Raw genomic sequence first — 269,524 nt, 5'->3', positions numbered from 1 at the left:
GATGTAATTCTTTTTCAACTTTAGGACTTTTCTTGGCAAAGAACTCGACTTCACTGACATTAAAACTGACAATGGATTCTGAATCAAATGAAACCGTACACAACATTGGTTCACTTACTTTAAACAAATATGTTCGAGTTAATATACGGAATGTTCAGACACCAAATGGGCAGAAAATACGTGTCTGGGTAGAACATGTTAGAACGTTTGATATATTGCATCCAGATTCGCGTGAATATTTTGATATGGATATTCAATGTTCCGTTGAAAGTTATCCAAGGGCTGATGTGTTGATTAAGAATTTTCTATATGAAAACCTAGGAAATTGAAATGTTAAAACTAAATTGATAGCGTAATACTACATGTTTGATGTAATATATGTAATGCCGAAATAAATCGCCGCCCCACTCAGAAACGTCTTTAATTATTATCTGATACACGTAAATAAAAAGATTTAATTGATGCTTCACAGTCCAATATAAAGTTTTTAGAGAGGAAGCCTCGATAATTATCTTTATTCAAACGCCTTCCGTACACCCCTGTATGAGTGATCTGTTGAGATCCTCCCTGGTGAATAACCTGGTGAAAGAAACGACCAAAGATTGGCCTAAAATAAAGTCCCATTTGGATAAGAAGTAAACTCGGTCAAATTTTTTTGAAAATCTTTACCCTGGTCAAAAGTTTACTATCTCACCCTGCCCAAAAATCGCATAAATTAGCGCAAATCGAAGAAAACACATATAAGTAGACTCACCCTCACCAATGCTTAAAATGAAAAGTTTTTTCAATAACAGTTTAACAAAATCCTACCCCAGTGAAAATTTGAGGTCTCAAATTAAAATACGGTGAATACCCCTGGTTAATTTCCAAAATTTATCGGGTCACTGAGAAAGGGATATTTCATATAGGATGCCGACTTAGATCTGAGAGATGCAATAGCGGCTGACTGGTGTTAGCCCTCTTTTTTCATTCGTCATTTCCAGTTCTGTTTCAGCCAAATTTTGATTTCAATGGAAATTTATTCCAAAAATAGCATGAAAATATCTATCATATCATATCCCTCTGCTTTTTAAGTACTATCGACAAAAGTTGAACATTTTTTGTTGACTTTTTTTTAAAGCTTGGGCAATCCTTAATTTCTAGAATAGTGTCCTACTTTTGTGTCCCCCACCCTGTCATAGACGTTTTATAAGAAAAAGGGTTAAAAAATTGTCAGTGAGACAGAGCGGTGTGTATTCGAATGGTCATTGATCCAACGTCCATATCATGTTAGATGAACGTTGAAACAACGTTGTGTGTCAGCTGGGATATCTCATATTGCAGATAGTGTTTTATTAGCAATAGAACCCTGTCTCGTAATCCATTGTAAGCTTTAGAGTTCATTAAAATCACTGAAATTATTCCAACCTATCCACTGCGAATGGACTGTTCCATAAAATTTCCATACATGGAGGGGGAGTGGACGAACTTTTTCAAGTGAAAACAAATTTCTTGGAAAAGTGTAGATACTCCTGGAAAATGGCAAAACTTGCAATAAAACCCTTGGAAAAAATTATTTTAATGTCTTAAAGTGAGATTGGACGAACTAAAATCAGTTGTTCAACCCCTGGAAACTCAAGAATAACTTTTTACTCCCTGCCCTGTAAAAGTGAAAAAGATTTCTTTAGACCCCCTGAAAATTCTTTTCGGATTACCCTCTGGAAATTTACGTCAGGGGGGGCCTGTATGGTCATAAAATGGAATGGCCCAATACAAAAACCTATTTTGGGAATCTTAAAATGGTTTCCAGACAAAATAATTGGCACTCTTGAAAAGCTAATTTTTTTTAATTTAAGGAGGCCTTAAAATAATTTTGAAATATCTCCAATCTTTTTTTAGCATGTCTGGCTACCAATTTGAGAACTTTACGGGGAGCTTTTAAGAAGAAACAAATTTATATTCCTCTCAGCATTTATAAGCATTCATAACTAACAGTATTGTGCTGTGATTCTCAGCTTCATTGAGACCTATATTTTCGAAAGGTATGTATATATTATTATTCATAACAGTAAAATAAAAATTTACTCACCAGTAGAAAAATTAGTGGAAACAATTATTTGACTGTGTTATTCTAAATTGATACCCAACATTGCAGCACAGTTTGAATGAGATAAAAAAAAAACATATTTTGAAAATATTAAAAATAATATTTCATTCATGTACTGCTAGATCGAGGATAATAAAAAAACATATTTTGAAAATATTAAAAAGTGATATTTCATTCATGTACTGTTATATTGAGGATCATTTTCCTTCATTCTGAAGGTATTTGGGTACGAGGGGTCTTTTCGACACCTTGGACATGTACATAAGATGAATATAAAAATTAGAAAACTCGTCATCCTACTATTCTGCACACTCCATCAAATTCAAGCATCAAAATTCCAACATTTTGAAATCACAAGGGGCAAGAAAATTGTTGTTGATCAAAACTTAACTTTGCAGACAACAAAAGCAGATTCAATACTCATTTGTTCACATAAATGTCAATTGCACTTAGAATGTGAATATGCAAATTATTTGGAGTCACGGAAACAGTGTCAATTGATTGGCGGACATCCAAATAATATATTTGTGGATGAGGAAGGTTCCATTGTTTTGTCAAAGGTAGGTTGATAATAGCTTCATACCCAACAATAGACCCTATCGGAGTTTTAGATTTTTCTATAAAAGCGATGCATTGTGGGATTGTTTCGAGTGTATTACAATAGAATTCCTTCGAGGAATTTCTAAGAGATTTCTGTCATATTATATTGTAATACACTCGAAACAATCCCAAACAATCCCAAAACTCCGATAAGGTCTATCTCGTGTCCAGAGCTACATGTACCACTTTTTGATTTTATTGAAGGGTCAATGGTACGCTCGTGAGCGCTATCAGAATCATTAAAAAGGCGTAACTTAGGGATCAGGTTCGAGTTTGCGTCCCTAATGATTTTTGAATTCATATAAAACTACTTTTTGTCGTTAGTGATTTCATTAGTTGATATGTCTTTTCTCAGATATATCTAATAAACGAAATCTGAAGTGTAACAGGTATTGTTTTTTTTAAGTGTATGCATATACTTCCTTATAGAATGTTAGAACAATGTGCAGCTATGCTGGAGTTGAAGACCAGGGCGACGACAATATTTCTTCTTCAACAACAACAACAACGACAGCAACAACAACAACAGCAACAACGACAACAACAACAACACCATCTAGCACCACCACTGAACTGGTGACCACTACAGCCGCATCAACACAACCAGTAACATCTCCATCATTATATTCCTGGTCCCGCGACCAAGGTAATACAATCGACTCTCTCTCTATCTCTCTCTCTCTCTTCAAGGAACCTGATTATGTGATTCCCACGTTTGCTTTCGGAGTAAAAGTTAGTAACCCTATATTATTTATCATCATCTTTGTTCTAGATTAAAAGATGATCGTTGACATTAGAGCTTTCAGCATTTTTATCATCTGTTTCTCTGTACACAGACCCAGTATCTACGACTAATTGCAAAATTGCCGTAGAGCGTCTGTTGTTATTGTCTTTTCTCATTTGAGATTTTTCAAATGCATCGCTGCGATAGAGTGTTGGTGAGAGACGGGAGATGATGCGAGAAGTGTTGCTATTTATAAATCATACTTCATCGCAGAGGTCTCCGTACGTGAATATTCTTTCAAACAAATGCGCACAGAGTGTACTACAAAAAGATAAACGTCATAAACTCTGGTATAGAGTAACGCGATAAACGTGAGTTACACTCTAGTACAGAGTGATCATCTGTGGGAAACAGTAATTGGGTTTGCCTATAAGAATATTATAGTATTGTAATTTTAGTATTAAACTTTATATTCTTCAGAATTTGCAACAGTCAAAGGAACCATATTGGATACGATACCGACACAAACCAAAAGTTGGAAGTTGGAAATGACAATCAAGCTGTTACAAATAAGTAACAAGGAAACAAACATACTTCGCATTCTCAACCCTGATATAAGTACTCTGAATAATCCAGGTAATCCAGGATATTAAAGTCCATTAGGCTTAAGTGTACACTCTTTCTTGTTACCATGTAGAAACCACTCTCAAAGGAATTACTCTAGTAAGGCTGTCATGGTTTCCACATGCTGAGCGAGCGGATTTTAAAGCGAGCGGACTTTAATTATTTATTTTTTTAGGAAATAGGATTAACTTTGTGATAGCCTGGGAATCCAAGCTCATAATCTTAGAAAAAAAAAATACCTCACCTCACAAAGTTCTAAACTTATAGAGCTTGGTGCAGGTAGATTAGTTTGACAAAGAATGTTATAAACAGTCCAGTCTATGTGTGAAACCTTGTTGACAGACTTGCTGAACTTTGGAAACCCAGGCAAACACACATAATCAACTTACCATAAAAACTCTTTCACAAGCTCTAAAGACTTTCAAAACTACTAAAGACCACATTAAAACATCAGCCACATGTATTTAGACCTCCAGCCAACAGCCATTTTGTTTCTAAATGAATCTATTTTTCATTTTCATTTGTTTTCCTTTTTCTGCAGAGTCAGCTTTTTCCATAAATTATGCGCGCACATCGACATTATCAAAATGCGCGCGAAAGTACTGCTAAGTAATACGCCGAAAGCTGGCCAATCAGGCCGAACCTGCATTGCAGGGAAAAATGTCCCTGCAGGCGAGTTACCTGCGCCAAGCGTTAAATAAGCAGCAAAAATATCATAAACTAGACTGTGAAAAAAGTTTAAAGCTTGGATTCCCAGGCTAACTTTGTGGAAGAAATTTATCTGTTTTTTTACTGTATGAATTATGACCAAGAAATATCATAGGTATAATAAGACATCCCTATGTCAAAGACCGTCTCCGTCGCTGAAAAACACACATACATAAACTTGGTAATATCTTTGATTCTATGTCCTAATTCGAAGTTACCTGACACCAAAAGAATCCTTTTCTACCACCACGAAGCTCTGGCTTAAAAACATGAAAAATTATAATCTTAATTATACTTTTATTACTAACAGGTCTTTTTGTGGAGAAAGACTCAACTGACTTGTGCTTTTAAAGATTGCAATGGACTCAAAGCCAAATACTCAAAGCCAAATAAAAGCATAACTGGATTTGGTTCTCTCATATTAGACACATGGGTTACTGTTAACATAAGAAATACCAAATCTTCGAATGGATACAAATTTGGAGTCTGGATTGACAATGAGAAAAAATTCGAGATAGTACATCCTGATCCACAAGAGTATTCGAATATGGAAATTCATTGTTCGATTGATGGATCACCAAGAGCCGATGTTAAAATCAAGATGTTCTCTTTCGAAAATCTTGGAAATTAATACACTGCGATGACTAATACAATTGAATTTTGCTAATAAAAGCTTTATAAAGAAAATGAAAAGACTGGACGGAATACATTTGAATCACTTAGTGCACCGTATTGTTATTTACAACTAATAGTAATTATTAATGGACTGTTAGCCCGACTAATAGCCCGTTCCCTATTCAATGAAGTTAAAGCTCGATGACTTTTAACTTAAACTCTCAACTTGCGTAAAATACCTTGGGCTATTTCTCGATGAATTTCTAACCTTGAACTCTCATTTTTACCATCTAGCAAAAAAACTTGGCAGAGTAAATGGTATACTTGCTAAGCTTCGTTATTTTTGTTTCTGTTTCTAATAAAAAAAACATCAAACTTGTACACCAAACTATGAACAAAATCTCTCCACCAGCACTAAGAAATTCCTTGATTTCAAAGTCTTTTCTCGTGCATATCAAACAAGAAATATGAAACCTGAAGCAGAACGTCCCAAAGCTAAAACCTTGAACTATGGCTTAAAGTCCGTTAAAATACCGATCGATATTAAATTGGAACCAACTAATATTGCACTCAAAAGAAGACCTAAGTTTACTGTCTCTGTATCTGCTTAACAAAAGAGCCGATAATTTCCTACACAGCTAACTCTGATTATGTCCTTACCTGTACTTCAACTTTGAGAACCTTTCCTTTTTTAAGTTGAGACTTATTTGAAAAATTGGTTAGAATCATTTTTACAGTACTGATTGTTAAATGGGCTTTTCCAGAAAAAAACCTTGTTCCCCTCTGTTGAGGAGGTCCATTTCCGTTCCAAGGGGGTAAGGTTTGATATGTGGCGGAATTCCATAGGGCGATACAAAAAGCTGTCAAAAATAACTGGAATTCCATTGGGGTAGCTTTTCAAATCCTACTAAAATTCAGAATTCCAGAGGGGTTTAAACCTGAAATTGCCTGGAATTCCAGGGGGTTACAGCATTTCCAGCCACAGAGGGATGGACCTCCTCAACAGGGGGTACACGGTTTTTTTCTGGAAAAGCCCAATAGTATACATTATCGTCCACCTCTAAGCAAAACGCAAAATATCTCTTCTGTAACAGCGAGCATAAAGAAAATAGTTTTTTGATCAAATATAACTATTTAAATGTCACATCATCACATAAAACAGATAAAACGGAAGTGCTTTTTAACAAAAGAAAGGAAGTTCGAACGTTTTGTACTACACCGTTTAACAGTGTCGACTGCGCACGCGTATGAACAATTTTCCATTGTTTTGATTTTGGCAACCACGGGAAACTTCACTCTCCCCGTAAAAAATGGTTATTCAATATCCGATTTTTCTTGTCGAATATCTGCTTAGTATGTGGCCCCCGAAACGTTGATCAAATTTAAAATTTCTCTCAAGTCTAGAGGAAAAGAGGTTTTACAAAGATTTTTGTTGCATGAAAAACTTTAACATCTCTTCTTTATTTCCCGGAAGTTCTTTGTCAAAATTTTTAATTTTAATATTATTTTTAATTATTTTTAACAAGCTTTTTTCTAATGGTCCCCAAAACGGAGGTTTGCAATTTTAGCGATTTCTCGATATGAATACAAAATGTTGACCATAGTTTGGAAATGTGATTTAGAGGGTTTAGGGCATAAATTTGTTTGATAATTTTTTTACTGTAGACCCCTGGTTGTCAAAACGCAGGTTTGGGGCCCCCAAAAGGTAGGTGTAGTTAAAATCTAATTAATAAGTCCAGTGGTAATAGAGGGAGAAACCATGAACATATTTGTGTTTTCCCTTAAATCTACGACCCGATGGATGTAAAATTTATGATTTTTATAAAATATTTCAAGATTTTCGATGATGAAAAGTCCAAACTGAAAATTTAGAAATTTTCAAAATGAAAATTTTGATTGAACAACGTCTTAATCAAGTTTCTGAATATATACCAATCTCTTTTGAAAATAGTTCTATTCATGTAAGGAAAATGCTGTGAAAATCTTAGAAAACAGCTTAACTGACCGAAAGTATTAAGCTTTAAGGTATTTTTCTCCTATATTTTGCAAAAAAATGACAGAATTTGTGGTTTTTGCTGATTCAGCGAAAATTTTTATATATAATGTTAATTTTTTGTTATAAACTATTAACTCAAGCTGATAGGAATGGAATTCCAAGATTTCTTGCTGTTTCTCATTATTTAGATTTTTCGGTTTTATCAATGCTGATTCTAGGGCCCCAAAATACCTTAAAAGGTGCCATATCTTTTACCCATCCTTTAAAGTCACAGATGTATCTGCATTTTCTGAACGGCATTAGGTGTAGAACGTTTCTTATACCCCATTTTCATAACTTATTTTCAATATCCAAGGAGCTAGAGTGCAATTTTTATCTAATTTTGGTGTTGAAATATTTCCTTCAGACGCAAATATGTTATTTTGAATCTATCTCAAGCCATCAAAAACATGCTCATTTTTAAGTATGACCATCATTCTTTCAAAATAAACAAAAATCGTCTAATTCTGATAAATTTACAGGTCAAAATCCTCATTTTAATGACAACCTACGTTTTTGGGGCTGTCTCCGTTTTGGGGGCCATTTACTGTACTTTTTTTGTTCTTTTTTGTTCTATCGCTATTTTTATGTTGTTGTGTAATAATCCCTTCCCTATTATTAAAATCCCATACATATACTTGCAACCAGGTAGTCATCCCATTGATTAGTCGGGTAACCTCTATATGGATGGCCAGAGCCTGGCCTGCTCACCAACCTTATTATATTGTAATTCTTCACATATTGTAAATTTTAGTTTGAACTATGCAGGCAAATAAATAATTTTTGAATTGAATTTTTGAAAACTGAAACTAAAATATCATGCTATTTTTCTCATCCCGACTGCGTTTTCTAACTTGAAAAAAAAAAATTTACATCCCCGGCCATAAATATTATACGACTATAAATTCACATTGACTTTTAATTCTCTATTTTTATCCCAACTGGCTGAAAAAACCCTACCCGATCTGTGAGAATAGGTGTAATATAGTGACTAAAGAGGCCTTACCATCGTTGGAAAGGAGGTACCGGAAAATTTGAGAGTAGAGCACCCTTGCCCCCCACCGGTTTCACCGGTCCTGCATCGTGTGTTCTTGCTGATCTTTATATACCCTGGAGCAAAGATTCTTGTCAAGCAAATCCTTTGATCGATAGTTTTTTCTTAAAGTTATACCCTAATGGTAGCACTTCTCAATAGCGGTATATATGCATCGAAAGCGCTAGATTTACTTTTCTTTAAATATTTTTGATGAGGTAACGCTGTTTAAGGTTCGATTTTTTAACACTGCAATGGCTTTATTTTAGGTACCAATTCTTTAATAACATATTAACTCTTCGATGCTTCGTCTTGTGCAAATTTTAAGTAACTGTAAAATGTTAAAACGATATGTTTTTTAAAAGTAACAATCTTTCCATTCAAGCCTTCCGCTCTGATAATATTGAAAAATTTATTTACAACTGCGTCATACTCGATAAAGCTCACAGCATGCGGATGTGCCAATTTTTAATTAACTTTTCTGCGATGTCAATTCATGAGCTTTGAATCCAATGAGGTCAATGGCTACTTATGGAATAGACCATTTATTGCAAGCTTTTACTATTGTTCTTTTAAACTTTTTTATAAATACAGGCTGAAACCAGAGATTTGGGAAAAGAGGATAAGAATTGCGCTATTCAGCTATAGAAATATAGGCTAGGCGACCCTTTGTTCTATTGAAACATCTGCGCCCGATCGATTGTTTTAGTTCTGAGCCAATCGGAGCGCTTGATTATTCTATGCGCACAAGACTAGAAGTACAAACAAAAAATGGCAGCTGTGGTTGATATCGAAAGTGATATAAAAATATTTCTAATATCGGGGATTTTGGTATTTTTTATAAGCACTTTTCATTTTGGACTTGGCGGATACAGTGTAGGTCGAGTCAAAAAGTTTCAGTTTTAGCCAAAATACTTTCCTCAAGGAATGCTCGAACCAATGTCACAGATTATATTGTAGAAATAGAAATAATTACTAGTGAAGAAGAATTTAAAATTCATTGCATTCAAACACAAAACGAAGCTGGTAAAACTAATATATAGTTTTTCATTACTTCTCGGGCTAAAGTGTTTTGACAATCATATAAAAAGAGCTAGCTAGGTTGAATATTAAAACAATGAAGGAGAAGGGAAGGAAAGGAAAAAAAAACAGGACTAAAACAATGGCAATTCATGATATCAATGACAGAAAATCAAAAATATCATGAATTTTTTGTAAGAACTTTTTGAAGTTTACACAACAAAGCGAAAAATAATAGCAATATAATACAAAAAAGTAGCACACATTAAAAAGAAAAATTATACAAAAATCTGGTCGCGTTGTAATAACAAAAAATAATAATAAACTGGTTAAATTTTTGGACTAATTTGATTCTTGTTATGTCAATTTTATTTGTCTTATTGCTTCCAAAAAGTTACTTAAATAATTGCAAGAAAATTAATTACAATAAAAATACTTTGACTTGATTTTTCCTCACAAAAAGCACTTTGGAAAACTTTGGAACATATATATTGTGAAAAACTCTTGGATTTAGGGGGGCTCACTAATTCCAATAGAGATGTGGCTCAAAGATAAAAAGCAATTTACCCTTTCAAATGAAATTTTAGAGAAAAAGAGCATAAATATAACCAGACTGAAGATGAATAATTATATAATGTGATGCATGAAAATAGTTCAGTGTCCAAACTGGAATTTCTATTAAAGCATTTTGATATCTCTATGGTTGGTTCATATCTTGTAATTGTAGTCTACCCGCATTCTGGTGTCTTGTTTGGGACTATTTGCGTAATCAAGCAGGAAAACCTGGTAAAACAGGGATAAAAAGCCCTCAATCCAACTGCAAACAAACCATGACATCAGCAATGTCATCAGAAAAAAAACTGATTTGTACATAATGCAGCATGTTTTGGTATCGAAATTCAGTTGCCATTAAAAAATAAATTTCATATATACTACATACATTATATACACATAAGAACTCATTTTCATTGGCAATTACAGCCATTACCATATCAAAATCAAATCAAGATGTACTTTCCAGAGAGGATCTATATGATACAAATTGATATTCAGTTTACAGGGAAAAATTTGAATCCAAAAACATTCAAGATAGAAACAAATTGTTAGGTACACATAATGCACATAATCAATTTGATAGAATTATTCCATTGTTGTTTCCATTGAGTTAAATATGGTTTCCACTCATCCACCTTATTAGCAGAATTTGTTGGTGTTTTCAAAGATATTGAGACTTGTACGCGACAAATTCAGACAAATTTTAAGCCAATTCTCATTGTATACCAACCACGTGAAGGTACAAAATAGTTCATGGATCTAGGTTATTGGGCAGTATGATGGTAACTAACCTGAAAGTATATAATAATGAAAATGGGAATTAGGATCTTTGCAGCAAGCTATCATGAACAAATAGACCTTTTTTCAAAGAGGCCACCTTGTTGAATAATTATGTAGTCCAGCAGAAAAACAATGATAAAACCATGCATAATTATTACAATATGCATGATACAGGACATACAGTATGGCTCTATCATTGTTTTTATAGCTGGACTACATAATTATTCAACAGGACGTCCTCTTTGAAAAAAGGAGATTTCGCTAAATGCACAGAGCGCGCAGAGCAATTTTTTTTCCCCGATAATTTTTCCTATCCGTCATTCCGTGATTCAGGGGGTATTGGGAGGTAGGGTCAGGGTTGCTAGTAACGGCTTGTCACTGTGCCGGGTGCATACTCGGCGCCTTGGGCCCCGCAGGGTTGCTAGTAACGGCTCGAATTTCAGTCAGGTTTAAAAAAGGGGTACTTTTACCCATATTATAATAACATTACCCCCGTCTTTTGCCAGTTCGGTATAATGTGTTATGAATTGCGTGGAATTGCTGTGCGACGATGGCTCAACGGATAGAACGCTGGCTTCCGAATCTGAAGGTCTTTCTTTGGTGGTGGTTCGAATCCCACTCGGTGCGAAAATTAGACTGGTCGAAATTGATGGACAAATGATTGACAGGTATGAAAACTCAGTCAGAAATGAGAAAGTAAGTCTCAGAAAGTAGAATAAACAGGTAAGGTGAAAGATAGGAAAGGGAAAATGGGCCGTCGCGCTCTGTGCATTTAGCGAAATGTGAAAAAAGGTCTATACAGAACACAAACAACAAATCTTAATTCCACCGACCACCGACAACATCTGGTGAAATAAATCTTATATATAACTGGATAACGGTCAATACTTCATGAGCCAATCCAATCTATTAACCGGTCAGAGCCAATCTACTAACCGGTCCGAGCCAATCTACTAACCGGTCAGAGCCAATCTACTAACCGGTCAGAGCCAATCTACTAACCGGTCAGAGCCAATCTACTAACTGGTCAGAGCCAATCTACTAACCGGTCAGAATCATTGCCATTTCAGAATCATAGTTTTAAAAATTACATAAAGTAAAAATATTAGAGCCTGATTGCAATTTTCTGTTACAAAAACTTGAAATTTCAATCCCAAAAAAATGTTTTTCCTCAGTAGAAGGTAAGAAGGCATCAAGGATAATTTAGCGTGTACTTACCAAATCTAAAATCTATTGCCATCAAGCAAGTTTTGCTAGGAAAACATTATATTTTTTCATCTAAAACTAGGAAAAAAATACAACATTTTTAGTCGATTTTGCCCATCTTCAATCAAAATGCTAAGAAAGTTTGAGGATGTTTCATGTAAAACTAAGCTATAGGTTGTCACTTAATCAACCTTACTGCTACCCATAACAATTATGCTTGCAACACAAAAAAAAATAATTTTATTCAACTTAACAAACAAAAAATACACTTTTTCATATAATTTTTCAGCTATCTTTGAAGGATGTGCCAAAAAGATCTAGAAGGTGCCAATAAAAACCAAAGCTAGGCTAGTCACCTACAACCTTTTGCCAACCCAAACCACTTTATTTTGACTCTGAAAGACTTTCCAGTAAGGCAAACTAGCTAAAAATAAAAAGGTCCCATTTCACATCCAATTTTAGCATGCCTGCTTCCGCCATCTTTTTCTCAAAATATAAAGCATGCAACAGCAGATTCTTTTGTCAGTGGAAACCCCAAAAGATCGTTATTTGCTTTTCAGTTGTTTATATAAGTAGGAAACCCCTCCAAAGGAGTAAATTTAGACAGTTTTTCTTGAACTGTTATAATACTGCACATAACGCCATTTTTTTCGCAGTACCTTCTTGGCCAAGTTGTTCCCTAGCCTAGCGACTTCAGACGACGCCGAATTCAATGATCGACAATGAGAAAACAGCGAGCGGCAGCGGCGATTCTTATCCTCTTTTCCCAAATCTCTGCTGAAACGAAATATCGTGATCTTCAAAACATGATGATGTCCAATTTTAAAGGAAACTTTTTTCCTGTTAAAAATGCCAGAAACATCGGGAAACTGGTTTTCGAGATTTCCTCTATACATTTTGAAAATTCGTTGTTTTGCACATGTAGATGCAAAATAGTAATAATTGAAGTGGCCAAAGTACAATTTTCTGAAAATATATTTTCAAGTTACCGTAAACACCACAGCTTAGCTCTCTCTGAAATTGAATTTATTTTGGAAGTCTCAATATAGACGATGTTATTGTCTGTTACAGTGATACAAAAGGCGGGAAAATATTATGAGCGCGGAGTTTACAGCCGTTATAGCGGTAGACGAAAAATCGATAGAGCTTCGAAACGAAGACTGACAAGCTCAACCGGCTGTAAACTTATTTCGCCAAAAACACGTTTGCAAATTTTCTTCGGCTTTGGGCTTATTTCTTATATAGTGATTTTGTTCTAGGCTATAGCATAATCTAGTCTTAATCACATTAATATCCAAAGAAGCGAATATGAAGAAAACGACAAGCTCAAGTAGATACACCTTTTCGACCGTAGCCGCAAATTGCCGTGCGGGCATTTTTTTGTCTGTTTTACCACCCTAAAACCGTCCTAGTCTTTTTCGCAACTATAGAGAATAGAAAAAGGTGTAAAAAAGGATTGGATCGAGTTTAGGGGGATAAGTAAATAATATAGCAGTGGCACGTGACTGACCGCGCGACTACGGTCAAAAAGGTGTATTAGAATGGTAAGGAAAAATATTAAGAGAATGGGTTCTAGTTTGACGTAATTTCATATTTTAACTGCGTGAACAAATATAAAAAACTGATATTCCTCTCATAATATAAAAGACAATCTCAAGCAACAATTCTTACGGAATTGTCCTATCAACTCGCACTTTAAAGGTTTTTGGTTTTTTATGAAGTTCTTCGACAGACACAATATGTTGTAAACACCAAAATTCACGAACTTTCTGTCCTCTCTTGCGTCTCTGGAGCTTCCAGCGTGGCAACAAGTAATCACTGCTGTACTTACTGAAAGATAAAAGTAAATTTGATCGGTAAAGAGTACGTAAAATAGTTTCTATCGTACTATCAAATGTGGAAACTTATTTTCTTTTTATAAAAATATCTTGTTAATATAAAAAACATTTGTGATTAAATCGACCAACAAAATAAGACTTTGATAAGAATATCATCATTATGGAATTTTACAATATTCAGGAATCAAGGTTGCTTCAATGAGGTGACCGGTATATCCGAGCCAAAGTTTAAAGAAACTGAGACCAGAGACTAAATTAATGTTTTTACGACTCTTCGAGAGCCTATCTTCACAAATTCCAGGAACGTTTTTCGAACTTTGACCAAAATAACGAGAATCTACAAACCCAAAAGCTGTTTTATGGTTTTTGCGTCCCTGTCGGTACAATAGAGACTGATTAGCACATACCCCTCCCTGAGGTCAAACAAAGCAAACACATTGCTAGAACGAGTTTGCAAAGACCATTAAAAACGGCTTAAAACTCACCTGCAATATGCGCATAGACTTTTCATAGCGAAGAGAAATATAAGGAAGATAATGCCACCGCCACCATAATAGTAGATCTGTGGATCTTCGTACCATTGCGGTGGCTCAGGTTCTATAAAAAACAACAGAGAATGAAGAGATATTGGTCGTAAAATTAATCAAAATAAACAACTTTAGATACTTGGTAGTGTATATTTCAAGACCTTGAGTTTATTGTGTAAGACCAACAAGAATGGATTGAAAGAATGAACTCAATCAGTCTGGCAATCATCCGAAAACTAGAGCTGTGTATTTTCTCAGTGAACAGTAAACTGATTTAGCTGAATTAGGCACTATCTTCAACCAAATCTCAAGCAATCTACCTGTTTCTAACTCACTAATTTTCACCCACAAAATAAAACAACAAACAGAAAACTATGCGCAGGTCAAACACAGGAACCTAAGCAAGGTGTTAGTAAGACATCCTGTACATATTCTTTCTGCCATTTCTTAGAAAAATGGCTGATCGTGGGTGAAGATGACACCACACGGAGTTTATCTTTATATCAACTGATCACTGGTTACACTACCCTGATTCTCTATCAATGACTCTTTTTAAAAAGCATCGATGACATTTTTGAGCTGTGTTTCCAACGACGGGAATAAAAATATCAACTTTGAACTTCATCCAAGATCTTGGATGGTCGTCATGGTTACTTTTCTCTCCGTTGATTGCGCGCTGAATAGAATCTGAATTGGTCGGCACAGCGTCGATATACGATTTCGACCTGTGGTTTTCACGGTATGGTTACACTGATTACTTATCATTTGCCTTCAGCATAAGTTTTAGTCGTTATTATACACTCCCTTCTCACGGACTCCCTGGGAACTTTTCCTACTGGAAAAATTGGCCAAAATATCGTCTCCGATGGAAAATTATACACCAATTTTAGTCCCCGCTGAAAATAATCAGATAAGCAAATCCTCACTGCAAAATATTGTGCTATTCTTTTCGGCTATTCTGAATTTTCTGGCTAGAAAACAATTGAATTCAAATCCCAAGCCATTAAAAAACATTGGAATACCAATTCCCATCAAGTTTTTGTCCGTTATTATTTTTACCCAAACTGCGGGGTGATAAAACCATAGATTTATAAAGTCCGAGGCGCTAGATGACGTGCTTTGGTTTGAAAGTGTGCCAAGATTAAGTAGGAAATTCAACCTAAGTCACGTGAGATTACAATAGAACTTCAGCGCTTGACCCATAAGAAGCTCCACGGGTTTTCGAAAGCAAAAGCAGCAATTTTTTTTTTGCGATATTCAATTATTTTTTACTTGGAACAGCTTAAAGCACGACATCTAGCCCTTCGGGCTTTATAAATCTGTGGATAAAATCCCACCGGGTTTGTGAGAAGGGGTGGTTGCTATTTACGTAAATCTTACCTGATGGAGGTTCATAACACATTGACCACGTGGCATTGAAGAAGGTTTGATTGCCCGTAAAATTACTCACAAACACTGTACAGTTCTGTGATTCATTTCTGAAAAGTTTTACTTGAAGAAGAAAAAAATCATAAGCATCCATAGGTGTGGTCGGAAGTTTATTCTCCGGTTCGGGATTAAGTTTAGTTGTTGGTGTTGTTGTCACTGTTTTGTTTTGGTTATTACTGTTGTTATAAGATATTATTTGTTTAGTGGTAGAAACCACTACAGATTTTGTTGATGAATGTGATTGGAATTTTGAATTTTCAGTTGCCTTTGGTCTTGTTGTATTATCAATTTCAATTGTAGATGAGGCTGAAGATGTAGTGGGAAGGTTTGTTGTAGTGGATGTTTCAATTTCCATTGCACTAGTTCCAGTAGACTCTGTTGTCTTGACACTACTTCCGGATTGTGCTGTAGTTCCGAGGCTATATGTTTTAGTTTCAGGAGCATTTTTCTTAGTTCCAAGAAGCTCTTTTGTGGTTTTAATAGAATCCGTTGTAGTTTTTGGAAATTCTGTTGTAGTTCCAGGATTCTCTGTTGCAGCTCCAAGAGACTTTGTTGTAGTTCCAGGAGGCTCTGCTGAAGTTCCAGGAGGCTCTGCTGTAGTTTCAGGAGGCTCTGTTGCAGCTCCAGGAGACTCTGTTGTAGTTCCAGGAGACTCTGTTGTAGTTCTAGGAGACTCTGTTGTAGTTCTAGGAGACTCTGTTGTAGTTCTAGGAGACTCTGTTGTAGTTCTGAGAGACTCTGTTACAGTCCTAGAAGACTCTGTTGTAGTTCCATAAGAAAATGTTGCAGTTTCAGGATACTCAGTTTTAGATCCAAAAGACGACGTTGTAGTTTCTGAAAACTCTGTTGTACCTCCAGGAGAATTTGTTGCCGTTTTAGGAGAATCTGTTGAGGTCCAGGGTGGTTTTGATGTAGTACCAGGAGAAAATGTTGCAGTTTCAAAATACTCTGTTTTAGTTCCAAGAGAATCTGTTGTAACTCCAGAAGAAACTGTTGAAGATTCACCAGAATCTATTTTAGTTCTAAGAGACGTCATTGTTGTAGTTCTGAGTGACATTGACATATTTCTAATAGAATCTCCTGTAGCTCTAGAATGCTCTGTTGTAGTTCTGGTCAAAGTACTAAACTGGCTGGTTATAGACGCAGACAAAATGCCTTCTGTAGCGATTGATTTTGTTGTAAGGCCTATCGCATCATGGTAACCTGGATGCACAGTTTGTTCATGTAGTCCTTTGGTTTTAATATTGGACGATGGTTGGACTTGCATTTCGTATACTGATGGTTGAATTGACCATGTGTTAGTTGTTGGTGATGGATCTGTCGAGGTCGTCGAGGAGTCAAGTGAAACTGTTTGGTGATATTGAGAGGTTGTGAATAATGTGAATAGGGATGAAGACGTCAAAGAATCCTCCATGGTATTGGAATCAGCCGAATATGGTAAATCTGATATTGTCTGGCTACTGCTTGACATCATTGAAGTTGTTATCAGTATCTCAGTTGGAATTCTAGTTCGAATTGAACTGTCTTTAACTGTTTGCCCAACGCTTTCGTTTATAGCCAGTGCCGATATTGAAGTAATCACGCAAAAGATTGAAATGACCAGCAATGAAATGGTTCTGACCAGTTTTGATTCCATAAATATCATAACTTCTCGGTTAAAACCACTTTGAAACTTAAGAAAAATACTCAAATTAACAAGGGTTAGTATGAAAATATTTTCACTCCTTTTTAACCAAATTTGAATTTTATCTTCCTCTATCATGCTTTGTCATAAAAAACTGATCATCCCGTAAAACAGAGTTCTTTACTAAATATAGCGGGATTTGAATTCGATTCATATAGGATACGAGTATATCGATTCATTGAGAATTTTCATCAAATATTTACTCATTTTTATTCAAAAATTTTGTTTCATAATTTCGCGATTTATTGAATTAGAATTTAAATAATTTTTGTGGATGAATCAAAATCTTAAATTTAAAATTTTGAGCCGATGAAATATTATGATCAATACACTCAACGTTCTTCTTCTTCTTCTAGAAAAATGAAATTGTTAAGCAGTTGAATTGATTGCAGTTTCTTTTTTAGTTGGTAAGTAAATTTCTCCTACCGCAGACTTGCCATTTTGTGTTTACGTTTTTTTTATGAACACCTCTGTGTCACAGACCCGCAGGGACCCCAGCCCCACTGGAAAATTAGTCAACATTTTCGTAACCGTCGGGAAAATACCCTGGAATTTTAGCCCCACTGGGAATCCCCACTTGAAATTCAACGCTCAAAATTACACTCCAAAACCATCCCCACTGGAATTTTTAACCTTGGAACAATGGAATTTTTATCCTCACATTGGGATTTTTATCCCCACTGAGGAAAAAAGCTTCACCGGGGCTGTGATACAGGGGTGTTTATGAGAACAAAGCATATATAAAGAACATAATAGTTGAGGTCAAAAAGTTAAAACCATTCTAAAAACATTGTAATTATAAGGCTTTACAGACTTTGAAATACCCCATTTTTTAAGAAATTAGACAAAATATTCAAAAATTGGTGAAAACAAGAACATTTAGAGAAGAGTTTTAGTTTTGAAACCCGAAAAGTTAAGAACATACAAAGGCTACAAAAATGTTCACGTTCTTATAAAAAACTTCTCAAACAGTGAATAACTCGAGTTAACTTTTGGAAATGTAAAGCCTCATACAGTGGGACAGGTAAAGGACATGATTAATTTCCGCTCTTAAGGGGGCGTCCCTTATTTGACCTTCAAAGCCATTCTAAGGCTCGTAAAAATCATAAAATCTATTTGGCTAATTCCCCTCCCCCATGGTCACGTAGAATTTTGAAGATTATAGGCATGCTAATTTTTAGAGGATTTACAATTTTGAAATATATAAATTTATATGGAAATCACCATAGAAACAGTATGTACACACATGATAGAAGCTCATCACGATCATTAAAATCATACCAAAACATTTTAATTGATCCTAATTAGTAGCGTTTGAAAAGTAATCATTTTTTTAGCTGCTCTCGATTTTCAAAACTGCTTGATTTGTCTGACAACAGATTAATTTTTTTTTTGTGTAAAGCAATCTCGTGGTTGTAAAATAAAGTGCAGTAAGTAAATGAAAAATGACATTGGCTTTTATATTGCAAACCGTAGGATTGCTAACTATTTTCATTCCCGAGCACAAATTTCTTATTGCCACTTTGTAACGGTAAAAGACCGACACTCAGGGTAGGTATTATAGAAGTTTCTTCAACTCGTTAAGCGGTCATAACAAGGGTAATTGAGCGTTGTTTATGCATTTGTAATTGTTTTTACCGGTATGCGCGTAAAACAAAGCGGACAGATCATGGGAATACATAAGGAATGTTTTACAGCCTACGGTGCTGTGTCCTAAGGATAGTAAATCACGTTTTTACTTCGACTCATTCTTTCATCCTCTTCATTTTATAAATTCGTAACTACATTACAGTAAAGTTCTGACTTCTGCTTATTTAGTCTGATAGTAAAACTTTTTCATTTTCTTCTTCAATTTCTAAATGAAATTACGTTAGCCTTCAAGACACCACTTGTATTTGGTATGAGTTAATAGTAAAATACTTTTTTTCATAAGAACATCCAAAGTTTATGAAGCTTTCAGATATGTTCTTAACTTTTTGAGTTTTGAGCCTAAAAATTAAAATGTTCGCCATATTTAGAGTATTTTATCCATTTTCCCAAGAAGTTTGCTGTTTTAGAGTATCCGCGAAGCCTTAAAATGTTCTTAACTCGTTCTTCATACTTTTGCCTTATGTTCTTATATAGTAGTGAGGTTAAGTATACCGGGATAATCACGACGACGGACGAAAAATGTAACAGGCTAGTGAAAATACGAAATTTGATTGGTTGAAACTCACTAGCCTGTTACATTTTCGTCGTGATAATACCGATTTACTTAACCTCAATAGTTTGTTCTTATAAAAAACGTGTAAGAGGTAGACAAAATTGTAGTTGTAGATTTTGAAATTTGATCTAAGTGTTTTGGTTTGGTATTGATGTTTCAACTTAGAAGGCTGGCGAGTAAATACAACAAAACGCTACAAGGGTGCAGAGATAATATGTTGCGAAATTTTGATTTTGTTAAACAAGTATGCACTTGTACAAAGATTTTGAAAGCATGGAAAGAAAATTCAACCGCATAATGTTAAAAGATAAGGAAATCTTGCTATACAGTCCTATAAGTTACAAAAGAATCATAAAAAGATGGAATAAGTTGGTGGTTTTTCTTGCTAGAAGGTTAATGTTTTTAGCTGAGGAGTCAGTTCTGAACCTAAAACTTTTATATAATTGAGGTTTTCTTTCTGTGAAAATGTATATCATAAAGCTTAGTTATAATTTATAACTTTCATAAACTTTTTGAAAGTATCAGAAGATTTGCAACTTTTCAGAATAATACCAAGAGACTGAGAGAGGGGGCTATAGGACAAAGAGGAAAGGGAATTTTGTACCAAAACCTTTTGAAAGACTGAAAGGGCATAATTATGCAAGATGAAAAAAAATATTTTAAAACATTTTACTTTTTTCAATTTCTTATTTCTCAATAAAGAAATTCATTTAAATAAGTAATAGAGCTCGCTAGCTGGGATCGCTTCTTTCTGTTGATATCTTTATAAATTCTTCATAACTCTCGCTTCTTTTTTTGAGGTGTGAGAAGGAAGAATTTTTCTCTCAATTTGAAAAATTTTTCTATCTCTTTTAGATAGAGTGTGTGAAAAATTTCTTCTACTTTTTCAAAATTTACTTTATCTGTTTGATTTTTCAATTAAAAATTTCAAAATCGAAAGATTCAATTTGTTCTGTTTGGTCCAGAAAAACTTAAGATTTGCAATTATTCTATAGAGAAGACAGCTCCTGATAGTAGTAGATAGTCTATCTGAGGAGGATTTGGTTCTCTAGATAGTACAGTACTCAGTAGGTAGTACGTCAGTAAGGCTGGCTAATGGTTGGTTTTCAGCGGGTTTTAGTGTACCCCCTGTCTCTTTACTAGCAGGACTACAATTTTGGAGACCATACAGTTGACAACATCTACCGAACCTCCTATTACTCCATATAATGTTTACAAAAGTCTTAAAGATCTATAAGTTCTTTTACCTAGCTGGCACACAACATTGTTTCAACGGTTATCTATTGTTCACAAGGTAGTAAAGCACAAAACGAACCTTGAAACAACGCTGTGTGCCAGTGGGGATGGTGATAGCATCGGACGATATTCAGCATGATAGAAAGTGACCTAAAACTCTATGATTTGTTATGAAATTGTTTGAAAAGTCTTAGTTAGATTCTTTCAAACGGGTTCCAAACCAAGCCACCTGACACACAACGTTGTTTCAACGTTTATCTAATGTTCATAACGCTCATATAACGTTAAATGAAGTTGTGTGCCAGCTGGGAAAGGTACGACCAGACGTTGTATATTTCAAATTTTTATTATAGGATAAGAATGTAATTGGAAAAAAAATAAATCATCAAGTGATCACACCATTCAACAAATAAACTACCTGATAGTAATACACTTCTGTGCACAATCACGATGAAATCGCGAAAGATCATATACACTGGAACATGTATCTTAACCTTTGTCATCATGGTCGTTGCAACTATAGGCAATAGTTGGAATACAATGAAACACATTGCAACAGTCAACGTGAACGGTCAACAGCGGATCATAAGCATCGATGAAGGTCTATGGAAAGTTTGTGTTTATTCAGATTACCAAGGAACAGTACGTGGTTGCACCACTATTGAATCTTCAATCACAGACAAACACATTAATGAGGACCATGAGGTACCAGGATGGTTACAAGCGTGTCGCGCGTTCACGGTGTTATCGTGTTTAGCTGGTCTCGTTGGTGTGATCATGATTTTAGTAAGCTTTAAACGTGAGATAGACCAGACACGATTTATTGTATCGTTTTCTTTCGTAGCTGCAACAGTACTGATGCTCATTGGTATTGTGGTTTATACAATTCACTTTGAAAGTGCTACGGAGTTCGCCTCCCAAGACGTATTGATACCAAACGATACTGATTACGGTTGGGCGTATATATCAGCCTGGATTGGAGTGATTTTATCGGGTATACATGCTTTTATTATTTTCTTCGTGCAAAAGAAAAACGCATACAGATATTGATTGATGTAAGGAAGATTTTTGGCAAAATCAAAAGACAGGAGAGGAGAGGAGAATTGGAAAATATATGCCTGCGCTGAATCTGAATTGAGGGTTATTGGATTACATCAGAAACTTATCAAAGAATCTTATTGAAGACAATCCTTAATTTCAGACTTAGATTTTCAACCCAGACAATTTGAGCGGAATTTTCCTCGAACAATACGAAGGGAAATCTGTCCAGATTTGTGCGTTTCCCCTGTTGAATAGAAAATGGAATGAAACAAATGTACGAATCCTATGAAATAAGCTAACACCCGTTCTGATTAACACTATTGGATAGATTTCTAAGGCAGACGTTACATTTAAGATTAACGAAGCAGCCGTGATAGAGATTTTTAATTATTTAGTTTTCAAAAGAACAATTGCAAAAATAATTAAAAAGAGGCAACATCTACTACTGAGTGTTTTTCCCGGGGGGGGGGGGCACTTGATTTCTAAACGACGGCATTTTGCCGTCAAAAAATTGGCTTTCACAATCGGATCCTTACAGTGTAGCTCTTGAGCAGTGGAAAAGGTACCCTCAGTGCATTTTACGGAACGTTTCTTATTCTTACAGTGTAGTTTGATTGCATATCTTAATTTGCTGAAGCCACCCAAAATAGGCCAAAGATGTCGTCACAAAGTGCAAAACAAATCAAAATGAGTGCGATTCAAAACTATAAAGTGATTCAAAAATACACCCTCACTGTTTAGTTCGACGGTCTTGAAAAACCCACCCTTAAGGGCGGCACCCTTAAGGGCGGCACTATGTCGTGGGTTGGATCTATTTCGAAAAGTGAAGCAAGTTTAGGTAGGATTTCCTACCAAAGAAATCACGTGACAACAAGCAATTTCACTGGTTTGAGAGATGCGAAATAGCGTTTGCCGCCTATTTTTTTTTATCTCGCGCTCTGAAAACAATTAAAATGCTAGATCCTATCCATCGGGACGAAATTTAAAAGTCAAATTTTTGCTTCACTTTTTTTGCTGGAGAAAGCTTAAAGTTGCCTATCTAGCACTTCGGGGTTACAGATATCTGTGCCCCCTCCCCCTGGGGTGTTCTTACATCAGTTTACTTTTCTTATTCAATTTACTCGAAGGCAATGAATTACAGTACTTAATATTTCCTTCAAGCATCTTAGTATAATAGGGATATGGAGTACTCGAAAGATATTTAAATACCCCGAGGTCTGGGAAGTGACGGGGTACGGGTAAGTGCACATTTTTGCCCGAAAATTCTGCTTTATTTTACTCTAAAAGAGTTGAAAATTTGAGAATAATGCATCCCATCCCGGTGAAGTGACATGGAAACACTGAAATATTCAAACTTCTAGAACATTTTTAAGACCCTTATGGAATTTATTTCCTTATTTTATCGCGACTAGTTAAACCTTCCACCTACCAACTGTGTCCAGTGGTTCGTTGCTCAGAATTTCATGTTCTTTCCGAAAGTATCAATCATTTTCGTTTATTCCGACTTTGAAAAATCGTCAATTTTTTACTCATTTTGCCAGGCCTAATACACCTTTTCGACCGTAGGCGCTAATTGCCGCGCGGGCATTTTTTACCACCCTAAAACCGTCCCAGTCTTTTTTTTCGCGCCTGAAGACAATAGAAAAAAGTGTAAAAAAAGGATTGGATCGAGTTTAGGGTGGTAAAAAATGCCCGCGCGGCAATTGGCGGCTACAGTCGAAAAGGTGTATTCGCGGGGTCCCTCTCAAGAAAGTCTCAAAATCCTTTCTACTTTCGAACAAATCACATGCGGTTGAGTCCCAAAAAAAATGATACGGATCCTGGGTTGGCCCTCTTCTATAGTTATTTCAATATCTGACAAATAACCTTCGCTTATTCATTCGGTTGAACTAATTCATTAAAACACTAACGTTTGGTGAACACCAAACGACAATCAGAATCTCGATAATTTTTGAAGTAATTCCAATATCCGACCAGTGGCCTTCATCTATTTATTCGATGATATTTACTAAGTTAGGCAAACTTTTGTTCCAATAAAAATTTTTCTAAGAAAAATAAGGCACGATCTAGGTTGACACAGCATTGTTCTATTTTCGTTTTTAAAGAATGTTTACAAAATGCTTTATATCTTGAAATAAAAATTCTCTTAATATTCTTAAACATTCCAAAATGAATTTAACAAGGAACACGACAGAAATAATATACATTTACTTTCATAAAAACTAGCCATCCTTATAAAAGTTGGATTGTTTCTTCAATGTGCAATAAGTAAGCTCGACTAGATTAAATGTTACTTTCATAGATAAGAATAACTTCTATCGTAAATCAGTGAAGAATTCTCCAGTGAATCTACATCAATATCTTCAGGTTATCCAATTCTATTGGATAGTTTTGATAGCTTGCTGTACTGATATAAACCTAGAAAGAAAAAAAAATTTAAAAAAATTTAGGCATATAAATCTAAAAGGGTTAGAGGGTACTTTGGCAAAAACGGACACAGATATGTGTTTCTGGTCAGGGTACCTTTTTACTCCCACAAGTCCCAGGAAGGGCTGCAAAATCACCAAAATTGAAAAATCAGTCATTCCTAGGGTACATTTTTGAAGGAATTTGGAAAAAGTATGGAGATATTTGATAAAATTTTGTAATTTTAGTCCCATTCAGGGTCACTTTAAAAAAATAAGTCCCAAGTAGGGTCCATTTTTCGAACTTCAGCGGCACAACCCCCGTCAGTCAGCAAGGTTACCCCCAGCTTATAGATAGCATTTGGATAGTCAAGCAACAATCATATACACATAAGAACATTCTAAATTTTTGAATCATTCATACGTTCTTAACCTTTTGAGTTTCAAGCCTGTTACTTTCACCATTTTGTGAGTGTTCTTGTCAAAGAAATTGGGTCTTTTACTGTCAATAAAGTTTAAAATGTTCTTAAACCGTTACTTAATATCTTGGCCAAAAAACCTTGTGTTCCTATAGTTTGCTTTTATAAAACTTCTTTATATGATGACATCTGACGGTGAAATACCAACACCCAAACCGCAATAAGAAAAAAAAACAATTAAATAAAGTGAGTTGAGTCGAGTTGAGTGGTCCTAAAAAAAATATAGCAGACACGATCTTAAGAACAAACTATATAAGAACATAAAGCTTCGATGGCCAAGGTAAGTGTAAGACTTTTTAGAATCTTAGACACCCGATTTCTTATAAGTAATATTCACACAAGAAATAATTGCCTCAAAAACTTAAAATTTGGGGTGGTTAAAAACCATGTTTAAAATCTACTTCATAATACTAACCTTATCGACAATCTGTCAAAATTACTTACAAACATATATCTGCCACATTTGATGTTGAAATCAACCGAAAATCGATTCCAAGAGTGTGCAATTGCATTTGTTTGCGGACCAAATGGAAGCGTATGATACGAGTCGATCTTTATATATTTATAACGCCATCCAACTCGTTCCAACTTGTAGGAATAGACATACAAATAGAGCCTGTTAAAGCTCGCACTCTGCCTGGCAACTCCAGGCCGGTAAATAAAGGATACGGTCATACGTGTTTTCTGACGGAGCTCACATTGTGCAGAATTGTCGATATGATTTGGATAGAATCGGACGTAGATGTATGCTCGGGCTGTATAAGGATTATGTAGTAACCAACCTGAAATGTTCGAAGCGAATATTTAGAACACGACATTTGGAAGTGATTATCTAAAAAATTGAACTTAAGAGTTTAGACAAACTTTTTTCAAGTCAAGATTACGGCTCTTAAAGGTTTTGTTTTTAAATAAGAGTGGTATCGTTTGCTCACTCATCATTTTCATTCACAAGCTTTTTCAGATTGGATTGACACGGATGTGGAGCAAGATTGGTCAGAAAGAGGAAAACTGATATAAAACGGGAACACTTGTGTAAAAATAAAACCTTTAAAGGGACATAAAAGTAATAAAATGTAAACATTGTGAGAACCACGTGTCATTAAAGAGAACAATTAAAATCATGTGTCCAAAACAAACTTGTAAAACAATTGAAGAATCAAAATTAGCCATATTTGGTTTGATTTTTTATTTTGACATGTGACATTTGTTTTGATTTTGTATCCGCTGCATACAGTTTGTTTACAAATTTTGCAAGTACTGTTATATATGTCCCTTTAAGCCAACATTTTAGCTTTTCTTGCTAAAAGGCCAAAGTCACAAAACTTTTAACTTGAATAGCCTGACCGAAAAGATGCGTATAAGAGCAACACCAGCAGATATTTCGCTCGCCCCTTCCTTCGAAAAGAAGTTATACTACGGTGAAGGCTTCTTCATAAAGGCGAAAGACATACATCTATTTTTCGGATCCGGCATCCAGGAATAGTGTCAGGACCTGCGGGTGACCTATTAGGGTCGGGTATAGGTGTGGTTTGGGTGTGGTTACGTATCAGATTGGCTAGGAATTGGGTTATTATCAGTTAGGGTTAGGGTTGGAGCTCGAAAAAAGCACTCTTTTGGGATTTTCTCTTAATATAGTCTGGTCTGTAGTTTGTACAATATCAATAGCCGTCAGAAACACTCTCCTGGCATGAATCCGTGGCGCAGTGGATAAGGCATTGGGTTACCAATTGATGGAACTTTGCATTTGGTGAATTCGAATCCCACCGGTGGCGATCTTTCGGTAAGTCAATCAGTCAGTTAGAAAACATAAAAAATAATTCACATAGTACCAGGAAGTCAGATAAACTACGAACCAGAGACTGGAAAGTACGAAATAAGTTCGGATATGTTTTTCGACTTTATGAAAAAGCCACGACCTTACACTACAGAGATTGCAATATTTACTCATTTTAATTTTAAGCGTCTTTTTACATTGGAAATTTCTTACCATTTGACTTATAATCTTTCTTTCTGAAAACGACATGTTCGTCATTGGGATTCTTACACACTGATGAAAAATCACAATCTAAAAATGATAATAGAGTACATAAAACATGACGGATAGAGTGTAACCGTAAAAACGTTTAGAAACCCTGATCTGCGGAAGCCTTTTGTTTCTTACTGCTTAATTTTCGTTGAGAAATCACTTCATTTTGCTCACTTTTGATCACGTAATTGAATCCTAAACCAGATCCTAAGAGGCGTAAATTTACAATAAACGTGATGATAAAAAAACTGAGCAAATTGAGATTTTAGTTTTTGATGCTTAAGAGCTTAGGGAGTTGATATCAAGATAAAACAGTAAGTATCAGGTTCAGGGTTTTTGTACTAACTATTATGTAACGCTATGTAATGCGAAGAAGGTTATCCCTTTAAGTGCCACGGTCCTTTTTTTCTGAGTTTTTTAAGAAAATCGCTAGTTCAAATTTTTAAGGCCTTTATCTCCCGATCTACAATCCTTCAAGAAATATTTGATACAAATAGGAAATTCCCCAGGAAGTTTTAAAACCACAATCGATTTGTAAGTGCTCTAAAGTAGGTTCGAAGGGTAGAGTTTTAACTCAGGCAAATTAAGGCCTGTCCAGATTTTTTAAATTTACGTTAATTTTTTATCACCGTTTCCACTTGTCATAGCATATCACTTCATACATCGAAAGAAGCGTATTGGAGTGTAGATCACTGGAATTGCTGTGCCATAATTAATTTTTTAACCCAAAAAAAGATATAAGGCAAAAACCAAAAAATGCTGACGTCAGCAAAACTTGTTTTTTGAATAACTCCAGTTTGGCTTAAGGTAAAAACATGAAATTTGGACCAAAGTTGCACACCATTAAAAGGATCATTTTAAAAAAAAGTTTTTTTGAAATTTTGCTGACGTCAGCACTTTATTGCAAACTTTCGTATTTTGCTGATTTCTGCTGACGTCAGCAAAATTTGCAAAAAAAAATTATGCAAAAATGTTCCTATTATTGATATGCAACTTTTGTCCAAATTTCATGTTTATACCAAAAGCCAAACTGGAGTTATTCAAAAAACAAGTTTTGCTGACGTCAGCATTTTTTGGTTTTTGTCTAATATCTTTTTTTGGGTGAAAAAATTAATTATGGCACAGCTATTCCAGTGATCTATACTCCAATACGCTTCTTTCGATGTATGAGGTGATATGCTATGACAAGTGGAAACGGTGATAAAAAATTAAGATAAATTTGGACGTGCCTTAATTTGCCTGAGATAACTCTGAGTTTTAACTTTAACCTTAGGATCTGAGGATCCAAAAGTTCAAAAATGGTCCAGTAAGGCTCCGAATATAGCCCGGAAGTCTGCCTACCCGTCTCAAATTAAAATATTCGATTACTTTAAGGGCAGAAACTTTCGCGGGCAGAAAATTTCGCGCTTTTGGCATTTTTTCGCGAAAGTTTCTGCCAGGTAAGAAATTAAACAAGAAATTTGCGAAAGTTAATTTCGCGAAAAATGAAATTTTCCTAAAAATCGCGAAAGTTTTTTCCAAGTTTTAAAAGGCGAAAAATCGAAAAAAACATAGGTAACCAGTATTTACTGCCAATCGCAGATATATCTCCGGAGGAATTTGAATTATTATGCGGAACGAGAGTCGATATTACCGCCGAAGATAGCAGTGACGAGAATTCAGAATTGGAGGAAGAAGTGTAAATAGTTTATTTTTCATTTATTAGCATATCACTCTTTCGATTGAAGACAAAAATGAGATTTGAAATAATTCTTTATCCACTTTCCCTAGCCATTCATTCCCTAGGTTATCGCTATTAAAATTGAACATTCACAAAAAACCGCGAAAGTTTCTTCCGTAAATTTTCTTCAAAAAGTAAAAATCGCGAAACTTAAATTCGCGAAATTTCGCGACTTTTCGGTCTCGCAAAACTTTCTGCCCGCGAAACTTTCTGCCTTTAAAGTAAATTAAAGAGAAAGCCCAAAATCGGCTTTTTCGCCCGAACTTTAAATCTCAAAAAACGTCAAAATAACCGGAATTCTCTATTTCTTGAAAGATTGTAAAAGGAGTTAGAAGCTACTTCATAGCTTGTTGGATAGCTTAGAGTGAATTTTTTTGATTTTTTTTTTTTTACTTTTTGGCCTAAAATTTTACTTACTTGTAATTTGGCCTTACTTTTGATTTTTTTCCAAAGTTACAGCAAAAATAACGAAACCTTACCTATGACAACTGTTCTTGGATCTTCGGTTGTTGTCGTGCTTGTAGTTGGGGTGGTCGTTATTGTTGTTGTCGTTGTTGGTGTGGTGGTCGTTGTCGTTGCTGGGGTGGTGGTCGTTGTCGTTGTCGTTGTCGTTGTTGGTGTTGGTGTGGTGGTCGTTGTCGTTGTCGTTGTTGGTGTGGTTGTCGTTGTCGAAGTGGTCGTTGTTTTTGGGGTGGTCGTTGTGGATTCAATAAACTCTGTAGTTGTTTCAGGAAGAGTCGATGTTTCAGGGACAGTTGATGTTTCATAAGTTGTTTCCGGCCATGTACTTGTGTCTAGTGCTGTTGTTGTATCTTCGACAGTAGTTGTTTCGGGAGTAGTGGTTGTCGCCAGAGGGTGAGATTGGGTACATTCTCTATGGACTGTGTTGTTCATATGATTGCTCTCATTTTCTTCAGCATTGGAATCATTCCTTTGTTTTCCTGATGGTGGTGTAGTTGTGTTTTTTAGTGATGATCTTTCAAAAGTGCTGGTTTCATTTGCAACCAAATCATCCAATTGGGAATTCACTATAAAAATTGAAATTCGGTAAGCACTCAGGATAACACATAATTTTATATTTCATCTTTAGACATGATGTGAGAATAGCGAAAATTACTAAACAATTTCGTTCTGTAAACTTCATCTTGCAATGAAATGGCATTTAGCATGTATCGGAAAGATAGCACCTGAAAGTTTTTACACCCCTGTCTCAATAACCCTGTGAAATATTCTAACCAGTCTGCCAGAGGGTGAAATAAAGAAACTACAATCAGCTCTGTAATATTTTGGTAGAAGCCTAAAAAATAACCCCTAAGCTATGTTTCTAATTCTCTAAGCCCCCCTTCCCCCAACTTCAATGGTTGATAACCCCAAAAGAACCTAATCCAACCATTGAAGTTGGGGGGAGGGGTTTGACTTCAAAAAAAATGAAAATCACTGTTTTAATGCCAAATATTACAGAACTGATTGTAGCTTCTAGATGGTAGGTCACTGGTTTCAATTGCATGATGGGGTTCCTCAACCCTACACATATTCAGTGGAGATGGTCAAAATGTATATTTGTCACTAAACACAGGGGTATTTTTCAATTAAAGCGAAATTTCAGTTTGTTTTTTTCCACCGGGGACAAAATTCAAGGCGAACTTCCGAGTGAAAAAGGCTCCCATTGGGTGTGTGATATAGGACTGGAATTTTTTTGAAATTACCCAAACACTAAAGCCTCAAGTCACGTAATATTCATAAATTGTCGAACTTCTTGATCCAAATATTTAGATATTATTAGCCCTGCAATTCTGGATAAGACCCATGTTCATAACCCCTTTTCCACCTTTAAAGGCCCCCTCCCCCAGATTTATTTTTTTAAAGATTTTCCTGGTCCCAACCAACAAGTTCTCCATAAATACTTGTTTTGTTTTTGTCATTTTCATTAATTTGAGATCAATTTGTGATTGTTTTCTGCCCATCACGCTTAAGCTCTAAAGGAATGGGTGAAAACAAAACAATTTGACGAATATGCTAATCTCGAATTTGTAAGGACCACACTCGCCTTATAGGACTGGGAATGACAACAAAGTTGCGTGATTGTATTAAAAATAGGGCACCGTTTCAGGAAAAGTCAGTTTTTAACTTTCCGGGTACTACAAGATTATGTTGTAGAATTTTCCACGGAGGACTATATTTCCTCAGATGGTTAATTTTCAAGGATCTCCAGAGGTTTACCGTGCTCGTAAGAAAATTATGACCAGCTGTTATCAGATTATTTGTCATTAAATTGTATTTGTCAGATGTCAGCATATGCCGACAAAAGCCTTCTGAACGATTCTAATTTCAGTTCACTAGTAAAAGCTGAAGTATCTGCCAACAAACCTTTTTTTTGATTCGAAGATTGTAAAATAGTGATTATTCAGTTTCAAAAAGCTTTCACTATACTTATTTTTCATCCCAAACACGCGAAATATTTTGGAAAAAGTGCTAAATTTTTAATCCAGCATGATATCGTGATTATAATAGGTTTATCGCATATCGCATTGCCCTATCTCATATATTATCTGAAAGTTAGCCGTATATAATATTCCCTAGGGATCAAGTATGAGCTGGACCTCCCAAATTTAAAACTTTTGGTTAAAAAAGAAATTTCTCAATCAACGAGAAAATAAGAGTAAAATATTCTTACATGATTTGCCATATGAGCTCTCAACAACAACAATAACCAGCAGCAGAAACCATGAAACAAATGAGAACTTCATTTTCTTCTTTTGACCTCCTTTTGAAACCCTACAACAAACTAACAACACACCATCAACGCAATGTCAAACTCTTTTTGAATCTTTTACATAGAGATAGAATACACCTTTTCATATAAATTACATCACGAACATCACTTTCCTCGCTTTGAAATTATTGCCAAGGTGATTAACTCCCAGCGGATTTTATTAAAGCTACTTCCTATTCATAAAAAAATCATTTAATTTCTCAAGGGATATAATCACCATGGTAATTGTTCGAATACGAGGCAAGTGATCTTCGTGACGTAATTTACGAATAGGTCTATTTTCATAAGAAAGTTAGTAATTTGTTGCAAAAGCTCTTTTGTTTTATTTTGATATATCTATCATTTGATCCTTTGGGAATTATTTCTAAATGAGCTCATTGACAAAACAAGTAAAGAACGTGGGGTGGTGTATGCTATGGTTTCCCAGTGAAAGTCTACAGTTGATTACATTAATTCAAGGGGTGTTTTCCTCTGACGGCTTAAACTAACAGAAGCCGTCAGTGGAAAAACACCCAAGAGCTTTGCGGGGTGATTTGATCCATGATAGCCCTATTTTTTGTCAACCCCCCATTATTATTTTGACAGAAAAATATTTCTTTATGACGGTAATGAAACGTTTTGATTGATTACGGAACTTTTAAAGAACCTCGGAATATGAGTTCCAAATCATGTTGAATTGAAGTCAATTCTAATTTTTCAAATTATCTGGAATTGCGCTGTCGAAAGTTTTATGTACAGTTCAAAAACTTATTCAATTGATAGCCTGAGTTTTTGTCCAATATTCTAGAGTGCCTCGTAGTTGATTCCGTAAGCTGAGAGCCAAAATAATCTCAGCGAGCTTAATGAACATCTCCAAACTTCATGCTAAATAGAAATTTCATGTTAGTTAGGTCCAAACATTTTTTGAATATATAGAGTCTAAATCCTTTCCTTTAAGATTGTTTTGATATTTTAACAGCACACCACGCTGAATTTAAAAATAGTAACAAATCTGCACAAATTTATTCTTTTGTACGACTGGCGATCCCATCCTCCTTTGCGTTAATTACTCGTGCACGTTAATAACTTACTATATCCATGAACATATAAACGACTGGACATCTATCTTCTTTTATGTCTTTGAAGCGAGCTTCGTTGCCGCCTGTATTTCACAAATCAGACTTTATTCCGTTATAATTTTATTTCTTTGAATTATTTATGGAAAAGGATTGATACAGCTTGAACATTACTCGTAATTCACAAAAAAAATTTTTTATAAATTTGCAATATGTTTTAAAATTATTTTTCAACGCTAAAGTGCAGAATTTCAACTGTGTGTCTACTTTTGAATCTCTTTTATCGCTGGAATAGATTTTTTCTATAGCTTAAAAAAGTGACATGTTAAAGTGACATGTGTTATAAGAATGTGTTATAAGAATATCCTTATGTGAATCTCATACTCTCTAAAATTATTTCATACTTTTGAGTCCGAAATTTCAAAATATTAGCCGGAGTTTTAACAAGTTGATGGAGTATTTTGCTTCTCTTACCTTCCTAAAAAGCTGTAAAGAGTTGGACCATTGAGGTTTTTGTCGAAGTTTTGTCGTCGTTATCAAAGTATTCCCCTGAGGTTAATCATGAAAATCCGTTGTTTCATTTTATTATTTTAACGAGGCGGCAACGACGCTAGCACTGTTATCTTCAAAAATACAAAGGAGATGGATTTCCAGTCGTTTACAGGGTGTCCCTAATTAAAGTATCGAGTTTGAACATGCGATTGAGTAGAAAAGTTTGTGTGTGTTATCGCTAAAATATAAGAACGCTCTCCATCACACAGGCTTATTACAAAAGGTAGTTACAACGTATAAATTAATCGTAATGACAAAGAAAAAGAGGGAGAGCTTAAAATACAATTTTGTGAACACGCACATAAAACTTTCTACTCAATCGCATGTTCAAACCATTGAGTTTCAAGCCCGAAGGGCTAGAGGTCAATCTCTAACCTTTCTCAGGCAAGAAAAATTGAAGCCTTAAAATATGTGCCGTATTTTTGATGACGGATTGAATCTAGCAATTCCTTTGTCTTCGAGTGATATATTTTTCGAAATTAAGCGGTAAATTTTAGTTTCAATATGTCATTTGTGTAAAAACCAGGCGGGTCGCTCAAGGCCGCGCAACTTTGGTAGGATTTGTTGGCTTCAAATCCTACCAAAGAGATTGACCTCTAGCCTTCGGCTTGAAACTCAATGGTTCAAACTCGATACTTTAATTAGGGACACCCTGTATATGTTCATGCTACATCAAAAGAAAGATAATATTTTTCACGGTTTACCGATTCTTTCGAAATAGACTGTGGGATTGGAACTTGTGCACATTTCTAGTTGAAAAATTTATGACGTGTACTATCATGAACATATAAACGACTGGACATCCATCTCCTTTGTCTTTTTGAAGATAACACAGCTAGCTTCGTTGCCGCCTCGTTAAAAGCATAAAGTGAAACAATAGATTTTGATGATATCCCACTTGGGAAAGCCTTGCTAACAACGTCAAAACTTTGACAAAAGTCTCCGTTGGTCTACTCTTCTCAAGTCTTTTATCTATATCATAACAAAGATAACAGAGGCAAAATCATCGTCAGCTTGTCAAAACTCCGACTAATATTTCTAAATTTTGACTTAAAAGTGTCTAATAATTTTAGAGAGTGTCACATTCTAATTTCGATATTCTTATTACACAGGCTCTCAACTCTGGCAAGCTATTTTTTTTCAAGTCGTAAAATAAATTATTGGAATGACAAAAAGGATTCAAAAGTATACACGCAGTTGAAATTCTGCATTTCAGAGTTGAAAATGTTGATAAAATATATTACAAACTTGTAAAAAAATTCGAAAATAATTTTTTTTATACATTAGGAGTAATGTTCAAGCTCTATCAATCTTTTTACCTAAATATATCAAAGAAATAAAATTATTACGGAATATTGTTGGATTTTTCATACCAATTTTTATATACAGGCGGCAACGAAGCTCGCTTCAAAGAGACAATAAAAGATATATGTCCAGTCCTTTATATGTTCATGGTACTATAGAGCGCTATAAATTTCACTCGTCGAGCCGATGAAAAAATGAGACGTTTGTTTGTTATATTTTCGATGTCGACGTTACTCTGTAACAGAAGTGTATCTCACATTTATCGCTTCGCAGCTAAACTCTGTGCGCATTGTCTGTTAAAAAAATTCCCGTACGGAGACTTCTGCGATGAAGTATAATTTATAAATAGCGACACTTCTCTCATCATCTCCATCGCAGCGACCAGTTTGAAAAATCTCAAATGAGAAATGAGTAAAGGTCATGTAACAAGCACATAAAAATTTCGAGTAAAAGCGTGATTTGACTTGAAACTTTATTTTTGAAACCTGTGTATTCTTATAAAACAGGTTTCTATAAGATAATGGATAGCAGATTCTGGCTATTCTGCTCTGGATTTAAAGGGGCAATCCGCCACCACACAACACGGTTTGTTATTGTTTTTCTAAAACTCGATTACTTTTAGGGTGCATAGGAGAATTTCCAGTTGAGGCGGAGTGATCGAGATAAAAATATCACGTGACTTTTGACGGGAAAAAAATCAAAACAAACTTATGAGAACTGATGGAAGGCACAAAAAATAAAAATTATCTTCCTTTCTCAAAAAAAAGCTATCATTTTGTTTCAGCTGAAGGCTTCATATATAATTCTTATAATTACTCCTAGTTATCTCAAATTATCTAAATCTCCCTTGGCAGTAGCAACTCAATATGATTTGATTTATAGGTAAAAAAGAAATGGTTTGAAAAACAAAGAGCACAGGATAATTTTTAGTAAATGTAAAGATGTTATTTTTTATTGAAACATACAAGTGTCTGAAATGTTACAAGAAAATCTATGAAAATTTTAGATTATAAATTTAGAATTTTTAGTACAAAAAAGGCTCCTCAAAGCTTTGTAATATATAGCACCAAAAACAAAGGCTCCTATGTCTTCTCTTTAAAATTATATAAAGTTAAGTAAAGAAAATACTTATATATCTCTTTGACAGGCTTTGACACGTTTTGACGAAACATGGAAACCTTCAGTCAGGCACATCCTGGCAAATGAAAGGGGTGAGCATTTGCATGGGGTATTCGTCACCCAGTGTAAATGAGATAGGACGTCTCAGGCTAAAAGCGTGAAAATGAATAAAAATGAACTTCAAACTGAAAAAGGGAAAAAAGGAAGAAAACTGGGAACTTTATTTTTTCGTTAAAAGTTTCTTCAATCTTCGAAGACAAAATTGACCCATGGAAAAAAAATTTCATCTATGCAGTTCTTTGAAATGAAGCAAAATATTTCCAACCCGGTTCAATTAAACTGGGTATTCGGTGCTATTACGTCACTTTTGTTTTCGACCCCGTTCATTTGCCAATGGTCGCAAGTGAAAAATACCCCGTTCATTTGCCAGGATGTGCCTGACTGACCTTGAAACAATGCTTTCGTGGACAACCTATCACATAAACACTACTGAAATTCCATGAAATAAACACAAATTAATTGATAAAAAATGAAATTGAAATAACCTATTACATTGCATTGGAGCACTAAAAGATAACACTACAACAATCCAAACAAGAAATGACGTCACCGTTAAAACATTCAAAAATATACTCCAAGCCAAGATGCAATATGTTTATTAAATACACGCTCACAGTATCTCTAGTCAGGGAAACAATCACATATCCAAAAGTGTCTTTAGTCAGCAGGAAAACAACCAAAACAATCACTCAAGTTTCAAAAGTTTAGAAAATCCACAAAACCTCTGACCTCATGAATGTAAGAACCAAGCATTAAAGACTTTGTTTTGGGGTCACTCGGTAAACAAATCTCATATAACTTGTTCCGGAGATATTGTCCATATAAGAGTTTGTATTTCAAAGCAAAAATATTTCTCGTACTGCCCATTTTTCTCATCAATTCTTCAACTTGAACCAGTTTCACATCTCAATAGAATGTTAATACCATTTTGCCAACCATTTCATGTCCAAAGTTATGGGGATGTAGCGTTTTCTTCATGTCAAGCAAATGTCTCTGAAATCTTTAAGTTGGTTGGTTTGGTATTCGGAAGAGGTAATCCATGGATATCTTTGTAATCAATGATGAAAAACTCTTGAAATTACTGATGATTACAGTTGAAGTGTTAGCCTCACATTTCATGTAATTATTGGTCGCCAATTAGATGAAAATTGTATGTTTTTTGTTCGTCAGAAAAGAGTTATAACTTTTTAAAAGCCAAGAGTGAATTTTCGTCCATCTTGTATTTTGATCTGAATTATTCGTGTCTTGATTACTCAAAAACATGCGCGTAACATCAAGGTAAATCCGTGCGATTTTGTCTGAATAACTAAGGCAAATGAAAACAAAAACAAACTTCGCAATGTGGTGGCGGATTGCCCCTTTAAAATCGATTGCGAGTAAGGCACAAAATAACGCCTTTAAAAGCAGACCCTTACAGCGGAGAGATCCTAATTCTTTTCACAAGGTTAAAGTGCAAATTTTCTCATTTCGACCCTTACAGGGCACTTCAGGAAGCCTGAAAAACGTTCACCTTGAGTGCCCCCTCCCCCGGGAGAAGAGTGATGTCGTACAATCAAAGTCATAATATTTGAGAAAAAAAGGAAATTCCCACGAAATCTTACAACCACAAACGATTTGGAAGCGCTCTAAATTAGGTTGGACCATGAACATATAAACGACTGGACATCCATCTCCTTTGTATTTTTGAAGATAACACTGCTAGCTTCGTTGCCGCCTCGTTAAAATCATCAAATGAAACAATAAATTCTGATGGTATACCTCTTGGGAATACCTTGCTAACAACGTCAAAATTTCGACAAAAGTCTCTGTTGTTCTACTTTTCTCAAGTCTTTTATCTATATCATAACAAAGATAACAAAGGCAAAATCATCGTCAGCTTGTCAAAACTCCGACTAATATTTCCAAATTTTGACTTAAAAGTGTCTAATAATTTTAGAGAGTGTCACATTCTAATTTCGATATTCTTATAACACAAGCACTCAACTTTGACAAGCTATTTTTTTCAAGTCATAAAAAAAATTATTGGAGTGACAAAAGGGATTCAAAAGTATACACGCAGTTGAAATTCTGCATTTCAGAGTTGAAAATGTTGATAAAATATATTGCAAACTCGTGAACAAATTTGAAAATAATCTTTTTGTGCATTAGGAGTAATGTTCAAGCTCTATCAATCATTTTACCTAAACAATTCAAAGAAATAAAATTACGACGGAATATTGTCGGATTTTTTATAGCAATTTTGAAATACAGGCGGCAACGAAGCTCGCTTCAAAGAGACAATAAAAGATAGATGTCCAGTCGTTTATATGTTCATGGTTGGACGGGTAGAGTTTTAACTCTGAGTTTTAACGCTAGAGACTTAAGACCTTAGGATCTGAGGATTTAAAAGTCCAAAATTGTCCAATAGAGCTCAAAATATAGCCTGGAAGTCTATAAACCCCTCCTAAATTGAAATATTCCAATAGATTTATTAATTTGCCCAAAAGCGACTTGTTCACCCGAACTTTAAATTGCTGAAAACGAGGAATTAACCAAAATTCTCAATATAATTTGGCCGAGATTGCAGACAGGGATAGAAATATCGTACACATGCTTCAAAGGAATAATTTTTAATGCTAAAAAGTGCATTGTGTTTTTCTATTTAAGAAAATAAATACAATTTTTTTATTACAAGAATTGCTTGGTTTTCGTATAAAATATAATGCAAAAGATTCAAAATATGTAATAGTTATCAAACAGTTGCGAGTACAATACAAGAAATATTTTACGAGTTCCGATATTTTTTTGCATAATATTTTCCGAGCCTTTAGGCGAGGAAAATATGTAAAAAAATTCGGAAAGAGTAAAATATTTCTGTATTGTACGAGCTTGCGTCTGATAACTAGTTCATCGGTGATCTAAAAAATACACTTTCTTGTTGGAAAAAAGCGCAGGGCAGGTTTTTTGTAGCAAAGTGACGTTATCGCTACAATGCAACAACATCTTTTCGTCAATTTATATTTTTACATGTAAAATACAAGATATATTGTACTCTTTTTAACCAATCAGATTGCAGATATTTTTTGGATCGCCGATAATGTATAGTATGGCAAAATTTATTTACTTATGGTTATCTGTTGATAAGCCGTGCTTTTTATCATATATAGTGTTAATATCGCATACGAAACTTATTTTCATTGTGGTATTAACGATGACATGGGAAAATCGATACAACGATGTTATCTACGATCGCTTCATGTTTCTACCTTATCTCTGAAAATAAAAAAGTAACAATATTTTATACACCTGTTTCAATGGAAAATTAGATTACAAGAGAAAAAATGTTCAAGGCTGTATTTTCCCCGAGGAGAAGGACGAGATATTTTCTGGGGGTTAAAATAAGTTTATGACGATTTGATTATTTCTTGATCTTCATCTTTAATTTTCTTAAGATTAAGTCTAACGGCAATCAACAAAAGAACTTCTGAAGAAAGCAAAAGATGCGTTTTTGAAACGCTGCTAAAATGCATAAGTCTTTGCTTCCTTAACTTAATAAGCCTGAAAAAGTTCTTAAAATGTTCCTAGTTTTTTGGATTATCATTGTCTAATTTCCTAAGAAATTGTGCGTTTTAGAAATATGATATACTTTTAAATTTTCCTTGAAATGTTCGTATAATTTTTTGGCCTTTGAAGTCTTATGTTCTTACATACTTATTTATTCTTTATATATGTAGAAATAAATCGATATATCGACATGGTTATTTACCCCGGCATTGCTGACAGTTTGAAATTGTCCAAATCGATTGTTGTTCTTTGTCTGGAAGCTGTACTCAAATAAACCTAGAGATAAAGAAAAAACATTGATTACAATAAACTCTCTAATTCGAGCCTATTGTATTCGAAGTTTTTTCTGTAATTCGAACTAAAATATTATGGATCCCTCACAGTGGCGTTGTGGGAAAATTTTTCTGGAGGAGCCAAAGTCAATTTCTTTTATATGACGCCCTCCCCCTCCCCAATTTTCCAAAGTGATGTCCCCACCCACCATTTTCTAAACTTTTACTAAATTCATTTGCCTAGGCATAATGAGGAAGTTTATTCAGTGCAGAAGAATAGATTAATCTTTGATAAATGGTTGGGGACGACTAGAAAAAATTTTTAAATCGACTGCCAAGATACTCTAGATCACTAAATAAAAATAGACAAATTTGACACTTGCTAGGGTGAAAAGAAACTTAAAGAAACAATGTGTAATGCGAACGAAGCGAGCGAAAAAAAAATTAATAATGTTATATTGTACACAAAAAAACTTGTAAATTAGCTAGATTGCAAAGAATTTACCAATTAACTGTATTGCGAGCGAAGCGAGAGAAAAAAATTGCAAGTATTTTAAAATTATCTCATTAAAATTGGTCCTGGGCGCAATTTAAGGAGCATAAAGTATGATTTTTAAGATTGGGGCGTTTAAAAAAATCTCTTTTGGCGCCCCTTGCTCTTCGGCGCCCCTTCAAAAAAGCTCCACTTAGGGGGCCATGGCGCCCCCGCCCCCCCCCTGCCACAACGCCACTGATCCCTCAGCTGGAAAGTGGTTTAATAAATAAATAGCTTTGGAACCAATTCTCTACGCAAAATGAACTTTTCGAAAATTTTCGTAAATAAGGAGGGTAGGTAAATGGAGGAAATGGATAGGTGCCATCCTTAAGGTTGACTTTTTTGAAGCTTCAAGTACCTCTAGGGTCGTACAATACACAGTTTCTAATTTCAGTCCCTCGAGGGTTACAAAAAAACAACTCCATCACTAAAAGGTTGAATTTTTAAGGAAAAATGTCCCGGTGAGGGACTTGTACCCCGGGTTTTTTAAGCCAATGTTTATCAAATAATTTCCTACTTACGAATGAGTAATATCCGCAGGTGATATCAAAAACTTTCGAGTATCCATTCCATTTATTTGCGATCGGTTTGGGAGAAGAACTACCGAAAGGTGAGGTACGAATGAAATCAACACGTTGATATCTGTATCTGTTGCCATAACGAACACGTTTGTAAGTGTAGACGTACATGTATAACTGGTTATGATAGGCATGATAAGTTGTGCTATAAGGTCGGAAATCAAATGAAACAGCCAATTTTTGATTTTCTCCAACTTTACATTTATATGATGCAGGTGAACGATTTGGATAAAAGATACTGTATCCGTAGGAACGCGTGTATTTTTGGTTGATCAGGAAAGCCGCTGAAATGTGGAAAATTTCAAATAATTTCAATTTGATTAGAAACGGTTGAACTTACTTGATTTTAAGCACTCATTGGTTGATTTTGGATCAATTACATCATAGTTTTGAGATTTAAACCAATCGGATATGCCTTTTAAAAAATTATTTTCAGTTGAACGCTTACCTCATTTTGAAGCCATTACCAAAATGATTGAATCCCTTTAGCCTTCAGGAGTTACTTTTATGAATAGAGTTAGCTTCTCATGAACTCCCCTGGGAATCAATTACCATAGCAATATTTTGAAAACGACGTAAGCGTTGTTCATGACGTAATTTATGAAAAGGTCTATTGATTGGATTGTTAAAGGGACATAACAGTACTTGCGAAATTTGTAAACAAACTGTATGCAGCGGATACAAAATCAAAACAAATGTCACATGTCAAAATAAAAAATCAAACCAAATATGGCTAATTTTGATTGTTCAATTGTTTTACAAGTTTGTTTTGGACACGTAATTATTCTCTTTAATGACACGTGGTTCGCGCAATGTTTACATTATACTACTTTTATGTCCCTTTAAGTGGACTTTTGGATAGTAAGCTGTAAGTATTAGACTGGAAAATCAGCCCGTCGGATATGTATACCAAGATTACCTTTCTACAACTGCAGTTTTAGTTTGCCTAAACTCAATTGACGTTAATCGATATTTCGATTGTCAGCCGGATTGAGGGAGAGAGAGTGATTAAGAGTGAAGGTAAAGAGTCTATCACCATGTTCCCCTAATACTCTGCCTGGGAGTGCTTGGGATTCGAACACAATCTGTTGCGTTGCGGTGCAAGATACGATTAAGTAGACAGGTTTCTAAAAATATTTGATGATGAAAAAGAATCTTTACAATTGAGATGCCTTGGAGTTTTTACAAGATTCTTAACTGATTGGTTATTTTTAAACAATAGGGATGACGCGTTCTTTAGAAAAAGTATATTTAACGACCAACAGAGTCATCAAAGAACTTGTAAAAACTCCAGCTTGACCCTTACAATTACTCACCAGTATCGTTAGGATCACAGGAATCACATTTCTTCATACAATTTTTTCGAGCAATGTTTCTGAATGGTGTTTCGTTAGTGCAAAATTGGAGGGGCAAATATCGACAAATGGAAACCTTATCAGTACAATTTGCTGAAAATAAATCAAAAAAGTAAATTAATTTTAGATAATTAAGTGGAATTCTTAAATGTCATGAACTTCTATTGTTCCACGGTTAAAAAACCAGTGGGATGGTTTTGGAGTGCAATTTTTAAACATTGAATTTCGAGTGGGGATGAAATCAAAGTCGATTTCCCAGTGGGCTGAAATTCAAGGGTATTTTCCCACCGGGAACGAAATTTTTGCTTAATTTTCCAGTGGGGCTGGGGTCCCAGCGGGTCTATGACACAGGGGTGTCTGATACGGAACGGTAACACTCATGTGAAAATAAAACCTTTAAATATAATACTTACTTTTAACGCTATAACGCCTCATTCCGAAGTAGACATATCTGTCTTTTGGGTTTTTGCAGTCTGTTGAAAAGTCACAATCTAAAAAAAAATGTCAAAACCTTTTATCTGCCTGATGTCATAAAAATAAGAGCACTTTTTATGATATTTATTTCAATTCCGTGTATTTTTAGTAATTGTTAACCGGTTGCTTTTTCGACCCCTAAAATCCAAAAAAAATTGATATTTCATCTCATGGAAAGTTAGGAAATATGATAATTTGATGTGTCAGGAAACGCATGAATGGGATCAATCTTTACATTTTGTAGGAAATATGATCTTTAAAAATGCATGAAATATATATAAATGTTAGATTTCCTATATATTTCCTATATTGGAAATCTATGATTTCACACAGTGATTTATTTCAAGTCAGATGAAAAACGAACATAAAAATTCAACATTGGAGCTAAAAATATATGTAAAAAAATATATGTAAACCCGTTAGGAAAATAACTCTAAATAAATGTTCACTTGTTAGTTTGAAATCACAGTTTTGCACTTGTTAATAACTAAACTAAACATGTTTAATCAAGAAATGCAGTGCCGTAGAAAGCATTTTCCTATCGGAGGGGGTGAAGTTTAGTGACACCGTGAGGGCCAACCATGGTTTGGCCCGAGAAGGGAAATTTTGAAAATTTGAGCTCTAGATTGCTTGAAAATGCACTCAAAACAAAATGCTTTCGAGAAAAGGCTAGATAAAAATCAATCTTTAACATAAGATGAGTTTATAAAAAATTTAGGCATAGCCCCACCCAGTTGCTACGGCACTGAAATGTGCTCGATAATACACATCTTTAGACCGTGTCGCGCAGTCAGGTACTTGCAACTTTAATATTTCATTTACCACTCTGAACTCGATCCAATCCTTATTTATACTTTTTTCTATTGTCTTTAGGTACGAAAAAACTCGGAATGGTTTTAGGGTGGTAAAATAGACAAAAAAAATGCCCGCGCGGTATTTGGTGGCTACGGTCGAAAAGGTGTATTTCTTCTAAGATAAATCTGCATTCATACGATCATAATCCTTAATCTGACCTATGGGTTATTGCAAAGTCATCAAATCCTATATTATGTCATATAGAAAATTTACCCAAAATAGTTGTTCCAGGTTGTTGAGTTGTTACTGGAGCTTGAGTTGTTACTGGAGCTTGAGTTGTTACTGGAGCTTGAGTTGTTACTGGAAGTCGAGTTGTTACTGGTAGTCGAGTTGTTACTGGTAGTCGAGTTGTTAATGGGAGTCGAGTTGTTACTGGGAGTCGAGTTGTTACTGGGAGTCGAGTTGTTACTGGGAGTCGAGTTGTTACTGGGAGTCGAGTTGTTACTGGAGCTTGAGTTGTTACTGGAGCTTGAGTGGTTTCTGGAGCTTGAGTGGTTTCTGGAGCTTGAGTGGTTTCTGGAGCTTGGGTTGTTTCAGGAGCTTGAGTGGTTTCCGGAGCTTGAGTGGTTTCCGAAGTTTGATTGGTTTCCGGAGCTTGAGTGGTTTCTGGAGCTCGGGTTGTTTCAGGAGCTTGGGTTGTTTCGGGGGCTTGGGTTGTTTCAGGGGCTTGAGTGGTTTCAGGGGCTTGAGTGGTTTCCGGAGCTTGAGTGGTTTCTGGAGCTTGAGTGGTTTCTGGAGCTTGGGTTGTTTCAGGAGATCGGGTTGTTTCAGGAGCTTGGGTTGTTTCGGGGGCTTGAGTGGTTTCGGGGGCTTGAGTTGTTTCAGGGGCTTGAGTGGTTTCAGGGGCTTGAGTGGTTTCAGGGGCTTGAGTGGTTTCAGGGGCTTGAGTGGTTTCCGGAGCTTGAGTGGTTTCCGGAGCTTGAGTGGTTTCCGGAGCTTGAGTGGTTTCCGGAGCTTGAGTGGTTTCTGGAGCTTGGGTTGTTTCAGGAGATCGGGTTGTTTCAGGAGCTTGGGTTGTTTCGGGGGCTTGAGTGGTTTCGGGGGCTTGGGTTGTTTCAGGGGCTTGAGTGGTTTCAGGGGCTTGAGTGGTTTCCGGAGCTTGAGTGGTTTCCGGAGCTTGAGTTGTTTCAGGGGCTTGAGTAGTTTCTGGGACAGTCGTGGTTTCGGGGGCAGTGGTGGTTTCTGGAGCTTCAGTAGTTGTCGGAATGGGTGTTGTTTGTGGTGCTGGAGCTTGAGTGGTCGGTGTGTTATCTTCGATAGAAAGATATGAAAGTGAAAGTTATTCTTACATTTTTTTAATTTGAGCATTTCAACTTTCAACGTTTTGGTGATAGTTGAAAAATGTAAAGAATAACTTTTTCAGTAACCCAAAATACAGGTAAAGATTTTGATACCATGCAATTATTCATTTAAAGAATACATGATTGTAATTAAGTAGAGAAAACGTTGCAAGGTATTAACTTATGACATGTGCGACCTTGTGTTGTCGGAATTTTTAAAATTCGAGTCTTTCTGTCATTCGAACTAAAACTTGGGTTCCTCTGCTGGAAATTAGTGTAAAATTCACTATAATTCGAATATTTCTCTAATTCGAAGAAACGTTTTAGCCTTCGGAAGATCGAATTAGAAATCTGCAACTGTAATTTTGAAAGAACATGAATATAGTGGCTCATCTTATCCACCAATCAAATCGCATAAAAACAAAAAAAAATATTACGTGGTATACTCAACTTCACATATCTGCCAACCAATTCGCATAAAAACAAAGAAAAATATCACGTGGTCTCACCTTCACATTTGAACAATCGTCTGAGCTCTTCAATGTCACTCTTGGAGAGACCATCTCTTTGTCCGATTTTAATGCCTGGTGGAATTGTTTTCTTAGGGATAATGACTTGTTGATTGTTGGAAGTGAAATCAAATAGACCATAATGCATCACACTTCCATAATCATAAGGCTAGAGAAAAAGAACCAATAATTGGTTAAACAGTGGCCTCTTTCTAATTCAAACTTCCCTTATTCGAATCTTTCTATAAGCTAATCTTGCTCTTAGTCCTCGCCAGGGAAAAAACAGTATGAAATACCTTCTATAGTTCGAACCTCATCTGTGTAGTAGATTTTATCGGAGTTTTTGATTTTTCTAAAAAAGCGATGCATTGTGGGATTGTTTCAGGAGTATTACAATAGAAATCTCTTAGGAATTCCCTAGAGGGATTTTTACTGTAATACCCACGAAACAATCCCACAATCCATCGCTGTTTTAGAAAAATCAAAATCTCAGATAAGGTCTATTCGAACCAATTCGACTTCTCATTGGAGTTTGAAATTAGCAAGAGTCAACTACGCGAATATTACAAGGCGTCTAGAAACCGTGAGTGGGATAACTTCGTTTCAACAAAAGCCCCTATAATCTCAACTAACCGTGTTGTCGCAGCAAAAAAAAATTGCTCTTGTCTCCGAATAGACGCCCCCCCCGCTAATTGTTAAGAGAAAGAAATCCATCCCCCCCGCTCTTATTAAGACTTCGAGAATATTATTAAGAATTCGAGTAATTCAATATTTTATTACAGTGTAGATACCCCTTAAACTTGTTAAAATTTTCCATTTTGTTAGTATTGGTTCTTATTTTACGTATTCATTTGCTAAAGTTTCTTTTTTTTTGTTGAAATTGATATCAGTGAAAAAAAACTGTCTTCAAATTACCCCCTCCCGTCTTATTCCACCCCCCCTGCCGCTTATTAGAATTTCGACAAGAGTATCTTAATTTCTTACCGTTTTAATTCAAAGTCGCAAAGCAGTTAATTACGAAGTACCAATAAAATATTTTCACTACGGTAGGAATATAAATTTACTGCGAAGAATTACTTCCAGAGGAAGAATATAATTTGTGAGAAATATTCATGATAGAATTGGCATAGAAATTATAGTTACACTAAGAATAACACCATCGTGGAATTAGGCAACTTAACCTAAAAATCAATAAGCATCACAAAATCGAACAAAACGAACTAGTTTGGATTGACTCACCGAGATAGCGTAATCAGGGACAGTGTTAGTTGCGATATCAAAATTACTTTCGAATCGGTCAATAATGTTTTCTTTCCTTATTTCAACAAACTGGTCACGATCTGGCCTTGATTGTTCATGATGGAAACCCATGGCATGCATCATCTCGTGTTCAATGATTCCTATTGGTTAAAAAAGCAACAGATAAGAATCTTATTGGAAAAGCTAAAATTAAGATGGAAACCCATGGCATGCATCATCTTGTGTTGATTGAATTCCCCCCCCCAGTTAACCTTCAACTCACGCAATCACGCAAAAAACTCCACGCATTCACAAGTTGAAAAGCCAATTCACTCATTCACCCAAAATTCATTTCCACTAATTCTTACCTTCAAGGAAACAACCATTATCAATACTCAAAGGTTGAATAGCATTTGGGAAACTTCCGAGAAAATGTTCTCCAACTTTACCAACGTAACTCCAACACCTGCAAAGAAATACCAAATGTTTTGAAAGACTGATTCCTTCGATGATTTTCAAAAATATCTATTCTAAAGTTCCGAATAGTAAGGGGGTTGGAAATCGTACATCTAGCCCCCCTCCCCTGGAAAAGAAAAACTAACGTAACTATTGACTTAAACCAGGCTATTTAGAAAAAATTAGTTTTGAATACTTATAAAACCTTAAATCTAATGATTCTTACTGTTTTCAATTTCATATTTTTTGATATTATTATTATGATGATGAAAGACTCCTACCCTCCTCGTTTTCCGAATTCTAAAACAGTCTTCCCAACATGGCGTGCTGCAGCGGGTACCCATGCGTTGTTATGACAACCACTCAAGTATCCGTTGACTTTTTGGATCACCTTTTCGATTTGTTGTTGTTCAGCGCTCGAGACTTAAAAAAAATAAAGTTAGTTAGTACGAAAGGTGACTTTTTAAACACTGATATAAAGGTCAGTGTTTTAAAGTTTTTGCCAAACAAAATTGGCAGTCCACACACTTTGAAAAATTGCGCTTTGGAGAAGAAAGGATGAATACATATTTAAAATCAGCGAAGTTTAATGTTTTTGAAAATTGTAAGATTGAGAATCTTTCCATTTTTTTCTTATAAATTTTCAAATTTTTTTTAACATTTTTAAGTTTGATAAATAATTATCTGCTCAAAATTATCTTTCTAACAGGGTACTACTTATTATTAATCTTTTACCATCATATGAAAAAAAATAGTTGCTCTGGGTTCGAGGTTGATGTTTTATGCTTGAAATTATAACTTAAAATCGTTCAAAAGAATCTTGAAAAATATTAATAGCTATACTCACAGTCATCGTTGTATTTGTATGGGATTTCAAGGACACCGCTTTCATTTGGTTTCCAATAGAATTGATCAACATTTTGAAAAGCTCGCTTGTTGTTTTTACTTTTCATTTCTTTGATCAACTGCGGTGGGTATTTCTCGTCAGTGATAAGTCCTGGAATCGAGGTAAAAAAGTTTTATCATAGGTTTTCTCAAATCTATTCCTCAGAAAAAGGAACTTCTTATCAACACCTTTGGGAATCAATTACCATAGCAACTTTTTGAAAGTGAGGTAAGCGTTGCTCGTGACGTAGTTCATGAAAAATTCTATTTTGAGTGTTAGTGATCCTCGTATGACCCTCTATTTAAGAGGTTTGAATAAAAAAATTCTTACCATATTTCCTATCAGTGTCCACTTCACTTATTCCCTCGTGGTCAACTTGCGATTCTTTACCATCATCTTTCTCTGTAAGGAAAATACAAAAAATTAGGGATCCAGCGAGGTGCAGTGACATAGTGGTCATTAACCTTGGTTGCTTCACAGGCGACTATAGTTTGATGCCCACCGGCAGGGGTTCACTTTGCTTGTACCAGACGACCACGGCTTTTTCCTCGACACAATGATCAAAAAATTGCTAGCGTTATATGGACGTTGTGGACGTTAGATAAACGTCGAAAAAACGGCCGGGTAGGGTTCACTTGGCAAGTTAAAAATCCTTCAACCGGGTCAAACTGTAACATGCAAGATAATTGGGCAACCAGTTCAAGCGATGACAAGTTACGCATCACGTTATGATTAAATTGTCCTCATTCTTGTTAGGGTTTGTTTTGAACATTACAGTACTGTAAGGTCCCGAAAACTTCTCTCCATCTTTTGGGGTTATTGGGCGGGTAAAATTTTGGATCCTCTACACTATTCGGGACCTTAGATTAAGTTCAAAATAGTGCACTGCCACAATTGTATTTTATAGATTTATGTAAAGCCTACTTCTTGGAATTTTCACATCCAAGAGAGATCATTTGTTTTGATAAATTTTACAACTTTGTACTTACTTAATGCTTTGAATTCATCTTTAAGTTCCTTTAAATCTTTGAAAATGTCATCAAGGGCATCTGAAAATCAAAGATATTACGAATGGTTTTTATCCTATCACAGCTGCTGGTCAACTTTAGCGTTATTTACGTTATTTGTATGTTACAGATGCGTAAAGAAAATGTTGGTGAGATACCCAGCTGGCAAACAACGTTGTTTCAACGTTTATTTAACGTTCACAACGTCCATATGACGTTACATGAACGTTGAAACAACGTTGTGTGCCAGCTGGGTATTGTATGCCAAGCGATATGTTACTTTTTAACCAAATTAGTCTGGATAAAACGTAGGTGAAAATAAAAAATGTAGTCTTTCCGGAATGCGGGTTAAGGAAAAAAACGCTCTCATGCGGCCGGCCGGAAAAATTTTTTTTGCTATTTTTGATAACTTAAGATGATAATTGAAATATAACTTTAAAGATACTTTTATTATGTTCTAAACAGGCTAATTATATTCATGCTTTTATGTACAAACCAGTATGAATTAAGCCCTGAATACTAGTGTTTCAACTACTAACGAAGTCTGCGGCCGGGTCAGGAAATTTTCTTTTTTTCACCCGGCCGGTTTGCGTAGACACTACATTTCTTTATTTTCGCCTTAGATGAAAAAAGCATCAAAATCATTTAAAACAGGCGCCAAATTAAAGACGTAAGTATAAACTCTGAAAGCGGTACGTTCTACTTAATACCGAGTTTATGTATTTGCACTTTTGAGGACGGTAGAGTGACTGAAGCGATTTGGAAAAACCCGCAATTCCGCCCCGCAAAATCGAGGACGGTAAAAGTGCTGATTTACCGTCGTCCTCAGCTGGTCAGGATCTACTCAAATTAGAACCTTACCGTCTCCGTCGCTGAAAAACACACATACATAAACTCGCTAATATTGACACTTCCTGGACTACAGCCGACTCTCACTAATTCGAGCTCGAATGAGGAATCTAATTCATTCAAACTACAGAAAAACTCGAATTATAAAAAGTATTTTACAAAGGTTTCTTCTGGACGGGGAATGAAAATTTGTTCAAATTATAGAAAGATTCGATTAATAGAATTTCAAATAAGTGAGAGTGCAGTGTGTACGATTCCAACGGAAAGAAACCAAAAATTTGGACTTCAAAGGAAGGCTTTAGAATTAACGCTGCGTTTTGTACTTTCGGACTACTTAAGTTCATTCGCTTTAAATGTGCATTGATCATTGTTTTGCTTACATTCATCAATCAATATTTCGAAACAAATTATATAGCGTTCAAAAAATTATTCAGTAGATTAAACATCGGTTGAGGAATGGCAAGCATAACAAAAATTAGTGCACACTAATAGTAAACGGACTTTTAAAACTTACTTTCATTCGAGTAGCTCAGTAAGTGCAACGAAAACATCCCAGAAAAGTTATAGCGGAATCTTACCGCAGTTACCACTAACTAACAATCCAAAAGCCCTTCAACAATTAAATCGACCTGATTAGTTTAAACCTCAAAATTATGATGTGTAATTGAGCTAAAGAAACCAATAAGTGGAATAAAAAGTAATTTCATTGTTGAGCAGGTTTTTGGATTGTCCAAGCTAATCTTAAGTAGAAAAATTGGGGTTTTAAGTTATTACCTTCGGCTGCTAAATCATCTAGCTTTGTATTCACTAAAAAAGGTAGAAAAATCAAACAATATAATATTTGCGGAACGAGCGTTGAGCGCGCGAAGCGCGCGAAGCGAGTGGAGCATCCTTTCTCTAGATCTGCGCATGCGAGATGTGGGAATTTTGTTGTATATGCTTGAAAAATCAAAAAGTCAATCAGGTTACCACGTGAAATATCTCCTTTGCTAAACGAAAGCCAAAAAGATCTCTTTTGCTACTAAACGATAGCCAAAAGCTGAAAGTATCAACCAAATCGTAGTTATTTTCTTATCGACTCATGATTTTATGCTGTAAAAATGATCTATTTTGGACTTTTGGTCATTTTTCATGATGATATAATTGGTGGTTGTCCCTTTTGGATTTTCAAACTTGACAATGAAACTTTCAAACACACAGCCATTGATACACAGTATTTTTTGTGGTGTTATGCATGGCTGAAATTGATCCTGTTTTGGACTTTGTTATTGTCGTATTCATCATCGGCTGGCGACCGTTCCTTTTCACTTTTCAAACCCGACACAGATTTTTTACAAACATATCACTATGAGAATTCAATATAGGATACTGAAACACAGTTCCTGTGTAAATTTTAACAAGATTGGAGAAATTTTCACAGTCAGACAGTGTTATGGCTGAAAATAATCATTTTTGGCGACCATTCCTTTTGATTTTTCAAACCCGACACAGATTTTTTACAAACATATCACTATGAGAATTCAGTAAAGGATACTAAAACACAATTCCTGTGTAAATTTGAACAAGATCGGAGAAATTTTCACAGTATTATGGCTGAAAATGATCGTTTTGGACTTTGTCGTAATTTCGTCGCGGCTGGCGACCATTCCTTTTGATTTTTCAAACCCGACACAGATTTTTTACAAACATATCACTATGAGAATTCAGTAAAGGATACTAAAACACAATTCCTGTGTAAATTTAAACAAGATTGGAGAAATTTTCACAGTAATTATGGCTGAAAATGATCGTTTTTGGACCTTGTTGTAATTTCGTCGCGGCTAGCGACCGTTCCTTTTGATTTTTCAAACCCGACACAGATTTTTTACAAACATATCACTATGAGAATTCAGTAAAGGATACTAAATCACAATTCCTGCGTAAATTTGAACAAGATCGGAGAAATTTTCACAGTGTTATAACTGAAAATAATATTTTTTGTCGTAATTTCATTGGCTGGGGCGACCGTTCCTTTTGAACATTTTTCAAACGCGAAACAGGTTTTTTCCAGATATAACAATATTTATTACATACACACTATTGAACCATTTTATTTGGTTTATCCTACTCTTCTCCAAGTATTATCCCAGCAGAAAAAATAATGCTTAGCTAAAAACCCGTGGCTTAATGGAATAAACTTTTGCGGGGATTAAATTTTGCTGATTTCGTGGATTTGGGTGTCATCCGCGAAATTAAGTCTCAATGGAAATTTGGAAAGGCCTCATCCGCGAAATATTTCTAAACAAAACTCAAAATTTGTCAAACAAATACTTTTTGAATGTTTACTGGCATCAAAGAAGTGCTAATAATGTGTATTTCAACAACAAAAATGCACGATTTGACAGTTAAGTCACAAAATCGTGAAAATATTGCCACCCGCGAAAGTAAGTCCCTGCAAAATTTTTAAATTTCGCGGGTAGGCCCAATCGTGAAATTAAATCCTCGCGCAAGTTTATCCCATTAACGAAATTTTATCGGACAATCAAATCAACGGCGCATCATTGCTTCGCTATTGGCAAGTTTAGAAATAAATAAATTTATAAGAACTTGGAAATATTGACTTCTAAATGTTTATCTCCTTTAGCTCCAATTTTGAACTTTTTAGTTGAGGATGAGTGGGCGGGGGATGGGCTTGGTTGTTTAAGCAAGAAAGTGCATGTGTAATCACTTAGAAGAGCTAAACTTCCAGCTGGTTTATTCATTCGTTAAGATTATTTCTCATACTCGCTCTGCAATAGATTTATTGCTTTGCTTTCTGATCTGTTCTGATTAGTAGTTTGTGGGCAACGTTCGAACACAACTAATTCGTTTGTTTGATACTAGATTTTAAAGTTGTCAAGTTCTTTCCTCACAATCCATGATTGTCTTAATTGGTTCTGGATTGATAAATGTTTAAACATTGCAAATTCTTTCAGGGCTCAGACTTAAGCCCAGCAACCTAAATCTCTTGTGTCCTGAATTAGATTCATCTACAAACTTTCAACTTTTCAACAGGAATTGTGAGGGACCTATTATCAGTTGACGTCAAATACAAAACTGGACGGTTGTCGTCTGAAAAATGCACAAAGATGGCGGAAAAAATTCAAGAAAATAATCAAAAATCACCATCAATAAACGACTTTTGCAGCCCGTCAAAGTGCATCATAAATGAAGAAAACGCACTAAAAGATACCCTACAATGCAGGAAGTGCCACCGTTTAGTCCATTATCTTTGTACAGAACTGCCACTTTACCAGATCCAGATATGCTTGTCATACAAATCAAGAAGTTTCCAGTGTAAAAACTGTACCAAAATCGCACCACAGGTAATGGAAAGGTATAATTCAAATGAAACATCAAAAATTGAAGGATTCAAAAACGAAATCAAAGCTTGTGAGAATATAATGAAAAGGCAAGACGAAGAAATAAACCATTTGAAAGCACAAGACGTCAATGTTATGGTCAACGAAATGAAAGAAACTATCGACACCAGAATAACCACGCTTGAAAAGAAGATTGAAAGCATCATCGAAAAGAAAGAAGAGAAAAGACCACCAATGAGCTACGCTAAAATCACATCCAAACACATCGAGAAAAACATTGGAGATGCGATTCGAAAAGAAAAACAGGAGGAGCAGCTGATTCGATCTACAGCACGCAACCTAATTTTTCATGGGATTGATGAATCGACAGATGAAACTGAAGAAGAAACAAAATCGAGGACGAAGAATTTATCCATGACAAAATATTGGTCAGCGGCTCCATCTGAGGAATATAAAGATTACCGAGACGCAGCGGATCGGGAAATTTACGAAAGAAAAGAGAAGATAAAGCGAGATACCGACCAATTAAAGTCACATTTACGAACGAAGAGGACAAGAACACAGTGTTGCAAGCAATAACAAAAGAAAAAGGCTTTCCTTACCGAGTGACAGAGGATTTGACCAAAAATGAAAGACAGATAATTAAAGAATGGTGTAAGGAAGCCGAAAAAATGAATGCTAAAATCAAGGAAGACAACACAAAATGGAAAGTCCGGGGGAGCCCGCGAAAAAAACTCTATTTCAAAAAGATCATTGTAAAAAGTACGAGCGGTTTATAGAGGCCCATGTGTCTTCACGGTGGCCTGCAAACCTGTAAAGCTTTATTATTATTATTATTATTATTTTGTGTGATATCTATGATATCGATATTTAGTAAAATGAGTTGTGTTTTATACAACTACTCTCGAGTGAAAAATTCCGAGAGTAAAGGTAGATTGTTGATTTTTATCTTTTATTATATATTATTTATTATATATTTTTTATTTATTTATTATGCACAGTAAAAAAAGAAATTTGTAGTTTTTTAAATTATTATACTAGATAATATTCTATTAAAAAATGTAAACAATATCATAACAGAAAATTTTGATATCAATCAAGAATAATTCAATACATCTCATGCCCATTGCTAAGACCTAGCCGTTTAAAACTCTGTCAAGCTTAACATAAGGGGTATAACTAATGAAGTATAAGCCCGGAGGGATAGAATTAAGCTTATACTTCATTGGGTATAACGTATTTATTAAATGGTCCAATTTGTTACGTTGTCGAATTTGAGGACTTCTTTTTGCAAAATTGATTTGAAGAAAAGCTACCCTATTTCTATTAACCTATACTAAACATCACCCACGGTACGAGATAAAAATCCCGCTTTTTAGTGAAGTGCTCGATACCTTAGTACACTCATTTTTTTATAAGCATAACGTTTATAAGCATACTGAAGCTCAAATTTCCAGAAAAATTAAGCATATACTAAGCATACATTGAGGCTGAGCCAAAGAAATTTTTAGAACCATAATTTTCATAAATTTCTTACCTAGCATAGCGTTAAGCATAACTCGAGGCTCAAAATTGAGCTTTAGGCATAGTAAGCTTCAGCCGAAATTTATCGTATGCTTATAAAAAAAATTAGTGTATTAGAATTTTACTTTCTGCGTCTTCGAGTTGTGAAGGAATTCTTGCGTTTTACAAACTACACGTTTTTGGTGTAGATCGAATCCGTTAGGTAATCTTTGGCAATTTTCTCATTCCTTTTTTTATGTAAATCGAAAGTATTTTTACATTTTTGGAAGATTTGTCAATAACCTTAGCCAGGCGATTAAAAGTATGTTTTTTTATCGCTTTTAGCAGCGAGCGCAGCGAGCGCTGAATTTCCTGAGTCACAAAACTTCGCTTTGCGAAAACGGAACGCTCGTTCCGCAACCCCTTTCATGTTGATACTTTTTTTGCCGATTGAATTTTTGGTCCGTCCTACTTTTACTCGCGCTTTAATGATAGTGGTTCCCTTACTTTAAAAATGAAGGATCAAGGAATAAACTATTTTCATCAATATATCTACAAGGGCTCACGTCCAAAGCGAAAAGTGATTTAGAATCGATTAAGGAAGGAACAAAGCGAAAAACTTAGAAACATGAAGATTAATTAGTGGAGGAGTGGAAGCCAGTAACGTAGCCAAGAGGGGCGCAAAAATTGTGTAGGAGAGCAGATTTTTATTACATTGTAATTATATTTTTATACTAGGTCACAGTTTGCTTCAGAGCAAACTGGTGCGACCGCTGTTTTACAGAGCAATTAACACTTTCTTCAGCAGTCAACAGAACAACATCCATCACAAATCATGTATGATACTTCATAAAAAATGAAAACAGCAATAACTAACAGTGTCGAAAATAATTGCAGAGGACCGAGAGAAGTTATAATTCAAAATTACTCCAAGAAGTACATCTAAAAACAAAGACTACCTCTGAAATCAAAACACTTGCATCCTAGCTAACACGCTGAACTTTCTAAGCCACGCCACTGTACCATCCACCCATACCTCTCTGGGCCACCGTACAGGCGGGATATCTCTTATATATTTGCGTGGTTATCTCCCTAATATTCAGCCACCAAAAAAATAAAATTAAAGATGGTAACTTAAGCTGCACGATTTCACTTTCGATTTCAACTTTCAACCTCCCAGGCTCCGTAAACAAAAACACGACGGTAAAAAACCGCCTTCAGGCGGTCGATTATGAATAAATCATTACAGTGTCATAAAAATCTGCTCTCCTACACATATTTTGCACCACTCTTGGCTACGCTACTTGAAGCTGCTCTTATTTCTCCCGTAGTTGCAGAATTTAACGAAGGAGTATGGACGAAATTTCGGAATTTAGGCCGACTGTCGGAAACAGAAAATTAGACTATTTAGCCTGAAAAGTGGAATTTACCAAAATATCGGAATTGGAAAGTGAAAAGGTTTTCCTTGAATTTTATAGAACTTTTCAGGGTGTCGTTTGTGGAATTTTTGTTTTAGTTTAGACGGTTTGAGAAAATTTGGGAGGGGGATTTACGGAAATGACACAATCTTAACAAGATTTTACGGAAGCATAAAATTAGTGTTTTTTCTATTTGAAAAAGTTTTCGCTTAAAATTTTTCTTTCAGGTATTACAGAAAGAACGACAGAAAAATCAATTTGGTGAAATTTTGAAATAAGTTGAGGGGGGACCATTGAGAATTATTAAACACCTTGACATCTACACCAAGTAAGATCCACAGAAACCAAATTCATGAAAAAACTAACAATAATTCTTACATGTTTTTCCGTACACATTTTCAGTGGTCAACACCAAGGATAAAAACAAAAGTAGCAATTTCATAATTTCTTTCCTCTCAGAGAAAAAATTTTATCTAAAGACGGTCAACGTCTTACTTGTATCAAAAATTCAATTTAGTGTTTGATGAAAGCAGTCAATTCTTTTATATATATACGAAAAAATAGGTTAATAATTGTAATAATCTTTTATAACCTTTTACACACACGCATTTTATATTCAAAACCTTTCATGGAGAGAGAAAATTAAAATAAGGTACAATTGTAAATTAAAATGACTAAGCATAGACCTTTTGTTATATTTTATCTCTCAAGGGGGTTAAATTTTTGAAGACGATAATAGATCTCCTGTCGGTGATGTAGGAAGTATAATAGATTTGAAATGAGTATTTTTATCCTAATTATAAGAAAAATACTTTTAAATTTGTATTTACAGCCAAAATCTTTCGAAGAAAACTGCCCCAACCCCTTTATTAAAACAACCACTTCTCACAAACCCACCGGGGCCCCTTCCAACTGGAATAATTGACCAAAATTTCGTCGAATAATAGAAATATAGAAAAATATACTCTATCTTTTGTCTACACTGAAAATAATCAAATAAACAAATCCTCCTGCTATTTTTACAATTACTGAATTTTCTGGATTAAAAACAATAGAATTCAATTCCCCAGCCATAAAAAAACATTTAAATATCGACCTCGCCCCATCGAGTCTCAAACCGTTATTTTTACCCCACTGGCTGAAAAAATCTTATCGGGTCAGTGAGAAGGGTGGTTTAGTAACCCCTATATTGAGACAGAGTTGTGACCCCTTTAATGAGATGCTATAGCGCTACCATAATGTAACCACTTTATGAAGACAGAAGCTTAACTTCTACATATTACCCATGAAACAGAATTCAATTCCTATTTCAGAAAAAAGGTGCCTTATGTAATGGGACAGAGGTGTAACCCTCCATTTTGAAATAAAGATTGTAATAAGTCTTAAATTGTTTCAGAAAGCCGCTAAAAAAAACCCTAAAATAATACTTTACTAAGTGACTAGAATTAGAACTTGAATAGGATTTGCTGTAAATCTTCAAAATTGTAATTTCTGTTTCTGGGAGATCAGGGATTCTGCTTTGAATACACAGTGAGCTCGCACTCATGTTCTGAGAACAGCTGACGGAGGATTATATAGGTTTATTATAGGACATTACTAAATGAAGGGACCATAAAACTTGTTCGAGTTAAGGAGACATTCGATTTGTACGGGTTCGAGTTAATAAGACTCTTCTTGATTATTCTTATAATCACTACATAAAAAACACATACAGTATCAATGTAGGAGGGACGCTGTGCCGAGTGCAAAAAAAAAAATCGAGAAAATGGAGTCTGACTGATAATCAGATTAAGTGTAGGCTCACCTATGCAAAAAAATATCACCTATAAGGTTCATTATTACTGAAAGTTCAGTACAAGAGTGTCATTTTTTGTCCTTTAGAAATTTTTATTTAATAGATTTCTCATTAAATGTGTTAAAATATTTAATTTGATTTATTTTTTATAATGGATTTTAACCTTTTTTCTGCATAATTAATTTCTCAAATCTTATTGAAAATGCTGTAGTCACTACTAGCCGAGGACCTTGCATCGGTGCACATAGCCGAGGACCTTTTGCTTCGGTGCACATAGCGGAGGGCCTTGATTTGGCGCACATAGCCGAGGCCTTTGCTTCGGCGCACAGATTTTTGAATATGCCTGATTGACAGATCTGTAGGTGGTGGATTACCCCCACTCAAATGAAACAGCCAAGACTTCTGTGGAAGGATTTATCTCAATGTAGCCTGAAGTCAGCTCATGGTTTTTCTATATTTATTTTTTTATCCAATAGCAAAATTTATAAATTACAAAAGCCAAGCTTTTACAAGAAATATGGAGGGAGCATGTTGCTTTTTCGATCGAAACCAAAGCTCGAAAATTAGAATTATGACATCGCAAGTCTTTTCGATGACGATCAGAATTCATAGACACGTACTGTACAATTTTCCTTAGGGATATGACCACTAGACAATTCTTCTTTGGCAATTTTTCAAGCTGCAAATTTCCTCTCCATGTTTGCGAATTGCCCCCTTTTGTAAGAAAATTTAATGTTTTTTCTCGAGAATTCTTCACCTGGAGCAATTTTTCTGACAACTTTCGACAATCTCATTCGACAGTAAGGGAAACAAATCAAATTTAAAGACATCATGCTAATGTGCATTGTATAAAGCCAGTAATCAACTGTCAAGCTCCAACCTACTTTCTTACTGCGTGCGAGGAACTCAGAGAATAAATTCATTTAGTATACCACGAGGCTTTTTTGGAAATCTATTACACTCTTCTCCTTTTTATGAGAACAATATTATAAAAACAATAAGGCTCAAACGTAGTAAAGAGAACAAGTTAAGAACCTCCTTCGCCCTGGAATGGTCGCGAGTTTTGGGTAAATTACGGATCAAAACGGTAGGATTAAGGTATCAAGCCAGAAATAACTCAAAGTTTTCCTAAATATTAGATCATAATAAGAACAATTAAGGCAAAAAACTGTCAACAAACAAGATTAGCCGAGCGTCAACAAAGATCTGCTGGTTCTGTTACAAAATAATTTAACAAAGAAGAAGCCCAAAGAAAACTTTCTTCAATTTTCAAATTATTTTTTTGAGCTCAACTTTGAGCTATATTTTATTAACATTCGGTCAGAAGCAGAATGCTACAGGGAAAAGTGTAATTTACATTTCCTGTTTGTGGAACAACAAAAATACCCAGGAGATGTTAAAGGTGATAAAGTTTCTCAGAATGTGAGTTTAAAGTTTATCTTTTGATCTCAATGTCTAGAAATGCGATTATGGTCTTAAATGACTGTCGAAACAAATTGATCCTCTTTTAAAATGCCACCGCAGATGACCTTATGTTTCCAAACATGAATACAAACACAATTTCATCGGGAAAATGTAATAAGGGGTAAATAAATCATATATTTTAGGGAAGTGTGAAGAAAACACTCCATGTTTTTTTATAAGCATTGCACTTGTAAGCATATCTAGGCCAGCATTACTTGAGCCTACGAAAAATGTTTTTTTCCTGATTTTGGCTTTTTTTTTGCTGGAATTTTACGGATTTTCAGTATTTGCCTAAATTTTTGCTTTGAATATAAGCATCCCTCAAGCATTTTTCAGCCTTATTAAGCTACCTAAACATCTCTGAGCCTGTTTTCGGATTCTTGTATGCTTATAAAAAAACATGTATTTTGACTAAGTTATTCAATTTCCTCCCATCAAAACTTTCCGCGACTAAACCCCTAATTGATATCTTATCTTAATGTTGAGTTTATCCAATGGCTCTTACCCAGTTGACACTCAACGTTCATCTAACGTTATATTGACGTTATGAACATTAGATAAACGTTGAAACAATGTTGTTTGCTACCTGGGTACTTTACGAACTTGAAAAGATACTATTTGGCAATTAATTTTTTGACCTATGAAAAGTGTGTAATCGAAAGCAGATAAATTTTTAATAATACGCCTTCACTTTATCTTGACTTTATCACTCATGTGGTGAGCTCAGCTTTTTTCGTAGGTGAAATCATTTTTAAGAGAGAGCAATCTTATCACTGTTATTTTGATCATTGACATCACAAGTATCTTTTTTATTACAACTTATAGTCAGCAATTTTATCATGGATAGTATGGATGCTTCATCCCAGCTGGCACATCACGTTACTTAAACGTTCGTCTAACGTTACATGGATGTTGTGAACGTTATTTAAACGTTGAAACAACGTTGTGTGCCAGCTGGGATAGTTATAAAATCATGGTCTACCTGACTTTTTAATATGAGAGAAAAGAATTCCACTAATCTAATTGACAGCTTTAGGTAATGCTATTGTTGATACAAAAACATCACTATGAGACTTTATGAAACCCCACTATAAAGAAGTGTCAGAGTAACTTTCATACAAACTTAAAAACTATACAGCTGACGCCATGGGGTTCCTTGTGGCTTCATTTACATTACTAGTGGACACTATCAGAAACTATAAAAAAATCTGATAATATACAAAAGAACAACGTTGGCTAAAATATCTTAGTAAAGAGTCTCTGTAAGGAAGGTTGATAGCACCTTATTTTCCTTAAACCTATAGTATATAGAGTACCTAAACTTAGTCGGCCCTAAGTGACTAAATTTTGGCTTGGTGACTAAAATTAGGGCCGACTAAAAATTTGGGCCGACTAAAATTTGGGCCGACTAAAATTTGGGCCGACTAAAAATTTGGGCCAAATAAAAGTTTATAATTAAGCTTTCCTTATTTTTCAGTATTTCAAGCTTCCCCTATTTTCCATCTGCTTGTAAATTTATAAATTTATAAATTTTTAGTCGGTCTTAATTATTAGTCGGCCCTTATTAGTGACTAAATTTTGACGAGGTGACTAAAATTATTAAGGCCGACTAAAATTAAGGCCGACTAAGTTTTAGCTGATAAGGTAATTAAAAGAGAATTTTACGATTTTTTTTACGATTCATTGAGTACAGTGAAATAAGAAACGATAAAAAACACATTTTGAGCACGGTGGAGTGACTGAAACGATTTGGAACGCAAACCACAGCATTGGTGAAAACGCTGATTTTACCGTCGTCCTTAGTCAGTCAGGATCTAGCTAAATAAAAATTAACCTTTTCAGTAACAGGAAAAGGAGCGGTGCATAAATTCACCAATTATTGCTTCTACAACTTGAGATTTAGAAGCTTTGAAAGTAAAATTCGCAAACACTAACAACAAGATTTTTCTAACTAAAAACCCTATAAATCTCGAGCGAAAACCCTTTTTCTTTCGTTAATGTGAACACATTCAATCGGTACAAGCATCTTTAGACGATTCTATCGTCTACGCATTACTGAGGTTAAGCATACCATGATAGTCACGACGACGGACGAAAAATGTAATAGGCTAGTGAAAATGCGAAATTTGATTGGTTGAAACCCACTAGGCTGTTAAATTTTCGTCCATTTTCGTGATTATCCTGGTATGCTTAACCTCAGTATTATCACTAAAAAAGGGAATAATTCAGCGGGCAGGATGAATTTGAAAAACGGAGTTTTTTCCCGTAAACCACCCTGACGCCCTGACTCTGAGTATATTATATATATAGTATGAAAAAATAAAAAAAAATAAAAATAAAATGTTTTCTCCTGTCAGACCTACAAACAACAAAGAGTATATTTTCCCGCGTTTACTGACCCTCTAAACGGACAATAGCATCGTCTAACCTCCGTCTAACGCATCTTTAACTGCTGTTGTAAAGGTAGTATGGTGCTGCTGTTTTGTTATCTTTAACCTTTTACAAAAGGACTTTTTTATCTGGAATCAGAAAGTGCGTTTTAAAAGCGTTCAACTACTGTATCTAATAATGGTTAATCTATAAAAAATGATAATTTCGCACTGGAGTGTAGAAGAATTTCAAACAAATTATTGTGTGTAATGATGATAATTTTAAGCAGAAATTGAGTAATTATTCATTTATAATTGACATGTTGACAAACAAAGTCCTATCAAGGGAAGCTGTGCTGGGACGCTGCGTTTCTTTTTGCGGTACAAAAAAGACGTGATGTGTTGGAAAACAAAGCAAATTAAAAAAGACTGAACGAGCCCCAAAGAACTCTCAAAGGGTCACAAGAGTCCGTTTTTTGGTGTATCTACACTGAAAAATTCACACTAGATGTGCTTAATGTGTTTAATCATAAAACTATTTTGTCAACCAAAGATAGACCTTTGAAAATTATTTTTGAAAAAAGTTAAAATTTTTCTAAATATTTTTTTGAAACTCAAAACTTTAAAGTGTCATAAAAGCTTGTAGCTTCTGATTTAGAAGATGGTTTTGGTACCATTAGAAAGCTATTTTTATACTGGCTCTAAATTGATTTATGCCCCTTTAAATCAAGTGGTCATCTATAGCCTCAAGTCTGACACTCAGTGTTTTGGCTTGTTTTGGACGCATATACGTGTCCCTCAAGGGTTAAATAAAGAAAGTATAGAAAAGAACCCTTGCCGACCGACGGGGATGTGCTGCTGAAGCTCCAAAAATGGACCCTACATGGGTTTCCTTTTTTTTAGATTGACCCTGAATGGGTACTGAAATTCCGAAATCTTTTCAGAATTTTCCATATTTGTTCCAAAATCCCCTAAAAAGGTACCCTACGAGGGACTGATTTTTCTATTTTGGTGTTCTATTTGGGTGTGTCACATCCCCGTACCCTTTTTGCCCAAGTAACGCTTTTAATGATGTTGAAAAGTTCAAAAATTCAAGAGCAGCCACCGGCTAATAAGTATGAAAGATCTGTTCTTGAGGTTCTTTTGTCCTGGAAAAAAACTAGTTCTGTATCCTGGGCTCTCCTGGATTGTATCATCTGTTCTCTAGAAATATTATGCTCCTGGAAAATTATAACAGCTATTCTCTTAAGAAAGTTAAAATGCTCCTAAAACAAGACCTTTTAAGAAAATTATAAAGCTCCCTGGAAAAAAAATCTAGCATCTGCTTGTGTTTTTCACAATTTAGCTCCTGGATTTTTTGAACAGATTGGAAAATTGTATGTGTTTTTCCTTAAAATGTGCTCCTGGATTTAAAAAACAGACGTCTTTAAGGCGACCCCTGGATTTTAGCTGGGTGTTTTGAGGAAAGTCTCTCCTAGACTTATCCATAAAATTTAGTCTCCTGGTCCTGGAAAAAAGAACAGATATTTCAAAAAAATCTTCCGGTGGCTGCTCTTGAAAATTGATGCTGTTATTGCACGCAGTGCTTCGTTCTTTACACTATCAAAAACATAAGATTGATTCATTATAAGAGCTAGTTTTCGCATTTTCAAGCAAACTAGTGCGTGTTGGCTAGTGTGACACCCTTTGTAATAGCGATCTCCCACACCATTAACATGTTGCAAATTAGTAAAATTGCCACATGTCCCCCCACCGAAATGTACCCAATTTTGTCTAATAGTGCCTCCTCCCCAGCACTGACCTTTATCAGACTTAAATAAATCATGACAGATTCAGTAAATTATTCGTAGAAATTTTCAATGAACTCGGTAATAAAACTTTTTTTCTCAAAAATAAGACATAACAAGAAGTAGAAATTGAAGCCAATTTGAAATCTACTTTACATCGAGCCTTGATGAAACAATTTTACAAGAACAACGAGGCTTAAAATCGCTAAAAAAGAGACCAACTTAAGAACAACTGTTGTTTAATTTTTAAGAACTAATAAACAAAGGTAATATCACCGTCTATCAAAAGTTATTTATTTGATTCTTATAAAGCAAATGCTTATATAAGAAAAATGAATATGCTCATATTGTGCGCCATCTCTTGTTTATTTTGTAAGAGCTAATTACCGAAAGGTATATATTGCCGTCTATCAAGAGTTATTGATTTGATTCTTATAAAGTAAATGCTTATAAGAATAATAAATATGCTCATAATGTGCGCCGTCCCTTGATTACTTTGTAAAAACTAATTACCGAAAGGTATATCACCGTCTATCGAGAGTTATTGATTTGATTCTTATAAAGTATATGCTTAAAAGAAAAATAAGTAAGCTCATATTGTGCCCCATCCCTTGTTTACTTTGTAAGAACTAATTACCGAAAGGTATATTACCGTCTATAAAGAGTTATTGATTTGATTCTTATAAAGTAAATGCTTATAAGAAAAATAAATGAGCTCATATTGTGCGCCGTTCCTTGTCTATTTTGGAACAACTAATTACCGAAAGCTATATCACCGTCTATCAAGAGTTATTGATTTGATTCTTATAAAGTAAATGCTTATAAGAAAAGTAAATATGCTCATATTGTGCGCCATCCCTTGTTTACTTATTAAGAACTAATTACCGAAAGGTATATTACCGTCTATAAAGAGTTATTGATTTAATTCTTATAAAGTAAATGCTTATAAGAAAAATAAATAAGGTCATATTGTGCGCCATCCCTTGTTTACTTTGTAAGAACTAATTACCGAAAGGTATATCACCGTCTATCAAGAGTTATTGATTTGATTCTTATAAAGTATATACTTATAAGAAAAATAAATATGCTCATATTGTGCGTGATACTTTGTTTACTTTGTAAGAACTAATTACCGAAAGGTATATCACCGTCTAACAAGAGTTATTGATTTGATTCTTATAAAGTATATGCTTATAAGAAAAATAAATATGCTCATATTGTGCGCCATACTTTGTTTACTTTGTAAGAACTAATTACCGAAAGGTATATCACCGTCTATCAAGAGTTATTGATTTGATTCTTATAAAGTATATGCTTATAAGAAAAATAAGTAAGCTCATATTGTGCGCCATCCCTTGTTTACTTTGTAAGAACTAATTACCGAAAGGTATATTACCGTCTATAAAGAGTTATTGATTTGATTCTTATAAAGTAAATGCTTATAAGAAAAATAAATAAGGTCATATTGTGCGTCATCCCTTGTTTACTTTGTAAGAACTAATTACCGAAAGGTATATCACCGTCTATCAAGAGTTATTGATTTGATTCTTATAAAGTATATGCTTATAAGAAAAATAAATATGCTCAAATTGTGCGCCATACTTTGTTTACTTTGTAAGAACTAATTACCGAAAGGTATATTACCGTCTATCAAGAGTTATTGATTTGATTCTTATAAAGTATATGCTTATAAGAAAATAAAGAAAAAATCAAAACTGTGGAGCTAAAGACACAAAGATATATGACGTAATCCAAAGAAAACCCGCGAAAATCGTCCGTGGTTATACGAGCGTGTAATTTGTAAATTAAATTTAGTGAGTTCGTCCACCGTATCAAGCACTTTCGTTTTCTAATTTTTTTTCCGATGACACCGCCGCCGCCGCCGCCGCAGAAAGGCTATCGTAATACTTTCGCTAAGCGAAATTAAAAATAATTGTTTTTAAACTCTAGTTTAATCTCTTTCGGTGGCAGGGACCCCTCCTTTTTTAAAAATTTTTAAAGATCAATCGTTATCATCTTATAAAAGTGGCGTAAACAGCGAACAATACTAACATGTGGCTGAAAGTGTTTCAAGAATACTGTAATGAAGATATTAAAACATAATATGAAGGTTTGAAGTCAGTGCGTCCCAGCAAGGTACCCTGGGTACCAGAGGCCAATTTTTCATCAGAGAAAAATATTGATATTTATACTTTTATTCAATTCAAGCTGTGGCGGTGGATGTGATACTCCATAGTACGAATACCCAGCAGGTATATAGTATTTGCAACAGGTTTGTGGTGAAAACCAATCCTCGTTCTCCTCCCTGGTGTGTAATATTATCACTTTTTTGCCACCGGAGGGAGCCTAAAGCTCCCGAGGATGGCATTCATAGCTTCACGCATATAAGGAAGTTGAGCAAACATCTCATAATTTTGCGCGCGTTTTTCAGTATTTTAGTTCCGCTTAACGGTAGCATTCTTATCTTACGGTCTCTCTATTGTTTTATCATCATCAAAAAGACTTATTTTGATCTTATTACTCATTTTGAAATCTCAGTTTGTCTTTTTCTTATACCACAAGTAGTTACTCAAGGTATTCGAACAGTTATATTGCTAAACGTGTAAATTAGTAAAATAACACATGAAGAGCAGTATCTTCAGATATATACGCTTTTTATAGGAAAAACCAGTAAGTCATATGATTCTGACTGGGCTGCTCTTAAATTTATACGAGATTTTCAGCCTTAAATGTCAATATTAATTAAAATGGAAACATGTAATTCTCAGTAATTTCTGAAATCTGAGGTTCAGATTCTTCTTAATTTGATCTTAGGTTTTGGCCAAATTTCAGCCTCGTATTCTTATGAAATTGTTCTTATAACAAACGTGTAAGACAAGGCACGGATGTCACTCTAAGTATACTGTAAATCATTCCCTCCCTTGACACATTTATATGGCGCGCCGAACTACTTTTTATTACCAACTTAATGGTTGAACGAAAAACTTTTTGAATTCATGTTTCAGAGTCTCCACATGCATGAAAGGTTTGGTAGAGCAGAATCATATTGTGGCATTCCATCAAATCTCCATACAGGGGGCAAACCTTTTCAAGAAAAAAAGATTTCTTGGAAATGTGTGGATACCCCCTGGAAAATGGAAAAATCTCCAAAAAATCCCTTGAAAAATTTCTTTTCATACCTTAAAGTGACGGTGGACGATCTAAAATCAGTCTTTTACCCCTAGGAAATTTTAAAATAATTTTTTACCCTCTGGAAAAATGAAAAATCACTCTTTTAGAGCCCCTGGAAATTCTCGTGGAATATATCCCATTATGAAGTTTCAATAGAAAGTTGGATCAAATCTTAATCAAAAAGCATGACTTGGTGCACAAAGACTTGTAATGGGGGTATAATGATACTGTTTACTTATATTTATACAACCACAATTATGTAATGTTTTATGTTTATGTATCTCGTTTGTTAAAATGTGCGCGCGATATACTAAATTGCCCTATATGGCTAAATTTTTTTGTTTTGTGCATGACCCTCGTGTTTCCTCAGATCACTCCGTTTTCGCACTAAATCCTCATATTGCAGCAAGAGAACTCCTATGATTGGTTTGTTTTCCGTTTTCCGTGCTATTGTCTACCTACAAAAAGCTTTGCATGTTGTGGATTGGATTGGTATCGAAAAAAATTGGTATCAGAAAAAAAAAATTGATGTCAAAAAACAAAAGTTGGTGTCGAAAACAAAAAGTTGGTGTCGGAAAAAAAGTTGGTGTCGAAAAAAAAGTAGATAATAAAAAGTAATTCGGCGCACCATACATTTGTTAGCATTTGAAAAATTCTTGTCTCAGATGAGAGGTCACTCTTAACAAAAATTACTGTAGGGATCATTCCTTTTGAACGCAAATTCAACTCTATGTGTTTGTTTTGCTGCGGTGGCACCTTAATGAAAGTTATGGCTAGTTTATGTTTACTGCTGATAGTTCCAGATAATATATCTTCTGGCATATCTATCCAGTGAACTGTTATCAGATAGAATAATATCTCACTGTGTGAAATCAAGTGCGTATTACTTACTTATAGGTAATGAATCAACGGATCCTGCACGTTGATTCATTACCAATAATATCTCACTTTGGCTACTTCATCATCTATTCAGATTCCCTTTGCTAAAAGTGATTATTGGTCGTAAAAACAGTTTCTCAAAATCTGATGCGTGGATAGAAATCTCTTTATAAGGGTATGTTTGCACGGTATTTTTTCTTAGTTACGAATTTTTTTAGTTTTGGAAAACGATTGATATTTACAAATCTATTTAACTTACAATCTGGAATTTTAGGAGCTGAAATTTAGTGATTCCATCGATTTTAACTCCTAAAATTAAAAAATCAATTTTAGTCCATACGGAAAGAATAACTAATTTAGGTGAAAACTTGACACCCAAATTTCTTTTCTTAGAAGTGCGTTTTCAAATAGTTTTCAACACTACCGTGAAAAGCACAGCTCAAAATCATATATTTACGCTGTGCCGACGAATCGAGATTCTATTCTACCATCCAATATCTTGGATGAGCGTCATAGTCGATATTTTTATTCCCGTCGTTGAAAACACAACTTACAAAAAGTCATCAATGCTTTGTAAAAAGAGTCAGTGATAGAGAATCATAACATAAAGTCTGTCTATTATTTCGATTCAATTAAAGTGACATTTCCATAATTAAAAGTTTAGTAATTACTGTTATACATTTGGGGATCATGTAAAAGATTTCTTTCGAAATAAACTCACTTCAACTACACTTGGAGGTTTCTGGGGAATTCGTAAATAGTAAACTGCATACTGATACAGTCTGCTAGGCATTAATATGGTAATATTTGCTCTTCATCTTTGATTTTTTCTACAGCGATTAGATTGACACATGCGCGATAAAATTTCTATTATTTGTCTTCAGAGGTTACTATTTTCTTTGAAAACTTAACCTCTGATACTCAGGGTATTTCAACACTGGTGAATCTATAAAATGAGTTGATTTCAAATATGTCACTGCGATCTTTAGAGTAATGTTTAAAAATCGGGGAAATCGAAACTCAATTTCTGTAATAAGTGCTGTAAAGTTTCTTAACAGAATCCCATTCTTTGGGTGAATAAAGCCCTAGTATGTACCATTTTAACACAAAAGTTTTTTTAACACAGTTGTTCAAAATCGGATAATTTCGGAAATGTTTAATTTCAGCTCCCTCAATATCCCGCTACATCCCGCGTGAGCTCCCTCATAATCGGAATTGGAATTATTCCCGATTGGAAAGGAGGAGAACTTTGGAATTTTCATTGTATCTTCGTTTTTAGTTTTTCATCAGATAAAGAAAAAATTGTGACGTAATCCAAAGAAAACCCGCGAAAATCGTCCGTGGTTATACGAGCGTGTAATTTGTAAATTAATTTTAGTGAGTTCGTCCACCGTATCAAGTACTTTCGTTTCTATTTTTTTTTCCGACCCGCGACCCACTGCGAAAGCTGATTGTAATACTTTCGCTAGGCGAAATTAAGAATAAATGCGATTACATAAACATCAGCTACTAAGAGGGAAGGAAATAAACTTGAAAACATTTGATTGATAAACAAAGAAAACCTTCTTCAAAATTCCTATGATGTTTCCATCTTCTCAAAATAATACTTTTGAAAAAAATTAAAAAGGAAAATTCCCAAAATTTACAGTACTGTGGAAAAGGGTGACTACTACGATCTGGTCGAAGTGCCATAAGTTGGAAAGCTTCTCATTTTAGATAAATTAAATACATGATAGAAAAGTATAGAAACTAAATTGATGACAGATACTTTTTGTTTATGTCCTTTAGGAATGTTACCTTAAGGGAAGAAATTTTCGCGGAATTTAATTTCGCGAATCAGAGTTTCAAAATGGTAAGTTTTGCGGAATTTAATTTCGCGAACGAGCCGATTTTAAAAGTTCCACGGAATTTAATTTCGCGATTGAGAAGAATTTATCAACTTAGATTAACTTTTAAGCATCACGGAGTTGTTTATATTTGTTTATATTTGATAAAAAATACACGTTATAATGCTTGGAAATCAATTGTGTCCATCTTTTTTGGTAATACCTGGTCAAAAACAACAAAATAAAAGAAGAAGAAAAAAAATCGAATTTCGCAGAATTTAATTTCGCGAATTACGCCCAAATTCGCGAAATTAAATTCTGCGAGATTTCTTCCGTGAAAATTTCTTCCCTTAAGGTAAACGAAAGACAATTTGCAAGCTATTCTATAAATATGGGGTATAAAATTATTACTTAAGCTGCCATCTGGTAAGGGGTAGGGTACGAAAACTTTCATCCAAATTTTGGTAGGGTATGAAATTTATTTGAGAATTTTCGGTAGGGTATGAAAATAAGAAGTCGACCAAAAAAATCCCGTCCACCCTGGTATATGCTATACTTAATGACCGCTCCCTAAGTTAATATTTCCTGTTTAAGCTTTTAAGATTCAAGGTTTTTTATAAGAATGTAAAATCTATATCAGTCAATATTCATGATGAAGTCTACCAGAAAATTCAGAATAGACTAAAAATATAACCTGAACAGTTTTCAGCCGAACCTAAAGATTGCCGAATCTCTCAATCAATTGGCCTTGGATCACAACCTATACGAATACACGCTTTTTTCTTTTATAAGAATAGTGTAATTTGGAACTTGGTTGAGGGTGAGCATTATTCTTATTTTTTTATTGTTCTAAACAATGGGACTATTGTTTTAAACCCGAAATCTCACCCTGATATTCTTATAGAAGTCATTCTTATAAAAGAAAAAGCGTGTACCGTTATAGATATTTTAGGATATTTAATTATATAATTATATAATTAATAATATTTAAAAATGTCCATCCATGATGAAATGGAAAAACACTATTCTCTTAAAAAAAGCAAACATTTACATTACAATACAATCACGTTTTTCTTTTTCTCGAAGATGTTCGGGAAGTCCACCCAATCGATTTATACAAAACTCGACATCTCGATCAATATCGACTTCAACCCCATTTAATTTCAATGTTTCAACTTTCATTTTCTTTTGAAGTTTTTTCACGATAAAAAGAATTGTCAAAGCTTGTTCATATTCTTGACGTAATTTCAAGTGTTTCGTCATGAATAACGCCTCTCTTAAATCGTTTGGATGATGAGGTCTTTTTAGATTTTCGAAGAGCTTTTTCGAATTTTTTGAGGCTTCTTTGTAATCATTTTCACGAATGAAACAACAAATATAAATTATTCTGCTTCGGAATTTCACTCTCGTTGGATTACAAATTTCGAATTTATACCTAGGATCGATGAAATACAACAATTGCGCTTTAACAAAATCAATAGTTTCAACTTCGTTCAGAATCAACATTTTACAAAAACTGTCCAGATATGAAAAGTTAGGTAACCCAAATGCAAGTTGACGGGATCTCTGGTAAATCTCTGCACTTTTTTCGTATGCTCCTGTATCGAAAAGAGCACGACCGACTTCAGATAATGAAATTATTTCTTCTGATGATTCTTGATCAGCATCGAAAGTCAAAGAGTCAAAAATCTCTAAACCTTCCTCCCTCATTCCATCCAATATCAATAAACACGCAATCAACGTTTTACAAGGATACCATGTATATGTCAAGTCTGAATATTTCTTTATCAACTGTAATCCAGCGTCGTAATTTCCAAGTTCTTTATAAGAAAGAGCAAGGTGGAATGTTTCAACAAAATCCAACGTTTTTTTCGATTGTAATCGACTTTGATGCTCTTCAAAATCACCATCAAATAAGATGGCTGAAAGGTAACTGTAATCAATGTCTTCTAAATCTCTCTGAATATTCTGGATGAGTATTTCTTTTTCAGGAGATTCCTCCACAACATTTGTCTTCACTTCCTTCGACAGTTTTTTCAAATTTTCTTTTTCCCCATTCATCATACAATATTTTATCCAATAGACAGTGATGTCAGTTTTGTTGTGTGATCGTACCTCGTAACTTTCTTTAAGCATCTGTTTGCTAAAATTTTCGTATCCTGTTCTATCGAGGTCAAAGTCAATATACCGAATTCTGTTATCAATGATATCGATGAAAATTGTTTTGTATTTCAGTTCCTTCCAAAGATGATAGAGGTGAGGAACCCAAAGAATCGTGAGTTTGTCTCTATCTTCATCATCAATGCAATCAACAATCGTATCATAAAACTTTTTGATCGCTTCAAATTCCATGTTCTTTTCAGAAAGATAATATTGGATTGATGTTTGATAAAGGGAATGCACCGTGCAAAAGTTTTCAGGTGCTTCATGCGTCAATTCTTGAAACCTTTGATTGCATTTGATCATGGAATAATCTAACAAAAGTTTTTTGGCTTTCGTATATTCAAGTTTGTTCTCAAAGCAACGTTCAAGGAAAAGTTCGTCGATAAAACTACCATCGAGTATACCGAATAAATATAGGAAAGACATCATCAATTGGTCGTTAGATTGTTCGATTCTTTTGATTGTGATTTGAAAAGATGAAAATACGGAAGATCGAACTCCATAATGAGTGACAGCTTTTTGTGATAAAGTATCGAGCTTGTAATCTTGAAGAAGCTGGAGGTAGTCTTCCAAAGAGGTTTGTGATTGTTTGACGTACGCTACTGCATGACTAATAGCTAATGGATGGAAATCTAATTCTTCAATCAAATCTTTAAATAAATGTTTCTCATCCTTTAGATTGTTCTCGACGAATTTGTAAGCAGTTTGTTCAGGCCATGTTTCCATTTTTAAATGTTCGTAATTGTTGGACCAATTACCAAGCTGTGTGGTGATTATTGTTTTTTGACCAAGTTGTAAAACATCTGATAACTGGTTGATATCGGTGCAGTTATCAAAGACAAAAAGTGTCTCCTCGTTTTTGAGATAGTCATGAAGCATGTGTGAAATATCCTTGGTGTTCGATTGTCCTGGGAAACCGAGAATCTGAACTATATTGGTGTAAGATGTGTTAAAGGATTCAGCATTTATCCACAAAATGTTATTATATCTGGAAGCATAATCAGTGATATACTTCCTTGCTAATTCTGATTTTCCGAGACCTGGAATCCCTGAAATAACCGTGGCTAGTTTGTTTCCGGTAACGAGAGATTGGTGAATTGTGTTCAATTCATTTTCACGACCAACGAAGTTTGGGTTTTCGATTGGAAGCTGATAAATGAAAGTTGGTGACAGAGGCTTCAAATCTTGTGGAGGACATCCTAAAGCGATTAAAGGTTTACTCATCCGATTGTAGATTCTCTTATATTCTGCTTTGGTAATCTGTCGGTTCGCTTTATGGTTAAGTTGGTTGCGTTCAATCTTTAGAATGATACAATATGCGATGTCTGAAGTATTGGTAGGGTCCGGTTCCGCATCCCAACCTGTCTGTGGTTTTTTATATCCGCATAAAGTACGGATCATAAAGAACGTCAAAGTGACGTCGAAAAGTGAGGAGTCAGTCCTCTGACATGCTGGATAAATCAAATCGTATTGATCTTGTTTCAAAATCCGTTGATTAAGAAGGTGTTTCAATTTCCTTTGGTGTAGTAACAAAGTATTGTATAAATCAACTGGATTGCGTGGAAAATGTTTGTGAAAAACATTGAGGAGGTATTGCTGAGATTTTTCTTCGAGAATATCAACATTATGACGATTCTTGTGTTCTTGTGTGAAATATTTGACTGGTGAAGTTTGTGTTCCCGATGCGGCTGTTGCCATTTCGAAACTTTTGCTTCTTCATGACATGACAAATTTTTCTCTACCACTAACTTCGAAATGTCACCGTTACTAACATTTTTATATCTTATGCCAATATGTGATTGTTTTTTGTAATCAGATCTGCTCAAATAAAAACACATCACAATAAATATTACAAGCTCTTTTCTTTAAGAACAACGTGATTATAAACAATGTTTAGCCTGGAACGGCTGAATTTCAAAATGAAAATAATAATTTGATGGTCTTTCGGTTCACACCTTCAATGATCGTAAGCAAATCCTAATTTTTTTCGCTCAACTTTCCTCATCAAAGTCAAGACTATGATAATTCGAAATCTCTAAAAATGTAACGATTTGATCTTACATGGTTCTTACGTTAAATATTCTTGTTTCCTTGGTAAATGTCAAAAACTTATAACTTTAATATCCTCGACATTGGAAAATAGTTTAACAAAAAGACTTTGAGGTTTTACTCAAGAAAGGAATTTTTATCTCTTAAAAGGGGGGGGGGTTCATGGTTGGCGGAGGAGCGGAATCGGCCCTATTTTATTCGGACGGAGTGGCGGAATTTGGCGAAAATTTAGACGGAATTACGGAAATTGGGTTCTCTGACGGAGACGGAAAATTAGACAATTTTAGCGCGGAAAAACGGAATTTAGCAAAAAAATTTGCGGAATTTCGGAATTAGTAAAAGATATTCAAAATTTGCGGAATTTTCGACAAAAATATTGAATTTCAAAGGAATTTTCGGTGACGGAATTTTGGTTCAATTTAAGACGGTTTGACGGAAATTGGAGAAAAAATTGGCGGAATTGCGGAATCAGGTACCCCCTGAAACCCCCCCTTAAAATCTGACCACCGAATTACTTCGACTAAATGCCGCGAGCATTTATAAAATTTTTAGGAGGGACGTTCATTCGAGAGGGCGTTTAAAAGAAGGAGTGTTTATTAAATAATTCATAACCAAGGCCACCTTAGTAATGTGAATGGGAACAACATTTGCCGTTTTATTATTGTTTCAGTACAACTTTGTCAATTTAGGGATGTAGAAATGGGTCAAAATCCATTCGAACATAAAGGAATAAAATTATTATCATATATCTAATTTTCCTTCATATTATAATTCCTCGCAGCTACTTGTTTCGAATAAACGCCCCTCCTGGAGGGAAGGCGTTTATTCGAAAGGAACGTTCATTTGAGGGGGGCATTTTATTTAGAATTTTAAGAAAATTTAGGATCATTTTATTGAAAATGAATTTTAGATTTTAAATAAAATACATCAGTTTTACATTTGAATCATTTTTTTATAAGAATATCCAAAAGTTTTAAACTCTTCGGATGTTCTTCCATTTTTAGCAGTGGCGGCCTGGCAGGGGGTGCAGGGTGTGCAGTGCACCACCCAGAAAGACCTGAGAGGGGCGCCAAAAAAGCTTTTCAAGGGGGCGCCTAAAATTTTTTTGATCTTTGATTGGGTGATTGGGCGCCCTTTGACACGTTTTTAGTGCCTTCTATAAGTGCAATGTAAATTATTTTTCGCCTGCGGCGCTTCCTTATATTTTACGAATTTTTTCAAAACTATTATCGACATTGAATTGCGAAAAGTGAAGTGTTGTGTATCCACCTGGGGTTAAAGAGGATGCTCACCCCCAAAATGAGAGATTGATCGAAACTGTGGTTTTTGTGGTCTTATGCGGACTAACTTTCTCCTTTTTAGAATATCTTTTGAGCTGTTTGACCTTTCTTACACCAAATTTTTTTGCCTGCGGCGCCAGAATTACAAAGAACCCTTATTCCTGCCAACTTTCTGAATTTTAGGGCCTCTTTCAGCCATTGATATTTAATGGAGAGTAAAGTAACACCAGGAAATAACAAGGAAATAGATATCAAGTTATCATTACCACCACCTTTGTATAAATAAAAGTTTGTTAACTCAGAGATTCCTGGCGTTACTTTCAACCAGTCACTGCTCTTACAGTTTAATATTTTCACTTAATGGTGGAGGGCGCAAATAAGGACAAAAAATACCAGGGGCGCCAATTTCATAGTTTGCACCACCAAGAAAATTAAGCCAGGCCGCTACTGATTTTTAGTTTAAGCCTAGGATTAGACACCAAGGACGACAAGATGACAAAAAAAAAAGACACAAGAACTAAAAAAAAATTTTTTTTCTGTTATATATATATATTTTTTTTTATATTAATAGTAATTAAATATTAAGTTAAAACGTTACAATATATAAATTGCTTAAAATACGTAGAGCTAGGAAATTCAAAGTTAAATAAAAATCATTGAAATTGAAATCACGACACAAACAAAACTGAAAACTGAATCGAAATACTGTCGAAATAGCACAACCTAGCGGGCCATGCCAAACTCAAAAGCATAAGCAAAAGCAATGGAAAATACGGTGAAAAAATTAAGTACTAAAATCTATGAAATGCTAAGATTTCAAAATATTGTTATTTAACAAATCAATTTCATCAAACGTAAGGTTTGGTTTTAGTGTTCGTGTACCGCGAATACATGTTACGACTGATCTCGTTAAAGCAAACGAAATTTTTCTTCTAATCCAATTTATGGTTGGAGACGCGCGAGAATCTGTCTTATCAGCTAGTAGATAAGCTAACGCTCCAAAGAAGTGCTCAGCCTCTACACCCATTCCACCATTCATGGAAAATATTAACGGAGTGAATGATCCATGATCAACTTTGATAATTCGTTCGTTGTAGTTTCTCTTTCTTTCCCGTTCGTTTGACGCAAAAGCTCTTTTGAGACTTTGGGCTGTGTATCTCAGAGCATAGGCGTTGAATACCTTTACATCAGATAATGCTCGTTGTCCACGAACCCAAAAGCCTCCAGCACTGATGTCAGCTCTCGCGTTGTCAGTCGTGATCGCACCTTTGTTTAAATGTTCGTCAGTGATCGGCTCCAACATTGGTTCGATAGCGACATCATGTGTCACTTGATTCAACATTTGAGCAATTGTATCCCTCAAAGTGTTGTGCCGCTGGTAGATGAACCCTCCTTTAGGGCAGGAAAGTGCTCGACAGAAAACGACTTGCCACACGCACATGTCGATGGTAGGTGCTTCATGTTCCATCTGTATCGGACGGCAATTGCGTCGAAGAACTCTCTTTTTGATAGGTTGAAATTTTCAGATTTTAGGGGTACAGTGGTCAACCAATTGGATGCACCTTTTGCTTGAGCAAGATCGTTCGCTTTCAGCTCTTGACATGTTATTTCTCTGCGGAGATGTTCGAGGATGATTGTTTTTCCTTCTTTCCGTTTTCTCTTGATCTCAGACTTTGCTGCCCTGTTGTCAACTTCGTACACTGGTTTCTGTTCGATGATGTCTTGGGAGAACTTCATTGTACGTTCTCTGGAGTTTTGAAATTCTTCCTTCGCCAGAGATAATAAGATGGGTATGGCCAATCCTCCCATACGCACCGGTAGTGACAAGAGTAGTCTTTCTTCGGTGCTGCAGTGATGGTTTTCAGTAATTGAAGGAATGAAATGTTTGTCAATAACTTCATCGAGGGGCTTCAGATATTCCTCAATTCCGGGCATCACACGTAGGTAGTAGGTGAACTTGCTAGCATACCCACCAACGAATGCACAGTAGGCGAGGTGTGGTTCTGATCTTGCGATATCATTCAGTGTTTGGAGCTCAGCTTGCCATTTTTCTATCAATTTCTTTACATATTCCTGTTGGCCACCCTCTTGACCAATGAAACCACCAAGATATTTGTATCCATCAACCGTGATGTTGATTCCTGTGTCTTTGAATAAGCACCTTTGCTTCTTTGAGCTGCTCCTCCTTCACTATCAAATACGACTTGGAAGCTTTTGGGTTGTAACCTAGGAAAGGTCCTAAGTCATTGACGTCATCCCACCACTTCTTCAGGGCTTGAAGCTTCCCAGTACCAGCGAGGTCGTCAGCATTTTTAACTCCTTGTTTCAGCAAATCTTCTTGGAGGATCTCAAGCAGTGGCATCAATCCAATTGCATATGCTGGCATTGCTGTAGGGTCGCCTTGTGTGGTATCTTCTTGCGATGCAACCTCCTTTCCTCCCATTAGGAAAAGTCTTGATGGGTGGTGGTAGCAGTTGTGAATATATTGAGCTATAGCTGGACACAATATTTTGATGTTGTGGAGCAGTGATCTTCTGTTAATGCTATTGAAAGCATTCGCTGCATCCAATAGTATCACTCCGTCTGTCTCATCTTCTTGGAATAGTTGGTTGATTGCGTGAACTGCCGCTTCACAGCCAGCCTGCTTTCCAGCGCACACTTGAACACTACCAGTTGTTTTAAGGATATCTGGCTTGATAGTGTTGATCAGAACTTTGCCGAAGATACGTCTCATCACTTCTCCAATTCCAATTGGTCGTACCCCTGGGTTTTTGCCTAGAGGTATCAATCTACAAGCAAGTACAGCTTCAATTGATCGTCTTTTAACATCAACTTCTTGTCGGCATAAGATTTTCAGCATGCGTGCCATTGCTTCCCTCAAATCAGAGCTGTATTTGCCATAGTTCTTGGAGACAAGGATACGTCTCCATTGGTCAGCATCTTGTCCTGATGGTCCAGCAGCACCCTTCGTCTTAATGACTACCTCTTGAATCATTGTCCCATCAATGGACTCAAAGATGATTGGGTCAACTGGAACTACTTTTTTCTTTGATATGATACGATCGTCGGTGTGTTCGTTTGCATTTGGATGAAGCGATTTAAGAGTGTTTATTACATCCCCAGTTGGTTGCAGGACACCACTTGAAGCTGTATCTTCAAGAGTTCTAATTGCCGCGGAGATGTTGCCCTTTAACATGTGCTTCGTGAAGAGTGTGATTGGCTTGTTCAGCGATATGTTATATAGCGGAGCAGGATGAAGGACGAGAATTCCTTAGCGGATTGCTTCTTTGTCTTTCCTATTGTAAACTGTTGATAATAGAAATCCATCTCTGTCCCCTTGAGTGTTCTGTTTTTATAAGAAAAATGAAGCAGACAAAGTAAATGAAATCTATTTTTATCATGAATTTGAGAAGCTTTCATGATTTCTCTTAAAAAATTTCGGATGTAAATATTTTGACAAATATTGTTTCAATTGACTTGAAATTTTTTCCATAATCAGACATACCGACTTGCTATCTGAAAATATCAGTTAGAAAGTGAGGCACCCCGCGGTGTAGCGCGGTATTTCAAATGAAAAAGTACTATTTATAATCTTAGAGAAGAAACTTCTTATAACTTTACTAATGAAAACAATGTTTTTAATTTTTTTAAATTGTCATTCACCAATGTTTTACACACCCTCTTGATAATTAAAAGTTTTTAATCGTGAACGATAAATGCAGCAGCAGAATCATTGGCTAAGAGGAAATCCAAATTTCACGAGTTTGTAATTAAAAAAGTTAAATTTCATATCAAATTTTAATGTCAGGGACAGAGATAGAACAAGGCTTTTTTAAATGTGCGTTATCCAGCTCCGCTATAACATATCCCTGGCTTGCTTTTGTCTTTAGTCTTTAAAGCGTCAACTCGGGGAAGACGTTTCTGTATTTCTCTTGTTTCCCTCAACAATTTATGAAAGGACTAAAATGACGTCATTTTTGACGAAGACACTGCAATGTTATTTTTTTGTAAAAGCAACGGAACTTTAGTTTTAAAAAAATTTATTTTCAACTGAGGATTGTTTGAAAAAACATGAAACTGTCAGTATCAGTGCCGTAGGAAGCATTTTCATATTTGGGGGGCAGAAGTTTAGTGACACCGCGAGGGCCAACGATGGTTTGGCCCGAGGGGGGAAATTTTGAAAATTTGAGCTCTAGATTGCTTGAAATGCACTCATAACATGCACTTAAAAGACAATTATGACAAATTAAAAAAGAAAAACTTTGCATTTTGCATATTTTTGAAAAAATTATTGGGGGGGGCATAGCCCCCCCTTGCCCCCCCCCCCAGTTGCTACGGCACTGCAGTATTGATACAACAATTTTTATTACTTCTAACTTCGGTTGGTTAAGCACTCTTTTGATGGATAAAAGTATTGAATCAACAAAATAGTTTTAAGCCTAAAGATGTTCTTAACATGTTCTTATTTTTGCCATTTTTTGAGTATTTTTGTCTATTTTCTTAAGAGTTTTAGAGTCTGCGAAGCCTTAAAATGTTCTTAACAAATTCCTAATTTGAGGCTCAAAGTGCTAAAACTATTGAGTTTTGAACCCTAAGGGCTAGAGGCGAAACTTTAACCCTTCTCAGGCAAGAGAAATTGAAGCCAATTATTTCCCATCCAAAACGCGCATAAAACGCACCGTAATCATGACGATGGATTTTATCTAGCGGTTCCTTTGTTTTGGTAGATTTTAGTTTCAATCCGGCGTTTGTGTGAGAACTATGCGCGGGCGTTCTGTATGGGAAATAAGTAGTTTCATTTCCCATCCAGGAGTCTCTCCTCTAGCCCTTCGCGGGCTTGAAACTCAATGGCTAAAACAGTAAGAACAGTCGAAGTCGAGCCTCATCAAAATTTTACTGGCTCTTATAATAAAAAAGAGTACCTTATCGGGGAAAACTTCGTCGGGGAAAAGTGACGAAATTTTGGCCAAGTGACGAATATTTTTCCCCGACGAAAATTTTCCCCGACATTAATGCGTTTACCAACTACCAGCAAGTGATGAATATTTTTTCTGTACGAAAATTTTCCCTGACAGAAATTTTCCCCAGCGAAGTTTTCCCCGATAAGGTATATTCAACTTGTTTTTCATTTCTAGGTCGTGCATTACCACCTATTGAAACCCACACAAACATCAATAGATTGATGTTACAATCAAAAAAGATAAACCTTAATCCTTTCCCAGAAGACTTTGCAGATCAATTACTCTACGCCCCACAATGCAATTGTGTTCAATCGAACCTAATCACGTTACGTTACTCGCGCAAATATTTCATCCCGTCGCAATCCTTTGTCATGTAAAGATGACGTAATGATAACGTAATGACGTAACTGGTATGAAACAAAAGGTAACGAAATCTTTCTTGTAAAAAATCGGGATCAAAAATTTATTTCTCTTATTCTAATCTAAAGGTTTTGTTTTTACATAAGTGTTTTCGTTTCATATCAGGCACACATTTCATATCAGTACAATTTCTTGCTGGCTTGTCTCTTATATTATGCTTATATAAACAAAAAAAATGTTTTTCTTTTCCTCTTTCTGACCAATCTTGCTTCACATCCGTGTCAATCCAATGTGAAAAAGCTTGTGAATTAAAATTGATGAGTAAGCAAACGATATCACTCTTATTTAAAAACAAAACCTTTAAGTGAATTAATTATTTTAATATGATGAATATGTTTTTATTTATAAATTTTAACCTTGATATTTCGTTTTACAGAGAATATTTTTGTTATTAATTTATTTTTTCTAGCGGTTTTTCAGGCTTTATTCTAAGAAAAGAGCGATTGTAGGCTAATTTTGAAAGTCTGTTTGAAAAATGCTTTTACTAAATCAATTTCATAGTTTAATCTGTCCATAGTCATTATAAAAACACTGGTCTGGAAGGCTTTTGTCTCTATTGTTAAAAGATGGAGCTTACGTATCAAAATCGATTTATTTTGCAAACTTTTTGATCATGTGATTAGAAAAAAGACCAATCCCAAGTGGAGATTTGGTAACGTGATCAAAAAGTATGCAAATTGCAACTTGCCTTTTGTTTGTACCACTCAAAAGCATTATTTTGAAATATAGAAAACTTCCAATTCTTTTTTATAACAGACTTATTGTCAACATGAAAAATATGAGTAATCTAATTGGCCAAAATGGCGTGCATAAATGCTGTAAATCGTATTGTACCGTAAAATTACAAGGCTGCGTTCAAAAACGGAGTCTGGTAAGCGAGATATCGTAGATTTTACAATTTTATGGCTAGAAATTTTTCTTTTCGCTTGCAATACACAACAACTTATCAGAAATGTTTTTGCCTTTTTAATGACCGTTCGATTATTTTTTTCGAATGTGTTGATGTTTATTTTATCAAAATAGAGAGAGAGAAAACCAAGAAGACAAAAACAAAATATAGAAAAAGACACATTCAAGTTGACGATAAACCAGACATCATCATCATCATCATCATTGCTCGACCGCAGTCGAGACAATGGATTCCACTCGCTGCCGCCAGGAGTCGCGGTTGCGCATGGCAGTGCCCAGGTCGCTAAGATCAAGGCCTGTATCCCTGCTCACCACATCCGGAAAGGTAAGTTTTCTCGATCTCTGAGCCACACGTTTAGGTTTCCAAAGCAATAGGGAGGAAATAACCTCAGATGAGGCACGGAAACAATGACCAGCAAATTGAACGCGCTTGGCTTTAAGGAGGAGAGAGATTGGTTTCAAGGAACCGTATATGGTACGTTTTGTTGGATGGTCACGCCAAGAGAGATTTTTAACCCTTCTCAGAAGTCTGGTATAGGTACCGTCTAGTTGCTTTTCAAACTTTTTGGTAAGGGACCAGGTTTCTGAACCATACATAAGAATTGGCTCAATAGTTGACTTGAAAATTTTAACTTTGAGACTAGGGTCGATGAAGGAAGATGACCAAATACTATGCAGCTTATTGCATGCACTCCAAGCTAAACCTTTGCGAATTTTAAAGTCTTTTTCAGAAGAAGAGATGTAAGAACCAAGATATTTGTAGTCTTCTACCTTTCGTAGGTTTGTACCAGATATTGTTTTAATATTGTCTGATGATTCGTTAACATTAAGAGTCAAATATTCGGTTTTGGACTCATTGAGGTATAGGCCTGTACAGTTTGCAGCAGATTCAAGAGCAATTAGAAGATTTTGTGCATCCTCTAGGGTAGAGCTGATAAGTGCTATGTCGTCAGCAAAGTCTGTATCTGTTAAATGAACGGCAGGATTACGTGGACCAAGCCTACGTTGAAGAAGAAAACCGCAGCTAGATATTTTATCAACAGAAACGCGCATAAGGTAATCATCATCATACTTTTACCGGTACAATATTGGATATAGGCGGAGAAATTATAGAAAACTCTAAACGAGAAAAACATATCCCATATTGTATTCGGTAGCGTGCGATAACTATTACTTACGTATTTTTTTTTGAATAAATGAGTCTCACTGATTTAATTTCGGTCAAATTATTCGTAATTAAATTGTTGTTATTAAAAAGAAGGCTTTTGATTAGGTCATTTTCTTTATTGCCATATTCATTGCTTTCAATGATTGAGAGTGACTGCCCAGCCAGGCGGGCCAGCTGATACCACCTGCATATGATGTTTGTTGTTGTTTTGATGGAGCTTTATTAGCATTCAATGCATAACAATTCAAATACCACCTAGCACAAGGGAATTCATGTGCACAATTGCCACCACCGTTTTTATCATTATCGTCATCCCGTGTTGTGAACATTAAACCATCATGATATGTCCAATCACGTCCGATATCCCATTCATCATTGATCATTGTCCCAGAATGCAATTTGTATTTCTTTTGTTCGTTTTCGATGTAGAATGCCTATTCATTAACCCTATTCGTACTAGGGGGGGGGGCTCTTTCTGTTCGGAAGTCAAACTATTGGTAATAGCTCCTGAAATAATAGAGCTTTTGCCGTGAAATTTTCTGTAAATTCCTAACTTTTATTTTTCTTCAAAATAAAAAAAATTTTGACACCTAAATATTTTCACACCTCGAGCATGATGACATTTCTGACAGTAAGGTGTCACAAAAATTGACACTTTTCCAATACAAATTTATTTTTAATGTCAAATATATCGTTTAAACCGTAATTTTTTGAATGTTTAGGATAAAATAAGCATTTTAAACTCAGGCAACTTATTTCTAAAGCATTTGTTAGAATACAATAGCTATTTATAAGAACAATGGAAAATTTCGGTTTTTGCTCACTTTGGGCATGATGAGTGACGTCATCAAAAAAAATTTTTGTCAAAAGTTACCTTACGTGACAAGGATCTTGTGTGCCAAATTTCATCCAAAAAGACCCACTAGATCAAAAGTTAAGGGGTGGTACAGGAAAAGCCCCCCCCCCCCTAGTTCTGAACCACCCCTAAAAGCCTAGTTTGAATAGTGTTAAAGGGGAAATGATTAGAAATACTTCTAATGACATTTTAAACGTTAAGAATCAGTCGAATACTTAGAAATAAAACGCCAGAATAAGTAAGAATGCAAATAACCAATTATTTTACCTTTGCAATGATAAATCTTCGATCTCTGTTAAAACTTTCACCTTGAATTCGAATCAAAGTGTTGTTCAACAACACACTCGTTTCTCGAATGGTTTCCAAACCAATCCAATAATCACCATTGACATCACCAAAGCCTTCTTTGTATGATTGCCAACCTCGATTGAAATCAATGTCACCGTTTAATCGGCGTTGAATCATGGTCCAACCGCCACCTAAAACACACAAGCGAACAGGTTATAACGATAAGAAATCTTGAGAATAAGAGTCTGCTTGTTTTTGATTCGCAGTTCACTGTAAGCCAGATCTGCTATTGTTAAAGGAACAATGGGTTTTTATTGAAAACTCTGTTTCTTTAGTCGATGGATTAGTTGGTATAGTTCAATAAATTAAAGTCGAAGGCTAAAGATGATTCTCTTATACCGGATTTCAAGGCACTTCTATCCCACTTTAGCTGCGCGACATGCATAGATTTCATACAAATGCTGGATTGAAACTAACTTTTACCCCCAGAACTCGAACAATTTAAAACAAACACTTTTGCTTGCCAAGAAAAATTTGAAGATACGCCTTTAGTATTTGGTTCAGTTTCACTTTGCTATTCAATTGTTCAGTCAATGATCCACGCATCAGATTTTGAGAAACTGTTTTTACGACCAATAATCACTTTTAATAAAGGGAATCTGAATAGATGATGAAGTAGCCAAAGTGAGATATTATTCTATCTGATAACAGTTCACTGCCTAAATCTTATACAAAAACATCGCCCGCCCTGCGCGCGCGGCTGTTGTGTCTGCCATGCAGTGTCTTCTTTCCAAAAGCATTCGAAAATCGTTATCAAAACAAAACAAAAACATTCGAATCGAAACAAAGTCAAAATCCAGCTTTGAGAAGTGAAGTGAAAAGTTTGGAGCGTTTCAGAGCATTTCCATGTTTCGTTGAATTGTGATTTTATTTGGAATTTTATTATTTTTCACGATGAGCTGGTTGACTGAAGAATGGAAAGAGCAGCTTCCAGCTGAAGCTACAAACTACATACAAAATCTGGAAGAAATTGTTGAGAAAAGCAAGAAAGAACTGAAAGAGTATCAATTCAAAATCCAGTCATTGGAAGCAGAACTTGAAAACAGTAAACAGAAATCTGAGGAAAATATTGGTGAAACAAATGCATTAGAACGTCAGATCAATACTTTGTATGCCGAGCTTGAGAAAGAAAAGGAAGAATCGAAGAACCATCTTGCATCAAAGACGAGCAAGGAAAATATCATTTGTGGCTTGAGAGAAGAAGTGGATCGATTGAGGTCTGATTTTGGTGAAGTAAAATCAACAAATACAAAATTAGTTGGTCAGCTAGAAACTTTGGAGACTGAACAAAATCAAAATGATCATCGTAAAAATGAAGATCTTGACAGACTGAAAGAGTTGAAAGTTTTGAATGAACAAAGACTTGAAGGTGAGATAGATATCCAAGCAATTACAGAATTTAGAATAAGATTTTATCTTCGCATTAAGGATCGAGAGAAATTACAGCTTCATCAATCCCCCGGAGGTGGTACTAGGGCTGCGATCGAGCTGACAGGGGTGTGCTGCGGGTATCAGAAGGTATCAGTCAGGACTAAGTCATATTTTTGATACTTTGTTTCGTCTTTAAAATATTAGCAAAAATCTTCACACGCATGTCTGTCTTTTATCTTTTACCCACTCGATTTTAAGTTTGCATTTCTAAATTCTTGTCAATTTTATAATCTCTATAATACAAGTATATGATTTTAAAATTTCAAGCTATTTTCTTACCAAACTGGACGGGATACAATTTTTTTGTTTTCATAGGTGAATTCGGCACAAGATGCTTATTTATTCAGTGATTGTATGTTCTGAGGATGCACTTTTGTATTTAGAGTATTCTCCTATGAAGATGTGACCAAATAGTGCAGAAAAATGTAAAGATTTTGATTAATTTTTTCCTCTAAGAAGCTTTGAACAACAAAATTGTGTCCCGTCCGTCAAGAAAATGGCTTGCAATTTTCAAATCATTGCTACCGCAGGGAGCCTAAAGCTCCCGAGGATGGCATTCACAGCTTCACGCATATAAGGAAGTTGAGCAAACATCTCATAATTTTGCGCGCGTTTTTCAGTATTTTAGTTCCGCTTAACGGTAGCATTCTTATCTTACGGTCTCTCTATTGTTTTATCATCATCAAAAAGACTATTCCGGAGTTATTTTGATCTGATTACTCATTTTGAAATCTCAGTTTGTCTTTTTCTTATCCCTGGTGAGTTAATGAATCTAAGGAAATTCCCTTATCTGGGAAATTCCCTTTTTAGACCACAAGTAGTTATTAAGCGCTATTCATACTGTAGGTTAAAAATATTACTCAACTCAAAGTAATTGAACAGTTATGTTGCTAAACGTGTACATTTTAGTAAAATAACATGTGAAGCGCAGTATCTTCAGACATACGCTTTGTATAGGAAAAACGCAAAGTGATATGATTTTGGCTGGGCTGCTCTTAATTTTATATGAGTTTTTCAGGCTTTAAATGTCAATAGTAATGAAAATGGAAACCTATACTTCTCAATAATTTCTAAACTCTGAGGCTCAGATTCTTCTGAATTTGTTCTTAAGTTTTGGCCAAATTTCAGCCTCGTATTCTTATGAAATTGTTCTTATAAAAAACGTGTAAGACAGGGTACGGATGTCACTCTTTAAGTAGACAGTAAATCACTCCCTTGACACATTTGTTAGCTTGAAAGAATTTTGTCTCAGATGAGAGGTCACTCTTAACAAAAATTACTGTAGGGCTACCATTCCTTTTGAACGCAAATTCAACTCTATGTGTTCGTTTTGCTGCGGTGGCACCTTAATGAAAGTTATGGCTAGTATACTTCCATTATAGAGTAACATTTTTACATAAATTGACAAGAATTTAGAAAGACAAATGTAAAATTGAGTGGTAGGAAGACTGGTACTCTTCGGTACCAAATAAACGACCCCCCCCCCCGCTTGTTAATTTTTCGAAAATTTTCCAATACCCCCCCCCCCCCCGACCTTATAAGGACCCCCACCTTTATTAATTTTTAAGATTTTTTTCAGCTTTCAAAGAGAAGGTCCCTCATTCTGCTCAGAATATCCTAATTTTTGCCTATATTTACCTTATTTTGGGGTTTTCGTAATTAAAATTTCCAACCCCCCTGGCAGTTAGGTCCTCCCCCTGTATACTAAAATTATAGTAATGCGTGACGGACGGGACGTCCCGTCCATCCTTTGCTAATATTTTAAAGATGAAACAAAATATCAAAAAGTGACTTAGTCCTGACTGATACTTTCTGCCACAGTACCAAATCCACAAAAACTTAAGTTCTAATACCTAACACATTCACTGCTATGGTAATTTGAATACAGCTTGTCTTGTTTACAAAACCCCGGTACAGGTTTGGTGCAATTTACCCCCGGGTCTATCCTAGAGATGTGACAGATTAAGATGCGGATTCGGGTTTCAAAACTTTTTTATTCAAACTAGGGTAGTTAGCCAAACTATCTAATACCATTTGAAATATCCAAATCTTACACCAAAGTCCATAAGAAAGTTTGTATACATACATACACTACGAACTTCAACCATGTTGGAGAGTAAAATCGCCTTAGAATACTGTGTGGTAAAATTTTATTGTAATCAGCATTGAGGGTTGCTTCACTGGGAGGAGGTGGCTTAAGCAGGCAAAAGGCTTAACAATGTGTCGGTAATAGCTGTTTTTCTGTCGGTGTTTGATAAGTGATGGTATTTTCAGACGTGTAATACGATTGGCAATTTTTACTTTGTTTACTCGGGGTTTACTGTCAGTGTTGATTGTGTTTCAAGACAATTGCGTCAGTATCTTAGTGATGCTAAAACCAGAGTAAAATCTTCCCACTTCAATAATTTTATATTTACTGGCGGAGGCCATTTTTAAGGTGACAGATTGTCCAAGTCGTGTGTTCTTTTTTTTGTTTCTGCAGAGCTTCCTTTTCTGTGAAGTTTGGTTTTCACTCTTGTTTCGTTGACCTTCGAAGAAGTGGCACGTCAAAAATCTGTTCAACTTAAGGTGAATACACGTATTTTATGAGAACAAACTATATAAGAACATAAGGTTTGGATGGCCAGAATGTTAAGAACAAGTTAAGAACATTTTAAGGCTTCATGCGGATTCTAAAACACCCGATTTCTTAGGAAAATGGCCAAAAATTCTCAGAGTATGGTCAAAATAAGAACATTTTAGGCTTAAAAGTCATGCGAAAATTTCAGGTTATTGCGTAGCGAGTTTAGCATCTCTATTAGCATTATCTTAAAGTTAGACATAAGTGGTTGTCCCTTTAAAATAAAAATGAGGTTGACCAAAATGAGATTACAAATACCCTCGATGCTAGATAAGATAAATATGGTTAGTAGGAAATCGAATGTGCTTTTGTTGTCAATACCAGATCAAATACACATTAAAAATATTCGTTTATGCAGTTTCCATATTCAAATGAATGAAGTTTTGAAAGCAAGGCCACAATTGCGAAGATTATTACATGGTGGTCTCATAGAGTGTCAGAGTTATGAAACCCTGATCTAGGTTTTCTCTTGTTAAAAGTAGGCATTGATGTTTATCAGGGGAGTTTTGATTTTACTCAGTGGTGTATACAATTATCAACCATTAGCGACGCGGTCGGCTTTTTAGGGGACTGGTGATGAATTTACAAAGATCATTTGTCGTTGTCAAAGCAGAAGGACCAATCTCAAAATGAGTCTCATAGCTTATTGAAAATCTTTCTATGAGATGAATCTTTGATAGTGAAATTGGCCCCCCCATATTACCCAAGGTCGAATCTCGTTTTCAGAAGTTTATCTTATAGAAAAATTCTCACTTTCCTTAGATACTAATTTTGAGATTTGCCTTTTTGTCTTAGCGAGCACCTCACTAAAAACCGGGATTTTTCATCTCGTTTCTTAGTGAGTACCACTTTGACGATTTTCGAAAAATAGAAGCCTTTCAAGTGTTCTGACGCAAATTCGATTATTTCGCTACTGCAGGAGCTTCGAAAGCTAAAAGTGACGTCAAAAAATCGAATGTTTAGAGCCCAAAAACCCGGGCTCAAAACATTCGAAAAAGTCGCAAAGTGGAATAGACGTTAATTGCGTAGAAAAAACGCGGGTGACGTCTAGTATAGGCTATTTTTGTCTCGACAACGACAATTTTTTGCACGGCATTTTTAAGCTACAACTAAATCAAACCAGGTAAATTCCCGCCAAAACTCTAGAGGCATTTTGTCAAGTCTCTGTGGTAGAGTGCAAACTAGTTTTAGTATTCGAATAACTTAAATATATTGTATTGACGTTACTTTATCACTTCAAGGCAAGGGTATCTTACATTTTCACAAGAGCACTCCTATAGTTGTGTTTTCGATACCGTCGTCGATAAAAATTTCCCTTGTATTTTCGTCACCAGCCTCCTCAAAAGCGCTAAGGCTTGATAAGTGTTTTCTTCCATGAAACAGAAGTTTCATTGTCTTTCTCCATCGTAGCAAAAGTACTTTTGAGGACATTCCTGGAAAACATAACCACTACTTGGCTTGTCTGTGGGATGCCTCTATGTTCGCATGGATTCTTTTCAACGTTGTATATTTTTATGGAATTTTAACGTAGGATATTTTTCAGATTTGTCTTATGGGATATTTTAAGAGGTTAAGTTGAAATTGATGGGAATTTTTCTATGGAAATTGACTCACTTCACGCTTAGTTTTAAATTTGATGAAAAAAAACTTTTTTCTCTATAGAATTACGGCGCCAACTCGAAAGCCTAAGCCGCGATAAACAGAGTGTCGAGAAAGCTTACGAAGAAAAGATCAAAGACATGTGTTGTGAAAGTGAAAGTGACAAACAGTCCATCAAAGAACTAACCAATCAAATCGAATCACAGACCTTACAAATACAACGACTGGAAGCTTTCAACAGCAAACAAGAAGATCAGGAGAAAATGAAACTGTGTCTTCAACAACGGGAGAAAGAGATTGAAGAATTGCAAATGAAAATTCAAAACCACCAATGTGATGTTGGGAATTATTTGGTGAGTAAGAAAGGCTGTAGAATCGTTGTCCAATTTCTAAGTTTCAGAATTTCTTATCTTTTAGTTACTTTCTTAGCCTTATCGTCCTGATACCAGTCTGACATTTCCATAAAATTTACAATTTGATAGAGGATTTACTGTTTCAATGAATAGGATAACGATGACTTGATAACAGTAGAGCCCCTATAATTAAATGGCTAGAAAATGCAAAATCTAATAGAGCATTACATTTCTTAGCAAAAGTTAAACTGTAAGTCGAAGATTTCTTGCATATTATTCTAGGAGCCTCATTTATCAAAGTGAAAACTTATCTTATAGCTTTTACATATTTCACTTTAATGTCTATGATTTCATATATTCAGGGTATAGATCTTGGAAAGATTTGTTCCGAAACGAGCGTCTGTGGTAGTGACTTCACCGAGATGAAAGAAACGTGTAAAAAGCTGGTTCAAGAGAACAAAGAACTGAAAAGAATGCTGAGTCAGCACACATTAACTTCTGTATCAGTTCAATCATCGTCAATCGGACCTGAGACAGTGCTCAGTTTTCCAATGACGGACGACCAGAAATGTCACCAATCATCCAGCGCTGAAAGAATGTGTTTAGAATCCGAAATTCAAACATTAAAAGAAGAGAACCAGCGCATGAAAGAAGTTTACGAAAGTCACATGCGCGCATGCGCAAACAACGCACGTATTGCACGAAAATCCTCAAGTGCTACTATACAGAGTTTTGAATTGGAGGAGCTTCGTCGAAAGGTCCAGATATTGGAATCACTAAAAGAAAAGCTTGAGAAAGCTTTAGCTGAGAAACTATCGGAATGTTCCAAATTACAGCAAGAGTTATCGGAGCTGAATAAAGGGGTTGTCTCTCAACATGCTGTCGATAAACTTGAAGATTTAGTCGATGTCATTCTTCAAAAGAAGAAAAGCTCTTCAGAATGTTTGACAGATGTGCCATCCATGCAAAACAACATCGATCCAAAATCACTCAAAGACATTGTTGGATCAACTATTTCAAGCCTTCATGATGAGCTCGTTTCCGACCATGAAACAACGCGACAAAGCATCAAAGATTCAACTAACAAAGTCATATCAGCGATACAAATACATTTAGCATCACACGCCCGGAATATCGGTACATCATCCGCCGCACATGTTAACCGCAATAAAGCGTCGCCACGCAAATATGGTTACACCAGTAATCCACCGAAAAATAGTTTAGAAGAAGTTGAGTTGATTCGTGACCGTTTGGACCATTTACAAGACACGATACATGGACGCGAAAATGATATGCGTAAAACACAGAAAGATCGTGACCGTGTACAAGAAGAACTTGTTAAAATGATGGAGTTGATGAAAAAGAAAGATGAAGAACTTGGGTAAGAAAATTTATTTTTCGTCATTTGAAATCTATTCTCAATAATGACTTTTTGATACACTGTTTTGTTAACAAAGCTAGCTATGTTTTGATTGTTCTAAAAGGTTGGGTGGTTTTGCTCCTAGAAAAAATCGCGAAGATCACATTGTACCCTTAAAAAAAAGAAGTTAAAGTCTATTCACGATAAGTGTGCACTCTTTTTTCTTTTACCTATAACTTTTGAAGGAATTCTTCAATCTTTATAAATTTGGTATCGTTGGAGAGATATTTGTGAGTGGAACAATTTGGAATAAAAAAACCTTCAAAAGAATTCTAAAAATGAAGATGAAAATGAAGATGAAAAAAATGAAGATCTTGTAGAAAAGTGCTATAACTTTTATTTTCACTGGAGAGATTCTTTGATCTTTGGAGGTCATCACTGTGAAAAAATTTCACTAAAATATTTATTCAATACAAAGTTATGATACAAAGTTAATAAGTGATTGACCCCAAAAAACAGCAGAAAACAGCGTTTTTAGACGTCAATTAGCTTATAACTTTGTTTGATATCTTTTGACTGAATGATTATTTTTGAAAAAATTTTTCCCAGTGATGACGTTCGATAATCAAGGTCTCACTTCAGTGAAAATAAAAGTTATAGCACTTTTCTACAAGATCTTCATTTTTTTCTTCTTCATTTTCATCTTCATTTTCAGAATTTTTTTGAAGATTTTTTTATTTCAAATTGTTCCACTCACTAATATCTTTCCAATGACACCAAATTTATAAAGATCAAAGAATTCCTTCAAATTTTATAGGTAAAAGAAAAAAGAATGCACACTTATCGTGAATAGACTTTAAGTTTGTCTTGCGAAATTAAGTTTTATCATAAATTTTTTTGAAATAACGCTACTTGTTTACCTTATTACATGAAAATAAATATGGAAGTATTTAACACGAATTGACAAATTGTGTGTTAATAAAAAACCCCTTAATTAAAACCGCCGTGGTTTCCTTGAAAAAGCATATAAAATTCGTGCTAATCTTTTGCGTGTTAATTTCAAGGCCGTTAAATACTTCCATATTTATTTTCATGTAATGTAATAAGGTATTCATTTCAAAGTAACGTAGAACGATTTTGCCTCACTAATAGGTCCCTCACCAAATTTGATTGTTTTTAGGATTTTTACTGCTCGCCGAAATAAGTTCTCCTCAAAGGTAGTTGATCCAACCAAACAGAATCAGATTTTCGTTGCAATAAAGCTTGAGAAAAATGGCCTTGAAATAACTTCGTGTTCCATCCTCGATAATGCATAAACCTTTATTGCTTACCCTGAGTATCAGAGGTTAAGTTTTCAAAGAAAATAGTAACCTCTGAAGACAAATAATAGAAATTTTATCGCGCATGTGTCAATCTAATCACTGTAGAAAAAATCAAAGATGAAGAGCAAATATTACCATATTAATGTCTAGCAGACTGTATCAGTATGCAGTTTACTATTTACGAATTCCCCGGAAACCTCCAAGTGTAGTTAAAATGAGTTTATTTCGAAAGAAATTTTTTACATGATCCCCAAATGTATAACAGTAATTACTAAACTTTTAATTATGGAAATGTCACTTTAATTGAATCGAAATAATAGACAGACTTTTAGGTCGTGTTCAGACCAAGGTTTAAAGTAATTAAGTCTACATGATTCTTTTATATTCCTTTTGTATTTAGCTGCACGCCCCTCATAAGTTAAACCAAAGTTTAAAAAGGAATCACCCTCTGGTTTAAAAAAAAAGTTTTCACGATATTATCACAGTTTTCTGAATAGACGAAATCAGAATTTGCAAGTGAAAAGCATGCTCCTTTTGTAAATTATGAAAGGAGAACGTGAAATTTATGATTTAGAGATGCTCGGAGCGTCTCTAGCAATTTAGGCAGTTAATGGGCTTTTAATAAGAACATCATGGATCGAGGTATGGAGATTCCCACACTCCGCAACAAAAAAATCGACTTGTTAAATCCATTTTTGATGAACCTCTATCAAAAACGAAACCTCACTCAAACATTCAAAAGGGGATTCCTTTTTCCTCTCTTATGTAATCTATCTAAAAGATGAAATAGCAATTAAGTCGTTGCATTTCTTAATTCCCATATCGACTTAGTACTACTTAAGCCTTAAACTTAAACTTTCATGTCTGAACACGGCCTATGTTATGATTCTCTATCACTGACTCTTTTTACAAAGCATTGATGACTTTTTGTAAGTTGTGTTTTTAACGACGGGAATAAAAATATCGACTATGACGCTCATCCAAGATCTTGGATGGTCGTCATGGTTACTTTTGTCTTCGCTGATAACGCGATGAATAGAATCTCGATTCGTCGGCACAGCGTAAATATATGATTTTGAGCTGTGCTCTTCACGGTATTTATTGCTCTCAATGAATCTTATTAAAAATTTATTCTCGTTTTCACAGGAAAATATCATGTATGTACGAGTTGGAAAAGCAGAAAGTGAACGAAAACAGTTCATGTTACCGAGCCGAAATGGAAGCTCTTAAAATCGAACAATTAGAAATCTACAAGGAATTCCGTGAAATGTGTGACAATTTAAAAAAGAAAGACATCGAATTACTGAATAAGACTAAACAATCGAAATTACTGAATGCTGAATGGAGACAACGCGAGGATAACCTAAACGAGCGAATATTGACTCTTGAAAAAGAGATTTGCGAAAAGCACTCGGATATGGAAAATCTTGAATGTCAACTTAAATCAGTCAATCGTGAAAATGAGCTTGTGATGAATCGTTTAAGACAATCTGAAGACCAGCTGCAATCTTTCCATGATAGTTTGTCCAGGGTTGAAGAATTAATGTTCAAAGCCAAAGGAGAAGGGCTCTATTATTGACTGTTTTGAAAATTTATTACTTGAATGAACTTACACAAGTAAATACTTTGATCTCACTTTGGGATTGGGAACGATTGGAAACGCCCACAAGAAGTTAAAAAGACAGTTTTCCCGGTATTCAAAGAAACTGATTTTGGTGTAAAATTTTAATGTTATGTTTTTAAGAAGAAACCGGTCGAACTCTCTTTCCTCTAATACTATGCTTTGTCAATTTTTCGTGTTATATTTAGAGCAATTTCGACCCCGTCTATCCCAGACTTTATTTGCATTACTGTTGGACGCCAGAAAATACCCTGGTGTTGGCTTATGCGATTTCTCCCCCTGACCCTCTCAAAACAAAACGTCATAAAATGAAATGGGGTTACAAAGATGACATTAATGTTGATTTCAAACAAGACAGTGCCAGGTATTATCTTGCCTTCCAGTAAGCATCAAAAAGCCGGTAATATACAGGGAATGAATTGAATCGGTGTTGCGAGAAGAGATGGTGGTTTATCTGTTTACGTGTTGGTAGAATATCTTGTAAGCCAGCTCTGCTATTACTGAGTTTATGTAATTGTACTTTTGAGGACGGTAGAGCGACTGGAGCGATTTGGAACCTGAAGTTTTGACCCGCATAATCGGGGACGGTAAAAGTGCTGATATACCATCGTCCTCAGTTGCTCAGGATCAGATTAGAACCTTACCGTCTCCGTCGCAGAAAACACACATATATAAACTCGGTATTGACACACAGAAGGCGGGAAGGTTGGTTTTGAAATCTTGGACCCCAGCCCCACTGAAAAATTTAGCGATAATTTCACCCCACTTGGAAATTGGTTTTGATTTTATCCCCACTCAAAATTCAATGTTAAAAATATTGTACTTCAAAACCATCCAAAATGGATTTTTTAGCCTTGGAGCAATTTAGAATTTCTATCCCCATTGGGATTACAATAGGAATTTTTATCCCCATTGAGGAAAACATTTCTGCTGGGGCTGTGAGAAAGGGGTGTGTAACACAATATCTTTGTTTAATTTTTTTTCTGGAATCGTCCAATATCTATTGCATCATTATTTAGCCCACAAACAATGTTGCCCATTACCAAGATTGCTTGTTAAATGCATTATAATATTATATATTGAATAAAAAAATGAAAATGCATCCCTCGAAATGAAAATGTTTCCTTTGATAATACCACACCTCCATGATTAACACTATCTGGATGATTTTTGTTGAATCATTTGTTTATTTCAGTGGTGCATTATCAAAAGCTGTAAAGCGCTTTTTTAGCCACATCCAGTCCAGTCTCTTTCATTTCTCAAAAGGCAAATACTTTTGCCATGAAGTCGAAAAAACTTTTCAATTTTCAGAGTTTCAATTTTTCCTGGAAACTTGCTGCAATAGGTACTTTAGATCCATGTAAAGCACGATTGATATCTAGTGTGTATGCTGCTTGAAGAAATCTTCGAAGTTGATTTTTCACTTCGGTTTGAGCTTCATGTGATTTGAAATGGTCAATAAAAAGTTCAAAGACTTCTTTAAATGGCTTCTTTGTATCTCTGTCTTCATCTAGATCCAAACCTCTGACTTGCTCCACTGTTTTAACCATCATCTGAAGCATTGCCAAAGCTGTCGGAATCTATCAAAGCAAAATTAAAAATTACGTTTAAGTAAGTAAGTTTGCAACCAGTTGAGGCGGACGATTCGGAGGCCAATCTTGTTCCCGGCGCATAATATCAGCCTTCTGCTGATAGTTACCGATGATAGCGGCAGGTAATAGGGTATTCTCTAGCGTCTATCAGTAGCATGAATAGAGCCTGGAATAAACGGGGACGAGGTTGCCAGGGGCTCCATTTTCTATGTCCACCCGAAGGGTGTCACTCTTCTTCCTGGATTTCTTACCTTTGACTTTGACTCTTTAGCTGCTGAACAAAGCCTAAATGTCTCCCCCCTCACAGGAAATACATAAATATCCACAACAATAGGGAGGAAAACTGCACAAAGAAAGAATAGAAAATACCTCTCCATTTTCATTGAAAGCGAAATCCAGATCCTCAATGACCGCTTCGTCCTCAGCCATTATTTCACGATTACAAAAAGAGCGTGTAAAACACAGACTTTTGATCAACTTATCACAATTGTTGCCATGGAAATATTTCTTCCTTTCAAGGGGATACCATTGAGACGTCAAAGCAACATTCTTAATGGTCAAAATGGCAGACTGACAGTGAGGATCTAAAGGATTGATAAAGAAAGAGCTGTTGAAACGATGCCGGTACCGAAATAAGGCGTATTTGATTTCACCGATTTCGTCATTGAAGCCCTCTATTGTACCAGCAATGAGTTGTTCATTCTTGATGACCGTCTTTGGATTCTGACATTGCACGTAGCTGATTAATGTATTTACTGGCTCAGGAATCTCCAGAAAAACCTCAATATCACAATGCTCATACTGCGGCCAATGTCGGCGTTTGAATAACTTGTATTTAACAAACTGGTTTGTTTTAGGATCTAAATAGATAGGACCACTTCTTTCAGAATTGATGTTTAGAGGACGTAGCTCTTGGTACGTTTGATTTGTGATCAAAACGCGACACGTCGTTCCATCCCCGTCATCCAGATACTCAATAATGTAGCAATTGAGATTCTTCAAGAACTCTAAATTGTTTGTATAGAAACGTATGTTCCCGTATTTTTCCATCACAATAGATGAATAGGTGTCAGGAGTGACCCACAATCCTTTACGTGAATACAAAGGGTGCGTTGTGGTGTGGCGGAATTTGGTTACGCATGAATAATCATTGATTCGGTGGTTTCGTAACTCACGCTGCATGAGAATATTTTCAGCATTTTCAAACGATGTCACATGACTTAATGTCTCGAATTGCATTGGTGTAGAAAATTCAGCATCATCCAACCATGTGTGATATGTTTGGTTACAATGCGGAACGATTATTGGTGAACGGTCAAACTGTTTCCAGTTGTTCTGTAAATTAGAGTAAAAATTGTGGCCAAGGTGAACTAACTTATGATTTAAATAAAATCCACTGAGAGTTGATCGCCATGGCCATAATTTCAAAACGAGGCAAGTGATGTTCGTGACGTAATTTATGAAAAGGTCTGTTCCAAATAGATCAAAGTTATATTTATCGAGTTTACCATTTGTTTGTCTGGCTCTCATCTTGTTCCCAAAGAAATAAAAAGCTTTTAATTTACAAATAAAACTGACTTTGGAGTCAAAACAATTTCTGTATTTTCAAGAGTGTCAAGAAGTAATATTGTTACACAGGGAAACAAATTGAAATAGTATTCAAAGTGAAAAAATAAGGTATGTAATTACCATTTTCTTTTTTCGTTCAAAATCCTATGGTTTGGTATGTTTGATTGCCAATCCTGAAAGCCAAATAACAATAAGTAAATCTATTAGTTGGATATTAGTTACAATGCTGGACAAAAGGTTGTAGACAAATGAAATTTCAGTGAAAAATGAGGAGAAATAGAGCAAAATGACTCTTCAATGTGTCTGAAAGGGGAGGGAAGTTAAGAAAAACACTCATTGCATTGCTTTTGAATTGCTTTTGAGGGAGCCACAAACAAAAAATCAGCGTTTTGATACTGGTGTAAGCCAGTTAATCAAGCCCTTGTGGTTAGCCCTTGTGGCTAGACTGCAGTGGGTGACTTTGTAAGACTTTGGAAAGCACCCATGTTTTTGATCGATATTGAAGTATTTTGCAAATAATGCAGAAGTCTACAAACCTTTTGTCCATGATTGTAGATTATACAAAAAAAAATTGGATGATTGCAAGACCCGGGGGGGGTACTTAGGCAAAATGGGTGCCGGGTATGTGCGAGCCATAAGGGTACCTTACCACAAAAATCAAAAATTTCTCTCCCAAAGGGCCACGATTTCCAAGAATTTTGACCAAAATTTGGTGAAAATCAAACCAAAATTTGGAAAAAATGGACCAAAATTTAGGAAAAAGTCTCTCAAAGGGTCCCAAAATCACCAAAATTTTGTCTCTCAAAGGGTCTATTTTCGATTTTCGGCTCGGACATACCCGTCACCTCGCAAACCTAGTACCCCCCCCCTGGGTTGCAAGAGTGAGGAGGTTTAAAGAGGAATCTTTAACCTTTCTCAAGCAAGCAGCATGTTGATTTAAGATAAATTACACCGTGTTTCGAATGACAGACTTAATCCAGCACTTTTTTGTTTTCTGCTTTATATCTCATTGTGTAAAGAACCTGGCAATTACTTACTATGCTCAAATAAAAATTAGCTGTGGCAGCAACTAAAAGTGGTCATTTTTATATTATTTCAGGTCATTTGATAAAGCTTGATCATTTTTCGACTTTAAAAATCAACCTTTCTGATGAAATGAGTACATGGGTTAAAAGTTAAAAATTTTAGTCAATATCTAAAGGAAAAAGAGAAAAAGAAACAGAGAAAACCAATTTGGGATGATGCAAGCATGTATAAGATTTCTCAACATCATTTCGTCTATCAGATGAAAATACTTAGCATTTCATGAATACTTTTACTGATCTTATCTTTAATGAAGATTGGCATTTTAAGAAAATAATAGAATCGTAGTCCCTGATCGTATTCTTCTGATTTTCGACCGCCGGAGGCGGTTTCTTTCATAGTGGTACGCTAATCTCGTTTTGCTTTGGCCCATTACTTTGTCCGAGACTTTGTCTACCATTTACTTTCGGTTTTTTTAACTAGATTACCCAGGTGTTTATTTTTTCCCCTGAATGTCTTTAATTCGGAATTGAATAATCGAGACATGAAAAATGACTATATTGTAATCTGTTTTCAATGAATAATCGAAAATGTACTGAAGATAAAATGTACTACCCTGAGTATCAGGTTAAGTTTTCAAAGAAAATAGTAACCTCTGAAGACAAATAATAGAAATTTTATCGCGCATGTGTCAATCTAATCACTGTAGAAAAAATCAAAGATGAAGAGCAAATATTACCATATTAATGTCTAGCAGACTGTATCAGTATGCAGTTTACTATTTACGAATTCCCCAGAAACCTCCAAGTGTAGTTGAAATGAGTTTATTTCGAAAGAAATCTTTTACATGATCCCCAAATGTATAACAGTAATTACTAAACTTTTGATTATGGAAATGTCACTTTAATTGAATCGAAATAATAGACAGACTTTATGTTATGATTCTCTATCACTGACTCTTTTTACAAAGCATTGATGACTTTTTGTAAGTTGTGTTTTTAACGACGGGAATAAAAATATCGACTATGACGCTCATCCAAGATCTTGGATGGTCGTCATGGTTACTTTTGTCTTCGCTGATTGTGCGATGAATAGAATCTCGATTCGTCGGCACAGCGTAAATATATGATTTTGAGCTGTGCTTTTCACGGTAAAAATGTACTGGAGATGAAATGTAGGCGTTAATAATGTGCGCGCGCTTTTTCGCGAGCGTGATGCGTAATGGAAGGCGGTCGCTTCAGTGTTGTTTACATCCACCCTGTGACCTAGTATTATCAATCTGCTGAGCCAGAGACATTTCCACCACTTTTTGATCTTTCTTTCTGATGAACGTGTGCGCCATTCATCAGAAAGGAGAACTAAAGGAAAATGGTTCGAGTTTTTTTGTATTGTATTGATATCTATGTCACCAAATCAAAAGTAAGAGCTTTACAACTATCCAACTATGAGCTCAGCCTATTAAAACCACTATGTGCTTCTACAATGACGGTTTTTTATAATTAAAAATAAATCAATTACGGTGTTTGCTATGCCCACATATACCTTGCTTTATTAACTTCTTAATAAAGTCAGTCTGGGTTGAGCCATCGATACTTTTTTAAATTGCTTTTACTTAATAAGCCTGTCCCATGCTGTGGCATGTAACTGATTTTCAATCACGTTCGAGGTAAATGTCGGTTACTAAACCTATTGCATAGATACCCTCGGGGCACTCGTTTCAAGAACGATCATACGTGTGGCCCAAAATTAGGCCTTTGAAATTTTTTTTTACAAAATTTGAGTGAATTTGAGCGAAAAATCGACCCTTACGGTTTATTCTCTTGAAAACTTTTAACCATTTTCAGGCAAGATATGGTCAGATTTTCGAAATTTTACACCCTTAGAATGCAATTCTTCTCATCTTTACTGATTTTGACCCTTACAGTGCAATTTGGGAAGCTTTGAAAATATACCCTTAAGGGCCGCACGTATGGTGCGTATGGCCATGGAGGTATAAAGAAATAGGAGATGTAAGCTATTGTAACCAAGCTCACCCTACGAATAAAAAAGTTACGATGTATGCATGCTCATAATTTCATATATCGTGCATTTTAATGAGGTCTTTTATCCATAGGTGAAATCTTATTGGCTCATGTAAGCTTTAAGAATTAGTTGAGACGAGATTTATTGTTTCTGACATCATGCAGTAGTAAGAAAATATTTTAACTAAAAAATACCTGTAAACTTGGCAATCCTTCATCAAATGATAAGATTTATCGATCAATGTTTTCTTTAAGGTGAACTCTATTGCTTGATACTTTCCTCTAAAATTCTCCGGCGACTTTAAATTTGAAATCGTGTGCGCTTATAAAGAACTTTTCATTTTCCGGCTTGAGAAAATATCTTTTCAAAACTAAATTTAGCGGATAACGAAATTGAACATAAACCTTTTTCATGGACGAAGTTTTATTTAATTTTAGTATATTAGAAGGCTAGAAATCTTCAATACTGATAGTAAAAATGTTAAGAGCAAACTCGAGTTCTACAGGGTGTCCCTAATTAAAGTATCGAATTTGAACATGCGATTGAGTAGAAAAGTTTGTGTGTGTTATCGCTAAAATATAAGAACGTTCTCCATCACACAGGCTTATTACAAAAGGTAGTTACAACGTATAAATTAATTGTAATGACAAAGAAAAAAGAGGGAGAGCTTAAAATACAATTTTGTGAACACGCACATAAAACTTTCTACTCATAGTTGTGTTTCGACTCGATACTTTAATTAGGGACACTCTGTACTAAAAAGTCTAATTTCGTCGGGCGAGATTAGAATTTCTTTTGATACATTTCACAAAAGAAATCAAAAGACTTTAACGACCAATTACCGCGACAAATTATACTCCTGTTTTTCTTTATACCTCAATGGTATGGCATTCACCTTGAGTGCCCCCTCCCCAGTTGAATACCTACCTTATGGGCCCTTTTTACGTCGGCCCTTTTTGGGCTTGTGGCGTAATAAGAGCCGGTGTTAAAAGGGTCGGCGTGAAAAGGGCCAAAATTTGACAATTTTTACCTATAAAAGCGGCGTTAATTTTTAGTTTTGGCATTATTTACGGTCCTAATTGCCCAAAATTAGGCTGTGGCAGAATAAAGGCCGGCGTAAAAGGCGCCGGCGTTAAATTAGGGCCGGCGTTAAATTAGGGCTGGCGTAAAAAGGGCTGATAAGGTATACGCTATACAGTCATGACAAGTATACGCGTTTCTTTTATGGGAACAAAGCATAAAAGAACGTAGAGTTTCTAGAGGAAGAATTCAAGTACATTCTAGGAGTACATTCGGCTTGACTTGACTGCCAAATTTTCAAAATGTTGGCAGTTTTTCCAAGGTTTTCAGAATTTTATGTTCTTGTTTTCATTTTATCCATGAATTCGAGCTTTTTATGTTTTTAATTATTTTCTATTTCGCATATTTGTCTAGATGCAATTTTTTGCTTCCTTCTTTTAGGAGATTTTATAGATTAAATTCTACTTATATTTTTTCGCCAACCCAGTTTTTTGGGTTTTTTGTCCGCCCGTCAAACAGTAAGTTATATCTTGGCCTTGCCTCGGTACGTTATCTTTTCAAATCATCTCAAGCATTATATGATCACTTTTCCCAAATTTAATTTTCCTGAAAATGTTGGTCTTTGCATTCATAATTTATGCAAACTGAAGCATTGCATGTATCTGTTGATGTAACGCATAGCAACTATACCAACATAACTTTGAACTATCCGTAAAATGTTTTTTTTTCGTCACTATTTACAATTTTTTGAAACTAGAAGCGGAAAAAGTTTTAATTTCTTTGTTTGTGTAATTTTGTAGTTTGGACTAACATAGATCACGTTAAAATTAACATGTATGAAATACCATTGAAAGCATAAGCCCCCCGGGAGCAAAAGACAGAGTTCCTTAAAAACGAAATCTTGCAGGAGCGCGTCGTAGGGGCTATGTATCATAATTTCTGCTGAAAGGATGCTGACATACACAAGTTCATAGGCATCGCATGAATAGGACCCAGAAAATCTCCAAAAAAGTCCCTTTAATATACCCATAGTGTCTTGAACTTGGAGAGGTATTTTCCTTTTATACTGTTAAAAATACAGTTTGTATTATGTCAGTCGTTGTTATGGAAACCTGATACAATAAATAAAAATGGTAGATGTGCGTAGTATAGTTGGAACATGATTATTCATTCTACATAACGAAATACAATTAGATTTTTGTTTATTTTAATGAAAAATTTCATAGCCTGCTCAGAAACCCATACAGCTATAACACCCTTATTTCTTATTATCAAATCGGGGGTTTGGTAACCCGAGACAAAAATTGTCACCATTATGTCAGTATTTTTGTAAGATTTCCTAAAAAAACTAGGTTCATTTAACTTGTTCTTAACATTTTTTTAAACATTATTTCCTTGATTTCCAAAAATATTGGTTTTTCTTACAAGAAAAGTGTTATATAATGTATATGCTGTGTGTATAAAAAACTTATGCATTTTGACTTTATGTTCTTATATAGTTTGTTCTTATAAAAAGTGTGATAGTATGCACTTTTGTAGAAATATTAAACATTGTTCAATCGTCATCTAATTTTCGAGTTGTAAATAATTAAACTTCAATGATTGGAAAAAATTGGGGAAACAATACGTGCCATTGTCTTGTCGTTATCCTCATGCCAAATTAAAAATAATTGATACTTAATTTCTAACCACATGGAAATTGATGACAAAATTGCTTTGTTTTTTCTTTTCTATTACATTTGATTTCTAAACTTATGTGTTCCTCATCTTCGCCCCAAATCGGTGCCAGCCTCCCTGGTTCAGTATTGCAAACGGCTGACTATAGTTGAATACGGCGAAAAAACCTGCCACGATATTTTCATATCGCGGTTGATATTCACAAGATTTAATGATGAAATCAATTATCTTTTTTCTACACATATGTCCATTATAGTAATTTTCAGACGTGAAAAATCTCATATCTAATTTTGTTAGATTTTTTCAAATTTCATGAATAGAAGTCGTTTTTGATAGAGAAATCTATAAAATGTGCGATAAATCTAGCCCATGCGTAAATCGATTCTTTCTGGTTGCTATGAGGAACGAAACATAACAAACTGATGCGAATCATATGCGAATTCACGTGGTCTATAATCTATATATGAGTACACGTTTTTTCAATGAGAACAAACTATATAAGAACAAGTTAAGAAGATTCTAAGGCTTTTGCGAACTCTAAAACACCTTCAGGTGACATATCTTATGAAAATAAACAAAAATACTCAAAAGCTGGCGAAAATGAGAACATGTTAAGAACATTTTTAAGCATAAAACATAAAAAGAATACATACCAAGGCTTAAGAATTTTTTGATGTTCTTATTAAAAAAACGTGTAGCAGATAAAGATTTATTGATCGATATTTTTCATAGGTTCTTCCGTTTGTGAAAAGAGAGACGAGACTCTGATAAAAATTTTCCATCTTTAAATTCAAATCCTTGCTAGGTCAAATTAAGGGGGTCCAAAATACGATGGCATAGAAATCTAGAATCTATGTTTTAATCACTAATGGTTTAGGGGTTACACCTCACAGGGGTTACATCCAAGTCTTTGGATGTTCTTTACTTTTTGAGAAGCCTAAAAATGTTCTTAAGATGTTCTTAATTTTATCATTTTGTGAATATTTTTGTGCAATTTCCTAAGAAATCGGGTGTCCATCAAGCCTAAAAATGTTCTGAACTTGTTCTTAATATTTTGGCCATCGAAGCCTTATGCTCTTATTTAGTTTTTTCTTATAAAAAATTGTACTGGCTCCGAAATATTTTTTCCTAAAATAAAGGCATCTTGGTACAGGTGACAAAGTAGTTTCACAGTTAAATGTGTAGCGAATGCTGGAAATTGATTTTTAAATGAGATTCTAACATCACCCTTTATCACACTGCCACGCTAACTCTATATGCTTTCATCCCAATAACAAAATTTAAAACACGCCTGTGTCAGGCCCACTGGGACCCAGCTGGAAAATTTGGCAAACTTTTCGTCCACGTTGGGTAAGATGCCCTAAAATTTTAGCCCCACTGAGGAATTCGTAAATAGTAAACTGCTCACTGATACAGTCTGCTAGACATTAATAAGGTAATATTTGCTCTTCATCTTTGATTCTTTCTACAGTGATTAGATTGACACATGCGCGATAAAATTTCTATTATTGGTCTTCAGAGGTTTAATATATTCTTTACTAATAAATTCCAACTTTCATAAAAATAGCTATTTACCACAATTTACATAATGGATAATCAGTGATTTCACCGGGGCTGCGAGACAGGGGTATTTTAGACATTATCTTTCGCCAATTCACGAATCACGCAAAGATCACGAATTCTGAATTGTGCCACGTAAACCGGGAGGTGTCCGAAAAAAAATGTACAATGTGTATCCATTTCTTAAGTTAATTTATTGATTATGGATAAGGAAAATGAAGATAACCGTTTGATGTCTAATTTAGCATGCGAGCATACATAATCTTTTATAAGAAAATCCAAAATTTTTGAAGCCTTCATCTGATGTTCTTAACATGTTCTTATTTTCACCATTTCAGGGCAATTTTTGCCTATTTTCCTAAGAAATCGGGGGTTTTAGTGTCTGCAAAGCCGTAAAATGTTCTTAACTTGTTCTTAAAAATTTGGCCATCGAAGCTTTGTGTTCTTGTATATTTTTTTTCTCATAAAAAACGTAAAAAGGTGTAACCGTTTGTTGTCTATTTAGCATACGAGCATACTGTAAATCATTTTTTAGAACAAGAGGGGAAGGGTGTGTTGGCTATGAGTAGACAGGACCAGCAAATCACAGCTGAGTCATATCAGCATGAATGAGCAATCTTTCATTTCCCATTTCATGCGTCATCAGTGATTGAATGATTGAACAAAATTAATAGTTACAATAAAAAAGACAAGAGAGGTAAGGAGAGTAATCTTGACACAAATAAAGCAACACTGCTTGCATACATCTCAAGAAAATCCTTTATTAAAAAGCATGCATATGCTTAGTTTTGAAAGATTTTTCAGTAATATCAAAATAATTAATATCATAGTTGGATGACAGCCCCCACTCCAGCGGTTTGCGTGAATGGGCTTTTTCGGTTGCGTGAATGCCTGAAAATTAAAAAAAGGCTTTTACGTGAACAACAATTGCGTGAATTGCGAAAATAGATTTGCGTGATTGCGTGAACTGAAGGTCTGCAGGCGCTGGGGGCCTCATGACATACTGTTTATTTGTTGTCTGGGGCTCTGGGCTACTCTTATATTGAAGCTAAAGCAGATAACACGACAAGAAATATACCACAACGTAGAAAACCTCCTGGAACTCAAGCTCGTTCCCAGTTCCCTACGTTTAAGGTCTCTTTGAGTTGAATTGGGCTATATGGAATCCTGGACCTCGAAGATGAAGAAATCATATCAAATACATTTTGTTTTGTTTATAAGCATAACGCTTATGAGCATATGAAGGCTCAGATTCGCAGAATTGCTATGCATAACATAAGCATATATCTCAGCCTGAAATATTTTTCAAGTTGTCAGCATTTTTTATCTGTTTAATAGGGTTTGGTAGATGTCAAGTAAAAAAAGACATTCCACGGCTAGCTACATTCCACTGCTCCCAAAATCTGAACAAATTTTATAAAATTTCTGAAATTTGACTGAAAACTTGGCTCGGGGTGAATCATAAGTATGACTCATAAGCATATAGTAAGTATAAGCTATATTGTCTGAATACTTTGAGAGCTTAAGCATACACAAGCCTGACCAAGGGGCAGACAATTGCTTATAAAAAAACATATATTAGATTACCATAAATTTGATACCAAAACCGTCTGATGAGAGTCTGTTTTTTATCCGCATCTTATTACCAATTGAAATATTTATCTTGGATTTCAATTTTATTTGCGAAATCTGATTGATATACAAATTATTTTACGCAAGTTGATCGGTTGCGACTGTACCCAACACTCGACCAAAAATTATTGCTGTACTTTTTATAAAACCCTTACCTTAAAGTAATCCTGGTTACAATGTTCATCCCCCTAATCTTTTCACACGAAACAAAAGAAAAAGCAAGATCCAGGGTCCTTACAGTAAATGAAATAATGGATCCCTTTGATAGGTAAAAAAAGAAAATATAACTTACCTGTCAAGAGTGTTACTAAAATGCCAAATTTATTACTTTGTAGGCCTACAATCCCCTACAATCGAAAATAAAAAAGATCTTCTCCAAAATTTTAATTTCAAATCAAGGCTAATTTTCATAATACCAACCATCAGGAAATTGTTTTTCAACAAATCTGTTTTTCAAAATGAATGAAACAGCTTTATGCTACTTTTGATTTACGAGTGCATTGGGAAGCATTGAATTCAAACTATATCGTTGATTTGAATGTTTGAATAGTGTAGAAATACTGATCTTCTAAAAAATGTATGAAACTTGGCATTGATTCGTAGAGCTACTATTGATGAATTGATGGAAATTTGTTCCTTACACTCTAGGTGGTTCATTTTCCTGTCTGAAAGGCCTTTTGATTTTTTTTTTACCATGGGCAGATATGTTCTGGTTTCTACATAGAAACACCCTTGTATCACAGATCTGCTGGGACCCCAGCCCCCCCTGGAAGATCTGGCAAAAAATTTCGCCCCGGTAGGAAAATATCCTGGAATTTTAGCCCCACTGGGAAATTGACTTACATTTCATCCCCACTCGAAATTAAATGTTGAAAAATTTTTTGGACCAAACCATCCCCAATGGGTTTTTTAACCTTTGCACAATAAGATTTCTATCCCCATATTGGGATTTTAATAGGAATTTTTATCCCCGATTTATCCCCACTGAGGAAAAAAGTTCCACCGGGGCTGTGAGACAGGGGTGTATAGAATAAGGCTCATTTGCGCAAATTTAACGAAAGACCACCCACCTTTATCGTTAAAGATATTCATCATACTTGGAAAATTATCTCTTTTTTTAATTATTTTTTTCACACTTTATATAAAAAAGCTAAAATTACGAGAATCGTTCCTAAATGGTAGAGCTCAAATATTATAATTTAAATCCAGCCCCCAGATCGGATCCCTTCCCCACTGACAAATCGTCCCCGTTGAGAAAAAGACCACGAGGTTTCATCCCATTGCAAATCCACTAAACTCTCATCTCGAATGAGAAAGTCAAAAAATCCCCTATTTCATTTCATACCTTTTGAAAATAAAGTTTAGAAATTCCACCGGTGATTTTAGTTCTTTTCTTTTAAATCCTCAACCCGAGGTATGACTATGAGGAAAACTGATTTAAAGTGAGATATTTCTAAATTAGTAGTGTGAGCATGGTGTGAGGGTGAGAATTATAGCTACTTGCGTAAAAGTGCTTGGACTAAAAAATTAAAATTAACAGTAGCGTAGACAGGTGGGGCACAAAATTTGTGTAAGAGAGCAGATTTTTACGGCGCAGTAATTATCTATATAAAAAAAAATCTGCACTCCTACACACATTTTGCGCCCTTCTTGCCTACGCTTTTGAATTAGGATTCATTGCTTCTCAATCAAAACCGTGAGCTAGCCATACTGGTCTCCCACAGCTCCCAAGTTACTTTTTTTTCTCTATGTGGATTAGTTTCTAAGAGACACCCTGTGGGTTTTGAGTAGGTCATTCATTGATCAGATAAAATATCTGAGCCATTCAAATAAATACTCATTTAAGGAAAATAAGAGGAATATCACGTAACTCCTTTGATCTAACTATGAACGGAAGATATCTAAGATATATTGCAACATAGTTTACACAATGAGAATTTTAATTTGACACATAGGTCAATTAATAATGGGCACATTGTCAAAGACGTATACAAAAGGCCAATGATTGAGACTCTTCAAGAATTAATATTCATCACTGGCCATCATGTTGCTCTTTCCTTTTGAAACATGTTTTACCCTTAGCTTTGTATATCCATTTGAATTAAATTAAACCCTGTTCTCTATTTATTTAACCACTGATTATTAATTTACTCCTGAAAATTTTCACAGCTTTTTACAACCCCCGGAAAATAGGTATCCTTCACCCCATTATTTTTTTTCTTTATGGCAGAGCTCATTCCAAAGCTTTAGCCTTGAAAATATTTTAATGCTTGAGATAAAACTGTCAAGAGAGTCCCAGTAAAACCAACCCAATGGAAACAGCGAATGAAAGTTCTCATTAAAGAATATCAAAACCAAAGCAAAATTTTCGTGAGGGGGAGCCGGAAATAAGCCTGTCACTTCCTGTCATTTTAAAAAGAAGTCATCTTTCACTGGCTGTGTTGTTCAATGGAGAATCAAAATTATCATTTCATTCAATATTTCTATTTTAGGCTAGGGTTTTCTAAGTTTAGAAAAAATTGTGTTTGTTGCTTTTTAATTAGAAAGTTTGTTCATTCATCACAACTAAGTAGGGATTTCCCCCTCGAGGAGTATGTTATTTTAGAAGATTGTTCCGAAATTAGTTTAAATCTGTTGTGATAATGAAGGGATCGGAGGGAAGAAATCTCAGCAATCATTGACGAGACACTTTGAAAAAAGATTTAACCTGTTACAGTTAAATATTAAGTGAGGTCATTCAACACTGGTCCAAAAAGATGACCTCGAGTTGTTCTTTATCTCTGGTCGAGGTTTAATTGATTCTGCTTTACAGACACGAAATCTAAAATGAAACAAAAACACGTTTCCAATTCAAAGTTACAAAGTATTTAGCTAAATGATGAACTGAGAAGAGATAAAGTTTGAAATTATATTGGTATATTGGTATTTTGGTTTGGTTCTGCAAAAGCAATCAAAATATTGAATAAATTTTTGTTCATTCTTCGAAGAAATTTTTTTTTACAAGTTGATCGAAAAGTTATTTTCATAAAAGTCTTATATAACTAATTAAGATCAGATTTTCAAAATGAAAATTATGAGATTTTTTCACAAAAAAAATTCTCTCAAAACCTTTCACGGCCAAAAAAGTAAAGAGTAGAAAATTGACCGAGAGACAAAAATATTTCGACTTTTTGAGTCATATTATATACATATAATATTTAAGAGAGAAAATTATTCCATATCTCTTGCAAAAAACTAATTTACATGTTATCTTTTTGCCTTGCATTCACTATAATATAATAATATAGTATATATACATTAAAACTTCTAAAATAATTAAGAAGTCTATTTATGACTTAAAAAAAGCTTTCATTGATTGAAATAAAAAAGTCTTAGAGATTATTTCAACCCTTTTGTTAACTTATTTAAAAAAAGTCTGACAAATTGCAGGTTGAGACACTTTTACATAAGCAGACACATAACATATTTTCCCCTTCTCTCAATTTGTGAGAAACAACTTTTAATGTGTAAAATGAGAAAAATTTTCAAAGCTCATCAATGTACAGTAATAAAAAACAGTTTTGAAATTGTTGAGAAATTAGGAGGAAAGAAAAAAATTACAAGGGGTTAAACACATTCCAAAAACAAGAGATTATTATTGTTGAAGTTTACTAATTCTAGAGCATTTAGAGGTCAATTTGAACATTTCATTACAATAATAAGCTGACCTTAACGACAAGAGATTAATGTCATAAGTACAGTTCAATCTATTAATCATTGTCAATACCTAGCGCTCTGTCAAAATAATACCTTTGATTATTGATCTGTTTTCTTTAAATAGAGAAAGAATATAGCTTTTGGAAATGTGTTAAAAGCCCCCTTTTTGAAAAAGGCAAACTTGAAGTTCTATAAAATGTTACAATATATACTTCCAAATAAAAAATAGTATGACATGAAATATTACTTTCTTTTTTATAAGAAAACTTTCAAATACGAATTCAAGCACATGCAAACAGAATTTCATGAAAGTTTTCTTATAAAGATATTTATGCGGGCCCAAAATTTATCCAATATTAAACAAATTCTAAAAATACTTCCCAGGGTTGATGAAAAAATTGTTATAATACACACTGAGGTCTGAATTTGGTGAAAGGTTATGGAACCAGACAAATGAGAAAAACCAATAAAATAACAAACTCGAAGGGTAAAATACTCATTTTGCTTTGAAGAAGATCAATTTTAAAAAGTTCTTTTGCTTAATTATTAATTTGAAAAGAAAAATGTTCTTTGAAAAAGAAAATAAAAGATGTTGGGGGTCAAAAGAAAACTTTATATTTTAATATGGTACCTGAATTGGAAAAAATAAGTTTTTTTTCCATGTTGAAGTTTTATTTTTGTAGCAGATGTTTGGCGCACAAAACAAAGAAAACTCTTCTTTCCAAAACATTGATTATCTTACAGAGAGACTAATTCCTTTATATCTCTTCCTTTTTTGATATAGAAAATGAATGTAGAAAATGAAAAGGAAAAAACACCCCCAGAAGGATGAAGAGGGGTAAAATCCATAAAAATTAAGAAGGATGATAAAAAACAGAAACTATGATAAAAATGTAGACCAGTAAATATTTAAAGAGACCTTATTTAAAAGCTGTGTGTACAATTTTTTCAAAAACCCCAATTTTCAAAGGTATTAATTCAAAAGACCTTCGGAAGTAAGAACAATCAGCATAGCTGAATGAGATTAATTTCTTGAGAATAGAGGAAAATAAAAAAAACTCAAAATCTATCTAGTTGTATTACATTGTATTCAGCTTACACCTGCTTTCATTTCACAGAAAGTCTCAAAAGAAAATTCACTAGATTGGACTTTGAGCTTCATAACTACTGGATGTCATAAGACAAATGAATACCTGAACTTCTTTAAAAATGTGATTTATTACAGAATGAATGCATTAGATTTAAGTAGCAGCATATTAAAGATTTATGAAAGTTGAATAAGCTATTCTTTTTGATAAATCTTTATATAATACAACAAGCATTTATTCAAATCGTTGCAAAATCTGAAGATTTGAATTAAAAAATCTTGAAAATCTTGAAAAAAGTTTAAACAAATCTGGGTAATTCTGAAATCACCCCAAAGTCAGACATTTACATTTGCTTTCGAAACAGCAAGAAACAATATTATTTTCCTTATTAAAATGATTGCATAATCACCTCTCCTACCACTATTATTTTGTAATCTCATTCATCATGCATAATTGCTTTTTATCTAAATGCCGAGAGAAGTCTTTTAGAAAAAGCTTTAAGAAAGAACAAGCAAAATCTACCAGATGAGTAATAAGCTGAAAAATTATAAAACTGAAAATTTAAAGTATGTATGTGAGTTGTTCAAGCATAAATATATATAGGTATCTGTAAAATATCATATTTGCCAAGTTAAAAATTTAAATCTCTTACGGCATTTCAAAGCCATTAATATCCCCTCATCTCCCAACAATTTTTGGTAAAATAGTTCTTGGATTCAAATCTGCATTTTGATCATTAATTGAAATGTTTTCGGCTGTTCTCCTGCGATGTTTAGATGATGGGGGATGTGTTGGCGGTAATTTATTAACAGTTATTGTTGCAGAATTCTGTCTGTTGTGCTTATTTTTCTCACTAATATGGTGATTTGTAACAGCGTTAGGATCAACAGGAGCCCTTGGTAGTCTCCTTCGTAACCATGGATGTCTGAGTGCTTGAGCTGGTTTCATTCGTTGGGAGGGATCCCACTCAAGACACTTTTTAAGAAAGTCAATAAATAAGGGATCATCGCATCCTTTCAAAGCTGTAATAAAGTCTTTTGAAGAAGGTGGTCCTCTGTTTTTTCCAGATTTTGACCTTCCCCCATATAGCACTGTGCTTCCATCAGGCATGGTATTAACACTACAGTATCTAGGGTATCCTTTAGAACTGATAAAGTTTTTAGCACGTTTTGAAGCTGTCAATAGCTTTTCTGGTGGCATTCCAAGTAATTCAATGACACAAGCTAATTGATCACTTTCGTCTTCACCAGGGAACAATGGATAACCTGTTAAAAGTTCTGCTAAGATACAACCAAAACTCCACATATCAATCTCCATACCATACTTTGCACCAAGAACAACTTCTGGAGCACGATAAAAACGAGACTGGATATAAGTGTAAATGCGCTGGTGTTCATAACAACTAGACCCAAAGTCAATAACCTTTATACCACTTCGACCCTGTTGTTTTAGCAAAACATTCTCTGGTTTCAAATCACAATGGATAATTCGGTTACGATGCAGAGCTTCCAAACATTGAAGCATAGAATGTGCAAATTTTCGCACAAGTTGCAAAGAAAAGCCCTGAAACTTATTCTTCTTTATCAGCTCATAGAGATTGATGCTTAATAACTCAAATGTGATACAAGTGTGATTACGAAAGGTGAAGTGCTCTAACATATGTATGGTATTAAAGTTATTTTCCTTGTCTTGTTTACGTAAATGTTCTAAGATTCTAATTTCTTCAGCAGCTTGCCGGTGAAAACGTTTCTCATTACGAATAATTTTCAGCGCAACTTGGGATTGAGTTTTGTGGTCAAAAGCCTTGATTACAGAACCAAAACTACCTTTTCCGATTACTTTCAAAACCTCATATCTATATTGAATATGATCATGAGGGACCAACATGTAGGATCCTTGATCATCATCATATCCATTGTTATTTGCACCTCCAACTGCACCCTGTCTCTTCTTTGCATTGGGTCCAACAAAGTAAACTTGAGGGAAATTAAAGACTTCATGATGTTCAAATGAAGATAGCTTGTGCATGTACAGCTGCATTGCTCTCTCTGGAGTTAAAGGTTGCCCTTTACTCCTTGATGAGTCGTTTGACATGCTTGACTGTCGATCTGCTGAACTTGTATCCCTGTGATTACTTGTATTGTTATTGTTGTTATTAGTGACACTGCCGCTGTTATTGTTGATATTATTTGAAACTGTTGGTAAGGGTCTTTTTTCTGATTTACCTTTGTTCGCAGTACCATCTTCATCGTAAAGTTGTTGAACTTGAACAGAACCCAAGTGAGGTAGTGAATGTCCGATCGAGTCTTGATTCAATCTGGTCATGGAACCCTTCGTAGATGCTTTCAATGGAGGCAGGACTTCGCCGTGACCTCTCATGCTGTCTGAATGGTGGTGAATCGTATCTTTGGCACCAGTCATTAAAGGATCATTCGACATAAAAAACAAATTAGACCTGGTAGCTGTTAACATAATAAAACGTACGTTCCATCTGTTCTATGAAGTACTTCTCAGAGTAAGAATCTCGTATCCTGTACTTAGAAACTTGATTTATTTTTCCACAACAAACACCTTTCTCTCTGGATGACAACCGATTCATACGAAGGCTTCTTTTCAATATTTGTTCCTTCAGTTACTTGGCTAAAAATCGACCAATCACAGAGTTTCCTTATCAAGGAGAACAATAGCGAATACGGGTTTCCTTAGAAACATAACAAAGTTTAATGACGTCAGTAATAAATTACATCTGCATAATTATGCATAATTTATTCGAAACTTGTCGAATACAAAATGGTAGCCAAAGCTGTTGAGCTACAAAGAAAATGGAATCCGAAAAAAGTGAACGTGCTTTTCTTCCGCAAGCAAAACAACACGTTCGTACTACTAAAACCCAGAAACACTAAAATATCAAATGTGAATGAAACAATGAAAGGTATTAAGTCTTCTGAATTTCATGGGCCATAGAATAGCTAACATATCCCATCAAGCAATTACAGTCAGGAACAGTCGCCTTATTAGGAGACGCCTCCTGATTAGTAGGAGACCCGTCTCCTAATCCAGACCCGATCAATCGAACTTGTCGAACCAATCGAACAATCGAACTAATCGAACTCCATCGAACGATTAAAGTTCGATTAAAAAAATTAATCGAACCTAATCGAACACTCACAATTTTTGAAGCAATAGCAGTTCGATTAGTTCGGTCAGTAAAAAGTTCGATTAGTTCGATGATATTAAATCCTCATATCTTCCCTCGCTTGCAAAAACTTTGTCCTGGCACGCGATTGCCATTTCGACAGATCCCGGACTTTACCGCTTGACGTTTATTGTACCCGGATATTTGTCTATCAGGAAAAGTGTGTAATCCGTTATCGGAAGTAATTTCTCGATTTACATTCCGAATTTGGCTTTGAAAAGAAGATAATATACGGTGGCGGGGCAGCACAAAACTTGTCGAACAAAATTGGTTTATCGAACTGATCGAACCAAAACCCATTGATCGAACTTAATCGAACACTCACAATCTTTTAAAAAATCTTAGAGTTCGATTAATTTTTTTAATCGAACTTTAATCGTTCGATGGAGTTCGATGGAGTTCGATTGTTCGATTGGTTCGACAAGTTCGATTGATCGGGTCTGGCCTAATCAGGAGGTTCACGTCTCCTAATCAGGAGACGGGTGTAATTATCTCGTGAACGAGCAAACTGCGCATGATTTGATTGCTCCCAATGGAAAGAGTACAAAAAATTGATTCCATATGGTGATTTTCAGAAAAATCCACCGGTGGAATCAATCACAACACAATTCTAATTATCCATAAGAACCAATCAGAAGTAAGAATCTGTCTTCTGAACAAAAGCGTCTCAAAAAAAAAAATGGCGGACATGAAAAAAATCAAGAGGGGCTTCCTTGTAGTGCTTTATATTAGGATTGTGATCGATTGCACCGAGAAATTTTGATAATTTTTTTAAAACTTTACCAATTCGAGGCTGCTCTTTCCATTAAAACTAGTTTCAAAATGCGCGGAAAAGCCTAAAGCCCTTAAAATTGAGATAAAAGTTTTATGTCTCCTAATTAGGAGACGGGTCTCCTATCAAGCGACCCCAAGCGACCTACATGTCTCCTAATCAGGAGACGTCTCCTAATCAGGAGGCGTCTCCTAATAAGGCGACTGTTCCTGACTGACTTAAGACAAGGATTCATTTTGAACTGATTTTTCGTTTCTTTCGTTCGTTCGTTGTGAAAGGCAGGGTGGGTCCCAAATATACCAAACATTCATACATATCTGACAAAGTCCACTTTTTAAACTCCAGCAGCACGTCTTCGTAGGTCGGGGACGGTTAATATCTGGCCTGTATTTTCACTTACCGTTTATCTCCTTGACAACAAACAAGTTTGTTGTGTTTTGCCCCGTTGCCGGCGTTGGGGAGCTATAGATAGCGCCCCCCAAACCCCCAGCTATTATTAGGTTAGGGCGGAATTATTTTTTACAAGTACACTCGCCATTTTCAGGGGTTGCAAGAAAAATGTTTTCTTTTCTACTCAGGGGCGACTCCTGACATTCTGAAAACTGGTGTTTTGATACTTCAACCAAGCCAAGAAGTTTATAAATCAAACTTTCACCATCCCATAACCAGACGGTGTCAATCGAACGAATCGAATGCAGAATCAATTGAACGCAATTGAACGCAATCGAATATAGTCATCTGGGGTAATTACGGGACAGTTAAAATTAAGGGGTAAATACGGGACACCCCTAAAATGGTGCTATTATTATAAATTTAGATTCAGATGGCCAGGCGGTGTCAATCGAACTGTTCGATTACCGAACTAATCAAACTTAATCGAACCCTATCGAACGATAGCTGTTCGATTACCAAACCCAATCGAACACCTATCGAACCGGGAAAACTTTCGTAAAGTTCGATGACTGTTCGATTATACGATTACAGTTCGATCGCAGTTCGATGAATACGATTGAGGTTCGATCAGTTCGATTAAGATCAATGAGGTTTGATTGGTTCGATTAAATCGATTTATACCTTGCCGCCCAATTTTTTATTTATATTCCGAGGGCGTATTGGCGGCCGCCCACAGGCCATTCTCGCGGACCATCCTATATCTACCGTGAAAAAGGGTAACTTGCATCAGTGGATGCTAACATGCATAGCCCTCAAATGAAAGGCCCGGCTGGTCATTAAAATACGAAAATAAATCGAAACAAAAATGGTAGAGTAGAGCTGCGAGCGGAGCTGCGTATGTTTATTTTAATGACCAGCCAGGTCATTCATTTGAGGGCTATGCATGTTAGCCTCCACTGATGCAAGTTACCCAGGGGGGGGCACGCAGTTACTACAAGACATGATGTGTAGTAAGTGCTTTTTCAACACTTTTTTTCAGGACCACCACCCTTTGCAGTTACTACACCTTGGTAGTAACTGTTTTCAGAAAAGATTTCCAGGTACCACCCCTGTTTTTGAGTGATATCATCAAAAACATGCTTGAAATTACCCTAAATTGCGATTATTTTTCAACCTAAAGCCATTTTTGTGCTAGATTTTCTTTTAATTAACTTGGTTAACAGCTGTTGAGAACATTTTAATGATAATTAGGGAAAGCATAATTTCAAAGTTGGGTCTGAGAAAAATTTCAATTTTTTTTTCGTCCATTTATAACAAAAATATTTTTTTTAACAAAGAATTTTTTCACAAAAAAATTCATTTTTTGTGAAAATTTTTGAAAGTTCTTTAAAAAGAATTAAAATATAAGCACTTAATACACCAAAAGTGCTAGTTTTAGTGTTTGGCACCACCCCAAACAGCAGTTACTACACTGTGTAGTAACTGTTTTCATAACTTCTGAATACAGTACCACCACGGTAGTAAGTGTCATACTGTCTTGTAGTAACTGCGTGCCCCCCCCTGAGTTACCCTTTCTCACGGTATCCCATCTAGACAAGCTGGAGCTTTTACAAGCTCTTTGGTCGTTTAACTTGTAAAAAAAAAGATTTTAATCTTTATTACTTTCTTTAAAGAAAGAAGCATACGGTGCCTGTGTTTTGATTAAACAACCTCGTAATTTTCTGAAAGGTAAAGAAAAGTAGAATCAATCCGACACAACCATCGAACCACATCCAACTTAAATCAAACTCATCAAACATCAATCGAACTTCATCGAACAAAGAAAACCCATCGAACTAAATCGAACTTATCAAGAAATTTTCGTAAAGTTCGATAGCTGTTCGATTGGGTTCGGTAATCGAACAGCTATCGTTCGATTATGTTCGATAAAGTTCAATGGTTCGATAACGAAAATCGGTTCGATAGGGTTTGGTTGACACCGCCTGGAGATGGAGAGGATTTTGGAGATAGTCGTAGACCTTTTCGCCTTTCCATCCGCCATATTGAATTGTATGCAAAAATTATGGTGGCCGAATTGCCGTGCTGAAATTCCCTTAGAAACAGGGGGGGGGTCATGCAGTTATTATATAAACACTATGACAATTACTACCGTGGTGGTATATAAACCAAAATTTGGGAAAACAGTTACTCCACCAGTGGACTAACTGCAACATCGGTGCAAAATTGTCGATTTTGGTAGGATATGGTGTACTAAGTGAGCACATTTTTCAATTTTTCACTTAAAATTTTAGGTTTTTAAAAATTCCAGAAGCAAAAAAATTCAAAACATTTTTTTCAAAAGTCAAAAAAAATAACAAAATTTTTTCGTCAATCAAGGCATGAAAGATATTTTAACAAACTTGGAAAATGTTTGAGATATTTAACTCTTGAACGGTCGTTAATAAGACATACCCAGTAAAATGGTATGAAAAATGAGGAATTCAGTGAAAAAATTGCCAAATTTGGGATTTTTGGGGGTGGTGTACACCAATTTTGAGGGTAAAATCAGTTAGTACACTATGGAATAACTGCAAGGGTGGTGGTGTCTGTAGAAAATGTCCAAAATTGCAGTTACTCCACATAGTGTCAAGGAGTAACTGCAAGACCCCCCCCTGTTAGAAAGTATGCAAAACATATGTAAAAAGAAAGTATTAAATAAAAACTTACATGCATAATTGGCATTATATTAAAGTGTAATCTTGTAGAAGAAAGATTAAATTTGTTTCTCTTGAAAACTAAAAACAATTATATTCACTCATCTCTTAGAACAAGCACTTCAAAAGACCATAACATTAGACAGAAACTCAAACTGAAAAATCACCCGCGAAGGTAAAAAATAATCCTTATTCGGCTGACGGCAAATTATTCTCCTGGGAATAGAGCCGCCAAATGATCAAATCAAAACATTGATAAAGTGTGACGTCATAATTACTGCTTTCAGTTTGCGTGTTTTGAAAGTTTGATGTGTGTACTCCGTCTTCGTGGAATTTTTTAATGGCATGAAAACAGAATATGCAATGTCTTTAAGAACAAATTCCTAAAAGGCTTTTGTTGTTCTGTAAATATTTCCTTTTGGATTAAGAAATTCCATCTTTTATTGTTCTAATGATTATGATATTTATTTATAAGATGCTTTGTTGTCTTTTTAATCTTTGTGTAAACTTGCATATGTTTTGCATACATTCCAACTAAATCCAACCACGGCATTTTCGTTCCTGTATTTTTGCATACAATTCAAGATGGTGGACGGAAAGGCGAAAAGGTCTATTCTAGCTGCTAGAAAAATGTCTAGTTAGATTATTCTAACAAAAGTTTCACATGTCACCATAAAAATCAATTTTCTAGTTTTAGAATGAACTTTTCAAGCTTTAGTGTCAGGAAGAACTGCAATCACTTTGATTATGTTTTGACTGAATTCTGACATCAAGATACTATGGTTTGAAATCATAATAATAGTGACATTATCAAACAAGGCACCTTATCTCTAAAAAGTGTGTCCCATATTTACCCGTAGTCAAATCTTAATCTTGGGGTAATTATGGGACACTAAAGTTTGAGTTTGAAGTGTTTATTTTTTATAAGAAAACTACAAACTTGATTTTCTAGTTTAATGGAATCATAACTACACTCTAAGTCTTTCAAAACCTGCAAAGGTTTGCATCTAAATATACTTCAGTTGGTCTAGATTGCTCTATAGAAATATTATTGATTGAAGTGTCCCGTTATTACCCCCAAATGGGAAAAAGGCTGGGGTAAAAATGGGACACTGTCACTAATTTTGTTGAAAGTCCTTTAAATGATAGAACTTGGATTTGAAGTCATCAAGTGGATGCAAAACCTCAAATATCATAGCCTTTTGGAAAGATATCTGGATTTTTCAATAACATTTTATACCTGTCCCATAATTACCCCCAGGGTGTCCCGTAATTACGTACCCCAAAATGCGGGGTATTTATGGGACACCTTTAAAATAATTTCAGGAGCATCTACTAAATTTCAAGGAAAAGTAATAAATCATGTGTAAAGGTCATACTCTGATAAATGAAATATCAAAAAATTGGATCTCTAGGATTAATACTTTTAGAGTAATGCCCAAATATGTCAAAATCGTCCCGTAATTACCCCAGATGACTATAATTGCAATTCGATTGTCGAACAAGGCAATCGAATCGCAATCAAATATTACCTAGGATTTGCTGTTCGATTGCTTCGATTACTTTCGATTGTATTTGATTACGTTCGATTGATTCAATTATATTATATAGATTTTATTCGCTTTGGTACGGTACTTAAGCACTCGGCCGCCCGCTAAAAAGCCCTAACGGAGTGATCCAATTTAATTTTATCAAACTCATCAAACATAACCCTAATCGCACAAAATCGAAGATTATTCAACAATCGAACATAGCTCAACTATCAATCGAACCAATCTAACCTTACTCAAACGCAATCAAACACAATCGAATATTACCCAGGAATTGGCCGTTCGATTGAGATTCGATTACGTTCGATTGGTTCGATTGCGATTTTTGTTTGAAGTTGTTCGAATGACACCGTCTGGCCATAATCACAACAAAAATTTTTAAAGCATTTAAAAGTAAATAATTTGAAGAAGGAATCACTGGCAGATTTAAGACAATAGAGCAAGTGCGTCTGAAATATGCGGAAACAAGCGATTTTAAGTACCTGAAAAGACCGGTCCAGACTGATCGGCCAAAAAGCGGTAGAAAAGCGGCTTTTTAGCGGCCAAGATTTTACTTTTACTTCGGCCATTCTCGTTTCACTTTAAAGTAGCTTTCTAAGCGGCCAGCCACTGCCGATCAGGCTAAAGTCCGGTAAAAAGACCAGTCAATGCGTTTGCCGTCAACCGAAAGAAACAAAACAAACCTTTTGGAAGCTTCATTGACAAACAATCTCCAAAAGTTTTTCCCCACCCTTTTGAGTTCTTCCTTTCTTTCTTTCTTTCTTGCTTTCATTCATAAAGATAAAGTTAAAGACCTGAATAAAGTTACCTTTTAATAAAATTAGACAACTGTAATAAAAGGGCTGACCTAAAAAAATGCCTCTTTTTATATTATAAACCATTTATGTTTCTGAAGACCGTTCCTTGCCTTTGCTTTGTGGTGTTCATTTGTGCTCAAATTATTTTCTTTTTACTCTTTTTGTTTTAACGAAAAGACTCCCTGCCCCAATATGACCTCCTCTAATTGTATATATTTTCCTCGTAAAAAAAGACACCCCTGCCTCAGTTTGACCTCTTCTATAACTGCGTCTCCTCTCTAAGCACATGCCCCTGTCTCAATTTGACCTTCGTGACCTCCTCCAATTTTGAATTCTCTCGTAACAGAAAGGCACCCCTGTCTCTCTTTAACCTCCTTTATATTCTCAATTATTCGTGCGACCTTCGCAACTAGTTACCCCTACCTCAGTTTGACCTGCCTGTTTAACCCTCTTCTCTTTTACCAACTGTGTTCTTTATTTTATATTCCGCTTTTTCTTGCATGCGCTACTGTAATTCCGACACCCTTCTTGTGGAGTCTGGAATAATATGAAAGCTTGAATCACTGATTGAAAAACGATTATTCTTCCCTGACCACTAAGCAAAGAAAAACAGTTTCAAACTTTCTTTCAATTTCAGCTGATAAAAAGGGTGACGGAATTAGAGGAGGGATGTTTACATTAGACCAGTTACAGTATTGATTAACATGTCAAAGTTACCGAGTGTCGATAACAGATCTCACAATTTTTCATGGAAGAACAGACATTTTTATATCTGTGTTCAGACACTTGCGTGAATGCGGGTGATCACATTTACATATTTCTCGTTGCAAAGATTTGTTTTTTTTGAGCTGTGAAAGTAAGCCTACCTGGTGAGAGTAGCGTATTCACATTATTTGCTATCCATATACTTTGCAGTTATGTTAATTAAATGTCTTTGGAGGTTTGGTGAAATGGTGGCAGAATTGCAGTCCCATGTTTTGTCCGATATTTCCCAAGTTAGACCGTTGACAATAGTAATATATTGTATAATTTTGACTTTACAACTATATGTATATTATTAGCTTAGTTGCAAACAAACTCAGTAAAAACATGCTTGACTTTTTGTATTTCCAAGGCAATAAAGATATTTTGTTATCAAAGGTAAAATTAGTAACATCTAGGCTATTCCTAAGAGCAATTAAAAATACCAAACTTTCTCTTTGTTTGGAACATGTTATTTTATCAAAACAATCAGAAACAACAAATGGTCGTTTTGATTGCGAGAGGAAATACAATACTTGAATCTGATTGGATTTGATAAAACAACGACAGTTGTTTACAATTAGGTGTTTACGTATAAGTGTAGTGAAAACTCGTTGAACGGAGGTTAGACATTACGTCTGACACTCTGACTAGCCAGAGTCAGGCAGTCTCTCAAACTCCTATATCAGGATTAGAAACTAGGCTAGTTTTATATACCTCTTTAATCTTTCCTTTTACAACAATACAATTCTGACAAGTTGACACAACACATTGACAATTAATCATCTTCTACTGATTGCTTCCCATTAGTGGTTAAACAGTGTAAAGTACTAAGAATAATAATGAATACAAGGGGTGGCAGTCACTAACAAGGTTGGAGTTTGGGATGGCTAAATATGTCGTTCTTAAAATTGTTGTTTTTTCTCATTCTTCGACATTATTTCTCAGGGGATATTGGGTCATTACCAGTCAGTAAATTAAAGTCACAATTTAGGACCGAAGATCCTCTTAGGGGCACTCGTATCCAGTGACTAAACTTAAAAACCAGGAGAATCTTGAATAGAGTGGTTTATTTTACCATATTAATGCATACTGTGTCAAGTGCTATCCTTTGCCAGGGTTATATTATCTAAAAATTTGTGCCCTTGAGCCTTAGCAACCTTTGCTTATAAAAATGTATACTTTCTCTTTGCTCTTTTATTGAAAATCAAACATATTAAAATTTCCCTTTTAAGTGCTACCATTTAGAAACATTTTTAAAACAACAAGTGCTGTTTGGAAACTGGATATAGTTTAAATAACCACCTCTGCAGAACACCCTGGAACCGCCTTATGGGGTAGGCAAAATTAAATCTGGCAATTATTTTCTCAATGAAGAAAACAATTATAGCTTCACCATGGATCATCATGTTTTTTATTATCCTTAGCTCTTTATTCTTATTTCTGTTTGCACAAAAAAAAGGAAGAATAGAAAAATTTTTCTTGTTGTATTTTTCTTGTTGCTGGGGGTCTGAGGGTGCTTTGAAACCCCCAGGGTTCAGGGGGCTAAGCCAAAGAATTTTGATATGTAGATTGTATTATTAGTTTTCTTTGCGTGCTTACCTTATTGGAACTAATTTTTGCGGTTTTTCGTAAAAAAATTTGAGAGTTAAAAACTGTGAAAATTAATTCCTGCGAAACACAATTTTTTCCAATTTTATATATCGAAAAATTTGAAAAATCCCTAGGAAAATGAAAGAAATTATTTGTCCAAAAAAGGGCAAAACCGCGAAAATACCAGAATGAAAAAGCTGCGAAAATTAAAACTTTTTGGATATTTTTTTTCGACTGCAAAAATTAGTTACTGCAAAAATTAGTTCCAATAAGGTAGAAAAATCCTTTTGTTGATCCAAATTTCAAAAGAATTCTATGTTGGAACTTTTTGCAAACATCAAAAACTGTATTTTGCCCCATTTTTGAACTCAAATGTGCAGTATTTGGTACAAAGTCCAATATATTGGTTTTTCATATATTTTCTCTGAGGGTTTAGAGCTTTACTGACATACTATTTCGGATGAATAAATATCTAGTTAAACCCTAAAAAATGGTAATTTTTCAAGGATGATGTTTGCCTTAATAAATTTTGCAAGTGAAGGAAAAGGTGAGGATTGGATATCATCAAACTAATCAAACTTTTTACTGATTTTTTACTGAATCAAACTCCTATTCAGTGCTGCAAATAACGGCCGGTGACCGGTAATTACCGGTCATTTCGAAGTTTCTACCGGCCATTCTGAAGCTCAGTTTTTCATTTTGTCCGGTCAAAATTTGAAGATTAGAGGCTTAGATTAATACTTAATAGCGCTTCTAATTAAAGGAGTAACAGCTTTTAAATTATGTTTAGCCAATCTAATAATCCAATAAGTCAATCTGTAATAAATGACTACAAAGATGGTTCCGCCAGACCCCCTGCTCGTTACATTCGAAAAATTACCGGCCAACTGAAATTGCCCTATTTGCAGCACTGCTATTGTATAAACAATTGAGAGTGTTTGATTAGAATATATTAATTTTTTTAATGAAAGTTTTGGTGGTGATGGTGTTTGATTAGTTCCATAGTCCATTTTGTTGCTGCCGCAAATCATCATCAATTTTCCTATTTGCATCCGCAAAAGTGGAATGCCAACATAAATTTTATGCCAAAAGCTGCATGCCTAAGCTAATCAGTTGGGTGTTTAGGATTAACAATTTTTGATGGACCAAATCTGTGACCCATTATTTCAATTCAATGTTCTTTGAATGTTTTTGACAGAAGTCTTTTAGGTTGTCATACATTGACAGTGCAGTTATTGGTTTTGTTTCAGTTCTGTTTTGTTACTTTCTAACTTTGTTTTTCTGTTACTTTCTTTATAATAGTTTCTTTGTAAATTTTAAAATTAACTGATCTTTTATTTAGGTATCTTTAGAGAATGAATAAGAAATCAAAATGCAATTGAAAAGACCCTCAATTTTTGTATTTATCTTGTTGGTGCTACAAAATGTCAGAGAATCATGTCAACAAACTATCTACAATAAGTTACCACTGTTTGCCCAACAATATAGTTATTTTCCTGAGGATGAACGACTAAGAATGAAGAATAAAGTCAAAGACATGTTTTATTTTGGTTACAATAACTACATGAAGTATGCTTTTCCATTAGATGAATTAAACCCCATATTTTGTACAGGGCGTGGTCCAGACAAAGAGAATATGTAAGTTTTATTATGTGTTAAGTGAAGAATTATGATTTGAAACTGAAGAAATTGCTCTGTTGATTTCAACAAATGATCGGTGATCAAAGAATTAACAGAATTGGTTTTTAAACATTTATAAACAATGCCCACATTTTAAGAATATATGGTTTGTGACTAGCACTTAGCAGAGTGCTCCCAATTCCAGACCTTTTGATTCCAGTGGCACCAATGGGTTGTAAGAAAAGATCTTATTCCATATCATTGTTTGTCCAAATTTTATTCTCACCCTTCAAATACCATCAGAAAATGGTACTGAGTGTCTTGTGACTAGGATTTTGACCCCATCTAAATTTTGTAATGTTTCCAGATGTTTCAGAATATTTTGAAAAATTTATTGTTACAGTGACAATATTAATATCAATGATGTTCTTGGAGGTTATTCGTTAACATTGATCGATTCTTTGGACACATTAGCAGTAAGAAATTCTAATTTATGCTGTCTTTTAGTAATAGTTGGGATGTTCTTATGTTGATAATAACAAAACAAGTTATCTTCAGTCTTTTACAATATTCAATTTATATAGAGATGTTAATAAAATATTCATATACTCAATAACTTTCACCAATCCATTTATGTTGATGATTTTTTTGATGATTTCTTTGATACATCCAGGTTATTGGCAATCATAGTGAATTCAAAAATGCTGTCAGTCGAGTTATATCTAACGTCAATTTTAATACTGATAACACAATACAAATCTTTGAAGCAGCCATAAGGTATGTACAGCCTTCCCAGGGTCACAAGAGACAAATGAGTGAGTTATCAGTAATTCATAGGTATATATATGTTCTAAAAAAGGGCTGTTTATATAATAAGAGAAAGTGACTTACAATTTTCCTAACAGACTCTTTCCTGATGTTTTCCACGATTTTCCAACTTTTAAGTCTGTGAACTGAATTCTGTTTAGCTGAGATTCAGTTCTAAATAAAGTTGCTGTCTAGGGCCAATAAAATTTTTTACTGCAAACAGTTACAAAGGATGGATTTACAAAATTATGGAGAAAATTTTTACCTTCACCATGTTGAATCTCAAATCTGTTTTTGCAATCAATTTCTCCTCCAGAGTTCTTGGAGGATTATTGTCAGCACATCTTTTGATTGTAAGCCCCTCCAAAGAGTTTCAGTCATTAAGGCCTCAAGATTATGGTGATGAACTACTGAACATGGCACATGATTTGGCGAATAGACTGTTGGTTGCATTTGAAGGGACCCAAACAGGTATCCCGTGGCCGAGAGTAAGTTATCTGTAAAAGCAAAACATACTGTCTAGCCGTTTATAATGGCAATTCTCTAGAATATTGACCAATGTCAACAAGCTGTTCTGGCACACTCACTTAAAAACTGACTTTGTCCTCTCTTTTGTGTAAAAAAGCAGAGTTATACATGCTTTACCTTTCAGTGTTCATCTGCTTCCAATTATATAATGCAATTTATGTATGAAAGTTAGTATCAAATTCTTACAAGAGATCAGAAAACACATTCTATATTAGCATAATTAACATTATTATCATTTTAGGTCAACCTCATAAGTGGGGTACCACCAAACTGTGCAACATCAACTTGTACAGCAGGTGCAGGAACATTGGTCTTAGAGTTCGGAATACTTGGTCGACTTCTTGACGACCCAACCATAGAATATCAAGCAAGGAAAGTTGTTGATGAATTATGGAGTTATCAATCAAAATCTACAGGGCTTTTCGGTAATCTTAAACAATGTTTTCAAGTATTTAGTAATGGAAAACGCATTTACCACCATGATCCTGAATAATGATAATGATAATTATAATATCTAGGCCCTTTGTAACTGAAAGCATAGTATAGGTAATAATTATGTGCTCCAAGAAAGCATTCGATATCTGACGTCTAGCGTAAAAGGAAAAGGGTAAAGATCCACCTGTATCAACCAAATGAACATACCAGCTATACTTGGGCGCTTGTATATAATATAACATACTTTATACTTTATACTTTTGGGTTGTATTACTTTTCTGTTTCATATTACAGGAAATGTTATAGATATTCATTCTGGTGAGTGGATCGGAAAAATGAGTGGCTTGGGTGCTGGTATAGATTCGTTTTATGAATATCTACTCAAGGTAAATAATATACACGTGGTGTCTGGAAAAAAAGTGTAATATCAAAACAAATACAAAAGTAGAAATTTTGTGTTTCTCTCTTTTCCTTTAGCTAATACGTAATAGTACAAAGCATATTTCCTCTCAAAGACATGTTTAGATATTACCTTAATGCCCTTAATTTCCGCGCCTTTAATTTTCGCGTACCCCTTAAAAATGACCTTTCGCACACCCTTTAATTTTTGCGCACCCCTATTATTATAAATTTTTCGCGCATCCTAAAGTTTGTTTGTCTTTACATATTTTATATATTTTTTTCTGGCCATTTTCTAGTCAAATCCTCATAAAAAGGTCTCCAAAAGGCGGACACTCTAATTAGCGGACACTTATCTGTTTCCAACCTATTTTCTTCTTTCTATACTTTTATTTTTGGTGAAGGGCGGGAGCAATGAGAAGAGGCGATCCTTAGAAAAGCCATAAGTGAATAAAAATTGCTTATTTGCTAATTCGCGCACCTTTTAATTTTCGCGCGGCCTAGTGCGCGAAAACAGGCCTTTTTCGCGCACCCTTTAATTTCCGCGCAGTGGTAGTGCGCAAAAATTAAGGGCACGCAAAAATTAAGGGCATTAAGGTATTAAACCGATCAACTAAGTGCAAATGTTGACACTTTTTGAAAAAAAGAGTGTCATTTATAGGACCAGAAAAAAAAGGTTCAGGTTCAGGAAATAATAGCCAAGATTGAAAATATCTCGAATGAATAGTCAAAGTCTGGCGTTGCAACTCCTATTGGACTCTTTACTTTATATTACTTTTTGTAGGTTTAGTGTTTCATTATTACTACCTATTTTCATGCGTTTTCTTTCAATTCAAATTTTCAGAGCTACATTTTGTTTGGTCAGAAAGAAGATTTGCATCGATTCAATAAAATATATGACAGAATAAAAAGACATATGAGAAAGGGGTTTGACTATTTTTAATTATGTACAATAAATTTCTAAAAACAGACTGCTTCTGATATCTTTGTATATTTAAGTATCTAGCCCTTCTATTGCTGCTATTGATACATTTCCCTGAGCTGATACCTTCCAAGAACAGCCAAAAAGTTTCTCATACATTACTTACAATGATTTTTGAAAATCTTAAAGATTTAATTTTCCTTTTTCAAGGGAAATTTCCTCACAATTTCTTCATTCATCCGTATTTTTTGAGAAGAAACTTTTCTTCCTTGGAATATAAAAACCTTCTGACTTTTTCTCGGAGACTTCTCCATCACGGAATAAGTTTCTAAGAAAATTTAGATTTTGACTGTTTCGTTCAAAGTTTTCCATCTCCTCATTATTTCTGCATGGAAACGTCTTTTGTATTTCTTATCAAGGAAAATGTAGTGAATTTTTTCAACTCTTTCAGAAATTCTTAAGAGATTATGATCAATAAATTGATACATTATACTATATTACATCATAGGAGGCGTAAGTGCAACAATGGTACAGGCGAAGTACCTCTTTATGTCAACGTTCACATGGATTCTGGTGAAATTATGAACACGTGGATTGATGCTTTGCAATCTGTGTTCACTGGTGTACAGGTTTGAGTCATATCATTTTAGAAGTAAAGTTTTGGAACTGGTTACTTTTAGCAAATTCTTTATTTCAAAAATTATTCCAAATAAAATATTATGATTGGCCATAACTTTAATGTACTAAGTGCAATCATCAAAATATATAACTTGAAAAAAATTAATGAACTTATTCGTAAAAAAATATATTTAAAAGAGTATTTAATTGCGGGTAATCAATAATTCCAATAGCCAATCAAATCAATAGACTCAAATTGTTCGAAAAATTATTATAGAAATAAACGCTAAAGTCAAATCAAAAGCTAATGATTTGCCAGTAAACCCTTTTAGGTGATGATTTAGCAACCAAGACCCAAATATTTTTTATTTTTACATCATTCAAACTCCATTGTTTTATGTATTGTTTCACTGTTTTTGATAATGGAAAAAAAATACGTCCATGCATATCAAGTTCATACTCTTGATATAAATTGACTTCCTTGGCACTTCCCTAGGCTGTGTAATTTCTTTGGGGGTAAACCTCATGTTCATAAAAGCCTACCAATGTTTACTTTTTATTATAAGTTTTGCATAGACCCTTGAGAAAAGCATTTTTTGTTTCCTTTTGTTTCCATTCTTGACTATAATTTTACGACTCATTACAACCCTATGACTTGTAAAAATTTGAATTTTTTTTAAACAAGTTTCAACATTTTTTATGTCGCTGATTGTACGCATGAAACTTAAAGAAACAAAGCTTTGATTTTTTTTGTTATAAGGCTTCCTTCCGGTAGAGCACTTTGTTGTTGTTGACAATCATTTTCAACTTCTTTGATACAGGTTTTACATGGAGATATTGAAGAAGCCATATGCAGTCATGCTATTTATTATGCCATATGGAGAAAGTATGGTGCACTACCTGAACGTTTCAATTGGAAACTCAAAGCTCCTGATGTCAAATTCTATCCATTGCGTCCTGAATTTAGTGAATCTACATATTTGTTATACCAGGTAATTTCAATTTCTCCAACATAGTTTGACGTTAACATCCAGGAAAATAAGATACGATAAATTTTTTTTGTCTGTCTGTTATCTGCAGATGCCTAATAGCCACCACATCGTTTGAAAGACGAAAGAAACCAAAATCGTTCTCATAGTACTGATTTTGACTTCTTGTCTGTTTTTTTTTTCACCCTGTAAATAGTTTTTTTTACCAAAAGGACGAAATATTATCCCAAGAGAAATTCTGCGCGGGCTTCATTCGTGACCTAACTTTCCCTTAAACCTTATCTTACTTTGTCTCCCCAATCTTGGTAAAAGCAACTTCACTACTGTTTTTGACCTAATCCTTCTTTTTATTTTGCAGGCTACGAAACATCCATTTTACCTGCATGTTGGCACTGAAATTGTTGAAAGTTTGAATAAGTATACGAAAGTGAAGTAAGAGAATTAAAAGTTAATATATTTTTGAAATTATTGTAAGAGTTTGACTGAGACTGAATATCCTCAAGGATTGTAAGCAATAAACTGACGAGATAGCTATACAAGGATAAATGGCTGCAAAGGTTTCGATCTTGAAAAGTGTCAGAAATCGAAAGATTATTGTGCTTGACGTTTTCATCTAGAAGGATCTTCTATATGGAAAATTTCGTGGCTTATTTAAACACTGACTCGATGGCAACAGTTCATACCTTGATACTTAATAATTTTATTTTGTTTATGTTTGGTACAATAGGTTTTATTAGTTTTTATACTTTTTATCATTAATGATAAAAAGCGAAAATTTTTAAACCTAAGAAGATTTCAAGCGTGCCCGTTTTTGTAACTATTATTGTTTTATTCAGGTGTGGTTATGCTACACTTCATGATGTTGAAGATAAATCGACGGAAGATCGAATGGAAAGTTTCTTTCTCAGTGAAACCATCAAATATCTTTATCTGGTGCGTTTATACTATTTTAGAATCCATTCGCTTCAAAGCGTGTACCCTTTTTTTGCTACACGTGGAAACCATGTCAGCTTCCCCAATGATCATATTAAAGGGCTAAAAATGAAAAATAGCTTTGGCGTAATAAGCGCCGTCGTACAAAGAGCCGATAAGGTAAACGGGAAAGCTTTTCATGATGTTTTCTTTTTAATTCGATTTTTGGGTAAAAGTCTCAATTCTCGAGTAAGTGATATCAACCCTCATGTCACTAGTTTATTTAGTTCGAGTTTTTAAGTGAATCGCCTAGTATGAAACTCCCGTATTAGTGAGCGTATCAATACAACACTTGAACTTGAACTCAATCTCCTGCCGTCTAGAGGAACGGGAGATTGCAAATTGTTTCTTCTTTTTACAGCTTTTTGATGTGGATAACCCAATCAATAAGGATGCATCACAATGGATCTTTTCAACCGAAGGCCACATCTTCAAACTGGATCAGAAGTACAGAGGGAAATATGATTTTGAATTTTTTGATTATCCTGAAGAGGAGCGTGCAAATGACGATGATGTACTCAATGTGCATCAATCAGCCAATCAGACAGAAGTATGGAAAGAAGGCTTAATTTATTAAATCCTTCTATTGGTTTTAAATTGTCTTCAAAAGTATTTCTGTCTAATTTGTCTTTTAAAGAACAAGTAAAAAGCAACAAAATAATGGTTGCAAAGAAATCATCAATAATCTTCAGGGCTCAAGTTTTTATCTAGCCTTGTTTCTTTTTTCGTATTCATCTTTATAGCTTTTAAAGGCAGGTATTCGCCCTTGCTACAAAAGCTACAAAATTGGGGAAATGTTTTTTGAGTTTACCAGAGTCGAATTAACTTCATAATGTTTGAAGTTTATTGCATTGATGATGATATCTGACATTCAAGGTTATTCGATCCTAGGCTTTAATAGGTGTACTCAGAGAATGTTAGAGTTAATCTTCGAGTAATGACTTCACTTCCTTCTAGTTCTAATAGAAAAATTACAAACAGAAAAGTTACATATTATTTTTGTGAAATTGTTGTAGCAGTGCATGTATTAACAATCTTCCTGGTGCTCTGCTGAGTTTAATGAAAATATAATCTCTTTTCTTTCTCAATTAGACTACAAGCTGTGATAATTACAAAATTGACAAATCATCAAGAATGCCATTGTTTGATCGTTACTACACTCAAATCAAAGATTTTGTTGGTATTTATTAGCAAATTTAAATTATTTTTGTATGCCAGAATACTTCCATTTCTCAGTTAACCTAGGTAGAAAGATTTATAGCCATATTCACTTTGCAAATGAAAGTGATATTATATAATTTTGAAATTTTGAAAGTGTGGCCGAAATTAAAAAAAAGGTTTAAATCCTTCATATTGCAAACAAAACCAACGACAAAAGCTATCCATAGTCATAAAGGTCAATCGTAGATGTTAAAAATTTATACATGTAGATTCATTTATTTTATAAAATAAATTTTCACTGAAGATTGCCATCCTGGATGGTATGAAACTTTGAGTATGAAATTAACTTAAATCGTTTTCTTTACTCAAACTATTATAAAATAATGTTGGCTCTCTAGAAGAGGTAGTAGTGGGTCATTTCATAGGGATTTGATAGTCATATATTTTATTTCCATACTTTACACATTTACAATTTTATAGAAAATTTTGGAGTTTTTGATTTTTTAATAGGTATTATAAGCAGTTGCCCAGTTTGTGATATTTTTTGGTACAAATGTACGTAGATTTTTCAAATATATCAACCGATTTTTGGATGTTTTCTTTGTCTAATGTAGATGAAGTCTTTGTCATGTAGATCGAAAGGAATGGAGGATGCCCAAAGAACCTGAGAAAAAGGGTACTAACATTATAGCTCATTGAGGATGGAAACGTTTCGAATTTTTGCATTTTTCATTTCCATTGCATCAAAAAGATATGGTTGTTTTTAGCTAAGTGATAACCAGATGGTTTTAAATCTTTGGGACTATTAACCTCCACATATTTCCTAAAGTTTATTCTAAAACCGAGCTGTTCAGTTCCAAGTTTGCTTCCTTAAACAAAATTACACTATTACACCAGTAAAAAGTGAAACGAACTATTCAAGCAATCATGTTATCATATTGAATTTGGAAGAAATCAGGGCATAAGTATGTGTTAGCTATGACAGTAAATAAATCTACAGCTACAGTTCGAAAATCTCAAACCGTCTGATTCAGTCTGATTATATCTTTAACTGTCTTTTTAATCTGCTTCATTGAATTATTTACAGGAGTAAAACTAAAAAAAAACGAAATAAAATTTGGATGAAATGGATGCTGACGTCAACAGATCATTTTAAATGAGAAGAGAGACCAAAAAAGAGAATGGATTTGTTTGTCGTTGCCTTGAGTGAAATATCCTTAGAGGGACTTGAAGGTATGATTTTTGTAAGTCTGCGACCGCAGTCGATGGCTTTCTTCAGGCTCCTCTCTCGATAGCTATCTACCGGAAGGTAGGTGAGAGTGTCACTCTTTCACTCTGAATTGCTCCACTTACCTTTGATCCTTCTCTTATAATTAATACGAATATTGTTTTCTACACGTATACCAAACATCATCTTGAGTTATTTATGAGGTGCAAGGCTTTGTATTTGAACTTTAGATTAAAAACCTTAAATTAAAAAATTAGGTCTATTTTCAACGTTTTTGAGCACTTGCTGAAAGTTACTTTTTTATTCAAATGAACGTAACTTTTGATCTAATGAATTGAGTTTAATAAATGGAACAACAAAATTTAAGTTTATCTTTTTTCTTTTTCAATGAAATAAGAATGGTTCTTTTACAAATTTTAGATTTCGAGAAAACTAATTTTAAAGGGAGAAACTTTTTTGTGGCGCACCCGGTCTTCTAGTGGTTAATCGATTTGACACAGGCATACAGACGAATTCAGTCTACCCCTTTGAAAAAAGTTCAGATTTGATTACTTTTTCACGTGTCTTCAAATAGGTGTTTCTATCAACAAACTATGGGAATTGATCGATAAAAGACAACCACCAGTTGATTGTGCAATCGATCAATGGACCAAACCTTCAATATGGGAAGATATCGTGCTGTCGGAACACATCGAATTTTATGCTGTTGACTTTAACACTGAAAAACGCCCAGGAATCCCACAAAATAAAAAGGTTAGTTCATTTTTTTGACGTAACTTGGGGTCATGTATCATAACTTTAAACATTTTAAACATAACTTTATTCGTGCTTTTATTACCTATATTGTATTAATATCCGCGAATTTTTGCCATTTTTGCGAGAATAAATCTCATGAAATTGCATAGGATCGCTGATTTGCGAAATTCAATCCATAAGCAATGTTTGAAATCAGATTTTTTTTAGCGTAATATACACTTTAAATTTGCTATGAATGTCTATCAAGCAAGTTGAAAATGAAAAATTAAACGCTATTTGGCCATTCCGAGGAATTACCAAACACGATTGGTATCGATGCCCGATTGAACCGCCTCTATGGGTGCTATTAAATGTTGCATGGATCGTGGTGCTCCTAGGTCCCTACTGGCCCTATCCAGTCAATGAGCGTGACGTAACGTACACGCCTTCCTCAGGAATGGCCGAACTGTGTTAAAACGTTCCTGAAGTTTTTCTCAAGATATTGGTTATGTACTTTCAATTTTTTACAGGAAGAGAGAGTTGCTAAGAAAATGCCACCGAATTGGATCAACGATTATCGAACGGGAATCATGGGATATTGTCAGTCCTATTTCTATAGAGATTGCGTGACCGATGTCATCCGAAATGAAAAAGACCGCTCGGTGAAAATGACCTACATTGAAGCTGTTGAAAAGTAAGAATAGATTTATTTTCATTACAACAATATTTTTACTGAGATAGGGTGATTCAAAAAACACCGCACCCCTTGAAATTTTGACTTAATTCTTTTCTGTTTATAATATCGCCATGAAACCTATAACACTCAAACTCTAATAGATTTGGAGCCTACACGTGAGAACCTATGGTGCTCTGTTGAGACCAAAATGTTTGAATAGAAATAAATTCAATGAACTGAATAACAAGCAACTTCTGATTCTTCATATATTACACTGAAAATGTATGGAATGATTAACTTATTTGAAAATGGATTTGTTCCGATTTGTTACTGTTTAACTGCGCATAATCAGTGACCTTTAATAATAATACCATGGACTAAAAATATTTGATCGGAGTTCTTTTTTGAAAGCACAGAATGTAACGTGGTGTCTAACGCCACGTCTAACGTCTTTCCTATTACTATATAGTTCTCACACGGCCCGAATTCCTGAACATAATTGAGTTTGTTTAAAATGCTGGTTCACTACTTTTTGCAGTCAAATGCTTGTTTTATTGAAGGTCATGAAATATAAAATAGAAGCAATGTATATATGTACTACTATCAAGGGTTGAAACATTATTGAGATTTTCGGCTATTTAAACATTTTTTTGGAATTTAGAAGGTCAGACGAGAATAGAAATTTCAGCATATCCGCCGATTTCATTGTTATCTAGCATCCAGATTGTGAAATTTTCATCCGACACGCTAAAGCTTTGAAGCTCGGGAAAATTTTCAACATCTGGAAGGTTTAGATTACAGAATTTTGCAAGACCGCGTCAAGGATTTTGGTCCGCTCCTTTAGGGCTTTAGCGTGGGTGGCCGCCAATCCGCCATCGGAATGTCAGATATTATTTCATTGGATATTTTGATTTTAAAGGGGATTAGCGTTATTTGAACACTTTTTGAGCTTTTGGATCCTGAGATCCTAAGGTCCTCATGAAGTTGTATGTCTAATTACTCAGAGCTAAAACTCTACATTCCAGAAGTAGAATTAGGGTTGTTAAAATGATTAGTGGCTTTTTAGTAGTGATAAAGGTGGGTTTGTTTCACCAAAGACAGTGCTATATGTAAAGGAGTAATATAATAATGATGAGTCAAAACTTGTTTTTTAAAATGTAGAACTTAAAGTTTCATGCTTCCAATCATCAGCTACATATGATACAAGTTTGATCTAATTGAAAAAATATTTAAAACTCAAACATTTCTAGAATCGACAAGTCGTAAAAATTAATGAGTAATTAGAAAAAATAAAATAATAATTCCCATGTGAGCAGCCCTGTCCAGTCTTCTGTTTTATAATGCTTGGCTTTTTAAAAATTTGCAAGGAATTCCTCTCTTTTTTCTCAAATATTTTGATCATGATTGTAGATTTAATTATTAATCCTCATTTCTCGATAGATGGGGTGACGAACTTCACCTGGTAGCATCTCAAGGATGTCGTCAACGCATATTGTTTGGCAACAACTATCCACCTATCATTGAAGAGGTCACAGCACCTAGATTTATCATTCTCGAAATCATAGGTTTGTCATTCGTCTATTCACACATCCAATGTTACCAAGTTTTATGTATCTACCTTATTACACAAATATTACTAGGCAAGTATTTAACGGCCTTGAAATTTGCACGATCTGAAACTAAAACAAATTTTTCTGCCTTTTCAAGGAAACAGCTGCTGGTTTTAATTAAGGGGGTTTTTATTAACATGAAATTTTTCAATTTGTGTTAAAAAATGACTAGTGATATTCGTGTAATAAGGCTTCTAGTGCTTTGGAACAATTAAATTTCATTGACTAACAAAACCGAATATTGTAAAAGTGCTGATATAGCGTCGTCCCCAGTCAGTTTAGGATGTACAACAATGAAAAGTAAACGTATCTGCTGCAGAAGAAACAGCCATAAGCTAGCCATTATATCTTGGATTCTAATTCAAAATGAACAATTTTTATGAATAACTTGCTTTGACATACCGTATTACTTCGAATAAACGCCCCGGGCGTTATTAAATATTTTGATTTTAGGAGAAGCGAATAAACGGTTTAAAAGACGTTTAAAAGAAGGGGTGTTTATTAAATAATTTGCATTTAAGATCACCTTTAGAGAGAATCAATACCCTAATTTGTCTATATTAATCTTTTAGCCCGAATATCCCTGTTTAAAAACATAAAGTTGTGTCAAAATTACTTTATCAGTTGTGAAGATGCTACAAATTTTAATTAACGAATATGTATCTTTGATTTTATTTAAACACTTTCTTGATGCTTGAAGCCACTTGTTTCAAATAAACGCCTCTCCTAGAGAGGTATTGATGTAAATGGAGAACATTTTCAACTCTCACTGAACAAGTTAGGTTCGGGTCCTTTTATAACCAGCACATATCCTCGCAAGCTTTGAAATGAAATGAATTCACCGATGATTCACTAATCTCAATCACATATCTGTTTTTTTTTTTCGAAATTGTTGCTAACAACTGGGGCATAGAATGGTAGATCGGATTGGAAATTTGTTCTGAAAATGGAGAAGAACTTTCAATGATCTACACGTTTTTTATAAGAACAAACTATGTAAGAACATAAGGCTTCCATGGCCAAAATTTCTTAGGAAAATGAACAAAAATGCATCTGAAGGCTTCAAAAATTTTTGAAGATGTTCTTATAATAAAAAAACGTTTACACATTGTGTTTGACCCTAACCTCTGGTGCATATTGGATTCATGTAGTATCTTGGATACAGTGATCCTTAAATCGAACCCGCATGAGGAACACAATTTTGTTCGAGTTAAGAAAATTTCGAATTAAGGTATCCTTAACTGAAGGGACGAGAAGAATTGTTCGAGTTAAGGACACATGCGAGTTACAGAAGTGCAAGTCAATACAACTCTACTGTATCACACTCTATAGTCAATCCGCTTTATGTTTGCACTTGCTCTTGCTACCATGTGGAAGCAAATCATTCTTTCCTTACGCTGAAATTGTTTACTTACGTATCCTAGCTAAATACTTAAGGGTCACAATTAAAACGAATAGACTTTTAAATGCAACGTCTGAGTTTTTGAGTACTTTGAGTAAGTCAGGTCAGCTAACTAGTGATACTTTCGATAAATAAAAACCGTTTTCAATATATAGAAATCCAGAGAAATCCCTTAAAAAAAAAAAACTTTTGCAAAGTGGCTAATAAAATTCAACCGTATCCTTGTAAGTAAATCTGTGACCGCAGTCGGAGGCGACCCGAAGGCTCCTCTTTCGATAGCTATCTACCGGAAGTTAGGGGACGGCCCCACTCTTTCTCCCTGGATCGCTCCACTTACACCCTTGACCCGTCACTTAATTGCTAAGCATCAATCAGAGAGGCATCAAGTACCATTTTGGGTATCTTTGGTATGACCCGGCTGGGGGATGAACCCACAACCTTGCGCACCGTAGCCGGATACTCTACCACTGCACTAAGGTCGCTTTGTGCCGTATTCTTAACGTTGTTTCCATGTTCTTCATTTCGTAGGACGATCTCGTTGGGAAGGCTTCATGCAGGCAGATTTTCAACGTTTGTTTGGTATGGATTCGAGAACGTCATTTCATCACGTCAAAGTATTGATTCAACTTCACCTCATGACCAAACAGGTTAGTGTATTCAAACATCGCTGCTATTTATGATATTCATGATGTAATCTTTTTTACGGAAATATCCCGGTTCTAGCCAGTAGTAGCAAATTTTAACTAGACAAAAGTTGTATAATATTTGCCACTACTGGACAAAGACTGGGGTCTATCCGTAGAAACATTACGTCGTGAATATCATGACTCACGAACCAATCTGAAAACTAATGACTGGGACAACTAAGATTTTTTCTTGAGAAAAATGAAATTCATCTTTAGACGTAGCTTAGAGCCTCTTTGCTTGGAGGGTCAAGGCTCCACCGATCTCAAAGTTTAAGGTCAGCTAAATAGAAAGATTTTTAGTTTTCTGGGCCACAAATTTTGAGATTGACCCTTTTGCCGTGATAGCAGTGATATGCCGCCCTTCTCACCGCGTGTATGCTGGTCTTACAGAATGATATTTTGGTTTTGGAAAAGGTGGTTCCATTGGTGTTTCCTTTGCTAACTTTTTTGTTAGAGCACTTTTTTTAAGAACACCATTTTTCCTCAATTACTAAAAATGACTAAAGATAACTATGACTCAATTATGGACGAAAACCAAAAAGTCAATTTGAAACAGTTTGAGCCTCATATTTCAGAGCTGGTGGAGAAAATGCTGAGAGTAAGCCCTTTTTCACGACTAAGAAAATTCTCAAAACAAAAGCAATCAATAAAAATCGCTTGAAATTAACTCTATTCATGGTGTTCTAAAAAAGATTTATAGCTCAAGACCCTTTTCTATTTGTAATTTTTTATGTTTATTTCAGAGTGTGCTTGTCAAAAATAACAAGAATTGTCCGGTCGGTGGTAAAGTGGAGCCACCACGGTGCTCCAAAGTGTTGCACCTGCGTCAGTTTTCCAGTGTGTTCACTAATCAAATACAGCGGACCGCACAGCGGATTTGTTCGATTTTAGAAGAGGCGCCAGATCAAACGATCGAGAGAAATCAATTGAAGGAAATGTGCTCAGTGCAGGTATCTTTAATTTCTTTTCTTATTGCTGTATGTCTATCTGTCTGTATGTCTGTTATTTCTGACTACGTTATATGTTCCACAATCTCGTATATACGGAGAAAATTGGTTTTTCTTGGATAAAATATCTATCCACCTGTCTGTTTGCCTATCTGTTTATCTGCATTTCTTCTATCTGTTCGCTCAGGAAAGAGTAGAATAAAAAAAATTATCAAATGTGTTATTATTCACCACCTGCAATTTGAATCTTAAATATTTTGGTCAGCATACCCAGGGTTGTACATTTTTCCTGGTGTCAATGTGTGATACTTTGATACAGAAAGTCATGTGATGTACTTCTTAACTAATAAGATTCTAATCATAATCGAGCGGAAAACAATGATTATTCATGACGTCATGCCATTGAAAATAAACAATTACATTCTGTCCGTTTTAGCCAAGTTTGGCATTTTTGGCTAATCCAAAGAGTTTTGGCAAATTTATCAAGTAAAATAAATTTTCTGTCTAAAATTAAATTCTATCATGATGTGCCATGATAGTGGCACCTGATAGTGCCAACGCAAACATTATGGTCTAGTCCTGAAGCATACACGTAGACATGGCTGGAACCATAAAGTAAGCTAAACTAACTGTTGTCTTTGTTTGATTGTTTGAAAAGGATTTTCAAAAAAAATTGACGTGTCATCGGCTTAGGGGTCACCTAAAATATTTGGCAACCAGGAGTTACCTAAATCTTAGGGGTCACCTGAATTCTTAGGGGGCACCTAAAACCTGCTGCCAAGCCATGCTAGACTTTAACATGGAAAAAACTTTGTTGAAGTGAACACATCGCACAAAACAATGTTTGAGAATTACAGAAAATTAGTGAGCAAAAATTCACTAATAGTATCAACACAAGCATTATAGCTTGGCTTTGAAGCATACACGGGGACGTTATAGTACTGAATTGCGCTTCCAGTTCCACTCTTAATTTCTTCACCGGCAACGACCAACAAATTTTGGTAAACTCCTCCACTTATATATCGCTGGTAAACTTCTAAGTCATACTCTTTACCCAATTCGATATTGATTGTTGTTGCATTGGGTTTGCCAGAGTAAAAAACATATAACACTGGATCGGTTTTTCTATAGAGGACGGTCAGCACTGAATATACATCTTTTCCGACACCAATGATATTACACCATTCCACCCCAGCATCTCCAGTCATCTTGAATTTGAGTTTGACAGACCACTCGGTTGATAATCTTTGAATTGTAGCGAGTTTTGTGTTGTGTCGCATGGTCGTATAATAAATTAATTAATAATTTGCAGAATAACTATGAAGATAAACTTTATTCTTTTATCCGAATCATAAAAAAAGCGAAGTAAGTAGAAAAATAATTTCAAGACGAATATAGTCATTTTTTTCCAAAATAATGGATGTTTTTTTTTGCTCACGAAGTCTTGAATATGAAAGAATATTTCAAGCGCATGAAACTTTAATGGTCACGCTCACGTAGATATCAATTATGTATGTGTTAAATGCATAACCAGGTAGGTCCCTAAAAGTATCACTTGTTCTACTCTAACTTTCTTTTTCAATTATTAAAGACAATCTTTATTTTGAAATTACGAAGCAGTAGTTTAGTGATTATCTCCATCAATTCGTCGGGTTCCAATATCGGTTTTGGGATTCACTTGATAGTGTATTACCCCGATACTCCACGATTACTCTACTATCCTATAAGTTAAAAGGCCTACCTTATTGGAACTAATTTTCGTGGGAACTAATATTCGGGGTTGAAAAAAAAAATCGCGATTTTTCCAAAAAACTGCGAAAAACGCTAAAATTAATTCCTGCGAAAATTAATTCCAATAAGGTATGTCCACTGCACTGGCGAATTTATTTCTCTTCTCTTTTCCTTTTTATTTTGAAAATTATAATAATTCAGTTCCTCCTCCGCAGCGTGTTTAATAATTGCTTCAAATTGAATTACAGTTGACGCTCTCTAATTCGACGCTCTACAATTCGATAGGCTCCCTTATTCGATGAAATTTAAAGTCCCCGTCAACAGAAAACTTTCATAAACGACGCTCCCTTATTCATAAGCTCACTTATTCGATGAAAATCCAATTCCCCTTATAGATCGAATTAGAGAGCGTCAACTGTAAATCAAGAAAACCATAAAATATCGTTCAAAAGGTTCCATCTATAAGTTTCATGCGTTATAAACGATGAAATTATCGAACGTTGTAACTTTGACTTTCGTAGTCTTCCTGTCAAGGACTATTTAGTGATTAAAGTAAAGACCTCCACTTTCCTTTTATCGATGATGTCTATTAAACATGTCGCTTCGTGTCGCCAGAGCCGCGATAGAACAAGGCTTCGATATTTGAGAAAAGACGTACCTTTTTTAGGGGTTCTAGACTGCGTGCATCCCAAAAATTATTTTTTTAATTATTTTTTTTATAACAAAATATATCTGGGAGATGCTGACAGCGTAAGTTTTCTCTTTCTTTATCTCAATCAATTTTTACAGCTATTCGCCCCCTATTTTACTGGCCATTGGCTTGGGTGTTGAGGTTTCATGAAGGAACTTTTGACTTTCCCATCAAGAATAAAGAAATAATCATCGACACCTCCTCATACTTTAGGCTTACAAACTTTTGCGAGCAGAAACTTTTGCGAGGTCGAAAAATCGCGAGATCTACGACATTTACTTTCGCAAATTTGACAAAAAAAGCTTTTTCGCAAACATAAAATTTCGCGAATGAAGTATATTTTTAGTAGAAAATTCAAGTTTTCGGTGCATAAAACTGTGTTTTGATCGCTCAAATGTATTCAAACCACAATTGATGGACTTTTGCATAATATCTATACTAAATCTTATCCTTGTTATCATCAAAAAGGAAAATTTGAGTAGATTTTCTTTCAGATTTATTTTCGCGATACCCTTTTCAAGAATTTTCAAAGACATTTACTTTCGCGAAAAGGGCTAAAATTCGCGAAAGATTCTGCTCGCGAAAGTTTGTACGCCTAAAGTATTTCGTATTGTTGGTGAACTTCCAAGTCTTATATTCTTTATCCAATTGTATATTGCTTTGATGAGAATTACTTGGGAAATACACGAAAAGCGTTTTGTTGATTTTTCCTATTGCTTTCGAAACTTTCGAATGACGTTGTTGACAACCAGAAGTGAAACCAGTCCACGAACTAGTTCTTAAAACTGGACACGTTGGTGGTTTAAAACCATGTCGAACTTATCAGGGGAAGAGATTTGTAATTGTTTTTTAACGAGCGTTGCACCTTTTCGCATGTTTCCGACGTACTTGCTCTATTACCGAGTTTATGTATCGGAAGATATCGAGGGCGACGGTAAGTGAAATAATACAAACAAAGTCGGTCGATAGTTGATGTACGGCTCTATATCGCCTTCGCTCACCTAAACAGACGTCGAGTAAAGGGAACGGTGATTTCGGAGACATGTCAAATTTGCTTTGTACCGTCCCCCTAGATTTATCTCGAATACATAAACTTGCTATTGTCTAAAATTCGCCAGACAAGATGATTGGTTCTCGCCATGCATATTTTTAGGAACCTGAAAGAAAATGAACGAGTGGGATACACGCTTTTTTTTATAAGAATACACTTTATAAGAATGTCCATGATAAAAATGGTCAAAAAATTAAGAATAACACTAAGAATATCACCATTATGGAATTTTGCTACTCAAGCTAAGAATGCCATTTTCAGCATTTTCAATTATAAAAAATGACAATTGCCCCCAGGTAAGTCTCACTCCTTTCATAAAAGTGCCAATTTATGCTTGAGACGTATGTACTAAATGTTAAATCTAGTCTGAATTATGATCTAAGAATGCTGTAACGATATTTTAGGATGATTTTCCCAAGAAAGTTAAGAATATCCACGATGAAATGAATTTACACCATTCTTATAAAAAAAGGCGTGTACTTTCTCATCGTGATCAAGATGTTTCGTTCTATGTCCTTCTGTGTTATGCTGAAAAGTTTTCCCTGCCTTTTTATAAGAACGCGAGGCTCAAATTTGGCCAATAAACGGATCAAGTAAAAGTAAAATAACCTTATGGCAGGAAAAAGTGCAATAATCGGGGAAAATGGAAATATATTCGGCTATATATCACAGGTTAATACTTCAAGAGTGCTCTACAAAGGTGAAGGAGCATGATACAAATTTTCAGAAAGAAAATACACAATTTGCTTCACAGTACTTTAAGTTTCATATTAATACAATCATACGGGATACAATACGGGATATATATAGTGAAGATCAGAGATCTGACCTCAAGGAGAGCAACTTTTGAAAATACTAAATAAAATAAAAATGAAACATAAAGAGAAACTAATATTTTCATATGAAACAATCTTCTCGGTAAAAACATTGTGAATTTTGATATCAGAAGTGAAATATCAACGATGTAACTTCATTTTATTTTTATTTTACTTGACAATATATTTCGATACTTTTGTATCATCATCAGGTCTAAAAAATAAATAAAGATAAAAGTTAAAAACAGTAAAACTGCTTGCTAAAAAACTTCAGTATTTACACGTCAAATACTCTCTATATCAACTCAACTCAAAGAATGAGCTCAAATTTTCAAACGCCAGTTGTAAGAATTCAAAACTGGCATGTGATAATTGATCAATCATCCCATGATAATTGATCATTTATCCCATGACAATTCAAATTCTCAAGACAAGCGTTCTACTTTTGAACTCATCCTTTGTGTTTAAAGTTGTTACCATCATTGAAAACACCTGTTGAAAAAGAATACAAAAGTTGGGTAGTTTATCAGATAAATTGTTCACGCTGTCAGTCGTGTTATGTTGGGCAAACAGCCAGACATCTACTATCCCGTATTCGAGAGCACATGAATGCTAATACACCAGTGGGAAGCCATTTTCGTAGCTGTAATGTTGAACTTAAAATGGATGATGTCAAAATAATTGCACAATCAGCTAAATAGGAATTTCATCTTATGGCCCTTGAGGCCTTATGCATTCAAGCCATTAAGCCTTCTTTAAACACAAAGGATGAGTTCAAAAGTAGAACGCTTGTCTTGAGAATTTGAATTGTCATGGGATAAATGATCAATTATCATGGGATGATTGATCAATTATCACATGCCAGTTTTGAATTCTTACAACTGGCGTTTGAAAATTTGAGCTCATTCTTTGAGTTGAGTTGATATAGAGAGTATTTGACGTGTAAATACTGAAGTTTTTTAGCAAGCAGTTTTACTGTTTTTAACTTTTATCTTTATTTATTTTTTAGACCTGATGATGATACAAAAGTATCGAAATATATTGTCAAGTAAAATAAAAATAAAATGAAGTTACATCGTTGATATTTCACTTCTGATAATATTTTCATAGTTTTTACGTTTTTTTTCTATTTTTTTGAATTTTTCTAAATATATAAATCAAACCAATCAAACATTCTGTCAAGGAATAAGAATTTTATGCGAAAAAGAGAAAACCAACAAACCAATAAAGTTTTAAACATAAAAACATAAACACAGCAATCACAAAAATACTAACACTAAAAACTACCCTAAAGCCCAACAAAAATGTAATGTCATCTGGAGTGTGACGATTCGTCATTCCTTACCCCTATTTTCATAGGGGGAGGGTATTTAACACGACCCTGACACTATTACGCTTAGAACTCTCCGAAGAGAAAAATAAAATTTTCTGACAAAGTATTATAATACATAAGTCTTTTGAAAGATCGCAAATTTTTGAGTTAAAATACCCACCAGGTCGGGTTTTATGCCTTTATGGCCAACATTGGTAATAAAACTCAACTAAAATCGTGTAAAACTGCTTGGAATGCTCACAACTTTAATACTTTTGTGTCCAGTGAAGTAGACTAGGAGAAATCGAGGAAGACGCCTTTTTGAAGAAAAAAAAAACACTAAAAATCCAAATAACAAAAAACTACTCGGAGTTGAAAAATATGATTAAGATTTTCAATTCCTTATTTTCAAATATAAACATTGCTTAATCCTTTTTTACCATCCAAAAACAATTAAATCTATTTTAAAATCCGCCTAATAAGCAAGGCCCTCTCGAAATGGTCCATTAAAAGGAAAGTAAAATGGCGGGAAAAAGAGAAGTTATCTCAAAGCCATGACTATGAATATAGAGGACATCAAGTTCTACTTTCATCGAAGATGATTTAGTTTTCTTCGTCAGGCAGGCCGTATCCCTCTTAACCCCCAAAATATCACTTTTATTTCTACGCCTTCTAGCAATTATTTATCAGGTACCTGACTCCAGATAATAATCGTACTTAAAACATGTATTACAAAAAATTAGTGAGCTTTAATTCGCTGATGGTGCCAACACATGCAGTATTATAATTATTCGAAGCGTGAATGTCGAGATCATAGTATTGTTCGCCAAAATCAGCGTACTCCTGGCTACTGATTTCTTCTCCATCAAAAATGATGGAACGTTTGTAAACGCCTCCACCTTGGTAACGCTGATGAGCTTGAATTGTGTATTCTTTTTTCAATTGTATAGACATATCGCAAGGCCACCCCTTTCTCATGTACATGCGAAGTTTACCTTTGGATTTCATGTAGAAGAGAACAAGTATTGCTGATCTAGAGTCGTCAATCGTTATAATATCGCAAGTCCTGTTGCCTGTGGCCAGTTTCAATTCGAGTTCGACAGACCACTCGGTTGATAATCTTTGGATCGTGCCGTATAATGCACCCTTTTTGATTTGTGTTTCTAAAAAAAGGTTAATTTTTTATAAAAAGCAGACGCACCTCTTATGCTGACAAAGCAGAATTAACAATGAAAATATTTTTTTCTCGGCGGCGCGAGAAGGAGAGCGGATATCGCTGTTTCTTTTGTAAGAATGATGTGTAAACAAATGGTTAAGATTGAATGGTGTCCTTTAATTTTGAACTGGAAAAACTGAATAATAAAAAAGAAATTAAACCAAAATTTGGGAGTTTCTAAACGTCGACCGGCGACCACGACCGCCGACCACAACCAGCGACCAGATAAATTTGGGTTATCGAGTTTTTTTCCCTTTCTCCAACGTAGAGTGTCTCTCCTACTCTCGGGTACATAATAGCCGTCCCCCCCCCGCTTATTAATTTTTGGGAAAATGTTTTTGAAAGTTCCCTTTTTTGTCCTAATTTTGCTGTATTAGCCTCCTTTTCAAATATTTTCCACCCATGACATTTTTATTCCAACCCCCCCCCCCCGCTTATTAAATTTTGAGATTTTTTCCAACCCCCCTGCTTATTCCAACCCCCGGCTATTAGGTACCCGAGAGTAATCATTTGAATATATAGATCATATTGAAGAGTAAGCTCACCCCTATCTCATCTATTTAAAAGTTTAAAGCCACGTGCAAAATACGTAACGACGCTCTTGATTATGGTGTCGATTTCTATCCTTTTGTATTATCAGCATCACAATAATTAGTGGCACAAAATTTTTTGAAAATGGTTTGAGAAGCTTTGTATTTCATCATCAGATTGTTATTTCTGGCGAAATTAGTCATTTTGTCAGCATAAAGACAATAGGATAATTGATTAGATTCGTATCTCTAAAACTGGTCTTCCCAATTTTTTCCTACTGACAAGTTCTATCTATTCATACTAAAGGCATCTCATTCAGCATAATTAAAATATTCAGTGTAACAAAGCTTACAGACATCATACTTAATGGCCCTGTCAATATTTTAATCAAATAGTGTCACTTTGTCAAGAAAATGACTGGTCGCTTCAAAGGTCATATTTTAATATTCTGACGACTTGATTTCAACATTCTCTACGATCGAGAGAACAGATAAACTCAATAACCCAAATTTATCTGGTCGCCGGTCGTGGTCGCTGGTCGTGGTCACCATTTGTGGTCGATGTTTAGAAACTCCCTAAAATTTCACGTGTTCAGGTCTCTTACCTTTGTCTATGAAGACAGTGGGTTCGACGCCGTGCATATTTTGTGGAACCTGAAACAAAAAATAAAATGAAATTGTTTTACAGGCAAAATTTTAACACGAATTTTAGCCCGCCAGCCCGTTGTAAAGAAAGGAAAAGAAAAATTACAGTATGTGGCCCCCAAAACGGTGATCAAATTTGAAAGTTCTCTCAAATCTAGAGGAAAAGAGATTTTACAAAAATTTTTGCTGCATGAAAACCTTTAACATCTCTACTTTATTTCCTGGAAGTTCTTTTTCAAAATTTTCAATTTCAACAATATTTTTCAATCGCTTAAAGATGGGTAGCTTTTTTCTAATGGCCCCCAAAACGGAGGTTTGAAATTTTAGCGATTTCTCGAGATATCTTTAAGATATGAATACAAAATTTTGACCATAGTTTTGAAATATGATTTAGAGGGTTTTGGGCATAAATTTATTTGATAAAATTTTTACAGTATAGCCCTGGTTGTCAAAATGCAGGTTTGGGGCCCCCAAAACGGAGGGGTAATTAATATCAAATTACTAAGCCCAGTGGTAAAAGGGGGAAAAACTATGAACATATTTGTGTTTTCCCTTAGATTTACGACCCGATGGATGTAAAATTTATCATTTTTATGAAATATTTCAAGATTTTCGATATTGCAAAGTCCAAACTGAAAATTTAGAAATTTTCAAAATGATAATTTTGATTTAACAGCTTCTTAATCACGTTTTTGAAAACCAATCTCTTTTGAAAATAGTTCCATTCATGTATGGAATAAGCTGTGAAAATTTTAGAAAAAAAGCTTAACTGAAACTGAAAATATTAAGCTTTAAAGATATTTTTCTCCTATATTTTGCAAAAAAATGACAGAATTTGCCGTTTTTGCTGATTCAGCGAAAAAATTTATATACAATGTTAATTTTTTGTTATAAACTATTAACTCAAGGTGATAGGAATAGAATTCCAAGATTTTTTGCTTTTTCTCATATTTAGAATTTTTGGTTTTGTCAATGCTGATTCTAGGGCTCCGAAATACTGGTTGACCTTAAGATGCTATATCTTTTACCCAGCCTCTAAAGTCACAGATGTATTTGCATTTTCTGAACGGCATTAGGTGTAGAAAGTTTCCCATACCCCGTTTTCATAACTTATTTTCAACATCCAAGGAGCTAGAGTGAGTTATATGCAATTTTTATCTAATTTTGGTGTTAAAATATTTCCTTTAGACGCAAATATGTTATTTTGAATCTGTCTCAAACCAGCAAAAACATGCTCATTTTTAAGTATAACCATCATTCTTTCAAAATAAACAAAAATCGTTTAATTCTGATAAATCTACAAGTCAGAATCTTCATTTTAATGAAAACCTCCGTTTTGGGGGCCGTCTCCGTTTTGGGGGCCGTCTCCGTTTTGGGGGCCATATACTGTACGTCAAAACATAATATGTTTCTTTAATTCGATAACTTCTATGACTCGAATATATCCCCTTAACTCGAACAAGTTTTATGGTCCCTTCAGTTAATATGCCTCGTAAACCTTACTCCATAACTAAAAATTTCTCTAACTCGAACAAATTTGTGTTCCCCGGCCACATACGTAAGCAACAATATGGGAATTTGAGAAGGAAAACCTTCTCATGTTTTTAGGTATAATTATGGGCAAAATCATGTACCTTAAGTGGATAAAATTTTCGCGTGGACTAATTTTCGCGAGACGAAAATTTAAAGATTTCGCGTGGATTAAATTTTGCGAATCAAGGGTCTTTAAAATTTTGGCGTTGAATTAAATTTCGTGAAAAGGTCCTTCTTTATTTAATTTCGCGACTATATAAATTGTAACTAGAAAAGAGATGTGTGTTTTTTAATCGAACAAAGACAGACTCGGGTGAGTTAGGGCGTGTCTAGATTTTTAAAAATCACAAATCCCGAATCCGCGACCAATAGCACCCATTCTCAGGGATTCACTTATGGATTTTTAGATGACCTATACCTGAAGGTTTCAGGACCCGGTTGTTACGTAATTAAATATTAACCTTTATTAATTAAAGAAACTGTGAATTATGACGTCATCAAAAATTATGACGTCATAAATCGTAAATTAGCTCTAACTCTAAGTACATGTCGAATTTTCCTCAAATTTGGACCAAAGATGCATCTTAATAGTGTCAAACTTTTCAATCAAAAATATTTTGAAAATTTTGATGACGTCAGCAAAAAATGCAAAAAATCGAAAAATGCAATTTTTTGCTGACGTCATCAAATTTTTCCAACATTTTTTTTTCAAAAAGTTACATTTCAGTTAGATGCATCTTTGGTTCAAATTTGGGAAAGATTGGAGATGTATTTTAATATTATAGCGATTATACGATTCATGACGTCACCAAATTCGATCAAATTATGACGTCATGATTACAATTTCTTTAGTAATTAATTTTTAGGTTAATATTTAATTACAACCGGGTCCTGAAACCTTAAGGTATGTAATTTAGAGCCCTAGGTGGATCTCTGAATCTGGCTGCTATTGGTAGCGAAAACTTAGGGTAAACTGTTAGGTTTCTGAGACTTGCCCCAAGCCCTTCGAGGACAAAGGCACTCAAAAGATTTCAAAAAACTTCAAAGAAAGTAGTAGGTTACTAGAGTTTATAATTGAAATGAAGAGTTGAACTGGTAATATGTTTTGATTGTAAGATGTTTGATTTGTTTCTTTAACTTCGCGAACTTTTATTTTCGCGATTGTAAAATTCCAATTAATTTCGCGTGGACTAATTTTCGCGATTCAAAGGCCTTCTAAATTTTCGCGTGGACTAAATTTCGCGAAAATGACCAAAATTGACGCGAAAACCGTGAAAATTAATCCACGCGAAAATTTATCCACTTAAGGTACTTTTTCCTAACCTTTTTCCATTCCCAAGAGAATACATTTCCAATTAAATGCACCAATATCAACAAACGCCAAATCGATGATAGATTTGAAACTTCCATGTCTTTACCTGTTCACCGTTATAAGCGTGAAGTTTAAATGGTAAATTTATGATTTTTTGCTTCCTATTATTGGTTTTAAGTCTATTAATTATTAATTGTTTGTTAATCATCTTCAAATCATCAAAGAAAATAATGCAGTCAAGCGCTTGGAAAATGTTTATGGATTTGTTTATATTTTGAAAATGACAGTGTTTTCGTAAACTCAGAGTTTAAGAGATATTGAATTTAGCTATTATGATATATATATATTATGAAATTTACATTCGGCATAAAAACAAGGGTCGCAGTTGTGTTTTATCAGTTTAAATTGCATTAAAGAACCCTACTTTGTCAGCTCTAGTTTAGACGGCCGACTTTCTGCCCTGCCTATTCTATTTGTTAGAGTAGGCAGAAAGAGGGCGTAAAGTTGGCAGTTAAAATTTTTGCTTGGAAAGGTTTGAAAGAAGACATTGCATTGACGTCAAAAGAGGGCTATGCATCACTTTAGACAGCCCACTTTATGCCCACTTTAATTCACAATTAGAATAGGCAGGGCAAAAAGTGGGCCGTCTAAACTAGAGCTCACTATTCCCGCTAATAATATGTTTGCCATTTAGAATAAAAACATCCAAAACACGAGCTAGGAACGCCCAAATTTCATACTTTAAATGAAATCTTAAGTAGACTGTACTTTATGATCGCTGAAAACTTCGAGAGCTCATCCAGTGAGAAACTGTAATTTTATCCCCTCCTACAATTTTTTGGCCGAATTTACAATACGATAACCGATATTGTTTGTTATGATACAAAAATAAGCGCGCCTCTTATGCTGACGAAGTAGAATTCAAAAGAGAATTTCTCGTAATTTGCGGTCGGGAGAATATTAAGTTTTTGGACCTACCTTGGAGGTCCTATAAATTAACCGATGCCCGTCCGTTCGTTCGTCCGTTCGTCCGTCTGTTACCAGCTTTTCTCAGGATTGGCTCATTAGTTTTTTCTAATTTTTGGCACAATGATGCAAAATGGCAATGCCCAAAATGTGACGGAGCCCGATTTTCTGGATTTTCATTGGACTTTTTCCTTGTATTTGGTTGTTTTTTCATTCAAAAACATTATTAATAGCAATGCCCACCATCAAGTATGTCTTTATTTTCAATAAAATTGATTTTTGAAGCCGGGACTTTCTAAAAATCGCCGGAACAGCCGAATATCGCCGGAAAAAAACGGTTTTTCTTGAATTTCTCGAGCTGTACTTCATATTTGTTCATGAAATTTTGCACATTGATGCAAAATGGCAATACCTAAACTCTGACGGAGCCTGATTTTTGAAGAAAAAAAATTTCGGCCAAAAATGCCGATAATATGCCGATAATATGCCGTCAAAACCGGTTTGTTGCCATTTTGTCGAGATTTCATTAATCGTTTTTCCCGATTTTTGCACAATGTGTATCAGCAATGCCCTAAGTGTGGCCGATTTGGATTTTTGAGAATCATGTTTTTCCGGCCGAAAATGCCGGAAATATGCCGGAAATCGCCGTTTTTGCAGATTTGAATTGGGCTTTTTCAATATATTTCTTTGTTTTTTCACTTAAAAAAATTATTGATAACAATGCCACCATCAAGCATGATTCAATTGTCACTAAAACTATTGCAATTTTGCAACCAGAACTTTCTATTTCTTTTTTCCCTAAACCCCTCCCCCCCCCCATCAACAATCAATGATGAAATTTAATGCATTTTCGCTAATCGCTATATTTTCTTAATGATTGTTTTTCTCCAAAATATTGCTATCTAAGTTTCATCATCAGGTAGGTCCATTCAGCATGTTGCTTGTTTTCTTTTGATTTAAAGGCGCTGTGTAAATATGGTACTTAGTAGACACACTAAAATGGTGTTCTTTAAGATACTCTCTTTTGGTGGTGGATAGCATGCGAGCAACCGTTATCGGGATATCGAAAGGGGGAAAATACCACATACACCATATATACGCCTAGTTTGCAGCCGATAATAAGAGTAATTAGAAAATAGCTATAATATACTGGCTGTAGAGTTCCAAAGCAGATTTGAACGTCTCAAACTCGCTTCTGTAGAAAAAGCCAGTTCACGAATTTAAAAAAAGTAATTACTGTAAGTTATCGACCGCAGTTGATGGCGACCTGAATGCTCCTCCTCCTCGCTTCACTTTTCATATAGTTTTTCTCGGTGTAGGGTTAATTCAGTAGCGTGGTGGGTCGACTAAAATTCGGGCAAACTGAGGAGGGAATTTTATATAACTTATATTGATTTTAGCGTCTCATATGCAAAGTTAAGTATCTTTGTAAAGATTAGGCAAGCGGATTGAGAGAAGAAATTGGCTGCCACGGTACTGGTTAATTTATGATTTTAAAGAGGAATGTTCAACCTATTTTAGGCAAGGGAAAATGAAGCATTAAGATTAGTGCCGCTTTTGTAATGGTGGATTGAATCTAGCACTTTTTTTGTTTTCACGCATCATATTTTTCGAAAGCTTGTAATGGATTTTATTTTTAATCTGTGTGAAAACCACGCGGGTAGCGCGTTTCAGTGGATTCATTTCCCATCAAGAATTTTAAATCTAACCCTTTAAGGGCTTTCAGCTCATCAAAAAGCTAAATAAACCTAGCCTTGTCTTGTACTTTGACAGCTGACTTAGCTTAGGTTTAATCAAGCATGATTTATCTTTTTTTTAATAAGAGTACACTTTATAAGAATGTCTATGATGAAAATGGCCAAAATTTTAGGATCTAGGATTCTTCTTTCGATTCTGCCGTTATCTGTATGTAGAGGATAGCTCACATTTATTATTCTTCGTTTAAACGATTCGGATTTCAGAAATTCCATGAAATGTTTGAAATGAATTGTTTGCATTTTTATGTCAAACCAGAAATCTCTTTCATGTCATTGAAATTGTTGATTAAACTTTTTGATCGCCGTTAAATGTTTTTCATGATTTTCTCCGATTCTCCAATGTTGCTACTATATTCATCTGTATATGAATATTGAATATAGAATATAGCTTGATATGATGACTGATAGTATGTTTGAATTTCAGATTCATTAAACAGTGATCAATAATAATTCCATGAAATGTTTTTAAATTTAATTTGCTTTTTGTCGAACCAGCAGTCTTTTTGATCTTATTGAAATTATTTTTAATGCAAGTTTAGAAATGACCCTCTGAAATTCTTTATGGTTTATAAAATATTCTTTTTGATAGCTTAGAAAACGGAAAATAGACTGGCATATAGCTGATGTTGATGTTGATTTTCAATTTTTGAAATCATCATCGATACCCCTAAATGAAAGAGATGGACGGAACAAGTCCTTTCCAGGACAACATTCACTAGCCTTTAGTCTAGCAAGCTACCTTATTGGGGAAAACTTCGTTGGGGAAAAGTGACGAAATTTTGGCCAAGAATTACAAAAATAGCTAAATTTGCTAATTTTACCAGTTTTAACTACCCAGGTAATAAACTTTTTTCAACATTTAAGACATAGATACCACCCATTTTAGTATTTAACTACCCTGGGTAGTAAAATTTTTCTTCAATTTTTTTGTCACACCACCACCGTAGTAAACGTCATTAAGTCTGAGATTTTACTACCGACCCCCCCCCCTGGCGAATGACGAATATTTTTCCCCGACGAAAGTTTTCCCCGACGAAGTTTTCCCCGACAAGCTAGACAACTAATTCAGACATAATAGAAATAAAGCAAAAAGTAATAGATTTATACAAACTAAATCCCGTAATTGTATTATCATATAACACCTATACTACTGTATTACACGCATTATAAACGATTCCAGTCTAAAACTAGCCTTTGGGATGAAATTCACTGCGCTTACCTTGCTAACTCGTGCTGGCGACACACAGAGCAGCTGTTGTATAAGAAAACCACTCATGAGGAAAGTGCAACCTCGTATGGTCGAACCTGACAAATATCACCAACCACCATACCACAGAGCTAGGAATAATTCTGATGAAATAGAACATGCTTTCTGTTTTAATATTGTTTCTCGAATGATTTTCTTGTTCTCGATTTTTCAGGATGTTACACGTTTCAAGAAGATCAGACAATGGTTGTTCAATCTGGGCTACATTCAATACATTGTCAACGGTAAGATTACTGTGTACACGTACATGACCAAACTATATAAGAACATAAGGCTTCGATTGCCAAAATATTAAGGGCAAGCTAAGAGCATTAGACTTTGCACAGTCTAATTTCCCAATTTCTTTGACAATCGCACTACAACACTCACAAAATGGTGAAAATATAAAAGTAAATTGTAAGAACATTTTGGATGTTCTTATAATAAAACATGTATTCTATCTTCCTAGCGGAAAGCATGTGATTTAATATCCCAGCTGGCACACAACATTGTTTCAACTTTCAACTAACGTTATATGGACGTTGTGAACGTTAAATAAACGTCGAAACAACGTTATGTGCCAGCTGGGATTCAACCAACAAGATTTCATCATCATTAAAGGGCCAACCAACATCATGGTTGAACTCACTAAAAGGTTTTTAACTGTAAAAACAGACAACTTAAAACCCTTTTAGTAAGTGTTCTGTTTCGCCCACATGATGCCATCCCGTGGGGAAAAATATGTGTTTGTGTGTTGCGGCTGTCACTTTTTTCATTGGTAAACATATATGCGTTTAATCGATCTTACATTTCATTGCTTTTCTTGTTAAGGCCTAGTTTTCACCAATTCAATGTTTTGCTTTAATAGTAATAGTCGTGTCTTGCGCTTGATAGCAGATAGATAGTCATCAATATGTATCATGGTAACTTTTAGACAGGAGACCCGCCCTGTATTTTTATAATCTGATGTATACAAGACTACAAGACGGGTATGACCTGTGAGGCAGATTTCTGCCCCAAAAAAAAAATTACAGTAGGAAATTCGAATTTAGCGCTGTCCTCACCTACTAAAATAAAAACCAAGTTTCGGAAGTTGCGTTTTCTCTAAGAAAGTGTGATTAGTGAAAGAATAACATGATTTGATTGGCTGTGTTTTCCAGCAGTCCTTGGCTACGCTAAACGTTCCTACTTCGCAAGAAGCAAAGACCCGTTCCTCCGATGGGCCCGTAACATATTAGAGTGGTGTGAGTGTATATTTTGCTGGGACTTTTTTTCGCATTTAAATGGTCACTACCGAAGGGAGTACAAAATACTTATTTGATTTATTCAGCTTGATTTAGTTTTTTATATATAACGGTTTGAGAATCACTTTAGGTTTACCCAAATGGCGCTAGTCTTACGCAGTTTGCGTGAGAAAATTCGAGTATTATAAGCAAACGAGCAAGATTTGACCAACGAATGGATTGTTAAGAATCTAAGAATTGTAAAGATGTAATATTGTTTCATGGAGGTCAACAGATCTGAGTAATACACTTTTATAAAATAATAGAACCTTAGTAGAATAAATTAATGTACTCATATTTTGTCAATATGGTGATAGTGATAATCTTATTTTTGTTTCACTGATTTTCATAGGTGAGATTTGGTCTCACGACAACACCAACCCCATTCAGCTGACACATTTTCGAGCCAGTCGTCCATGCTATGTCAACCTGGTCAAACCTTTCGATGCTCAAGATGTTGATGACGATAAAGACGAGTTTCTAGACTATATCGAAAATTGCGATGGTATGAAGTTTTTAAATTCTTGATATTCATGACGTAATATTTTACACGGAAGCATCCAATGTCCTCAAAAGCGTAGAAAAATAAACTCGCTTCACTTATTCCTAGACCTGTTGGAATCGTTTTCATGTTAAGACTAAGACATTTTTCTAATTTGAGGATGTCTAAATTGCTGGAAAAAGACATCTTATCAAGGATTTTCAATGATAAAAAGTTTCAAAACCACCAATAAAATATTACCATGATAACTCTCATGGAAGAGTTATATTGGAGGGTTATTCTATTTCTAAGTAAACATTTTCCTCTCAATTTTTTTAGACATAGAACCACAGCTCGTGATGGAAGAGACGTTACACAGCCAAGCTTACCAAATCTTACTTGCCGTGCGCGAGAAAGGTATCACCATGAAAAAACTGGCAGAAATTTTATGCATTCCTCATTACATGGCGCGGTCAGTGATCCGTTTTTTTGACACCAACAAAATTGGACGGTTGATCAGTGTTGATCATCTGAAACAAAAAGTACAAAAGTAAGTTTTTTCTTTCGGTTAACGAAGACTCCGATCGAATCAACTACCATAATTCGACTAAGTAAGTCCTCTCAGTTCTCTTCGTGGTTTTTCCAGCTCGATAAAAGTTGCTTGACTTGGTCCCTCGAAAATTGAATTCGCTAGAGCTCAAATGATTTAGTAGGATTCTTTACGCACATTTGTTTCTTGTTTCAAGGAACATGCTTAAGCAATACTCTCTTCCGGGGGTACCGGTTATGAACGCCTCATCGGTCCTTTTACACTGACTTTTGATAAATGGAGGCCCGAAATTAGTGCTAATGCAGTGCCGTAGGAAGCATTTTGATATTAAGGGCTGAAGTTTAGTGACACAAGGACCAACTGCTTTGACCCGAGGGGGGGGTTGAATACTTAGGCCTCTACATTGCTGGAAAATACACCAAAAACCAATGGTATCAAACAACAAAAATTACATATTTTTGAATAGTCGTCTTAAAGAAACCCTCTTTAAAAGAATTATCCGAGGGACTCTGGACCCTCCGGTTGCTACGACAATGTAATAACTACCGACGGGAAAGGACTGATAAGATATCATATACGCGGGTTGGGTTCGAAGGAATCATTGACCTTTGACGTCATTCCATGAGTAAATCGAACCCATTCTTGCATCGTTAGCGCTGACAGGTGTATAGTGGTGAAAAATATATATCTACCGACTGACTGTTTTTTTAGGATTGTGGCCATCCAGTTTCTACACGAATCAGACACAGTGCAAGAAATTCAAAGCAATAAGATCAAGATTGAGGAGCACAAAAAGTCTGATGTCAAATCTGAACTCGCCATCAAACAAGAGGGAAACGAAGGTATAATCTTCAGTTTTGTGTTTTTTATTACATTGTTGCGTTGGATTGGATTATCTTTTATTTGGAAATTTGAGACTCCAACAGCGTTTAGGCTTCTACCCCTACGAACGACTACTGGTGCCTGTTTGCAATACTTGTAGACTACATTTTATTAACCTTAAAGAGGTAAAGATTAGTCCGGCAAAAAAGTCGAATTTGTTAACCTTTCCAGCGCGCAACATTTTTATATCTTCAGCCCGTCTGCGCGCAACGTTTTTTGATGAAAATGCAATTTTCACGATAACCGTTATAACTTTTTGAAAAATTAACTTCAGAAAAAAACCCTTATATTTTTGTCCCCTTTCTAAATATGTTTAACTGAGTACTTCAAACAATTTTGGACAGAAATTATGAAGCCAGACAAAAGGTATATGAAAAAACAATATCGCGAAAAAGTCATTTTTTGGTGCAAAACTTCAAAAAATTATAGAGAACTGAAAAATTGATAAAAACACTTACTTTTTTCTTTAGAAGGTTTCTTTATAGTTAGGTTATACAATTCCATACTTTTGAAAAGCCAAATAAAACTCTAAAACACTTTTATAAACCCTTACTTTTATAGCTAACTTTCTGCCTCCTCCAGTTTCACAAAATCACGCAACACAGCTTGGTCTACCATTTCTATTTTTGAAAAATGTTGCGTCATACCAAAACAAACCCCGATTGTTTCTTATCGGAAATTTCACGCTGATTCCGATTTTTTAATCGGTTTTACCGTACCTCTGACGGTTGGGGCGTAATCCGACCAAATATAAAGGTCACCTTAAAAACGTATCAGATACGTCTTTCGGAACGTATGGCGAACGTATCAGATACGTCTTTCGGGGCGGAAAGGTTAAGCAATTCACGAAATTTCTCTCGACGAAAAATGTTTCTGGTCAACTCTTCAAGAGCGTTGTTTCAAAGATTTAACAAAAGTGCCCAAGTTTTTCCTAACTGAAATTTTCCACGATTACCAGTTTTTACACAAACGCCCGTTGGAGAACAGTTTTAGTTTGGTATTATAACTTATCTCCCCTTATTCTTTTAAGCTGTGAGTGTTGTTCTGCATGTTGAGAAAATATTTATTAACTAACTCTCTGATTTAGATGCAAAACTTTCGACTATCAAGGAAATGAACCTTAGACTGGCAGACAATTTAAGTTTGACACGCGTTCACGAAAAAAGTAAAGTTTCGCTTCGGCCGCTCGCTCGAAAGAACTTTATCTTGGATGCTCTTCAAAAACAACCAGTGTATGAAGGATACAATGAGCTGTACAAGGTAAGGATTGTCAGACTTGTTGCACTATATTGGCTGTACAAGGTAAGGATTGTCAGACTTGTTGCAGTATATTGGCTGTACAAGGTAAGGATTGTCAGACTTGTCGCAGTATATCAGCTGTACAAGGTAAGGATTTTTTAAAAGTCAGAATTCCATACCCCATCCGATGATAACAATCATTTTTGTTCCATTCAACTTTTAAAAATCGTTTATTTTTTATTTTTGGGGGGCTAGGAGTTTTGCCAGACCTAATTTGTGTACTCTCGCTTAAAAAGCCTTGAAGCCTTACCTAACGTCGAACCAATCAACGTGGTTGCGTCTCACCAAAGATGCTACGGATTCTAAGGGTTGCCCCCCCCTCCCTTCTACAATGGAAAAAACCTCAATTTTAGATATTTTTGAGTAAGACTGGAATTTCCAAAAACGATAGCTACAGTTTGATCTCAAGCTTTGCCTGCAGATTGTTTAGCCTCTAGCTACTTTTAGCAATTCGACGCGATGCTTCTATTTAAACCAATCAGAACGCTTTACTTTCTCCCAGTTTTCCGGTAGTTTCCCGGATTTCTCATTCCCCGAATTCATTTATCAACAAACATGTATTTTAGCTGTTGGTAGTATCAGAGGATGCAACGAAAAGTACTACGGGAACATGTTGTCGTAAAACATTCCGCAAAATCATCAGAAGTCTCGCTCAAGAGAAACAACTGAATGAGATTATGATCACGATTGATGAGACGTGCATCCCGCCTTTACAGGTTTGTATATGATCACGATTAATGATTCGTGCATCCCACCTTTACAGGTTTGTATGATCACGATTAATGATTCGTGTATCCCGCCTTTACAGGTTTGTATGATCACGATTAATGATTCGTGCATCCCGCCTTTGCAGGTTTCCGGGAATACTTTTTTTTATTGTTATCTGAAAAAATCGTTTATCCTGCACATCTGCATTTGTTTGAACTTGTGCCGTCCACATCATAAAACTAGTCTAAAAAGTCATAATTAAGGGCTAGTACTTATCCACTCGGAAATCTAAATAGCCAAAATTTGAGCTTGTTTGATCAAAATTTCTGAACCTACGTTCGCTACCATCATAAATCCGGTATTGATATAGTGAGAATACAAAGCAATTATTTTTATGAATTACATAATATTAGGCCTCAAAGGCTGGTTTATGATCCTTTCTTTTGGCTCAGGCCATGCATGATAAAAAGATTACTTCAGAAAATAGTAGTACACAAATGTCGAGCTGTTACACTGTTACACGCCAGAACAGAGTAATTAATGGCCTTTATTTTCTAGTCTTTCGTCTTTCTTCTATCATTAACAAATGAAAATCTGATTTAAGTAAAAGAAGCAATCGTGGTACTTTACATTTTTTTAGTCGCTGTTCATTTGTGCATCACAAATCAGTGAGGAGAGTGACGAGTTGAAGATTATTGTCGATCAAGTGAAAGTCAGACATGAGAAACACATACAACGGAGAGAAATGAGATACGCTGCTACCAAAAAGTAAGTTTAAGAAAATAAATCGTAAAAGGCGGTGCACTGTAAACTCTCACTTATTCGAATCTTTCTATAATTCGAACTTGTTTCCAGTCCCCATCAAATAGAAACCCTCTTAAAATATTTTTTATGATTCGAATCTCCTTGTAATTCGAACAAATGAGACTCTCCGTTTGAGCTCGAATTAGCCAGAATCGACTGTATGTTAATACGTCATTTAGATTTTTGACCATCGGAAAGTGCAAATTTACTATCAGACAAGGAAGGTTATGATCAGGTTAAACTACCCCTGGAAAATATATCACTCACCTCTTTGTGTAACATCGTACCCTGAAAAGCGCAAATCATTAAGTTTAAAGCCCGAAGGGCTAGAGTTTAATCTCTAACCTTTCTCAGGCAAGAAAAAGTGAAGCCTTAAAAAATGCGCCGCATTTTTAACGACAGATTGAATCTAGCAATAGACGATATCGGCTTAACGTGAAAACTCAGATTTGATCCCCGAATATTGCCCACAATGCTTTGCACGGAAAAAAGTTCAAGGTGAAATTTTTTCCGCACAAAGCATTGTGGGCAATATTCGGAGAACAAATCTGAGTTTTCACGTTAAGCCGATATCGTCTATTCCTTTGTTTACGATTGACAATTTGTTTTGAAATTTAGCGGTAAATTTTAGTTTCAATCTGTCATTTGTGTAAAAACCAGGCGAGCCGCTCAAGGCCGCGCAACTTTTGTAGGATTTGTTGGCTTCAAATCCTACCAAGGAGATTGACTTCTAGCCCTTCGGGCTTATACCTCATTGGGGCAAATCCTCTTTCTGTTTCGCGAGACCTTAATTCCCTTTTTGTGTTGTGTGTCGAATTTTGATGAAGCTTCTTTAAATCTATCATTTCGTAATGAGGATCGTAAAAACTTGGAAAAAATGATTGTATTTCAGGTCATTGCATTCTTTGTGTATTTGCTTCGATTAAGATGAAAAAATAGATATTTAAAATAAAAAAAGTTGAATTTTAAGCTACCATCGGACCGAACAATGTAAGTTGCATTATGTAGTTACCCTAAAAATAACAATTGTTCCTAATGACTGGGCTAATAACTCGATTTACTATCGAAAAATTCGACCTCAATATTTTAATACTCAATTTTTATTTTCCATTTTTTTAGGGAGCCCGGAAGTGCATCTAAACGTAAGAGAAGTCCAAGTAGTTCAGCTAATAATTCAGCACCTGAAAAATCGATCAAACTGGAAGGATCTCACGGCGATTCCACGACGGTTGACCAATCGAGTGAAGTGGCAGGTTTGTTGCTCTTTCACTGTGTCATCTCGTTTTAAAGGTTATTACATATTACCGTGCGGTGACAACGACCGTTCCAGCTACAGTGCGCAATGTTGCGTGATCGGCGTTACTAGACTGCCTCTTAATCAAACCAAGTAAATTACAGCCAAAACTTCATGCCTTATGAGTGACATTCCCCTGGGGCTTTGTTGAAGTGCAAACTTTATAGCATTCGAAGAATAGTTTAACCAAATTGACGTTACTACACTTGTGTTTCCTTTTCACGATTTTTTGTAACGTTTTCCTTCGATGCGTTTCACATTGCTTTCTTCCTTCATAGAAACGGAGACGAGTCTGGAGAAGATAGAGAACGTTGATATGGAAAGCGATACAGATGACGAAGAGTTTGCCAAAAGTAAAATGACCGGACGCTATTTGTCGGTACGTACTCGGTACGATGTCGGTACGATGTCGGTACGATGACAGTTTTTTTTAAACACCCCCTTCTCGGTGGGACCCCTTCTCTCTGGAAAAAGTGGAAAAAACATTGTTTGAAAATATTCTTGACAATAGCAAATTATCAAATCTTCACTGACTTTAAACAATGGAATTCAAATCCCCAGCTATAAAAAACATGGGAATATAAATCCCTATCGAGTTTTCAGTTCGTTTTTTTACCCTACTGTCTGTTTTCTACTGTGTCCTACTGTGTCCATGAGTATTTGATAGTGTTTCATAGTACAATTGAAGCTCTCTAATTTGACGTTGTACCATTAGATACGCTCCCTTATTCGACGATAACCTAAACCCCCTGAAAATGGAGTAAGGGAGCGTCAACTTTAAAATTTTGCGTATTAATTATTCGAATTTATCTTAATTTCTCTATGTTTCTCTATTTCTCTAATACTGCGGAATGATTGTTCTGACTCCTATACCCTTTGAAGAGACTTTTATTTTGTCCTGGAAGGGCTAGAGTGTACAGATTAAAAGCGTTAATTTCGACATTAATTTTCTCGAGATAGGTTGGGAATTCGACTACATCCGCTTAAAAAGTCCTCTATATCGTTTTTTGAGATCTTTCGATTGGTAAAAGTGGTTTAGCGTTGTTTTGACTTTGAAATTTCGTCAAAAGTTTTGCTTATGACGTCAGCCCTGAACAAATTTTCCACGCCTTAGCAGAAAACTCTACTTCCTTCTTTTAAATGGACCAGGTTTGTTTGGGACAAGCGTTTTACAAGCTCTTATTTGATTTGGTTGGTCGTTAACCTGTAATAAAACAATTTTGTTACTAAGAATCTCTGTTACTTTTAATGACCAATTAGTGAAGTATCTTATAAAAACTCCAGAACATCTCGTTTGTTTGCAGCACATAAAAGATATCACGGGTCGTAAGGATTTCCCCCAACAACTATCCTATAGGTATAAATACTCATATTTATCTTCAGAGCTTCAGCAAATATTTCACATACGGGCGATTTCAACGTTTGCACGTGCTACATATGTTTCTATGGCAACTGGTCTATGGCACTCCTGAAGATCTCACGTGCTTTGGTAAGTGCGTTTATTAGAATGCACACTTTCTTTTTTGAAACAATGCTATAAGAGCAAACGAGGCTCGAAAACACCATAAAATAAACACATTTTTAATAACCATTCGGAGCCTGAGCGAGATGGCTTGGTTTAGGGTGAGATGGGTCGTTTTAAAGTATTTTTTCGAGCTATACTATCATCGTTATTTTTTGGACCCGCCCCTCCCCGCCCCATTGCATTCTCCTCAAAGTGGTGTTTGGCATTGGTCCCTTTGGTTTTTAAAGGGTTTTCTACAGATAGAAAGAAAGCAAGGCCTCCTCAAAACGAGGGGCGTGGTATAATAATTTCTAAGATACCATAGTCGAGCGATATACTATTTTGGCTGGCGTCTGTAAATTTTGGTTCTTAGGCATTGCATTAATAAACCTGTTTTGCGTGACTGTGTAACTGATTTAAGCAAGTTTACTTCAGTACTAGAATTTCTTTCTTCTTTGCGCTTTCTCATAGAGTACTGTCCTGAGTATATGGATTTAATCAAAAGCCAACGTATGTGGCTAGAACATGCGCACGGGTTACCAACCTATTCCCAGGGTAAAGGTTGGTTCAATGTGGGTGATATCATCTCCCTAATGCCATTGGAATTGACTTGCCGTATTTTGGGTATCAAATGTTGGGTAAGTCTTAGCCTGGATATTGTGTTGTTTTGATAATGATTTGTGCTAGCCCAAAGGGCTAGAGATGAAACTATTGAATGACTTACTTTTAAAATGGCTTGCAACGAATGGAGTTCTCAGTTTTTGGAAACAAGTATTGTTTGTTTACCATTCTAATGATTCTGTAAATGACAATTTACGTGGAAAAAAAACTGACCTAGGAATTTTTTATTTGATTGAAATTTTGAAGTCACTGTAGTGTTAAAATATCTAAACAGTAAAAAAAACCTTTAAAAATTGATCGACTTTGGTACTTTTAGCAAAGATAGTGCATTATTTTTTGCTTCACCTTCCGTGACTTGGTAAAAATAGTGAAGCTCTGCCCAGTGTTTCATATATCTGTGCTTTAAACTTTGAAGGTGTAGTTTTCTGGAGTAGTTTAATATCTATATTGGACCTTTCATGGAAGTTTACTTCCCTTGTTAACCTCAGAGTAACACAGCCATCAAGTTTTTGGAAGACCCCAAGAGACGTTTCACAAGAATGTGCGACTTGCCGACGCGATTGAAATTCAAACTGTTGGCCAGTACGGCAAAGTAAGATTGTGGATAATGTTTGTCAGTAATTCAGGGGGTTACGTGGTTACAGTTTTTCCCAAATTACGATTTTAAGACAGTTAATATGCAAAAATTTACGTTTTTCTACAATTACGGGAGCCTGTAGTAGCTTACTTTTGACAAAATTTGACACTAGACCACCACTCGCAATAAAGTTGTTAGTCTCTCAAAGTAAATGCATGATTTGTTTTTTTTTCACTCTAAAGTTTTTTCGGACTGTACTGAAAATATTGCCCTCGGTCAACGCAACAACCTCGCAAGCTCGGTCGTTACTTGACCTCGGGCAATATTTCTCAATACAACCATCACTTACCGGTCATTATTGTATTAGTAGAGAATGCTACAAATAAAGACGACTAATTTTCTTCTCTTTTTTATTCCAGCAAGCAACACTTGGACAACTGTGTCGATCTGTTAGTTCTGCTTGCACAAATGGGTTTGATCGCCGTACCACACAACTTCTATCCTAAAGTTAGATCGGAGGTGAGTTAGGGACGAGATGATTTATTTATTTATGCGATAATAGGAATTTTTGATTTCGTAACTTCTTAAGTTATATCACTTGGTGATTGAAGGTTCTAGCCACGACTAGGCTATATCAAAGACTTCGTACTTTACTTAGTACAAAAAATGGTACTTGATGTCTCTCTCCTTGATGTTCGGCAATTAAGAACACGGTTAGGAGTAATCCAGGGAGAAAGAGTAGATAGTATGGAAAGAGCTTCTGACTTTGGTTGCAGACTACTCACTAAGTATATTACAGGAACTGTCTGCAACCTATCCATAACGTTGGGTTTTAGGAGTGATTAGCATTTTGGTTTGGTGTAGTTAGGGCTTGTGGTAACCAGGGTTGCAACATTAAAATTAACCAAATGGTATATATAGGTCACAACGGACTTATTTTTTTAGGATTTTGTTATTGTAATTCACTTTATAAACCTGTTTTCAGATCATGTTATATTTACGTCGCGAAGCAGTTATCACGGATACTCGTTACTCGGAGAAAGGTTACTGTCACATCAGGTTACCTCACAACTCGGAAGAGTTCCCGAAAACGGAGTACAAATTCAAAGTGGTCAAAGACTTGAAAAGCTTTTGGGAAGATCTTCAATTCATATGTTTGAATACACCTCTAGGTATGTATAATCTCAAAAACAGATCATTCGTTCTGCTCGCATCACGCTCTGATATGGGATACAGCGAATGCTTGACAATTTGACTTGGTTGTCCATCCAAAACAATCAGAACCGCATTGCTTATTGATTGAAAATTAAGTTAGTGAAAATTAATTGAGTGGAGGGGAGAGATTTAGGTAAAGCTATTAATAGGGAAATATATATAAATTTTTAATGTATCAACAAATCCCCGGTGATATTGTTTGCTGAATTTATTTTTCCTTGGAAGATTTTTGTCAGTTCTCTTAAAATTTTGGTAACTTGTCCCTGACTTTTTCCACGAGAATAGATTAGCATATTTTATTAAAATATTTCCATGAGCTGAGGGCATGGTTTTGGCATGACGTTTGGGATCAACGAGCTTACTGGACATTTAATATATATATACCAAAAGTTCCCAAATTTTCTTTTCGTATGGAATGGTCAAATGGCGAACCGAATGGGTCATTTTACAGTATGCAACTTTTATTGTTGTATATGTTTTTGCCGGACCGATTTTTTATCATTTTTGAAAAAAGGACTTAAAACAGTCGACCAACGTGTAAAAGTTGACTTTGTGTCTTTTAGTTTGGAAATTTAGAAAAAAATTTATCATTGACTTCTTTTTACCATGCATAGGTTTGAGTCGAATTACGCGTTCTCGAGAGGGTATTCCTGAAGAGAAAGAACTGAATAAAGAACAACTATCCATGGGAAAAGCTGGTATCAATCAAACCAGTTCGAGGTAACCTTTACAGTCAACTATTATCCGGCAGCTCGTACTTTTATTCTTTTATTATTCGAATCTATTTCCCTTCATCAAGGTCTTCTAACTCTAGCAAGATATTTTTGCTCTTTTGTAAATAAGGGTTTCTTTTATGTGCATCACTTGTCACCCTTAGCTTGGAATTATTACTTTTGACCAACGAAATGAAGCCAAAAAGTGAAATGGAATTTAAATCGGATAAGGGAGCGTATTGAATGGTAGAACGTCAAATTAGAGAGTGTCAATTGTACCAACGAAGCTCCATGTGTCTGTTGTCATTCTATACTTCTGTTATCTGAAATCGTCTCCAATCATCTTTCAGTAAAGAGCTTGGTCGTAATTTAGTCCCGCTGCTGAGATCGAAAAAAGTGGCTAGAAAACAATTTTCGTGACACACATCTTAGAACTAACTTTTTTTGGTGGAAACTCACGAATTAGTATATGTAGATTCCAAAATCAAAAAGTTTCCACGATATTTTTGTGCAAGTAACGAGTAATTGGCGATTTGTTGCGTTTCCAGGCAAAATTGCAAGGCCTGGAAACTCATGATTTTCGGGGGGTCTAAATGCTTGAAACTGATGAAAAATTCCCATTTTTAAGAAATACCAAGGACATTCTATACTTCTGTTATCTGAAATCGTTTCCATTTATCTTTCAGTAAAGAGCTTGGTCATGATTACCAATTTAGTTTATCATTTGCACCTAATGTTTTCTTGCTAATTTATTTACTTTTGCCCTCTGATCGTTTGCCCCATAAGATGCTGACATGCTTGGGTTAGTGAAAGGCGCCCACGCGGGGCCCATGTTCATGTATGGGCGTGGAGTTTACAAAAGTTTGAATAAAGTTGGCATATTGAAATGTGAGTGGTATGGGAAAGCTTTGAATCGTGTGGAATGGAAAAATGTTATTGATAATTACCAATTTAGTTTATCATTTGCACTAATGTTTTCTTGCTAATTTATTTATTTTTTCTTTTATCTGTCTTTAGCGCTGTGAACCCTACGTTAAGTTAGGGCCTATTCCCTGTGCCAAGGGAAGGTTCACCTCCTCCTCCTCCATCTGAAATTTAGTTTATTCACCTTTCAGTAAAGGGCTTGGTTGTAATTACCAATTTTGGGTTCATGTTTTTTGTTAGAATGAATCTAAATCATAGAAACTTATGAATACCCCATTTTTAAGAAATACCATGGACATTACACTTCTATTATCTGAAATTTAGTTTATTCACCTTTCAGTAAAGGGCTTGGTTGTAATTACCAATTTTGGGTTCATGTTTTTTGTTGGAATGAATCTAGATTATAGAAACTTATGAATACCCCATTTTTAAGAAATACCATGGACATTACACTTCTATTATCTGAAATTTAGTTTATTCACCTTTCAGTAAAGGGCTTGGTTGTAATTACCAATTTTGGGTTCATGTTTTTTGTTGGAATGAATCTAGATTATAGAAACTTATGAATACCCCATTTTTAAGAAATACCATGGACATTACACTTCTATTATCTGAAATTTAGTTTATTCACCTTTCAGTAAAGGGCTTGGTTGTAATTACCAATTTTGGGTTCATGTTTTTTGTTGGAATGAATCTAGATTATAGAAACTTATGAATACCCCATTTTTAAGAAATACCAAGGACATTACACTTCTATTATCTGAAATTTTGTTTATTCACCTTTCAGTAAAGGGCTTGGTTGTAATACCAATTTTGGGTTCATGTTTTTTGTTGGAATGAATCTAGATTATAGAAACTTATGAATACCCCATTTTTAAGAAATACCAAGGACATTACACTTCTATTATCTGAAATTTTGTTTATTCACCTTTCAGTAAAGGGCTTGGTTGTAATTACCAATTTTGGGTTCATGTTTTTTGTTGGAATGAATCTAGATTATAGAAACTTATGAATACCCCATTTTTAAGAAATACCAAGGACATTACACTTCTATTATCTGAAATTTTGTTTATTCACCTTTCAGTAAAGGGCTTGGTTGTAATTATCAATTTTGGGTTCATGTTTTTTGTTAGAATGAATCTAAATCATAGAAACTTATGAATACCCCATTTTTTAGAAATACCAAGGACATTACACTTATGTTATCTGAAATTTTGTTTATTCACCTTTCAGTAAAGGGCTTGGTTGTAATTACCAATTTTGGGTTCATGTTTTTTGTTGGAATGAATCTAGATTATAGAAACTTATGAATACCCCATTTTTAAGAAATACCATGGACATTACACTTCTATTATCTGAAATTTTGTTTATTCACCTTTCAGTAAAGGGCTTGGTTGTAATTACCAATTTTGGGTTCATGTTTTTTGTTGGAATGAATCTAGATTATAGAAACTTATGAATACCCCATTTTAAGAAATACCAAGGACATTACACTTCTATTATCTGAAATTTAGTTTATTCACCTTTCAGTAAAGGGCTTGGTTGTAATTACCAATTTTGGGTTCATGTTTTTTGTTGGAATGAATCTAGATTATAGAAACTTATGAATACCCCATTTTTAAGAAATACCAAGGACATTACACTTCTATTATCTGAAATTTTGTTTATTCACCTTTCAGTAAAGGGCTTGGTTGTAATTATCAATTTTGGGTTCATGTTTTTTGTTAGAATGAATCTAAATCATAGAAACTTATGAATACCCCATTTTTTAGAAATACCAAGGACATTACACTTATGTTATCTGAAATTTTGTTTATTCACCTTTCAGTAAAGGACTTGGCCGTAATTACCGTTCTTTTACCATCCTCCGTGACTTCCAATCATATTACGAGAACAAAGATTTCAACAACATGGAACCGAACGTATTTGGGAATGGTCTCGGTGCCGGTGGATTGGACTCCATATTCTTTGCTCACTTGGTCAAAAACTGGAGGACTGGAGATACAAAACAACCAAAGCAAAAGTATGTATTATTATATTGATTTAAAAGAGATAATCACATGGCTTATTTCTTTTAGACCCGCCCATGTTTGGAGTAGGCCCATCCCCTTGTTACACATCCCATAGGAAAAACAGCTTAAAAATATAACCACTTTTAGATGTTCAGGCAATTTTTCATAGGGTCCTCCAGGGTTCAGGTACCAGGTAATACTTTCTTTATAATTGTGGTAAAGGAGGGTTCAACTATAGTTGGGGCCGACGGAGAAAATCTTTGATGTTCAGTGCTTTTATAGATTGGCCGATAATTGATAATTTTACAACAACCCATTCTATCACCCAGACCTGCCGATCTCATATAATTCCAGTGGCATTTAACGGGTTAAAGGGTGGAATATCCCCTTGAATCTCAGGAGGCTCCAAAAGTATGTTTTCTCATTTAATTCACTGATGTTTGTATCCTATTCGCGGGTTCAAGCGTTTTTGAACCCGCGAAATACAATTCTTTCCAGTTTTATCGAAAACATTTGAAAAATCCCCAGGAAAATGAAAGAAATTTGTCCAAAAAAGGACAAAACCGCGAAAATTAAAACCCGTGAAATGCAATATTTCAGATTTTTTTTCGACCGCGAAAATTAGTTCCAATTAAATATCACACTTTTACTCGTACAATATAGGAAGTATTTTTCACGTTCAGAGTTTTCTATATTTTCCTTGCCTTTAATATTACGAAAAATCTGAACTTGTGTGAGGTCTGTTAGAACAAAAATACTTCAGATGGTGATAAAAGCATGAAATTTGGCACATATGATCCTTACAGGGTCGAAAACCTAATTGCAAACAGTAACATCAAATTTTGCCACGTGGTCACCTGCCAGATGACGTCATCAGGTGGCTGGGAATTTTTTTTTTTTTGATAATCTTCAAAATCTGATGGTTCCAACGGAAAGAGCATGAAATGCTGATGAAAATCGAGGTATAAAACATCCCTTGAAAATCTTCCTATCAAAAGTTATGTTAACCAAATTTGGTGTTTTATACATGAATCCATGTCAAAATTCGAATTTCTTTCTGATGCTTGGGTCTAAACGAAATAAAAAAGCTTAAAACATCCAAAAAAATTAGTCAGTTGTACACTTAGTCTGAATCGCAGACCTCTACAAAACCCCTGGTAGTATAGGTCTGCTTAATGATTTACCAACCGCTTTCCGGTTCGGTTTTTTTTAGTCCGATGTATTTTACAGAATCTTGGCGAGTTCATTTGATTGACATTTGATTTGCGCGCAAAAAAGATCGTTTCGAACGTTTTCAATAGAATGTTTACATTCGAAATTCGAATCCCAGACCAGAAATACAAAACAGAAAGAAAGATAAAAAACAATCTGATGCGTGCATTTTGTACAGTCTGTAGATTTGTTTTTGACTTTTGCTTTTACAAGATATCTGGTCTGTAAATTTAAGCGAAAGAAAACAACCAAAAACACTCCAATCTCTTCAAAAGAATTGAAGCTAAGTACATGAAAAAGATAAGCACAAAGGCCACACACTATCGAAAAGTGAAATGCCATAGCTGAAGAAAAGTTCTTTGTTTATTTTAACATTTAACAAGGAAACAACAACCGACAACAACACTCCTTTTTTATTGTAGAATCATAAAGAAGTCAAAAGAAGTAATGTCAGAAATATTCAATAATAATAATAACCCCCAAAATGTAATGTATAAACATAACTAAAATACCTTGAAATAATCTGCAACATATCTGTAGAACTGACAAAACAATTATCTGGAGCCAAAGAAATCAACGAATCCAGTGTGGTAAAAAATTATACACTCATACAAGTTCAAATTCAAGCATCAAAATGTAGTTTTATGAAGCAATATTATTGGTGCACACAGAAGATACATCAGGGAACTTAAATTCAATAAATCTAATTTCTCATCTTTTACAAAATCTCCACATTAAACAAGAAAGAAGAAAGAAAAAAAGCAAACTTCCTTCCGCCTACTTTTTTTTGGAAATCCAAATATATTTTCCAATCTATGATTTGGTGCCTCACAGAAAATTTAAACATTACGTAATGTTATATTTGTAGACACTCGCCAGCTAAAAATGTCTTTAGCCGTATATCGGCTAAAGGCGGCAAATCTCTGGACAAAGGAAATATCGCGTATTAAGCATCCTCTATAAGGAGCACGAATCCGTTAGTGGATGCCAGCAGCCTATTGTACACTGTGTTCCTGAAGGGGAGAACGCTTCGTTGATTTGCCTTGTAAATCTCATAATCTAAGTTTTAGTGTTCTGTAGGATTTAAAGCTTTTGATATAATTTGAACATCAGAATCAGAAAAAGCAATGAATTTTGTTATGAATTCATGTACCGGGTGCGCCACAAAAAAGTTTCTCTCTTTGAAATTGATTTTCTCGAAATCGAAAAATTTTAAAAGAATCATTCCTATTCCATTGGAAAGAAGAGAAATAAACTTAAATTTTGATGGGTCATTTGATAAATTCGGTTCATTAGATCAAAAGTTGTGCTCAATTGAATAAAAAAGTTACTTGCAGAAAGTGCCCAAAAACGTTAAAAATATTATAAAACTAGCAGTCGCAATAGGCTTTACATGATTAAGAGTATTTTTCAGTAACAAAACACATAAATTTTGAAACTGAAGGGTCGAAAGGGTTCATCAAAAATCTTCATCAAAATCAATTTAATTTATTTTACCGAAATTTTCCTCATATTTTTGGTTCTAGACTGGATAAAGTCTATGTAAGGTTGAATCTACCTCGAAACCCATATTTGATGTATTTTTAAAATTTTACCAGATTATTTGGCCTTTTTCGACGAATTTTCCTCCTTTCATTGAAATTCAACCTTCCTTTAAATAACAAAAGGTCATTTAGACAGCTAATTATCATTTTTGATGACTGAAACGAAAATACTGATATATCATGTAATTATGCTTCTGTTTAATTTGATAGGTCGATTTTTAACGTTTTTGAGCATTTTCCGAAAGTAACTTTTTTATTCAATTGAGCATAACTTATGATCTAATGAATCAAATTCAATAAACGACCCATCAAAATTTAAGTTTATCTTTCTTCTTTCTAATGAAATAGGAATGGTTCTTTTAAAACTTTTAGATTTCGAGAAAATAAGTTTAAAAGAGAGAAACTTTTTTGTGTCGCACCCGGTATAAAACATCAAATTTGGTTAATTTGTTCCAACATTACGAGGTTTTTAAGTTTTGCCTGGAAAGGTGACGTCATCACAAAACTTTCAACCCTCATAACTTTTGATAGGAAGATTTTCAAGGCATGTTTTATACCTCGATTTTCATCAGCATTTCATGCTCTTTCCGCTGGAACCATCAGATTTTGAACATTTTCAAAAAATTATTTTTTCACCCAGCCACCTGATGACGTCATCTGGCAGGTGGCCAGGTGGCAAAATTTGGAGTTACTGTTTAAAATTAAGTTTTAGACACTCTAAGGATCACCCCCCCCCAAATTTAGTTTTCACGCTCATATTATCTGGATAAATTCAGTTTTAGACCACGTTTAGAACCTTCGGTATGGATAAAATGCCGTTATATAAACTTAATTTTTCTGTCAATCAGTTTTTTGGCATTCTCATGCGCGTAAGTCAAGATTACGTCATTTTTCCTATCGGAAACACCCGAAAAATCTGGAAGGAATTTGACCTCTGTTTTTCTATTTTTAGTAATACACAGGGTCAAATTCCAGTTATTTCGGGTGTTTCCGATATGAAAAATGACGTAATCTTGATTTATGCATATCAAAAATTGTTTGACAACTGGTGTGTCACATCAAAGGGCCCCGTTTTGAGGGCTGAGGTATATTTGAGTAATTTCACAAAGCCCACCATGGTTGGGCAACGTAGGAAATTTTTGAATTTTGAAGGGCTCAAAGTGCTATTTTAGGACCCATTTCAATTCAATTTGAAAAATAATTCATGTAAAAATAATGGAAATCTTTCAAACGTACAAGTAGCTTTTTTGGTGAAAACACGAGGGGGCATACCCTCTAGTCCTCCCCCCGTTGACGGGACCCATGAACATTAATTGTGAATTAGCGTGAAAAGTTTTCAAAAGGGGAACGAGGAGGTTTGCGCCGACAGGAGAAATTTTCAATTTAGTATGGCTAAAACCGTCCCCATTTACTCTCTTTTTTCCAAAACATGGTTTAAAAATCACAGGATTCCTTTGATCAATACCAATCTGCTCAAAATTACACCTCGTAATAAACCTGTTGTTTCTTTCTGTTTAAGGCTTTGCTACAAATAAATATTTTCCTGAAATAAAGAGCCTGATGTCTTTCTTGATGCATCTAAGAATAAGCATCTAAGAAAGAGAGGAAAATGTAGTTACGGAGGAAGCGCAACCATGCGTTTTCGACCCTACTCATAGCATTCAACTTTATTTTGAAGACTAGCAAGCAACTGCTAAAGACAATTGGAAGTTACAAGAATAAATGGAAGATGAAGATCAGTTTTTATTTGACGTCAGTTAGTCAACACGCATTTTGTGCAGTTCTTCAAAAATGGTTGAAATTTAGCAAAATCAAAAACATGAACGAAAAAACCGACAAAAAGCAAGAAAAACAACCATTTGAAGAAGCTAAACAAAACCAAACATGCACTCCCACCTCCTGCTCAGATGACGATGACCAAAACCGTCTAAAATGCCGAAAATGCCACCGCATGGTACACTACGAGTGCACACAATTACCGCTTTATCAGCTGCAAATTTTTGCCAACACTTATAACGAACAATATCTATGTCAGAATTGCGTGCGGATAACACGATCTCTAATGAGTAAAATAGGTGAGAACTCGTATCATATGATGCAGAGGGAGATTGAGAAGAAGGACGACGTCATTAAAAAGCTCAAAGACCAGCTAGCCAAGAACCGCAGCCTTAAGAACGATATCGAAAACATCTTAACCAATAAGATGGCTGACTTTGAAATAAAAACCAAGCAGATTATAAAAGAAGAAATAAAGCAAACGACGAATTACATAGAGAAAACATCAGAAAAAAAACATACGCTGAAATAACTAAGAAACACAAGGATAATTTCAAATCAGCAGTGAGAGAACACCAACAAGAAAACAAGAATGAAGAAAGAGACATCGAATCAAGAAAACGAAATATTATTATACATGGAATGGTGGAATTAGAGGTAGACAACAAAGAGGATCAACAGGAACAGGACAAAATAGATATTGAAGGTATACTAGGTAACATTGGCGTTCAAGATATCAAACCGTCCCACCATCATCGCATTGGACAAAACCAAAAAGGGCTACATTGGCGTCCAATCAAGTTGATCTTAAAAGTATAGAGGAAAAAGAACGGATAATGCAAAATCTGCATAAGCTGAAACGATTCAATGAAATTGGTGGCTTTAGCATCACAGACGACTTCACCATCAACGAAAGAAAAATCATTAAAGATATGTGCCAAAAGGCGAAAAAAATGAATTCAAAAAATGACGATTTCGTTTGGCATGTAAGAGGAAGCCCTAGAACAAACCTTCGCCTAGTTCGAAAATCTAGGACAAAGACCAAAACAACGTCTTCTCTTCTGTCCATATCTTCACGACTGGACGACAGATGAAGAATTAGACAATTTATAAATCTAAAATTATTTCGTAGAGGTCGATAGACCTGTGAAATATAATTCTATGAATAAAAATAAAATGAATAAAACTGTTTGCACCGTTTCTTTTATGTTTTAAAATGAGATTTATAGGAGGCGCCACCATAGTTGGGGCCGACCAAGAAAATTTTGAAATTTAAACCCTCTAAATTGGCTAAAATGGACATAGAATTACGATTCAAGTAATAAATATAATTTTCACGATCACGCCATCACGCCTAAAAAAACTCGATTTCACGATCACGCCGGCACTTCATTTTCACGCCATCACACCGTTTTTTTCAAAATTTCACGCCATCACGCCACGAAAAAACCTCCATCACGCCATCACGCCAACCGCTGGGGGGCCTCTTTTATCACCATCTGAAGTATTATTACGTTTTTTGAGCTGACAGACCTCACAAAGAAAAAAATATTAGGAGAGAAAATCAAAACAAAGAAGAAGAGACACAAATGGAGAGAGAAAAGTTTGTTGATATTTTTCAAGTTGATGATAAACCAGTTAATACACTTTTACTTGCTCGTACAATACAATATAAGATGTATTTTTCTCGTTCAGTGTTTTATATATTTTTTTCTAAATATGACGAAAAATCTGAACTCGAAAAATGTATCCCATATTGTACTCGGTAGTGTAATAACTATTACATATTCAAACAAGTCACAAATTTTTTAAATATGTTCGTAACTTTGAAAATACTAAATCCAAATCACCTTCAAATCTTCATAAGCGTTAAATTATTATTTAATTATAATTATATATCGTCAATTTCCAGTCAATTGAATGTACTATTTTAGTAAAGATTTCAAGATTTCAAATCAATGATTTGATAAAAACCAGCCAAAAATATTATTGAGGTTTTTATTACCTTTCAGAAAATCTAAACAGAATTAAAAAATATTTCCTAGTTCACTTCTGATTGGTGTTTTTGTGAGGTACAGAATTTCACCGGTTATGTTATAATTTGATTCCATTTTTCAAAGTTTAAAATTTAAAAACAATATATTTCGGTGGTATCGCCATTCTCAAGCTTATAAAGATACAAGTACTTAAAAATAATAATACAAGAATTTCACCGGTTATGTAACATGTGTCAATTTCATGATGACGACATTACCATTTTGATTTTTTCATTAGTTCATAACAGGGTTAGTGAACTTCTGTTCAGAATTTCGTACAAAAAGCTGATGTGGATCAAAAGTAATGGAGGGTGATTTAAATTGTGGACAGTTGAAAACACATCCGAGCAAATTCTATTATTATTTCACTGGTCATACTTTCTTAGAAAAAAACGTACAGACGGAACGATGTCGAGGAAAAAGCCGTGGTCGTCTTATAGGCAAGACGCGTTCGGGCTTTGAGATGGATTTTTGCCTTAAAAATTCCAATTTGGCGCTGCTCTTCACTTACTAAAATCGAAACAACTTAAGAAAGTTACGTTTTTTTCTAAGAAAGTATTACCAGTGAAATAATGACAGAATTTGCTCGGGTATGTTTTCAACTGTCGTTTGGAGCTGTGACACTCAAACCCACAGCCCAAACCATGCTATTTATTTCGCCATCAGTATACAAAAGAAGAAATAGTAGCATAGATCTCAAGGTTAAGCCCTCGGCGGTACCCTTTTGATTTAATTGTTTTTTTTAATTTTAACCAACGTCAAAGACTTGTTGTCATAGGGGCTCAAAGTTTTTGTAGTGACACGGTGCCTCATATTATTTTTTGATTAATCAAACTTCTGTGTCTCAAGTCTCAATCACGATCAGTACATATTGGAAGGTGTACAGGCTAACACCCTTCGGGCGATACTTGTTTCTTGCAACAAAACAGTTTGAGGATCTTCTTTTTGAAATTGTCGGTTAGGAAAATATAAATGGTGGGGTTAGAGCATGTCGAGTAGGTTGTGACGAGTAAATATCCAAGGAAGAAAGTAAAATCTCGTTTTGAGGTATCTTTAATTGTTGGCAAAGTTACTACAGCAGAGCAAAATGCTGCTGTGAAAGCAACCGAATGGATAAATAAGAGTCTCGAAATCTTCTTGATCAATCTTCGTTCGCGTCGTGTGGTTGTGCTTGGCTGCTCTCTGCTTGTGCTTGGCTGCTCTCTGCTTGTCGGAATGCTCGCTTCACCACTGGAGGACTGGAACGAGGCTACTAATATCATTGATCTTCGTTGATATCGGTAAATTAGTACATAAGATAAAATGAGGATTATGATTGCTGCCATGGTTTGTAGAGTTATGATCAAACCGAATAGAACTGGGATGTAGAATGTTGTCGAAAGAAGCGCTCCTTCGATAACCCAACAAGCCAGAATGATTTTGACTAGTCTTTTGTTTTCCATCCAATCAAGATGTTTGTTAGGAAGTGTGATTTTTTATCAACCGCTCCAACGATAATAAACTCAGGTTGCAGAGAGACATTATATATGAAAGCTGCTATATATCGAATCACATATAACCCGATGCCTTCCCCAATTCCCATTAATAGCAACCATACTCCAAATGTTGGCAGAGATATCATACTAATAAGAAGATCTGTAATGGTTAGAGATAACAAGCAAATATCCGATGCTTCGAAGGATGAGAAACTATCCGTCTCCTTGTACATATGATGGATTGCCATCGAATTTCCTGTGCATCCAATCAGCGAAAGGACGAAATAGGCGATAGATAACGATGCTAAAGATTCAATCTTTTTCTTTAATCTCTAACAAAACTCGAAAGGATATACTTTCGATTACGCTACTTTGTGAAAAAGGCCCAGTGAAATTTCCAATAAAACTTTAACTTTAAATCTCCGAACTTAAGAAGTTTTTTCGAGGCCAAGAATTTTTCCCATTTTAAGAGAATAATACGTGCATTATTGATGCGATGGTAATACAAAAGAACTAACAAAAGGGTTTCGCATACGGTTTCAATTAGATCTCTGACACCTTATTTTTTTCTCTTCAGGTTCTTCTACGTTGTCAAAAATAATCTTAAACTAGCAAACGGGTCTCTTTTATTAGAGTGAATACCATATGAAATGTGAGAAAACAATCATCTGTGATGGAATAAAGGAGAGAGAGATTGTTAGAGCCTAAAAACCGGCTAAACTGCGAAAATTTGAACCCGCGAAATACAATTTTTTTCCAATTTTATCGAAAAATTTGAAAAATCCCTAGGAAGATGAAAGAAATTTGTCCAAAAAAGGGCAAAACTCACAAAAATTAAAACCCGCGAAATGCAATATTTCCGATTTTTTTTTCGACCGCGTTCCCGCGAAAATTAGTTCCAATTAAAGTTTCGCGGCCCATGTGGTTTTTTGTAAGAACGCTTGATTAGAACAAACATTTGCCGCTAGAAATCGAAAAATGGCAAACCCAAAAATAAAAAAAAATTGCTGATCTCATTTTCCTAATCCGAAATCAGACGCAATAATGCTTTACTTTTTTTTTGATTGGTTAAGTTGTTAAAGGTTTTGTTTTAAAAAAAAAGAGTGATGTTGTTTGCTTACTCATCAACTTTAATTCACAAGCTTTTTGACATTGGATTGACACAGATGTGGAGCAAGATTGACCAGAAAGAGGAAAACAAAAACATTTTTTGCTTATATCAGCATAATATAACAATAATGCTCTGATATGAAATATGTGTTTGATATGAAACGGGAACACTTATGTAAAAATAAAACCTTTAAGTTCGGTTAGTTTTAGTAGTTTTTTTTAATTTGCAGCACTCCCTTGACGAAAACCGACTCGCAGTTCAAGTCCATAGCAAACCACCTCAATCCAACCACTTTCTAGTCACTGGAGCTGTTGCGTTTAAATGACCTATTTCCGATTATAGGTACTTTAGCTAGGTTTAGATAGGTACTTTAACGACTTTCAACAACCTGACATTTCAAAGTCAAATCTTCTAGATCAACAAAAGCTTTTAAAAAGCGGACACTTCGTATCAGTGGACACCAGCCCGTTTCTCCAATAGTGTCCACTAATTAGAGGTTCCACTGTAGTATTTCTTCTTTATTAGACCATCAAAGAAACCACGGACCACTGGCGCCGCTTTCACCGGTAAAGAAAAGACAAAAGAGACTTGGTCTACTGCATCAGATCCACAGAATGACGTTACCAAGAAAATTATCATACCTAATAGTATTGTCAAAAAGAAGAAGGGTGGGAAAGGATTGAAACGAACACAATTAGCCAGCAAGATTGGTAAGTACTGTCAAAATTGTCTAAAGAGAGATTGTTTCCATAGATTTTTCTGCACTAATAGAGAAAGAACTCCATTATATAATCCGTTCAATGACGTATGAATAATCATTTTTAAAACTAACATTCTATTTTCATTCATTATGAGCAAAGACTTGGAGATCGAGATGCTGAAGTTGAGCCCCGTACCAACTCTTATCTCCAGTAACTGGGAGATAAGAGTTGGTGCGGGGCTCAACCTCAGCATCTCGCCAAGATCTCAATATCCAATCTCAGCTTCTCATTCGCTGAATTGGCGGTGGCCGGGGATGAAACCTACAACCCTGTATTGTAAGGCGAATGCTCTACTGACTGAGCCACCCGGCTACAAATTTACAGGTTCTTAATTAAAAAATAAAGTATAACATAATTCATTTCTTGAATTGTCATACTTCAGATGAGAATGTTTGAATCATTTATGAACATTCAAAATGGTCATTCTTCATATGAATTTATATTTGAAAAATAATTCGACCTCCTTTGTGGAGGTCTTCATCAGGTTTACAAACGTTCAGTTGAGATTACCGAGTTTATGTATGTGTGTTTTTCAGCGACGGAGACGGTAAGGTTTTAATTTGACTAGATCATGACCAACTGAGGACGACGGTAAATCAGCACTTACCGTCCTCGATTTTGCGGGTCAGAAGTGCGGGTTTTTCCAAATCGTTTCAGTCACTTTACCGTCCTCAAAAGTGCAAATACATAAACTCGCTATTGTTTTGACGTCAGCTGACATCAATGCAATGACCTCAACCTGATATGAGAGAGCATTGGTTTCCAGAACCTAGACGTCGCATACTGACCATCGTCTAGATTCATCTCCTTCAATCTTCCTTATAGTGATGACAAAGAAAATGAAGATGGATCGAAAGAAGAAATTCGATCAACTCATCGCAAAACGATTCGATACCATACGTGAGAAAATCAAACAACGAGAAGTGAAACGCAAAACACTGAGAAAAAGTAAACGAGTACAACAGGCTATGAACCATGGTATGTATATGCTGGCACCGGTCTCGTCTAACTACTTAACTGGATCGGGCTTCCCATATAATAGAAAGTGTGTCCAGTTTGTTAGCTTACTTGTCTACCATGTTGTTTTCATTTCTGGTCGTCCAACACGCGAATCGAATGTTTTGAAACTAAAACGTTCGAAAATCGGATATACGCAGACAACAACATGGTAGTTTGACTAGCCTACTTTTTCTGTAGACATTTAGCCTATGCAATGTTTAAAGAAGTATGTGGTATATCTGGCGATTTCGTGCTTGCCCTTCAAAATAAAGTCTGGTAACCTGGTGACGAATTTTGATACTTAAAACTTTTTGGCTTGAAGAGAACCGCCACAGAGGATTTGATGATATTATTTTACACAAATGCTGCACATGAAATTAAGTAGTATTTTACCGCTAGGTGGAAATAAGGTTCATGCAAAAACAAATGAAAGTGCCTTCAATGCTTATAATCAGCCAAGGTTTCACTTTTCCATGGCTTTGGAAAAGTTAAAAATTCGCTCTGGCCCTTCGGGTTTATACTTTTTGGTTAGAATCCCCGTTTTTCCCATATCATACCCTCTTAAATTTTGATATAGTTACGTAAAAACAGCGTATTTGACTAGACAGGTGTCTTAATTAGGTCCGGAGAACGGCAAATTTCGCTGTCCAAGACACGAAAATAATAATTATTATTTGCCGGTTTAAAAATTCGGGTCGCCGCCTCAAGTACAGCGGAGTCTCTATAACTCGAACCCGCTCGGTTGAAAAAAAAAGTGGTCGAATTAAGTAAATTACGAGTTATGGAATCAGATTTTTTCATAAGTTCAGAGAAGATGGAATAGAAAACTTGTTCGAGTTAAGGTGACATTTGAGTTATAGAGGTTCGAGTTAAAGAGACTCTACTGAACATATTTACGCCAATAAATACACTGGAATGGCTGAGAATCCAGAATTCACCAGAGTTAATTTTTCATTTACCAACCTATCAACACCAAGCAAAACTCCTAGCCCATGAACTACCGGAAACTTTATGTAAGCGATGCTGAATTTTTATTTCTTCTTTTTTTCAGACGAGACAGACCGTGAAGCGTTGCGCCTGATGAAAGGTTTACGTGTCTCTTTCACTGAGAGAGAAGATGCGTACATATTGTTAGCGGACATCGTACGAAACATCATGAATCTCTCTGCTAAAGGTATGTGTTCTTTGTTGATACCGTACTTATCACACTCACCAAAATGAATTGGTACAACAATTAGGGGATCTAATTACATCGTGCAAAGCATACAGTTTTTTTGCTTTTCGTACCCAAAAAAGCGTAGTGTCCGACACTTGGAGGGACTACTTCGACTTCTCATTCATTTTAACCCATAGGGATCTCTGGGTGTGTCAAAAAAACCGAACCTTACCGTCCGCACACTCCCAGCACTATTTTTTTCGAGAAGGGTTATACAACTTGAAAGTAGTCCTGTCCGACGAAACAATTTGTCGGAAATTTTTAAACTCTATTCTTGTTTGATTGGTTTCTAGGACAACCATTAGAGAAGGAGCACCCTAAAATTCTATGGCGTGCCATTCGTGACATTTTACACAAAGACATACCAGAATCGAAGGACAAAACGTGGAACGCCATCAACAGACGCGCTAGATACATCAAGAAATATCCTCATTCATTGATCGTCTACAAAACGTGCATGGCTGAACTCGAACAGAATAAGGTAGCTTTCATAACATCACACGTGTAATTAAATTAGCTTTTTGCTTTGATTCCGTGTAACTTACACGAAAAAATATCAAGTAAATAAACACTGATTCGTTGAAAACTGTGCTCGTTTTATCCAATTAGAGAGTTTGTTTACTTTTTTTCGTGCCTTTTACACAGAATCAAAGCAGAGAACTTCTTCGGCACCCGTGTATTTCTTGACCAAATTAAAGACTCCTTATTTATAATAATATTGCCTTATAAGAAGGCAATAGTAGCTCCGCTTGTAGTCAACGTTTTTTTAACGTTCATATTGCGTTGTTTGGATATTAGAGGTCAGATAGAAATGATATTTGGTGCTTGTTGGCAACTTTCTTTGCACCATAGTGCACCTCACTTGTAACGTAATGTTGTCTTCTACGGCAAGGAATTTTGAAATTTCTGTACATATCGGGTCTGTTTACTGACAAAGTGGTTACTCGAAATATTGGTTGGGCAATGGTATTATTTAGTAACTAATTTGTCGAAATTATTGTTTTCATATATGCTTTTTTTTAAACAAAAATAAGCCAGGGCGACAAAGTAGCTCTCTGAAGCAATACTACATCACAGCAAAATTTTCAGTGAAACTGTTTTCTTATCATAAAACTTTAGTCATTTATCTGACCCGCAGGATTTCATGGGCTCCATCAAGTGCACCAAAGACAACTGGAAAGAGAAGTTGAACCATTTCTTCAATGCTACGCGTGAGATCTATAGCCGTCACTTCAATCAACCTGTCACGCTTGACGGGTTCCCGAGCACTTTTGAAGAACTCTTTAGAGATTATGAAGTGGATTATGCAGACAAAGAGGTAAACATTTATCAGTTCTACAAAAAAAGGCAGAAAAAAGTTCTGCAAATTTTTGAATAATCTATCGTCGTGCATTAGACTGGGCTTAAAAGATTGTTGGTTGCCGTCACCCGACCCTAGATTTTGGAGGTGGGTCGGTCGGTCGGAATTTTTTTTTATTTTGGCGATTTATGAAATTTTCGTCCATGGAAGGGTTAACAGTTTGTTTACATTTAGCTAACTTTGAATAAAAAACAGAAGTGCTAGCAGGGAATTTACGATTCTTATGCTTGAGACAAACAAGATACGAGTTTTGATTTTTTATTGTTTGAAGTTTTTGAAGGAAAAAAAAAACTTCTTTGAAATGGCAATAAAATTTTTTGGGTCGGCAGGTTTTGAGGTAGGGTCGGTCGGGTGACGGCAAATCAACACTTTTTTAAGTCCAGCCTTAGGAAGAGGAGTAATAAAATTTCATAGGTCATTAATAAAATTCGGTCAATTAGATCAGAATTAATGCTAAAATTAAAGTTATCACGATTTCACTTTATGCAATCCGCTTTTTTGCTACAATTTGGAACTTTGTCAGCGTAACTATACTAATTCCCTCTAAAAGTGGTATCCTGGCATAATAAACAAGTTATAGTGCAAATGGGTGCAATATATGCGGTAGTCGTTGATTTACAAGAAACTTTTCAATTTACCAAGACGTAGTTAAGAACTTAGTCGAGGGGATCGGTAAACTTTACGGAACATTGTTTCAATGTTTATCTAACCTTCACAACGTCCATAAAGCATTAAATGAGCGTTGAAACAGCTTGGATTACTTATTTTCTTTCGCTAGAAGGAAGATGAAAGCTCAAAGTTGCAGCCAAGAACAGAGAAGTCCATCCGAACCAACATCATTCGTGATCTTGTGCACAACGCCATGATTGCGCAGCGTTCTTCCGCCTATAAACCGTCACTTGCCTTTAAGGTATTTTTGTAAGGATAGAAAGTGTGTTAAATTCTTAGATTTAGATTTGAAAGTAGCTTGCTACATAGTCTGTTTGTGTAGCCTCCTCGTTCGTTCGTTCGTTCGTTGGGACTTCGACGGAGTACGACACTTTGTCTGGTGGAAATCCTGGAGAAGTCTCTTCGTTCGTTCACTCGCTCGCTCGCTCGTTTTCTCTTCAATTTAAGATATGATAAAGTAAGCTTGCTTCCTTCATTAATTCGTCCTTCGTTTGTTCGTCAATTTAAGAGCAAGTTAGCATTTTACATTTTTGTGTAGTCATTCGTATGTTTGTTGATTCGTTTATTCATTTAATTAATTTATACATTCCTTGTGACGTCTTTAAAACAGAATATTTTCTATCCTAGAGCTCTCCTTACAGATATACTCCAATGTTGTGTTTGGGTTCGAATAAAGAATACCTGCGTGTTCATGGATGAATTTATCAAAATTCGCGATAAAAAGATATCTCGTACTTTTATTTCACAGCTTTTTGACGTGTACACAGAAGAGGACGTACGGAAAGCGTTCGAACATTTCAAGAAGAACCGTTTGGTGAGCCGGTTACGTTGTGATCTGCCACGCTCACGTTCCCTACCCGTCACCACCATGACGTACACGTTATCTTCACAAACGTGAGTGAATTACATTCATCGGTGTACTAGAACTTTGGAGGATATATTAACTGTAAATAATTGCTGATGTAAAATTTGTAGTTTAAGACTTTTTTGGAATATCTTAATGAAAAGCAATTTCAAAATTGTGGGAAAATTCAGATCTCAATAGTTATATCGAGTTAGAGTCAGTGGATTCTGCTAGTTTGAATTTCCTTTGTCCAAATCTTTTTATAATCCTGACTTACTCGGAGTCCTTATGAAGGGGAATCCCTACTTCTATATATTTTTCGAAATTCCTCCGTAATCCGTAATTTTTGTCATTTGCGTTATCGAATTATTGACAGTCATTTATCCAATCAGGTATGACCGTATTTTCGAGCCACCAATGCCCCTCAAGATGTTCAGCGCCGCTCGTTGTTTTTATTTCCAACTTCGTGACGGCAAGAAACACACTGGCAAATGTGCAGAGAAAGATTTGTCTCGATTACCCGTCATTAATCAACATGGTTTCCTTCACCTCGATTATTCAGAACTTCAAGCTGGCCACGTGGCTTATTTGTTGAGTGCCATGATGTCAAGAAAGGTCAGTCTATATTCATTTTCATTAATGGTGACTAACCCGGTCAGAGTTTCAACGATGTATGTGTTGTGTTTTTGGAGATACAGTTTTAAGATTCTTAGGGCGTTTAAAGGGGTGAGTCTCTGCCGAGTTTTCTTATACATATACGTGTGTATATCCGGTATTTGCAACCGAGAACTGAATCCAATTAATCTCTTCTGATGTATATTTCCACCAGATTGTGTTGGACTTTACTTTGAACGACGAGATGATCGTTGCTGACGAGGAGCATATGAAGAAATTACAAAAAGGAAGCCTCAACTTCCAACGAGTGGCATTCCAACAACGAGTTCTCAAAGGTCGAAACATGAAACGATTGTCTCAATCTTCTCTTAAAAGCTCTACAGAGGAGGGAGAAACCGGTCTGAAAAGCAATACAGATGAGTACGATACTGCGGAGGAGAGTGACCACGCTCCATCGTTGATGTCGAACAGCTCTCGCCCTGTGGGAGCAAGTGAGGACGTTACCGGGAAAATGACTACTGTGCGAGAGAGTGGTGTTACTCCATCGCAAGTGTCAGAAAGTGAAAGTACTGGAGGTGCCAAGGCGAGGAAGAGTGACAACACTCCATCTGATTGTGTGATAGATGATGGTCAAGAGCCGTGCTGTTCAAAATCTCTACCGAAGAATGACACCGGTCGCCAAGATGATGACGTCATGTTGAAAAGAGTGGACTCCCTGTTACGAAAACATGACGTCATCTCAATCGAAGACAAAGAAGGAAAGCAGAGTGAAAATGAGATTTCTTCAGATTCGAAAAATTCAAACTCAACAAGTACTGCAACTAAAAGAGATGTAAAGAAGCCTGCTACAGATAAACGGAGAGTTACTTTTAGTAACTCGTTTTCGGAACACGGTACCGTGCGTGGAACAGTGGAGGAATATTTAGGCACTAGTCAGCAGTTCCTGAACGGACATTTTTATAAACTTTCTAACAACGATCCGTGTACGTCTTACGTCTCTGAAGATCTACCGGACGACTTACAAAGCGCGCGGGCGTTCACTTACTCAACGTTAGACCAAATCAAATCCAAACCGAATCCTTCAATCGATTATTTCAAAGAAACCAAGCTGTTTGCGTCTCGCACTAGCCTGGCAATGCATCGCTCCTTGAATTTCGAGAGGCTAGATCCCATGAACGCTATGAATACCCATGATGCTCTCGTTATCAATCCCATGGGTCTTAACATCAACCTAGTAACCAGTCCCTTTCGTGCGTATTTCTCGAAAACGAAAGTAAAGCACTCAGAAAAAGAAACGGAATTATGGAAACGAATCAAGGATAGTAATGCAATTAACGACGTGATCTTAAATCGCCTAACACCTGGCGAGTATTCTGAGATCCTGAAAGAGGAGTTGAGCCTGGAAGCTAATCTAGTTGAAGAACATTTGAAATTGTTGGAAGAAGTTAAAAAACATGGGAATATTGGCATGGACAAACAATCGTTTAAAGTGAGTATAAAATGTTGTGCTTTGAATGATAAGTGCGTGGAAAAGGTAATATCGTTAAGGAATTTAGCTTCACGAGAAACTGAAGATATTTCTTCCTGTGTTTGAAAAACAACAACCGAAAAATACTGATTGTATGTAGATAGTTTAGTATCTATGTAGAATACAGTTGTATTTTAGGGTCTGGTTTTCAAAATTTTCACCCTAACGCTCAGAAATACCACACAGAAAATACGTCAGCCAAAATTACCTAAGATCGGGCATGGTTTTTTGTGGCCCGATATAAATCTTTCATAACATAAGAATCGTTTCGTTGACGCATCATCATGATTCTTACAGCTCAAAATCATATGTACTATGGGGGTATTTCATTGTGTGTTACTTGCAGCTAAGTAAAGTCCAGACTAGTTAAATTATATATGCTTGTCACTATTGAGTAAAAAACTAACTGCACACTCTTTCGTTGTTTTTCTTAATGGGTTTTTTTGTCGATCAATTTTTTTCATTTTTTAGACTTACTGTCGAACGTCTTTACCGTTATTTCACGAAGATTTCAAAGAAAATGTTCAACATATGTTAAATTTCGAAATGGTAAGTTCTCACTTTAAAAAAATGTATTCTTCCTTTCAAAAATGGGTCGGACTCTATGGCATATCAATACATGAATGACACCAGTTTAAGTTCACCAGAGCTGTATCAAGACATACAAAAAGCTTTTTGCTGTAAAAGAGCCAAAGTTGAACTCTTTCATTTGACCCAACTCTTACCTCTCTCCTTGAGCTCTTCAATCTTTCCTTGATTTCTGAGATCTTTTCTTGCAGGTCTATCATCGAAATCGATTGAGCGCAAGGAGAGGCTCCGCGCGCTTTTTGCTGTGAAAGAGCCAAAATTGAACTCTTTCACTTGACCCACCTCTTACCCCTCCCCTTGAGCTCTTCAATCTTTCCTTGATTTCTAAGATCTTTTCTTGCAGGTCTATCATCGAAATCGAAAGATTGAGCAGCGCAAGGAGAGGCTCCGCCGAAATACACGCTCGCTTTTTGCTGTGAAAGAGCCAAAATTGAACTCTTTCACTTGACCCACCTCTTACCCCTCCCCTTGAGCTCTTCAATTTTTCCTTGATTTCTAAGATCTTTTCTTGCAGGTCTATCATCGAAATCGAAAGATTGAGCAGCGCAAGGAGAGGCTCCGCCGAAATACACGCTCGCTTTTTGCTGTGAAAGAGCCAAAATTGAACTCTTTCACTTGACCCACCTCTTACCCCTCTCCTTGAGCTCTTCAATCTTTCCTTGATTTCTAAGATCTTTTCTTGCAGGTCTATCATCGAAATCGAAAAATTGAGCAGCGCAAGGAGAGGCTCCGCCGAAATACACGCTCGCTTTTTGCTGTGAAAGAGCCAAAATTGAACTCTTTCACTTGACCCACCTCTTACCCCTCTCCTTGAGCTCTTCAATCTTTCCTTGATTTCTAAGATCTTTTCTTGCAGGTCTATCATCGAAATCGAAAGATTGAGCAGCGCAAGGAGAGGCTCCGCCGAAATACACGCTCGCTTTTTGCTGTGAAAGAGCCAAAATTGAACTCTTTCACTTGACCCACCTCTTACCCCTCCCCTTGAGCTCTTCAATCTTTTCCTTGATTTCTAAGATCTTTTCTTGCAGGTCTATCATCGAAATCGAAAGATTGAGCAGCGCAAGGAGAGGCTCCGCCGAAATACACGCTCGCTTTTTGCTGTGAAAGAGCCAAAATTGAACTCTTTCACTTGACCCACCTCTTACCCCTCTCCTTGAGCTCTTCAATCTTTCCTTGATTTCTAAGATCTTTTCTTGCAGGTCTATCATCGAAATCGAAAGATTGAGCAGCGCAAGGAGAGGCTCCACCGAAATATGCGCTCGCTTTTTGCTGTGAAAGAGCCAAAATTGAACTCTTTCACTTGACCCACCTCTTACCCCTCTCCTTGAGCTCTTCTCTTTTCCTGATTCCACCTCGAACCGAAAATAGCTTTTTTTTGCTTTTGAAGATTCAAAAAACTTTGAGGAAATATTCACGCAACCCCTCTTCTTGAGCTCTCAATCTTTTCTTGATTTCTCCTGAGTCTTCAAGAAAATCTCTTGCAGGTCGAATCAAAAAAAATGCCGAAAGTGGAGATTTTTCCTGCGCTGCAGGTCGCGAAATTGGAGATGCGCCGCCGACACAAAGAGCTAAGACTTTTCTTTGTGCCTTGACCAATCTTTGACTCTTTCACTTCACCACACTCAAGGGCCAAACCCTCATGAACCCATCCTTGTGTCCCCCCTCCTCCCAATTTCGAATTCAAGCTTTTCTTTTTTGCAGGTCCTATCGGAGTCTGAGCAATCGAAATCGAAAGATTGAGCAGTGCAAGGAGAGGCTCCACCGAAATATGCGCTCGCTTTTTGCTGTGAAAGAGCCAAAATTGAACTCTTTCACTTGACCCACCTCTTACCCCTCCCCTTGAGCTCTTCAATCTTTCCTTGATTTCTAAGATCTTTTCTTGCAGGTCTATCATCGAAATCGAAAGATTGAGCAGTGCAAGGAGAGGCTCCGCCGAAATACGCGCTCGCTTTTTTGTGAAAGAGCCAAAATTGAACTCTTTCACTTGACCCACTCTACCCCTCTCCTTGAGCTCTCAATCTTTCCTTGATTTCTAAGATCTTTCTTGCAGGTCATCATCGAAATCGAAAAATTGAGCAGGCGAAGAGGCTCCGCCGAAATACGCGCTCGCTTTTTGCTGTAAAGAGCCAAATTGAACTCTTTTCACTTGACCCCTCTTACCCCCTCCTGAGCTCTTCAATCTTTCCTTGATTTCTAAGATCTTTTCTTGCAGGTCTATCATCGAAATCGAAAGATTGAGCAGTGCAAGGAGAGGCTCCCACCGAAATCGCCTCGCTTTTGCTGTGAAAGAGCCAAAAATTGAACTCTTTCCTTGACCCACTTCTTACCCCTCTTCTTGAGCTCTTCAATCTTTCCTTGATTTCTAAGATCTTTTTCTTGCAGGTCTTATCATCGAAATCGAAGATTGAGCAGCGCAAGGAAGGCTCCACCGAAATACGCTCGCTTTTGCTGTGAAAGAGCCAAATGAACTCTTCACTTGACCCACCTCTTACCCCTCTCCCTTGAGCTCTTTCAATCTTTCCTTGATTTCTAAGTTTCTATGGCATCCAATCCAAAAGCAGGCAAGGAGGCCCGCAAAATACGAGGTTTTCATGTAAAATGAAACTCTTTGCTTTAGAAAGCAGAATTAAACGATTTTTGGTTTGATTTTTAAAGAATGATCTTTTATCTTGTGAGATGTTTTTTGGAGTTTTGAGAAGATTCAAAATACAATTTTGCGGTCAAAAGGGAAATATTTAAAGCCAACTTGAAGAGCTTGGCTTCAACTTTCTTGACTCTAAGCTTTCTTTGCAGGCTCATTCGAAATCGAAAGAGGAAAAGGAGGGTGAAACTTTCTTACCGCCTATCCGTTCCAAAAGGAAATTACAATCTTTCTTAATTTCTAAAAGAATAGCTCTTGAGTCATCCTATTTTGGAGGAGTCTTGAGGAAGCATTGAAACCGAAAGAATTGAGAGCCAAAGAAGAAGGCGCGCCGAAATCACGCTTGCTTTCACCTGTGAAACCAAATTTAATCCTTTTTCACTGATCCCAACCCTACCCTTCCTTCTTCATTTTTTCTTGTCCTTGGTTTCTCAAAAGCAATCTTTCTTGCAGTCTTCAGGAACGAAAGAGAGCAAAATGAGGCATTCGCTTTTTGATGTGAAAGACCAAATCTTGTTCACTTGACCCACCTCTGTTCTCTTGTCTCTTCAATCTTTATTTTAAGATCTAATTTTTTGCGGTCCATCGGTCGAAATGAAAAATTGAGCAAAAGTTTAAGAGCTTTAACCGCTCTTTTTTGCTGTAAAGCCAAAATTGAACTGCTTTTGCTGTGACCCACGTAAAACTCTCCGTCCCACCTCAATCTTTTCTCCTTTCAAATTTTTGTTCATTCTTCATCTCGAAATTCAATCTTTCCTTCTTCTAAGATCTTTTGCTTCACTCTAAGATCTTTTCGTCAGCGTATCACGAAATCGAAAGATTGAGCAGCGCAAGGAGAGGCTCCGCCGAAATACGCGCTCGCTTTTTGCTGTGAAAGAGCCAAAGTTGTTTGAACTCTTTCACTTGACCCACCTCTTACCCCTCTCCTTGAGCTCTTCAATCTTTCCTTGATTTCTAAGATCTTTTCTTGCAGGTCTATCATCGAAATCGAAAGATTGAGCAGCGCAAGGAGAGGCTCCGCCGAAATACGCGCTCGCTTTTTGCTGTGAAAGAGCCAAAGTTGTTTGAACTCTTTCACTTGACCCACCTCTTACCCCTCTCCTTGAGCTCTTCAATCTTTCCTTGATTTCTAAGATCTTTTCTTGCAGGTCTATCATCGAAATCGAAAGATTGAGCAGCGCAAGGAGAGGCTCCGCCGAAATACGCGCTCGCTTTTTGCTGTGAAAGAGCCAAAATTGAACTCTTTCACTTGACCCACCTCTTACCCCTCTCCTTGAGCTCTTCAATCTTTCCTTGATTTCTAAGATCTTTTCTTGCAGGTCTATCATCGAAATCGAAAGATTGAGCAGCGCAAGGAGAGGCTCCGCCGAAATACGCGCTCGCTTTTTGCTGTGAAAGAGCCAAAGTTGTTTGAACTCTTTCACTTGACCCACCTCTTACCCCTCTCCTTGAGCTCTTCAATCTTTCCTTGATTTCTAAGATCTTTTCTTGCAGGTCTATCATCGAAATCGAAAGATTGAGCAGCGCAAGGAGAGGCTCCGCCGAAAAATACGCGCTCGCTTTTTGCTGTGAAAGAGCCAAAGTTGTTTGAACTCTTTCACTTGACCCACCTCTTACCCCTCTCCTTGAGCTCTTCAATCTTTCCTTGATTTCTAAGATCTTTTCTTGCAGGTCTATCATCGAAATCGAAAGATTGAGCAGCGCAAGGAGAGGCTCCGCCGAAATACGCGCTCGCTTTTTGCTGTGAAAGAGCCAAAGTTGTTTGAACTCTTTCACTTGACCCACCTCTTACCCCTCTCCTTGAGCTCTTCAATCTTTCCTTGATTTCTAAGATCTTTTCTTGCAGGTCTATCATCGAAATCGAAAGATTGAGCAGCGCAAGGAGAGGCTCCGCCGAAATACGCGCTCGCTTTTTGCTGTGAAAGAGCCAAAGTTGTTTGAACTCTTTCACTTGACCCACCTCTTACCCCTCTCCTTGAGCTCTTCAATCTTTCCTTGATTTCTAAGATCTTTTCTTGCAGGTCTATCATCGAAATCGAAAGATTGAGCAGCGCAAGGAGAGGCTCCGCCGAAATACGCGCTCGCTTTTTGCTGTGAAAGAGCCAAAATTGAACTCTTTCACTTGACCCACCTCTTACCCCTCTCCTTGAGCTCTTCAATCTTTCCTTGATTTCTAAGATCTTTTCTTGCAGGTCTATCATCGAAATCGAAAGATTGAGCAGCGCAAGGAGAGGCTCCGCCGAAATACGCGCTCGCTTTTTGCTGTGAAAGAGCCAAAATTGAACTCTTTCACTTGACCCACCTCTTACCCCTCTCCTTGAGCTCTTCAATCTTTCCTTGATTTCTAAGATCTTTTCTTGCAGGTCTATCATCGAAATCGAAAGATTGAGCAGCGCAAGGAGAGGCTCCGCCGAAATACGCGCTCGCTTTTTGCTGTGAAAGAGCCAAAGTTGTTTGAACTCTTTCACTTGACCCACCTCTTACCCCTCTCCTTGAGCTCTTCAATCTTTCCTTGATTTCTAAGATCTTTTCTTGCAGGTCTATCATCGAAATCGAAAGATTGAGCAGCGCAAGGAGAGGCTCCGCCGAAATACGCGCTCGCTTTTTGCTGTGAAAGAGCCAAAAGTTGTTTGAACACTTTCACTTGACCCACCTCTTACCCCCTCTCCTTGAGCTCTTCAATCTTTCCTTGATTTCTAAGATCTTTTCTTGCAGGTCTATCATCGAAATCGAAAGATTGAGCAGCGCAAGGAGAGGCTCCGCCGAAATACGCGCTCGCTTTTTGCTGTGAAAGAGCCAAAGTTGTTTGAACTCTTTCACTTGACCCACCTCTTACCCCTCTCCTTGAGCTCTTCAATCTTTCCTTGATTTCTAAGATCTTTTCTTGCAGGTCTATCATCGAAATCGAAAGATTGAGCAGCGCAAGGAGAGGCTCCGCCGAAATACGCGCTCGCTTTTTGCTGTGAAAGAGCCAAAATTGAACTCTTTCACTTGACCCACCTCTTACCCCTCTCCTTGAGCTCTTCAATCTTTCCTTGATTTCTAAGATCTTTTCTTGCAGGTCTATCATCGAAATCGAAAGATTGAGCAGCGCAAGGAGAGGCTCCGCCGAAATACGCGCTCGCTTTTTGCTGTGAAAGAGCCAAAATTGTTTGAACTCTTTCACTTGACCCACCTCTTACCCCTCTCCTTGAGCTCTTCAATCTTTCCTTGATTTCTAAGATCTTTTCTTGCAGGTCTATCATCGAAATCGAAAGATTGAGCAGCGCAAGGAGAGGCTCCGCCGAAATACGCGCTCGCTTTTTGCTGTGAAAGAGCCAAAATTGTTTGAACTCTTTCACTTGACCCACCTCTTACCCCTCTCCTTGAGCTCTTCAATCTTTCCTTGATTTCTAAGATCTTTTCTTGCAGGTCTATCATCGAAATCGAAAGATTGAGCAGCGCAAGGAGAGGCTCCGCCGAAATACGCGCTCGCTTTTTGCTGTGAAAGAGCCAAAAGTTGTTTGAACTCTTTCACTTGACCCACCTCTTACCCCTCTCCTTGAGCTCTTCAATCTTTCCTTGATTTCTAAGATCTTTTCTTGCAGGTCTATCATCGAAATCGAAAGATTGAGCAGCGCAAGGAGAGGCTCCGCCGAAATACGCGCTCGCTTTTTGCTGTGAAAGAGCCAAAGTTGTTTGAACTCTTTCACTTGACCCACCTCTTACCCCTCTCCTTGAGCTCTTCAATCTTTCCTTGATTTCTAAGATCTTTTCTTGCAGGTCTATCATCGAAATCGAAAGATTGAGCAGCGCAAGGAGAGGCTCCGCCGAAATACGCGCTCGCTTTTTGCTGTGAAAGAGCCAAAATTGAACTCTTTCACTTGACCCACCTCTTACCCCTCTCCTTGAGCTCTTCAATCTTTCCTTGATTTCTAAGATCTTTTCTTGCAGGTCTATCATCGAAATCGAAAGATTGAGCAGCGCAAGGAGAGGCTCCGCCGAAATACGCGCTCGCTTTTTGCTGTGAAAGAGCCAAAGTTGTTTGAACTCTTTCACTTGACCCACCTCTTACCTTACCCCTCTCCTTGAGCTCTTCAATCTTTCCTTGATTTCTAAGATCTTTTCTTGCAGGTCTATCATCGAAATCGAAAGATTGAGCAGCGCAAGGAGAGGCTCCGCCGAAATACGCGCTCGCTTTTTGCTGTGAAAGAGCCAAAATTGAACTCTTTCACTTGACCCACCTCTTACCCCTCTCCTTGAGCTCTTCAATCTTTCCTTGATTTCTAAGATCTTTTCTTGCAGGTCTATCATCGAAATCGAAAGATTGAGCAGCGCAAGGAGAGGCTCCGCCGAAATACGCGCTCGCTTTTTGCTGTGAAAGAGCCAAAGTTGTTTGAACTCTTTCACTTGACCCACCTCTTACCCCTCTCCTTGAGCTCTTCAATCTTTCCTTGATTTCTAAGATCTTTTCTTGCAGGTCTATCATCGAAATCGAAAGATTGAGCGCGCGCCTCGCTTTTTGCTGTGAAAGAGCCAAAGTTGTGTGGTTATTTTTTCGTTTCAATAAGTCGTGTCTTTCTTTCCTGTAGTGTTGAGTCTGAAGTGCATTTTTATTCCATCATATGCTTGGTTGAGCTGTTTTCTCTCGTTTTTTAAATTAGTTGTATTCTTTTTTTATTAAGTTATTTGACGTCAATTATTTTCAATTTATTTTGATACGTCATTCAAAGAATTTTGTGAAAAGTCGCCAAAAATTGTTCTCTTAACTATCTTTCCATTAACCCTTTTTATATTAGGCTTTTATTGGCGGTTCAAAACTTGGGAGGGGCTTGTTCCTGTACCACCTCTTAACTTTTGATCTAGTGGGTCTTTTTGGATGATATTTGGCACACAAGATCCTTGTCATATGAAAGGTTAACTTTTGACAAAAATTCTTTTTTGATGACGGTCACTTTCAAATTCCCCAAAGTTTTGAGCAAAAACCCGAAAAACTTGTCCTTTGGGTTTTCTTTTGAAAATAGTTCCTCATTGGATATTTTTCACCAAAACTTCATTTTTAGGAACAAGAAATTCTCTTGCATGTTCTTTTAATCTTTAGATTGTTTCTTTATATTCAATAAATTACGGTTTAAATGATATTAAAAATCGAATACTAAAAATAGAACAATCACTTCTCTGCTTTCGAGAATGAGCCTTTACTTCATGGAGTTCTAAATCTAGATGTAGATTTAGAACGCCATGGCCTACTTTTTTATTCAAGTAATATGCAAAGTTGTCGAAGTTTTCACCAATATGGTTAAGCCAAAACGCCACGTATATGATTTGCGATGGACTCTCCTTTTGGCGGTTTTACGTCAGATACTTGGAGATAAAAAGAGATGTTTCATTTCTATAATACACGATTATTCTTTGGCCAACAACGTTGAAAATAAAATCCAAAGTGTGGTTTCCTATCATACCTCATTTTGTTTCTTAGATTTACCAAGTTGGACACGAACATGCGATCATTGTATACTGGCAATATATTCAAACTTGGACATTCAGGGCTCCACAGGTAAAGAAAAATTTCCTTGTCTTTCTTCTTATTTTGATTCTGCCATTATTTTGAAAATCTGCAGGAGGGTGATCAAAATGATTGATGGAGAGTATTATGCTGATACAAGAGTGTGGATGATATGTCAGACATTGCTGTGTGATTCGCGAGAATAGGTAATGTAAACTTCCTGTGAATTATCAAATAGAAATAGCTTTACGCTCGCGACGAGCAATATACTTCACCGCGTAGTTCGAGTGTCGCCACTATTCTTCATGGTGTATGTTTCAACCGCGTTTTAGACATTTGCATTCCTACTTGAAAAAGAAGAAATTTTTATTTCGTAACGAGTAGGATCCATCCCCTGATGTAGAGGGCTCATATAATAATGAGTACTGGATTGTTGGTTTTAAGATTATGCTCCTTGCTTGTATTAAGATCGGCACAATTGTTTTACGTCACATATCATAGGTTATCTCGCCTATGCTTGGTATTGATTTTGCTGAAGAAAAAACATAATCACCCCTGTTGAGAAGGTCCAACCTTTTTTAACCTCTTTATACTATCTAGAAATGCTATAACCTTCTTGGAATCCGATCATGCTATCTTAGGATGATATTGTAGCCGTCTGGAAACTTTTATGTTTTCTTTAATCTAGGGACAAGAAATCCCGGTTATTTTAGAGAGAATTTTTTAATTTTATGAAATTACCACCTTTTGAATTGGAAGAGCTCTAATCCCTTGGTACGGTAACGTTGGTATCAACAGGTCGGGGTGTAAGAATTTTTTTCTGGATAAGACCAGTCGGATATGTAATTTTGATTCAATGAATCATAAAATATAAATTCTTTTTCTCTCTTCAAGGCCATCATAAACACTATCACCAAACAAACAGAAGACCATTCAGAAAATAAACCTCCTGCTGACGATAAAACTGAAATTCGTGTACCCAAAGAAACCCGACTACCTCCACAAAATAAAGATCACCTTATCACTGAAGAGGATTGTTACGAAAAATCGAAGGATCACCCCTAAAGAGGCAGCATCAGAAATTGAAGACAGCGAAAAAACACAATCAAACAATGCTATGGAAACTTCAGAAACCAAACTTGCCGATTCTGCCGTCACTGAGACGACAGCTAATAAAAAAGTAACTAGACCAGAGAATCAAGTTTCTAAAAATGAACCTAAAGCTGGATCACAATGTTCTGATAAAAAACATCCGTCTGAAAACCAACCATTGTCTAAAGCAACGGTTGACGAGAACCTAGACCATGGAGAGGAAGAATTGGCTGAAAATAATAAGATTACATTACCTTCATCCAATGATTGCAAGCTCTGAAACGCATTCAGTCAACGCACATCTGGTATCTCATAAGAATCTTCCAAATAAAGAAAAAATGGAGTTAAAGAATCAAGAAACCGGTACCAGTAGCCTGGAAATGACTGAGAAACAAGTAAGTGAAATTTATCAATCTATATTTTACTCTTGTCTCTCGAATAGACCTAACCACTGCTAATTGTTAAATGAAAAAGAAACCCATCCCCCCGCTCTTATTAAGACCCCCCCCCGCTAATTAGATTCGAATAATTTAATATTTTATTACAGTGTAGATAGACCTTAAACTTATTAAAATTTTCCTTTTTGTTAGTATTGGTTCTTATTTTACGTGTTCATTTGTTAAAGTTTCTTTTTTGTTTTTGAAATTGATACCAGTTTCAAAAATTCTGCCTTCAAATTACCCCCCCCCCCTCTTATTCCATCCCCCCGCTTATTAGAATTTAGAAAATTTTCCTACCCCCCTGCTTATTTGCCCCCCCCCGTCTATTCGGGAGACAAGAGTAAGTCTTTTGACCCATTATCGACCGCCATAGGCGGCTTCTTTCATAGTGGTACGCTAATCTCGTTTTGCCTTGGCTCATTACTCCACCATTTATTTTCGGTTTTTTTAACTAGATTACCCAGGTGTTTCTCTTTTTTTTCCCTGAATGTCTTTTATTCGGAATTGAAAAATCGAGACATGAAAAATGGCTATATTGTAATCTGTTTTCAATGAATAATCTAAAATGTACTGGAGATGACATGTAGGCGTTAATAATGTGCGCGCGCTCTTTCGCGAGCGTGATGCGTGATGGGGAAGGCGGTCGTTTCAGTGTGGTTTACATCCACACTGTGACCTAGTTCATACATTTTGGTAAAAAAATTAAGATTTTTATTAGGAATAAAAAGTAAGGTAAAGGTAAAGTGTTTAATTTATTTGAGAACTCTTTGAAAATAATCTTTTCTAAAAACTTTAAGAAAGAAGATCTGACAATCGAAAATCCATTACCGGAAAAAGAGTTACCATTAAAAACGAAAGAACCTGCTAAAAAGCCGTCAGCCGATAATAATGAGCAGCATTCGAAGGACAAAGCACCGGTACCGAAAGGGAAGAAGAAGATCTCACAACGTATTTTATTGAGAGACAATAACGGAAGTGACGAACTCCAAATTCAATGGTAAGTTAAGGTCGGGGCCATATGAAACATTCTTCATCAAATAGAAGCATTTGAAGTAACGATTTTGTCTAGATAGAAACAGTTTCAGAAAACTTTTGAAACTTTTTATTGGGCCACTTGAAACAAAGTTTAACAATTAAGTTGCAACTTATTTATGTTTCATCTTGATGAAATTTGTTTCTAGTAGCCCCAAACCTTTAGCAATCGATTAAAATAATGGTTCAACATTCGGCTATTAACTATAACGTGAAAAGCTGCATAGGCTCAATTTTAACATATATATCATATGACCATGAGGAGCAGGAGCTGGTCTATGGTCCCGTTACCTTTTTGCAGACTACTATTCTTTAAAACTGTTTTTTCGACCCCCTTGTTTCAAACGGCTCTTGGGGGCCCATGGATAAGTCAAATATGTGTTTGCTTTCGTCCTAACAAACCCACACTATGTGGGTGAATTGTTTTCCATTACTCTGTGTGGGGAAGTAAACTTTCAGTGTGGTGTTTGGCTAAAGCAAAGCAATCGCAACAAATCAAGCGTCAATCATAAACATAAACATTGGACCCAGTCGCTCTTGCTTTCGTTCTTAGACGAAAGGCAACGCACTTTTGAACATTCTATCTGAACAACAATATCATAACATTTGCCACGTCCCTGTGTAAGTGGAATGGAATTTATTCTCATCAAATCTCCTTCTTTTCATTAATTTCAGCGAATACCGTACAATGAAAGTTTTCCCTTGGTTGAAGATGAACGGTGAACTAAACAGTGTGCTTCTTCGCAAATTTCAAGAAAATGTTTTGACACACATACTCTTGAATCCTGGAGTCAAGCAGGTCTGTTTTGTTGGATTCGTTTAATTTTTTCTCAATTATAATTTGACTAGGCTGATCTTTCGTGAGGCCCAATCCCCCTCATCAATGTCTGTTTTACGAATAAATTCTGTCACTGGTAGCGGTTGTTATAAGCAACATTGAATTGCAGGGCCAATGCTTGATTCATAATGCTTGGGCAGGGAACCGTTTTCTTGTTCTTTTTTCTCCGAGAGTCTCAGGTTTTGGAAATAAGAATACAGTTGACACTCTCTAATTCGATTTGCAAGGGGAGTTAGATTTCATCGAATAAGGAAGCTTATCGAATAGAAAAGCGTCGTTGAGTTTCTTCATGGCGGTGACTTATTCGATATTACGAATAATTGAGCGTATCGGATTGTAGAAAGTTGAATTAGAGATTGTCAAATGGGCAAATGATGACTAAAATTAGCTTTAATGACGACGGCATAGGCACGTTATGGCATCCTCCAATAACGAGACCTCTTCAACATCATTTCATTTTGATATTTTTTGTTCAACTGTGATGAGTAAATCTGCTGATATTTTTTGATACGGACATTTATTGGGCTTTTCCAGAAAAAAACCATGCACCCCCTGTTGAGGAGCTCCAACCTTTTGTGAATTACCCCCTTGGAATTCCAGGCAATTTTAGGATCATACCCCTCTAGAATTCCGAATTTTTACAAATTTTCAATCATTACCCCCTTGGAATTCCGCTTATTTTTGACGGATTTTCGTCTACCCTTATGGAAGTCCACTGCATTTCAAACCTTACCACCTTTGAACGGAAATGGACCTCCTCAACAGGGGGTGCACGATTTTTTTCTGAAAAAGCCCATTCTTGTAAGATGCAGGTACCCAGCAAAGTATATGAAGAGGATTCTCCGTCTCAAAATTCTTCAAATTTCTTCAAATTTCAAGAATATGTGCTATTTTCTGCGTAAAATCTATTTTCCGTCGCAGACGAAACAACCTTGCCTTGAGAAACTGTTGAAGGGTTTTAAATCATTAATTATGTTTATGTTTTTCTAGACAAGTCTCATCTCATACTTCAAACTGATTCTCTTCCCTGAAGCCACCATGCGATTATTGAAGGTACGTAGACGTGTTTTTTCATTAGCAGTGCTCTTTGTACGTACTCTTGTCTCCCGAATAGACGTCCCCCCCGCTAATTGTTAAGAGCAAAAAAAATCCATCCCCCCCGCTCTTATTAAGACCCCCCCTGCTAATTAAATTTTAATAATTAAATTATTTATATCAGTGTAGATAGACCTTAAACTTGTTAAAATTTTCCTTTTTGTTAGTATTGGTTCTTATTTTACGTGTTCATTTGTGAAAGTTTCACTTTTGTTGTTGAAATTGATATCAGTTAAAAAGAATTATGTCTTCAAATTACCCCCCCCCCCCCTCTTATTCCATCCACCCCGCTTATTAGAATTTAGAAAATTTTCCTACCCCCCCCCCCCCTGCCTATTCGGACCCCCCCCCCCCCCCCCGTCTATTCGGGAGACAAGAGTAAGTTATATGCGAAGTAGGATGCGAACTGAAGGCTTCTCTTCCGATATTTTTCTATCCGAAGAGTGAAGGTGCCACTGATTGTTTCGAGTGTATTACAATAGAAATCTCTTAGAAATTCCTCGAGGAAATTCTATTGTTATACACTCGAAACAATCCCACAATGCATCGCTTTTTTAGAAAAGACAAAAACTCCGATAAGGTCTATTACTGAGCATCAAACAGAAAGGCATCATCTTTAGTGTGAACTGGGGACCCAGCCTTGCGCACTGTCACTACGTGAGTGTGTACTAATGAAAATTCAAAGTATGTTCCGTGAAGAATGTGTCAGAGTTTATAGCTCGTACGGCAATTGATTTTGAAAATTACCTTTAAAAAGTTACTTTATCTTACATTAAAACTACTCGGATATCATGAATGAAGGTTTTTTAAATTTTTGTTTTTAATTCAAAAAGTTTGATTCGCCTTGTGTATATCTGTTAGTCAAACATTTTATATTTTTAACAAGTTTTTCATGTTTCTTTCTTGTCTTTCACAGTTTCTGGAATTGAACAAATCGATAACGAAACATTATTTGGTTCGAAGAAAGACTTCTTTATTTGGCGAACCACTTTCTCCGTCCAAAGGTAATATTCTTTTCAGATCTTATTATTATTCGGTGATGTCGAACAGCTCAGGAATATAATTGTTCGTTAGGGTTAAGTTCGACCCCTCCGTGTACATTTTGATGTCAGAATTAAAAAGAGAAATTAAAAGGTTTAGTTGCCAACAATCCTAAAGGGTAGGTTTTGCTGGCGCTTCAAGGGTCTTGTAAAAGAATCGACTTGATAAATTCTATATGCAATCAAAGTTTAAAGGGTCGATTTTAAAAGCTTTTTTGCCCAAACACGGTCATTTCTAAATGTCATAATAGCGAGGTTTATACATGGCACATTTTCTGCGACGGAGACGATTCGTTTTCGATTTGACTAGATCCTAACTGGCTGAGAACGACGGTGAATCTGCACTTTTCTTATTTAAGTTTGAACGTTTGAATACAATGGTGTCTTCCGTTAAAAAAAATATGACCCGCGTCCTATAGTGGTACCTTAACGGTACAAAATCAACAAACTCCGGCTGAAGATTTTAATCGAAATTCTGCTTTCTCCATTTTCCAAATTTTGAATACAAAGTATACGTTTCCATTTGATTTTGACAGGTTTATCAGAGGATGACGTGTATTACTTGCCAACCATGTCTACCATTATGAACATGACAGATACGAATCGTTGATGTTGGAAGAGTGATCATAAAAGGTGAGTTGGATGGGAAACCTTGTTGAAAAGAGATTTGAATAAATTACTCGGTGATGATTACTTTGGTTCGTCTACCAAAGAATTTCTTTTCAATCTGACGAATATTTTTATTCGTTGTTTTAATTACACATTATCTATGATTGGCTCGACCCAGACTCTTCGCTATGAAGGTGAAGTGCTAGAACATTTGGTATTGTGGACATTCGAGCTTGTCGGTTATTCAGCATCATGTACTAAAATTATTAGGGATATTTTGACACAGAGACCACCCAATTTTGGTATTTTCTTGACGAATTTTATTGTCTTCTGGGGACCATTTTTCTCAAGAGGGTTGATATTTGCAACGGGATATTCTTTTTTTTTCTTCAAAAATTGATACTTTTAAACAATGATGCTTTATGAATCGAGCAAATGAGGAAATTTTAATTTTTTTTGAAAAATTGCAAAAATTCTGAATATATCACGAAAGATTCTGTAAAAGAATTCACAAAATTATGAAAATTGCTCATTTTAGTACCAATAAGTTACTAAAAAAAACTCTCAAATTTTCTCCACATTTTTGGTATTTTAGTGCCCCATGGTAATAATTTGATTTTTAAAGTTTTTTTGGGTATACCACACCACCGCGTCACTAAACATCATGATGTTCTAGATTTTAGTATCAACCCTTAGTATCGATTTTAGTAGGAATGTTCGAGATTGATCTCTAAGATTCCATAAGGAATTGGATAACTAGGAAAATTGTTCTTATTCTACGATATTGTGTTTACTCTTTTGTCACGCTTACCATTTTTTATATTTTGTAGATAAATATTGCTCAATAAAAAAAGAAGAACATGCAGGTTACAATTGATAATATTTCAAGTAAATTTCCCCTTTCTTGTGAAAAGTACAATATGGTTTCATAAACTTTCAAGCATTTTACAAAAGTTTAAAAGTTCCCATCATTTTGAAAGCTAAAACAAAAATTTTTTAAACATTTTTTTGAAATAATTTTGTAGTTTTCTTACTTACTCAGCCCACTTAAAATTGGAAATCTCAAGAAATACTTCGGTTTTAAGAGTTATGTATACTCAAATCTTATTTACCAAATATTTTGCTAAGATGATGAATTATCTTAATTCGAAAATGAAGATGTAAAAGAAGAAAAAAACTTTTTTACTGGTCAAGAAATCTTGAATTTGTACTTTTCTGAAACTATGAGCCCAATTTTGAAGGAAGGTTTTAACGCATGCTCTCTAAGAAAGATATGAAAAATCTGAATATATAAGAGAAAATTTGGTTGCACTCAAGTATCGAGCACTCTCAACCAATCAAATACCATCAGTCCGTAACTTTTCACATCTTTTTTTAGGTTTATTTAGGTTTCAATCGCGCATACATTTTTTTCTTTCTTCATTTTTAATCTTTATTTTCAAAAATTTGAAAGTTATTTTTCTTAAAAATTATAGTACTCTGAATTACCTTTTTAACGGTAAATGATTCGAGCGAAATTATTTTTCTCGAATAATTTGCTTTCAAAATGGCAAGCATAAAAATTATTAATGCACACTTAAAGCACCTCCATCACACCAACCTAAAATGATTTCTCGTGTCTCCACCCCATTTTTCTCTTAATAACATTTGTGATTCTCTCACTTTTGTCCCTGGAACAATGGAGCAAAATTGATTAGAATCAATTTTGCTCCATTGCCCCAGGGAAAAAATCAGCGTGTCTTTTGGGTATTTCCCTCACTTTTTGTCCTATGAAACAAAAAAAGAAACCATGAGACACGCACTTTTTTTCTTGTGTTGGTGGGATGAAGCATGTCTCCCCCCACTTATTCATTTTCGAAAGATTTTAAAAACCCCCCCCCCCCCCCCTTCGTTCTTATTAGGACCCCCAACCGTTATTTTCTGCTGTCACAAGTTAAATTCCTCTAAATAGCCTGGTTTTAAAATTTTAAATTACCTTATTTGAGTGTTTTGGAGGTATAATTTCGGACAGTAAAGCGAATGGACTTAACTAAATAACATGATAAAATGGTAGAATATGTCTACAGTATGTGGCCCCCAAAACGTCGATCAAATTTGAAATTTCTCTCAAAGCTAGAGGAAAAGAGGTTTTAAAAAAATTTTTGCTGCATGAAAAGCTTTAACATCTCTACTTTATTTCCTGGAAGTTCTTTTTCAAAATTTTCAATTTCAACAATATTTTTCAATCGCTTAAAGATAGGTGGCTTTTTTCTAATGGCCCCCAAAACGGAGGTTTGCAATTTTAGCGATTACCCGAGATATCTTTGAGATATGAATACAAAATTTTGACCATAGTTTTGAAATGCGATTTAGAGGGTTTTGGGCATAAATTTGTTTGATAAAATTTTTACAGTATACCCCTGGTTGTCAAAACGGAGGTTTGGGGCCCCCAAAACGGAGGTGTAGTTAAAATCAAATTATTAAGCCCAGTGGTAATAGGGGGAAAAACTATGAACATATTTGTGTTTACCCTTAAATTTACGACCCGATAAATGTAAAATTTATGATTTTTATGAAATATTTCAAGATTTTCGATGTTGCAAAGTCCAAACTGAAAATTTAGAAATTTCCAAAATTACAATTTTGATTTAACAACGTCTTAATCAAGTTACTGAAAACCAATCTCTTTTGAAAATAGTTCCATTCATGTATGGAATAAGCTGTGAAAATTTTAGAAAAAAAGCTTAACTGAAACTGAAAATATTAAGCTTTAAAGGTATTTTTCCCCTATATTTTACAAAAAAATGACAGAATTTGCTGTTTTTGCTGATTCAGCGAAAACTTTTATATATAATGTTAATTTTTTGTTATAAGCTATTAACTCAAGCTGATAGGAATGGAATTCCAATATTTTTTGCTGTTTCTCATATTTAGAATTTTCGGTTCTATCAAAGCTGATTCTAGGGTCCCAAAATACTGGTCGACCTTTAAGATGCTATATCTTTTACCCATCCTCTAAAGTCACAGATGTATCTGCATTTTCTGAACGGCATTAGGTGTAGAAAGTTTCATATACCCCATTTACATAACTTATTTTCAATATCCAAGGAGCTAGAGTGAGTTATATGCAATTTTTATCTAATTTTGGTGTTAAGATATTTCCTTCAGACGCAAATATGTTATTTTGAATCTGTCTCAAACCATCAAAAACATGCTCATTTTTTAAGTTTAACCATCATTCTTTCAAAATAAACAAAAATCGTTTAATTCTGATAAATCTACAAGTCAGAATCCTCATTTTAATGACAACCTCCGTTTTGGGGGCCGTCTCCGTTTTGGGGGCCATATACTGTATTAATGATAAAATCAAGTTACCTCACCATTAACTTTGTGTGCCTTGATTTGTATGTTTTCTTTCCTGAAAAGATTTCATAAGAATTGTTTATTTTAAAAGCGGTACGTTCTTTATATGGTCAATTTGCGTAATAAATTGATGTAGGTTTGATTTTTACTGACATCTTTTGAAGTGGTAGTGAAGTAACATTTTCACGTTTTTTTTATAAGAACAGATTATTTAACAACATAAGGCTTCAATGACCGAAATTCTAAGAATAAGTTAAGAACTTGGCTTTCGTCGACTGCGCCGAGTTTCAAGGAAATCTCACGAAAATACTTACAAAATGGTTTTAAGAACATTGTTTTTTGGCTCAAACCTCAAAAAAAAAAGAACATCCGAAGGCTTAAAAGATTTTGAAGGATATTCTCGTAAAGAAAACGCGCAGTAAAGTAACATAGATATACTACAGATAAAAACCCTCTTTAAATAAACATCACATTACGTAATGTAGATAAGATCTTTCAACTTAAACACTTGAACGATTTGTAATGCGGTTTCGTAATTCTTAAAACATCTCACTTGAAAAAGATTTCTACACTTGTTTAGAATCGACATACTAAACTTGTTATGTTGCAATATATTTTACTCCTCCAAACAACACAAATATTTAAGTCCTGGCCGACGATTGAAGTTTCCATTATACGGTATTGGCCTGACTCGCGTTGAAAAATCCCCCGTTCTAACAATCTCAGGCAAATTATGACCTGTGCAAATAAATTCGCGAACCAAAGAACACCATTTGTTGCGAGGGGAAAATCACTAAAATAAATCTCGTACACATACATGGGGATTTCATGTTTTAGTATTTTCCCATAAATATATTTCTTACTTTGTAAATAAATTCTCCACACTAAATCGCTTCTGAACCGCAAAATTTCAGACGTTGATTTATGTTAATGTGGTATACATTCCAAGTTTTTTCGGACTCAAGTTTCTCAAGTGTAGATTTCTCCTTACTTTACTACATTCTTAGGAAATTTGCGAAGTTCTCGACTTACAAAATACACTTATTGTAATGTGACGTATCAGACTTTTGCGCAATCTTCAGAAATGTTATATTTCATTTTTAACATATCATCTACGCGTTTTTTTATGAGAACAAATTATATTAGAACATAAGGCTTCGATGGTCAAAATGCTAAGAACAAGTTAAGAACATTTTAAGGCTTTGCGGACTCGAAAACTCGATTTTTAAAAAAAGTGTGTAAGAATGCTCACAAAATGGAGAGAATTAGAACATTTTAAGAACATTTTTAGGCTAAAAATCAAGAAAGTTAGGAACATCCGATTAAGGCTTCAAAAATTTTGGATGTTCTTATTAAAAACAACATACATTACAAGTTAATGCCATGAAATGTACTTACGAAATGCCCGTTAAGACTCCTTTGAAAACTATACACTTCTTATACAGTTAGTCACGATAGTGTCCCGCCAAAATGCGTATCAAAGATTAATGCTGCGAAAGTGCTACATCGTTTACTTGACTCACAAGTAAAAAAATGCGCCGCAAAACTTCTAAGGGGATTCATGAAAAAATAACCCGGCGCTTTTTAATGAGATTAACATTTTCGAAAACTATAAGAAATTGCCTAAAATTTGAGCCATAGATGAAAAGATTTGAGCCAATCCAACCTTGAAAGCTAATTTGAAGATCAACTTCCCAAGAAAAAGATCTATGGAGGAGACGAAACCCACCGCTAGATCCGCGCACTGCCGGATAGGCTATTTCCCGGAAATTTTGCAGGACCCCAACATTGACCCATCTACATGTCTGAAAATATTTTTACTTTAGCGTGTAAACAAGCCCTTAAAAATCGAAGTGCTTTCTCGGGAATTGAATGACAAAATTTGGTTATGGTTGATATTCTGGATGCTGTACGTTCGCAATTAGTCATTTTGTCTCATTTTAAGTTTTCAAGTTTTAATTAATTGTCTTGGGAACTTGAACTTGATTCAGGTAACTCTCATCCTTGTTGTTGCAAATACATCCTGTAGATGACTGATGTTGTTTTTTCTGAAAGCTTGATTTCCTAGTGTGACTAACTGTTATACCATTATTATAGACACTGGAAAAACAACTAGCTGATTTTTGCAAATTTCATGTACAAGCCTTGTCCGCAGTAATGACATTGTTGTTCACCCTCCTCCCACCATTAAATGACTTTTCGTATCATTTTAGTTGCATTTCTCATCAAAATACACTTATCCAATTCCCAAATGAGACTTTAAACTTTCCTCTGAGATTCAAACTCAGCTAGTTAATTGCAAATGATATGTCGTTATGACGTTTTATATTGCGAGAAAGATGCAAAAACATTCTATGTATAAGAAATTTAATATTGACACCAGAAATTTTATACTTTAACCTTAAAAAAACCACCGTGCCACCAAGTGCCACCAAAAGATTTTCATACCACAGTGGAGCTATGAGACTCACGTCTAATATATGTCAATCTCAGCTCTTCTCGGAGAAATATAAGAAAGATATTTCAAATTGAAAATTTCGTGTCATTATAAGCATTTTGTTTGATTTTACTTGTCTGGTGATGTTTTTCTCACAACAGATCACATAAATGTACCCGCTTGGTATTCTAGCATTTATTTTCAAACTTTTCGGCAGCAAAAGTACGAATAGATAAAGTTAGAGAACATTTTACAAATAAGAGTATTAATCATTTTTCAAAATCAGAGTCCTTCGAGTCCGCCATAACATTGTCCTTTGCGGACAAAGCCTGTACATCGATTGTTTCCTGAAATAATGGAAATACAATACTTCACTCTCCACCGTTTCATTCGATGTTTGTCCAGAGTCTCTATAATAAATCCATGCTTATACCCATTTGGATACACGTTTCTTTAAAAGATTATCCAAAATTTTATAAAAAAACGTGTAGGGTCAAAACCTTGAGAATCCCCAACTGCCACATAGTAACTATATCGATATATTTCATAAATATATGAAATCAGTGGGAGCTTGAAGTTCAAAATCTCCTTCTTTTTTCATCTTCATATTCAAATTTTCATGAAATTCTGCAAAGCTTACCATTCAAATGATATTCTTAACGAGATAATTTTTATTTATCTTTGTCCCATGAGACATGACACGACAGAGTTATTGGTGTATAGACGACGATACTCGAACTACACGAGAGGACAAACATCTTCGTAGGTGTTGAACCTATGAGTATCGTCACCATATCACATACAATGTCTAGCACACTTCCCATACTCTTTTATCAGAGTGATGACGTACCTTTTCCCCCAAAGGAACAAAAAAAATCTGAAAAAGTTCTAACTGCCAATCTTTTTGGTAGCACAGCCTTAAGTAGCTCACTCCGGCCTCTAAAGATAGCTTAGCTACTCATCATTATAAGGACAGGTACATCATTAGCACTCGTTGGTGTTGTGCAATTCAATTATGTAATTTAATGAGCCAATACCATCATCATTATCATGAAATTTGAATCCTGTAATACAGTAGGTTAGCCAGTATCACATCAAATGTCAACGTTTAATGTTCTCACCGCAAAATAAAAAATCACAACTGTCTGCTACAGGCTAGTAATAGGTTTGTTTACATCCAAATTCACAGAAGAAGAGATTCGTGCGGTCATAAATCAATTTCATTGTCGTCGAATATTTTCATGATTGCCTCATTTCCTTCTTGCCTTTCAGAAACTCACTCTCTAGAGAAATACGTTTTCAGTTGATCGCCGACTTCTTAGTTTATTGCCAAATTTTGTCTGATCAACTTGTTTATTTGAACTCAAAAATGCTTTGATTCTAAAACTAAACTTTCTAATTGTATTTAAGCTATTTTACCAATACCTTTTTACGTCATATTTTCACAATGATTCTATTTCAGTTTCATTTAATATATACAAGAGAGTCTCCATAACTCGAGCACGCAAGGGGAAATGCAAACTTGTTCGAGTAATGGAAACTTTGAGTGATAGAGTGAGACTGTAGAATAGTCTAACACTTCTCAATGATGATCTGTTGAAATCATTGAGTTTCCCCGAAGGGCTAGAGACGAAACTTTAACCCTTCTCAGGCAAGAGAAATTGAAATGAAACTGATTATTTCCCATCCAAAACGCGGATAGGATGCGCCGTAATCATGAGGACGAGTTGTATGTAGCGGTTCCTTTGCTTTGGAGGACTACATTTTTTGAAATCTAGCGATAGAATTTAGTTTCAATCCTCCGGCGTTTATGTAAAACCAAGGCGCGGGCGTTCTGCAATCGGTGACGAAATACTTGGCACAAAAGGGAAATCCACCGGGAAGTTTTGGAAACCCGATCGATTTGTAAGTGCTCTAAAGTAGGTTTGAAGGGTAGAGTTTTAACTCTGAGTTTTAACGCTAGACTTAAAACTTAGCCTAGGAATGAATAAATCCCTCCCAGATCGAAATAATCGATGAAATCAAGTTGAAGGCCCGAAATTGACATTCTCGCTCGAACTTCAATTTTCGAAAAATGGTAAATTAGCCAAAAGTGCCAATATGTTATGTCACTGATTGTAGATGGAAAATAAGTGGTTTGATTTCCCACCCAGGAGTCTAGCAGCTCTAGGGCTTGAAACTCAATGGTTAAAACCTTTTCAGCTTCCATCTAGTGGGGTCAAAAAGAATGATAGTGGTAAGTATCAATGGGGATACAGTCTAGCACTCTAGATGACTATATTTGGGCGAGCAACTAAAAACGTACTTCCCTAGAGAGTGAGGTCCTGAAATCCAATGATTGTACTAACTTCTAGCAATTCAAATTTTTAATTTAAATTTGTTGAAATTTAAAAATCTCTCAAAATAAAACTTGCTTATCAAGCTAATCGAGTTTTTAAAACACAAAGACGGGGGTAATTCTCGGACGGGATGATACACGATCCGCCCTTTATATAAAAACATATCAAAGAGGACGCGAACAACCTAGTTTAGGCGTATCGTCCAAAATTCCAAAATAGTTGTTTTTGTCACGCGTTGCAGTAGATAAGTAACGTTGATTTAAATACCATCACTTTTTACATGCCCATGATGACCCGATAGCAACGTAAACACACACACTTCTCACACACCCGCTAGGATATTTTCAGTCAGTGGGGAAAAAATAACGCACAGAAACTCTATGGGGATTGATATTCCTATACTTTGTATGGCTGGGGATTTCCGGGGATTTCAATTATTTTGTTTTCAAGTCAAAAAATTCAGTGGGGGGTGGGAAAAAGAAGATACAGTAATACTTTACAATGAGGTCTATTTGATTGTTTTCAGTGGAGTGTCAGGACAAAGATTGTGGAGTATAATTTTTCACCGGAGACCTTATCTTGGACAATTTTCCCAGTGGGAAGTGGTCCCAGTGGGTCTGTGAGAAAAGGGTGTGTAAACTAAAAAATTAAGATTAACTTTCGCGTTATTAAATTTTTCGTTAAGTTCAGAAAGATTAGTTAGTTAGTTTCTCTCAAGAAGGAAAGATGGTAAAAATTTTTCGTTCTTCTGTTTTCTATTTCCAAGTTTCTTGACTAAACTTACATTCGAAACTTCTTCAAGTGAAAATGGCTGTGTTTAGTACAGTGTATATCCTCTCTCTCATTTTTCCTTGTTTACTCGAACCTGAATCTCCTGTTTCAACTTATGATGTTTTTTGGTGCCAAGTAAAAATAGGAAAAATAAGTCATTTTATTTGTCGTATCTTTTGATGTTCTTTCTCTTTGAAGAGGAAAAGATTAAAACAGAGAAAACTGTAAATACGAAGAAAAAGCTTATAATCATTGCACCAACTTAGTGCAGAGACTTTGTTTTCCCTTTTTATGTGGGCATGAAACATCCCTTCTCACAGACCCGCAGGGACCCTTCCCTCTGGAAAATTTGGCTAAAGATCGCGTGCCCGGTGGAAAATTATCCTCCAATTTTTGTACCCACGGATATTAATCAAATAAAGAGGCCCCCCCAGCGGTTGGCGTGATGGCGTGATGGAGGGTTTTTCGTGGCGTGATGGCGTGAAATTTTGAAAAAAACAGCGTGATGGCGTGAAAATGAAGTGCCGGCGTGATCGTGAAATCGAGTTTTTTTAGGCGTGATGGCGTGAAATTTGCAGTTCAGCGTGATCGTGAAAATTATATTTATTAGTTGAATCGTATTTCTAAGTCCATTTTAGCCAATTTAGAGGGTTTATATTTAAAAATTTTCTTGGTCGGCCCCAACTATGGTGGGCCTCCTATAGGGCCTCCTATAGATCTCATTTTAAAACATAAAAGAAACGGTGCAAACAGTTCTATTCATCTGCCATTTATCCTTGCAACTTCCGATTGTTTTTAGCAGTTGCTAGATATTCTTCAAAATAATAAAGTCGAATGCTTGAGATGATCGAAAATTGAAAATTTTCCCCGTCAGCGCAAACCATGGTTGCGCTTCCTCCGTAACTAACATTCTCCTCTCTTTCTTAGATGCTTATTCTTATAGATGCATCAAAGATGTCAGGTCTTTTATTTCAGGAAAAAATACATTTGTAGCAAATCCTTAAACACAAAGAAGGCCCCCAAAGAAGCAACAGGTTTATTATGAGGTGAAATTTTAAGCAGATTGATCAAAGGAATCCCGTGATGTTTAACCCATATTTTGGAAAAAGAGAGCAAATGAGGGCGATTTTAGCCATACTAAATTGAAAATTTCTCCCGTCTGCGCAAACCATGGTTGCGCCTCCTCGTTCCCCTTTTGAAAACTATTCACGCTAATTCACAATTAATGCCCATGGGACCCGTCAACGGGGGGACCAGGGGGCATGGCCCCTCATGTTGCTTGTACTTTTAAAAGATTTCCATTATTTTTACATGAATTATTTTTCAAATTGAATTGAAATGGGTCCTAAAATAGCACTTTGAACCCTTCAAAATTCAAAAAATTTCTCCGTTACCCAACCATGGTGGGCTTTGTCAATTTACTCAAATATACCTCAGCCCTCAAACCAGTGCCCTCAAACCGGTGCCCTTTGATGTGACCAGTTGTCCAACAATTTTTGATATGCATAAGTCAAGATTACGTCATTTTTCCTATCGAAAACACCCAAAAAAACTGGAATTTGACCCCTGTGTCAAAAATAGAAAAACAGAGGTCAAATTTTATCTAGATTTTTCGGGTGTTTTCGATAGGAAAAATGATATAATCTTGACTTACGCATATGAGAATGCCGAAAAACTGATTGACGACCAAACACACATACATGTGGGGAAAAATTAAGTTTATATAACAAAATATGAGCGTGAAAACTAAATTTTCTAGGCGTAATGGCGTGAAATCGAAAAAAATTGGCGTGATCGTGAAAATCAAATTTTTCAGGCGTGATGGCGTGAAATCGAAAAAAAATTGGCGTGATAGCGTGAATTTTGGGTCCGCTGGGGGGGCCTCAATAAACCAATCCTAACTGCAAAATCTGATTTCCCCCAACTGAATTTCTGGACTTGAAACAAAGGAATTGAAATCCCCAGACATAAAAAATATCGGAATATTAATCCCCATCAAGTTTCAGTCCGTTATCTTTATCCCCACTGACTGAAAAATTCTACCGAGATCGTGAAAAGGAGGTGTTATGAAAAACGGAAAAACAGGATCAAGCATATTACTTTGGTAAGCGTCAGCCGTGCAAAATTACTCGAATCTGATTGGTTTAGAGGAGTGCGATTAATCGTTAATTGCACTTACCACTTTTTGCACTCTTCGGCGGGGGGACACTTTTGTCCCCTTATTCTTTTCTCTCCCAAGTCCTGTCTGTCAGAGACTTTTTTTTACTATATAATAAAAAACGAAGACATTTTTTTTCTTCAATATAAAAAAAAAAAAGAAAAAGAAATTTTACGTTACAATAGCTTCTTTTAATTGAAAACAAAGAAAAATTACACTGCAATGTTTTCTTTTTAAACAAAAGAAAAAAAGGAGGTTTTCGAATGTTTACTGACGATTACAAAGGAGAAAATACCGTAATTTGCACTCGTCCTTCGGACTCGTGCAAATTACTATTTTCTCCTTTGTTACTCGTGATTAATCGTTAATTGCACTCCAAACCATACGATTACTAGTACTAATACAAGCATATTACTTTGGTAATACGTGCAGTGACACATGCTCAATCGTGACTGGTAATTTTAGGGGACAAAATGCGAACAAAAATACAGTAAGATCTCTCTTATTCGAATTCGAGGTAGGAGTATTATACGAGGGTATAAATCTGCTGTGCAATTATTTTGATGATTTTCCAAGTAGATGTTATGCCTCAAATTTTTCCGCATCTAGCAGCCTTTTATGAACACAGCGGCTCCAACAATAGCAAACAAAGTTTACAACTTTCTGAAAACCTTTCCGTGTGTACAGCGAAACTAAAATTGAATATTTAAATATACTAAAAGCGCGTTTTTTCGTTAGTACTACATTATTGACTCTCGCTAATTAAACTCCGGTTAAGAAGTTTCTTAAAATCAGTGTTTTACATTTTCAAAAGTGTGTAAATCCGATTAATTGCGATAGTCGGGTTCGATTTCCCGGTCTTCCCGTTTGATTTCCCAATTTTGTTTCGTTTGCACTCGCACTTACTAGGATATACTATTTTAAATTTTATGTTAGATATATTAAGAAAGGCTGACCCATGACAATTACCGAAGTTTACAGCCGTCATTAAGGCTGTTCTATTCAAGCTCAATATAGAAGAATTATCTATTCGAATTGCGTATACAGAGCACGATTCGGAGAAAGTATATGAAAAGTGATTCTCCTTGACGGGAACCAAGGGAATTAGTTCAAATTTTAGAAAGGTTGGAATTAAAGAAAGGTTCGCATAAGCGAGAAACTATTGTAACGAGAGTTGTAACTTCTTCAATTCAGCAACACTACCCATCCCCCACGTACGCACACAAAATGCGAAACTCACTTCTTTACATATTTATTCCACTTTGATAAAGATCGTCTCAGACTATCAAGCTATGGCATGATTTCATTTATTGAACCAGTACTGGGTCTTTTTATTAGCATGATGTCGCTTTCGGTGGTGCTGAATGTCTGTTTTTGAAGAAACAACGTCATATCGATTCAATTTCATTTTGGAAGAAACGGCGACTTCTGGTACAAAGTGCACAGTGCGCATTTCGAATAGAAGTTTTGGAGTATTGTTATGTTGCTGGGCCTTCATGCTTGTCGGCTTCCTGTTTTTCTTGAACTGTTTGCGTGTTTGTAATTCATACACGTTTACAAGGAACACGTTTATAAGGAACTCGAGGCTGAAAATGGTCCAAAAAATATGGAATTGTTAAGGAACTGCTCAGGCTGAGAATAAGAAAACAAGTTTTAAGGAACAGTGAGAGATGGTTATCCAAACTTAGCAGCTATGTAAATAAGGAACTCGATAAGGAACTTTGAGGCTTAGATTCTCTGTAAAAATAAAGAACTCCATAGGCTCAGAGCAAAGTTAAGGTTCCTTATAAAAAAAACGTGTAAGCTACTTCTATAAAAAGACCTCTACCCTACCGCTTAAAGTAGTTAAAGCCGTTCATTGCATAAGAATTTGTAAATTCCTTCTTATGAAGTAATACAACAAGATGACAAGAGGTTTAACCGCTTTATTTAGACAACCAAGTAAAAAAGACGAGAAAAGATGTCACACTTCAACACGTTATTGCTTAACTATTTCAATAGCCATATATTTTTTGTAGCTAATGACAAAAGGATTTGAAATGACAAGCTGGTTACGCAATTGCGGTCATCATTGCATCCTTCTAGATAGAGAACACAACTGTGTGTGTGTTTATCAAGAACGTCAATTCTTTAAAGTCGGATTTTTTTATTATCAATTCTTTGAATTTACTCTCAAAGAAAGGGAGATTTATCTCGGTGAAATCAATAAGAGCCTACTGACCTCACATAAATGATATAAAATGGGTTTTTCCAGAAAAGATTCAAATGGGGAGTGGAGGTTATAACATTTTTTGAAAATTTATCCCCGGACAATGCGACTTTTAACCCCCTCCTCCATCCGGACAAGCAGCAGTGTTGAACCCCTGGGCAAATTTTGTAGATTTATCGCTACCCCCGGACACTACATCATTCATCCCCATTTTCTGTATGAGCCCAATGAATGGAATCAAAATCCTCGTGGGGATCTTTGAAAATGTAAATCTTTTCGAGCATTCAACAGGGGTTATTTTTATTTCATCAGAGAGATTTTATTCCATTGTAATCTTACTTCATAATTACATAATGAGGATGCTAAATCTTATCAGTAACAACACCTATGAAAATCATATCATTTTAATCTTGGGAAACACGAGAAATGATTTCCCATAAAAGCGTCAATACAAACACTGAACATAAAAATCATAGCGAAACAAATCCTGTTGTGAGAAAAAACTTGTTTTGATCAAAAGTTTCAGTTTGTTTGTCACTTTCACTTTCGAGTAAGAATTTTAATATCTCGTCTCGGGATTAACAAAATGTACAGCACAGTATATACTTGAACACAAAGATATTAACATCATGTTATTACACGATTTCTTTATATAGGAACAAACTATATAAGAACATGCTAAAATATTAAGAACACGTTAAGAACATTTTAATGCTTTGCGGACCCTATTTTCATAGGAAAATGAACAAAAATAGTTGCAAAATAGTGAAAATTAGAAAATGTTAAGAACATTTTTAGACGTAAAACTTAAAAAGTTAAGAACAGCCGAAGGCTACAAAAGCTTTGGAAGTTCTAATTAAAAAACGTGTATTCATAATAATTACATGAAAATGTTCGAAAAAAGGACCTCCTTATGTCAACAAGTAATACCATTTAATTACTCTCTTCATTTTTCGCTTTTCCTTCCTCTTACTTACAGCATTTTGATGAAATACAGATCACGTTTAGAATTTTCTAGAGATGAATTTTTATTGGATAATCATTTGTCTGACAATTTTATTGACCAATCGGGGAAGTCTTTGTATGTTTCGTACGGAACTAGGTTAATGAAAGACAAAATCAAATTGCGTTAGAAAATATGAATTATGTCATACAAGCAAGTAAACAACAAAATCTCTTCTCCTCTTCTAATCCCCTTTGGAATTCGATGATGCAAAAGCGAAAAGAAAATTGTCTATTAATGCTATAATTGCTTTGCAATCAAGTGCATGACTCATAGACCGAATTTTATAAATAAACAAGTTCGCTCTGAGACCGTTGTGTGGTAGATAAGGTAAGTCTCTACCATGGGTTTCTGCACTTAAATTTCAAATGAAAACTTCCCTTGATTTCGTTGAGCAAGAATTTACTGCAAAGCATATCGAATCCTTTTTTATAAGAAAAATTTTGTAAGCATTACGAGGCGTAAAACACCGAAAAATAAGACAATTCAAAAACAACCCTGTTGGTATAACTGAAAGAAAGAGAATTAAGGGCCAAAATAGTGATACGAGGTCAAAAAGCCTTAATGAAGCCTTTCACTTAATTCATTTAGAATTTAGGGTTCCAAAAATGAGAACAATTGAGCCTCAAACATTTATTTGTTGTTATAAAAGTGAAAGAGTCCAGAAAAGTATCATTTTAAAGTTCAATATTTAAGACTGTTGGAAATGAGAGAAATGATTGTTTAGAAATGACTACATTGCGAAGCAGGTGGATAACCTTTCTGAAGGTAAAAAAAATGTATGCGAAAAATAAGAAAAAGAGAGCTTAGAGAAGGGATAAAAAGCTGCAATTTTATGTTATGCTTCCTTTCAGTGTGGGCGAATATTTGCACATTTTTCTTTCTTCTTTATTAAATTGCAGTTTTACGTCGGAAAAAGGAGAAAGAGGTAAACATTTCTGATTCATTTTTAGAAGATGTTTCAAAACAAAAAGAAAAACACTTAAAGTCCCAATAATATTATGTCAAAATAATTTATGAAGATATACGAAATTAATAATTATTAAATGAAATTGTCAAAGTACAAAGATAATACTATTCCCCAGGTGTTAATGTAACACCCTCAGATAAAAACAAAGTAAAAAGTAAAAACAAAGGAATATGTTTTTTTCAAAATGATACCCTTAAGCCCTTGCACTAAAACTTAGTATGCTCATTTCTATGCTAGCGAGCTCCTTCTCAAGTACATAGAATCGTGGCAAAAGAAACGTACTCTTTGGTGCATAATACAAGTATGAAACTGTAAAATTTAAAGTGGAAATAAACAGGAGGACTTGATTGAGTTCTTTTCGTTATTTCCTTTTACAAGGCACCTAAGAGTATGTATTTTCCAAAAGATTGAAATAAGGCAAAGCGTGGAAAGCCTATCAAGTACATGAGAGTACTTCTAGGAACAAATTCTTTAAAAACAGGTTGGTAAATTATTTGAGTCATTGAAAGTATAAATTGAAAAAAATGTCAGGTATTGTCAATTATAAATCACTAAGGTCAAAATAAAAGTTCTCTAGATTTTAAAATGTCTTACACCTAAAATAAAATAATGAATATGTTATTAAATCTGCTTAATACTATAATGAAGTAACTTTAGTCTCCCAAACAACAAAATCTCTCCAAGTGTGTAAATAAAATTTACAGTAATGTATGTACAAATTTGCAATAAGGGTTAAATTTTTAAAAAATATATAATTATTAACAACTATGTTCAACTATTTATAGGAACAACTTTGATATTATCTTGCGGGTCTTTTATTATACAAAATTTACCAAGCATATTTGTTGTACTTTGATGACTTGGAGTAGTAATGTCTGTTGTAGAGCGTATAACTGATGGGTGTCGTGTATCGACCTTTGAAAATGGTGTATACATGTTGTTAGAAACACTTTGAGGCTGAATAAGAAGAGGAGGACCAGCTCCTTTTAAGTCTTTTGATGAAGGTGGTGGTGAATATTCTTGTTTTGACGGTAAGTATAAGCGTTTTGAATTGTATCCTAATGGCGAATGTCCAGAAGACATATGACTTGATGATAGTGTTGTACTGCCTGGGTTACGTGGCATTGGGCGTAACGGTGGTATTTTACTAGAAGACTTCATATCATTCATAGAGTGGTATATTGATTTTTCAGATTCATATGATGAATGAAGAGGGCTTTTTGTTGAAGGTTGTGGTAAATCATCCGGTGAGAGACGGCTGTGACTATATGACATGGATGGAGGTACAAGATCAACTGGTGGTGGTGGAGGTGGTGAACTGTTACCATTAACATATTGTAATTCACTAGGAAGTGTAAAGCCTCCATTCGTAAACAATGCTCTTAACACATTTAGTTCTTTTGAAAGAAGATTCACTTTAGTTTGAAGTTCCTCGTTTTCTTTACTTAGCTGTTCAACTCGTACTTGAGTTTCTTGAATTCGATTTTTGGCTTTTTCTCGACTCTTTTTAACAGCAACATTATTTCTCTGACGCTTTTGCATGTACTCATTGTCGTCTTTGGGTAAATTCTGGGCTTTACGTTTGTTGTTGTTCGCTGTGTTAGATTTTCCAGTGTATTTACTAATAACTTGACTTGCTAGCTCATGGTTTGAGAGCCCCTCTGTGTTCAATTCACTGCCAGAACTCATCATAAAAAAATCAAATTCACAACCTTCACTTGTTTCCCAATCTTGTGTCTCTTCTCTGTGTGTTGTAAAAGACGAATTTCACGATAACATTTCATTGCTCAACCTTTCAATGAAATGATTTTGAAATTTTCAAAACATTCCATTCAGGGGCACACTCACCGTTATTAGTTTTACATCTTTTTCAAGATTACTACATTACAGAAGTTTGTCCACGGCTCTCTATTGTTCTTATTAGTGATGCAATCCAGTTACGCAATTGAGAGAAAATGTAAACCACAGAAGGGATACTCAGGGGGTTTGTAATGTGAAAAAATAACTAATAATAGTAAGAATAGAAAGTAAAAAATACACTTTTTCATGTTATTTTACATGTAATTATCTTTTGATTACTTTGCTGTTGTTAGTAATTTACTACTTTCTGAACAAAGAAGTAGAAACATCGAAAACTAATTTTATTTTGTCATTGTATATACCCCCGGTTTTAAACTCTCAAGAGAAAATCAAAGATATGGGCAGGATTGCAAAACAACAACATATTTGAATGCGCGCGCTTCCTCAAAAGTTTTGACCGCGCGTTTTCTGAGCGGACTGTTTGTTTTTTGTGAGTTAGTCGAGACCATCAATGAAGTAGAAGCCGAAGGCTAGAAGTCAATCTCTTTGGTAGGATTTGAAGCCAACAAATCCTACAAAAGCTGCACGGCCTTGAGAGGCTCGCCTGGTTTTCACACAAATGACAGATTGAAACTAAAATTTACCGCTAAATTTCGAAAAAAATATCAACAAAGGAATTGCTAGATTCAATCTGTCGTCAAAAACACGGCGCATTTTTTAAGGCTTCACTTTTTCTTGCCTGAGAAAGGTTAGAGATTCTACTCTAGCCCTTTGGGCTTTAAACTCAATGGTCGAGACAAATTTGATTAGTTGTTTTACGCCTTTTTACGGACCCGACCGACCCTTAAATTCCAAAAGTCGAAATAAGAATAAAATTCATTTTGGTAGTAATGTTTATTTTCATTACTGTGACTCGTAAGTATATCACCGGGGGGGTGGGGGTGTTCAAGGGGTACTTCAATTGTGGGGTTACCGGTACTGGCAGGGCATTAAATCAGGCGAGTTTGTACGATATTGATATTGTATTGATAAACCCGGATAAGCCGTCAAACTAAATAATGTAAAAATAACAAATGAAAGAAAATAAGTCTAAGTCTATCTCACAAAAGTTCAAGTCAAAAAAAGTCGTAACTTAAGGGGGGGGGTTGTAATTTTACGGTGTGACGGGACTGGCCCTTTTTTAGAACGGTATTATGGGATTTGATGAAAAAATAGACGGGAAAACGAGAGGGAAAACGGTATTTTAAAATCAGACGGTGACGGGCTCGGTGACGGGATTTGGCCTTATTTTTTGTCATTCATTATGCCGTTATTTGTACCTGTACAAACCGGTGTGACGGTGTTATTATTATTTTTCAATTTTCGGGGTTCCGGGATTCAGCAAAAATTTTGACGGGAAAACGCTATTTCGAACCCCTATAATTTTCCCTACCCTATTGGCCCCAAGCTTTTTTGACTTTGGTATCCCCAGGGGCGAGGGGTAAATTACTCGAAAAAATCTCGTACACTTCTTAGAAAAATCACAAAAAAATCACGCAAAAAATCAAAAATCACAAAAAAATCACAAAATAATCAAAAAATCACAAAAAAATCACAGAAAAATCAAAGAATCACAAAAAAATCACAGAAAAATAAAAAAATCACAAAAAAATCACAAAAAATCAAAAAATCACAGAAAAAAATCAAAAAGTCAAAAAGAAATCACAAAAAAATCACAGAAAAAAATCAAAAAATCAAAAAGAAATCACAAAAAAATCAAAAAATCACAGAAAAATAAAAAAATCACAAAAATATCACAAAAAAATCAAATGATCACAAAAAAATCACAAAAAATCAAAAAATCACAAAAAAATCAAAAAATCACAAAAAAATCACAAAAAAATAGAAAAAATCACAGAAAAAAAAATCAAAAAATCAAAAAGAAAAAATCACAAAAAACAAAAAATCAAAAACAAAAAAAATCACAAAAAAAATCAAAAAAATCAAAAAAATCAAAACAAAACAAAACAAAAATCACAAAAAAAATCACAAAAAAAAACAAAAAATCCAAATCACAAAAAAATCACAAAAAAATCAAAAAAATCAAAAAAAAAATCACAGAAAATAAAAAATCACAAAAAAATCACAAAAAAAATCAAAAAATCACAAAAAAAAACAAAAAAATAAACAAAAAAATCACAAAAAAAATAAAAAAATCACAGAAAAAAATCACAAAAAAATCAAAAATCAAAAATCATTTTGATTCGTACGCTTTTTTCGAAGTGATTTACCCCTCGCCCAGGGGGGGGGGGAGTAGAATCTACCACCCTCGATTATTTTTGATCTAGAAGAGCTATGGTCATGAAATTTGGTATAGATGTTCTCCATCATGAAAAAAATTTCCAGGAAGAAAAAAAAATTGATGACGGCATTCAAAAACCGATGACGTCATCACAAAATTTCCACCTGTCGGAAAAAAGCCCAAATATATGGTTTACTAAACTGTCTATTACAATCGAACCAATAAAGATATTTAAATTCTGTTTAAAGATTCAGAAAGATATAAGGTTGTTCTTAAACATAATTGCCGGTTTTTAAATTTCTATGAAGACTTTTTCTTAAAATCTATGCTGAAGATGAGTAAAATTTTCAGTTTTTCAAATCTATATTTTCAATGCCTATCACGTGTGAAAATTTGAAATTGATTGAATAAATAGTTCAGAAGTTATCAGCACTTTAAAATTTTGAGTTTTAAGCGGTTTTAACTGGGTTTTATGTCATGTTTCAGAATAAAGTCATAAAACCTGATCTGGACAACCTATGACCCTAAAGTTTTGCACAAGTACTCTTAATAAGATTTTGTTAAAAGTCAGAAAGTTTCAAGTCGTTTGAAAAATTTTCCTCAGAGATATCCACAAAAGAACTCCAGCGTGGTAGATTCTACCCCCACCCCCCTGGGGCTAATAGGGTTTTAAGGTGCGTCAGTGAAAGAAACTTACCAGCTGTGAACCAAATGTGAATGCTAGTGAAATAATGCCAGCAGGTAAATGAAAAGCTCAAAATGTGTATAAACAAAACAAGTGATACTTTTATGGACCTACCTGGTTATGCATTTAACACATATATAATTGATATCTACGTGAGCATGACCGTTGAACAATCATTCAGAACACAAATAGTGACAATCTATTAAAATTAGTCGTTTGTTTCTTATAAAAAAATTTTTAGAAACCAAAATTTCATGCCCTTGAAATATTCTTCTATATTCAAGACTTCGTGAGCAAAAAAAACATCTATTTTATCAAATAATTGAGTAATTTGGCCTTTTTAGCCGTTTTTTGGCCCACATTTGCCCAAAAACATTTTTTTTCGAAAATTGGGCTCCGTCACATTCGAAGGTTTATAATTATGCATCTTTGTGCAAAAAATCATAGAGAATGAAAGAGCCAATCTCGAGAAAAGCTGATACCTAAGTAATTGATAATGTGCTTATAAAAAAATATCGAATTTGGTCAGTTTTTCTATAAAAACACGCCAAGCAACCAAAATTTCATGTTTAAACACACATATTCTTCAAAAGTAAGCCCTCATGAGCAAAAAAAACATCTTTCTCATTAAAAAAATTGAGTAATTTGACTAAGAACATTGATGCTTATTAATATTGAATCTTAATTGCCAGAAGATTTTTGCAGCTTATTGACAAACACTTCCCGAAACACCATAAATTCAACAAAATCTTCAATCGCAATACCGTTAAAGTAAGCTATAGCTGCACCAAAAACATCAAAAGCATCATCCAGAGCCACAACAAAAGCATCTTGAAACGCGACCCCACGAGATCCCACCACAGTGCAACTGCAGGGTGAAAGCATCTTGCCCCCTTAACGGCTCATGTTTGGTGGAGCGTTCAGTTTATCAAGCAACGGTCACCTGCGATGACGAACCAGATTACGGTGAAAAGTTCTACATTGGGTTAGCCGAACCTAAGTTCAAGAAACGATACGCCAACCACAAGTCATCCTTCGCCAACGAAAAGTACGAAAAAGAAACTGAACTTTCCAAGGAGATTTGGAGGTTGAAACGAAAGAATCGTGCCCCAAAGATTACTTGGAAGACAGTCCGTAAATGTCCACCGTTCAATCGTGCTTCGCTGAAATGTTCACTCTGCCTTAGCGAAAAATTAGAAATTGCCACATTCGACCAACCCGAGAAACTGTTAAATTCAAGGAATGAACTGATCTCGAAATGTCGGCATGTGAATAAGTTCACCCTCAAACTCCACGACACCAAAGACTGAAATGACGTCAATTACTTTGACGAAGACTTTACAGTGCACAGTATATTTTTGTAAACTTGAAACGAATTTTTTGTATAGAATTTTTGACTGAAGATCGTGACGAAAAGTTGCGTGAAACTTTGAGTATCAAACAATTCTTATCTCAACTTCAATTTATTGTGAATCTTAATAGATAAACATGCGTTTTTTGAGCCAAGAAATTTTTTTTGCAAAAATCTGCTTGAACCGTCTTGCAAAAAATCAGAAAAAATTAATGATCCAATCCAATCCAACCCGTTTTTTAGCCGTTTTTTCGAAAATCGGGCTCCGTCACATTTTGGCCACCACCATTTTGCACCTTTGTACCAAAAACCAAAAGATTCCTATGATTCAATCCTGAGAAAAGTTGGTAACAGACGAACGAACGAACGGACGGACAAACACAGGTTAATTTATAGGACCTCCACCGGAGTAGGTCCAACAAAATGAACCATGAAATCAAATTCAAAATCAAAAATGTTTTAAGCAGAAGCTGAGTGAGACTGAAATGCATGCTCACTGAGTGCCACATGGAACAATGGTAGCCATATTGAATTAATGAAAATTGACTAAGTTGCATGATGCTTACTGTCTAGTGGCATTAGCAAGACTGACTTGAGAACACACCTTTTATGCATAAGTCTACCATGTTGGCATGCCAATCCCAACATGTGACCCATGTGACTCAGCATAATGGTAGGCCTAAGAAGTGAGGTGACTTTTGACTCCCAGATAATAGGTTTAACCCCCTGGACAGCAGTAGGTCTAACCCTTGGAAAAGCACCGGTTGACCCCATGGACAATCAACTCCTGAATGTCGGGAGGAAAAGCTGGAACTTTTACTTACCAAACTCATTGAACACCAATCGAGCTTCATCGGCTAAAACACTGTCATCAAACTTATATAATCACAAACTAATCAAAGAATTTTCTTACCAAATCAGGTTCGGTAATCGAACAGCTATCGCAACTATAGATGCTTTCAATTATAGTGCCCAGTCAGCACCTTGAACTGACTACCTGATTCCCCTCAAATGTTATGGGTTGACCTGAGCGAAGGTTTATTCACTTGCAAAGTGAATCACTGCAAGTGGAATTTGAACCTCAGTCACCTGTGCAGCAAACCAAGGTCGACGACCACTGTACCACAGCACCTCGCCTCTTTGTCGGATAGTTTGACAGTTAGATTACGAAAATCATTGCTGAGTTTCAATTGACATGATTTCATATTTCTACTTGCTAAAAGTGACTGTTTGTCACAACTGGTTTCTACTTCAACTATTAACACATTAACTATCCGGTGGGAAAATGAAAAAAAAGATCATACCTGTGCTATGTTTGTAGTTGCATAGAATAAAAGGGCTATGTTTTTTTGTAGTACTTACTGAGCATTATCAATTTATTGGTGCATTCACTAACTACACAAATATAAAATACGTAGTAAACGAAAAATAAACCTCTTTAAATACTCTACAAAAGACCAGAAAACATGATAAAAATTAATACAGCAGCAGCACCAAAATGAAGTTAGCATCCGATCCAATTCAACATCTTTTTCAGCATCTGTCTCGACTTTCAGCATCCAATTCACTTTACCGGACAGTATCATTTTCGGACAGCATTCTTTGGTGCTCAAAACTACAATGGACGGTAGCTATGTCTATTAGCTATCATTTAGTGAAAAAATTAAGTTCATACCTCATTTTCCCCAGGAGAAGATAGTAAACTTCATAGCACTGGTCATTGTCAGCGTCTTTTTCAAATGTTGACCTTAAACCCCGGGGGGGGGGGGGGGTAGGGGGGGGGGGGGGGGGGGGTGGGGGTACTTAGGCAAATGAAGGGTACGGTATGTGCCGCCCTTAAGGGTACCTTTTTTGGACTTCCAAAGTCCCGCTAAGGGTCGGAAAAATCAGAAAATCAAATTTCAGTCCCACTTAGGGTCGGAAAGATAGGAAAATTTCAAATTTTTACCTCCTGAAAGATCGAAATTTGGTCAAAATTGGTCAAATTAGTCCCGCTAAGGGTCTTAAAATTCACAAAATTTTCCTTGGTTTTCTCTTCTCTAGTCCCGGTAAGGGTCCAAAGGTCGAAAGTCGGGCGGCACCCCCCGTCAGCTCGCAACCCTAGTACCCCCCCCGGGCCTTAAACGCGTTTATTATCGGACAGCACCATTCTCGGACGGCATCCTATGGGGTTCAAAAGTATAATGAACGGTACCTATGTCTATTAGCTATCATTTTGTGAAAAAATTATGTTTATACGTCATTTTCCCTTGGAGGAGATAGCTATGAAGCACTGGTCATTGACAACATCCGATTTTAATCTTGACCTTGAACACTCCTGTTTTAGTGCCCCGGTGGAAGTTTTTTCAACAATAGCGATGAAATGACATGAAAGTTTTAATGGATCCCTATGGGGATAGAAATTCTTTTGTTTTCCGTTCAAAAAATTAATTGGTGATGGTCTTGGAGGAGAATCGTTTCTATTGAATTTCAGAAAGGTGATAAACTTTGATCCATTACTCAGTAGGGCTATAGATTTAGGTATTTTTCGTATTTTTCCTCCATTGAGTTCCAAATTCCAAAGCCCATAAAGAGCTAGAGTAGAAACCTTTGAATGGGAAATCAAGCTACTTAGTTTCCAATCTAGAACGTCCGTGCGGGGTTTTTGTGTAAAAGCCGGATTTAAAGTAAAATTTATCGCTAGATTTCAAATAATGCACTCCTCAAACAAAAGGAAAGGAACCACTAAAACAATCCGTCGTCATGATTTCGGAGTGTTCTAGGCGCGTTATGATTGGAAATAAGTGGCTAAACATTTTTCTTTGTATTGGAAAGGTTAAGACTGTACTCTAGCACTTCGGGATTTAAACTCAATGGTTGTCTCCCCTCTCTCATCCGCACTCCATCGCAGCAGTCGATGATAACAGATCCTCTACGGCGGCAATTGATCTATAAATTAGCCATTGATATTGGGTCTGTATACTGACTAGGTTTGGCTTCCCTATAGGTGGAACTGTAAAAAAGTCATTGGGTTTTAAAGTTACACTGATCCGCACGTGTGTTGTAAAATTACATATTCGGAAATCGATTCGTAATCTTAGAAAAGGATTTCAAATACGAAGTAAAAAAGGAGTAAAAATGTTAAAAAAGGCCAATTTTTTGTGATATAATCATTAAAAGGCTTCAAACGAAAGCTACGCTATAATAAAATACCGGTCGATCTCCCCACATTGAACGTAATTTAAAATATTTTTATGTACACTATGCGCACCCCAGAATGTCGGGGAAGCCCTAAAAGTAGGCTTTTGGTTTGATGTTGTTTGACTTTTATATTTTACCATACAAATTATTGATTCCGCAACAAAAGTGATACGGAAACAGACTTGCCTACCTCTTGGTCTGCAGTAACTTTTAAAAGGGTAAAAAGAGCAATTGAATTTTGGGATCAGGTGCAGTTAGCGTGGTCACTGGTTGGATTCTTTAGTAGTGGAGAGCACTGTTAAATAATATAACCTAATGTCGTTTAACCTAATAATGTTATAAAATACAGACCAGAATGTATTTCACTGTTAAACAATCCAACCTAGCCATGTCCGGTTCACTGTTAAACAATCTGACCTAGTCCACTGTTTAACAATTCAACCTAGTCCACTGTTTAACAATCCAAGCTAGTCCACTGTTTAACAATCCAACCTAGTCCACTGTTTAACAATCCAACCTAGTCCACTGTTTAACAATTTAACCTACAGTCATGTCCGGTCCACTGTTAAACAATTTGACCTAGTCCACTGTTTAACAATCCAACATAGTCCACTATTTAACAATTCAACCTAGTCCACTGTTTAACAATCCAACCTAGTCCACTGTTTAACAATCCAACCTAGTCCACTGTTTAACAATTTAACCTAGTCCACTGTTTAACAATCCAACCTAGTTCACTGTTTAACAATTCAACTTAGTCACTGTTTAACAATAGTCCACTGTTTTAATCCAACCTAGTCCACTGTTTAACAATCCAACCTAGTCCACTGTTTAACAATCCAACCTAGTCCACTGTTTAACAATCCAACCTAGTCCACTGTTTAACAATCCAACCTTCCACTGTTTAACAATCCAACCTAGAGCCATGTCCGGTTCACTGTTAAACAATTTGACCTAGTCAAATTGATGAAAGCATAGGCGATGAAAGCATAGGAATTAAGTTGGTATTTTTCTTTTCAAAAAAAGAACAATAAAAAATATAAGATTTTCATAGATCCATAAAAAACATATCACTTTAATCAACAATTAGCGATCAATATATATTTTAGTTTATACAAATTCATTTTCATAGTTTCTTACGAAAGCTTGAAAAAATCTTTCATGGAATTCCAGTCCATCATCGACCCAAAAGCGCAAATTATATTCAGATAATAGGGCACCACCAGCCTTTTGATATTGTACCCCTCTGAAGTGCCTGAACCATCTAATTGCTTGTGTCGCCTGATGAGCCCCCCCCCCCCCAGCGGACCCAAATTTCACGCATTCACGCAAAATTTTTTCGCAATTCACGCATTCACGCAAGTTTTTCTCCAAATTCACGCAAAACCAATTTTTTGGGAAACCAGGGACATTTTCGGAAAAAATCGGGGAAAATATCAAAAATAGAGGTCTTGCACATTTCGCTAAGTTACGTAGTTTACGTAATTTCCGCCATTATGGAGTAAAACGTTCGATTTGCATAAAAAAGTATGACAAGGCTGTACTCGAGATATTATTCGACCGGATCTGGTCATGCACTTGAGAAAAAATTAACTCAGTAGTGATTTTTTCCTGTAGACCTAACTATAAAACACAGTGTTTGGTAGCGTCATAAGAAGCCCCCAAATAGAAAGCGTTACGTAATTTTTCAACTTTAATCACATGCCATCACGCAAAATATTTGATTCTTCTAACTTGTCACGATCGATTGGAAAAGTTGAAGCTTCTGCAGTTAACGTATCGCGATAGTAAGTGAAAAGGTATGCGCCGCAGGCGAATTTTTGTACAAAAAATAGCTTAAACATTATCAAAAATAGGTCAAACTAACTCGATTATGACACCATGATGCATAGCTCAGGGGTAAGGAGGCGCAACCATGGTTTACGCAGAGAGGAAATTTTTGCATTTCTGTCACTCGCGTTTGGCTAAAAATGCTCTCTTTAACACCATTGAAAAAGAATGAAGTCTAAATTCGTTAGAGGCAAGGTACGATCGCTTGATAGCTTGTAAAATGAGGTAAAAGAATGAACATTTGTTGCGAGCGAAGCGATCAAAAAAATGTAAAAAGAAAGGTTTTAATCAGGGCTCGCGAATTAATTTTCTAACGTGGAGGGGCCGAAAACATAGTGACTAAGGAGGCGCAACCGTGTTTTGCGCCGACAGGAGAAAATTTCTATTTTAACCCTCTAATGTGCTTAAATACGACTCCATTTCAGACTAATTTTGCCAAGAAATCAGGTTATCGAAAGTCTACAATCAGGGACAAAATACTTGGCACAAAAGGGAAATTCACCGGGGTGTTTTGAAACCACAATCGATTTGTAAGTGCTCTAAAGTAGGTTCGAAGGGTAGAGTTTTAACTCTGAGTTTTAACGCTAGACTTAAGACTTAGGACCTTAGGATCTGAGGATCCAAAAGTTAAAAAATGGTCCAGTAGGGCTTGAAATATAGCCTAGAAACCAATAAATCCCTCCCAGATCGAAATAATCGATGAAATCAAGTTGAGGGCCTGAAATTGACATTCTCACTCGAACTTCAATTTTCGAAAAATGGTAAATTAGCCAAAAGTGCAAATATATTATGGCACGGATTGTACATAATGGGTAAAAATTTCTTTGAAATAAGTTTCTTTTTAATTGCAAAAATGTGGTGAAGTCATGGCCGCCTCCTGCCCCCAGTGGCTCTGGCCCTGGCTGGCCCTGGCCCTGGCCTTGGATCACTCATCATACATAACCATGGTTTTATCTTAAACAAACACTTTCAAGGGGGCAAATTAGAGTTATTTAAGATTCGAGGGCCAATACATGTTTGGCCCGAGCGAAAAAATCTGGAAATTTAAGGTGTCTAGATTGCTAGAAAGCGCATCTAAATCATGAATCGTTTTATAAAATAGAGAATTTGAAAATTGCTGATTTTTTTTTGTGCACCTTCACCTGGCATCCCTTGAATTTGGGATAGGTGCACACCTTGGGGTTTTCTACAAACTGTGAAAAGGAAAAATTCACGCGTTCATGCAAAAAACAGGGAAGATTCACGCATTCACGCAATAGAAATATGGATTTTCACGTTCACGCAAGGTTTTTCAATTCACGCATTCACGCATTTTTTTTCTCGATTTTCACGCATTCACGCAACCAAAAAAGCCCATTCACGTATTCACGCAAACCGCTGGGGGGGCCCCCTAATCGTCATTGCCTTGAAACAACTCCAGAGTATTGGACATGGCAACATTTGGTCTTACGTTTAAATCGCGAATGTCGGTGAAGACCATGGTTCCAGACTTGATTGGTGACACAAACATATAATCTTCTTCCTGGAACCTTCCATTGGTATTGTAAAAAAGGTATCATCGTCCGCAACTGCCATCTAACGCGATAAGAATATTACACGTGTTGGTGCATTTCTATTTAAAAAAATATAAAACTAATTTAAGTCTAGATTAAGAGTAACAAATCCTAGGCACCCGATGTTATCTATTCTCTTTTTTAAGAAATACCCAAATTTTAAGGAGGATACCAGCCGGGCCATCTGGTTAGTTTTGATTCAACAACCTTTTGTTTTTAAATAGTTTCTTGTTAGGGTTAGGTAATAAACAAAAGGATTTTGTGTCGATTGTAGCGATCGGGTAGCGATCTCTCTTTCAACCGGTAAAAATGGTATTACCTTAAGTTCTTTAACTTTTACTTGAATACCAGGGCCACCAGTTTCATGAAGATTGCGGTCGAAAAAACTTTGACACTGCTCTCGAAAATGCTTCATCATTTGGCTTGTTGTAGGAATCGACAAGTCCAAATCCTCAGCAATCTCCCAAAGAATCAAAGTATATTTTATCACATGAAAATTTCCCAGACATTTTAAAGCTTTAAACTGTTTACTGGTTATTTTTAATGTATTATTTAACTGGACCGAACTAGTTAAGGGCTTAAAATTTCTTAAAACGTTTTTGGACGTTAAAACAACGTTCCATGCCTGCTGGGTATGTATTTAGCTACTTAAGCTTAAGGTAGGGCTTTGAAAAGATTGTTTAACAGTGGTACTTAATCGATTTCAATCCATAGTTTAATGTTTGGCTTTTGGGCGCTCAAGAAGTTTCAGTTCGTTATTTCTAGTAAGATAATTATGAGACAGAGTTTTGAAGTTTAAAATGTTCGTAACAGCTTCAGGAGAAAGATTAGCGAGAGTTTGATGTACGGATGCTCTTAGATCGGATTGCCAAAAGTTACCTTCATTTTTTTATTTTATTTTTTTATCCACGGATCGCTGATAGTCACCTTTCCGGGGGTTTTGTTTTTTGGAATTGCTTAGGTCAGGATTGCTAGTAACGGCTTGTCACTGTGCCGGGTGCATACTCGGCGCCTTGGGCCCCGCAGGGTTGCTAGTAACGGCTCGAATTTCAGTCAGGTTTAAAAAAGGGGTACTTTTACCCATATTATAATAATATTACCCCCGTCTTTTGCCAGTTCGGTATAATATGTTATGAATTGCGTAGTTTTGCTGTGCGGCGATGGTGTTTTCTAGAGAAAAGCACTCGGGATTCCATCAGAAATAGAGAATTTTAATAATAGGCCTTTTGTTGAAATAGAGAATTCTAGCCAATAACTTCACGGGAATTCTCTATTTTCTCTATTTTCTGACAAAAGAATTCTCTAATTCTCTATTTTGACCAATCATATTGCTTTATTTTGAAATCCCGCGTTTTGATTGGTTCACGGCAAAATTAGAGAATTCTAGTGATGTAATTTGTTAAAAAAATCAAAAAAGATGTCTGCCGAAGTGGATAAGCCTTCAAAGCTTCAAGCAAAATTTTTGACTGAAATTTCTTCATTTTCTATGAAATATACTACCAAATCAACGATATAAAAACATGAAAAGTATTAAAAATTGTGATAGAGTAGTTGGTTTCTCTAATACCAATTTACTGGAAGTTTTTTTGTTCTTTTTGCTGTGGAATTTGAATATTTGATGCAGAACTGATTTCTTGTGTACTTGGTTGGTTGGTCACTTTGATTTTACACCATGGATACGATTTTATTCAGAGGAAAACTCAACTGGATTTCGATTGAGCATACTTCATTACAGCTCCTGTAGAGATTTGAGACAGATTGCTCCATTTTTGAAGGAGTTATGACCCAAAATGATACACCGCTGGAGACGGCCAATGTTCATGATTGTACAGGCTATTACTTTGATTTTACATTTCTGACACAGACTTATGTAGAAGAAACTTCTTTTGGAATTTGACTCAGCATACTTCAGTACAGCTCCTGTATAAATTTGAGCAACATTGATCAATTTTTCATGAAGTATTAGGCCAAACTGGACTTGAACAATCCTAGCCGTGCTTTTGTACGGCCGTCACCTTTATTTTACATCATGGATACAGATTTATTTAGAAGAAACCTTTATTGGAATTAGCTCCAGTATACTTCAATACAGTTCCTGTAGAAATTTGGAAAATATCGATTACATTTTCATAAAGTTATGACCTAAAATAATGAATTGGTACCGTTGAGTATGGCTAGAGTTATCATGCTTGTTCCTCCGGACATTGTCATTTTGAATTATGTACGAGTAGGAAGAAACCTTTACTGAAACTTTATTAAGCTTATACTTCAGTACAGCTTATGCAGAAATTTGGGAGAAATTGACTAATTTTTTATGAGGTTATGGCCTGTTGCAGGTGTTAGCCGTTTACCATTTCCCTTGTTTTGTGCTTGGCCCTGGAGAAATGCAAAATTATCTGCTACCCAATCTAGATCATACAGAGAATGCACCATATCGAAATTTCAGCTCGAAATCTTCATTCTACCTGAACTTATTCAAGTTTTTCTGTCAATGACGTCATCAAAATGGCGGATTTTTCAGGGATTTTCCCATTTTTTTCGAGTTTGGTGCATTATGGGACATCTGACAGGACACATTCATGACGGCTAAATTAAGCTTCTTCAAAAAAGCCCAAATATAAGTATGTTTATGAGGTGGAAGTACATGCAGTTTTGAAAAAAACGAAAATGAGCCCCTTACGACCGTTGAGTAAAATCTCACTATGGTCCTTAAGTGACATAACTTCCGCCATTATGGAAGCAAACTTTCGATTTGTGGAAGGGATCGCCTCTACAAAATTGAAAGGCACTTGCTTCCATGATGTCACTTAAAAGAGCATGAAATACCTCTATAGAAAAAATCAATTGAATACTATCTTTCTGAATAGATATCTTATTGTCATGTTAGAAATTATCATTATTCGGTTTTTTTGTTTCTATGGGTGTTTTACGAAGAATGAAAAACCCAGAGACTTCGTTAGCTCAAAAAAGAACTTCTCAAAATGTACAGAAATTCTTATAAGCAGTATACAAGTTGGTGATCAACGTCCAGTAAAACAAATAAACAGAAAACAGTTCTAGGTATTAGCCCAGATGACACACAACGTTGTTTCAACATTTATCTAAAGTTCAAAATGTCCAGATGTACGTTGAAACAACGTTGTATGCCAGCAGTAGACAAGTACTCTCATCATATACAAAAACCGATACACCTTGAGGTTTTGTTAGCTAGAACGAGCTGGAGTGTTGTCCGAAATTGTAACTATAGGGCATTGAACAACACAGAAACTGTTATCAAAAAGATAAAACCAATAGTTTAGAAAACCCTGGGTTTGTAAGTTTATTGTTTTGGTTAGCAGGTTTTTCTTTGTTTATTGCAAAAAGATATGATAGAACCTACGGCTCTGGTTGTTGTGGTAATTGGGGTGACAATAAATGGGGTCGTTTTAACCTTTGGTGCAGTTGTCGTTTGAGTGGCTGGTTGATCTGTTAATCCTGTTTTGGTGTGCTGTGATGTTGTGGTGGCGGGTATTGTGGGCGGTAGATTTCCAGTAGTATATTCTAGAAATCAAAGTGGCACATCGGTTTAAGAAATTAGAAAAATAATTTTAATAGTTAAAATCTAAATCTAATCCCGGAGGATGCACCAGGTAACATTATAAATGGGGAATTTCGGCTGGTCTGAGTTCTTTTTTTTAGGCTCCGAAGATATATGACAGGGTCCAAAGTTTACTAATTACCAAGATGTGTATCTGAGTTTTGGTTACTTTGAACAATTTTCAGGTGGAAATTTGAAATCTTTTTTTGAAATATTTTGCTACATTTCGCTGACAGGGTCTCAAATTTACCATACATTCATATCCGACAGGGTCCACTATTACAACTCCAGCGGCACGTCCCCGTCGGCCGTCAAGGTCAGTGCCCAACACCCACCTCCCGTGATAACCCCATTCTAGTTATAAAAATATTATGCAATTTTGCTGAATTAATTTTAGTTTGGAAGTCAGTAATTACTATTTGGTATCATTTCCCCTAAATTTGGCTGAAATATTAACTTTGAAAAAATAGATACCTCTTTTCCCCTTTATTTTAACCAATAAACAGTTGGGTTGAAATTGATTTCCTTCCAATGGTAAACATCCGAGATTGATTCTAAACAATTGTCCAACATACTTTGTCCAGTCTTGAGTATTTGGCTGCTGGCCGTTTATCCACTTTAATGGAATGAATGAAAATTATTTTTCTAAGAACAAGTTGTAGAGTCCCTAAAAACATTATATTATCAGGCTCAAGTGTGTTCATTAAGGTGATTTTAGTACACTGACTTTCTCTCTAACCTTCTTTAGACTGATACTGTTAATGTATTGAGTTACGGTCATTGAGCTTGAAGCCCCGAAGGGACTAGAGAGGAATCTTCAATTTTTCTCAAGCAAGAGAAAGTGAAGCTTTAAGTTTGCCCTGCACTAAAGAAATTTCTTTGGAAAACACACGGGTCACTGTTCTGAATGGAAAATGAGCGGCTTCATTTCACATCCATGAGTTTAGCTCCTTCGGGGCTTTGAGATCAATGGTTACGGTCACTCGATTGATGATTAAAAGATGAACACTTTTTTGGGCATAAATTATCCGTCTCCTAAGGGTTAAAAGCTCAGAAAGAAGTTTGATATTAGTATACCATTGGGCCATTCCAAAAAAAAACCATACAGGGGTGTGGACGAACCTTTTTAGGGTAATTTTTTTTCTCTGAAAATGTGTCTATACCCCCTGGAAAAATGGTAAAATCTGAAAAAGCCCCTGGAAAAATTCTTTCCACCATCCCCTGGAAATTTTTTTCCCATGGTTCTGGTGGTAGGGTGGACGAAGTAAAATTTGGTATTAACCCCTGGAAAAATTCATATTATCATTTAGCCCTCTGGAAATTGGTCATAAATTTTTTTTATACCCTGGAAAATTTTGTAACTTCGACTCGACCCCTGGAGAATTAAATATCTGGAGGACGATGATTACTTGTCTAACCCCCCGGAAAATAGTCTCAATTTTACAGGAACCCCTGGAAATTTTCCAAATACCCCCTGGAAAAGTTCGTCCACCCCTATGTATTGACATAAAATGGAATGGCCCATTGTTTATGAAATTTGAGTCATAATCAGGGTGGTACATTTCAAGCTCTCTGAATTGATTTTCAAAGCGATTTGATTTTCATCGGAGAAGGAAGCATGTGAAATAGGAGAGCGTCGCCTATGAGATTTTCTTGTTGATGATGACTCTCAATATTATCGAATAATGGAGCGTTTTGAATAGTAGAACGTCAAATAAGTAAGCGTTGAAGATTTTGACTTTAAATAAGAGTAATATCGTTTGCCTACTTAACAATTTTGATTCAGAAGCTTTTTCACATTGGATTGACACGTATGTGGAGAAAGATTGGTCGAAAAGAGAGAAAAAACATTATTTTGCTTATATCAGCATAATATAACAATATGATATGAAATATGTCTCTGATGTGCAACGGGGACTACACTTATGTAAAGATAAAACTTTTAGCTCTGTTATGCAAGCTGATGTATTCGTGACTCTCTGCTCTTACCTTCAGTAAGTATTGATTACCGATTTTCTCCTTATCAAATTGATCAGCTGCAAAAGAATTCCATTTCCCATTTTCCCATATCTTAGCTCCTAAGTATGCGATATCCTTGCAATTTGTTACGAATGTTGTTTTATCAGTGCCAATAAAAACTTTATTCAGAATGTCAGTTGCACTATCCATGTAAAATGGTGAATTGCTTTGATGAATCTGCCACTCGCACCCTTAAAAACAATAAAAATTGAGGACTTTTGCATTTTCCCCCTTTGATCGAATAGAAAATTGCATGTAACAGATGCACACATGAGAAGAGAAGAGAATCGCACAGTCCGTTAAAGTTTCAACAAAGATGTGCAACTTCTACATCCTTTATTTTCATTAGAAAATTCCACTTAACCTCGGCAAGCCTCGCCACCAATACGGTTTTTAACAACTCGATATACCGTACCCTACCTCAAGAAGTCCGTGTAACTAATAATACATACCTGAGCTAGTTTTCAAGTCATAGTCACATTGATCTGTGAACGTTCCCAAGATCCCTTGCGCATTTTTGCATTGGCAAGAACTCGAAAAAAAATCAACACCACCGTATCTTGAGCATTCTGCAATACCACCTGGTGGAACATAAAGATCTCCAAAGGATAAACCATTTTTTCGGTTCACTTCTATAGTGTTCGCTTTCATTTCACCGAAAAAAAAAACAGTCAGCAGAATACACGGCAATAGAATCATTTTGAAACAAAAAAGTTCCATTTGTCCGAATTCTCCAATTTTCGATGGCGGAAGTTATATATTCAAAAATATTGGACAGCAAAGAAGCCAATCAAATGTCGTTATTTACGAGCGTCGGGTAGTAATCTCGTATACTTCTTCTTAACGAAATAAAATTAGAAGTATGTTAAAAACTCCAGAAAAGACTTCTAACCAACCAAATTAGAAAAGTAATCAAAGAAAACAGTGCTAATCAATGATGAAGTTTGGCTTCAATTCGTTAACTATTCATGCGAGAATATCCCCCAATAAAGCATGAAGAAAAAGTTGGCACTCGGCAACTTTAAACGTTTTTTGCCTCGTGCACTATACATCATTGTAAACACCATCTCAAATCAAATTTAAATTTTCCAAAATAGAGGAACCTTTTTGTCATCAAAATATATAATTCTTATTACCTTCTTATATCAATAAGTCTTTTAATTACTAGTCAATGGATAACGAGCTATCATTTAAATAGGACAAGCTTTGCGATTCCCTCTTGACTAGCATAACTGTCTTTGTCTTAGTAAGGAAAAATATATGTGGGCGCTATAAAACGTGCTGCAATTTATCACATTGTCTCATCGGGAGATTGAAACCTTCGAAAATCCTTTTAGCAAAGCTGCTTCGTGAAACTGGTGTGAGAAAATGTCTCTTTCACCCTACAGCTACGTAAATAATGATTACAGGCAACTATATTACTTATTATTTGTAAGGGATAATTTTACCCTATACATTATTGAGAGTAGTAGTTAACCAACAATGAATGCATATTTGGGATCAGGTCCGGTTAGCGTGGTACACGGGTACAAACTATACTTGTGAAAGCTACAACTATACTTTGTACCCGAAACTATTTTACTGACCAGATCGAATTCACAAGTATACTTTGTACCCATTACAAGTATACTTTACACCCGCGATCAACTATACTTTACACCCGCGTTCAACTATACTTTGTACCCTGATCAAATATACTTTACACCCGCGATCAAGTATACTTTGTACCCATGATCAAATATACTTTGTACCCATGATCAAATATACTTTATACCCATCACTAACATATTTTGTACCCCGATCAACTATACTTTGTACCCATGATCAACTATACTTTGTACCCATGATCAAGTATACTTTGTACCCATCACTAGTATACTTTGTACCCCGATCAAGTATACTTTGTACCCTGATCAATTTTACTTTACACCCGCGAGAAAGTATACTTTGTACCCTGACCAAGTATGCTTTGTACCCTGATCAAGTATACTTTTGTACCCATCACTAGTATACTTTGTACCCTGATCAAGTACACTTTGTACCAATCACAAGTATACTTTGTCCCTGATCAAGTATATTTTGTACCCGGATCAAGTATACTTTGTACCCATCACTAGTATACTTTGTACCCTGATCAAGTACACTTTGTACCCATCACAAGTATACTTTGTCCCTGATCAAGTATACTTTGTACCCCGATCAAGTATACTTTGTACCCATCACTAATATACTTTGTACCCATCACTAGTATACTTTGTACCCCTATCAACTTTACTTTGTACCCTGATCGATTTTACTTTACACCCGCGATCAAGTGCTTTAATCGGATTAATTTTCGCGAGATTAAATTTCGCGATTTCGCAAATTTTTCCCATTTTCGCGAAATTAAAATTCGCGAACACGCGTGAGATTCCCGATTTGCGAAATTAAATCCACCACAAAACTTTTAAAATTGTATTTTTGGCGGAGAAACTAGTTCTAAGTCTCCATTTATGGCAAAAAATGGCTATTTTCAGCTGTTTTCTGGCTTATTCGCGAAATTAAATCCACACGAAATATTTCAAAACTCTGACTCGCGAAATTTAATCTCGCGAAATTTAATCCGGTTAAAGTATACTTTGCACCCATGATCAAGTGTACTTTGTCAAACGCCTAATGATGCCATCGTGCTGGCATTTGCTCCCATTTGAAATGTCATTTTGAGCCAAGGAATTCCCTTTTGGCATTTCAAGTCAAACAAAAGAACCAAAACAACGAAAAATATATATTGTAAAATTTGCAAGATTTGCCGTTGCCTAGCCTTACGGCAAAAAGGTTTCAGTCATAATGAGTGCACTTTTTGAGAGATTTCATAGCTATTTATTGTTTAATCTGTCAAAATTGAACTTGAGGGAATCAACTTTTCATCAATGACTCTAAAATGTTAATTTTTCGAAATACCATGACAGAAAATGCAATGGAATGAAAATGCTATTAAAATCGAATCCTTTATGAGAATGCAAAATGCCAGTAGGCTTAACGTGTTTAATTTTATTCAAGTGGCTAAAATATTTGCAGTTCAATTTAAGAAATAATACGAATGAAAAATTGAATTTTTATATCACTACTCTCTTGAAATGATCTACATACATGTGTATGGCACTTGGCCCCAATAAAAAAAGACTTTACAAAGAAGTCCTATAAAAATTCTGAACTCCATTTTGCTTTATGTGTGCACTCTTTTTTGCTATCACGTGTCAGTCTCTAATAATTAGAATAATTCCCGTGAGAGTAGTTTCAGTATAGTAACAAAACTAGTGCACATTTAAAGCGAATAAGCTTTATGTGTAAAAAAACTAAAACATACGAGTTGTATTGAAGTTTTTACAAGATGCTCACATAATTGGTTATTCAAAACAATAGAGATGACGCGTTCTTTAGAAAAATATAATAAAAGTTTTTGTTTGAATAGTTAACGACCAATCCAATGACAAAAATTCTTGTAAAATGTTCAACTTGACCCAAAGATAGGTATGTTTTCATAGGTTAAGGATTTGTCCTATTTTTCACAAAAAATATATTTTAAAAACTTCTAGAAAGATCAAGGAAGTACTCGAGTACAACTTGCACTGAAAGCACGCTCTCAAATATCAGAAGAAAACAATATAATCAAACATGTGCGTGTTTATAGTTCATTTGCATAATTTGCAACCATAGCTTGTAAGAAGCAGTCCCCGAAAGAATCTTCTGCGGAGATTGTACTCGGCCAAGTACCATCCCACTTTATTGCAGCGGATTCCTTTTTTCTGACAAATCCATCTTTTGGCATGCTGTTCAGCTAGATGACTGTTGCCTTGGTATAAATCAACAGTATTGAATACCGCAATATTCGGTTGAATACTAAAATTTGTCTCACTGAAGACCATACTCCCTTGAGCAATGGGTAGAACCTATGCTCTATCAGCATTTGAGAATCGGTCATCTTTATTGTGGGAAGATATCCCGTGCGTTTGTTTGGTTGCGTTAGTATCAAAATATCGTGGTTTTCGTTCTTCTGGCATTTCTTTAGAATTGAAACTTTCACATGAATTCCAGGGCCTCCGATGATTGGAGATGTCTCACCAAATACGCTTGGCATTGTTCTCTCAAATGCTTTACATGATCACCCGTTATCAACTCTATTTGCAGGGTTTGAGCAGCAATCGCCTACAAATAGTATCTGATATTGAATACAGCTCACCCATAGGAAATAGAAATAGAGTAGTAAAAAGAATTTCATATATTAGTAGGGGGCAAGCCTGGAGTTCCGTGACATATTTTTAGGACCTAGCCATTTTTAGTCTATCCTTAAGAACATTGTATTAGGACATATTTTTGAGAGGGAGGATGCGGATAAGGCCCAGGAAAACTTTTTATGACCAAAATAGTGACGCAATAGGCAAAACTGCAAGGGAAAATTAATGATGGGTAGGAAAACAGCTGAGTTTCAAAAGTCAAAATAAACGAAATTGATTGGTATATTCTGGAAGAGCATGAAATTCTGAGCAAATAAACGTATTACAACTGATCTCTTACTCAACCACACAAAGAAATACAGCCATTTTAAAACCAGCGACCTGTCAGCCAGCTCTACAGTACTGTGATTTGACGTCAAATCTTGTCTTGATCGTACTGACGTCGGAATATGTTTTTAACTTCAAACTTTTTTAGTTCAGTTTGAGCTAGAATCTCAGAATGTTTGTTTATGAGTTTGTTTGTTTGTTCGCAAACTTTAGAGCAGTGTGGAGAACGGTATAATTGGTTTACGGAGCTGAAATTAGGGGTAGTTTTTTTACTGTACAACGCAGATTTTTACAAAGATGGGGAGCTCTACTGTTTGGAAATGACAAAATCGCGATTGTCCACTTTTTGCAAGGTCAAGGATTGCTGAGTATCGTGAAAGCCTGTCCAGGGTGTAATTCTAACATGCGTTTAGAGCGATACGACCAATGTTGTGATGGATATCGGTGGTGAGTTATACTATTACTTATATTACACTTTTTTCGTTGTTGAAAATAATTTAGTGTGTGTGATATTCAGTTTGATATTCGAAATTCACTTTTAGCTCTACGAAGGAGGGCAGTCATCTGCTTGATTTCTAAACCTCTAAAGATGTTAACCATCATTGCCATCAAGAATGGTCGCTTTCCATTGCAGTGGTGGTACTACTTTAATCGGATTAAATTTCGCAAGATTAAATTTAGCAAGCCAAAGAATTCGTGAAATATTTTGGATTTAATTTCGCGAGTCAGCAGTTTGAAAAATTTCGCGTGGATTCAATTTAGCGTACAAGGCATTTATTTCCCCAAAAAAATACACTTTTACGTACAATTTTTCACGGTTTTGAAACAATTTATTAATTATTAATTAGTATTAATGTTTACGCACCTTAACACTGCGCATAATTTCGGTATTAAAGTTCACGTATTTTCGGGCCTCTGCGCGAAATTGCGTGAAAATTAGTACGCGCGAAAATTAGTACCTTCTTTGTGATTTTACTAAAAGGTTGTTGTTTGATTTACATTGAAGCTTAAAATATAGAAACATTCAATCATAAAAGTTTTATACAAAAAGAGAGAATGAGTCATGGTCCTCACATTACAAATTTCTCTTGCAGGAGATGCAATAGCCGTCCTTGTAGAGATTCAATGAGGCTGAGAGAAGGCACAATCTGTTGATCAAAATGTTCCAGTTGTTGCAGCAGGTCTGTACGAATCATCTGCAACCCAACCCGATAACTGTGGGTGGTGGTGGACCAAACTTCGTGGTGCAAATTGACAAAAGTCAATTCCAACACGTTCAAAGGGTATGTTAGTTATACTGGTATTGAATAGTAATGTTGCTCAATGGCAAGTTTTCTTTCGGGGGATTAATTTTGGAATCTCTAGTTTGACCCCCACAGTTCAGCTTTATCAGAAATTCAACTGTTCCTAATCAGCCTATTTCATAGGATTCGTGTTTTCAGTACATGATTTTTGGATCCTGATTTTTCTACGTCACTGAAGTAATCAAACTTTTAGTGTGACTCACTTCTTTGCGAATTGAGATATAACTTTAACAAAGAGAGTGTCAATGTTCCAACAGCTCCTAAATCCCTAAGTCATTTACTAATGATTACAAAAGTTAGCTTTTCCCGCCGTTTTTATTGAAGAGAAATCTGCACATATTTGTGCTTTTTCCCCTGTAAATTGAATAGAAAATAGCATGTAGCAGTTACCCGAATCCTATGAAAGTGGCTAATGGGAATAATCTATACACGTAGACAATTTTAAGATCACTCAATCGATTCAATAATTTGTTTTACAATTCAGTCGAAAAACTTTGGCTAAACAAATTTTCTTTCAGCTGTAGATTCTTTTTCATATGAAATTTAGTAAAGGGTCCCAAACCCTTTAGGATCTGTGACATCTATTCTAAGACGAAACCTCGTTAATTTCTTTTGGATATAGTTGAATGTATATGAAGTCATTTTTGAGAGGTTGGACCACTACTAAGGCCTGACAAAATTTATTGACCAATGGCTATTGTACTAGCTAATTTGAAGTTGAGTACTCGGCTTCATATTTATCAAATCATTTCACCCATAACCGCCAGTACAGCAATATACTAATCTGTAAATCTGTAAAATACACAAATATGTCATTAAACTAACAAGCAGTTTTGTTAAGATTTCATCAAATAAAGTCAAAATGTTTCGAATCATTTCAAAAATTTTAACAGCAATCTTGCTAGATTCTATCCTTGGAGTAAAGAGAGTTGGCGCTTCAGTAGTTGTCTAGAAAATTGTTCAAACTAATTTTAAACGTATTCTTGTTGTTTTAAGAGATTGGTATGGATTGGATACTCCATTTGACCACATCATCAATGTACAAGTGGACTTCTAGGGGGTACCAAGTGGACTTGTGTTCAGGTACCGAGTTATTTGTGTTTGGGTCTCAAGCAGACTTGTAGGGAGTACCATGTGAACTTGTAGGGGGCACCAAGTGGACTTGTAGGGTATACCTAATGGACGTGTGTTCAGGAACCAAAAAAATGACGTTAAGTTTTTTAAGGTTATCCTTATTGCACCAAAAGACAAGGGCGTGCGCAAAAAGGGTGGATAGGATATTCAAAAGCATAGCGGTCGGCTAATAGTACACCAAAAATTACAAGCAAAAACTTATCTCTTCGAATTCTATTTTTTCATAAACATTTTAATGAAAGTTTAAAAATTCGTAATTAAAGACCAGAGACATGAAATGTAATCTTAAACAATGTTTCGTCCTTAAGTCTGGCTAATATGCGGTTCAAGCCACATACCTTGTAACATCATTGCGCTCTATCAATTTAACCGACTCGACTGGCAAGTGGTGCACTCGAGTTTTACTGACCATAACTGATTTATTGCGGTACAAAGTATACTTGATTGGGGTACAAAGTATACTAGTGCCTGGTACAAAGTATATTAGTGATGGGTACAAAGTATACTTGATCATGGGTACAAAGTATACTTGATCATGGGTACAAAGTATACTTGATCATGGGTACAAAGTCTAGTTGATCATGGGTACAAAGTATACTTGATCGGGGTACAAAGTATACTTGCTCCCGGGTGCAAAGTATACTTGATCGGGGTACAAAGTATACTTGCTCCCGGGTGCAAAGTATACTTGATCGCGGGTGTAAAGTATATTTGATCGCGGGTGTAAAGTATATTTGATCAGGGTACAAAGTATAGTTGATCGCGGGTGCAAAGTATACTTGATCGCGGGTACAAAGTATATTTGATCATGGGTACAAAGTATACTTGATCGCGGGTGTAAAGTATATTTGATCAGGGTACAAAGTATAGTTGATCGCGGGTGTAAATTATACTTGTAATGGGTACAAAGTATACTAGTGAATTCGATCTGGTCAGTAAAATAGTTTCGGGTACAAAGTATAGTTGTAGCTTTCACAAGTATAGTTTGTACCCGTATACCACGCTAACCGGACCTGATCCCATATTTGTCTTGTGCTACTTACTATACATAAAACTTAACCTATAAAAGTACTTAAACTCTGACTCTCACGATAGAGAATATTCATTTTTGTAAACAATTTTTCTGAAACTGATGTTTTAATACCGTGAAAAGCACAGGCTGAAATCATACATCGACCTGTGCCGACCAATCCAGGTTCTATTCAGCGCGCATCCAACGGAAAGAAAAGTAACCATGACGGCAATCCAAGATCTTTGATTAAGTTCAAAGTTGATATTTTTATTCCCGTCGTTGAAAACACAGCTCAAAAATGTCACCAATGCTTGTTTTTAAAGAGTCAGTGATAGAGAATCATAACATAAAATTTGTCTATTATTTCGATTCCATTGAAGTAACATTTCCATACTTAATAGATTAGTAACAAGAAGCCTGTTGGCTTGAAGGCCCAGCGAAAAGTAACGTGTTGAAAACGAGCGTGCAAAACAGCAAATGTATGACCCTGTTGACATGGATCAAAGTGAAGACAGGGAAAATTTTTCCAAAATCACCACTGTACTTCTCATTGGTTAGACACTTGAAATTTTATTGAATGGTCTCCTACCAACTTGGTCTACAGGCGCAGGTTCACCCAGTTGAATACTCTCAGGTATCGTGAGATTGGGTAACTTGCATCAGTGAAGGCTAACATAACATGCATAGCCCTCAAATGAAAGACCTGGCTGGTCATTAAAATACAACTACGCAGCTCCGCTCGCAGCTCTACTCTACCATTTTTGTTCTGATTTGATTTTGTATTTTAATGACCAGCCAGGTCTTTCATTTAAGGGCTATGCATGTTAGCCTCCACTGATGCAAGTTATCCAATCTCACGGTACCTAATAGCTGGGGGGTTTGGAATAAGAGGGGGGAGGTTGGAAAAAATATCAAAACTTACTAAGCAGGGGGGGGGGTTGGAATAAAAATGTCCTAGGTGGAAAATTTCGCGAATATATAGTGATTGGGCGCTCTTTAACCAATTAGGTACACTCACATATTCAGGGAGAAATATCCCTGCAGGCATGTTAGTTGGACCAGACTGTAAACCAGAAAAATAATCTTTAAAAAACTAGACGATGAAATAGTTTATGGTCTGCATATCAAGGCTAATAAAATTCATGTGATTTAATGCGAGTTAACAGTTAATGTGACAGATCTAGAAATGCTTAGTTCAAATTTACCCATGAGCTGCATTTTAGTGTCCATTAACAGATTCCAGAATCAGTTTATGCTTCAAATAATTATGTGAGTCGAGTTTGAAAAATCAAGCCACCGATCGTCAAACGAGACAGATCCATCATGGAAAAAGTTCCAATCTTGTTCCAATTTACACATGGGCTCCATTTTAGTGTCCATTACCAAATTCCAGAATCAGTTTACTTGAAATAATTATGTGTTGAGTTTGAAAATCATACCACGTCCTACCACTGACCACACCGTGGTTTTGTTAACAGCCTGAACAGCGACATATCCAGAAGTGACTGTTTTCTTATGTAGCATCAAGAAAAAAGTTCCAATCTTATTAAATTTTACACATCAGCTGCATTTCAGTTTATTTATTTCCATATCAGAAGCCATTATTTCCTAAAAATTTATAAAGTCTTTTTGAAAACAAGAAACTAAAAATGAAAGTGATTTAAGGTAGAATTTTTACTCATAAAACTTTATGAAAACTTGAGCAAAGACTTTAAGATATGGCAGAATGTTGAAAAAGGTTTATAAAGAAAAACAATTACAAAATTTCTTTGGTTTGAAAGTCTCTTGACCACTAAAGCAAAGAAAATGTTCAAGAAAGTATGAATTAACCTCCTCGCTTCGACCGCCATCTTGTTTTGTTTTGAAAATTGTTTTGAAGGAGCGCGGAATCAGAAAATATATCTTTTATAGCCAGTATACGACTTTAGCAAGCTTTTCCCTCTCCAGACGGCAAAATTAAAAAGTGTGGTACTGGTTTTACGCGCCGTTTCTGCCTAAAGTGACACACGGACAACGGACAGACAGAAAATTGGAAATGAAAGGCCTCTACGCTTAGCGCTGGGCCAATTACTGTTATACATTCCTTATGCGCAGATATGTAATTTCTTATAAGCATCAACTTTATAAGAACACAATTCATAACTCTTAAACCAATAGATATTAACTTTTGGCGTTTGGTTCTTTCATAACAAACATAGGATAGTGCTTAAGCTAGAACATTTATTTTTCTCATAAGCATTAACTTTATAAGAACACAATTTACATCACTTATAAACCAATGATTATTGGCTTTCGGCGATTGGTTATATAAGCAACTAGGGGTCTGTGCTAAATCAGGAAAATTTAGTTTTTCTTATAAGCATCAACTTTATAAGAACATGATTCATAACTCTTAAACCAATGATTATTAGCTTTCGGTGATCGGGTCTTTCAAAGCAAACATAAAGTTATGCCTAAAAGAGAAACATTTATTTTTCTTATAAGCATCAACTTTATAACAACACAATTCATAACTCTTAAACAATATTTTTTAGCTATTGTTTGACAAATCAAATCTCTGAAAGCCTGTTCCACTTAGAAAAAATCATTGTCCTTATAAAATTCTTATAAACTAATGTTAGATTTAGGAAAATTCCCTATTTCTTTCGATAGAGCCGTTGCAGAATGCTGATTCCACTTAGAAAAAAATTAATTTGTCTCCTTTTAGATGGCTTAAATTAAATATTTTGCCTTAGTTCAAAATTCAAAAGTTCCAAATATTCCTGAAATATATAACATTCTTCAAAATTTAAAGTTCGAGCGAGAATCACACCTTCAATAATTGATTTCAGCAATTTGGAACCCTTACAGAGACTCAATTGCATTTTAATGGTTCTCGTACCCCTTTGAGGGACTCTCGACACGAGAGAGTGGAAAAGAGACCCTTATGGCTCAAACTTTTACCTAAGTACTCCCGGGCTTTGCAAAAGATTCAGGCAAATCATTTAGGCAAAAAGATTGAAGGATTTGCTTAGAGTTACGGAAAGAACCTTAGGCCAAATAATACACTCTTCTCGAGATGCATAAATTTATTGTTGTCCTCGTTTTCAAACAGATTTCATTGCTATAAAATTACATATTCACAATGATAATGGTGTTGTTTACACCTCATGAGACATTTTGAATTTCAAGTACTTTTGTTTTAGAGTTAATGTTTGCCTTTTGGGAATTTAAATTGTTTTAAATGTATTATTTCATAGCAATGAAATCTGTTTGAAAACGAGGACAACAATACATTTATGCATCTCGAGAAAAGTGTATTCAAACTATCTAAATGGGCTTCTCCAGAAAAAAACCGTATACCCCCTGTTCTGAAATATTTCATGAAAAAAAATTGAATTTATGACGTCGTCATTTTTTGACGTACTTCAATTATTACCAACAAAAGAATGACGTCATCCAAAATTTTTGAAATTTTTCAACAAATATTTCAGAATCGTTAATCTAGTCTCCAGTCAAAATTTGGTGTTGATTGCTTTAATAGATTTACCGTTATCGCCGTTCTTCAATAATGACGTCCTATAAATCTTACCTATGACTTGTTTTTTCGACGAATTTCATAACGCGTCGTAATCAGTTTTTGGCTGAATTCTTGAAATCGGCGTAATTTAAAATTTTGACCCAGGACTTTCTATTACCATCTTGTTAATACGCTTCTTTTGAGCTATATGCGAGAGTTATGTAACAATGGGAAGCGGTGGGAAAGTCAGGAAATAGGTTTTGGACTTTCCTTAACTCACCTGAGTGATGGCACGGTCGAAAAGATGTTTATCGTAGAAGGAAAATTAAGAATTACGTATAGTCTTACATCCGGACGACTTAAACGATGCTAATGATCCTTCGATTCATTTAAAACGAGCTCGTTATCTTTTTATTGTAATACGGAAATTACATCTAAGCCGCTTTTATAAAGACAAAGTTATAAAGAGATTAAAGCACGAATGGCCATAGGTATCATTTCCCATCCAAAACGTGTCTAACGTTGTTTGAAAGACAAATCCGTTGTAATATGGAAATGCCTTCGAATCGGGAGGCTCTATTTTCCTTGCCTGTTGTAGGGGAAAACCCTTAGGATCCGTAGCATCTTTGGTGGGAAAACTCGAGTTAAGGAGACATTCGAGTTATAGACGTTCGAATTTAAAAGAATCCACTGTATGTTTAAAATGATTAAAACTTTCTGTATAGTACAATCATGGTTGAAATATAATGAGAATTTCGGTTATTTTGACGTTTTTCAACAGTTAAAGTTCCGGCGAGAAAGTCGATTTTGGGCTATCTCTTTACCTTAATCGAATATTTCAGTTTGGGAGGGGTTAGCAGACTTCCAGGCTATATTCTGAGCCTTATTGGACTATTTTTGAACTTTTGGATCCTCAGATCCTAAGGTCTTAAGTCTAGCGTTAAAACTCAGAGTTAAAACTCTACCTTTCAAACCTACTTTAGAGCACTTACAAATGGATTGTGGTTTCAAAACTTCCCGGTGGATTTCCCTTTTTTCTCAAATATCACAACCTTGATTGTAGTAAAGGCAAACCCTTAGGAACCGTAACATCTTTGGTGGGACGCAACCGCATGCGATTCGTTCGAAAGAAGATAGGATTTTGAGACTTTTTCGAGAGGGACCCCGCGAGTTAGGCACGGCAAAAGTTCTTATGGCAAAAAAAAACTGACGTTGTAAAACTCTTAACCCCGAAAATGAGGATACTTCCTATCAATGAAACTATGAATCCAAAAGGTTGCCCCCCACTACTGCGAAAGGTAAAGACTACTATCAACCATTCTGATTTTAAATCAAATACCTTAGCGGCTTTTTTTCGCCGGCCCGTAGTTAGCCTCCGTCTCAGAACGCGGTCAGAAAATTTTACGGATAATTTCACAGCGAAAATGCATCCAGTGAAATGTAAGTAATGTATCTTGATTCAAGTCGACTGACATAATTATACACATAATACATGTTACAAGTTCTGCCTAATGATTCTCAAGCTCGGCTATAATAAAACTATTACATGTTAGTAGCAGACCCGACTGACCAATGTTATGTAGCAGGTTGAAACATGAGTTCCTGCTGGAAAGATGCAGTTTGTTTTCAAGTTAAATCTTCAAAATAAAACAAACTGTGTGGGTTTCTTTACTTCCAAACAACCTACCAATAGTTTTGGAACACTCCATGATAAAGGAAGATGGTTCTTCTTTTGGATTGGCTTTCTGATACCCCATATAATTTAAACACGATGTGACATGAAAGTGAAGAGACACGATTTGTTGGTTTTTGTTTGATTTGTTGACTCATATATCTCATGGCAAATGGGATAGCAAATGACTTTTCATGTATTGCTTGGCTCTACATATGATACCTCTAACTTTGAACACCTCCAGAATGTTGAAAAAAGCATTTTACGAGATACTGTAAGTTATTATAATTTTCATGGAAATTTTTAATCGACAGATTTGGCTTGGCGTCAGTTTTGTTTGGTTGATGTTTGGTATCGTGATCATTAAAAGCAATGAAATGCCACACAGTCACTCTACACATGATGCCTCCAGCTATGATTGGTACCTATCAGAATGTTGGAAAAAAAACATTTTACGAGAAATTCTTGATAGAAATTATATTGACTTATTTTTACAATTTTGGCGGTGTGGGTTTAGTTGGTTGATAATGTTTACACTGTCACTGTGGGATGGTTTTCAAAAAACTTTTATATTGATTGTTGTTTGTTGGAATTGATTACCAAAAAAAAGAGAACCTTTTTTTGATAAATACTTTATTTTTTTCATGAATCGAAAAAACCGTGTGGATAGTATATGTCTTGTAGTAACCAATGCAGTGTCCGTTTTCAAATTTTGAAAGCCTTATACCTACTGAATTGAAGCTCTGACTAGCTCTGTTTTTAAAACTTTGAGCCATGTTTTTTTCTTTGTTGCTATTTAAAGATAGATTTTTAAATTGTCGTAATGTAAATTTATGGGTAAAGTTTTAGTTTTTGAGTTTAGTTCATCAGTAGTACATACAGTAGTATTTTTTCAGTAATCCTTTCTTGTCAATATAGTAACATTTAACCAGACTCATTGCCCTCATTATATTCGAATTTGTATTTTTTTAGGACTGATAAGTACATATTTTAACACCAAAACAAAGCAAACAACATGCCAGTTCTTTCTGGATGTGTGTGCTTTGAGTTCTATTTCAATCAACCCTCTCAACTGCTGATCTTTCAACTATCATTTAGGAGTATAGAATGGGCTTCCATAGTACCATTTTCTCTAAGTATTTTGTGCAAATTTTCAACAAAATAGACTTCTTGTCCTTGTCCCTTATGTTAAAGTTGTTCTGATGGAGGACATTGCTATTTTTGGTAGCCTTCACATATCAATAAGGAGCTTTGGTGTAAATGTTTTTTCTGATGAAATCATACTAATCTGAAACTATAAGGCCTTTATGAACTTTCTAGAACAATAATCTTGCTCCAATCTTGAGAAACACTGGAAAAATAGGTTAGCATTCCCTGCCATAATTTCACAGATTTCCTCTGCTTTCTGCTTGAAAACGCTGTCGTATAGCCGAAAACGAAAGTGAAGCTGTGAAAACGTCCGCAAATTCGGGCCCAGTCCTCTTCCGAGACGGCTAGTTAACACCGACTTGAGCTTATGCCAATTAGGGCCGTAAAAATGCCCAAAATTGTATAAAATGCTACACAGGCTTCAAAATACTGAATATTTATGACTTCGATTGGCAAAAAGTGACCTGCTTACTTTAAGATTTTGGTTGTTAAGTAAAATAATGCGGATACTTTTTATCTCTTAAACCATCTTAAATGAGGTAAATAGGAAAAGACATAACGCTGCTCTCTCCCCTCTTTTTACGCTGTTGAGGCTTTTTTCGCCGGCACATACCGTCGTTTAGGAATCGAATGCCCCCTGACTTTTACTTTGTCTAGAATTAATGCTCTCTTATAGAAACGATTTCTCTTTATTTTAAGCCTAAAGGTATAAACTTTAAATATACGATCATATGAGTGATTGAGGGATGAGGCGAACTAAGTCCAACATCCTTTATTTTTACACTAAAGTGACATGGTAGTCCAGAGACAATAGCAAAACTCGTCCCATTTAAATGATAGCTCATTATCCATTGATTAGTAATCAAAAGACCTATTTATAAGGTTGGTAATCAAAACTTTATATTACATTTTGAAAAAAAGTTCCTCTATTTTAGAAAATTTTAATTTGATTTTTTATATAGGACATTTTCGGTATTCCAGAGATTGTGTTTACTAATGAAATATAGTACATGAGGTAAAAAACGTTTAAAGTTGCCGATTTCCAACTTTTTCTTCAGACTTTATCGGGGGATTTATTGTCGTAGGAAAAGTTAACGAATTGAAGCCAAACTTCTTCATTGATTAGCACTGTTTTCTCTGATTGTTTTTTGAATTTGGTTGGTTAGAAGTCTTTCTGGAGTTTTTAACATACTTCTAATTTTATTTCGTTAAAAGGAAGTGTAAAGCATATCCCGTATAAAAAACCCCGGTCTGGAAGCCGTTCGTTTCTTTTCATTGTTTCTTTTTTGAACTTGCGTTGAGAAATTAGTTTGTTTTACTCACTTTTTGGTCATGTGATTAAACCTTTAAACCAATCCCAAGAGGACCATTTGGTAACGTGATCAAAAACTGAGCAAATGGATTTTTATCTTTTGATATTGACAAAGGAAAAAGCTACCAGAAAGTTAGAACAATAAGCTTCCAGACCAGGGTTTTTTATATGGACTATGGTGTAAGAGAATATTCTGGGTTTTTTTATTCGCATGATTTGAAGGACTTCGAAGATAAAGATAACAATCCAAGACAGACGAAACTTAAACAAAGGCATATCCCTAAAGTTTTTATCAACAATCTCGAACTCTACTTTCCGCCTGAGCAATAACAGTTAAATTTGATTTCTAAATTCAAATCAACAAAAAAATGGAACTTTTTTGTTTCAAAATGATTCTATTGCCGTGTATTCTGCTGACTGGTTTTTTCTTCGGTGACATCAAAACGAACACTATAGAAGTGAACCGAAAAAATGGTTTATCCTTTGGAGATAATTATGTTCCACCAGGTGGTATTGCAGAATGTTCGAGATACGGTGGTGTTGAGTTTTTTTCGACTTCTTGCCAATGCAAAAATGCTCAAGGGATCTTGGGAACGTTCACAGATCAATGTGACTATGACTTGAAAGCTAGCTCAGGTATGTATTATTAGTTACACGGACTTCTTGAGGTAGGATACAGTATATCGAGTTATTAAAAACCGTATTGGTGGTGAGGCTTGCCAAGGTTAGTGGAATTTTCATGTTCGTTGAATCTTCAACGGACTGTGTGATCCTTTTCTCGTCCTATTTCAATTAAAGGTTAACAAAACTTAAATTTTTATTGTTTTTAAGGGTGCGGGTGGCAGATTCATCAAAGCAATTCACCATTTTACATGGATAGTGCGACTGACATTCTGAATCAAGTTTTTATTGGCACTGATAAAACAACATTCGTAACAAATTGCAAGGATATCGCATACTTAGGAGCTAAGATATTGGAAAATGGGGAATGGAATTCTTTTGCAGCTGATCATTTTGATACGGTGAAAATCGGTAATCGATACCAACTGAAGGTAAGAGCAGACAGTCACGAATACATCAATTTGTATTAAAGGTTAAAGGTTTTATTTTTACATAAGTGAATCCGTTTCATATCAGACACATATTTCATATCAGGACAGTGTCTGTCTATTGTTATATTATGCTGATATAAGCAAAATAATGTTTTTCTTTTCTTCTTTTTGACCGTTCTTGCTCCACAATCGTGTCAATCTAATGTGAAAAAGCGTGTGAAGTAAAATTGACGAGTAGGCAAACGATATCACTTTTATTTAAAATCAAAACCTTTAGCGCACATTTATTCGACGTCCTATATTCAATACGCTCCATTATTCGATAATATTGAGACTTATTGTCAACAGGAAAATCTCATAGACGACGCTCTTCTATATTCCACATGCTTCCTTCTCCGATGAAAATCAAATCCCCTTTGAAAATTGAATAAGACAGCTTGAAATGTATCACCCTGATTGTGACTCAAATATCTTAAACAATAGGAAAAGTATACTAATATCGATTTTCTTTCTGAGCGTTTAACCCTTATAGGATACGGATAATTTATGCCCAAAAAAGTGTTCAACTTTTAATCGAGTGACTGTAACCATTGATCTCAAAGCGCCAGAGGGGCTAAACGCCTGGATGTGAAATGAAGTCGCTCATTTTCCATTCAGAACAGTGACCCGTGTGTTTTCCAAAGATTTCTTTAGTGCGGGGTAAACTTAACGCTTCACTTTCTCTTGCTTGAGAAAAGTTGAAGATTCCTCTCTAGTCCCTTCGGGGCTTCAAGCTCAATGACCATAACTCAATACATTAACAGTATCAGTTGAAAGTGGGTTAGAAAGAAAGTCAGCGTACTAAAATCACCTTAAAGAACACAATTGAGCCTGATCATATAATGTTCGTAGGGAAAATACAACTTGTTCTTAGAATAATGATTTTCATCCATTCTATTAAAGTGGGTAAATGGCCAGCAGCCAAATACTCAAACCTGGACTGCAAATTATGTTGGACAATTGTTTAAGATCAATCTAGGATGTGTACCATTGGAAGGAGGTCAACCTCAACCGAGCTGTTTATTGGTTAAAATAAAAGGAAAAAGAGGTACTTATTTATATATACACCCCTGTGTCACAGAAGCGCTGAGAGCCCAGCCCCACTGGAAAATTTGGCAAAAGTTTCATCCCCGGTGGGAAAATACCCTGGAATTTCAACCCCACTGGGAATTTTGATTTCATCCCCATGGAGATTTCAATAAAAAATTTTAATTCCACTGAGGAAAAATTTCGACCGAGGCTCTGAGACAGGGGTGTATATATAATATATCAGTCAAATTTAGGGGCAGCGGTACCAAATAGTAATTACTAACTTTGAATATAAAGACACTCTCCTCTTGGTAATTAAACCTGTGAACATATTATAATAACATTGTATTGCAAATTAAAGATTTGGTCATTAAATTAATTCAGCAAAATTGCATAATATCTTTGCATCACTACAATGGGTACGGGGGCAGATTTAGCTTTTTACAATTAAAATTATTTTTCAAATATTTCGAACCGATGTACTGTGAAATTTTGATTTCTAGAATATACTATTGGAGATCTACCGACCACAACACCCATAATACCCACCACCACAACACCACAAAACACCACACCAGGATTAACAGATCAACCAACCAGTCCAACGACAACTACACCAAAGGATGGAACGACCCCATTTATCGACCCCCCGATTACCACAACAACGATAACCGTAAGTTTTATCATATCTTTACCGTCATTAACAATGGATAAAGCTTTTAGAAGATCTTCTTCAGGCAAAACTTGTCCAAACATTCTTGACTTTCAATCACGATTCTACTTTTTACAGGGTGAAGAAGATGATGATGATCCGGCTGGCGTTGTTATTGGTGTTCTCTTTGGAATAATCTTTTTCATTATATTGGTTTTGTTAATCATATGCTGCTTGCACAAAAAGTAAGTTTGTTATTCGATACCGTACTAACCTACGACAATCCAAAAAGCTCCGTAAACAATCAAATTGATCTGATTGGTCTTAATCTCAAAATTATGGTGTAATTGAGCTAAATAAACCAATCAATGCTCAGAAAAAGCGTTTGATTGTTTAGGGAACTTTTGGATTGCTATAGGTAAGTACGGTACTTTTGAGTATACTCTCGGGGTGGGGGTATTTTTCGGAACGTCTGCCACTAACAATGAAATTTTTATTGACACTAGAGAAAGATAAGATGTATGAAAAAACCTTTAGGTATAAAAGAAGTACCGTTATCTATCGCAAATACTTAGTATCAAGTTTTACCTAAGCACCCTTGTATCGGAATCATTTTCACTGGCTTGATATCCTCCGGATCTGAGAGAAAGAAGTGCCTTCCCGGGGAATTACAAAACAGTGAGGAATTAGCACCGAAAGTGGAGCGATCTGAGGAACCAATAATAACACTGAATTTTAAAAATATTTTTTGGCCATATAGGGACCAATTTAGTAGATCGTGCGCACATTTTACCAAAAGAGATCAGCTATTATTGCATTGTTACTCTTCTTTATTCTTATAGCGAGAAAATTGATGCAAGTATAATGGTCAATAAAATACCTGTTAAAAAAGCTCGCTTATATTTTCAAGATCATGAAACGAACAACAATACGAAATGGTTCGGAAAGGTAAGTTTTTGAGTTTCAGGTTTTTCCCAGCTTGGTATGAAATAATGCGAAGGGCTCTTTAAAGTCAGATATGAATGAGCACCTCTGTCTCGCAGCCCCGGTGGAAACTTTTCCCCATAGCTGAGAATGAAAGCTTCTATCAAAATCCCAATGGGATGGAAATTCTATTGTGTCCTTCTCAAAGAATCCAAGGTGGGATGGCTGTTACATTGAGTTTGAAACATGGGCGAAACATAGATTTATAAAGCCCAAAGAGCTAGATGTTGTGCTTTGACAGAAAAGTGTGCTGAGGTTAGGTAGGAAATCCTACCTAAGTCACATGACATTACAATAAAATTTCAGCGCTTCACCAAACAAGCAATATTGTTTTGCGATATTCACTTTTTTTGCTTGGAAAAGTTTAAAGCACGATATCTAGCCCTTCGGGCTTTACAGAAATCTGTGAGTGAAATCAAAGTCAATTTTCCAAAATTGGCTGACGGATAATAGTAGCAGAAAATGAAATCGAGAGGGCATGCCAATCACAATATGATTTATGAAAACAACTGTAGGAAAGTGACCCTTTTTCTCGACCTTGATTCTCGAGTCAGTAGGGGGTAAAACTAAAATCTGAATAGCTATGGAGAATTTCAATGTTACATTTAAATGGGTATAAGAGTTCAGTGTAGCTTTCCATTGAGCAATTTAAGATTATTTTCTCACATGGGATGCACGATATGATTTTCCAGTGTTTTATGATACAGGGGTGTATTCTGACTTATTTTGACTTCAGGGAGTTGAAAGGCAGCCTACAGCTCAACCTAATCATTACACCAATCCAGCCGTCACTTTGAATAGAGACACCGTGGATGCTCCCGGTAAGATTTGGTTAATTTGTTCCCATATTGTTTCTCCATTACATTTCTTAGTGAGTTCCCCACCTAACTACGTTAAAAAGGCCAGTATACGCTAACTCAGTAGTGTAGCCAAGAGGTGCGCAAAATTTGTGTAGGAAAGCAGATTTTTATGAGACAGTAATCATCTTTTTATATTATGAATAGATAATTCAAAAAAATCTGCTCTCCTACATAAATTTTGCGCCTCTCTTGGCTACGCTACTGCTAACTATACCGGCTAAGTTCAATTTTGTTATCTCTTTATAACACCAAATTAGTACCTCCTTTGTTTATGGTCATACTGATTTTTCTATTTGACGATTTCTAGGTAATCCGCCGAGGAAGTTGAGCTTTGTACAAAATGCGAAAAATAAGATTTTTGGGAAGAAAACACAGGATACAAGCGTTGTTATCGAGAATGACAATACTTATGAGGAAGTAAGTTCTTTAATAAGATGTGATACTCATGGGAGGCAAATCAAAGGCGAATTTCATTAAATACTAAATTCTTAGAAATCACATTGTCACATTGGAGTCAACTGTATTTCATCTTTCCTTATTTACAGATCGAACAATTTCAAAAAGACAGACCATCATATGTAGATATTACAGAACCTCCTCGAACACCCACAAATCCATCATCACCCGGAAATGAATTGACAGTACCAGGGCTTGGAGGTCTGAGTATTGAAGAAGACATTTACGCAACGCCAGATAAAAGCCCTGCTCTTCCCTTAAAGGTTGGTTTGAACGCTTAATTTGTCTCTGTTTCATGTACACCAGTACTTGTTTCGATTATTACTTTTGTTTTGGCAGTTTTGCCAAGTGACCGTGAGAAAGTTTTTGTCGATTTAGAGTAGTCTGAAAAGTTAAGAACGCATTTAAGAACATTTTAGGTTGAAAATTGCTAAAAAAATAATCACATCCAGGATCAGCCAAATTTTAGGTGTTCTAATGAAAGAAAAAACGTGTATCAGGAAAATCAGTCAATTCTATCCAATGACTTCTCGTGGAAACAAGACAAGATGAGCTTTCCAATGAACAAAGTTTGAAAATCAGCCTAAAATTCCTGATAACAAGAAGCTTGTTTTACCTAGCTAGTCACCCCCGGTCTACTTTTTTCTAAAATCTTTTCTTGTCCAGCATCGTATGGTAATAAATTAGCTTTGAGGCAATCTGCCTTGGTTCACCAAATAAATAATTTCTTCTGGTCTTAATATTTGTTTGAGAAAATGGAGCACATTAGAAAACAGACTTTTTTTTTAATTCAACAACCATTTTCTGTTTCAGGGTGATACACTCTCATTAGCGAATGGCCATTATAAAATTCCAACAGGGAGATATGACGTAAGTGGGAGAATTCAAACGAGGTCAACTAATCTGACTAGGAATCGAGACTCAAAAATGTGATTAAAACTCACACCACTGCACATAGCTCTTTTTTGTGGTTTGATGAGAATGTTTTATCCAGTGCCCAGGATCCAGTGATACCCCAGCTGTCACTAAACGTCTAAAAAACGTCCAGCAAACATCCCTAACGTCCAAATAACGTTGTAAGAACGTTAAAACAACGTTGAGTGCCAGCTAGGACCCAGGGAGGATTCGATTCAATAATGACCTTGCGCGCAGCCCAAAACTAGGCCTTTGAAATCTGTCCCTCACAATGCAGAGAAAATTTTAGAAATTTTTTGAGAATTTTGATGAGAAATCGACCCTTACGGTGCATTTTCTTTAAAGTTTTGAGCATTTAAGACAAAATATGGTCAAATTTTTGCATTTTTTTACTTTTTGGCTTAAAGTCTCGCTGGAAAGACTCACTTTGATTTTTTTTGCTTGACCATGAAACCCAATCCAATTCCTACGAGTTAGACCAAAAATGACGATTTCTAACTCAAACTGGGCATTACAGAAGGGCTTTGTAGCCCATTTCTAGTATACTCGTCATTGGTACTTAAAGCCGATCTGACATTATGTTTTCCAAGGTCTGAATCGCTGCTTCAAAATAAAAAGCAAGTCATAAGTCACAATAGACTCACGAAGAGATTAACAAAATTTTCAAATTTTGTATCCAATCTTTTTCCTTAGAAAGCCTCCTTGAAAAAGTCGAACAGCAATGCGTCATCTTTGGACGGATGGGGTAAAGACGAGTTTGATGACCACGATGAAGATCTTGAAGTAGAAGAAGAAAAGAAAGATCGATATCTCCCAGCTGAAGGCGAAAATGATAGCTATTTAGGTTAGTATTTATATGTTAAAAATCAATATGGGTAGAAGATGGGTGAAAAAGTGAGTTGTGAATGCGCTTCTAGAGCATCCGAAATAAAGACTTTGGAGCATTCTCTTATTCTTTCTTCGTCAAAAATTCTTGCAGGCGCAATACTAGTATGATATAACTTTTCAGTTAGATTTTCTACGCCTGCATAACTTTTTTAAAGTTTGAAATATATCTAGTAAGGTTAAAAGCAAGAATATATGATTTAAATTTCGAATGTATTTATTGAATATTGATGATAATAATTTCTTTTATTTAGGTGATGAAGATCTGGAAGTATCTAGCCAAGAACCCATAGAGGACTGCAAACAACCAACCAACATTCCACCTCCAAAGAAACCGTCTACTGCCTCCAACGATTACAGAGAACTTGAGTTACCTCCTGTTCCTCCACAGGCCCAAGAGTCACTCCCTGGAAGTAAGCGAACATCGATAGGTGGGCTACCTCCCATCCCAGATCAAGCTCCTTCCCCACCTCAAGGGACCAATAGACCTCCAATACCAGGAAACCGTCCAAATATACCAGCAGGCAGACAACGACCTTCCTTAGGTAGCTTACCACGCCAACAAACGCTACCAGATGGCACAAATACAAGACAACCCTCGGTACCAGATTACAAAGATAATGAACTACCATCACCTCCAACAAGCCAGAACCAACAGCCTCGTTCTCGAAAAGCTTCTCTACCAGCCTTCCTCTCTAAAACCAAAAGCAACGAGCCACGCTCCAGAAAGCAATCCTTACCACCTCCAGCTATAAGCAACCCAGTCAGGAAACCATCATTCCAGGATTACAAGAATAACATTGTTCCGATTCCTGAACCACCAACAGAGGAGACAAGATATCCTGGCCAAGACATCTATATAGCAGATAGTGATATTAATAGAAGTTTGAAACAGGTGTGTATCGGTCGTTAAAGATTTTACTAAGAAATGCCTTGACCGATCAGAGTAACAAATGAAACATAGTAACATATAGTAAAAAGCATATCGGTTAATTCCACCAGTTCGATTTTCAATTATTTTGAGAGTTTTTATCCTATTAGTCTGGTGCTGAAGCCGGGTAAAAAGAACAGTTATTTTATAAATCTTGAATATTTATGTTTGAGATAAACACTGGAAAAGACAGATAAAACCCCTTTAAAGGTCCCAGGACGGCCATTGCACGACTTTCTAATGCCCTTCACATCTAAGAGAAAAGGGGTGAAGGGCAGATGTCACTTTTGTGTCACCGATAACATATTGGCCTTGGTTATTTCTTTCTCGTAGAGAAAACTATCAACAAATAACACTCAATATACTAGAATACTTATTGGTTGCTTGTTGGGCAACCTACAACAGGTAATTTCCTTTTTATTTTTGTTCTTATAGAGAAAACCAGGACTGCCTGTGGTATCAACGACAGCAACTCCGAATAAGGAAGAATCCCCGAAAGAAGACACTAATGGCGACAAAGATGATGATGTATTTGAAGATGAAAATGATGACAGATATCAAGAATTAGGTAATGATGGGAACAACCAAGATATATATGTGGATCTCAAAGAAGCCGGACAAGAATGATTATATAATATCAATCTTACATAATCATTTCATAACATTATATATAAAATTTTTTGATATTCAATAAGTAAAACTTTAAATATTATTAAAAATATTGGGTAAAAGTGATAAGAAAAGACTAATCTAAGCCGTTTCTGCAATTTTGTTGGTATCTGAACCCTTTCAAAAAAGAACATTATTTTCAATGATAATACACATTTATTTCTCAAACGAGATCATCTTATTCAAACTTTTAATTAATTTCTGCGTACCTTTCAAAAAGGTTAACACGAAAGTTAAGTGGAATTTAGCTAATTCTGGTTAACCCCGGGGTTTTCAGCATTTAATTCAATTTTAGTATTTAATAATTTGTTAAGATGATTGTTTTCTTTTAAAAATCATGTTTATTTTAAAATTATTTCAAAATTTAAATTATTCCGAAAATCTTTTTTACTATATATATCCTGTTTTTTCCCACTTTTTTAAGAACAGTGTCTGGCATTTTGGCCAAGTGAAAAAAGGCGCTATTTTGTTAAAAAATCAAGTTTAGTATGCTTAATTTTTCTTTGTGATTTCGAGAAAATTGACCGGCGTAACTTACCTTACCTACTATTTTAATCATAGTGACTAAATCTTAGTCATCACTATCAAATAGCTTTTGATTAGTTGAGTTCTGTTTTGACTAAAGAAGCACTTGATAAGCGGAATAGAACGAACAAGTTATGGATAAAAGCTTATCAAAATTGACACAATAGATTTATTACTGCTTGTTTCTTCTCGTTATTTCTCGTTACTTTTTGTTCCTCGTTCTAATTAGACAGGAGACTTATCCTGTATTTTTATAATCTTATGTATACAGGACGGGTATGAGCTGTGAGGCTTTCTCAAAAAACTTACAGTGGAAAGTCCAAATTTAGCGCTGCCCTCGCTTACTAAAATAAAAAACAAACCTGCGTTTTCTCTAAGAAAGTGTGACCAGTGAAAGAATAACAGAATTTGAGAGATGTAATTTAATTGGCTGTTTTTTAACCATCATTAGGATCTGGGAAGTTCAAACTCTCAGTCCTAACCATGCTATATATTTCGCCGAGTGAGTATTTCGCCCTTAGTATATAAAATGAGAAATCATTACATGGATCTCCAGGCTACGTTATAGTAAAAATCTGTAACTCACCTCTTTTCTCGATCGTAAGCCACAAACATACAAATGGAACAAAAGATAAGGCAATAAATAAAAGATACCAACATAAGCTAAATTCCAGAAATATTGAAATAAAGTCTAGTGACCCAGAGACTTGACTAAGCCTTTTATTATATAAATTTTTCTTGAGATTTTGTTTAGCCTCGTTGAACCCCGGCATTGAAACTTGTGAACTTGTGAGAGTTTTCACAATCAACTCTTTAGTCACTTTAATCATGAAAAATATACCATCTAGCACACAACGTTGTTTCAACGCGTTTATGCAACGTTGTATGAACGTTATGAACATTAGATTTGAACATTGAAAAAACGTTGTGACCCAGATGGGATACTATTACACGTTTTTTATAAGAACAAGCTATTCCATTGTTAAAATGTTAAGAACAAGTTAAGAACATTTTAAGGCTTTGTGGAGCCTAAAATAAAACACCTATTTTCTTACACCTCTGTCTCACAGATCCACTGGGTCCCCGGCCCCACTGGAGAATTTGTCCCAAATCTCGTCCCTGGTGGAAAAAAAATCCTATTATTTCACCCCACTTGACATTCAATGGAAAAAATTGCATTACAAAACCACTCCCACCGCAATTTTTGGGCAGGAAACAATAAAATTTCCATCCCGATTCGGATTTCGATCCCCACTGATGGAAAAACTGCCACCGGGGCTGTGAGGCAAAGGATTTTCATAAAAATGGACAAAAATACTCACAAAATGGTGAAAATAAGAACATCTTAAGAACATTTTTAGGCTTAAAAATCAAAAAGTTAAGAAGGCTTCAAAAAAAGTTTTGGATGTTTATGTATAGCATTGTAATGAGCTTCCAAAAAAGGGTATAAAAATTTTGCTTACACTCCCACAAAGATTGGGCCTTAAGTGCTCCCATAATTAGGAAAATTCGCAGCAATTAACCTTTTGAATGATCTTTGGAAAAAAGAAGGGCTGTTGTTGAACGTTTTCCTAATTTTATAATAGTTTTTGATTTAGTATATAAACGTTTGAATCAGAAATTGAATAAAAAAATTAAAAAGGTGATACTCTATCCCAAGCGAAAAAATTGTTGAGGATCCCGAACTCAGGTTTATCTAAATTCTTTGCTCCACTAAGATGTTTTTCAGGTGATCAGATCATTTCTCGTCTTTCTATTTTCATTCTGGATTTCAAAAAAATCTAGCTATCTTTCCTTCACCACTTCATAGGGGATAAGAAGATTAAGTGAAAATTAAAATATTTGCTAAGATTTAAATTTTGAAAAGAGTTTACAATGGTTTGGATCAAATACTTAATTTCCTTTGCTCCACAAAAATACTTTTTCCGCTGATCATGTTTACAAAATTATCTTGTCACTCTGTTTCCGGATTTCAAAGAAATCTAGCTTATCTTGGGTCTTAACTGTATAGTTTGATCTGTCTTGTTATATTTTGTCAATTTTTTAACCTTTTTGACGCTCTTACAAAGACTATTTCCCCCCAATTTTAGCGCCAAAACTTTCAAATTTTAGTCCAAAGTTTAAGAATTTATTACCCTTTGAGGGAGTCAATTTTTGAATTCCGTTTCCAGTAGAAAAAATACCCTACAACTTCAGCCCCACTGGGTAATTGGTTTTAGTGTTATCCCCGTTTGAAATTCAATGAAAGAAATCGTGCTCCAAAACCATGCCCACTATATTTTTTGAGCTAAATACAATAAAAAGTTTCAATCCTTATTACAAATTTTGAAAGAAATTTTCACCCCAGTGGGAAAAAATCCAGCGTGGGGCTGTGCGAAGGGTGTTTTAAAGGCTAAAAGAGAAGCTCTCAGGAAAGTTAGTGCCAAAAGTGAGACACGTTTTTCGAGATATTCTACCCCCTTATTTGGATTCTTTTTTTTTTCTTCACCCTTTATACCTAATGAATTGAAGTTGAAATTAAAATTGTTTGATACTCAAAGTTTCACGCAACTTTTTGTTACGATCTTCAGTCAGAAATTCTATACTAAAAATTCGTTTCAAGTTTACAAAAATATACTGCGCACTGTAATTTCTTCGTCAAACTAATTGACGTCATTTCAGCCTTTGGTGTCGTGGAGTTTCAGGGTTATTTACATGCCGACATTTCGAAATCATTTCATTCCTTGAATTTAACAGTTTCTTGGGTTGGTCGAATGTGGCAATTTTTACTTTTCCACTAAGGCAGAGTGAACATTTCAGCGAAGCACGATTGAACGTTGGACATTTACGGACTATCTTCCAAGTAATCTTTGGGACGATTCTTTCGTTCCAGCCTTCTAATCTCCTTGGAAAGTTCAGTTTCTTTTTCGTTCTTTTCTTTGGCGAAAGATGACTTATGGTTGGCGTATCGTTTCTTGAACTTAGGTTCGGCTAACCCGATGTAGAAATTTTTACCCTAATCTGGTTCGTCGTCGCAGGTGACCGTTGCTTGAAAAACTAAACACTCAACCAAACATGAGCCATTAAGGGGGCAGTTGCAGTGTGGTTGGATCTCGTTATCGATAGCGTCGCGTTTAAAGATTCTTTTGTTGTGGTCCCGGATTATGCTTTTGATGTTTTTGGTGCAGCTATAGTTTACTTTAACGGTATTGCGATTGAAGATTTTGTTGAATTTATGGTGTTTCGGGAAATGCTTGTCAATAAGCTGCAAAAATCTTCTGGTGATTTTCGTCTCGACGTTCTTGTTATATGACTGGTTGAACCATGTGATGTGGCGTTTGCGATTTTTGTGATTTTCATACCTATATCATCTAATAAAGTGCTGGTCCAATTACTCTGGTTCAGCCATTTAAAAAAATCAGCATAAAATTCCATTCCATTCCACGATCCAATTTCACTCAAATTTTGCACCCCCTTCTCACAGACCCAGTAGGATTTTTTCAGCCAGTACGGAAAAAAATCACGGACTAAAACTAATGGAGATTGATATTCACAAATCTTTATGGCCGGGGAGTCAGCATAAAACTTTTTAGTGATGATTGGTTTATTTGATTATTTTCAGTTGAACAAAAATTGGAGGATATTTTTCCACGGGAGACGATATTTTGGTCAAATTTTCCAGTGGGAAAGGGTCCCAGTGGGTCTGTGGAAGGGGGTGTGTAACGGGTGCTCCTTCATTTCCAAATAATTTTTTTCAAAATATTGATGACGTCAGAAAATATCAGCTATTTTCGTTTCCCCTCTAAAACTGCTGACGTCATCAAAATATTCGAAGTAGATTTTTTTTAGAAGAAAGATATTCATTAACTCTACTTACATATCAAGTTTGAGCGGGCATTCGATTCTGGACATCGTTTAGGCTAAGTTCGTATCGAAAGCCAGATATTTGAAAATTGAGAATTGTCAATGTAAATATTGTCAAATTTATCTCAAAGACAGGTCCTGTGGCCCAACGGATCAGGCGCTTGACTACGAATCAACTCGAGTGACTTAGGGCAAGTCTCAAAACGTTGCAGTTTACCCTAAGTTTCCGCGACCAATAGCAGCCAGATTCAGAGATCCACTTAGGACTCTAAAGTACCTCTATACCTTAAAGTTTATGAATTAGGTTGTGACCTAATTAAATATCAACCCAACAATCTATAATCAAAGAAATTGTTAAATACGACGTCATAATTTGATCGAATTTGGTGAATAGTATAATCGCTATAATATTAAAAATACATGTCCAATCTTTCCCAAATTTGAACCAAAGATGCATCTAACTAAAATGTAACTTTTTGAAAAAAAAAATTTCGAAACATTTGATGACATCTGACGTCATCAAAATTTTCAAAAAAATTTTCTTTGAGAAGCTCGCCACTATTAAGATGCACTGGTCCAAAATTGACAAAGATTCGACATGTACTTATAGAGTTAGAGCTATTATACGATTTATGACGGCATAATTTAATGACGTCACAATTTACATTCTCTTTAATAATTAATTTTTAGGTTAATATTTAATTACGTCACAATCGGTTCCTGAAACCTTAAGGTATAGGTCATCTAAAAATCCATAAGTGAATCCCTGAGAATGCTATTGGTCGCGGATTCGGGATTTGTTATTTTTAAAAATCTAGACACGCCCTAACTCACCCGAGAAGAGATCCCAGCTTCGCAAGATCATACTTGGAGGCAAAGAATAAAGTAAAAGTTTAGAGAGGGATTTAGTAAATCGAAGCTATCATGTATATATTAATAAAGGAGGCCAAAGCATATGAGGCCGAATAAGAAAAATTTTAAAGTAGATCGCATTAATAGCATAAAACTTAGGAATAGGAATGCGATGAATTTGATACTTTTCTAGATCAAGAAGATTTTCAAAGAAGCTAGTGCGAGCAAAGCGAGCAAAAGATATGAATTTCATTTCACTTCTAATCTGATTAGCTCTAATCACGATATCACGATTTTTTTTTGTCTTTGATCACGATCACGCAAATCAGCAAAAAAATGGACAATAATCACACATCTCTTTGAAAAAGTTCAAATAACGCATCACGGCTCAAATATCTTTTGAATCACGATCACGTTTTGACCTCTCATCACGCAAAAGTCACGTCATCACGAAAACCGCTTGGGGGCCTCATTAATTGATTTCTAGTTCAATTCTTGTCGAAATCTTATTTAAAGTCTATCCATATATAATTGCCAGTAGAAACAAGAATTTGCTTTACACTGTTCAAAAAGGATAACATAGCCCCTTTTTTATTAAAAATTTGGAGATTTGATATTTCACAGAAAAGTGCTAGCAAGGGGTATTTCGGGTTCCATATCTTCCGAAGGACTTTAACGTTTGCCTTGAAATTTGAGAACCTTCTTAACCTAAGGTCGAACTACTACTGGCGTTAAAATACACGTAATACACCATAAGTAGAAAAGAAAGCTCAATTTTTGCAATCGCAAACTTAACCGCTAAAAATCACGAATTTTTCAACCAAAAATACATTCAAATATAGTGCATTTGGTTCTCTAAAACAAGCAAAAGAAATTGTCTAAATCATATTGAACTATCAAAAGTTACAGACATTCTTACAAAATATAAATTAACCAAAAGATGTTGTTGCATTGTAGCGGTAGCAGCAATCTAACGTCACTTCGCTACAAAACTGCCCTGCGCATTTTTTCCAACACAAAAAGTGTATTTTTTGGGTCACCGATAAACCAGTTATCAGACACATGTAAAAATTAGTATAGAATCGAATGAAAAGTGAAGCCAAGCTTGCGCCTTTAGCGACAAAAATTTTACTTTCCTTCTAGATTTTCTTGAATTTTTATCCTTATGGAGGTATGGAGGATACTTGCTTTTGTTTAACACAACAGTCTGTTTGCGTGTACGTCTTGAAAAACACACCCTTCGGGTCTGATCAGAGGTGTGTGTTTTTTAGATGAGATGGAGTTTTTATAAGATACTTTAATAATTGGTCATTTGAAGTAATAAAAAAGACGCATTCTTTAGAGAAAGTTACAAAATTGTTTTATTACCAACCAAATCAAATAAGAGCTTGTATAAACTCCATCTTGTCCCTTTTTTTGAATCGACCTGCAGCTTATTTTTAATCATAATAGACGTATACAATTTTTCATTCACCACCATATAAGTTCATAAAAGGTAACCCCGAAGCTAACAGATTACATAAAGCATAGGCGAAGCGAGATACCCTGCAAAATTTATGAGTGAGTGCAGACGTTTTTGACATATTCATTATATCTTTTGATAAAACAAAGAAATAATTACAGTGTCGTAAAAACCACTCTCATCCATAAATTTTGCAGGTATCTCGCTACGTCTCTGTAAAGAATTATATAACATCCGCTTGCAGCTTGCTAATTGCAATAATCATTTAATAGGAAATAACAAAAAAAAACAAAACTTAATCTCGATTTCGACATTCAAAACACAAAAAAAGAGGGATGGTGAATTTTCTCCTACTGTAGTAAAAAAATGTTCATAAACAGTCAGAGAAAGGTCCCATTCCAAAGAGTTAAAAAATCAGACTTCTGTATTAACACGCATGCGTAATTTGTCGTTCTTTTGGACCGCGTGTAGTTAAGGTGGTCGTTAACACTTCTGAGATAGGATCATCTTTTTCGGGACGATTTTTCAATTTTGGGTTTAAATTAAAGTTTGAACCTTGCTAAACAATATCCCGAAGTTTTATTTCATATAAAGAAGAGGAAAGTAGAAAACTTTAGGTCTTTAGACACGTACCTGAGCAGGTTTTGTGGTCCGCCCCAAACGCCCACACCGCCGCCCGTCACGAAACTCGCAATATTAGCCCTTCTGGTTCTTGGAGCGACTCCAACTTTTTACTGTCGCTACTTAGAGCCGCAAAGAACATTCCCGAAAAATTTTACACCGGTACTGTTGATAGTTCCGGATTCATGACAATCAAAACAAACCCGCCATCTTGAATCTAGTCAAATTTCAAGTGTGAATTTTTGGTAAAGGGAATGGCCGTGAAAATGGCTGTTTCATGGCTTATTTTCTTGTAGTAAGTGATGGTTTGATGCTTCCTTTTTATTTAAAGAGCTTCTCAAAACTCCAAGGAACATTTTTACTTGATAAACTTTCTAATTTCCTTCCCATTGGGATCAAATTTCAGCGCCACATAATGTGTGACAGGGTACGTGTAATGTTTCTTCTGTTTTCTCTCTCTTTTTAGTTATTTAATTGATAATTTATTGTTTAAAACGTCCATAACTTCATCTTGAAGCTATCCATACACATTTAGTTGGATTTTGATAGTGATATAGTTGATTTTGGTGTATTTCGGGGTTTTCGCAAAAGTGAAAGTGAAATTGCTCTTTATTAGACTTGAGTGCAGCTTTTATTTCAAGAAATAGGGATAAAAATTTGCTTTATTACAGTGAAATGTGTTACTTTAACCAATGAAAGGGTTAGGGAATACTTTTCAATCACTTTTCACCAAATTTAAGCTTTTTCGCAAGCAAAAGTAAGGTTTACGCAACTTTTTTGTATGTTTGCGGTAATCTCAGGGTTCTGCGCGACACCATAAATTTGCTGAGATATGCAAAAGAAAATGGCTTTACTTTCTTTCTTAAGGTGAAAATTGGATCAGTGCATCAAGTTCAACTGAAATCTGTCAAAAATCCCATATTGAAAGCTTTTTTTCCTCTTTCTACAGCAAAAAATAGTTTTAAGGCCAGTTTGCGCAAAACAGCAAAACCGGGGGTTTTCAATCTTGTGGCGGAAGAATCTCAGGATTGGCTGGTCCGATTTACTTGGAATTTTGTACACAGCTTTCTCATAGTGCAAGGGGTGTTTTGAGTGAAACAGATTTTTCAAAAAATGTTTTGTTGATTTCAAAATTTAAAAAGACAGTTTTTTGCGTTTTTACCTCCGGTTTTTGATTTTTTTAAAAAAATTTTTCACTCAAAACACAGTAGGTCAATATTGTAACATAACTGCCAAATATCAAAATCTAACTCCATCTGGTTGTTGAGATTCTTCTGCCACAAGATTTTGATATCTATTTTTAGAAATGACGTCATGACCCCCGTCTTTGAAATTTCTAACTTTTTTTTTCTATTTTTAGATCAAGATAATAATGAAGTATCATCATACAAAATTTCAACAATATCATGGCCCCCGGCGTGCGCATCGAATTGAGGGGGCCAAAAAAATATGTCGCCCACCATGGTTGGGCGACGAAGAAAATTTTCGACTTTTTGCCCTTATTTCACCCCTCTAAACGGTATATATAAGATTTTTCAAAGTAAAAAAAAAATACTTGGCAAAATATTGGGGGGGGCCATGGCCCCCCTGGCCCCCCCCGGTGACGGGGGCCATGAATATATCATTTATACATTTTGAGATATTTCAATTTGAATATTTTTTGACATTTTCAAAAAGTTTGTTAACGACCACCAATTCCCGTGATAAACAATTAGAAATGAATCGGTAAGGGTGTTACAGTCACTGTTCAGTCGTGGTTGTGCATGGCCAAAAGTGACTTTTTCGATTGGCTCTAAAAATCGGGACCCTTACAGTAGTTTGTAGACTTATTTTGCTGAGGCCATCTGAAAATAGACATGAAATGTCGACACAATGGATAAAGCAAATTAGAATGGGTGCAAGTCAAAACTATAAAGATAAATCATCTTTTTACTGTCAGACTGCAATTCAGCAAACCCCAAACACACCCTTACAGTGTATCCAAAAGAAAATCGTTGTAGTGCATTCTATCAAAAGTACACCCTTACAGTCAGTCGGAACCACTACATAGAAATGGCAACTATTGCCTTAACAGGAAATAATTCCCGAACGGGAAAATGAAAAACTTCCCGAAATGGATAGAGTTTCCGAATCAGGAAGTTACCCAGTTTCCCGATCGGGAATGTGACCTCTGCGCACTCCGGAAATGGTCGTGGATGGTAAATAACTGAATAAATACCTTTCACTGCGGTAGTTAAGAAATCCACCGGGTATTGGCTTCTTAATTCTACTTCCCCCATTCCCAATTAAAAACTCCCCTATTTGGAAACATTTTCTCGATCGGGAAACAAAAATCTGCTTTGTTTACCAAATTCTATTTCCCGTTCGGGAACGATGAAAATTTCTTGACCAAAACGGGAAACAGAAAAGTGATGAAATTTTCAATCTGGAAAGAGTTTCCTTTTCGGGCTATTTTCACCTTCTCGTTCGGGAAATACTTCCCGTTAAGGCAATAGTTGCCTTTTTCATGTAGTGGTACCGACTGACAGTGCATTGAGGGTCTCGAAAAAACTTAAGCCTTTACCCCTAAGGGCGGCACATGTCATGGTTCGGACCATATGTATGTCCCCCCGGAAGAAAATTTTTTAATATAAATAAAAAGGCTTCTAGAAATTCTAATTGCGTTCATGAAGCGCTATTAATTTCCACAATGCTAAAATTATAAATAACAGCATATTTAACATACTCGAGAAACACATTAAATGCTTTGTGCTTTGTTGGGAGAGAGAAAGATGAAAGAAGAGGGAAATGAAAATGAAAAATTAAAATCGGAACAGTCAATTAAATGTTATTCAAAAGGAAATTGCAAGTAATCCAATAATAGAAAATGAGAGTGCTCAACCACTAACTAGGAGCGGATATTCGATCAAAGAGAAAGGGCAAATCTTCTTATTTTGCAAGTCATTGTTTGAATAATCATTGCAAGTAATTTCAATAATTATTTGTTAGGAAATTGCCAATCAAAGAATTAAATTGGCTACGATTATGTTTAAATATATTTAAATATATGTACCATTTGTGAAGGAGAGCAGACTTTTAGGACATTATAATCAACATATTCACAATGTAAATAGATAATTTAAACTGATATGTTTATTACTACGTCATAAAAACTGCACTCCTACAGAAAATTTGCACTTCTCCTAGCTAAGCTTCTGCAAAAAGGCTGGGACCGAGCTCGAAAATAGTATAAAAAGTTCACCTTGGCTTTAAGTTATATCAACAAATTCAGTTTGCTGAAGACAACGATAACGAAATGATGAAGCTAACACTCACATTTGCCTTGGCTTGCTTAGTTGCAAACGTTCTCTGTGAACACCATACCACAGGTTCGTCATGCACTCTTTTTTATAAACATACGTAAAAATCAGGTCAAGGCTCAATATGCTTAGCAAAAAATCATTTTCAGCCTTAATTTATGCTTATTTATATGCTTCGATTTGTTGATTTTCTTTTACTTCATGAAAATTTCTAGTCGGAACATTGATTCGGATCAAAGATTTCAATTTTTTTCTTTGTAATTTTGGGGTAAATCTTTGGTCCAAGATAGCTCAAAACAGACAGCTTGAATACAGCTTACACGAATTTGAAAAAAGTGTATTATATTTTTCAGCAAAAGTGAAGCTGCCTACTTAAGCTCTTAATAACCCCATTATATCTTTGTCTAGCTTCAGAATTTCTTTTCAAATCCCTGCAACTTTTTTACTTCTCATTATACACCAGAGCGACTATTGTATTTATGTATGACTTGCTCTCTCAAATTCTCTTTTCATCATTTTAGTTTCTACAAATACTTGTGTACCAGAATGTCAGAATGGAGGAACGTGTGTGAATGGAGAGTGCGTTTGTGGACCATGCATGCAAGGTGCTCTATGTGAAATCGGTAAGTGCGCCAGTATTTATGGAGCGAAGGCCAATTGGACAAGGGCGTCAGCGTCTCAAACCAGAGATTCGCGGTTCGAGTCCCCGCTCCTTCCAATGTTCCGATCAGTTCATAGATAGCCGAGCCTGCTAGTCGTGGACCCCGTGAAAACAATCGAAAGACTGTCTACAAGTCCTAGGTTACTTGGCTATCCACGTAAAATGTCGACTCTATGTATCTATTTACTTTACCTTAAGGGAAGAGTTTTCACATAATTTGATTTCACTGTGTTGGGTGTAAATCGCGACTTTAAATTTCATGAAAGGTAAAACTGTAGTAGTGTATTCAGGAAGGAGGGTGAAAAATAAGTGTTCTAGCAGATTTTATTTAATGATGATCATTCATTGGGGGGGGGGGGGGTTTGTAGGGGTTCGAAATACCGTTTTACCGTTAAAATTTTTGCTGAAATCCCGGAATCCCGAAAATTGAAAAAATAATAACACCGTCACACCGGTTTGTACAGGTTCAAATACCGGCAAAATGACAAAAAATAAGGCCAAATACCGTCACCGTCTGATTTTAAAATACCGTTTTCCCGTCTTTTTTTTCCTCAAATCCGTAAAAGTACAAACCCCCCCCTTCATTCATTTTGTAAAAATAAAGTATCTGTGCTCCCTACTAAAGAGTAAGAAGATTCTTGCTAAAATTTTATTAAATATCAAGTATTTTTATGATTGCAGAAACTTGCAAGAAATTCACTTTACGGTACGAGAAAACTGGAGAATGCATTGGCGTCAATGCGCAGAGCAACCTTTTCTTGACCAACAATTGCGATACCCTCTTCACTATCGATGATGATGGCAAAATTAGGGACTTAGAAGGCAAAAGGTTCGTATTTATGAATTGTTTGGTTTTTGTTTATGTTTTGAAAATAATTAATGTTTTGTTTTCAGGATACCCAATTTAGTCTCTTTACTACTTCTCCGGTGTTTCTGCACAAACGTTTGAAGCTTCCGCTGAACCTCACTAAATTTAGCTTTCTCTGATCACCGCTTATGGTAAAAAGCTTAAAAACTTGAATTTCTGGCAGTGGTGCTCAAATAAGGACCCTAATTTGCGGCCCTTAATGATAGTTTTTTTAAAAAAAAGGTCATGAAAATGCTACGTAAAAGTTGCCAAAGCCTAAATCCAAGGTGCACTGTAAGAGGTAAAAAATTCAATAGAGAATGGCTGAAAATACGCTGTAACGGTCCAACTTTCTCTCTTTTTAGATGTTTCAATGGACCAGCATTCAACTTCAGAATGAACTTTTTAGTTGCTGTTGATTGTGGCAATCCTGGTACTGCTTACAGTACCACCAAAAATGGTGCTTTAATTCAAAAAGCTACTCAAACATGCGTCACAC

At 35.5% G+C, this 269,524-nt stretch overlaps 16 protein-coding genes and 1 long non-coding RNA gene across 19 annotated transcripts in view; 7 read left to right on the top strand and 10 right to left on the bottom strand.

Annotated features, from left to right (window-relative positions):
• Positions 1-9,580: 9,580 nt before the first annotated feature.
• On the bottom strand, positions 9,581-12,066 carry LOC136797713 (uncharacterized). Its single transcript, XR_010845291.1, has 2 exons — positions 11,999-12,066; positions 9,581-10,791 (listed from the first exon to the last, which is right to left on the bottom strand). It is a non-coding gene; the product is annotated as an uncharacterized lncRNA (long non-coding RNA).
• Positions 12,067-13,516: 1,450 nt separating this feature from the next.
• Positions 13,517-17,336, bottom strand: LOC136797644 (mucin-21-like). Its single transcript, XM_067054229.1, has 3 exons — positions 15,732-17,336; positions 14,310-14,421; positions 13,517-13,816 (listed from the first exon to the last, which is right to left on the bottom strand). Exons 1-3 carry the CDS (start codon positions 17,251-17,253, stop codon positions 13,654-13,656), a joined length of 1,797 nt encoding a protein of 598 aa, XP_066910330.1. The 5' UTR covers positions 17,254-17,336; the 3' UTR covers positions 13,517-13,653.
• Positions 17,337-21,352: 4,016 nt separating this feature from the next.
• On the top strand, positions 21,353-21,952 carry LOC136797642 (lens fiber membrane intrinsic protein-like). The gene has a single exon (XM_067054228.1). The coding sequence runs from the start codon at positions 21,353-21,355 to the stop codon at positions 21,950-21,952; it is 600 nt and encodes a 199-aa protein (XP_066910329.1).
• A 2,068-nt stretch (positions 21,953-24,020) lies between these two features.
• LOC136797712 (uncharacterized) lies at positions 24,021-31,422 on the bottom strand. Its single transcript, XM_067054296.1, has 5 exons — positions 31,248-31,422; positions 29,053-29,601; positions 26,815-26,892; positions 25,272-25,609; positions 24,021-24,361 (listed from the first exon to the last, which is right to left on the bottom strand). Exons 1-5 carry the CDS (start codon positions 31,318-31,320, stop codon positions 24,293-24,295), a joined length of 1,107 nt encoding a protein of 368 aa, XP_066910397.1. The 5' UTR covers positions 31,321-31,422; the 3' UTR covers positions 24,021-24,292.
• A 7,094-nt stretch (positions 31,423-38,516) lies between these two features.
• Positions 38,517-56,065, bottom strand: LOC136797708 (uncharacterized). Of its 2 annotated transcripts, XM_067054290.1 has the most exons (15): positions 55,916-56,065; positions 50,050-50,082; positions 48,409-48,468; positions 47,750-47,821; positions 47,381-47,530; positions 46,815-46,956; positions 46,446-46,543; positions 46,078-46,238; positions 44,839-45,007; positions 43,263-44,300; positions 42,134-42,211; positions 41,682-41,813; positions 40,309-40,649; positions 39,183-39,256; positions 38,517-38,689 (listed from the first exon to the last, which is right to left on the bottom strand). In XM_067054290.1, the coding sequence occupies exons 1-15, from the start codon at positions 55,977-55,979 to the stop codon at positions 38,671-38,673; spliced, it is 2,631 nt and encodes an 876-aa protein (XP_066910391.1). In that variant the 5' UTR covers positions 55,980-56,065; the 3' UTR covers positions 38,517-38,670. The 2 variants fall into 2 exon arrangements, with proteins under 2 accessions (XP_066910391.1, XP_066910392.1); XM_067054291.1 differs by lacking the exon at positions 50,050-50,082.
• Positions 56,066-81,879: 25,814 nt separating this feature from the next.
• Positions 81,880-83,099, bottom strand: LOC136797641 (ficolin-2-like). Its single transcript, XM_067054227.1, has 2 exons — positions 82,902-83,099; positions 81,880-82,185 (listed from the first exon to the last, which is right to left on the bottom strand). The coding sequence occupies exons 1-2, from the start codon at positions 83,097-83,099 to the stop codon at positions 81,880-81,882; spliced, it is 504 nt and encodes a 167-aa protein (XP_066910328.1).
• A 653-nt stretch (positions 83,100-83,752) lies between these two features.
• Positions 83,753-93,441, top strand: LOC136797706 (uncharacterized). The gene is made up of 4 exons (XM_067054289.1): positions 83,753-84,351; positions 88,696-88,985; positions 89,348-90,366; positions 92,814-93,441. Exons 1-4 carry the CDS (start codon positions 83,877-83,879, stop codon positions 93,244-93,246), a joined length of 2,217 nt encoding a protein of 738 aa, XP_066910390.1. The 5' UTR covers positions 83,753-83,876; the 3' UTR covers positions 93,247-93,441.
• An 835-nt stretch (positions 93,442-94,276) lies between these two features.
• On the bottom strand, positions 94,277-105,848 carry LOC136797711 (uncharacterized). Its single transcript, XM_067054295.1, has 4 exons — positions 105,676-105,848; positions 96,570-96,622; positions 95,250-96,215; positions 94,277-94,868 (listed from the first exon to the last, which is right to left on the bottom strand). Exons 2-4 carry the CDS (start codon positions 96,570-96,572, stop codon positions 94,596-94,598), a joined length of 1,242 nt encoding a protein of 413 aa, XP_066910396.1. The 5' UTR covers positions 96,573-96,622; positions 105,676-105,848; the 3' UTR covers positions 94,277-94,595.
• Positions 105,849-110,700: 4,852 nt separating this feature from the next.
• On the bottom strand, positions 110,701-112,801 carry LOC136797709 (dual specificity tyrosine-phosphorylation-regulated kinase 2-like). The gene has a single exon (XM_067054292.1). The coding sequence runs from the start codon at positions 112,637-112,639 to the stop codon at positions 110,846-110,848; it is 1,794 nt and encodes a 597-aa protein (XP_066910393.1). The 5' UTR covers positions 112,640-112,801; the 3' UTR covers positions 110,701-110,845.
• A 10,447-nt stretch (positions 112,802-123,248) lies between these two features.
• LOC136797710 (ER degradation-enhancing alpha-mannosidase-like protein 1) lies at positions 123,249-130,946 on the top strand. The gene is made up of 13 exons (XM_067054294.1): positions 123,249-123,540; positions 123,926-123,998; positions 124,196-124,299; positions 124,646-124,817; positions 125,099-125,282; positions 125,587-125,678; positions 126,536-126,618; positions 127,122-127,242; positions 128,053-128,223; positions 128,579-128,652; positions 129,057-129,153; positions 129,554-129,742; positions 130,285-130,946. The coding sequence occupies exons 1-13, from the start codon at positions 123,275-123,277 to the stop codon at positions 130,381-130,383; spliced, it is 1,725 nt and encodes a 574-aa protein (XP_066910395.1). The 5' UTR covers positions 123,249-123,274; the 3' UTR covers positions 130,384-130,946.
• Positions 130,947-131,438: 492 nt separating this feature from the next.
• Positions 131,439-194,656, top strand: LOC136797725 (general transcription factor 3C polypeptide 1-like). The gene is made up of 34 exons (XM_067054311.1): positions 131,439-131,586; positions 132,156-132,334; positions 132,847-133,010; positions 134,433-134,557; positions 136,533-136,651; positions 137,434-137,640; positions 152,618-152,687; positions 154,078-154,230; positions 154,546-154,756; positions 155,468-155,598; positions 156,726-156,898; positions 157,504-157,653; positions 158,286-158,413; positions 159,569-159,702; positions 160,022-160,122; positions 161,127-161,232; positions 161,719-161,885; positions 162,357-162,460; positions 162,865-162,964; positions 163,431-163,617; positions 164,275-164,380; positions 167,126-167,320; positions 176,989-177,173; positions 178,050-178,202; positions 179,275-179,397; positions 179,733-179,920; positions 180,578-180,757; positions 181,578-181,709; positions 182,217-182,362; positions 182,705-182,927; positions 183,142-184,416; positions 184,927-185,004; positions 193,143-193,220; positions 194,064-194,656. The coding sequence occupies exons 1-34, from the start codon at positions 131,535-131,537 to the stop codon at positions 194,232-194,234; spliced, it is 5,994 nt and encodes a 1,997-aa protein (XP_066910412.1). The 5' UTR covers positions 131,439-131,534; the 3' UTR covers positions 194,235-194,656.
• Positions 143,028-148,590, bottom strand: LOC136797732 (uncharacterized). Its single transcript, XM_067054320.1, has 3 exons — positions 148,485-148,590; positions 145,589-145,637; positions 143,028-144,400 (listed from the first exon to the last, which is right to left on the bottom strand). Exons 1-3 carry the CDS (start codon positions 148,569-148,571, stop codon positions 143,967-143,969), a joined length of 570 nt encoding a protein of 189 aa, XP_066910421.1. The 5' UTR covers positions 148,572-148,590; the 3' UTR covers positions 143,028-143,966.
• LOC136797730 (uncharacterized) lies at positions 194,474-199,746 on the top strand. Its single transcript, XM_067054318.1, has 6 exons — positions 194,474-194,656; positions 195,499-195,698; positions 196,409-196,532; positions 197,562-197,624; positions 198,583-198,670; positions 199,243-199,746. Exons 1-6 carry the CDS (start codon positions 194,474-194,476, stop codon positions 199,314-199,316), a joined length of 732 nt encoding a protein of 243 aa, XP_066910419.1. The 3' UTR covers positions 199,317-199,746.
• Positions 199,747-214,516: 14,770 nt separating this feature from the next.
• Positions 214,517-216,338, bottom strand: LOC136797705 (uncharacterized). The gene has a single exon (XM_067054288.1). The coding sequence runs from the start codon at positions 216,234-216,236 to the stop codon at positions 215,316-215,318; it is 921 nt and encodes a 306-aa protein (XP_066910389.1). The 5' UTR covers positions 216,237-216,338; the 3' UTR covers positions 214,517-215,315.
• A 13,617-nt stretch (positions 216,339-229,955) lies between these two features.
• On the bottom strand, positions 229,956-233,614 carry LOC136797640 (uncharacterized). Its single transcript, XM_067054226.1, has 5 exons — positions 233,273-233,614; positions 232,791-233,011; positions 231,276-231,417; positions 230,604-230,764; positions 229,956-229,994 (listed from the first exon to the last, which is right to left on the bottom strand). Exons 1-5 carry the CDS (start codon positions 233,538-233,540, stop codon positions 229,956-229,958), a joined length of 831 nt encoding a protein of 276 aa, XP_066910327.1. The 5' UTR covers positions 233,541-233,614.
• A 14,977-nt stretch (positions 233,615-248,591) lies between these two features.
• Positions 248,592-257,012, top strand: LOC136797727 (uncharacterized). 2 transcript variants are annotated; one of them, XM_067054313.1, is made up of 13 exons: positions 248,595-249,079; positions 249,275-249,495; positions 250,438-250,582; positions 251,067-251,236; positions 251,354-251,460; positions 252,058-252,163; positions 252,936-253,020; positions 253,367-253,476; positions 253,605-253,778; positions 254,329-254,385; positions 255,124-255,274; positions 255,570-256,210; positions 256,682-257,010. In XM_067054313.1, exons 1-13 carry the CDS (start codon positions 248,812-248,814, stop codon positions 256,871-256,873), a joined length of 2,427 nt encoding a protein of 808 aa, XP_066910414.1. In that variant the 5' UTR covers positions 248,595-248,811; the 3' UTR covers positions 256,874-257,010. The 2 variants fall into 2 exon arrangements, with proteins under 2 accessions (XP_066910415.1, XP_066910414.1); XM_067054314.1 differs by lacking the exon at positions 254,329-254,385 and having other exon boundaries at positions 248,592-249,079; positions 256,682-257,012.
• Positions 257,013-267,464: 10,452 nt separating this feature from the next.
• LOC136797627 (fibropellin-1-like) overlaps positions 267,465-269,524 on the top strand; it is a 4,682-nt gene continuing 2,622 nt past the window's right edge. The window contains exons 1-4 of the mRNA XM_067054213.1: positions 267,465-267,586; positions 268,039-268,140; positions 268,860-269,007; positions 269,391-269,524. The exon at positions 269,391-269,524 is cut by the window's right edge and continues 63 nt beyond it. Of these exons, the coding sequence (XP_066910314.1) occupies positions 267,514-267,586; positions 268,039-268,140; positions 268,860-269,007; positions 269,391-269,524 (457 nt within the window). The 5' untranslated portion in view covers positions 267,465-267,513. The remainder of the gene's footprint in view (positions 267,587-268,038; positions 268,141-268,859; positions 269,008-269,390) is intronic.

The sequence above is a fragment of the Clytia hemisphaerica genome, unplaced genomic scaffold (genome assembly GCF_902728285.1).
Source record: "Clytia hemisphaerica strain Z4C2 unplaced genomic scaffold, Clytia hemisphaerica genome assembly, whole genome shotgun sequence".
Classification (NCBI taxonomy): domain Eukaryota; kingdom Metazoa; phylum Cnidaria; class Hydrozoa; order Leptothecata; family Clytiidae; genus Clytia; species Clytia hemisphaerica.
This window is presented reverse-complemented; position numbering and strand designations above follow the sequence as displayed.

Coding starts and splice junctions, on each gene's coding strand:
- LOC136797644 (XM_067054229.1), bottom strand. CDS start 17,253: ATGATGTCAAGCAGTAGCCAGACAATATCAGATTTACCATATTCGGCT. Junction 14,422..15,731: donor GTGTTATGAACCTCCATCAG/GTAAGATTTACG, acceptor TGTTTTTTATAG/AACCTGAGCCACCGCAATGG. Junction 13,817..14,309: donor AGTCTATGCGCATATTGCAG/GTGAGTTTTAAG, acceptor TTTATCTTTCAG/TAAGTACAGCAGTGATTACT.
- LOC136797642 (XM_067054228.1), top strand. CDS start 21,353: ATGAAATCGCGAAAGATCATATACACTGGAACATGTATCTTAACCTTT.
- LOC136797712 (XM_067054296.1), bottom strand. CDS start 31,320: ATGAAGTTCTCATTTGTTTCATGGTTTCTGCTGCTGGTTATTGTTGTT. Junction 25,610..26,814: donor GAAAGATTATAAGTCAAATG/GTAAGAAATTTC, acceptor CGAACATTTCAG/GTTGGTTACTACATAATCCT. Junction 24,362..25,271: donor AATGTGGCAGATATATGTTT/GTAAGTAATTTT, acceptor TTTTCTTTCTAG/GTTTATATCAGTACAGCAAG.
- LOC136797708 (XM_067054290.1), bottom strand. CDS start 55,979: ATGAAATTGCTACTTTTGTTTTTATCCTTGGTGTTGACCACTGAAAAT. Junction 45,008..46,077: donor TCCCTGATTACGCTATCTCG/GTGAGTCAATCC, acceptor CTTTTTCTCTAG/CCTTATGATTATGGAAGTGT. Junction 44,301..44,838: donor ACGATTGTTCAAATGTGAAG/GTGAGACCACGT, acceptor TTTCTATCGAAG/ATAACACACCGACCACTCAA.
- LOC136797641 (XM_067054227.1), bottom strand. CDS start 83,099: ATGATTCAACGCCGATTAAACGGTGACATTGATTTCAATCGAGGTTGG. Junction 82,186..82,901: donor GAAGATTTATCATTGCAAAG/GTAAAATAATTG, acceptor AACGAACAAAAG/AAATACAAATTGCATTCTGG.
- LOC136797706 (XM_067054289.1), top strand. CDS start 83,877: ATGAGCTGGTTGACTGAAGAATGGAAAGAGCAGCTTCCAGCTGAAGCT. Junction 88,986..89,347: donor GTGATGTTGGGAATTATTTG/GTGAGTAAGAAA, acceptor TCATATATTCAG/GGTATAGATCTTGGAAAGAT. Junction 90,367..92,813: donor AAGAAAGATGAAGAACTTGG/GTAAGAAAATTT, acceptor TCGTTTTCACAG/GAAAATATCATGTATGTACG.
- LOC136797711 (XM_067054295.1), bottom strand. Junction 94,869..95,249: donor CTTTCAATGAAAATGGAGAG/GTATTTTCTATT, acceptor TTGCTTTGATAG/ATTCCGACAGCTTTGGCAAT.
- LOC136797709 (XM_067054292.1), bottom strand. CDS start 112,639: ATGTTAACAGCTACCAGGTCTAATTTGTTTTTTATGTCGAATGATCCT.
- LOC136797710 (XM_067054294.1), top strand. CDS start 123,275: ATGCAATTGAAAAGACCCTCAATTTTTGTATTTATCTTGTTGGTGCTA. Junction 123,999..124,195: donor ATTCTTTGGACACATTAGCA/GTAAGAAATTCT, acceptor TGATACATCCAG/GTTATTGGCAATCATAGTGA. Junction 129,743..130,284: donor AATCAGCCAATCAGACAGAA/GTATGGAAAGAA, acceptor TTTCTCAATTAG/ACTACAAGCTGTGATAATTA.
- LOC136797725 (XM_067054311.1), top strand. CDS start 131,535: ATGGATTTGTTTGTCGTTGCCTTGAGTGAAATATCCTTAGAGGGACTT. Junction 136,652..137,433: donor TTCACCTCATGACCAAACAG/GTTAGTGTATTC, acceptor TGTTTATTTCAG/AGTGTGCTTGTCAAAAATAA. Junction 160,123..161,126: donor TGACCGGACGCTATTTGTCG/GTACGTACTCGG, acceptor ATTTATCTTCAG/AGCTTCAGCAAATATTTCAC.
- LOC136797732 (XM_067054320.1), bottom strand. CDS start 148,571: ATGGAAGTTTCAAATCTATCATCGATTTGGCGTTTGTTGATATTGGTG. Junction 145,638..148,484: donor TCTCTTGGGAATGGAAAAAG/GTTAGGAAAAAG, acceptor TTTTTGTTTCAG/GTTCCACAAAATATGCACGG. Junction 144,401..145,588: donor CACTGTCTTCATAGACAAAG/GTAAGAGACCTG, acceptor ACCTTTTTTTAG/AAACACAAATCAAAAAGGGT.
- LOC136797730 (XM_067054318.1), top strand. CDS start 194,474: ATGGAGAGGAAGAATTGGCTGAAAATAATAAGATTACATTACCTTCAT. Junction 194,657..195,498: donor TGGAAATGACTGAGAAACAA/GTAAGTGAAATT, acceptor AAAAACTTTAAG/AAAGAAGATCTGACAATCGA. Junction 195,699..196,408: donor GACGAACTCCAAATTCAATG/GTAAGTTAAGGT, acceptor CATTAATTTCAG/CGAATACCGTACAATGAAAG.
- LOC136797705 (XM_067054288.1), bottom strand. CDS start 216,236: ATGATGAGTTCTGGCAGTGAATTGAACACAGAGGGGCTCTCAAACCAT.
- LOC136797640 (XM_067054226.1), bottom strand. CDS start 233,540: ATGGAACTTTTTTGTTTCAAAATGATTCTATTGCCGTGTATTCTGCTG. Junction 233,012..233,272: donor TGACTTGAAAACTAGCTCAG/GTATGTATTATT, acceptor ATTGTTTTTAAG/GGTGCGAGTGGCAGATTCAT. Junction 231,418..232,790: donor GTAATCAATACTTACTGAAG/GTAAGAGCAGAG, acceptor ATTCCATTAAAG/TGGATAAACGGCCAGCAGCC.
- LOC136797727 (XM_067054313.1), top strand. CDS start 248,812: ATGGAACTTTTTTGTTTCAAAATGATTCTATTGCCGTGTATTCTGCTG. Junction 253,779..254,328: donor GCCCTGCTCTTCCCTTAAAG/GTTGGTTTGAAC, acceptor TTTCTGTTTCAG/GGTGATACACTCTCATTAGC. Junction 254,386..255,123: donor TTCCAACAGGGAGATATGAC/GTAAGTGGGAGA, acceptor CTTTTTCCTTAG/AAAGCCTCCTTGAAAAAGTC.